This window comes from Osmia bicornis, chromosome 1 (genome assembly GCF_907164935.1).
Source record: "Osmia bicornis bicornis chromosome 1, iOsmBic2.1, whole genome shotgun sequence".
Classification (NCBI taxonomy): Eukaryota; Metazoa; Arthropoda; class Insecta; order Hymenoptera; family Megachilidae; genus Osmia; species Osmia bicornis.
The window spans coordinates 7,766,987-8,055,344 of record NC_060216.1 but is presented as its reverse complement, the minus strand read 5'-3'; the positions used below and the strand labels follow the sequence as shown (position 1 = coordinate 8,055,344).

The 288,358-nt window shown below is 42.0% G+C and overlaps 11 protein-coding genes and 2 long non-coding RNA genes across 26 annotated transcripts in view; 5 read left to right on the top strand and 8 right to left on the bottom strand.

Annotated features, from left to right (window-relative positions):
- LOC114882889 overlaps positions 1 to 66,827 on the top strand; it is a 148,586-nt gene extending 81,759 nt beyond the window's left edge. Inside the window, exons 3-17 of the mRNA XM_046284954.1 lie at positions 5,157 to 5,203; positions 29,091 to 29,188; positions 41,075 to 43,116; positions 49,558 to 49,630; positions 49,995 to 50,035; positions 52,236 to 53,291; positions 53,370 to 53,488; positions 53,565 to 53,725; positions 53,946 to 54,217; positions 55,557 to 55,797; positions 59,719 to 59,913; positions 60,723 to 60,785; positions 61,216 to 61,484; positions 63,534 to 63,751; positions 64,160 to 66,827. Coding sequence (XP_046140910.1) covers positions 5,195 to 5,203; positions 29,091 to 29,188; positions 41,075 to 43,116; positions 49,558 to 49,630; positions 49,995 to 50,035; positions 52,236 to 53,291; positions 53,370 to 53,488; positions 53,565 to 53,725; positions 53,946 to 54,217; positions 55,557 to 55,797; positions 59,719 to 59,913; positions 60,723 to 60,785; positions 61,216 to 61,484; positions 63,534 to 63,751; positions 64,160 to 64,435 — 5,133 coding nt within the window. The 5' untranslated portion in view covers positions 5,157 to 5,194 and the 3' untranslated portion in view covers positions 64,436 to 66,827. The remainder of the gene's footprint in view (positions 1 to 5,156; positions 5,204 to 29,090; positions 29,189 to 41,074; positions 43,117 to 49,557; positions 49,631 to 49,994; positions 50,036 to 52,235; positions 53,292 to 53,369; positions 53,489 to 53,564; positions 53,726 to 53,945; positions 54,218 to 55,556; positions 55,798 to 59,718; positions 59,914 to 60,722; positions 60,786 to 61,215; positions 61,485 to 63,533; positions 63,752 to 64,159) is intronic.
- Positions 66,828 to 67,118: 291 nt separating this feature from the next.
- LOC114882890 lies at positions 67,119 to 88,770 on the bottom strand. Of its 2 annotated transcripts, none has more exons than XM_029200052.2 (4): positions 88,514 to 88,770; positions 72,711 to 72,961; positions 68,624 to 68,877; positions 67,119 to 68,128 (listed from the first exon to the last, which is right to left on the bottom strand). In XM_029200052.2, exons 2-4 carry the CDS (start codon positions 72,957 to 72,959, stop codon positions 68,125 to 68,127), a joined length of 507 nt encoding a protein of 168 aa, XP_029055885.1. In that variant the 5' UTR covers positions 72,960 to 72,961; positions 88,514 to 88,770; the 3' UTR covers positions 67,119 to 68,124. The 2 variants fall into 2 exon arrangements, with proteins under 2 accessions (XP_029055885.1, XP_029055884.1); XM_029200051.2 differs by lacking the exon at positions 88,514 to 88,770 and adding an exon at positions 76,352 to 76,460.
- An 8,661-nt stretch (positions 88,771 to 97,431) lies between these two features.
- On the bottom strand, positions 97,432 to 98,903 carry LOC114882886 (charged multivesicular body protein 6). The gene is made up of 4 exons (XM_029200038.2): positions 98,631 to 98,903; positions 98,439 to 98,548; positions 97,952 to 98,358; positions 97,432 to 97,887 (listed from the first exon to the last, which is right to left on the bottom strand). The coding sequence occupies exons 1-4, from the start codon at positions 98,694 to 98,696 to the stop codon at positions 97,841 to 97,843; spliced, it is 630 nt and encodes a 209-aa protein (XP_029055871.1). The 5' UTR covers positions 98,697 to 98,903; the 3' UTR covers positions 97,432 to 97,840.
- A 2,732-nt stretch (positions 98,904 to 101,635) lies between these two features.
- Positions 101,636 to 106,317, bottom strand: LOC114875481 (RIB43A-like with coiled-coils protein 2). Of its 2 annotated transcripts, none has more exons than XM_029185818.2 (8): positions 104,935 to 106,317; positions 103,974 to 104,489; positions 103,755 to 103,895; positions 103,416 to 103,564; positions 103,102 to 103,339; positions 102,162 to 102,389; positions 101,885 to 101,991; positions 101,636 to 101,810 (listed from the first exon to the last, which is right to left on the bottom strand). In XM_029185818.2, the coding sequence occupies exons 2-8, from the start codon at positions 104,094 to 104,096 to the stop codon at positions 101,669 to 101,671; spliced, it is 1,128 nt and encodes a 375-aa protein (XP_029041651.1). In that variant the 5' UTR covers positions 104,097 to 104,489; positions 104,935 to 106,317; the 3' UTR covers positions 101,636 to 101,668. The 2 variants fall into 2 exon arrangements, with proteins under 2 accessions (XP_029041651.1, XP_029041650.1); XM_029185817.2 differs by having other exon boundaries at positions 103,974 to 105,139; positions 105,238 to 106,317.
- A 105-nt stretch (positions 106,318 to 106,422) lies between these two features.
- LOC114875480 lies at positions 106,423 to 156,395 on the top strand. Of its 2 annotated transcripts, XM_029185815.2 has the most exons (9): positions 106,423 to 106,598; positions 106,884 to 107,499; positions 145,869 to 146,004; positions 147,448 to 147,643; positions 148,671 to 148,881; positions 149,153 to 149,477; positions 149,800 to 150,066; positions 150,194 to 153,158; positions 153,309 to 156,395. In XM_029185815.2, exons 2-9 carry the CDS (start codon positions 107,130 to 107,132, stop codon positions 153,624 to 153,626), a joined length of 4,788 nt encoding a protein of 1,595 aa, XP_029041648.1. In that variant the 5' UTR covers positions 106,423 to 106,598; positions 106,884 to 107,129; the 3' UTR covers positions 153,627 to 156,395. The 2 variants fall into 2 exon arrangements, with proteins under 2 accessions (XP_029041648.1, XP_046142434.1); XM_046286478.1 differs by having other exon boundaries at positions 106,423 to 107,499.
- A 355-nt stretch (positions 156,396 to 156,750) lies between these two features.
- On the bottom strand, positions 156,751 to 199,850 carry LOC114875439. Its single transcript, XM_029185708.2, has 8 exons — positions 199,833 to 199,850; positions 198,752 to 199,018; positions 183,870 to 184,290; positions 180,794 to 180,937; positions 173,152 to 173,267; positions 161,862 to 161,952; positions 159,013 to 159,069; positions 156,751 to 158,272 (listed from the first exon to the last, which is right to left on the bottom strand). The coding sequence occupies exons 1-8, from the start codon at positions 199,848 to 199,850 to the stop codon at positions 158,190 to 158,192; spliced, it is 1,197 nt and encodes a 398-aa protein (XP_029041541.2). The 3' UTR covers positions 156,751 to 158,189.
- Positions 198,921 to 205,826, bottom strand: LOC114875465. Of its 2 annotated transcripts, XR_006829567.1 has the most exons (6): positions 203,485 to 205,826; positions 202,952 to 203,111; positions 201,519 to 202,754; positions 201,287 to 201,324; positions 199,942 to 200,016; positions 198,921 to 199,866 (listed from the first exon to the last, which is right to left on the bottom strand). XR_006829567.1 is itself a non-coding variant. In XM_029185773.2 (3 exons), the coding sequence occupies exons 1-3, from the start codon at positions 203,654 to 203,656 to the stop codon at positions 202,352 to 202,354; spliced, it is 735 nt and encodes a 244-aa protein (XP_029041606.1). In that variant the 5' UTR covers positions 203,657 to 205,826; the 3' UTR covers positions 201,383 to 202,351. The 2 variants fall into 2 exon arrangements, 1 of the variants encoding a protein (XP_029041606.1); XM_029185773.2 differs by lacking the exons at positions 198,921 to 199,866; positions 199,942 to 200,016; positions 201,287 to 201,324 and having other exon boundaries at positions 201,383 to 202,754.
- Positions 205,827 to 205,981: 155 nt separating this feature from the next.
- On the top strand, positions 205,982 to 209,295 carry LOC114875466 (sodium/calcium exchanger regulatory protein 1). 2 transcript variants are annotated; one of them, XM_029185774.2, is made up of 3 exons: positions 205,982 to 206,190; positions 207,982 to 208,253; positions 208,798 to 209,295. In XM_029185774.2, exons 1-3 carry the CDS (start codon positions 206,112 to 206,114, stop codon positions 208,849 to 208,851), a joined length of 405 nt encoding a protein of 134 aa, XP_029041607.1. In that variant the 5' UTR covers positions 205,982 to 206,111; the 3' UTR covers positions 208,852 to 209,295. The 2 variants fall into 2 exon arrangements, with proteins under 2 accessions (XP_029041607.1, XP_029041608.1); XM_029185775.2 differs by lacking the exon at positions 205,982 to 206,190 and adding an exon at positions 207,635 to 207,789.
- Positions 209,296 to 209,328: 33 nt separating this feature from the next.
- LOC114875464 (cell cycle checkpoint protein RAD1-like) lies at positions 209,329 to 211,234 on the bottom strand. 5 transcript variants are annotated; one of them, XM_029185770.2, is made up of 7 exons: positions 211,054 to 211,234; positions 210,757 to 210,988; positions 210,445 to 210,689; positions 210,142 to 210,366; positions 209,874 to 210,068; positions 209,509 to 209,784; positions 209,329 to 209,422 (listed from the first exon to the last, which is right to left on the bottom strand). In XM_029185770.2, the coding sequence occupies exons 3-7, from the start codon at positions 210,535 to 210,537 to the stop codon at positions 209,393 to 209,395; spliced, it is 819 nt and encodes a 272-aa protein (XP_029041603.2). In that variant the 5' UTR covers positions 210,538 to 210,689; positions 210,757 to 210,988; positions 211,054 to 211,234; the 3' UTR covers positions 209,329 to 209,392. The 5 variants fall into 5 exon arrangements, with proteins under 5 accessions (XP_029041603.2, XP_046142443.1, XP_046142446.1 ...); XM_046286487.1 differs by having other exon boundaries at positions 209,329 to 209,784; positions 211,054 to 211,229; XM_046286490.1 differs by having other exon boundaries at positions 209,329 to 209,784; positions 210,445 to 210,636; positions 211,054 to 211,229.
- A 144-nt stretch (positions 211,235 to 211,378) lies between these two features.
- LOC114875463 lies at positions 211,379 to 214,704 on the top strand. 2 transcript variants are annotated; one of them, XM_029185766.2, is made up of 5 exons: positions 211,379 to 211,539; positions 211,624 to 214,013; positions 214,096 to 214,191; positions 214,260 to 214,350; positions 214,427 to 214,704. In XM_029185766.2, the coding sequence occupies exons 1-5, from the start codon at positions 211,485 to 211,487 to the stop codon at positions 214,567 to 214,569; spliced, it is 2,775 nt and encodes a 924-aa protein (XP_029041599.2). In that variant the 5' UTR covers positions 211,379 to 211,484; the 3' UTR covers positions 214,570 to 214,704. The 2 variants fall into 2 exon arrangements, with proteins under 2 accessions (XP_029041599.2, XP_029041600.2); XM_029185767.2 differs by having other exon boundaries at positions 211,380 to 211,539; positions 211,624 to 214,007.
- Positions 214,705 to 215,100: 396 nt separating this feature from the next.
- LOC114875467 lies at positions 215,101 to 216,149 on the top strand. The gene is made up of 3 exons (XR_003789251.2): positions 215,101 to 215,213; positions 215,490 to 215,537; positions 215,894 to 216,149. It is a non-coding gene; the product is annotated as an uncharacterized LOC114875467 (long non-coding RNA).
- A 203-nt stretch (positions 216,150 to 216,352) lies between these two features.
- On the bottom strand, positions 216,353 to 216,816 carry LOC123987974. The gene is made up of 2 exons (XR_006829568.1): positions 216,719 to 216,816; positions 216,353 to 216,472 (listed from the first exon to the last, which is right to left on the bottom strand). It is a non-coding gene; the product is annotated as an uncharacterized LOC123987974 (long non-coding RNA).
- A 10,264-nt stretch (positions 216,817 to 227,080) lies between these two features.
- LOC114875458 (LIM domain only protein 3-like) lies at positions 227,081 to 286,060 on the bottom strand. 4 transcript variants are annotated; one of them, XM_029185758.2, is made up of 6 exons: positions 285,666 to 286,060; positions 252,397 to 252,520; positions 252,184 to 252,321; positions 251,128 to 251,253; positions 235,348 to 235,504; positions 227,081 to 229,156 (listed from the first exon to the last, which is right to left on the bottom strand). In XM_029185758.2, the coding sequence occupies exons 2-6, from the start codon at positions 252,483 to 252,485 to the stop codon at positions 228,998 to 229,000; spliced, it is 669 nt and encodes a 222-aa protein (XP_029041591.1). In that variant the 5' UTR covers positions 252,486 to 252,520; positions 285,666 to 286,060; the 3' UTR covers positions 227,081 to 228,997. The 4 variants fall into 4 exon arrangements, with proteins under 4 accessions (XP_029041591.1, XP_029041594.1, XP_046144337.1 ...); XM_029185761.2 differs by lacking the exon at positions 285,666 to 286,060 and adding an exon at positions 254,479 to 254,528; XM_046288381.1 differs by lacking the exon at positions 285,666 to 286,060 and adding an exon at positions 254,275 to 254,449.
- Positions 286,061 to 288,358: the final 2,298 nt, after the last annotated feature.

Here is a 288,358-nt window from a genome sequence, read left to right as displayed (position 1 = left end):
GCACGCCAGTCAATAACAGACCTCGATTTCGACGACCCGTTTCCCGATTATTCCAGATTCATTCCTGGCCCTGTGCCTCGACAGTCTATTCTGACTTCATTATTCCCTGCAGATGGAGGAGCCCAACGATCGCTCGTTTTAAATGCCAGCTCGCTTCGGCTGGGTACCAGGAATTGGTCCTGGAAAAGAATTTTCTTTTATTTTTGGATTGACCGAGGTAGGAAATCTATTAACCCTTTATGGACTTATATAAATTTGAAAGCGATATATGAAATTTTTGTTAACCATTCAATTATTTTGTTAATTGTCATTTACTTTTGAGAAAACAATTCCATGATTTCTTAAAATTCTACGATGATATTACTTTTCTAATAAATACCTGTTCGATATGTTTTATAATCATAAAGTTGTATTATGCAAAAGAAAATATCGATTTCAAGATTGAACGTTTAGAGGGGAATGAAGCGACACCCCGGGGACGCCATTAATGTAACTGTCGGTACATTAGCTCATCGAATTAAAAAAGCAGCGCCCTCGACTCTGCTCGTTTTCCTTTTTCTTTTTTTACACGGGGGGTTGTCCTTATCGATCCATCTCAATTACGGAAGAATCAGGTGGCGTGGCAGCGAGTGGCAGCCAGCCTGTACGAGGTGTCTGTGACAATGGTGTTTAAGATGATTACCACCCCGATTCAGCCCCATCCTCCGGTTCGCGCGAAGAGAAAATACAGCGTGCCTCGGAGCGGCGAGAAAAATCGTCGTTAGACAAATGGGATGTTTTATCTGGCATTACGGCTTTTTATTTGAGCGCCGATTACAGCCGTGGGAGGTCTCGTTCCACTTTTGAAGGGTAAACCGACACCGTTACCCTCCGCTGTCGCGAGATTGAGGTGAAACGATTTGTATACTTGCGTAGAAGCGAAGTCATCGGGGATTTCTGTCCCGTAAGCTCGGTAATTTGATCAAAGAAGATGAAATTGATACGAAACATTGATTCACATTGGATCTCGTCACGATTTCGAAGTACAGGTATTTAAAAAATTTTGAAAAAAATACACTTTAACGCACGAATCATCGACAGTGCTTCGCCGACACGACTGGTCGCAAAAATCCATTTACCCTTCTAACGATACATTCACCATGCGGAAGTTTTACACCTATAAGTTATGTAACTACACACGGAGCTGGGGTTAGGTGATGACGAGGTGAAAAACGAATAAACGAACGAGCGTGGCTCCCCAGTTCTCGCTCGCCCGGTCATCCTAACCTCGTTAACCACCGGTACACCGTTTGCACGGTAATCGTACGCAAAGGGTGTGAGATGAGGTAAAAGGGACGGGAGAGAAAGAAAGGGAACTGGATGGACAGCGGAGAAGGAAAGAGTGAGAGAGGAGGAAAAAGGGGAAAGGTATACTCGTCGTTCTCCTCGTACAGACCTCTTATGCGCTATTTAACTTATCCATTTAAAACTCAAACATGCGAAACAATTAATTAGTAATTAACGCTAGCCAGTCGTGGATGAAAGAGTAACGGAGAAGAAGAGTGGAAGGACGATAGGGTGTTCGCCTCTGGGGTGTCTGCCACCCCCAAAGGAGGGTACTTGCTGGCAGTGTACGAGGCTTCTGCAGAGGCAAGAAACTTTAAAGTTCCCAACTTTAGTTCTGCTGTTAGCTTCTAATTAGCGGACAAACAGTTAACCTCCAGATACAGCCATACCGCTTGCCCCCACCTCGAGAAAGGATATTCCTTCGTACCCCCCCCCCCCTTGTACGCGTGAATTCGTTCGCGATCATTATCGTACTTTCGTCTTACGGGGTGGAAATAACCAAGTCACAAGTAGTAGATTAAAAATTCCAAATTTTATTTATCAAAACTTTTCGATAAAGTTTAATTAGACTGTGAACGCATACACGTCGTCCGACATCCGAGACAATTCACTTAATTTTCCTCTGATTAAGATGCAACCTGTCGTATTTCAATTTGTCAGAACGTAATCCGAAGCTACGACTTCGAGCGGCGAGCTTTTCTCCGACAATTATAAGGAGAAATTTTAATTTCAAATTCTTCGCTCGTTTCCACGGGGATAAATCGGTGGTCATTACGCGTGGTCCCTTTCCCTCGTGTTTCCCTTCGCGTCGCCTGCTCTGTCCTTAACTTGTGCAGCTTCCAGATTGCCTGTCACTCCGCTTTCAAATTGTTCAGACACGGACCGTATTACAAGGAGAGCGAGTTCCTCCCGCGGTCGATCGACCACGCTGCATGCGGGCAGCCTTTACCGGCGAAACGACAAACGCACTCGCGGCGAAGGTTTTGCACGAAGGGCACCGGTGGTGTTCTGCAGCTCTCATGAGCACACGGGCCGAGGGGAGAGCCAGGTCATCGAGGGTTTCAATATGCTTCGACAGTAGTTACGATACCAAGCCCTGTACTCGCCGTCGATCGGACGAGGTGGATGCAGAAGCAGATGGGGGGGCAGCGAAGAAGGCGAGACGTGGCGGTGGGTGAGGTGAGACGAGAGGAGGACTATCGTGCTGCGGTATCGGTCGCCTTGGTTATTTAGGAAACCATATCAAAGTTTGAGTTGGCTGGTTGCCGGCGGTGCGCAACCCTCCTATCGTGGCCTCCGCTTCTGGACAATGAGATCTCTTCCGGCCTCGTCGAGGTCGCCCTTGACGTTCGTTACCGGACCGAATAACGGCACCTACAGCCATGAAAATGGCGGACCATTGAATCCTTGAAGAGGTCGACCAAGAAAAGACGTTATCCGTGATAGATCAATCGTCCATTATACGCAGGAAATCTGTTCTTGCTAACTTTCGATGCGCAATCGACCTCATCTGCCATCATTTTCTACCCGCTGCATATTCTTCGGTATAATGATGCAAGGAACGGAGATATTTAATGAAATTAAGAAATAGTGATTTGCTCCTATGGAATAGTAAGGAAAAATCCTTCGATGTTGATATGTCGCAACAAGCAAAGGGAAGGAAGGTTATTCTACTTCTAGTTCTCAGCTAGAGCGACTTGCCTGGGAAGGGTCGAGAGATTTAATTAAGGCAGAGCGACGGGCAGAAAGACGAGTCGCTACGTCGTGTAAACTCGAGCTCGTCCGTCGGTTCTGGTGCTGCTGTCGTAGCCTCGGGAACGAGCCAAGTCCTACCTCTTCCTTGCCATTCTAGAAGATCGCTCGAAAACTCGTGAGAACGCTACACACGTCTGCGACGTATATTCGGTTCGGTCGAGCGTGTGCGTCAAACTTCCTCAGACCTTCTTGATTTCAGGAAGCAGAAGTTTCGTCCCTGCTAAAAACACAGCTGGGGATCTCTGTGCCGTTTATGTTAATATTTTAGAAAAAATTTCGATCTCTTGGTATAGCAGGCAAAGAATAAGATTCTTCCATACTATATCACCCATTGCGAATAGAAAAATTATTTAAAATTTTCATTTCAGGCAAGACCTCAATCTTTGTCACCCTATTTCAACTTCTCATTCGTTATACTTGTGTCGCCGAATCGCGGTCCGTTGTTCCTGGACGCTCTACTCGGAACAGTTCGCAGCATCATCTGCTCGGCGGTCGCGGTTTCAGCGTCAATAATTCGCAAAGGCTGCGGGGCAGCCTCTAACCGACTGATTTCACGCATCTGGCGTTTGGTGGTTTAGTCTGACCCGGTCCGTGCCGTTTGCACGCTAAGAGAAACGGCAAAAGACGGCAACGCTTACATGAGAGAGCGTGGTTATATACACGCTTACGGAGAGCAAGACGGTAGACGATAGAGAGAGAGGGGAAGGCTAGCTAAGCGAAACAGAGAGAGAGAGAGAAAGAGAGAGAAAGGGCGAGTACGGACAGTCTCTGCCTCGCCACCGTGGTGGTCCCGTGATCAATATTCCTTACCCCCTTTGCCTTGGCTCACCCCTCCGGCGCGGTACGGGTACCCCTTACCTCGTGAAAACCCTCCTTCTACTCACACCCACATCCTCCCACCTCCCTTCGGGGAGAAACCGGGAGAAACCCCTGAAACCCCTCTTGCACCCTCGTCTTAATTAGGAGTCTGAATCTGCGGCGGACACGCGTATAAGGGTAGGCTGGTGGAGATTCGGAGGGTGGTGGGGCGGGTGCAGAAGAGGTCGGGCAAAGCCAGACGAACGTCGTGTCCGAAACATTATTCCCAACTTCGGTACGATCGCCGCAACGTCACCGCCCGCTGGACGACCCTTTTTATTATTCTCCGAAAATAAACACATTTGCGCTTCCTTGCTCCGTCGCGAGGCAGGCTACCGTTCGCCTCGAGCCTGCCTTGTCCGTCCCTCGTTCTGGCCGAAAGAACTTCGCCTTGCTTGCCGAGTAATTAGCTGTTATTCCGGTACACCGAGCCTCAAGTTAAATATTACGATACATGTACACTGTTAAGCGTACTAGGGCTTTCCTTGGGAGAAGAACCGATATAGGGGAAGTTTCATATTTCTACCACTCGTTTTCATATTTGGGAGTTCTAATTTACACGAAAGTTTTAATTTGGATTCGACATTTGTTTGCAATTTGACAATCAAAGAAAATTACCAGCCATCAAATCCTATCGTCTTGAGCAAAACGAAACGGGAACAAGGAAGGTTACAATCGCGATAATGTCAAAATAATTAATTATCGCCGCAGGGTGGATTTAGTTTTAAAGAAATTCGTTCTACGCGCATGTACGTTCCAATATCGGTGGAGCCTCTCCGTCCATGAGCATATTTACATGCATGGTACATACAGCTCAAGTATATAGAGGGTAGGTGGCTGAACCGAGAGGATATTGGGGTTAGGCCATTCATTAGATTACGGGAATTCGGTGGTGCCCGTTCAGGGGTGGAAGAGAAGAGAAGATTGGGGGTGAAGATGGAGGAGTGGATGCACGGTCGAGCACTAACCTGCGTGCACTAGCTGCCGTCACGAGGCACAGAAACGAGGGAAAGGGTTGAAAAGACGAGCTTGTAGAAAGCAAGAAAATTACCCCTTTTTGCAGGTGAACGACAGTTAGCTTGCGTGTCGAACACGATGGGATCCTCTTTGACATATTTATGCAAAGGCAATGAGATTCAATAAAGAAATTACTATGAATAATTTTAGTCTCGTTTAATAATTATTATTAAACTAACATCTATTTTCTTTTGTTGCAGAGTCGGCTTTCGTAAGGCGGGACTATCCCCGCCAAATCATGAACAAGGTAAAGTTCCAGAATTTTATATTATAATTTAAAAATTGTGCTCTTTCTCGAATACGTGTGTCTTCGATACGAAGGGAATAATGTGTACTTAGCAACCCCTTCAACGATTTACACCTTCCGTCAACGAGTCAGTTACCAGGGATAATCGATCCAACATATTTAATCGCTTTTCATGTATTATACTATGCCAACAATTCCCCCGCAAGTGCAAATCTATTGATTTAGCTGTAATAATACTCGGCAAATCTTTATTTTTAAAATATCATCTAAAAATCAATTTTTAAAATCTCTCCCCTTCGACCAAGCGTATGAAGCAAACACTGCATAAACGGCAGATTAACAGAGAATTTTACGAGTCCATCGTTTCTGAAGTTGCGGAGGATAACTAAAATCGTAGAGAAAAGTTTTTAACTTGGCCGTGCGTTTAGAAGTCACGGTGTAACCGTGGGAGGGGGGTTTGGTTACACGAAGTTGTTCGCGCCTTCGTGTACGTGTATACGTCTGTATCCGTGCTAGAATGTATATGTATAACCTGAGCCTCATTTGTAGGCCCTTTATGCGCCGTCTGCCTTTCCTCATTATGCATTGCACATGAGAAAACTTGCTTGGAATCTCTTTCCATCTCGTTCCCTCCTACGGTGTCTGCCTCTCTTCTGCAGCTCCCATTCGACGAGGTGGGGTGTTGATCCCTTCACCCACACACCCGCCCCTCCCCCACGCTTCTGTTCGCGTCTGTGTACTTCGGTAGCTCTGCTTCTTTATAAACTTTTAATGACGGCAAAGCCTAATCGACAGAACGAGCGAGCGAGCATACCTAGCTTTGCCCGGTCGCGAAAGCTATCCAAGAGAATCAACGTTGAATCTCGATTTTCGATACTCGATGGCGGCCAATGGGTGCTCGCAGAATTCGACGTAATGGCTCTAGCGTTCGTTGATTATCATGAATTATTTTTGTTCCTCTAAAAAATTGTCAATTTGACTGCCTTAATTTGAGAAAAGGTACACGGTTGTAATAATACAATTTCTTGAAGAGTTTCTAAGTAATCAAAATTATTTCTAGAGTCAGCTTCTGTAATTATAAGAGTGAAATATCTTAACACTTTACATTTCTTTGTTTAATTTCTGTTTATATAATTTCTCCTACAATGTGATCTAAAACACGTCGGTACAGTTCGACGCATCGACTTTAGCTTGACAAGACAGTTAAGATAGCGTTTCCCGATTCGCGTGCAAAAGTGCGCTGAAGCGCTTTCGATTTGCAACAAATCATTCAGCGTTTACGCCCGGCTAGCCGCCCAGTTGAATTAAACTTCCACCGGAAACTTCGTTCTCCGCCCGTTGCTCCGACGGCATGCGTATTTGCAATATATAGCGAACAGTTTATACCTGCGAGCACTGCTTTCCAAACTTTGCTACACAAACCTTAGCGAGTAGGCGGTTAGCTGTTTGCTATACTGCAATAGCCGCTCGTTAAGAGCTGACGAAAATTAACATGTCTTCAAACAGGAATGGATTAAGGTACACTGATGGACAGTATTTTTCTAACGATTTAACTTTGATATTTATAAAAAATTTTTCAACTTTATTTATAGAAAAGTTCTGGACCTTTTAATAGTTTATTCCAAGTAAACATCAGGTATTATAAATTTAAACTACAATGAATATTTCTTATGCTTTTTATTGTAATTAATTACATCGTTAGAGTTTTATAAATTAATTGCATTTTAGCTTCTACCTTATACCAGAAAATTGAGCCAGATATTATACGACTGACAGTAGTCTTTTCTTACCCCCGGTGAATGGGGGACACCAGAGAGGTTAAAACGACTCCTAAAGCACGATTAAACTAACCCTTAGTTATTTCTTCCGTGTACGTTACTGGGTACATTCTGCTTCGCTTTTATATATCCACTTCCTGATCGTTACTTACGATTTCCTTGGGATCGTCGAAGAAAAGCTCAGCACTTTCTCGAAGCTATTAACATTCCCTAAGAGAAAAAAAGAGATTAAAATTCTGACATGAATTTTATAGAGATTAAAAAGCTTCAGAATATCCGATACAATAATAATTAAGAGAAATTAAAATTCTTCCACGAATATGATAAAGGGAAAAAGCTGAGGTATCCAAGCTGCTGTCGTTCCCTTTTCAAGCAGCGTTTAAAGGAACGCGGTGGGTTTAAAGTGTTCGGGGCGCCATTTAGTGGCGGCACTCTTTCATAAAGGACCTTAATAAAAATCCCAATCTAAACAAGCTTAATTTACGTCCGCCACATAATTACCTACCCCCGAGGCGACCGCCCCAGACTTCTCTTTCGCTCTTTCTCGCCCGTGCCACTTCTGTTGCACCGCAAGAGGAAAAGAGTCCTCGGGGCCGGGACGGTGGATGAAGAAGGTGGCGTGGAGGGCTCTCTGAAAAATCTAAGAGGCTTAAAGCATTAAAAGGGTTATATAACATTCATTAGCAACGGGTCAGCCTTTGTGAAATTTCCCTTGGAAGCGGCTGCAATGGCTGGACACCGCCTTCTCGTCTGCAATTTCACTCCGTAGTGCTGGTCCCTCCTCTTTCTCTTGTACCCGAGCGTTTCGGCCCTGCGTCTCTTGGGGGTGTAGGATAGTCACGCGAGCAGAGAGTATCTTGCAGCTGGAAAGGGGCGGCAGGATAGAAAGGAGGGGAGGGTCCGTCTCTGATGAAGATGTCGCACACGCCGGGGACCCTGGCGAGATTACTCGGGTTAGAACCCGTGGACCCTGGTCAAGGCACATGCTAATTGCTTTATTTGACATCAAGAAATAATGTACCGCTGTTCTACGGCACGGCTGCGGCCATCGTAGAGGAACCCCGCGAGGAAAGCAGATAACCATCGCGCCCTCTTTCACTCTGTCGCGCTTGTCCCTTCGTATAAATCTCCGAGACCGACCACCTTGGCTAGTACACTCGTTAAATCTCCTTACGTTCCGAATGGAACGTATCATTGAGCTGTTATACGAAGAAGTAACTCATGATTTTTATTCTCCTTTTTATGGTATCTTGGTTCGAGAAATTATTAGGCTGGTAGATCTGAGTAGGAGATTTAAGAAATTGATAGAAATTCAAATGTGTGTCCAAATATAATTGCCACAGTAATTTATAATTTCATACATAGTGCGCTATATTCTTGATACAAAACATAATTATAAGTGTAGACAGAAAGATAGAGGCTTTGAAGGATTATTATTGAAATTATTATTTATTTTACTTTGAATTAATTATACTCTGTGCAAGCTAAGAGTGTTCCATTCCCAAAGGGTTAATATTCAATGAATTTCATTTAAAATATAAAATCGCTCCCTTACACTATCGGTCCCTTCAGTTATATTGGAGCATCATGCTTCTTCTAATATTCAATATAAATAAAACGAAGGCCGTTTGTATTGAAAATGATTCAGTGCGTGAAATTCATGGGCATACGTGAGGTGGCTGGTCACCAAGGAAAAGGGTCCGCTCACCTACCGGACCTAATAACCCTTAGTTGAACCAATAACCGTTTCTCGAAGTTACATATGGAGGAATTTGTATTCGAAATCGAACGTATCCAAGGGATGATCGTAGCTTCGGAAGCGGGGCACGCGTACTTCTCGTAAATATGCTTGTTCAGTCGAGTGGCGTTGCCTTGCAAAACGATAGGGGGGCATGGAGGAGGTATACAGAGCGTTAGGGTCCGTTTCGAGGTCGCCAAGGGTGCATTTCATCTTCGAGAGCGTCAGCCCGGAGACCGATCGGCCGTACGCTCGATGCCGGATCATCCATCTTTTATCGAATCGTAGCTGATGGTCAGGTCGATGCTTTTCTGCGCTGTTTTTTCTTCATTGGACTCTTGTTACCGCCATTTGTTTATCTAATGATCGCAGCTACTAATCCTTTTTTATTGATACGCAACATAAATATCCAATAAAAGTGTAACGAAAAGTTGATAAAATATTGATCGAGGAAGCGAAATTCTTAGGACGGAATCGAGATTGTTTCGAAACTTTGTCGCTAGTGAATATTTTAGGCCGCGAAAATATAACGAGATAAGAGTGATATATCTTTCATCGTGGCTAGTGGTCACCTGTCCGTTTCCACATTCAATTTTTATGATTAAACTTTCCTTTCGATCGTGTGCGTGTATACGTGTGCATTGCTTTCGAATTGATCAATATTAATCCAACGTTGTCAGCATGACACGTGAAATCACTTATGGGCAACCTGAAGTTCAATAGAGATCGATATTTCTTCGTAGTGTACGTTGGTATTCTTCGGGGTAAATAAGAAATAATTTCGCATACGTCACTGCCGCGATAAATTATGAAGAGATATCTGTTGTTTAGAGCGGATAAGTATATAGGGAATTGGATGATCCATCTTTTGTCGAACAGCGGTCCAACATTGGACGTCAGAGGCTTACTTCTATCCGAACTTCTGCTTTCGAAAGCGTCCATCATGCTTGGACAGAACACGTTCCCCTAGGCAAACATTCGTTAACATTCACCTGTGTCGCGTGATACCATTGGAGAAAGTTCAAAACACCGACGGACGTGCATTGAATTTCGTTAACGATTATTGATGCAACTTTGATGCGTCTGTAATTCCAGTCTAACGTCGTGGTAATGTGTCATTATTCTAGGTTTAGAAATTGGATTAAATTTTTTTTAAACCACAGAAAATACAGAATATTTCAAAGAGTAATTTCAGGAACGAATGTTTCTACATTAGCAAAAGTTAAACATATAAATTTTCGAAAGAAAAATCACCAGCCGGAAACCGCGTAAAATATACTGTCGATGCGGTTCGGACGATGACCGTGGCCGGTGACACCGGTTCGGAGGCGAGAGAAAACCAGGAAACCATGGGAAGAGAAATAGGGGTGACAAGGGGCTATTTTTGTGGTTAGCAGGGAATAATTTAGGGGTGGATAATACGTGGAGCTCGTGTAATTATTTAGCCGCGATACTGACGCCGCCCGAGGTGGAGTGCGTGCTGGTTTTCATACACTCTCGAACGATCTGAGAGGCACGAGCTACGTGAAACTGGCAACCTGAGGGCTCAGGTGTTCGGTCGGATAATAGGCGACATCATCCCTACGTCCGATCTCCTCTCCTCTCCTCTCCACCTTCTGTATCATCGTCAAACCCTGATCGATGTAATATTCACGCTCGATACGCGTCCCAGCTTCTGTAACTTGCGACGCTTGATGCCTCGTACACTTTCCCTTCGAATCTCATCAGCCGTCCCTTTCACATGTTCTTAAGCAACGTGTACTTCATTCGTTAGAAGACTAGGGTAGAGGGATGCCTTTATTTCTTACTGTTAGTCCACGATCACCTTGATGGAAAATTGAAGTACGGGGATGAAATAATTTAGGAGAATTTATATTTTCTTTCATTAATAATTTTTTTTCTATAGATAATTGGCAGATATTTTTATGTTTGAGGTTTTTAATGAAATTATAATTCCTTTTATTGAAATTATTTTAAAAATATAACAGTGAATAAAACTTAAGTAGTTGAACACCATATATTGTCAGACATTCAGTATAATTGTAACAATCACAAAGATCAGTTTTTAATACAAAAGCAATTAAATATTTAAATAATCGTACATTCTTTTTTTCTGTCATATCAACAGAATCAATTCCTCTTGCACAGGACACATCATCAAAAGTCACTTCAGTAGATCGAGTTTTCCAAATAACAAAGACCGCTAGAACGGTATCGCTTTAAAACACGGTTAACCCGGGTGTCGTACACCAGTGGATTTGTGTATTCGTCGGTCGCGGTAAACACTCTCTTTTGTTGGTCGCCAGGAGTTAAGCCGAGCTCTCCCATTAGCACCGCTCAGAATTACAAAAATAACACTTGTCCCTGGAGCGGAGCCCCACGGGTAGCCCGGTGTAGTTAAGTAAAATTAAGCTAAAATTTCCGTCGAGCCGCGATGTATATTCAACCCCTTTTTCCGTTGCTCACGGCTGCCGGTGGCCAGCCTGGCCAGCCATACAACCCCTGTCTCCTCGGTTTTCCACCTCTTTCCATATCCCGGACACTTGCTCGTCTCACTTTCCGCGTATACGTTACACTTCACGCTGCCCCTTTTCAGCCGCCTCGGTATTAAATATTTACCTTTCAATGAATATGCAAATATAATTATTTACGCGCAATTTAGACGTTTTTACGCGGACTCGCACGTCCTCCACCGTCGACAATTTTCCCTGACCCGTGGACGATTTTCAGGTAGACGAAACGACGGTAAAGGTCGTCAAAAACTTGCAAATTTTTCCCTTCTCGTGATTGCGCTTTCATTAAATGCAATGTTCCCAAAGTGCATCATTAATCGTGTTATTGGTATTTTGATCAGGTATCGGCATCGATATTGTTTGTTTTAAACACACGGTTTATGTCGTTGAGGGTTTATGTCATTTTTTTCTATTTTCTGTTAAAGTAGACTTGTTGTGATTAATAACACCTTAATTAAGTAATGTATCCTTGATTAAAGATCCATAAATATCTTAAACTTTTCATGATTGTAAGAAAATTTTCTACCCATAAATTACAGCTTCCATCTGTTATAGAATTCACCTGAAATGTAAATTAAAGATAAGACGATTTTTGAAAATTAGAAATCAATATATTTTTAGCAAAACGCATTAATCTCGTGTTACGTCTGACGTACCATGCTACACGAACGCTTCAGCAAAATCCTCGCGCAAAGCCAACCTGTTATTAAACCTCTCTCTTATGGATCCCACGGTCTTTATCTGGCCATCGTTCTTCGCGGGATTAACCTTTAACGTTAATTATCTAGCGGGGTTCAGAGGGACGGGAGCGAGGTTTGAGGCGGCATCAAAGAACCGAGTGTTTAGCTGCAATATCTTTCCAGCGGGCTGCACATCGGTGACCAGGAAAAGGGGCCCAGGGATCTAAAAGAGGGTGAATGGAAGGGGTCGAGGTGGTGATTCGTGGTTGGCGAAGAAACCGGAGAAGCCACCTTTGGCCCCTCTTTAAGAACCATCCACCATCTTTCTCTTTCCTTCCCTCTTTCCTCCTTCCGTTAGCTGATTCAAAGTTACTTCGTATGATCTGCTAGACAAAATTAAGCGAGTATGAATAGATCGATGAATAATCTATCTTAGTAAACTCGTCTTTCAGATTTTCTAATACTTTGATTAAAAATGTTTGAACTTTTTAATTACGAAACGTTGTGATAGCAACAAATTTCTGACGCTTTTTTCTCATTTTAAAGTTTCCATTCAGCTCCAAACAGAATCATTTTCATATTTCCGCGAAATAATCCCGATTCTAAAGCTTTCTGAGTGCCAATAAGCTCTCAACGCAAAATATCCTAGCGCCTTAATGGAGTAGCAGTAAGAAAGTGGAAGAAAAATGTCTTCATTGAAAGAAATCACCAACGAGACTATCAGGAAGATATTGCACGGGCCGCGTGGTCGCGGGGTTGCTCGAGACGAAACGAGTGGAGGAGAGGACCATAAGCAGCCATCTTCGGAGCCGTGTCGTGCTTCAGCCCGATGTCGTAGCCAATATCGCGAGGAAAGGATACAAACGACTCGAAATAGACCTTGAAAATAGATTCGAGAACGATCGCGCAGCCAGGGAGAATAAGCCATCGATATAAATTGCTCCATCCACCGACGCCGTCGTCGTCGTTGCGTCGTCGTCCTCCTCGTCCTCTTCGACGCTATATCGTCAGCCTGAAAAAAAGGAATGCCACTCGCAAAAGTTTCTTTCCGAATAACGTATGCATCGCGAACCCCCAGGATTCTGAGACACGATTGTGCCCTAAAGGATGTGACTGGCTGCTTCACGAATTTTCACCACTTGCCTCTTTAGCCTGGGAAATTCTCTGTAGAAATGAAATTTTTTTTTAAATTACTCCTCTATTCCGATGGTTCGTTCACGTTTTTACTACGTTTAGATAAAAGCCAATAGGTCGAAAGGGAGGGGTTAATCCCTGAATACCGATGATACCCGTTAACATTATTCCCGGCCGGGCGAGCAACATTCTACGGGCAAACAATTTCGATGGCGAAGAACGAACGCGCAACGAAGGGAAAATGTATTCGTGAGTTTCCAATTTGCGGTTGCGGCTGTTAGAACGGGGCGTAGATGGCGAGGTGGTCGGTCGGCGCGGCGACGGGGTGGCCGAGGTGGAGCAGGAGGTGGCGACGGGTGGTTCGAGGCTCTATTATGGTAATTATATGATAAATACAACAAGGCCTTAGGCGGTGTCTCCTCTCTCTTGAAACCTCGTTCCACCCTCTCGTCGACGGGGTTCTCTTTGCAGCCGCGAACCGGAATCCTCTTCTTCCATCGGTGGTAGGAATCTCACTCACCTCACGGTTCCATCTCGTTCCTCCTCTTTAGAGCTTGTCGCTTCACCCTTCTCCTTCTATTCTTCTATCCCTATCCTTTACTTCCTTTCGCCCGCCTCGACGTCTCTGCGCGAACACCGGCGGTTTCGTTTAAAATACGCCTCCTCTCTTGACGGAATGCAATTAATCTTACTCCCTCTCGATCTCGCTTTCTCATAGAGACCATCCCTGAAAGGGATGAGTAACGCGGCTGGAAGAAGTGTTACCGACTTAATGAAGTACGACTTCTGATGCGTGCTGCTGGTGTATACCGTACGCGGGAGGAAGAGAGACGAGGTGACGGGGTACCGAGATTAGGGAGGAGGATGCGAAATATAGGAAGGCGAAAAGAGAAAGGTGCAAAGAGAACGACTCGGCCGGAAATCCTGACTAAACACCCGCTTTCATTATCACGCTACGTTTACCCGGAACGTCTTTATGGCTAAAGAGGGAGCGAATTAGATAAGTAGGTTACACCGTTTGCTCGGATTCTTTTGACATTTTGTGTTTTTCCTGCTGCTGTTTCATTGAACGGACGTAGAATGTTTCATATTTTCATTAGATATTAATTTATTGTTGTCTAAAATTGCTGAAATAATTTTGGAAACTATTTTAGTAAAATAAATAGGGGAATAACTTTCAGGTTTTATTTAGAAATTCTTAATTAAGGATACATTACTTAATTAAGGTATTATTAATCACAAGTTTAGATAACTTTGAATGAAATTGGGGATCACCTGGGCCAACCCCGAAAAAATTATTGTTACACCAATACCAATCGTCAAGAATTCTCTTTCAGACGAAGACGCGTCCTTAAAACGCTCGGAAGGAAGCGAGGCGGCGTTAAACGCGATCCGTGTACACGCGCGTGTAAACTAATATTCGCCGGTGGTGGCGGTCGCTGGCGGGAGACGAATCGTAGGGCAGATACGCTTGGGCCGGAATGGAATCATTATAAATAGTCATAATTACAACAGTCGCGCGTGCTTAATTCAATTAGGCTGATTAACGTTGTACGTTGCAACTTCTCCCTGCTTTCGCCCTTCTGCCGTTGAGGCAAAGCTTCAACCAGCCGGCTACGAGTGGAGTTCGAGTTCTGGCTGGTCCTGGGGGTGTGTGCGCGCGGCCGGGCAGAGCGCGTAAAATATACCCCGTATCCTGGCCAGGATCCCAGGACCACGCCGCCACGGTATTATGCTTATGCATAGACAAGTTATAGCCCGGTTAATATGATTATCTCTTCGACGAGAGACGAAGAGACGCGGAGAGAGAGAGAGAGAGAGAATGAACGAACGAGCTGCAGAACACGATACGATGCCTGGGATACGGTTCACCGCGTCGAACGATCGAGTTAGCACTGTATGCATATATTATGCATCGAGAGATATAAAATTCACATTTTCTCTTTGTGTCACCTTTGCCAGATGTGCACCTTGAATTATTTTTCTTAAGCTGTCTTTGATGGCGTTTGATTAAAATTAAAAGACGCAGTTTCTACAAGCAGTACTACGTTTTGCATTTTACGTATGTTGATTAAATGCATTTTATAAAATGATATTTACGACTTTGTAGAAATTAGAATTTCTACAAAGACAAAATCGTATTTATTAGCAATTCTTTTTCAATATTTAACCCTTTCGTTACTAAAGACGAGAACTATCTCACCATAGAGTGATATTTCTCTAAATAAATTATTTATATGAAAATTTAATATTCTATTTTTATAGAACCACTCTGTATAATAATTGCAAGGTTCGTTAAATCGATGTACAAAAGAAGATCCTCCGCACAGGGACACGTCAGCTGGTATCGATTCCATCGGTCGTAAAGATTGATTTGCAAGTCAGAACGGGATGAGCAATAAAAAAAAGGAGACATTATTAATAGTGGTAAGATCGAAGGCGAAATAGAAACGAAGAAGAGGGTGAGAGAGGGAAGAGCAGAGTCGTTGGATTTGTCGCGGCACGGATCGAATCCGAATAAATTAGCCCCGCTGTGGAAACGCGGACGAGATATAAAATTTTGAATATGAATGGACGGTTTTGCATCCGTAATGAGCTACTTATTCTGGAAACAAAGCGCAGCTGACGAGAACATATGTAGATGAAGGCTGGTGCTAGGAACAAGACGTCTGTAATACGACGTAACGTTCCAGGAGTCTCTTAAAGATATTTTCTTTCATTTTTTATTTCTCATAGCATCTAAAACAAATTACTAAAAAGTAAATTGATTTCGTTGTATCGTCGATCCAAGGCCAGGAGTGAAAATCAAAAAATTTCACCCTACATCAGTGTACATAAATTTACTAAATAGAGCAGGAATAATTTAGAATGATAGAATTTACGAGTGTTCTTGTTAACTCCTTTCGTTTCTGACGGTTCATGCAAGTTTTGATAAAACGTTACGTACGACGATTGCGTGGCACCCTTTCATTCCGTTTTACGTTCCTCGATTTCCAGATAACGAGCACGGAATTGAACATATTGTGACTGTGAAAAACACTATCATTTAATCGTTAGTTTTATGTTGCTCAAACAGCGTGAGACACGGTTACATCGAGGATATCGCGATAATATTAACGGCAAGGTGAACATCGGTTCGTTCTTAACTACGAAGCGAAACACGATTTCGCTAGAGGATAGAAGAGGGTGAGAATCAGGCTGAGGAAGAAGGCTCGCACGACGGAAAAGTGAGGGTGAAGACGGAGAACAGATCTCTCATCTCGTCTATCCCTTCCGTTAAACTCATCACTCACCGGTAATTCCATCGATGTTTGAAGCATCGAGCTGAAGTCTATGCGATGTATCCCAGTCTCGTAATCAAACAAAGTGATGTTTACTGGAAACGTAATTTCATGCGATTAATGTAAGCGTTTGAGAGCGGTAACACACGGAGGGCACCGAAAATTAATATATTCTATAATTAAATTCCTTGGTCCAAGAAATTATATTCATATAACAGAGTTTGATTTTTCATAGTGTCTATATAAGTATAAATCTAAATAGAAAAATGAATAATGTAAAATAGAATAATATTTAAAAATTTTGAAATGATCTATAAAAAGAAATCAGATATAGGAAGATGAAAATATTTCAAACATTTCACGTATCACAATTCATTACTGCCATCGATTTTCACTCGTCGGCACGATTACTTAGCAATTCTAACTAAAACAATCAACCTAAAGAGGGACAGAATCAGCATGGATACGAATCGATTAAAGAAGGAAGTGGATATCACCGGCGGTATTCAAATCGATTACACGACGTCCAATGTAAAAATTATGCAAATGTCGTTTACAAGTGAATGGGACCCTCGCGTGGAGCACCGCTACAATTAAGCAGGAGCCAATTCAATATCGAGGTCCATTCGGTGGAATATTCAACGTTGCTGGTATTAAATGTCGGCTGGCACGTTTATACAAAGACGAATCGGTGTTATCGTACATCTTACCAACCTATTGTTGCACGCGAACCAACACGTACCTAGGATTTCAATGTTCTGTTACCATTTTCGTTGGCATTACTGACCTGATTTACATGTACAGTAGCGAGCAAAGTAGACATTCCGAAGGAAAATGACGATATAAGAATAGAAAGAATTCTCAAAATCCTAATTTTGACGATTTATAAACAAAGTAATATAATTTTTAGTTATTAAATATTAACAAATTAAAAAAAAAGTTAATAATAGAAGAAATTTTCAAAATCTTAATTTTGACGATTCAGAAACAAAATAATATAATTTTTAATTATGAAATTTTATAAAATTTAATTTAGTAGCAGCAAACTCAGCAAAAGAGTTAATGAAACATTCTGCAGAAGCGCAGACATGAAAAAGAGGCCATAAGTAGCATTTCGTACCTCCACAAACGTTATTTGAATCATTTCAGTAGCGGTTTGTCACAAACGGACATCATACGATTTTCAATTTCCCAATTTTCCACCCTGTCTACTGTAAAATGTTTTTCTCACATACGTTCGACCTTTGACGTGTAGCTGATTACCGCAGTTCCAACAGACATTCAAATTTATCAGAACGTCCATTAATTTCTATAAAATATACTCGTCCGGCAGTTCCTTCTTTTTTAAGAGAGCCCGTAAATTATCTACTCTCTCTTGAACGTTTCGCGCTCAAAGAGCGAGGTTCAAGCGGCGTGTCGCAACGTTCCGTTTGCCGTTCGAGCTGACCAGCGAGCGAAGCGGCCGGAGAAGGCTTAAAAAATTACTCGCCGTGGCGATTAAACGAGTTTTTCGAAGTTCTTTCAAGCACGAACGTCGAGAACGAGAGAGGGCGAATGGGATAAAGTGGGCGGTGGTTGTAGCGGGCGGGAGAGGGTGAAAAATATAGAGGGTTAAAGAGATTGCCGCAGAGCAGAGGAATATTTTTTCTGTGAAACCGCCAAGCGACGTCGCCTGTCGTCGGCTAATTTAATAAAATTTTTCCTTCCTCTTGTGTCAAAAGAGCGAAAGAACACCCACCTGGGATAGGTGGGAGCGACAGAGAGGGGACGGCCGGTTATGGAGCGAGAGTAAGCGGAAGAGAAGAAGCATGGTAAAAAAGTTGTACACCAATTAACGGATTGAAGTTACCATCAGATGCAGGCTGACTTCGAGAGGCCGGCCAGTCGAGTCCTTGAAGGGTTGGACTATCATTAGCGAGCCGCCTCTTAAACGGCGATCTCTTCCAGCGTTAGAAGGATGAAGTTGAAAAAGCACGGCCGGTCGACCGGTGGTCCACTCGTGCCACTTCCTTCGTCGATTGCCTTTCGATGCAGCCGACCGTTTCCGTCGCTGACAGCCAACCCTCCGATCCCAATTTATGCCGCTTTGACCACTTTGACGAATTCAAGCGGCCTCGAGTGCGCCTCGACCGAATCGCAATTAGACGTTGATCGATTGTTTAAAGAGATTGATCGACGGAGAAATTGCTAGCTGGTTTGTTCTGCTCAGAGGATACTCTGAATATCGGATTCACGAAAGGGTTGACGGTTAGAGGTGAATGAAATTGTATCAATATTTTTCTAAATTGACCTTTTTCAAACTATCTTCGTGGATGATCTTTGAATTCTATAAAAATTTATAATCAAGAAATTTTTTATAATGAAAATAAAAAAATATGAGGAAGTGATACCGTTTAAACGGTGTTGGATATAAACTGATTGAATGACTAACAAGTATGAATTTACGAGGAATTTACCCAGGTCTTGTGAGGGATGATAAAATCAGGGACAGATTTGAACAGGTGACACGAGCCAATGCAATTTGAGAACGTGCCTACATCTTCGACGAACGTAATGTTCAATCTTACGCGACGACAAGACGTTTGAGACTGATGACGAAGGATTGTCAAGGAGAAGGTGAAACGTGAATAGAGGGTTGGAAATGGCATCTCGGGGGTTATCTCGGAATCCTAATGCGTAATGGTTGAAACGATCTTGGATTACTAATAAGCATCGATCTCGATGTCGGTATTACCAACTTTCCTCCTTTTAACCTATTCATCGACGTTATCTTATCTTTATTATACATCAAACTTCAGAAACGTGAAATTGAAAGATCTTTGCGTTTGAAATATTTCAGTGAACTTTCTATAATGGTTTCTACAATGCTTTTACTAAAAGTAATAAAAATCTAAAGATCTGTAATTTTCAAAATTTTCGAGCCGATTTTGCCGAAAGCTAATCCTGAAACGCTGGAAGCGTTCAAACGCGTCATTCATCAAAATGAAAGTGCGCGACGGAGAATAAATACGTCGCCGGATCGTATTAAACGTACCTGCGGATATATCGAGATAACGATGGGTCGATTCGTCTAACGGTCGAACCTGCCATGGGGTGTTCAATGTCAACCATTGAAAGGGGTGCGGTGGAGGGAGGGTAAATAGAGAAGGTAAGAGAGGAAGCTCGTCGCCGCGAGCCATGCAATGCTGCGAAACAAATGGAATGATCTGCGACGGGGGTGAAAATAAAGCGTTCCCGTCGTCCTCTGTGGTTCGGCCACGAGACCAACGAAGGGACGGGAAAGAGTACAAGGAATAAAAAAAAAAAAACGCTACCCTCTATCTGTGGATTGACGAGCGCTAGACCAGTAAAAACCACTGAGCACTTTTCCACCCGTGTTCATTGACCGTTTTCAGCTGCACTCTTGCGGAATGCACTTTTATCGTTTCGTGAAACTGATATTTTGGTTGCGCGCTTTTGGAATTTGTGAAAAGGGGAAAGAGAATGGGAATTCATTGACAGACTATCGATCATCGTTTGGTCAATCGCGTCGATAGTATGGTAATTTTCAAGTATAAATTAAATTAATCGTAATTTTTATAAACATTACATCCCTTAAACTTCAACTCATGTAAAGTAATTTATTTATTCTCCAAACGATTTGAAATTATTAATGCTCTGTCAGAAGAGAAAAAACTTATTAAAAATTGCAAAAACAGAACTGTAGGTAAGCATTATAAAATTCCACCCTATTATTCGACTGGTAATTAAAAAGAATGTTTACATTATCTAATGAACAAACAGCCTACAACCATCCAATTTCACTCCCTCGATCGAACAATTATCCCCGTAATCTCGTTAATTAGCCAACCAATTATCATAGTCGTTTTCGCACTTGTCGCGTCGGTTTGATCGTCCGTCTTCCAAGCGACTTCACGGATCGTGGACACAACGCGTGGGCACTCGTTATTCCGGGCCGTTTCTTCGGTCATCACGGATGGAAATATCATCCAGACAGAGGAGACGGGCGGGGAAACGAGCTGGATGGGCCGTGTGTGCGTAGACAGGTGCGTACAGGACCCTCAACAGGTGGTCACTCGTAACCGGTGAGGGTTGCGGCGGAGTCTGGTGGCTGGCCATCCGTCAAGAGCTTTGTGTGCCCTTGCACGAACCACCGTCGGTGGTCGGTGTGCCCATCGTCCTTGAAAAAAACCGGCCCTTTTTTCCTTTTCACCCTAGCCACCGATGAAACGACCCCCATCCACCGCTGTCCGCCGGTAAGCCACGCTCGAACCTCGTCGCTGTCGCCTCTCGTCGAGTTTCCACGGTTGAAACAATGGCTTCATTAATTAAGATTTCTTTCTGCGAGCAACAGCCGTCCCCTTCGTCTTTCTTCAATTTTCACCACGCGAATTTTCATTGAAAAGATTCAATTTTTAGCGGGCCACTTAACGAAGCTGAGATTTTGACTCCTACAGAATTAGTCAATTTTATCTCCAAGGACTTTTACTATATTACCATTTTTCGAATAATGTTTAATCCTATAAGAATCCATAAGAAACCCTGAAATATTTGGCTGCCCTGTCGACCGTGCTTTATCAACCACCACCGCAGAGGCAGTAGATTTTGAAAACCTGCTTCCTGGGCGTTCCAGCGAAGAAAATCGTGGCACCAACGGCGCCAGATTCAGAAGCTGGCTGAATAAGAACCGGCAAGAGGGAGAGGGGAACAGGGCAAAGATCCGGATTTAAGGCGTCGTCCGTGAAAGCCCTCTGGAGGCGGCGGAGACTTGGTCGGGGGGTAGTTTAAGAGAAAGAGAAAATGGCTTGGGATGGAAAAGCAGGCGGTAGAACGACGACGACGAGTACAGGCGTGTCAGAGTGTAAGTGCTAAGATCTTGGAGTGCATTAACATGCCCCGGAGGCAGACTGAGTACAACCCTTCTTACATCCAGATCTCGAAGCGAGACCACCGAGGCTCGGGGTGACGCTAGGGTACCGGAATGGCTGCTTGCGGCAGAGACGGGTATGGGTATAGAAAGAAGAACGGATACCATGAAGAATCTCGCTTAATTGTATTAAAAATGCTTTATCTCCGTTGAAACTTGCCCCACGGAATTCAGCTTTCCGAGATTTTTCCCGTTGACGAAGGCTGATTTAACGCCGCCAGACATTCGCGAAGTTCGCCCGAGTTTCCGGTTTCTATTGTGCCCTGAGACCGGCGTAAAGTATCGCTAGAGAATTTGCAGAAACGTAGTTTGCCGTTAACGTTAGAACAAATTGACTCGAGGAATTTGATCGTCATTTCCTTTTGTGCTTCTTATATTTTGTATATTTTAATTTTTCGATGAATCTTGGAAATTATAAAGGTAATTGTAATGATACTAAAAATTTGATATTAATTTTTATGTCGCGAAATTTTTGCATTACACCCACCGCAAGAACAGCGTGCATAATTATTTAAATTGCGTGCTTGAGACTGCGCAAAATTGTCAGAAGGGAGGCAGGGATTCTTCGCGACAATGCCTGTACCAGCACGTTCTTGCGGTGGTATACGCCTTACATTATTTAGAAGGAGCCGAGGAGGAGGATGCCAGGTACCGGCGCATGCTAATCACTCGACCCAGATTGAATAATGAATTAGTATTCTTTTCCTTCTTCCTTGCCACCCTCCAGATTCAGTCGGTGGTCCTCAACGGAGCCGCCGCTACGTGACAGGTTTTTTATTATCTGCCAGAAAGAGTCTTTCTTCTTGGTCCGTGGAGGCTGCCGAAGCTCGTTAGCCGGGTATACACGCGACATACCTAATTTCCTATTAGCGCGCTGATATTCAAATTGGAAACAGCTTAAGAATCGGGAAATCTTTTTCGAATTAAAGGTCTTTGAACTCGATGATTAATTGGCCCCGTCTTTGATGGATATCTCTTCTTCGCGATAGAATTATTAGAATTTATTTTATTTAGAATACAATTTTAGAGTGATATTTCCTACTCGTTGTTTCTTTCGTGTATCTGTTATCATTTTAAGAGATGTAAAAGTTTAATTTGCTTTTTTAAACAAAACTATTTTTTTGAAGATTATTTGTGATAACTTTTGACTTTCAAAAATTGTTCGTTCAATATGATAAATCTGATAAATTAATCTAAAAATATTCTGTCGTAATTACTATATTCGTATGAAAATATATCATTCACGGATACGCGATAACTATTAAAATGAGTCCATCGGATGGAAGAGAAGAACGTTAGCATAATATCTTTGAATACGCATCGTGTGCACGCCTGTGTCTACGTGTACACAAACGTACACCTCCTCGGTACTTTGTGTGCAAATTACCCCCAAGATGAGGACGAAGAAGAGAGCCTCGGTTCGGGCTTCAAGAATGAAACAAGCCCCTGACGTAACCTCCTTGTACGAGAGTCGAATGAAAATTTAAAGCGAAAGAGTTCTCGTCGCAACCATACCTCACAAAGCCTGATTAAGCCCTTTTTCGATGTTAATATTGATAACAAGTTCATAAAACCCGGTGAAGATTGTTAAGGACACGGAGAATAAGGAATACCAAATGAACCGTCTTTGAATGGGTTAGTAATAAGTTAGTAATACTTTTTTATTAAAATAATGAATGAAAATGAAGTATAAGTATTATATAAAAAAACAAATTTCAAGAAACTGTTAATTATTAATGAATATTCAGACCTATGGTGATGGTGTATTTTAGTAATTGTGAATTTTATATTATTTTCATTTTTATCTACGCCCTTCCACTTAACATTCTCATCCAACATCACTTTTATAGCGACAACACAATTTGCCTCTTGTTTACCAGAGCAATCGTCTAAAGATGGCTAATCCCTGGCGACGCTTGAAATATGAAAACCGTTCTAGAGTAAAACGTAAGAAGGGTTAAAAGAAAGTGCGAACGAAGGTTTAGCGGGGATGGTCTTGAAGGATCTCTAGGGGAGTCAGATAGGAGATTATGGCGCAACCTTCCAGGAGGCCTTGAATTAAGTTGACGCTGGCTGTCTTCCTCTTTGTCCTTCCACGCGCTACGGCAATTTTAACACCGATTCCAGCGGGTTACAGAGAAAGGATTCTTATTATTGTTCTTAAGGGATTAGGGCCTCTAGTTTTGCGGCAAACTGTACTCTCCGTCCTATAATAACAGACACCCACCCTTGCCAGGGATGCCAGACTTGTGTTCAAGGCCTCCTCTCGTCGCGTTTAGCTGTATTCGTTGGTGTACGCGATCTCAAATACTCCGAGTATGCTCACGATCAGAATTTAACCGAATTCCACGACGGGCTGCCGATCATCGTTCAGACAGTGACATAGGTGCTGCGGTAATTCTTATCAGGTAGGAGTAGGAGGTTAATAGAAATTTCGCAGTTTTGGAGGTTTGGTTTATTGCTGCTTTAAAATTTGCAATTTACAATGAATTTATCTCTCTTTTTTTTCTTTAATAAAATAGACACTTGCTAGACTAGCTGATTAATTGTTTTAGACTTTTAGCAGACTCCTTGTAACTTGCAAATTTGTATTTATATCTTTGCCATTTTGTAACATTTTTTACTTGATAAAATTTTGAATATCTCCTTTAAAATAATTAAGAAATATTTTTCATTCTTTAAGGTATTATTACGGTACACCTTTATCTTGAACCATCTTCAAGAAACACGACACGTTCACGAATGTGTGCTTCATTTCTCGCCAGCAAGTCTCCCTAATGAGGGTGCAGGGCTGAAACGCGGTTAGAAACGTTCTGTCCCTATTTCTCTAGACTCGCGTTGCCGTTTCCTTGGAAAACAAGACATTTATAAACACCAACCGCGAGATTAGATTTGTTAAGATAATGGGCTGCCCGGTTTAGCGGCGCGTCTCTACTACCTTCACGATTATCAGCCTGAAGAGGCTGCAACCACCGTCTGCTTAATCCTAAATATGACCTTGGTAGGCAGTTAGGCTGTTCGTGTATCCTTATGCGAGGACTACGCATCCTCGAGATCCTTCTTTATGAATTCGTTGGGGTAACGTGGCTCGTTATCGTTACTGTTCCTTTCGAATCTCGTAAATCTTCATCTCGTAGGTTCATGACAAATCTGCAGAAATGTGCCACTCAGTGGCTACAATTATGCCACTCAATTTCAAAAACATGTATGTGAGATAAAAAAATTAAGAAAGCGTTTTGTAGATAAAACATACAAATTTTGTTTTTGATAATTCCTAAATCTTCCGAGGACTTCTTTATAATTAAAAGTTAATTAATTATTAAGTTAGGTAAAAAATAATTCATCTTTTTATTTTGAGTTGCATATTTATTGCAGTTTATACATTTTACACTGTACCCATTTAAGGGTTGCAGTCTAAAGATTTGATAATAGATAGAAACATTATGTCTTTCAAACGAGGAAACAATAATCCACGAACGATTAGGATTTATCTTTACGAGGACATTGCCAGCCATATTCAGTGACGCGTTATTTTGGCATCGGTGAAAAAAACATAATAAAATTTAACGGTCCGTCAGGCAGTGGCATCTCCCGTCCCTGGAAGGCCAATAAATATCGGGAACAGAGCGGCTACAAATCTCAAGATAAACACGAGCTCGTATTTTTCTACACCCCTTGGCTTTCTCGTTCTCGCTCTTCTTCGCCGCGATGGCAGCAGGAAAAAGGGCTGGCCCTTTTTACATTCCTCGTATGAATTATTAGGTGACCGGACCTAAGGGGTGGACACCGCGGTATTTAATTTTCACTCCCCATTAAAACAGCGAGAATTTTTCCCTAATCGTATCCCTGACGATGAAAGTGCGGTTTGCAGTTTGTCACTGACCCTTCGTTTTGTTGTCGATATATTATTCGAGCCGCATTACCCGCTTCTTTAGTTTCAATCCGAAAATCACTTCCATTCATGATTAGATAATTTACTATGATTTAGCTTCAATTATTTTCTGCCTGATTATAATCCATTCATTTTCAGTTCTTCAAACGTTTCGGTCGAGGAGTACTATATGTATATATGTTGCTATTGCTGCTATAATAATTAAAGTGTCAATGAATTTCTTCTAAAGCAAGTATATTATTTTTCTTTCTAAGTAATTAAGATTATACTTAACAATTATTTTATCATCTCAAATATTTTATTTCGCCGCAGAAGAACAAGTTACATAGAATTTTTACAAGCCCACCTAAATAAAAGTATAAGAAATATCATTTTTCGTCGATCATTTAGTGAGAACGTTTCTCCAGATATAATTTATCGTAATTAACTGTGGTAGGGAATTTTCTGTACGACAGCGCAGGTAGATTGGTGTAGGTGATGCCAATTAAGGGAGACGACGGCGGTGAGCATTGAACTAGAACTAAGGGCTGGCGGATGCCGATGATGTATGTGGTGGAAAATACTGGAGGCAATCTGTCACGCCATCGACGTCTCGTAGGCGCCATCTCTTCTCTTTCCTCTTGCTTCCTTTTCTCTACTTTCCCATACGAAAGGAAAACTCGTCGAATCTATTACAAACGTGGCACGACAAGAAATCGTTCTTTTATTAAGATGTATTATAACAATAATCTGTAAAATTCTAAGTCCATTTCACCGTTGAGACGCCTCCCTTTTCGCTCCTTTAATCACTAATCTTATAAGATGAAAAATTTACTGTTAATATAATATAGAACGCTATTATATAATTCGTTCCTTAATGAAATTTATCAGAATGTTACTTAAGAATTCTTATTTTCAAGTATTGAATTTCAGAAACATAAAATGCTTTATTAGCGATGAAAGGAAAATTAATAATAAGGAAGCTGAGTTTATTAGAATTTATTTTACAAAATTCACGTTAGTTCCTCTTATAAATCATTAGAAGTATAAAAATACCAAGAAACCATTATAAAAATGAAGAAAATATTTCGTTAAACGAAACATCAAAGAAGCGAGCAACGAGAATAAAAACAAAGTGAAAAGCGTACGACAAGCTGCCCCATAAAAATCGTACGATGCAAAGGACAGTCCGGTAGTAAACAGAATCTGCTCTCTTTACCCTCACAAAAGGTAGAAACGCTGTTTAGTCCTATCCTTCTTTGGTATCCGGAAGTCGAGGCGGGTTCCTCTTGCTCCCGTTTCTCTTTCACTTCTTCCCTCTCACACGCGCCCTTTCCGGGTATACGGCTGATTAAACGCGCAACTACGTAACGTAACGCAAATATACTGGCTGCCAGCCACCCCCTACCACCCCCGTGTTTCCATCGTTCTCGTCGACCATCCCTTGAACCGTCGCTGAAGAGAGGATGGACTCGTTTCGCTCTCGATTCCACCTTTCGGCTCTCTTTGAATTCCAACCCCGGTCACTTGACGGAAATATTTATCGAGGGTCTTTGCTGGGGCCATCCCCCTTCGTTGCCCTACTCCTTCGGGCTAGACAGCACGACGACAGGGAGAAGCAGCCGCTCGTAGTTTCGTCCTGTTACCTTTCAACGACGCGCCTCTATCGGTACATGTCCTTCCATTTCCCACCCCTCTACCCCCTTCTCTCCCTGTCGAGTTCTTTGATCCATTTCACGGAGTTTGTTCGGCTCGGATTATTTGCTCTCTTAATTACATTTCGATCCTATCTGGACCTCTTTCTCCCTCCCCATTCGGCGAGGTTTGTTGCTGGAAATTTCAACGTCTGAATGGATGATCGACAGTCCTGACCGACTGGTACGTACCGGGAAAGCACCTGCGACGTATCGTTTTGTGACGAGGGATTACGTGGAATTGAGATTATAATGTAGGTGTGGAACTTTTGATTGAGAATATTCTTGGGGGTAAAGTATGTAGAGAATTGAAAGTTTTCATCAGCAGAATAAAATGATCTTTGTTAAGTTTACTGTGAGTGCCAACCATTATGCATTTTAAAATTAAAAAAAAGAATATGGCCACTATAGTGTTATTTATTAACCAATAAAATAATCAAATTTTGCATATTTTATTCTCAAAGGTAGATGACATTTTTGGACAAACTTGAATTTGTATGGCCTTTAATTAAAGGGGGAAAAAAATGCAATGTAAACCGAAAACTAGTTGGAGTTATGGGGACTCCCTGTGGCTGGAAAGCCGCAGGGGTTGCTCGCCCCCGCGGCCATAGAGGGTGGAACAAAGGAAGTTATCGTCGCGGAATTTTTATAGCGAGGAGAGAAAGAAATGTAAATCAGGTTTTCGTTCGTCTTTGCGTTAAGATGAAGAGAACTCGAGGGAAGGAACTCGAGACTGTCGCCGGCTTACCACGGATCGGAAGTGTTGTCGTATAAAACTGAATTAACTGTGCTTCTGCTTCTCTCACACGCATACCTCTGTCTTATTTATTATAAACATAATCCCGACATTTCCATCCCTCCGGTTCCTCTGTGCGCTATACTTTAATTTATTTATTTCTACATATTAAGTTGAAAATATACTCTCATGTCTTTTGATAACGTGTTAGAAGGGTGTAGTGGGAATTTTCAAAATAATTTGAATTAATCATTATTATTTTGTGATAGTAAAAATTTTAATTATTATAAGATCCTCTATTTTACCTTACGTTCGATCACCATCAACATTGAACGTTTTTATAACGATTTTCGTAAGCACCCCTGAAAGCATCGCGAAAGACAGAGTCGAGCCTGTTATAATCCATCAGAATCCGCAACTTTATACGCTGCTGATAATCGCTTGGAAAGGCTGGAACGGTTACTCGCGGTAGTCGTCGGGATTTATGAAATGGCAATAAAATTTATATGACTCGGTGGCTCGTTAGGGGTGCGGCTCGCTCGTTCAGATTGATGTCGGTGCGAGTCTGGTCCACTTGCCCGGGGCTGCGTTTGTTTCTCTCTACGATTGTCGTAGAACGGTCTGCCGTCATTATTAATCCCTTGGAAATCGCGGGAGAGCTTCAGTCATCGTTCACCGAAGAAAAATATGGCTGTAATATTTCTTTGAACTGCCAGGAGGGGCGGTGAGGGGTTGGTAGCTCAATTTCGACTGAATTTGTCAACTAACACTGATACCATTATATTAGGTATACGAATGAATAATTTACTGATTTTTAACCTTTGCAATATTGACAGATAATAACAGCATTTTGACGTAACATACATTAGCATTTTGTTTAACGAAGGAAACTTTGCAGAATGATAGAACACCCCAAACATAGTAATTTTGCAAAATTATAGAGTATTATTTTCTAAGAAAAGAAAAAATTTGGTGTCCTAAGTATTCTTGATATTTAGTTAATTATTTGAATTATATTAAATGCGAAACCACCCCTTAAACAGGTTAATAATGAGATATACTAGTGTTGTATACGTACACTTGAGATAATAATGTGATGAAATTTCTATTGCATTTCAATTGATAATTTATCGTGATGTGAACTCTACCCTTGGATATAAATTCCGGGATTCTGTTCCCCGAAACGGGGTCTAAGTAGAAGAATTATTTCCTTCGCGTTTCGTTTCGAGTAGTGGGGCAAAAGATAAAAGAAAAAGGGGTGGTTTCGATGAGTCACTTATACAGTAAATCACGCGTATGCTCTGTCGAGCATGATGCCTCGAGGACATATCTACTCTACCTGTTGCTCAATTCCCCATCGACGACAGCAAGGATCGTGCAAAGAATTTAAAAGGTGCACGGAGAAACGTTTCCTCTCTATTTTTTCAATTTCACTGTGTGCGGAATCCGTTAAAGTGGATGGCGTTGAGGCTCGTTGTCAGTGGTGAAAATGAAATAAATCTGTCCTTACTAACTTAGCATTTCTACTGTTGCAGGTGGACGATCGTGTGAGATCACCAGGAACATCACGATGTCTAACCACCACCATGTCGCTTTCCATTTCACCTTCGAGCCCTGAGGAACCTGTCACGCTGTAAGTGCATCCTTATTTAAACTTTATTTATAGTTTTATGCAAATTTTGAATGCATTTGAATTTTCGGCAATTAAATGATAGAAAACTGTAATTAAACAAGGTTAAAATAGAAACAACTTTTCTTACTTAAATGCTTCATAAGATATCAATATACTGGGCTCATCGGTTTAAAAAATAATGAAAAGATATTATTTCTAATTCAAAAATTAATTTTCTTTCGTTATTCTTCTACAATAGTATTATTAACAAGTCTATTATTAATTTAAAAAAAAAGAAACAAGCGTTAGAAAGGAATAAGTACTATAAAGCATCGTTTTCCTAAGGTTAACCCTTTCGCTATTAAGGGCTGTTATAGTCATTCGTTTATATTTTAAAATAATAAGCAAGAAAATTAAATTTAAAATAAAATAAAATATTACGAAGAAAATTAATTTATCTAATTTAATAAAGAAGGGTGTGGAAATATACACCCACAGCGAAAGGGTTAAAGAATCATCTTCACGCACCACCATTCTCAAATCGCAACGCATGAAAATTCACACGATACAAGAGGATTATTCTACGGCTGGTAGATCTCAGTTCCCTTTCTATAACCGCCGAAAAAGCCACTCAGACAAATTAGTCCTCGCCGTTTTAGGCGTACGAAAGAACGATTCTACGTAGTTGTAGACCGCCGGTATCCGGGTCCTGTACGTTCTTACTTGTAACCAGTGTCGCGGGCCACCGCTCGGCGTGGTATCGGTGTCGCGGGACGCCAAGGGGGTGATATTTATGCCAGTTTTTTATTGCGCTTTAGCCGGAGAGCAGAATGGAAACAATATGTCACCGGTGGTAAGGGGGTGAAACGGGTGCACGAAGTTCTTGTAGGTGGCCCGGTCTGCTGGCACCTAACGTTAATACTAACGCCTCCGCCGTGACTGCGCCCTACGCTCGACGTCATGATTTTAAATGAACAACCCCTGTCTCACCCTCTCGTGCGCCACGAGGGAACGGGAGGAACCATCGTGCTCTCAGAGTTACTTCGAATGTTACTCGCAATTCTAATTCATTTTCGAACAGTCAATGATGAGTTGAAGAATTTAGTTTCAATTTAGTCTTTGAAAAAGAACGTAGAACATTAATTGATCGAATTTGCTAAATCAATGCCATTTGTAATTTTCATTTATTTTTAAGGAGTCGATGGTAAATTATGAATATAGTATTTTTAAATTTAGAATATTTTTAGAATATATATTTAGAATTATGGATTTTAATATTAATGAATCAATATCAATTTCCTTTGGTCTTGAAATTTTGATTTGATAGAAATATGATTTCAAGTGGTTTGAAATAATTTCATACACCATTGGTACACAAAATTCGAATCCCCAAAGGCGAACGATTTCTGGCTGTTATGCCTACGAAAGTATATCCTAAAAAAAGAAAGAAAGAAAGAGGGGTCTCAAGAGTCATCGGATAAGTGCATATCGATTTCTCCCGATTGGCGAGGGTTGGACGGTGGTAAGATCGAGGCGAATGGGAAAAAAGAAGGCGGTAAAAAGAGCAAAGGCTATAAGTAACGGACCGTCTGGTGGAAAGCGCTCGAGGGCGAACAGTGATTTAGAGAAATTAAAACTTTAATTCATGTTCGAGTTCGCGGGGGGTATGTCCTCCCTCTCGCTTTCACCCTCTGCCACCACTTCAGTCTGTGGCGTTCTCCCTGTTGATCGAACAGAATTCCACGCATAAATTGCCGCGTGCTACGATCACGTTGCTGTTCATTTCAATCTGATTAGTGTTTCTTTTTTTATTTTCAATAATCTACAATTTCCAAAAAGCGTATTTTAATTTTACAAAAGTTATCCTGAATTAGTTTAGAAATTTATCTTTTATCATTTTGACTTGCAATAAGTTTTCCTATTCAGAATTTTTCTCGTTTTATTATTTCAAAAAGTGAACAATTCTTTCTGTTAACCGAATTTTCATTCTGCTTAAAATCAGACAGTCAGCAGATTCAATAAATAGGAGTAGGGCAGTGGCAGAGGGTAAGAAGGCAACAAATATTCCAGATCCGATCAACCGTGCCCACATAGTGGACACAATTATTGTTCTCCTGATTTAAGAGCGGCATGCATTTTAAAGAACGACCATGCCGGATGGCTTTACATGGCCACTATTTGCGCTGGGGATGAATAAAAATTCAGTACCTTCCAATAAAGTAGCGCTCTATCCATTCAAAGCACCAACGTGCTGCTGGACAGACGTTCTTGCTTATAAAGACCCCTTCGAACGACAGAATTCTTTTTTATTCTGAAATTTGTATGAATCACTTGAAATGGTAACATGCAACAACATGAAGTTATATGCCTTTTTGTTACAATAATTATAAGGATAAAAAATGATATGAACAATTTTGTATTAATTTAATTTTTAACGAAGGCTTCAATATGTCAAATACCAATAATTGAAAAAAATTACAAGAGAATTCTAAGTACTATTAATATTATATTATATGAATTCCAGTATCAAAGGTAATTAAAACCATCATAATTTGAAAATAATTACAATTACAAAATTTTCAATTTGATGAGTTTATAAGTGTTCATTGCACATTTTTCAAAATTTTGTAAATAAAAAAAGCAATGAAACGTGGTGTAGAAATAAGGAAACAAATACGAATAGACGCTGTAAATCTGAATTTCGTAAGGATGCCCTCGGAACTTTTACGAGCCACCATATGGGATACGGAATATGAGAAAAGGACTCGCCCTTTATTTTCCTCCCTTCTTTCGTTGCCCGTTGCCCTTTCTATTGCACTCTCTTCTTTCATCTCCGCTCTCTGTCCATGCTTTCCTTCCCGTATTCGGGAGGACCTTCGTCTCCAATAAATTCCCATCACCGTGCTCAGGTACGCCTTCGCCGAGTAAATCATACCATAAGTGAAACCGAATTGAATTCAATGAGTAAATATGACGGTCGAATAATGAATAAGAAAACCCAGGAACATTCTCCTGAAAAGAGATTCATATTTTATTGAAATTCAATTAATACGCTTACGTTAATTAATTGTTCGTGTTATGGAATAACTGAGGTCACAATTAATTACAAATTTGTAATTGTAAATATTATTGATGATTTAATTCTTCGATATAACGCAAATTGAGTATCACAGACGCATTACTATTAAATTCAAATGTATACCGTTATTCATATAATCCATTTTATTATTCATAATGGGTTAAAAAACCAATTCCCGTGCCAAGGCATGTCGGATCAAGAGGACCGGAACTTCGTGTCGCTAATTCAAAAGCAATTCTCCGTCTTGGCTACCCTCATCCCTCTCTGGGCCATCTTTTACGGCACATCATCGAGCAGCAATACATGTAAATCGTCTAGCGTACAATACCCAATTCACATTTCTCTATGTGTATGTGTGTGTATAGTCAAGAAGCGGCGGCTGTTGGCTGGAAATGCATAAATACATGAACCACGGCGAAACTACGAGCGAAAGAGGGACGGGGACAAGCTTGGCCCGCATATGCCTCGAGCGGCTTGTACCTCCTAGAGGCGTAATAACGCGTGGATAGCGATTCTCTTCTCCGCGAAAATGCGGCCTTTTGGAATGTCGTGGTTTCCTCCTCGCGAAAAAATACTATGATTTCTGGGCTGAGCTTTAAAAGAATCCGCGGATGAGAAATGATAAGAAATTATATTCGTTTTGGATTTGAAAGAAATTCATGGCACGCTGAGAAAAAGGGAAATAATATCTAGTCAAGAATAAATGCTTCCATAGATCGGTATCTTTGAGGAAGAAAATAATTGAGGGGAAGGAATATTTCGGCCCGGTCATAGACGGCACTTTGGCCGCAACAATTTTCATCTGGACGTAATTAACCTTACAAGTATGCGAAGCATCTCAAGAAACACGCTGACCACATTAATCTTGTCGGTCAGTGCATACTTTAGCCAACATCGATGGCCACGTCTCACTATCATACGTAAACAACCCAAAACTAATAGCAACCCTGTGGTGTTTAAGAAATTTTTTCATTGCAGAGAAATAATAAAATAACGATATTGAACTTACAATTTTGAATGATGTAAAATTTTACGCGACGGACATTAATGATCGCTGTAATTACTATGGCGTTGATTATCAACGTGTTAACTGTAAGCCGGCTAGCGATGATTCGCGTGCATTTAAGGGACGAGATTCGCATTCCAACATTACTGTCACGCGAGTAATTACACGATGGTGGGAAAGGAGGGACGAAGAGACGGGGAACAGACGGTAACACGCGGAGAAGAGGAAAATAGAGGACGAGAAGGGTTGCTGTTACCGAGTTGGTGCTATGTATTGCTGGCTAAGCGTCTCCGAGTCGGCGTTGCGCGATTTGCAGCCAACAGGAGAAACCAGAGCTAATAAAAGCCCACAATTACCTCCGGTTCGAGCCATTTGTCTTGACGGGCGTCTCATGCCCGATATAATTCACCCTGGCAACAACACATTGTTGCCTAATGAGGTGTAAAACATTCCGAGATATCTGGCCTGTCTGACTGCGGCCCGATCCCTGTTTCCGGGAGGTTGATCCACGATACGATCACCGTTTCTCCATCCATAATATTCTTATATTAGCCGGGCTAGCTTTCACCCTTAGAATTGGATGAACCTTTGGACATCCTCTTTTCGTTATTCTCGTTTCACTGACTCGATTGGGATGATTTTGCTTAGGAAGAAATAGGATTTCATTAGAACCGTTCCTCTTGGAACGATGATTTTGGGCAATTGGATGGAACATTGGATGATGTCCTGCAAAATATGATGATTAATTTTGAGATATATGTTACACGTACTAGTTACGGGTTCATAATGTATGTGGTAAGAATGGGTTTGTTTTTAGTTGTATTAGAGGCGTGTAAAAGTTTTAATTTTCTTTGCAAATTTTTATTTCAATCCATATCATGTATAAATTGCAATTTAATGATCAAAGTATTTGCTTCATAAAGTCTGACATAACAATACTTTAAATTAACACCTATTCTATATCAAAAAATTATGTTACTGTTCTAAAATTATTTGTAATTAATTAACTTGTAATGAACTTGTATCTATTTCTTAAAAATTGTTTAAAATCTTCAATATCACGTTCAGAATTTTCAAAAGGCCAATCTCGGATAGAATCAAATCGATGGCGATGCGGGTAACGTTTGTTGCTCCACATGAACGATGCCCATTTTTTCTCTGTACACATAGTACGTGCTTCGTCGATTCGATTTAGCCGAGGGATGTGCTACGTGCCCTTTTCACTCACTCTCGAATGCCCCCACGCGTCCCTTTTGTCTTTATTTCTTCTACGTAGCAGTGATTTGCTGCGATAAAGCCGCATCGACAGGCGACGCACGTGTATCGCGTGTCGAAGGACATGCTCGGGGCCCTTACGGGAACGTTGCAGAAGAAAGGGCGAAGAAGAAGGTTATGATATATTTGTAATCATGTTACCCGATACGTGCCCTTCCGTTACAACTGCTCCCTGTAACAAACTGCCGTGGACCTTTTTTCACTTTATGGCCGTGTGCACGCACGTATAACACTTCGCGGCACGGAATGAGAGAGTTGGAGAGTGTGTCCTGTGTATTTATGGGTGGAAAAGAGAGCCGTCGTAAATGAGATTTGTTAGAAGAAACTCTGGTACCACTTGTATCGTTTGCTTCGCATTTAATTTTTCAAGTTAAATATAATAATTTCAATCTCGTAATCGTTTATTGAAAATTTTCAAAATTAAGCGTAAAGGTGAGAGAAAAAAAGAGTTTTAGTTACAGGATTTTTCGAAATGACCGATTCATTTATTCATGAGCTATTCGGTAGCTGGGAAAACTTTTGTGACATCGGAAACAGTGGCGAGGCGTCGCGTCGTTCAAATTCATCGACACACACGGCTACACATAATTCCGTCTGAGGAAACTCGACAGAAGGGGCTTTCGAGTTTTAAGGGCCGTCATCAGTGCAAGCCCATGAGGCTCGAGAAATTGCATCGTAATCCAAGAACACCGCGAAGCGGACTGGTTTTCGGAGAGGCAATTCCAGCTACCCGTAACAATCTGGCGGAGGCATATTATTATGGCCGTACCTCGGACAGTTTATTCCAGGTTCGTTTCAGGATTTACTGCGCTTAACGTTGCACTGGAAGAATTCTTGGCTGACGTTAGTTTTCACCCTATTTTCCTCGCAGGTGTTGCTTATTTCATTTTTGGTAGCACAATAGAATTGTCAATGATTAGTTATTACGTATCTTCGTGAAACACATTCTGCAACATACCTACCCTTGTTTCAAAAATTGAATAGTGGAATTATTTGGGGGAAATTTTTAGGAAATTTGATGACGTCGATCGGAAGAAGGAGTGAAATTTTATACATTTTTCAGGCAGGAATAGAATATATATGATTTTGCTATGAACATAAGAAGGATACACGTGCTGGTACTTGTCACTATGACATTATCGATCCAATGGGTCGGTCCGTCGTCGGTTGGTCCGAGTACAGTCCCTTCTTACTACCCCCTTTCCCTCTTTTCCCCTCCCTGTACAAAACCGACTTTGTAACCCCCTCCGCACAACCCTTTAGGGTCGCTTTCCTCACAGATATCAGTATGAAACTTTCAGAAATGTCCTCTCTGATTTCCGTTCTCTGCAATAGTGGAAATAGTGAAATACCCGAGAATCGTGTTTCTACGAAATTTGACCTGTTTTTCCAGTTATCTATAAATTATTCTCTAGTAGTATTCAATTACCTAAGTGCTTGTTCATTTGAAACAATAATTGAACGCGTCGACTTCTACAGTGAAAATAATCATATCTATCATAGAACATTTCAGTCTGAATTATTATTGATAATTACTTTTCAACTTTATCTTATTTTATCAAAATTAAATTTATAACATTGATCATAGGTGATCTCGGTGAGAATTGAAAAATATTCAAATTTGTACCCCTGAACTTGATAATAATTCATGATCCTATAGTAAAGCAATAAAGAAATAGGAATGAATTGACGAAAGAAAGTAGCGACTGGTCCGAGTTGCTGAGGACGTCGTCGGCGTCGGCGTCGGATTCGGTGTCGACGTAACTGCGAAAATTTGCGCTCGCCTACCCCAGCCTTACTATAAATCAGTTGAAATTTGTTATGCGCGGCACGCAGATGGTTTTGTTATATGAAAATATGTGCCGCGTAGGGATGGTATAAGTATCCCTCGGTAAAACACATCCCTTATACCCCACACCAGCGTCCAACTCGTCTCGCCCCGCTCCTTACCCCAGACAGGCCCGAGGCGTCATGCTGTTCTGCGCTCTCTTTAATTACGCCCCGAAACCGGGACGCGTGACGTATTGCCGTATGCTGAAAGGGACAAAAAAGGCAACCTCTACCTTGAACCGGCCGCGTTGAACCGTGCTGGAAACGTTAATCGAAGCAGAAATCACGGCTGCACCTTGCGTTAGAAGAAAATGACGTTTGAAGGGGTTGCGTGGAGGGTAGGTTTTTTGGAGCTAGTTATGAGTTTGCATTTCACAGAAAAAAGGTATTCGCTTTGAAACTAACTAAAAACAAAGTTCTTCAGGTTCTAATTCTTTGACTCAGAATTTAGATTCTTCAAAATATTCTAGGTATCATTTTCATGTCACGAGAAATTAAGAAGTTGACCAGCAAATCTGAAATTTTAATAATATAAAACTAAAGTCCTTAAATACAGGAATACTTTTCCCCAACAATCTCATAAATCTTGATCAACGAACTAACATCCTCTTCTGTATCAAAGAGGCTTCAGGGTACAATCCCGATTGCTCCGTTCCGTTCTCAAATTACCCTCGCTACGGAAGAGTTGAACAGGAGCTACGGGGGTCAGTTTACAAGGGGTAACGTCGAGACCGGTGTATCCGGTGCTACGAACACTTAAAAGTTGAAAAATAAGAAAGTATATTTCTCACTTAGAGCCAACTGGAAACTCGATGGAACGGTAGGACGATGTAAAGCGCTTTTTGCACACGAGAAACAGGGTCCGGCAACGATGGAGGAGCCACTTAAAGCGTTGGCCCTGGCAGCGTTAAATATTTGATCAGAATTCGATTGCTTTAAGACGTCAGACTACGGGCGAGGGTGCGGCCGGCGAGCGAGCCATAGTAAAAGAAAGGGAAAAAGAGCGAAACGGTTGACGTAAGGGAGGATACTTAGCAAAGGGACGAGGTTATTCCCCGGAGCCGAACGTTCGAACGATGTCCAACCGGCCAGCTGTCCAAGTCACAGCGTTCTTTCTCTGCTTTGTACTAATGCCAGGACACGAGTACGCTTTAAAATCCACCCCTCGCTCCTTGCCAAGGAACCGGTGGACAGAAAACAACGATAGCATCGCTGGATCCCTTTGGAAATAAAGCCAATTCGTTAGGTTTCTCGAACAGGAATCACCTTGAGAAGAATACCATCGTCGATGGTCGGACAATGGTGCACTGGTCCTGCTTTGTTGAAGAAGGGTTTTCGACGTTCTTCGCGTGCCTTAGAGTCTCTGAATTCGTAATTAATATTTTAGAATCTACCGAAGAATCGATGGGTAATTAAATTAATAAATCAACATAGGGTGCAATTATGCAAAATTAAAAATTACACTAATGTATAGATGTACGATGTACAACCATAATTTCGCAAGAGAAGATTTATAAATGAAGGTGTTTCTATTATTCGGCGTGTTTTCATTGAACGTTTAAGAATGCCGGGGGTAAATAGAAGAGTCTGAGTCGCAAAACTTACGCGAATCCACGTGGTGCCAAGTGGGGTGCATTAGCCAAGTTCCCCATTATCCACGCGTGAGAGACCCCTAAATTATCCGGCATTCGCCTAGCGCCGACCTCTTCCACCCTTGAACGTCGGCGAGAAAAAGATGTACGAGTTCCTTACGCGAGAACACCCTCGGCGGCTGCTCGGAGGTGCGACCAAAATAATTCTGATTCTTTAGTGCTGCCTGGTATTTTATCCCAAATGTAAAAATTATTGCTATTAATGTCAATATCGGTCCAGTGCGATCGTTTTGTCAGAAATCTGAAAACAGACTTAACCTCCGATAGGACCGCTAAGAGTACCGTGATCCGACGGTGGTTTATCTAATTGGAATTGTCGAGGGCTCGAAGAAGGACCAAGAACAACCGGAATCAACGAGGAAAGATGATAACAGAGAGAGAGAAGGTGGAAAGAGAAAGTGTATATGAACGATAGAGAGAGATAGTACCTAAAGAAGCATCGGTAAGACGGGGGTGTGTAAGTTTGGGCTATCTCTGAGAGCACAGTTCCAAGGAGGCTCCTTTAGACTCTAGTGACGTGACGTCGCCTAATCCCTTCAGTGGAGGCACCATCGTCCGCTCTACAGCTTCGTGTTTCTGGGTAACCACCGCCTTCGCTACGAACGGTACTTACTAATTAATTGACGAATACGGATTTTGAGGTGTCGAGAATCTTTATGTCTATGGTTAGAAAAGGAACTATTATCTTTCGGTACAGGATGAATATAGTCTTTGATACAAATTAATAGGAGATTCATTTTTAATTTGAAAGGTACTCTGCAACGGTACAGGAATAGTTTTCTCAAGTATAATGGTAACACTGAGACAATGGGTACAAATGTTTAAATCTTATAAAAGCATATTGCTGTTCGTCAGAGTGAAGTCACCTTTTTCTTTTAATTAGAATTGTTTCTGAAAAATGGAACTAGTTGTAGCGCAGAGACTTTAACAGCGGACGTGACATTTTCCTTGGACACGAAAACGAAACCAATCTTTACGCGATACGCAGGGATGTAGGTACTCGTCCAGGAGAAGGGCTGCTTTCTAATTATTCCCCACAGGCCATAAGGGATGACACGTAATTGGAGGGTGGACGAGGAAGCATTGATCCCTAACTGGAAGGGATTCAGTCTCTTCCTTGCTCCGCATCGGGCAGCTTTCTCTCTTTCTCTCATCCGTTAGCTGGAGAACTCTCGAGTACCGAGTGCTGGACCAGTGAGCATGGTCCGGCAAAGAAAAGTGATAATGTCTTAAGCCGTCGGTGCGATTTAACTTCCGATTTCAGTCGAAGAGGGCACATTCTCTTCCAGCTATCCCTTTCTAAGGGTTCGTTGCTCTAAACTCTGAACTGCCGTGGTCTGAGGAGGGGTTTAGGATTTAAGGAAAGCCCTCTCACTCCCGAGATCCTTGGAAGCTCTGCTAAGCGCTGACGCTGATCCTGCTCTTCTTCTTCTTCCTATACCACCTCTTGGAACCTGGGTTTATCTAATTCGACTTGTAGCTTCCTGCTATCGCTGTAAACCGTACGAGCAGACCAAGGAACGGCTGTCTGCCGATTGAAAATACGTTTTAGCGCGATCGTTTGCGATAAAGGATATTTATCTAGCTAAATCCGGCAAAGAACGTGCATTCTACCTTTTGTTAGAACAAAAATATTATGTTCCAAGCAAATTAACATGTAAAACACTGATTATCTCAATCATTATCGCGTAAGCACTAATAACGATATATTCTTATCAGTCCAGGAATTTAAAAAAAAACTTTGTTCGAGCAAACTCGCGGATGGTGCTTTTGGAATTTAGACAATAATCAGCGAGAGATCAGACTAGGTACATGCGAAACTCGTTCAGTTCGATGTAATCACGAGGCCGACGGAAATGTAACGCGTTACAGCCCAGGAATGAATAAAAAGAGAGGACGATCGCGAAGCGTCAGCGCGTTTTCTCGTGTTGGTCCTAATTGAATTTGACGATGCTCGTTACGCGAGTCACTTCTGGAGGCAGAATGCAAAAAGAAAAAAGAAAGGAGGAAAAAGTCGGAGGTCTCTGGCCGGGGACCAGGGTAGCCGGGACTCTTAAGGCAGCAAAGAGAAGCAGGTAACAGAGAGGTACACGTAGGTAGAGGATGGAAAGGGGGTAGTGGAAGTTAAGATGTGGGTGAATGTAAGGGACGGTGCACGTAGCCCAACACACTGAACCACCTTGGTGTGCATCCAGGGGCCGAGTCCCCCCCTCCCCCTCCCCCCTTCTTTCCGTTATCGCAGGGGGTGGTGAGGTGAGTAAGGGGATGTGCTGAGAGGCCGGGAATCGCGTTCCAGCTAAGCTGAAAGGGGTGGACAGTGCGCAGAACCCGCCCCCACTTTTCGCGGCGAAGCAGAAGCTGCCGGTTGCTCGCGCAAGCTTTCATCCCCTCCCGTGTATTCTGGAAGATCGCCACCCCCGAACGAGCTTAAACATATCACAGTAGCTCGCGAGCACCCTGCGTGGAAGGGCTATCCGCGCACTTTGTGCCACGCAAAGGTACCTCTATACACGTATCGCAGGCTCGGCTCGAGCACGCGTGACTGGTGCGTGTACACGCGCGCGCGCGCGTGCGTGTCACATCGAGTGCGTGCACGATCGTGTAGAGACAATAGTACCGTGCCGGCGATACTGAGAATCTAGGATAAAAATTACCTACGACGCAGTGTGTTCGATCGAAGGAAACGATCGGCTAGCATTTGTTCATCTGGAGAACGGAGAAGTCCCGTGTGGATGGAACGGGTCACAGGATTCGGGGCGATGCCCTCGACAGGCCTGCACCGGTTTCAGGTGAAATTTCTTGACAGACGAGAATTTCTGTAGGCTTTGAATCGAACGGTTCACGAGAAAACGAACGATAGATCTCGTCGAGAGGATGAGACGTGCGGTCTGAATAGTTTGGAACTGACAGAGCTTCTGATCCCCAGCTTCTCGGAGTATTGGTTCGGTTAGATTCTGAGCGGCCTCGAGCTAAAAAGCTTGCACTCATTGATCAAACTCCACCGTGCATCCATGCATCCGACGAGAGAGCAGATTTCCTGATCCTCTGGAATTTTTGTGTTCCAGGGTGGAACTGACCAGCGTGCCAGGTGGCCAGAATGCGATGGCTCATCTCAAAAAACGGAAGCTGGAAGCAGAATCTGTCAGCCCAAATCCTAAGCAACTGCAGCAACTGCAACAACAACAACAACAACAGCAGCAACAGCAGCAGCACTATCAGCAACAGCAACCGTTGATCAACAAGAAGGCTGTACAAACGAGCATTCCTCAAGAAATGGAGACAGCTGATGCTGCTGCTAAGCGAAGGAGGAAAAGCGTACGCGACGATGAGACAAGAAAATCACTCGATGCCAATGACACTAGCAAAACTATACCGTTGCCACAAAAGAAACGAGCATTCGCTGCTGGGAACTCTGGTAGCCCGGCGAGAAAATCCAGCAAGCATTCCGAAGAACCCGAAGACGACGAGACTCTCATTAGAGAAACGGAGGCTGCTTTGAAAAGTTTATCCGGAAGCTGGCCTGGGCCTAGAGGTTGTTTGTATCAACGAGGAAACTCGGACGAAGATAAGTACGAATCGAATTTCGAGAATCTATTCGAAGAGAAAAAAGACAATCCAAAACTGTCACCTTCCTCTGTGTCAACATCTTCAACTACCAGTAACGAGACAGGTTATTCTCTAAAAGACGTGATAACATTCCGTGGACAGCAAGACCGTAGCGGCAAGTCTCAGCAACAATTAAAGCAACACGATGCGATTAAGCAATTACAGCATCAAAGCAGAGTGAAAAAGGATCTGGATACCGTGTTGAGAACAGAAAGCGAGTGTGGCAACATTCAAAGCCAAGTGAACAATGTGAACCCTAATGAACCCGGAAAAATTAGACCGGTGTCTGTGAGATCCCTGTCGAGCAAGGAGCGAAACGACAGAAGCATGGTCGGCACTCACGTGGATCCCCAGGGACGACAAACAGATAAATACTCCAGATACGATCCGCCAGACTTCAATGAACTGGTAGACGATTCGTCGAACGAACTCGAGATCGACATGTCTGATCCAACCGCGGAGAAGGACGACGCTGACAGAGATAAGATGAACGACAGAGATCGTGATCGAACGTGCAGAAACGGACAATCGCCTCAGAATTCAGCGAGGCAGCAACACCATCAACATCAACAAATGTATTCGAATTATCATAGACAGTACAATGAGAACGGTATGAAGGTATCGCCGAACGCGACGACCAGCTCCTCTTCTTCGCCGCCGTCGAATTCTCCGTTCTCGGCCACGTCGGCATTCAGGCCACCTAACACGGACCACGCGAAAGCTACTGGCCGCGGTACACCGTCAGTGGCGGTGGCTTCCACAGCGATTCCACCTATCGGCCCGTACCCTGCCTCGGCCACGTTTGTTGGCTACCCCACCGCTGGTCCTGGGCCAACGATGCCGACCCCGCAACCTGTTACGGGTATATCGACCAGCTCCGAGGACAAGCATTCGTCGACGGTTTCGCTGTTGCAGTTGAAATCGTCGAAAGAGGACGCCCATCACGTGGCCAGACACGAGGTGACACCCAACACTGTGACAAGCAGCAAAAGTCCCAGCGGTGGCCTTCCCGCCGTCACTAGCCCCGACTCCTCGAAACAATATACGATCCTTCAGCCAGCAGGTGTTGGCTCCAGAGCTGCCAGTGCCCTTCAGGACATAGCCAGGGACGGAGTGGTCAGTGTAACTGCTGTCAGCAGTTGTAGCACCAGTAGCTCGACGAATGGGAACAACAACGGTAGCGGTAGCGGTAGCAACAACGGTGCTGCTGCTAATTGCACCAACAACGTGCCCAGTAATAAAAATAGCAACACCAGCAATAGTGGTAACGGTAGCGGTAACAGCAATAATGCTGCCAATGGAAACGGTACCAATGTGACCAGCATCGCTATCACGGCTGTCTCGACCAGCACGACCACGTCCAGCCCCACGACTGGCGGAGACGTGTCATCTGGAACTGGAACGGCTCAGCAAGAGAATGTGATGAAAATACCGGAAAGGCCTGGCACCTTTGATGGGAGTAGGCCAGGAATGTCCATGTCTCCGTCCAGTCTAAGCAGAGGTGAGAATTTCGATGTCTAGTAGCACGACTACTCTGAATACTTTGGGATTGGGAATTTATGATATTTTATTTATACTGATATCTTTGACGTTTCACGCCGAGATTTCAACGACAGCAAATACGAGTCGTTCGTGTTGCTTTCGCACTTTCTTCAGCGTTTCATCGGATGCTAATGCATTCTAGCGCTCGAGAAACTCAGGGAATCATTGATAAGACTAATGCTCGCAACGGTAGGGTTACTTTTCGTACGTTATCCGGCTGTAAAAGGGGGACAAAAGGCATTTTCGACTCTCCCGCGTGCTTTACTCTTCTCCTGCTCCATCTGTATCTCTCTCTCTCTCTCTCTCTCTCTCTCTCTCTCTCTCTCTTGTTCTCTCCTACTTTCTCTATGAAGTTAGGGGAGTTAGGGTAGCACGGAAAATCAATAATTACGAAGCGAGGGGCGATGACTCAAATGGTGAAATCAAGGTCTCTCAAAGTAAAGTTATTCTCCGTATTCTACGCTACAGCCACTTTGTCTTCGTCCTCGGCGCAGCTTCGAAACTATTCGCTTGATCATGGGAACCTCGCGATAATCGTAAAGACACGCGACGTGGGTAAACTTGCACCTATCAGACGTGTTGGAGTACAATGTCCTTTCGATGTGTGTTGTTCGAGTCATCGGACACCTGTTTCCAACCCTTTTATCAATGCTTCTTTTTTAATGACGCTTTTGGTTCAAGAAACTTGTCATAATTATTAATAATTAAAATATGGTGAAATTAACTATCGAACAACGAATGACAGGTCAATTTGGATTTAGGATTACAAAATGTAAATAAGAATGCTTCGATTAGAATTAGACAATTTTTATTAATAATAGAAATTGAAGACCGATAATACATAAATATCTGAACAGATTTACTTGATTGAATGAGAATGTAACAGAGATCAATCAACGGTAGCGATCGGTATTGGCAAAAGAATGAAAGAAAATTCCCCGTGTGACGGCGGGTTGGTATTTCATGGTGTGACAGGTGGGAGTTCGAGTGCATTCCAGGGTCTCAGGGCAGCGATGACACGATGTGCCTAGGCGGGGAAATTTGAGGTTGATACCACGTCATACGTATAAGCCGCAGCTGTCAGCAGCTAGAAACGTGACTAGCATCCCAGCCAAACCACGCTACCTTATTACCACCATGCGGCTCTGCTGCCTGTTCTTATTATCCCCTTAGCGTTTTCTCCGCTTCAAGCTGCGGGGACGAACAGCTTCAAAAATTCAATCTCCCTCGTTTCGTGTTCTGTGCTAAATCGATGAAGATAGGTTGACGAGATAGCTGTTTGATCGTTGTTTGGTAACATTTAATGATAAACAAATTTAAAATCTGCAACACTTCAACCTACTTTGGAAGACCTTTATAAATTTTTCCATAATAGAATTTTGTTAAATTATTCCAACATTTAAATAATTAACTAAGAATATACTTATAAAATAAAAATAAACCAATCGACGGAAAATCATTTGACGGAAAAGTTCGTGCAAACAAAAGCTTCCGCGTCGTGTTCGCGTCCAAAAAGTTTCACCGCCTGTCAATCTCGTACGGTCGATTATTAAAAGATCTCGGAGTCGAGATAGTCGGCGCAGTCCACCTCCACGGAAATCTTGGCGAATAAACGCGGTGCCGTGATAAGTGGGCACGATTAATCGCATACTTACAAGCGTGACGGTGGCAAAGGCGTGCCGGTCTCGGGTCGCGCAATACTTTTTAATCGCGGGCTCATTCGGCCGCGCTATTCGCGCCGCTTGTTCCTGATCCTTTCGATTTAGAGAGAGGTTCGCGTGCTCCTCGTTCCTTCCTTCCTTCTTCAATCCTTTTTTATTCAACGCAGCGTCAACGTAGCGGCCGTCGGGTAAGAGCGTGTTGACACGCCATAAAACCGCTATCGGGAAATCCGTCGGCCGCAAAAACCACCCTTTCCGCGTTGAAACCGCGCGCGGCAGGCAGGCAGGGTTTGCCTGGCTAATAAAAAAATAAACTGCCCTGTAACTCAATTTTACGCTGCCTTTGCGACCGCACGCATAAAAAGGACCTTTGCTCGCGCGCTGGGGCTTCTACCCTCGCGTTAATGGCGCGCGCCGCCGTGTGTAAATACCTGCCTTGCGATTGTACCCCCGGCTCTCTTCTCTTTTTTTAGAATCCTACGTCTTCTGCTCTGCGCTCTACGCGCGGCCAAGTCGACGAAGAAATCGCGATCGTCTTGAGTAATTACTTTATTCGCGCCTCCTTAAAGATCCTTTTGATGAGCTACTTTGTTTTAGCATTTCTTGTCTACAGGTGCATTTTATATTTGAACATAGGAAAGTGTGTTAACATGTTGACACCTACTGTGAAAATAATTTAGCATAATACATGCACAACATTATGAATTATTAAAAATTTATTTCAAATTGTTAATATTTTTCTGAAATTACATATTTCATATCGTTATCTCCTATGATAGTTCATGTGTTAAAGATTAATAGGCTCAAAGATATTTTCCTTACACCGACACTTTTCCCCGACGAGAAAAGAGATTATATCGAAGGACGCAGATATCGGGTGATTAAAATAAGTCCACGTCTATTTATTTGCTTCATCCGTACGTGGATATTTAAATTTGTCCATCGATTGATTACCAAGATAATAGCTCGATAATAGGATTTTCGATTTCATCGCGTGTACATGATCGCAAAAGAAGGGAGACAGGGCGATCGAAAAAAAAGAAAAGAAAATGAGAAGAAAAAAGTAAAATGTGGCATGCGTCATAGGCGGTGCGCGGGCCGAATGAATAAAACAATCCTGGTGTTTATGTACACCTCTGGCCTTCCCGTGGTGACCCTCACGTGAAATGGCAACAAAATAACACAATTACACACTCGGCCACGGCCTCACCCTCGCTGCCCGCTACTCATCCTCGTTCTCACCCCTTGGATCCGCTCTTTCCTCTTTTCCCTCTGACCCTCCGGCAGGGGATCCCGTAGGAAAAAAGACGGGGATAGAACGGGTGGCAAGGAAAAGGGAAAAGGGAGAAGAAAGGTCTGACCGACTCGTTACAAGTCTATTCAGAGATCCGGAAAGAACAGCGCGTGCCGGTATTCATTTTGTTGACCGGAACCATTATCTGCCCCTTCGTTCCTATCTTCCTTCTCTCTCACGCTCTCGTCATCTTTCTTTTTCTCTCTTTCCCGTCGCGCTTAGGCATCGGCCAGCCGTTTTAAAACCTTACGGCTAATTTATTAATCCTGCCGGCGGCCAACCGCTCACCCTCACTTAGCCAGCTCACCGCTTTTTTTTTTACCTTGCCGCTAATTAAAAAACACGGAATCCCGGCCTGGTCCCTATACCGACCTCGGCAACTGTTCATTATCTCTTCCTTCATTAGCTGAATATGCTATCGGTACGTTATCGATACACTGATCGCCTTTAAAATCGAATAAACATGGGGATTGCTTGGATGAATTTATTTTAATTACGAATAACCTTCCCGTTTACGATTCGGAAATCAGATTTGCACGTTTTTCATTCTATTAATAACCGGTTGGCACGGTTTCCCGCGATATCAGCTCGGTGTTTCGCGAATAAAGTATGCCGCTAATCACGTCACGTATCGTAATCCAATTTACCAGGAAGCTAGACCAGACGAGACTAGAGGAGAAGGCGAGCATCTAAACGGGGATCGACTCGGTTATTCGACCCTTCTTACTCTTTCTTGCCGGAACGCGAAATGACGGGCTGATGAAGTTTCTCGGCATCGTGGCGGCCATTTCGAGGGGGGTCGGGCGTAGTTGGATAGAGGGATCAGGACCAACGAAGGATTAGTACACGACAAAGTTTATAAAAGTGCGCTCACTCCAAGGGAAAAGGCCGCAACTAACCCAAAGCCTGCCTCCCCTCAAGCTTCCTTCGGAATCCCTTTCCGAACCCCTCCAACACACGTGACGAACGTACCTATGGTCCATCAGAACGAAGCTTTTCGCGTTAAGAAACGTCGAATTGACCACCCCCTGAGCTCGAGGGACGAAATGAGTTAATACGTAAGATAGAGGTCGTGATCCCGCTAAACTCGTCTGGAACGGATTACATCTACGAATCTTGGAGGCTGACTAAACGGGTTCGACGAAGTGTTGACCGAATGAATTTCATTTCAAGTTATCTCTAAAGATTAGAAGGAAATTTAATTAATTCCCGTGAGTAAAAAGTTGTTCGAATCTTCATCGGCGCTGGAAACAAAGGATCCGTATAGATGGTCCTCATCCTAAGCTATTGGTACTTCTGGACTGTATAGAGCGTATACTGGAAACCTGTAATTGTCTGGTCACGCGAGGTCACCCTGTGAACACGAACACGAGCACGATTATACGTGACGTACACCATACCAGCCATTAAGTTACAGCCAGTACACGACAGATGGTACAGGTTGCTCGAGCATGCCCCGATGCAATTTCGTGACAGCCGCAAGAAAAGCGAGAATTAAGGGGAAAAAATTGCAGAAAAGAGTGTAGAGAAAGTTTATGGACATGAGTTTTATCGTTGGCACGTTGCTCCTGGACACTAAGGGTCATTTGATGTTCAATTAAATATGGTGCCGTCTTTTATGTACAGTTGTCTGTCAACTCTCGAACATACTATTAAACAGCTAATAGAGGGTCAATTTTGAATTACGATGAAATTTCATTGGATTAATTTAATTATAAATTTAAGATCAACGGTGGTTTTTGTAATATCATAAATGTTTTTACTATGCATAATTGTCATTTAAGAGATTGACACCCTCGTTCCTTGATAAAACGGTAATGAAGCAGCCGTGCTCGTTTCACGAACAACCAGGTTTCAGGTTGAATGTATACACAGTGTTAATCCCCAGGGCTTAGGTATGGGACAGAGAAATCCCAGTGGTTACTCGCAAATGCGTAACTTGCGCGACAAGATCCACACTAGGCCACATTAGGCCACAGCTTGTCCGTTTTCATTTAGAGCTTCTAATTAACGCTTTAAAATGTTATACCGTCTCGTACTACTTAAAGAGCAAACGAGTTGAAGAAACACTTTATCTCGTTATACTAGATGCTTATTCAGTGATTTCTCTGACAAGAGTTCGGCATTTTACAAAATTTTATTATTCCAAAAATTCTTTTCCCAAAAATTTTGAAAAGGAGTTGGTTCAGAGAGGTAATTCCTTTTCTTTTTTCATGAATTTCTTTAAGCAATTTGCTAACACCTATTTTTAATAAGCCTATGTTTATTCTTAGAATAATAATCGGATATACACTGAAATTACATCAGTATCAAGCAATAAACTGTCGATTTATTTGCCTGTAGGTTCAACGATCAGAGCAAGGAACATATAAAATGTACATGAATATTGGCAAACTGGAAATACATTGCATTCTGTGTCGCATATTGAAAGTATACCACGTTGTCGGACATACATAGCACTTGTCATCCATTCGATAGTTAATTTTCATTCAATTCCATGCATCGTCGCTGCTACTCTGAAAGAATCTCGGCCGTCAGGCTTTTTACTATTCTCTATATTTTTCTGTTCCCAGATTCTCGTCCCACTCGTTATGAATATCATTTTTAACAATCTGATTTCATTTTAGAAATTATCCAGGGATTTGTAATTTATGTAAATTAATTGCATGTGAAATATTACAGGATTAATAAATACGTAATAATTTTTGTAATAACTGTAACAGAAGTAAATTGATATTATTTCACTGTATTCAGCTTAAAATATTTTTACTAATAGAGAAATTATCAGGGCACAAATGTTAAGAGGAAATTCCATTTTTCATGTACACGAATACTGTGCACTGTTACCATTCTGTCTCTACATAAAATATTGATTCTATGGATTCGTTCGACAGCCAATATCAGAATGCAAATCCACTGTCTCCGCATTACAAAACGCAAGCAGAGGAACAATATTTTCCATCTACCGCAACATTGTCACGCTTTGGTTCCAGTTTCAGCCAATATTCCGACCGTGTGAACGCACAATTTATCCACAATCAAACGTGCTTGTTGCGATCATGAAATTCAACAGGGTTGGTCCATACGAAGAACGAGTAACATTTTCCTGTTATATCATAATTACGCGATTGTAATAGACGGCATTAATTAATGAGCATCGTTCAATTGATTTCAAGTCAATTGATTTCTAATGAAATTATTAAAATTTCTATCGTACAAACGATAGAAAATAAAAATACGCTTCTGTTGATGTATAGCCAAGTATACAATTCCAAAAAAATTGTTTAGAATGGAATAAACTTTAACCCATTTATTATTACAAAAAATGTATTTTGATTAATCTTTATAAAATATTGCGTTTATGATATCTCTATGCGGTATAATATTGCTAATGATAACAGATTGTACAAAAGCTGACCATTTGCCACGGTTTAATTTGTTACAGAGGGCAACAAGTGCCCGACCCCAGGGTGTACGGGGCAGGGTCACGTGACCGGACTCTACTCTCACCACCGCAGGTAAGCAATTATCGGTAATTAACCTGTGCTCTGCACTTTGCCCTGGTCAATTAGACGGCTAGTTGGTACGACAGCTTGATGGAGAACAGTGCCACTGACACTAGAACGAGGGCAAATCTCATCATTTTTACTTCCATGATTTAATTTTATTGATTTACTAATTTTTATAAATATATTTTTTTTTTAAGAACAATCAAAATGCTTTCCAATTTTTAACAAAGAATTTTTGAAATATTTTTCAATTTATTAAAACTTTTAAACAGAATCTTATAGTAAAATATTAATTTATAGTAAAATAATAATTATATATTTCCATAATTTGTTGGAAATAATATTTATCAATACTTCAATACTGTGATTTCAGCTTATCCGGTTGTCCAAGGAAAGATAAACTAACGCCAGAGAGTAAGTACTCACCAATACCATTCTCACTTCTTATCGTAGTTAAATAGATGCATCTTCTTTTTGCGAAATTGCCTTTTTCACGCGACGGGGCAAGGGAGTGACGAGTGTGAACGAGCGAATGTACTTATTTTCCACGTTAGCACGTTTCCTATAATCAGCCACGATCTTTGATTATTGAAACACTAAGAACTTTCAATTGAAATCAATCTCTGCTTGCATTTGCGGAAACTTCAGTTGCACAAATGAGATCTACACAATAAAATTCTTTCACGATAGGATAAAATTAATGAAAAGAAAAAAAAAGACAACGTAACTTAAGTTTTGAATAATTAATATTTGACTAAAGTGTGGGCTCGTTGAACCGCGCCCGTATATGTGTGTCTATGTGTCTGTCTGTTTTTATATTCTTTGTGCTTTTCGTTTGCGGGGTAGAGAGCTTTATTTATTGCGTTCACTTACGTTTTGAATTTACCATTCTGTTCTGTAGTTCATTATAAGTAGAGAATAAATCACCACACTTGAACTTGGTTACGTTGGCCCTGCCTACGAACATCTGGAGAACTCGAGACACGGGCGGTTGCGACCCACCCGAACTATGCGTATGCGCACACACCAGAATCGAACGGAGGATTTTGTGCGATTGAGTATAATTAAACGGCGATCACACGCTCCTGTGACACGGTTTCCCTAACAAACCACGCTCGTCGCGCGTCGACGAACCTTCCAAAGCCGCGTTTAGATCAAACGAACATACACCAAAAGCGGGAGCATTCAGTCATGGTTATTTCGTACGTACAGCCATACCAAATAGCAATGAAAGAATTTTTGATTTTTGTCGGAATAACATTCGCTTGGTCTAAACGCGGCTCAAGACAGGCAAGCTCCTAACACGATCCAAATAGAGAAAGGTATACTGTTTAGAAATTTTTAATTCAGTAAAGATAAAAATGATAGCTTCGAAAGTCATCAATTTTCCCTTTGAAAAATAATTAATTTTGAAAAGTCATAGTTAGAATAGTGTACAGTGTCTGATAAAGAAGCGATCATCTATCCAGCACACACAACACACGACACACGAATCGCAAGTTGTTGTCTTATAATTTTTCACTGGATTAATTATGTCTACTTGAGTTTCTCTCTACCCGCTCGGTATACTTGATTGTACTATTACACATTTATTTTGTATATTTTATCCCGTGACGTTGTGTACCCCATTTTTCTTTCTCTCTATTCCTTTATTTTCTATTTCGTTTTCTCCTCTCTCTCTCTGTTTCTCTGTATATATACTACTATACACGACACCTTTCTTTCGGTGTTAATCGTCGACGCGAGTTACGACGATAATTATACTCAACGCATAAGAAGGAGGCCGTAATTAATATCTGAATCCTGCCGTCCCTCTGGTGTGCGTGTATGTGTGGACTGACGATTGTGCAGATTTTTGAGCAATTCGAACGACTAGCGTTCTGTAACCACGCCACGTGTCTCTGGGTTCTCACAGTTCTGGCGATGCATGAGACTATTTTGAAATGCCCGACGCCTGGTTGCAACGGCCGTGGCCATGTCAGCTCGAATCGGAGCACGCACAGGAGCCTGTCCGGATGTCCCATTGCCGCGGCCAATAAGCAGGCCGCACGCGAGGCACGACACAAGGCTCAAGGTAAGGCGGCATAGCAGCCCTTCCCAACGTGCCTGGAATTCGTCCTACGTGAAAATCCACGCGCCTAACTAGCCCGTGAAATCAGAACGGGGCTTAAGCTTTTTCCAACGGCGCGAAAGTAATCCTCTTGCGTGTTCACGCGAGATCGATCGCCTTGCTTTTATTGCTTCCACGCTGGGGGGTACTCGCAGTCGATACCGATAACTATTCGAATTATTGTAAACGTGTAAATTGTGGTTAGAACAATATGATTAGAGAATTCATTACTTGCGAGCACCTCCGACTGTGCTTTGCATGCCTGAACTGTACTGAAATACCAATTTGTAAATTGAACAAAATGCAATTGAACATGGGAACAGTTATTCCTACAATTATCATATTTCAAAAGCAGTCTACGTTTTCATCCTTCAAGCATGTTAACTGTAACAAATTTTAATAACCCTGTTAATTGTTTTTGTAATAATGTGAAGGTGTTAATTTAAAGTCATCCATAGTAATTGAAGATTAAAATATACGATAAATCTTGTACTTTCGCGACAGTGTCCGGAATACCTCCAGAGTATATCAGCACGAACCTATTGCCGCCTTCGATGGACAGCAAGAGCTACTCTCAGTATGGCACCTCGACGCAGGACACGAAACCAGTACTAAGCAGTCTCACATACGACTATTATTCGACAACGAAGGGTACAGGGATCAACGTGAAACCTCCGAAAACTCCGGAGGAGAGCCCTTCGTCCCGCACGAGCAAAGTGGTCCCTAAAACGGAGAATATGGCGACAAGCGGTAGTTGCTGCAGCAGTTTACCGAGCAGGGGTCAAAACACGTCCGACCTGTTGGTACCGAAGACGGAAGAAACGGCTTCTTGTAGGGTGAACTCGCCCCCTCCGCCACCTCCACCCAATGTACGACCGACATACGACTCGTATATGAATCAAGACTCGAACTCGTCGTCGATGTCCTCGATGGACGCCATGGGGTCCAGGGGGTCCATCGGCGCGACGATACATCATCCTAGTCAACACCCAACGCACCACGTGCTACCGATGCAACCCACGGTCGCTTATCCGATGCCAATGGTCGAGGACACTAGGATGAGTCACCAAATGTCGCAGAGGTCTCCTTACGAACCCTCGGCGATGATGGCCGCTGCGGCGGCGGCAGCTGCGGCAGCCACTTCCAGCGAGGAGCTTTATCACCACAGATCCGCGGAGCACGCGAGGGCCTACATGCACCCCGGGGCTAGTAATATCGCGCGACCTGTCGTCACCTATTCCAACGAGATCGCGAACGCGAGGGGATACGAAAACGCGGTCGCCAGTGCCGCCAATCATCGACCGTACGATCCGGGTACCACGTCAGCTTACGAGAGATACGACACACAGGGTTGCGCACCCATTCAGTCGCAACAACAGCAGCAGCAGCAGCAACAACAGCAACTCCATTCGAGGACGAACATGTATTACCTGGGACAAACAGGAATGACACCGGAGGAACAGGAACGAGTGTACCATCAGGAGGCTGCGGTCGCGGCTCAGCAGCACCAAATGGCGATGGCTGCTGCCACGGCTGCAGGAATGATGAAGAGCGAAGATGGTAAGATTTTTCATGATAATTAAAAATTACGTTGAAATGTAAAATTAATCAAATGTAAAATATATTTTATGATTGCAGTGAAATGCGTCACAGTGGCGCAGGTGCAGCAGATGCAGAAACCCGGGGGTCCTCCAACCTCTCCTGGAGGGTCGGTGATGGACCTGTCCACTTCCAGTGTCACATCAACGAGCCCTCAGGTAACCTACTTTCTTATGTTCTTATACGATGAACCAAGAACAAGTAGTTTTTTAAAAATAATGATAATTGTTACAGGCGCCCCCGTACGGCTCTAACAGTCTCAGCCCTCAATACGGCGGTGGTCAAACTGTAGGAGGGAGTCCTCAGGCAGCAGCAAGTCCCCACCTGACGGCAAGTCCTCAGGTTCCCAGTCCACAGGGACAGACCCTCGATCTCAGTGTAAACAGGCTTCACAGGTAATTAACGACTAATTTGTATCCTGCTAATTCGGAACGTTATTAACCATTTCTCGCAATCAACAGAACGTAGAAGTTCGAAATCTAATTTGATCCCTTGATTGAAATACGCGGAACAAGATTATAAACATTTTAATCCGTGAATATTTTCTCGTCAACGCAAGAAGGGTGAAACGAAGGGAGGGATATTAAACCGTACATCATGTTCATCTGATTACAGTGGCGCACCGAGTCCCCAGTATCCAACCGGCCACGGAGAAGCTGTAGCGGTTCCCGTTGGACCAGGCTTCCCAGCGCCCAGACCAATCGAGGAGCAGACCGAGCCGGTCGACTTCTCCACGGCGAACGAGCCGGTCAATTTCAGCGGGGGTCCTGGAATCAGGCCTGTACCAGGGTTCCCACCACCCGGTGTGCACGTCGCGGCGTACAGCCGAGAAAGCACCCCCGACAGCGGAGGTTCCCACTACATGGACGCCTACCGTGATCCCACTGGTGAGCTATCACTGTTTATCGCTCAACTTGGCAGACAATTCGTCATCCATCTCATAGATGCGCTTTATGACCCGCGACTATTATCTTCTCAGCTTCCTATCCTTTTCTAGTACTCAACTTAATCATTTCTTAATCATGAAAATTATTTGAATTTACTTTTCCTGATCGAGCGTTGAATTCAACTAACGACCCTGCGAACCTGGACAAAGTATTCTTGATCCCACATTTCATCGACTATCGTATATTTGGAATACAGAGAAAGCGCGAGCGTGTCGCTACATCGGCAGCGTGTAACAGAGGGGCGATAGGGGGTTGCAACGAGGAGGTTCATGGACGAGGAATACGGAAAAGAACAAAAAGCTCGACGCCCTCGGGGTTAGATTGGGGGAGAGAGAGAGAGAGAGAACGATACGCGGTTACGTCGAATAAAAATTCGCCAGAACAGTACATGACTGCCATAATAGGTACCTATGGCCCGGCTCTCTTTTTCCTCGGTCTCTCTGTGCTTTGCCATTCCAAACCTATAGCCCATTCTTTTCCTCCCTGTCGGCACCTCTGCCTCTCCCCAGCTCGTCTCCGTCCCCTCTTCTCATCCTCTTTCGCAGCCTGGATATGCAACGACACCCTTCCTAACGGACCACCACCCTGTGGCGGTACACGACCATTGTTAATTATCAATATTTCGCGTACACGTAGCCGGCAAAAGTCCGGTGCGGCCAATATTGTGCAGACTCGCTGGGGAGTAGTTATTGAAATTGAAACATTCGAGCACACAGCCACCGTGTGTTCGCTCGTTCACTCGACGTCGTCGTGTTCGCGCGACGTCGCACAGGCCCTTCTAGTCCGTTGGCTATTTGCACGGCCAGACAAAATGAATTCTTGCCGGTAAATAAATGCGTAGGTTTTACAACGGTTAATCAAGCGACGCGACGGTTTGGATGCTCTGCGCCGAACCTTTGTCCAGCTTTTAGTTTGGTTCTTCTTTTTTTTGTTTTTTTTTTTTTCTAAAACGACAGGGACGTTTCTTTATTTACTTGGTTATCGTGTACAGATGGGAGGAGATCACAGGGAATTTATGAATAGGTTCTTCACAAAGGGATGCATTGTCATGCGTGTCCTCTACTTCAGTTGTTCACAGTGCTCTAGTTTTTGCGCTATTGAAACATTTCTCTTTCGTGCATTTCGTTTGGGATATTTGTTCCGGATGAAATATAGGTTTTGAAATCAAAAACAAAATGTAACTTTTTCTATTAAATGGTTGTAACTTTATTGCTTTCTGTTCTTAGTACAATTTTCGTTTCATTTGATACTATAACGATAGAATGTGTTTTGTTTCCAGGTTATGGACCAATGAGCCCACATCCGGGATACGGGATGACAGGTGTTCAGCCCGAATATCCAGCGAACACTTACACCCCTTACCCCACTGCGGGATACAACTGCGGTGGAACTTATCCAGGTGGCCCTGTGACTTCCGGTTACCAAATCCCAGCAGGTTACACGCCGACACCCTGCTACAGTATGCCACCCCCACAGCACACGGTTGGACCTCTCGATAAACCTACGGGTAAAGACGATAGGTAAGGGATTCGACAAATTCTTATTTTCTATAATAAAATTAATTTCGCGATCGTCGAGAAAGGTATGACGTTTCTGGTTCATTGGAAATTTATCGTTTCGTTTATTATAAAAGTAAAATTTAAAATTCCAAGTTATCTAAATATCTAATATTATCTGATAATTTACGTATATAGAGATCCATGAAAATTGAACATTCTATTTAACATTTTATCTGAAAAATTCAATTTAAAAAAAGGGATGTCAAATATTTTTCAGAGTTTCGAAAATTGAAGCAAGTATTACTGAGAATCTCTAAATTTATCGCTTAATAAGTTATGAAAGAAATGGATACAGTTTATACAAATCCCTATTTAAAATGAAGTAGTATAAGAAAGTTTTTAATCAGACGGCAATGAATCGTAAGAAATCTAATGAATCTACGGTATCCAATGAGCCGGACAAACGTCGACGTGCAATTATCGTGGATGCGAGCATCGCAGATTTGGTACTTGCCTTGCGGAAAGGGTCGCGCGAATCTCTCTCGCGATATATGTATGTATTCGCGGCCGAAAAGGCACGGAGGCAACAGCGCAGCGACGGCGACTAAAGTTGGCGTGGAGGGAGGCGGAGATCGCGCATACCTACCTCCATTTTGTTAATTAAAGTAATTACTCTTCGTACCGAAAGTGCCAACCTTATTCTAATTGACGTAAAGCTCGGCGGTATGGTGGAGAAGGCGCGGTTCGGAAGGCGCATAAGGAGAGGAGGTGAAACGAGGGTGTGGGTGGCGGTGAGCTGCCAAGGGTGGATAAGGTCGAGAGAGAAGGTGGGGTATAATCAGTTGCCACCGCACTGGATTATGGGGCGAGATCCGCGTCGTCCCATCGAGGTTAGACCCTTGAAATGCACCTCGGATACCTCGGGCAAAACTGGTCCCCTCTCTTTTCTAATCTCCGCCTATCCTGAAATTTCATACGCTCGTTCGGGCGTGTTGCCGAGATTCTTCTACCAAGTACTTTCATTTTCTTTTACATTCCAAAAAATAATTCTATGCTTCAGAACTAAGCTGATAACAACGATTTGATAATCCAAAAGCGAAACAATAGAAAATCTTTAAAATCCGCAGGAATCATTAATCAAATTTACTTCGCTTCGACCTAGAAAGGCAATAAAAAAAGTGTCTAACCATTCGATACACATTCTCAAGATCAATCATCCGACCCTTACTCGCTAAATCTCCATTTAACGATGAACGAATGATTGGATCCGATGAAGAACGGGTGAGGGACAACGCGATAGCGTGACTTATCATCTGTCCATAAGGTAGAGGAAAGTGGTTAGACGGTGGTTGGTAAAATACGGAAGGTAGAGCATTCGGGGGCGTAGCGTTGAATTGCACTCAAGTCTGGATCCGTCGGCTCGGTTGCCGGCAATATCGTGGCTACTCAAGGGTCATCGAGGTTTTCGAGGCTTCTCATAGCCCACGGTAGTTGGTTCATCTACGAGACTACCAGGAGACGAGAGAAAAAACCCGAAGCAAACTGCTCTCGTGCTCTGATCCGCGTATATTCCTTCGGCCTCTTCCTCATCCTGCTGCCGTTGCCCGCTGCGCCTCTTCCTGTTCTTTCTCCACCAGTCGGCCGAACTTTCGCGATTTTTTTTTTCCGCTCTCATATGTCGCTAACACGCCCACCATCGTACACGCCCGCAATCCTCCCTCTCGTCGCGAGAAGGAAAAGTTACGAAGCGCAATAAAACTTTTCGTTGCTATCCAGCTTTGTTACGTTTGCATCGCGGCTACATTCGTACCTTGGATGTCCATTAAATCGGCGCTTTCTCGTTATTAGAAAATCGTATACGAAAGGAAAGTACACGGCATGATCGTCGTTGAATCATTCGTCATCGGTCATCCACTGTACGACGTCGCCGGGCAAACGGATAGTTAGCCGGTGTATCGATTAGGTGAAGGCATACGAGAGACGTGCAATCGCGTTGAGATTGTCTTATTGTTGATGTTGTTCGGTGCAGTATGAATATGAGACGGCACTCGTTGAATTTCGTGCCTCGGCCCGCCCCTCGTGGTCGCGATGGCAAGGAGCTGATACAGTGCCCCACGTCGTCCTGTGATGGCATGGGTCATGTCTCGGGAAACTACGCTACCCACAGAAGGCAAGGCTACATTGACAATTGACACTGACATTTAACATTTGCCGACTACATCCGATTGTGTATATTTATTGATATATTGGTATAGCGATGCAGCACGCACGCACGCACGCTGAATACATCATACACAGACACACGTACCACATAAATACACTTACATAAGGAAACATACACGCGGTACAAGATGTTCCCCTGGATATCCTGTTTACGTCGGTCCAAAAGCAGATTCCTCGAGTAGTTTGATCCCAGTTTGGAAACTCGGTCCTACGGAACAACACACGTCGAGTCGTACACGATGACATCTCGGTACATTCGGAACGATGTCACGATATTCTGAGAAAACATAGATGGATCCATGGCGTAGTGGCTTCTTAAGTGTTTTGTGACACTGATCGTTTATATAGAATAACCTCCTTCTCCTCCTCCTCCTCCGTTTTCCTGGCTGAACCAGTCTTGTACCTATCTCGATATTGTTGTATATCTATATTATTATAATATTACGTGTGACTATCCGTTGGTATAACTAGTTATTTGCGTATTTTGAGCGTAACGCTTTTTAGTTCTATTATTTTATCACACGGTCTGTTCTATCTTTTATTCCACCTTTCTCTTTGTGTACCTTTATCTATATACACCCAATCCCACTTCTTGTTGCGCTATCCTACGATATATTATTATCAAAGTGTGTAGATGAGTTTCGTGTTGAATGAAGTACCACTTGATCCTTATTTTCGACCCGACCCCTACGAAAAGGGATGACAAAATCATAGCGAGTACTCGCGAGTAACGAATACTCGCGGATCTACGTGTGCTTCCACCAATTCTCGGATGTTAATGATATTCATTTTCGTACGTATTACGAAATATGTATACGTTCACCGAAACCCGCCCGTTTAAGAAACGCTTCGCCAGCCTCGTGTGGGCAGCTTCGTAGCGAACTGTTGCCAATGAACCATGTCAGAGCAGAATCGTATTTAAGAGAGTTCGTGAATGACGGGAAGAGGACCGTTCGATCGTTTAAATACCAAAACGGAGACAATGACAAATTGGCAATTGACGAGTTTCACTGGGGTCAGGTATGAGTGTGCTCCCTGCTCTCCCTTTCAGTGTTCCTAGGCTAAGGCTAACCTTGTATTTACACGAACCTGAAACGCGATCGATCGTACGAGCGACACCTCATGAGTGATCCAACTGGAACACGGCGTTGCCATTTGCATGCTACCACATTGTATTATATTATACATCGTTGATTGCCCGTTTCAACTGTGCGTCTACCATTCACCTGCTTAGAAAACGATATGTCCGTGAATCATCCTCGAGAGAGAAAAAGCACCCCTGTCGAATGTCTTCGTTCGAACCGGACGCAAGGCAAGTCGTCCAACAATAAATTTGTTGCAGTTAGGTTGATCTTTGTAAAAATAGTTTTTTAACCCTGTGTTAGCAATCTGTGAAGATGATCTCGACGAGCTGGATAAAATTGAAATTTATAAATAAAATACACTTTCGGTCTCGTCGAGATCATCGGTACCCGATTTCGAACGTAAGTACTCGAGACTTCTTGGCAACGTCGCGTAAATTGCATGCGATGTGTTGCTGAAGCCATCGTTGGATGTTCCTGAGGTGTGCGTTCGTGATCCTGACCATGGGGATTGATGCGCTACTTCTTCAATCGACGAATGATTCAATTTATCAACTTAATTTCCAAAGCAGCGCTGAATCGTCATGGTATATTTCGGAACGGATTTAAACATCAGAAACGTTTCTCTCCTTTGCAGTCTGTCCGGTTGTCCGCGTGCCGATCGCTCCCAGATTCAGGCGCATTCGCAAGAACTGAAGTGCCCTACGCCTGGGTGCGATGGATCGGGTCATGTGACCGGAAACTACTCGTCTCACAGAAGTTTATCTGGCTGTCCACGGGCTAATAAACCGAAGAGCAAGCCACGAGATGGACAGGACTCTGAACCATTGAGGTTTGTCATTATTCATATTATCCTTTTCTAAAGGTACATATTCATTAGAGGAACAAACAGTAAAAATTCATTACAAATGTAATATTAATGAAAGTATTTCAATAATGGGCGACATTCTGTTTCGTAATTAAAATGTTCGAAATGAATGTTTTTAATGAAGACTTGGTTCCTTATTTCTGGCAGCTTTTAGTAATAAAGGGTTCCTCAATGTTCCTTTGATGGATATATACTTCTATAAAGAAAAATCATGCTTTTTTATCTCTATCGCTTCAGGTTTCAACAAAAGCTTCTAATTTTATTAACCTTGAAAACAATTATAATTTATCAAATCATATTATATGATAGACGAAAAAAAAAGAAAAGAAACGAATTATTCAGAATTTATTAAATACTAACGTAAACTAATTTGCATAAAGATCCACAGTCTAGATATCAGCATGATAAACTCCTTTAAATCTTATCTTGGGTAGAGAGGATTAATCTAGAGAATCTTCGGTCTCTTGCAAGCTCTGCAACTTGTTGTGCTTCTCGTAATCGCGATCTCGATTTGCGTTTTCACCGCGTTCGCACGTTGCACGCAACTACGTGGATATCTTCCTGACCGCATTGCACGTACCAAGATCTTGCGGTATACTGAAAAGGGTAAACCCATCCCTTTCTCAGCCGTATCCCTTAAACTCCGTCCGCTTGGTAAATGCAAAGGCGAAGACGCTGACTAATAACCGGCGGTTTCCGCTCGTTTCATGCTCACTCTGTGTGGATGGATTGTATGGTGATGGTAATGGTGGTGTTGGCATTTCGGGCTACAGATGTCCAATCCCCGGTTGCGACGGGTCTGGTCATGCTACCGGCAAATTCTTGTCGCATCGCAGGTAAGACTTTCTGACAGCTTATCGTGGAAAATTTCATTTTATTTAACCCCGTTATCCTGAGATGAAACATTTTCATTTTGGTAGAATCATAATTTAAAATAGCAGTTGAATAAATTGTAACAGTAAATAAATGCTTCCTATAATTTTATTGCAAATTATAAATTACAAACTTTCAATTTAAAATTACTACACAGAAGATAAAATAAAAAGTAAAAATTTATGTGGCTCTGACTGTTAAAGTGTTAACAATACTAATTAAAGTATTCATAAAATATTCAATCAATTTCAGAATACACTTTTAATTAAAATTTTTGGATATTACAAGCTGCAAGCATAAGTGAATCATTTATTTATTTGGGTCAGTGATTCACTACAGTGCGATAGAAAAAGCTGACGAGAGTCTAATTGCAATCACAACGACCTGTTGCAGCGCTTCCGGCTGCCCCATCGCCAACAGGAACAAGACGCGAGTGCTAGAGTCCGGTGGCACGATCGAGCAGCACAAAGCAGCGGTTGCTGCGGCGACGGCAATGAAATTCGAAGGTGTCAACTGTCCCACGCCTGGCTGTGACGGGATCGGCCACATAAACGGTTCATTCTCCACTCACAGATCTCTGTCCGGTTGTCCGATAGCCGGACACGCGGTGAAGAAGCCCAAGTTCGAGGATATGTCGAGCATGTACAGCAAAGGAATCACCGGTGAGGATCAAGCTGCCCCTGGTGTCATTGACGTCTTCGATTATCGATGCGCACCATTCCTAATCGAAGAATAAAAGAAAAAAAAAAAAAGAGAGAAACCGCGGTTTGCTCTTCGTGAAATGAGTCGAAATCTTACGAGTTCGAAGTCGAAGCAAATTCGTGACTCCATTCACGCTGAGTTAAGGACCTGATTGTGCGACATGTGATTGCCTACGTGAAACGAGATGAAAAGAAAATAATTCGTAGAGTAGGCATGATCATTCGAAATTACCTTTTATTCTTTTCTGTGCTTCCATGTCGTACTCGTCCAAGTGCAATTTTATTCGATTCAAATTGATTGATAGTGGACGTAACATAAGGGTGCATTATTGCAACATGGACGAGTCGATGGCAAAATACCGTGACAAAATTATGAATCCTGATTTGTAAACTTGTACATATAATGATCCTGTGCTATGCCATACTCTACTCTTCACGCAATGATGTGCTGTCATACCAACAAGGGTAACCTTGTCCTTCCTACATCCTTTCTTCTGTCTTACCCGTATATTCAGTTGTTTCTTTGGTCGTTTCTACTTAAATGTTACGTTACGTTACGTTCTCGCTCTCCCTTTCTTCTCTAAATACATTGGTATCCAGGTGTTTTTTGAATTTGTCACACCACGGTGATTCGATGATACGAAACGTTCGTTGACCAGCACTGAAACAAAACAAAAAAACAGCTAAGAATAAGAAAGAAAAAAAAAAACACGAAGGAAAATCACCTGAACCGGACACCTCGACTTCCATTGTGTCACTTTGCTTCTTCCAATAACGAATCTGGCCCCCGCGGAATCCTATTCCCACATGATTATGTGCAAGAACAAAGAACGAAAGAAAATAACAGAAAGCAAAAGAAATGTATGCAAAAGAAAAAAAAAATTCACCCAAGATACAAAAAACAACCGTATGTCATAATAATGAAAAATAATATATTCTGATTTATTCTGGGATCACGATCAGCTCCTTTCCTGTCATTGAGCTTTGAGGAGAACATTTACTTTTGAAGGTAAGGGACTGACGTACTCGCCATTTGTTTTCTATGTGTTTTCGGTGTTACATACAAAATCCACACACCAGTAATTTTACTTTTACGAGATGATGCCCGAGTGTTGGCAGCACCGGTGAGAGAGCTGTGGCCACAGCTCTAATTGAAATTTTCAATGTATATTTTCTAACGAATTTTCACGAATTACGATGATACGGTTTACGCGAAGGCCAACACTCGGCGTCTCCCATTTTTTTCTTCTATCTGGTATGATGGCACCTCACGCTACCCCAGTCACCCTCTAACATCGTCCCAGATCATTTTTTCTATTCCTGCGGCACTCCTGTCTGGTTCGTGCGGTATATCAATTAGCTATCTCGTCTTGATATCAATGCTTTTCAATCGTATCTACGAGATGATTTTCCATCACTTGAGCACGAACCGTTCGCAGGCGGAACCGTACCGATCCCACATTTCAGACAAATCCTAATGCAGCGACTTGGGATACATTAATAATTGCCAATCGAGCGTTAAAATAGCGCGATAGACTAGACAAAACAGTGACGATGCACTTGTTCTCTGACACGTTTCCCCCAACGGGCCAACCCAAATCGCTGTCCGAAGCTTTCCTATTTTGGCGCTACTTACATGCTCGCCACATTTTTCACATTTTTATTCTATATGAATCCCGCACACCTCTGTCAAAAATACGTGCTAGTACATTTTTATCTTTGTAACATCGAGTCGCTTAAGTACGATAGAGAGACAGAGCTCTTAACGAGCTTCGGTCAATGATTGGGTTGAAGGACCTTGGCTTCTGACGGTTTCCCTGAAAATCAGTCGTGTTCTCGAGCTGTTTCGAAATTTCAATTTATATGATACCTCTGCTGAACGAAGCAGCAGGTTTAATTATGTCTCGAGAGCTGGCTATTAAACGAGGAAGCTGTTAGAAATCGGGAAACAATAAGCCCAAAGTGACAGAGACAGCCTGTTAAAGTGGACCGTCTATGTCGTATCTTCAGGGGTGGACACCAGTGGTCCGGCTCACGGGGGTGCGGTGGGTACGGGTCAGGGTAACACGAGTGGTAGCGGTACCGCCACTGGCCAGAGCGAGGATCTCTACACACTGGAGGCTGAGATAACGGAACTCCAGAGAGAGAACGCTCGGGTCGAGTCGCAGGTGCTGCGCTTGCGCTCCGATATCACCGCCATGGAAAACCAGCTGAAGCAAGGAGAAAAGGTCAGTCAGTACCCTTCTACTCAGTCGGTAATCGATTATTACCGTATGCTGATAGAACAGGCCGTGAAATTTTCCAACACTAACTACGTAGAATGCTGCTGAATTTGGGCTAAAACGGAAGGAAACAATCATTTTTTTCAAATTCTCCTTCAAATGCACATGTATTTCAAATTGAACGTTTAAGCATAATCCTAGAACAGGTAAAGTTTTAGCTCAGATTAATGCAAAAATAGATTTTTGTCTCTAATAATCATCCCTACCTGTTGTTGCTAACGTAGACCAGTGCCACCCCATTTGAATCCCATCTATTTTCACCCTTTTTTCTTTTTCATTGTATCATCCTTACGAAATGCATGTTTTTCAATGTAACTCGATGTTTATAATAATAGGTTCGCTTTTTTGTTGCAGGAAACAACATCGATTGCTCAGCGCAACAACAACCTGACCGAGTACTATCAGTCGCTGCGCGATAACATGATAACGCTGTTGGAGCACGTGCGAATACCGAACGCCCCAGGCGGACCACAGGAGAAGATGGGCCACGAGAATTTTGACAGTTACCTGACGAAGTTACAGACCCTCTGCACCGCGGATGGTTATTGCGCGGACGAAGGGAACAGGCCGATTTACGAGACGGTGAAGACCGCGCTACAGGACTTCACCGTCCTACCGACACCCATCTGAGACCATCCCTAAAGCTCGACGATCGGATATGACGTAACTTGGTCGCGTTTTACCCAGTGACTTATCGTTTATGACGAAATAATGAAAGCATGATAAGACACCGGAGGTTCGCGTGGTTACTCATTGAAAGGACACTGTGCGACGAACATTGAACGCGACTCGTGTATCGTTAAACGATACCGAAAAAAAAAAAAGAAAAAAAAAGAAACAAAGACGTTCCCCGTCGATGAACATTCCATTCTACCTCTCCTGGGTAGATGAATCAATAGACGTTGCTCTTCAACGAATATCATCGGGTGATCTGCTCGTGTACCAAACGAGAATGGTGCTTTTTACCAGCGTTGGTGGGGTTGGACACGTTGGACGGTTGTATAGACTGTTAGTAAATGTTACAACGGTATCTAAGGTATCCTCTGACGATCCATTCAGTGTGATCTCGCGGATCCGTGCGGACTGATGTTGCTCATAGCGATTTTGTACATACGGAACCTATACTTCGTAAGTATTATAAAAAAAAAGATCGGTCTGCGTGAATCGCGCGCCGATCTATCATCGTGAATTGTAAATAAAACATGAGAGAAAGCATTTATATATATATACATATATATATAAATATTATTCGACGAAAGCGTTAATGTGGTTATCACTTATAATTAAGGCATGTAAAGAAAGGGATAAAGAGTAAATGACAGGAACGTCAAAGGGAAAATGAACGAGATTAGCTTACAATAGATGTATCGCTCTTACAAGTGCATAACTGTTACTAACCCGTTAAGCCATTAAACGTTAACACTACGATGATGTGAGAAGAAAAAACCGCTAAACGCTGCTTCAGCTGAAACCGACGGCTACTTAATTATAAATTACTATTGCGTACTTATTACAGCTAGATATTACTACTATCGTCACTGTTACAACCACCGAGATCGTTTCTAGAAATTAATCCAAATCGTCATTATTATTATTATTATGATTACGGTTATTATTGATTATTATTATTGCTACCACACTACTCTTACTACTGGACACATAGGATATTAGCGACGAGTATACCGACGCATTTATAATTATTATCAACGAGTCTACGAACGGTGCAACACGTTGTCCATAATGTGTAAATAATCAAAGAGAAAATACGAATATTAATAACGAGTGTGAGAGATCGAGGAAAGGAAAGTGAAATCCTTCGAATTGAAAAGGGGTGCACTTGAGATCGCTCGCGTAATTTTGTCCCATGAAAGAAACAAAGATGTCAATCGTAAACACGGTGTATTTATCAAATTTTTAGGCGTAAAGTACGTGCGACAGGATCGACGAGTTTTATATTTAAACAGGAGAAACAATAGTTCTCGGTGTCGTCGCGAATCGTCGATCAGTCTGAACGAAGGGTACTCGTTCGTTTGTGCAATAGCTTCGAAGGAACTCGTTTATTTTGTTGAATTAATTTATTAAGGTGATACGCAAATTGTTACGGTTCTGTTATCGCATTTACGTATTTATTGTACATGTTTTTATTGAGTGTAAATATCGATATCATTGAGAAACGAAGAGATATCTTCTGCCTCTTTGACGGTTCACCGTTGCTGGCTCGACGAAGGAGACAAATTTGACAATACGCGTCGTTCGAATCGGCAAATCAAACGCTTTTGATCCATTCCAGTGGCATCGATAAGTATACGACGTGTAGCAATTTCTCGCGACGAATAATCATTTGCCGTTGTCGGCTAACAAATTTTCAAGTGGAATGCTAGTCGAATAAAATGTAGAAAGTCCATGAGACGACGGTAAGAGGCAAAGATATTGGCATCGCAGTGCTTATTATTTTGCAGACTGAACTCATTTCGTCGCAATAGGAACAATGTACATAAGAGAGGGTGATTAAACGCGGAAGACGAATGGTAATAGAGAGAAATCAATTATTTCGTCTGTTCGATAAGAGAAAGAAGGGATATACCTTTAACCAAAAAAAAAAAAAAAAACCACCGTGTAGTGAGAGTAATAATAAATTAAAGTATAGCGATAGTCGGCCGACGATTAACGATTAATCTCGACGTTATCATTATTCTTGTCATTGTCATTATCATTACGATTATGGTTACCATCATCGTCACTGTGATTAGATCTATTTTTTTGCTCAACACGAATACTTGGCGGCGAGAAAACCGGGTAAAGAGGGTAATCGACGATTAACATGCGCCCGTTTTTCTTCAACGTTACCATGATATTTTATTGCTATTATTGCCATTATTACCACTATCGTCGTTACGTTCTCGTCATTATTACGATTATTATTGTTGCCGTTGATAAAGTTGTACGAATATATAAGTTCAATGACATGCTTTAAGTAAGTATAAATGTTACTCCGATTGAATAAAGGGTATTTATCGATGAATCATGATTTTCTCCCTTTTAGGACAAAAATTAGGATTCTGATGATTATCTTTTGAATTGAATTTAATTAACAATCTTGGCTTGCTTTCGTTCCTCTGGAATTAATTTTCAAAGAATAATTTATTTTCGAGCCATTTGATTATCTAGTACTTGGTGACATTACAATTTCTTTGAAATTTGAATGACTGTGAGGTAATTTTTATACGAAAACCATCCTTCACTAATATTTCAAGATAACTCTTATAAAATCATTATGTTGATGAAAAAGGTAGGGTAAAAGAATCTAGACAAATTTAAAAGATGCCTATTATTTTATTTGCATTTTCATTATAAAAAAAGTCTTATTTCAGAAAGCGACGTCGTACTCGACGGTGACGTATCAATATAATACCTGCATCATCGTATATATCACAATAAAATGGACGTGCGAATAAGTTTCGCATGCGGTATGTACACGTGTAAAATGATAATCATCGAAATCATATGGCAAACAAAGGTATCTCTTCTAATAAGCTGCACGATTGTTTAAGCGATGACACTCGGAAGGTATTCAATTCCGATTCTTAGGAATCTTATATATCTTCTTCCGCTTATTTCCCTCCCTTCAAGATCTTCTTAAATTCATCAGGAATCCGCTTAGAACGCATACAAACACAGAAATTATTTTGCACTGTCAAAGGCAAAATAATATACATCATGTGTCCGTTTATCGGTGACTCGTATTTGCTATTTTAGACTCGCTCTAAATTAGCCAAACGAAATCGATAATCGTGTGCCATACGGATTTATCGATAAGCTTCGTTTCAATTGTCGACAGTTCTGGAACTCCTTATCGTGAGTATTTCGATGTTAGGCTCGTTGCTCAAAGCTCTATATAGAAGGCACCATGTTCATCTTGTTCCCTTTCATCTCCTTCCATCTTCGATTTCTTATCAAATTCGTTATCTACCTCTTAAGCTTATCACCCATCAACAAACTTACTTTTAACGCTGCATACTCTTCGTTTCGATCGTGCGATTGGACATGTATATTCGGTGACTAAAAAGTCCTTCTCGGATCAGTTCGATTCTTTGAACACAAATGTTTTTTAGTCTATTTAGACGAGAAAATTCTTGTCCTGCTCTTTCTGCTCAATTCCATCGTTGGCCATTTCATGGCAACCAAAAGAAACGACGAAGTCGTTTCACCCACATCATGTTTTTTGTACTTGCTTGGTATTTACTTATGTTGCAATACGCTGAAACATCAGCACGCCGCAAACTTCCTTGTTGCGATCATGATTGCCAATACCGAGGATCTCACCTGGAATAAAATAGAAAATTATATTAGCAAACGGCACTTTGGAGATTACAGGCAATTAGAAAAGATAGAAAAGAAAATTAAATATCATTATTGAGAGCCTTTTGAAAATTAATAAATGGTACCCTTCATAATCAAAGTTCCAATATGTCTTCCTACACATATACACTACTCTAGCCAATGCATTGAATTCAAGCTATCATCTTATCTATAGCATGACCTGACGTCATAGAAGTCTATAAACCAATCCATGACGTGATACTCGATAGAATGAAACACGTCAGAATTTCTCCTACGTTAGGGTGTTGCATGTTTCCTTAACGCCTCCATCATGATCTGGCGACTCGAGGCCAGATCCAACGTTTCTCACGAACGATACGAAACCCTAAAGTCGACCAATATTCTTTTTATACTTCTACCAAGAACTATCCTACGTCACAGTGACGATCAAAATTTCATTCATCGCGAAAGAAAATAGCAAACGAATGAAAATGTTACCTCGCATACGGTGGCGGTGGTGACGGTGTCGGCTCCCTAGAAACAATTTCCACGGTTCTAGGAATCATGTTGTGCACAGTTGGCAGCGATAACGTGGTGTTGTTGCTGTTAAGCCTAAGTAGGTGACTAGGATTTAACTTGATAGCGTCATCGTAGCTGGGTGGCGCATCCGTGACCGCTTCGTAGTCTGGCGGTTTCTGTCTGGATCCACTAGATGGTTCCTCGATGGAAATTACGTGAATCGGACGTTCGATCTGTAACCAAAAGAATTATTGTCTGAATTATCGGACACGAAGGTAGAGGATAACAGTGAAACTTAATGCTACATCCTCATTAAAGGAACAACGGGAAATCGATTTTTGTCTGATTTTTAAAGCGACCACTTACGTGCCCACTTTTATCGTACTACTTCACCGTCGCATTACGATCAACCATAAGGATATTAACCCCGAAATGGTTAATCTTCTATATATATCGTGGGTCGTCTATAGATATCTACCTACGTGTTCGCCCCCCGCTCTTTAGTAACGTTGTAGCTGGTGATATCGAAGTCACGAAAGGGTGCGTTTGCCAGGGGGTTACTCACGAGAAATACGAATACTGAAAATAGCTCGTTCGAGGCTACAAAGAAAGTTTCGCAGAAAATTGCATAATAGTTTCGACCGATTGATTCGCAAGGTGAATGACTAAGAGCCAGCGCTCGTTCTTTTGACCAAATTTGTCATTACTTTTTGCGGCATTACTGTGCAGATTATGAAATCGGAAGCTTTCCATTCCAATCTAAAAACCTTTTTTTGAAATTTCATACTTCCCTTGATGTTATTCACTGCATATTTTTATTCTGTGCACAAAATGATTAAGGTACTTGGATCGAAAATTAGCTAATTCAAAAGATATCTTAGGGACAGACAAAAGCTCCATCAATTTGAAAATTTTTTTTGAAAATTTTGGATTTTGCTTGACGTCAAATCCTGCGTCTCGTTATTCTCTACAAAAGAGTATTCAAGCACTTGGGTAAAAAATTCATTAGTTTAGAAGATATCTTAGGGAGAGACAGGAAGGGACTAGCGGTCTCTCCCTAAGATATCTTTTTAGCCATTTATTTTTCGACCCAAGGACCTTGATATTTGTTTAAAGAGAATAAAAGTACGCTTCGATTGATGTATAGCACGATAGACAATTCCACTTGGACTATTTTAGAGATGTAACTTGACCCAGTAACACGGGACACCCTGTATATGTACCATATGGTTAATTTCTTTTTTACACACTCTAATATGCTATAAATGCATAAGAGTCCACAGGCAAGTATCTAATTACAAAGCTATACCCTTGGTATTCCATAACATCACAATATATACCCTATTCTTTCTAATCCTACAATAGTATACAATTGTAGATACCGATTTCTACGCGACTTAAAAACTAAAATTAGCATGCTATATCCTGCCCTTGCATACGTGTCAATTGCGACTCTGGTACGTAAAGATGTAGCAGAGGATGGTTACCGATAAATATAGATACGTACTTCCGGGTGAATATCCTTTCGCGAATAGATAAGTGCATTGTAACTACCAGCGACCTGCTTTATGCACCGAGTCGCAGACAGACCTTTGTATTTCTATTATTTTCATGCACGCTACGAAAAGAGGAACGTTTGCTATTCTAAGTCGCGTCTCTACACTACGCCTACGTATAATTTTAGAGAAAAAAAGAAAAATAACAGGGTGACAGCTTTCGTTTGTCTAGGCACGATACAAGCATACGTACATCTAATGAAGAAAGAACAAAGGTGTACTTTGCGAATCGGAATGCGATAGAATCGCAGGAAGATGAGAGAAAACGTGCCATAATGCTCGTAGATAATCAGGAGCTTGATCTACCAGGCCCAGGATATCCGTGAAAAAACCACGACATGATGCAACATATCTGGTACCACTGGAACGATGAATCATGAGATTCGGTGATTTCATTGATCCAACGTTTTTGTGTTAATCCTTTGATGTCATTGATACATTGAGTACCTCGTGAACTTTAAGTTTCAAAAGCAAATCGAAAAGAAATTGAATTCCAATGCTTAATTACACAAAATTACCATTTTTCTATATTCCTTATTCTAATACCTCTTTTTCTTTTAATTACAGGATGCACTTTTACTGGAAATCTTTATACGGCAACGAAGATCTACCAGAAACTGATACTGATCGAGGTATATTATTTTCATCTGACAGCATGTTTACAAATGCCGGTAATTGCGGCCGCGTAGTATACATATGTAACAGCATACTGTAGGGTTTGCGGTCTATAAAACGGGGTTGACCTGGATCGATCTAAAAATGCTACAATCCTCGAGGCTTCAATCAAGAAGAACGTTTGGAAACCCTTAAACCGAGGCGAATGTTTGCTGCATTTTGTCGGGAAGGTAAATGCTTTAACAGGTAGAATAAAGTCACTTACTTTAATTAGTTTTAGTAGTTGTTATAGGTTGTTCTGAGAAAAGCGGTTATACGAGCTTCTAATTATAGAACAGCATTAATGAAAATTTTTACTTCAAAGTTTCTTATAATTGTATTAAAAATTAATATGTTAACTGAGATGGATGTCATCGACAAATGATATCATAAATTACCCTGGTAATATAGATTGAAAACTTTAATTAAAACACGAAATAATTATACCTTCAGTAATGATATACATATTAGGGTACTATTAACGTTAATGAAGATAAAAATGATTTGCATCATTGCACAATTCCAAATTGAGTAATAATGCTGCTTAAGGTATTTATAAAATAAAAGATATGATTGCAAAATATTATTCCAATCATTTTTAATTTAAAAACGAATTAAATGTAACACCAAATACAGGTATCATTATTTATTTGTATCAGTATATCATTATGAACGCCGCAAGATACTATCAAAAAATAAATACCCGCATGACAAACGAAAAATTTGACTGTTTTTATATCAGACTGAGAAATGATTGTTTTGAGATTACAAACATTTCAATACGAAATTTTATGACATCTATCTTACTTGCTGAACTTATCATTTCCTGATTATCAATTTTTCAAACAGATTATTTTTTTAGCAAAGAAATTTCAACTGGAAACTTATTTTTCAAAAGTCATAGTCACTCCGATTATTATTGAAACAATCGTTATCGTCAATGGTATTCGCACAGCGTTTATCAGCACTATATCGCATTTATACATAGAATGGAAAAATATTCAAATTGAAGTAGCAATTAGGAAGGAGTAATTTTAAAGGAATCCAATTAATTTGTACACTTAATATTTTTCCCTGACGCGAGTAAACAATAAGGAAGTAATTTTAGAAAACATTTGTTTACTCATTCCTTTTAAATTCCCTACATAACTAAGCGACGGATAATCCCAATAACTCCCTCTAATTTTATTCTTCATATAAAACACGGATTAATTGCATCTTCCGCGAAAACATCAGCTAAGCCTGTATGCTATTATCTATATTTCTCGTATCATCTTCCTCTTTGACGACATACTCTTCAGTTTAACTTTCCTCTCCGATATTAAAGATTGAATTTCAGAAAATTTTCGCACGTCACCTGGTATCTAGCTATTAACTTCTATATCGCAGATATATCGTTGCATAATCCCACTTAAAAGTCTATTTTGTATAGAATACAGATTAAACTCTCACTCTTATATAAGTAACACAAAGATAACAACCCTTAACTTTAAAATGCTTTTTCTCGATAACTATTTAAAATATTTGAATGAGTCAAAAAGCAAATAGTAATATTATTGATATTAGAAAAAAAGTAATTTAATTTTGGGGGTGATTTGTGCAAACAACCCTTAAGTGACAGCCACGAAAAATATTTAGAATAACACCTTGCTACGTAAATATTATTTGTAAAAATTTCAGGAAGATCAAATTGGTGGAACATAGTTAAAAAAATAATATCTTTTTGCAGGGTGCAGAACGCGTATTGATGCCATTGGACGATGCACCTGTCTTATCGGTCTGCGACACCATCAGCGAACTATTTACCGTTGCCAGAGCTTAGAAAAAAAAAAAAAAAAAATTAAACGAAGACTTACCTCTGCTGTGATCGGATGGTTCGTGTGTTGTGTATGCATGGTTGCCCCACTTGGTGGTGCATGCAGCCAACAACACATTGCAGCACATATTAGAAGAGCTCCAGCGATTATGCAAGCAACACCGACATATCGTACCGGTTCAACGTAATTCTCCGCCAGGCCCAACCAGTTTATCAGCGCCCCGACGCAAAGGAGAACCATCCCGTACCTGTACGGTCGTTGTGAACGCCTCGATTCCTCCAAGGACATTGCTGAAATCATAAATGAAGAACAATGTTGCAACTTTATTTCATCGAACTTTCATTGTTAGTGTTAGTTTTGAAGAAGTTCCATTAAATGCCACACGAGTCACGTTAATATGAATTCAATATAATTAAATAATTGATAGAAGACAAAGTTAAAAAAAATGTTTAAGCAATTATGGGTGATTATGGAAACGGAACGGCAAAGAATTAAAACTTACAGGTTAGTGGGCAAATTATTGCAAAATATTCCATTCTGACTTAATGATTCAAGAATTTAATTAAAAATCAAATAATCGTATTCTTAGTTATTCCTATTAGAACACTTGCAGTACGACGATCAAGGAATTAATGAGACGTCTGGTGCATGCGAGCTGTTAAATACGTACAGGTAAGAGTGGAGGAAAAATTCCATGGAAAATCGGGAGTTTCCTGGGATTGACGCGATTCCAGCTGAATAATATCTTAATAATATAATTGTCATAACGTATACCAGAAGTATCATCTAAGAAAAATGATTGCTTCTCAATTTTCAATAATATCTCTTCTGATAACATACACCTGTAGGTACAATCAAGGCCTATTTTTAGACAATTTGCGGCTTCCGCCTGATGATTAAATTGACGTACGCGTAGGAAACGGCTATTCATGGTATTGGCTAGTTTTAGAAAATGCAACTATATATAACCGCGGTAAGGATATTGCCACGTATTTTATTCCGAACTGCACGGTATCGATTCGCGCGATGTACGATGACACGCGAGGAGAACTCTGAACTTGCGTTATATCTGCTTCGAGCGTTTGCAGAATTTTCTAGCAGAAATCGCGTGAACGCGATTACGTGCTCTTTTCTTAGAAACGTTACACGGAAAAAATTGCAGTGAATCGAAATGAACATTTTAGGTGGTGCAGTGAAAATTATTTAAATTATACTTGATATAGAACGCTATCGTTCTAAAAAGGCTTCTTTTTCTATAAAATAATGTAACTGAAATTCATGCTCGTTATCTTTCTTAGATTATACCATATTTAAGTGGCAATGATATAGAGAAAGAAATCTTTTTATAAAGGCATTAAAATTTTTTTCACGATATATAACACAGACTGATACGTGGATGTTTAAAAGCATTAAGTTTCACTCAGAAGTGGAATGGTACTTGATGAATATTAACGACGTTAGGTCATTAATGTGCCCATATCTTTGATAATAAAAAGGACGAAATCCATTTGCAAAAGTGGGTTAGTCGAACAAAGTAATTTACCATTGGGTGGTATTAGATGTGACACAGAATGAAATCGAGAATAACGCACGAATAATAAATAATAGTTTCCAAGGAAAAGATATCTGGTAGAACATGTGTTTATTTTAGCTACGTGGACATTTATTATCTACTATCTGATCAAAATATCGAGGATATTATTTATAGTCCAACCAGTTTTCCTCAATTTTAATAACTTTTCAGTGTCTGGAAACAATTTTAGCCAACTTTAGCATCTTAAATTATTCAAATATCTCTGATTAAAAATAAAACGCCTATTATAATTTCATAGAGATAGGCGAAAGATAATTAGTGTCGTTAAAATATTTGGAATAAAGCAGTTTGGTTTCATACTATTCGAAATTAGCTATGTGTGATAATAAATATGTGCAATAATTTATTCTAAACCTTATCAAAATCAATAATAACAATTATTTGATTTGATAAATAAGTGGATCGATATAATCATTTCGAGACGAAGCCTGTGGCCAGGCTCTTCTAAGTAGATCGAGCGATGTGGTCGTCTTCTCGCATCAAGTGTAAGTTAGCAATCAATGGCGCTGTCTTTCATGATGTTATTCCATTATAATTTTCATTTAATCGCGTTTCGTACGAATGTTTTATACTTGTGTAATGGGAAATTCATAGTATACGATAGCATACGAATTCATGATGTTCCAAGTAAAAGATTCGAGAGTTAATTACAGACGATTTACAAACAAACTTCGACGTCCAGCGGCGACGAGCACAATCAACGAGAGGAACGTAAAATACACAGATATATAAATCGATCAACAACGTTTGTTTTCAATTCGAAAGAAATATTATGCTCCCACCGAGTAAAAGTCTATAAATATTCGTTCGGCAGTAAGAAAAGTAGGCTACGCGAGAATGAGTATACCGCAAAGGTAGACCATCCTGACATCGGTAATCGCGCGATCGACCGATGTCAGTCCTATCTGTCTCCCATCGCATGCTATTTTAAAAGTAAGAAACGATGAAATATTAATACGTCCGTTTGCGAAAGAGGACAGCGTCCTGCGATAGGTACCAGTCACTGTTTGTTCACGAGAAACTTGAGATTTGCACGTGCAATTGCGGATAAGTGGCGTATAAAAATATCTTGGACAACATAAATACGCCGTGTGCTGTAAAAATACGAGTGCCGAGGATTAAAATATCACGCAACGCTATTTTTAATACCATATGCACGAAATCAATGAAACCAATTAGAAGTATCATTTGCAATTTCTTCAACTGTGCTAATATGGAGAATCGAAGAACCACATGTGTGTAAAATTAATTCTTGCTTGAGCAACATTAAATTCTATGCGATTTTATGAGAATCGATACATACATGACATATTTTTGTACGAAATTAAAAATGAAGAATAATTGAAAACAGTGAAAGTTCAGTTTTTGACGTTAATACATATGACCTCGTTGTAAGAATGTGTTTACATGAAGAAATTTGCATGTGAAAATTACATTCGATTTGAAAGAAACACAGACTTTGCCCGAGGCATTATAGCTGCCCGTGTTAACCAGTCCATGGTCATAGATTATTAAATATCGCTTAAAAAAAATGAAACATCCTGTGTTATCAAAGAATGAAAAACAGCGGAATATAACTTCCTATAACATTATTCTATGATTCTAAGATCCTAAGTTTAAAATCTTTAAACTCCAAAAATTTGGGTTTTAAAAACTTTTTAATTCTAACATTTTACACTATTGGCAAAGCTAAGATACTTCCTATCCTAAGTTCAAGATTTTGAAATTTCAAAAGATTAGGGTTCTAAAATTTCTTAATTCCAGAATTCAAAAATTTCCAAATTCTAATATTTGACACTGTCGCTAAAGCTAAGGGACCTGACCCACCCTAGAAAAACATCTTAGTTACCTTAATTCCCATGAATTCAGAATCTATATTTTATGAAACGAGTTGATTCAATATAATTATGACAAAGTACATGGCGAAATCAAGACCTCGATCAACGATTAAGATGGCACTCGTCAACTTCAATCACCTCCTACGGTTTTTATTATACAGTTTTACAGTAATTGCGATACATCACGATTAACCGTGTTCGATCGCGTGTTAATTACGATCTTAATGAAAGATGAACCGAGGAATTACCATTGATCTCGTCCATATCCTAATGACACTTGTACACTCGATAGTTCGTACTTTGAATGTGTCACGTTTCCCGGACGACTAAAATACAGACGTATCTATCCGCGGCACACAGAGTTACATCTTTATACTCTGGATTACATCTGATAACGGGACAGGAATCATAAAGATAACGGGTGGTATTTCTGAAACTCATCGTTCCCCCGTCACAAATATGTTTACTTAAACACACGCGCAATGCACGTAAAACCGACTTGTTTGCACGTGTGCTGAATGCAATTGGCCGCCTATCTCGTGCAATTTTTTCACGTTTGCACGTGCTGAAGCTTAGACAGCAGCGTGGACGAGCGAAATTAATTCTGATTTACACGAGTGATGTAAGAAACAACGTCGCGGAGTGGAAGCGGAGATATCAGACGCTCTGTGATTCGCACAGAATCGTGATGAGAAAATTGGAAAGGGAAGATGTTAGAGAAAGAGTAAAATAAAATTGAAATGTATGGAAAATTCTATTTTGACGAGGAAAATCTAAATGCGGAATGACACTTGAAGGCTGTTTAATTAAAGCTCTAGTTTATGAATAAATGTTATTGCAATTCTATAGTACATTGAAGTCATAGTGATAGTAAGTGCCGAGAGATATGAAAATATTTCAATAATTTCATTCAGAAAATTAATCATCACGAACAGAAGAAAATATTGTTGGACATTTCACTGATACTTCCATCTCGCTTTTATTTCTTTGGTAAAGGGTAACCACTAACCGATAATGCGAATCTGCTATATTATTGATATTTAAATGCTATAACTAAAGGCATTCTCGATTCTAGAATCAATTACATACATTCATTCTAGTATACTTCACTGTATAATATACCTGCTTTAAACTATTTGCAACGGACTTGTAATTACAGCTCTTCTTTACAAAAAATTGCAGCTAAAGATTGCAATTAACTCGTGACAGAAATAAGAACAAACGTAACAGTTAAATACATATACCATCCGTATATAGATTCATTCTAAAATATGCAACTTCATTGCTTTTTTTCTTACGTAATTATGAAAATTCAACGTATTGATACTTGAATAGCGAAGGTTAAGGTAAACATCTATTCAAGGAAACAATTATATCTATTCTTCTTAACAACCGTTAGCGTTTACTTCCTGATACTTATCAATATTGAACATTGAAAGACTGTTATCCATTTCAAAATGCAAAACCTACCGTGATCAGCATGCAATCTATTGCTTATACTTGCAAAACACTGTCAGAACATCGCCGAGCCGATGTTAATTATAATCTTGTCTTTATCGATTAACATTTCATGAAACTGCGCTTGACAAGTGCCGTTTCTTTCATTGCTGAAAGAATACTCACGATAGAGGAATAACCATTCGGTATTTTTTTGTTTAATTGCACGTATGTAATACTCGTTACGGTTGCATTCGAACAATGAGAAAAATACTGTACGTGTGAATATTCCCAAGAGTAGAATCGCGTACGAGGTAATCAGACAACTTTTCTGTCGCGCTTTATCTTTCCTGCCGAACCGTTATTTTCGTGCCAACGTAAGCCTGTCGGCGATTTTTCAGCAACCGGAAAAAAATGTTAATTAATCTTTGCTATGTTTTCGGAGGTTTCAGGAAATATTTTCAGTGTGTTTAGACTTGGAAAAATATACAAGATTCCTCCTCGATTTGTTGTCTTTCAGATTACAACGTTTTTTTCCGGTGAATACGTAAAGGTTAATCGAAAGGAGTGCATGATTCATCGGAAATATATTTCAATATTGGTAGGTTTGTTTTTTGAAATCGATTCGCTGATTCAGAAATTGACAACCATGTCGATAGCCTTCAAATTGTTCAAATTGCAAGATATCTTTGAAATGACATATGAAAAATACGTAAAATATTCAATTATTGCAAGGAATAGAGATAACGAGCAGAGGGTGACTCTCAGATTGTATATAAATTGCAAGATAAAATTATATATTTGTTTCCTTAAATAACTTATCAAAATTTACATAAACTGGTTATCAGTTTAATAAAACAGGCTGGAAATAAAATCGAAAGCAAATATTGTATGATTGAACCGGTCAAAGATAACGAGAGAAGGGTGCGCCTCAGATTTAACAAGTACTCCAGTCGATATTACTCGCAGAAAAATTCGCGATAGAAATATTGAGATGTCACAAAGAAAGCGGGAAAAACAGTTTAAAGCCAAGACAACAATTGTGAAAGATTACGTGTAAATATATGCTTATCATGATAGATCTATTATGCGCAGTTCAGAAATTACTCTTTCAAAAGTTTTTGACATTTTATCTCGCGCATCTAAAAACGGATGCATATCATTCAAAATTAATCCTGGTGATATGCATCGAGTTCACGGAAATTGCGATATCACCTCTTGATAAACTTGTTTTATAGATTATTTTTATTGTCGTTTATTCGAAAATTCTTGTGATAAAATATAATGCAAGTGCTTTTAGGACGAACATTAGACTTTTCGTGATTAAATGGAAAGGTAGGAAAAAAAGATTCTCATCATTAGATTTCAATCTTGGCAAAATTTAAAAAGAGACTGAGAAGAGCCTAGGGAGATTTACCTACTTATATTATGTTCCTCATTGGGTTTTCTCATTTTTTACCGCAAAGTAACACGCATCTACGTTATTCATAAACGTAGCAATAATATTTACACCACTTAGAAGAACTTGGAATTATCATAGGAACGATACAAGGCGTCAATGAATAACGTGTGAACGCGATTTGATATAAAAATTCCTTATTTTTATTAGTCGTTTGGTTGATGGCAAAACAATGGCACGTTACCAGCCGCAGTGGAAGATAAAACCTCGAGTAATCATTCCATGCATAAGTAGTCATGATAGATTGAAATTAATGAAGTGCAATTATAATAACCATGACAATATACAGAGTGGCCGCGTTACATTGCTACTTCTTAACTTCGTGTGTGTGCGTTCAAATTTTCTTGAATTCAATTTCATGGATTTCAAATTTGAGGCATCCACAATTTGAAGCTTCAATAGCTATTATATACCATAATTAAAATAGATAAACATTCATAAGATTAGATAGAGCTAGTTAGAGTTTTATATTGCTTTCAAAAAAATAAAAAAATATACATCAGAGATAAGATTGAATTATGTAAGCTATTATTCTAAAAAATGACATTAAATAATCCTTAGGATTTTATGATAAATATCATAAGATATGAACCAATACACAATTAATCTTTGTGATTAGCAGAAATGTGGAAAAAGTTTATTCACAAAAGAGCCATAATATTTTTTTAAAAGAATCAATAATTTTATATTATTCTGGGAGATAAGGAAGTCAGCTCTGTTTTTTGAAATGGAATAATATTATTAAAACTGAAATTAGAGCTTATAATATGCGCAAAACTTTCCCTATTTTTGATAACCGGTTTTTTATTCAGTGTATCAACAGAAAATTTCAGAATTTACCTGCTTCGTTAATAACGGTGCCTCACCATCAGACAGCCACTGAGTCTGAGCTTAACGGTACATACCCTGGATCAAACTAACCGGTGACACGAAGGCTCTCCCTAATATACGGTGTTTGTTAATTTTGATCGATTAATAGTTAGCTGTCGTTTTTGGTATACCAGAGTCAAGCATCTCAAAACGAAACTGTGCAATCTTCTCAATGCACTATGAATTAAGGTCTATTTATACCTAACGTCAACGTGAACATAAGGTAAACGTAATTACCCCCACCATGTATCTATTTTTCATATTTGTATGTACATATTTATATATGTGATCTGCATTTTTTTCGGATACGATAAGGGTAGGAGTAGAGCCATATTAAACAGTAATGACATCAATTAAACTAATTCGATTAATCATTAATAGTGAAATAGAAAAATAGATACTATAATCCCCTCAATGAAATGGAATAAGCATTTATATAAACTTCTTTTATTGTTCTTCTGTATGCGTCTGCAAAGTGAATTCTAATTGTTATGAAACATCCTCTACATAATCTTATTTTGCTTTTAACCAATTTAATATCATAGTATTTCTTTTTCAACGGAAAGACACTTTGCATAGTCTTTCCTCCTCGCATGTTTTTCTTTCACGTCTACTTTACACGAGTCCATAATAAAATGCAAATCTAATAAAAAGAAAAGACTGAAAACATCGTACAGAGGAGAATATATGTAACGAATTCTAATTATAGCAGTCGCGTTGCCTTTCCGTCGGTCTGGTTTTCTCAAATATTTTTTAAATATAAATGCGACGGATAAACTAGACTTATTTATGATCCGAGGATGACCATCAATTGTGGAGACTTCAAACGCGCAACGGATCAAAGAATTCACGGTGTTCGTTATTCAAGTAGCGAAGCTGTACGCAATAACACACGTGCCACTTGGGAAACGTGATTCCCGACGTGAGAAACGTGAGTAAAATGCAACGATCTGCAGATCGAATTAGTGTCCTCCTCCAAGAGTATTTCTTTGTTACAAGTAGTTTTCCTTCACAACATTGCAAAATGCCATCAAATAATATCCCGTTTATTTCCACTCGAAACTCTGATACAGTCATTTTTGAAAATCTTCGTACATTCTGCTAAAGGTTCATTTATATAATTGATTATTTATTTTAATTAAAATGACCTTTTAATAATATGGACGCAGACTTTCGTGACGGACCGTACGTCGTGCAATTCATATTTCTTTTTAATCTCTCATAAAAGGAAATATTGCTTATTAATCACCTGATACAACAGTAACATGAAATAAAGCAGCAATTAAATTCACGACAATTCCAGTTTCCAAATAATTCATGCGAATACATCAGATGTATACACATACGTAATAGCGCGATCGAAGCCGTACTTTATTATTACATATTATCGAGTACGTGGAATTATTACGAGGGTAAATATTTTTCCTTCGGTTTAAATCCACTTCATAAATATACATTATGAATTACTGTGACTGTATCACTGGACATTCTAGATTTTTTGCGAAGAAAATTCTAGTAATATAAACCCCTATGATTTTTAATTACATAGGTGCTGTAATGACAGTTATGAAAACGCTTGTGAAACATTTGTAACATTTATAAAATTTCAAATCAACTTCTGGCAATTTTTATTAGAGTTGCGATTCGTAATCAACTCAGTAATTAAAAAAGCATTACAGCTACAAAAGATGCGGCAAAATATTATGAATATACAACGTTGGGTAAATGCATTATAATACCGTGGGAAATACCGGAAGAAAATTATAAATAGCACTAACGCTATATTAATTACGCAAGTGGAAGTTTAAAATTGAAAAATGAAACGATTGTACTCTGAGTAATTGTAATTATACCTTGTCGTACTACACACGTCCGTTTCTACTTCTGGCATCCACGTGTTAATGTATGCAATTAGTGCTACAATGAAAAGTTGCATATGTACCTATCTAAACTTCAGTTCAGTAATGATTTATTTTTTGATTAAAAAAAAAAAGATCTAAATTCTCCTCTATCAACTCCTATAATATTCCTCCTATAAAAATCCGTCGTATTCTGAATCACGACCAGTATAAGCAAATCAATATTCTCGAAGGAGGTAGAAACACAGTTACTCGCAAAAACAAAGTACGGTCATTCTTTCATCCCAAACGATCTCCTGATGCTAGAAACGAGTATTCGCATTCGCGACGAAACACTTACTATTATTTCAAAAGAACGTGCAGGAATGTCAGGGAACGAGCCTACCTCACGTGCGCCATTCTTAAAAAAGAAAAATTATTTTCTTTCCTTGCACGACTTGCGGTCTAGGAAACACGAGCTTCGCCAACGGGAAATCGATTCGCGTGCTCTGTCGCGTGTGTCGCGAACACGTTACCGTGCGTGTCGTTTGGCACTTTTCTTCTATTTAATACGCACCTTCCCACCGTCATACATTATATATAAGCTGTCGGGTTCCCTCCAATTTTCAAGCGGCGATACTGACTGTCGTTGCGTCAATCCGGCTGTGCAACTGTTACATGGTTACAGTGGCCGGTTACATGGCTTAACCTTAACCCAATTTCGCACCTTGCGCCGCTAAACGCCGCTGAATAGCAGATAAGTAAACGATCAACTTTACTCGAGAAACGGTTGAAAGCTAATGGCCCATTAAATGGGAAGTAGTTCATGCTCTTTACCGATTTCAATGCACTCGTTGATGGCAGAATTTTCTCGCAATGAACAGTCTTGCTCGTATTTGTAATTATTTGGACGATCCATTTGGGCAACGTTTTTCAGAATTGCAATGAGTTTTTTGAATTTCGATTTGAATTATTTGTTAATGGTTAATGTATCGTTAGAACGCGACGTTTTTAAAAATTATTCAAACGAGTCTGTCCTTGACGAAACAAAGTTTCGAACTATAGACACTCGTATTTAAAGTTTTGCTAGCTGAAGTACTCAGAGAAAAATTATTCAATGATAAATTTATAATTTAAAGTGTTGTTAAAAACTTTTGTCGTTAATAACTTTATCAGGACATTTGTATGTACAACAATGAAGTACAGTTAATATTCTTTCATTTAATCAAGTAATCCTGTAAGACTACCAAAAGTAGACCACCTTGAAAGAATATTACATTTCATCAACGTTGTATGTTGAAGATTACGACAAAATTTGCTGACATTAATGTGTTGGTTACGACTGTTATTTTATTATAAAATAGCTCGCAAGGTGTATCATTATTGGTACCATAAACGAAGCTAAATTTAATGCTGACGATAATATCGAAGAATTTTTTATCTTCTTTGAAGTATTATGAAATATAATTTTACAGCCGTCGAAATTACTTCTAAACTGGTTGAAATTCTATAAATAAGAGATTAAAGTAAGTCACGATTTCTTTCCGAATACTGTGCGTTAATAAGAATGCCGTTGCTGAATCATCAGTTTAACTCAATCCTGAATCTTCAAGAACACCGAGATTTACGTGTTTTATCGCGTCGAGATGCACATAGTTTATTATTTCATGCACAATGTGATGTAATAATATACACATTCACAGTAATATTAATATTGTTCAGAACTTTCCTTTCATTTCGTTTTTGTTATCAGCAACCACTAATCAGATCGTTAGAGAACAAAATCAAAAAAAGTTCTGAAAACCATTAATAGGGGAAAGTTTTCAACTTTGCATGATATGAATGTTGCTTAATTTACATAATTTTGCATAATTCTAAAAATTTTAGATATTAAAAATTGCTGTAGTAGTTGAGTAAAATTTTTTTTTATAGCAAAAATTGGGAATAGAAATTTGATGCTGGCATTATCACTTTCTCTATGCTATAATAAATGAAACACATTAACTCCCAGTAAAATAACCAGAATGAAAGGTACTAATAATGATCATTTACAGAAGATGAGCAATGATTCTTCATTGATCAGCCATCGACATCGACCTACGTGCTTCAAAGCCAAATAATAATCCATCACGCCACCCTTTTCTACGAAGCAACTGGCATAACATTAGATTATCGTCTCGTTACTCATCTACTCACTGAGGTCATGGATACTAAGCCGTACGTGTTTCTTGCAATCATCGAAGCATCTTAGAAACTCGAGGAAGGAATGCGCAGAAAAAAACAGTTAATGATCGATAAAATTAAAGAAAAATGCAACAAACACGGTTGAATCACGATATCATATGACACGATGCCTTTGCAGAATGAATCTTGATGATTCGTAGATTAATCACGAATCATCAATAAATGATTTATAGTTTCATACGAGTGATATTACGCCAATGAACGAAAAGAAGAGATGAAAAATGACGCCTATTCGTGTATACGCTGGTGGTGGCGAGGAATGAGTTTGCGTCACTGATATCTCTGTATTATCATTACTTCATAGACTCAACATAAGCAATAAAGGCAACGAGAGCGGTGTAGAGTTTATGCCAATCAACGTTTTCGAGTGATCCAGAAGTGATCTTGAATCATGGTGATGACCATGACAGAACAATTTCGATTTAAACTAGTAGAAATTCTTTTTACAGAAAATTTTTAGAAAGATCTTCATTTTCAATAAATTGGATTTTCTCGTTATATGCTTACGAAAACAAGTGATAAAGTATCTTTAGGGTACGGGGTTGAAAATATTTAAGATTACAATTGAATCTACCAGAATAAAATTAACTATTCTTATCGTTAGTATGACACACGATAATAAAAATAATTAAACATTAATATTTTAATAGTTAGCAAAATTTTAATAGTATTCAAAACAAATAGTTGTAGACATCGTTAAAATTATGCTAATTATGTAAAAGTGTAGATTGTAGAATTGTAAAAAACAATTTATATTTAATATCTATAATAATCCATTTTATCGTGTATTTTATTAGATATGACTATCTATGCCATGTAAGTCAACGTGTTATTGTTTGATCAAATTGAAATTATAATCTTGATCATCAACAATTTCCACGGCGATTGAAGCATCATCACAGATACGTTTCCCCGTTTCCAATAAAATCTCATCGCTTTTCTCGCTTCAGAAACTCGAAACGAAGACATTGTTCATTGAATGCACAATGTCGGAAACGATGCGTCTCGTCTCTGTCGTGCACAGCATTGAAAAATAAAACGCGTTATCTCGAAACGGAAAATTTTGCGGACGTAGACTGAAGAAATGCTTCGACATCCTATAAAAATACTGTACTTCCCGTAACGTATTCAAATGAATTACCTTTGTTTAAATTTCAGCAAATATTTCAAATCTGAGGCAATAATTCTGCTAATGCTTGATAAAGATAAGAACAGGTAATAACAATTGACGCCCCTTGAAATATACGAGTGATAAGGCTGGCTCAATCGTTTCTACGTTTCTTTTTCTGAATATTGCAATATGCATATACTTCTTAATTGCTGTTTACGAACGACATTAGTATACTTGAAGAGTTCGGACAATTTTGCTGACGCCACCTGTGGCGAGACAATCCGTACGTTTTCACGACCTTCATTCTTTATACATGAAATTTGAATATAGAACCATACTAAACGAAAATTGTTTACTCAGAAAGTATGTATTAGGTATCGAGTAAACGTTCCTCGTCAATACGCTGAATTCCTATAAAATTTTAACGTCTATTTGTCATCCTTCAGCTACCTACACCAAATATTAAAATGGCAAAGCAAATAATCAGGCGCGATTTGGAATTACCTAAGATTAAAGCGGTGGTATCATAAACATACTCCGTTATGAAATTGCTTTGAAATTTATCTAGATGTAAGTGATAATGATGTTTAAACACTGATGAAATTTCCAAAAGACTAACATACTGAAATGATGATAATTGAATTTAAAAATAAAAGGAAGATGTAATACAATAAGTAAAAGAGGTTGAGATATTTGAATCATAAGTATAATAATTTCCTGAGATACAAAATGGAAAAATTGCAATTGTAAATTTATATTATTATTATTTTATTCGCGTTTGAACAGCGAATTAGATAATTCAATATAAAATCCTACAAGCGCAGTTTCCCGCAAAGGTAACTAGAGCGAAAGGGTTAAACAAAACATTAGAAAGCTGTTCGGTCGCATTAAAACAGTCCGAACAATTGCTTAAAGACTCGAGGCATCAGGTTTCAACTCAGAATAGCGTAAAGGGTCTACGCCCGAATAAATTTTATCGTAGTTCAACGAAACTGGAACAAGATTAAGGAAAGGAGAAAGGTTTCGAAATGAAAGTCCGCGATGAACACGGTTCGAGATGAACACGTTTATCAACTTATATACGTGGATCGTTTTTTTGAATCATTCAAACGGGGTTAAGTAAAAGGTTGATACGGAGTATGAATCGTTGTATGTACAAGGCGGTCTTGTATTACGGAGTAGAAATTGTGAAATAGTGAATGGCCTTTCGCGATTCTGCGAGTAGTTCTCGCGTTCTGCACAAAGTTTTTCGTTCCAATTGCCTAGATTTTCGAATTTCATTATAGAAACGGGTAATGCATTTTATTTCTATGCATATCGTTCTGCTATAAAAATATCTGTAAGAAAGCAATGGCATCATAGTGTACGCAAAATGCTATTATTAAAGACGTCGTGCGTTCTAATGAACCGTAAAAAAAAGAATGATTTACAGGTTGTAGCATGCTCAACAATGACGTTGGTTGTCAGCATAATTAAATTATCGTACCGGGTCTAACTTCATTTTGAAATTTCTTGCTTCGAAGCGGACGCGATTAGCTGATAATAACAAGATCAAATTTACTTTACTTATCACGCGGTCAGCGATTTGTTCACAATAATGCGCAACATGGTTATTAAACGGAGATTAAAATAACACAACGTTAATACCTTAATTAATTATGATCTTCCGTGAAGATAATAACCAATTGTTATTAAAAGTCAATAATGGGAAAAGATCTTATATGCATTGGTAATTCAAAATTTTTGTTCTTTTGAAGAAATAATTATTGCTGATGCGAGGTATTGTTTTGAAAAATTTCAAATATCTCATAGATATATTCCCATCAATGTGAAGAGACCAACACGTGGTGTGACTTTCGTGCTCGAATTCGTAAACAGAAAGTAACATTGACTATATTACAACGGATTCAAATCTAACGACAATTGAAAAGGTAATTAACATTTTAATAGTCGCATATTTCATATTATCTGTGACAATTGTAATTTTTATATTTATTTTCCTATTTATAATAAAATATGACTATTGATGAATTTAGATTTCTTAATTTCTATTCTGTATGCTGCAAAATTACCATTTTTCAAAATATAATTCGTATATTGTACAGTAGATAATAATAATGTAAAAATCTACGTGTCTAAGTCACGAGTACGTGAGACGGTTGTCACAGTATTAACAACAATTTTTTCAACGATAAATCAATATTCTCTTATTATGGACTAACGATACATTTCAATGTATCGTTTGTAAACAGAGGTTTATCCTTGATATTACTTTCAAACATAAACTGTAGAATAAAAATACTGTACAGACCAATTAACATTATGTCGTGATTATTACAAAGAAAGAAATTTATAATTTACTAAGTAATTAACAATTTGGCGCACGTAATGTAAACCACTGATTATAAGAAAAGAAGTGGAGAATTTACTGTTGTTAATTAAAAGAATATTTGAAGACACATCAAAGTGGCAAACACGTGATTGAGAGGCTTGGCGATAATTCTGGAATGGATTCGCAATTACGTTTGCTAATTTTTTATTTACGCGTGAAACGAGAAAAAAACGATCCTGTGACGCGAGATTTACGAGAACATATGATTAGCGGTTCGTAATTAGAATACAGCCGCGACTGCGTCCAATCATATTCATTTATTCTATTTGCATCAGTCCACACCCTCGGACATTAGAATATCCTCTACATTTTACGGTACAGCGTTGTTTAATTGTTACACGAATGATCGGTTGATTAATAATGGACGAGCCTCCGATGACTCGTAGAAAATCAAAATGCAAAACAAGGAGTGTCATTTTAGCAGTAATCGAAAAGTCGTTTGACATCTTTACACTTCATTTATTCAAATGATGTCCTTAATCTTTGAAATCCAAAATCCGGTATTCAAATGAGTGAAATGACAGTTAATGATATCCTATTCCAATTTGCTTACTCCAAGAACCTATCCTGTCTAGGAAACAATTATTAGAGCATATAAATGCCATTACCACTTTAGAAAGTATTTACAATCCAGATTGGTAAAGTATTTTAAACAGTGCTCTCTATCGCATCATCCTCCTTGAAAATTCTATTCACTAAACGAATGAATAATTAACGAAATGATTTTAACAAACAAATGACAGAAGCAACTACTAAACAACTGAAGCCAAACAATTTTAACAAACAACTAAATTCTTCACAGAATCTTTCACTAAAAAAAAAATTTTACTTTACATTCCTTCATAACAAAATTTAATAATCCTTGTACTAATATTCAAATCAACATTTTTCTGTTGCAGGAAACATTTTGCTTGCTCCGTACAAACGAGTAGATAAGTTACAATCTGCCCGATGTCGGAAACTCTTCAACTGTCATTCATAAAAGAAAACACGAGGAAAAATAAGATTCAACTTTGAGTGAACCAAGTTGAGTTCTTCGTCAGCGTTCGAAGGACCTACCTGAACCTAATCTGCCGACTGAATCTCTCTGCGTTCAACGGTCTTCGTCTGTCTCTGGTAAAACTGAATTCACTGAATGTCGAATATTTAATTGACAAGCTCTCGCTTCTCTTCTGTGCATCTGGAGATTGATTCGTTACAGGACAATCGTACGTACAACCCCCGCGTAAGAACACCAAGAGAGCGCAGCTCCCGCACGGAGTACTCGCCGTGAACTGACGTGGTTCCCGCTTCTGCACACTGTCTAACCCACGCTACCAGTTTTACCGCTCGAGTGGAGTACGGGTATAGCGTGTGTCATTGATGTCAGCGCAGACGTGCCTTTTCACCACGAACCTGCTGCGATACGCTCGGAGTGTACGTGCGTGTAATAATACATATTTACTGAATTGAAATTTAATATTTTTTTATTTTTTAAATATTTATTTTATTTAAAATTCTTGTACGTCGGGGACCAGCATCGAGGTAATATCTTGGAACATTGTAATATATTGTAGCAGAAGTAAACTGTAACAGCATGTCACTTAACACTTTAAATGCCGTGCATTTAATGCAAATTTGCATTTCCACAAAATGCAAATTTTGTATAATTGAATTATTAGGAAAACAGACGTGAAATTGAAATCCACTTAGAATTAAAATATTTTATTGGAAATTTAAACTGGGGTGAAAAATTCATTAATTCAAAAGATATCTTAAGGAGAGACACGAGTTCATTAGTTCAAAAGACATCTTAGGGAGAGACGGGGAGAAATAAATGCTCTCTCCTTAAGATCAAGAACCATTCAATTTTCCACCTAAGTAATGTAACACTTTTTTGTAGAGAATTAAAATACGCTTCGATTGATGTATAGTAAGGTACAAAATTCCACTTTGAAAAATTTTAATAATCGAATAGTGTCACTGCATTGCGTTACTTATTTAAAGTATCAGTCGCAGCTCTGATTTGTTTGAATGAAAATGTGTCATTTCAAAAGATTGCACTGCAGCCTGTATTTCAGCTATTTAGTTAAACTGTCTGACGTAAGCCGACCAGACGCCACTGTTGATAATTATGCAACTATGCTATTACGGTAATAGCAAAAAGAAAACGAATTAATTTGTAGAGGATTGAGTAAAACGATAGGTTGCAAACCGTGCAAACTCCGAAGCTTCTATTTTGAATTTTCTAATTTATTAGAAAAACAGGATAAACTTGAGTGCCGACGCTTTAAATCTTTTATACTCCAATAATAATTAGTAAATGAAAAAAGATAGTAAATGTGCGAAAGCATTAGTATTACAATAACGAATTCAGTTCATAAATTAATATACACAAAATTCACTAGATGTGCTTTGTCATTTGGCACATCGCTAGTGATTTTGCTATAGTTGCGCAATAGTTATGTGAACAATTTGCTTTTATTGCTGCTCGATTCGAAACAGATTAAATGATATCACACTTGCGAATTAGACTTAAAGTAGTTTCGGTATGCGTCTGACAGCAACCGTCCGGAACTACTTATTTCCTGATTCTTCCAGTATCTTCAAAGGACACTTTACGAACAGCTGTTAATGTCAAATATGACTTTCGTATATATAACTTTCGTGTTTCAAGAACAAAACATTTCACCTTCGTCAAAAAATTTGTATTTTTGTAAATAGAAAGAACGATGAAAAACAATCGTGATAAAACACATCCATCCGTAATTTATAGTAAGGATTTTTTCGTCACACAAAACTGGATATGACAATTCCCCGTTACCCTCCACGATCATGTGTCCCGTCTCAATTTTTTGCAAAAAAGGAGTCTCACAAAATGTAATACAAAATTGCGTGCAACCCTGATGTTCTTGTATTTTCTTCAACTTATACGCATTGGTATGATTCATCGTTGTTTTATATGGGATAACCGTAACCCGTTTATTATCTGGTTGCTCGAGAACACTATCTACGGGACAGTTTTAAACAGCCAGAGATAATGTTAGAAACGTAACAACTTTGCGGTTCCACGCTAATCCAACGCGTGGTTATGTGTTCGAGGCACGTTCGTGCGTCCACAGAACAGAGACATTAATTTCAATTTATCGTCTATTACCGCTTCTCAGTTGACCATGGTCAGCTTTTGATTGAAACAGGAGATGCTCGTTTCTTGTGCAACAGTGTTAAGATAAAAAAAAAAGTGACAATAACGTCTCTAAACGTACGATTCGCTAAAAGATCGAGAGATTTTCCCAAAGGAACGAAGTCGCGCTTCGTTCTAAGCAACGGTACAATTAACGTTCTCGAAGCGAGAAGAGCGTTTCTTATGTCGATCATCAGCACTGATAGATTTGCTATGCTCCAAATTAATTTTAATATATGTACTACTAATTCTCTCTATATTTTTTCGAATTCTTCCTTTTTATTTCTTCATGTGCAATGTGCATGTTCGATGCAGTTGACGTCAGGACTTTGCAGAAGTGTTATCAGTAAATATAAAGAGTTACATAATAACCACTGTTTTACAACATGAAATTTATGTTAAGGATCGTTGTCCTAATGGAAATGATAATCGTTGCATAAATGCAATTCAGCGGCATTGGATTGCACAAGGTATTCGAGTGTTTTGTTCATAATATCGTTTAGAAAAGATTTGCGCATCCAGTGTCGTACATATCAAAGTTTTAATAAATTAAAATAAAAATTAATATTACTTGTGTAAATTATCAAATGAAAAATTCAAATTGAAAACTGAAACTATTATATTATAGTGTGTCTGATTACACAAAGCCTTTCCCCTGCAGTATTCAACGTGTTAATTGAAGGAGTACGAACATTTTTGCAACTCGGTATACATTAAAAGTTTCAACAATTATTATAAAGGAAGTGACAATAAATTATAACATTGATAATATACTTCGACGCAGTATAATGTTTGCTTGTAAATTGAAAATACGATAACTGTACGTAAGCTTTTGAATCATATATTGTGATGAGAAATTTCAAGGTGTATTTGCCTTCGGCATTTTATAAATCATCAATGTTGCAGAAGATTGCTCGATATTGCGGTGAACACGTAACGAGACATGGTTCAAGATCACAATTCTTTCAAGGTCTCCGTTGCCTTTTCTTATCCCGCGAACTAACGACCATGGAGTTTGTTGAAATTTGACCGTCTAGAAGGTTAAACGTACTAAATTGCGAGCCTGTTGCCGGTTTCTTACGGAATCATCATTTAAATGGGGGCTTCTGGGCCGATTGTTGAGGGCGATACGCATCGGTTTGTACCGGGAACTTGTGCAAATATTGCTTCCGGTATTTTAAACAACGTTCTTAAAGAATTCCAACTCGGAAATACATCGAGAAAGATTTATTGCTAACTGTAATTATTTTACTTTAAACTTAAATATACATAATTACAAACTGAATGATTTGCAACAATATGAAGGTAGCTCTAATTCTTACATGTTTTTTTAAATATATTTATCGTTCTGGTTAATCTAAATGCCTTTAGTACGATTCTGCGGGCTACATCCTTGAATGAAGTTGAAAAAATACACGATATGACCTCTTTAACGCGAAACTTTAATCGTAAGTTCCTTTCTATAGCACCCACGATCTATAAAGTGTCTTAGTTTCAAGCATTGAATGTCTCACCTTGTACATGGGCATGACTCATTTTGAGTCGTCGGTACGCAACGCCTTGCTCCATTGTTCCTTCGTCCAATTAAACCGTTCTCCCCTCGGCTAAAATCTCTTTTCCTTTTTTTTTCAATATTTAATGACGGTTTCCTTTAACGATTACACCTCCGTACGGTGTTACAAAACGACGCTTTCTCTTTACCTGTTTATCAATAAAATTGATGCTCAGGATATGCTAATTGCCTCTACTATGTTTCCTGTATTCATAAACTAATTTTATTTTATTTATAGTATCATAAAGTAGTGTTGACTTTTAGATGAAGAGACGTGGAATTCAAATAAACACCCGAGTTCTCTTCTTTATTATATTTTATTTTTTAAACTTTTCTACCTTTTTTGAATTTGGAAAGAATATTCTAAAAGGATCTTTCAGACATTCAAGGACGAGAATGGGTATTCAGACTTTCACGACCGGTGTCACATGATGCCTTAAATGTAGAGATTTGCAAAAGTTCAAATAATGATGATAAACATCGAATTACTTAATTCTATCAATAGAAAATTTGTTTATTAAAAATTAACTGGACAATCACTGAAAATACAGACAGAAATTTTCATATTGTTGATATCTGATATTTCTACCCCCTGTACATTTCCTCCTGATAACTTCAGGTAGATAAAACTATGAAATATTGCGGGATCGTAATGTTATAAAAGTTAGATCATATCATGTTCAAATAATGCAACATTTTTATTTTTCTCACGGCGCTTCCGCAATCCTCGAAAAACCAGGAACGTTGTAGAGTACTGTTACACATTGTGCGATATCATGCGCGTGAAATCACGAGAATGAGTTTAGAAGTAATTCAATGTAAATCCAGCGAAGAAACAACGACGAAGGTGCATCAATGTATGCAAATCGATGCATCGAGCAATTGTGTTGATTAGCGCATCGTTACTCTTATTTGCCAGACGAATAGTGGTTTCCGTTTCAAGTAAAAACGAGAAGAAGACAGAGATACATGGAGTGTAGCAAAGCAGGGGGCTATATTTCATAGAATAGTGACAGGTTTATTTATAAAAATAACATACTGTGGCGGCTGGCGAATCCATGATGAAAGTTTTACACATGGTTCGAAATATACGGATGAGACTCGATTTCAATGCATCGTTATATCACGTGAAATTTAATCTAATCTTTGGATCTAAATGATTAATGACTTTATGATTATCCTACCGTGCAATAATTTTGAGAGTAAAATAAAACAACTTGAAAATTACAAACTGAATAATAAGTCAGTATTGTAATTATTATAGAAGGTAGCAAATTGAAAGTTTAAATTTAAAAATTAAGTAAATGATCACTATTTTTTTAAATAGATGAATCAATGATAATCCAGTACTTCATTAATTAATAATGATAATCTAAGATTAATTAATTAATTTTGAACGAAAATTGATAGAATCAATAAGCCTATTAATAGATTTCTGATAAGTAAAGGACCAATAAATCTACTTTCACGATAGCAGTGTACACGTTAATAATCTGTATTGATATTCTTAAAAAAAAAAACACATTTTACCTGCCTTTTAAATAATTATGATTTTTGCATCATCAAGCGCTGTCACCTACAGTAACATTCTAGAAACTCGACAGCTGATAACGAGACGTACAATTTGTCCGATAAAGGGAATTAAAGGAGGTCAGACCTCCCATAAAAAACAATAAGTTCAAAATTCGTAGAACAACACGTCTCGTAACGTGATAACGTCCTAATGTTTTATCAGTGATGTTGCTAATGCGATAAGAGTATATTCCTTTCCGTCTCCACAGAATATTCTACGCAATTGTTTTCGTACAAAAACATTGTTAACAGGGAGTCATTCAATAATAAAATCTGTATGATTGTTAGACGGAATTATTACCGAGGTAGGTGTTTAACGAACCGACAAACATTGATATCAAAAGCAATGACTTTAATTCTATTAAACGTTTCTACTCGAAACGAAGAAGGATCGTTGTTTGTCGCTCGGCAAACTAAACAACAGTCAACGCTATATTTAAACTCGTAAATCATTTGGAAAGACTTCGCGTTATCTAAACGAAATTTCCAACGAAATTGCGTCTGAATTGTTTCGCGCAAAACTTGCGGCACGTTCGACGCGGTAACGCCATCGTTAACAGAAAAGGAATTAGTGCTAAACGGTAGGATTGACACTTCTACGTATTCTCGACTCGTTTCTGAGTATTGAAAAAAAACCGTCAACGTCATTTCAGACTGATAAAGTCGTTCTAAAGTATTCTAGAAATGACGGCACGAAAATATAGACGTTGCTATAGAATCCCAAATACGGAAGTCATCCAAAGCAGGAGAACCGAACGAGTCAGTTGTTACTTTGATAGTAAAATCAGCAATTATCGTCCACATCTAACGATTTTTTTAACCAGCATTAGAACAGGTTTAGAGACATTAAATCATTCATCTTTAACATTGTTTTTTGTTATTACACAACATGGAAGTAATTGACGTAACTTTTGATTAATTATGGAATCGCTATACTTTCTGAAATTAGCGATCAAACAATTCATCCATTTCAGATAAGGATCATCAGGAAATGAATTTTTTATTTTAATAATTATAAGATGTAGATTATTTGTATTTCTTCGACACGTAAAACGTCACAGTGAAACCAAAATGGTTCATTTCTTACATTACTTTTTAATCAATGTCAATATTAAATATTACGTACTTTTTTCTATCGTTTCGTATGATCTTATATTTCTGATAATAAAAATGCTATCCATTTTTCACTTAAATTTTAAAGCAAGATTACTTTTCATTCTTATCCGCTTATCTCTAGGTTGTTTTTTAGAGGATCCGATTATTTCAATTTTTACACAAGACGCATATGGTACGTCATCTGTTGTATCATTAGGCTATGGTATTTTGAATTTGTATTAAAATCATTAATGAAAAGTTTGCACAGTGATTTTCATCAAACTTTAAGAACCATTTAACAGCAATTTTATGCTACAAAATGGTGCCCGAGTTTGGACGTTTCAGAATCTGATATTTAATATGCGATAAACTAATAGATCGATCGTGTAGGACGCACACGGTGTGTCGTTCATCTGAACCGTGTTAAGAGGATGTAAAGTGGGCGATACATTGGCTCGAGAAGAAAAGAAAAAGAAGCGAAGGCTTCGTGATGGAGGTTAGTCAACGGATCCCGTTCCTCGGCCGTTCTTCCTTTCTCTTCGTTTCTCTCGTTCACGAAGGTCGTCCGGTTTTAAATACGGAATCGCCGATCCGTACAGGCGTCATTTTAAACATCAGGAGGCTGCGATACTTCCTGTAATTTACAGGCAGGATCGCGTACCCGTGTGTACATGGAAATCATTGCCAGCGCATCTGGCATCCGTGAATTTCCTCGGTGTTTCCCAGACTTCGAACAACGCCGTTCGTTTTCTCAAGAAATTTCGTTGTTCGAGTATATTTCACTGTTTCTTACGTAACAAATTCTTCTAGAATTAAACGCTTTACAATATATCTAATCTAGGATTTACACATTGATCAAACATAACTATGAAGAAAAAAAGTACAAAAGCTGTAGTTTCAGCGTTGAATTATTATCTTATTGATAAAAATGAACACGTTGCTATTGTTTGCTGGATTTTCAATTTATTAACTGTTTTCATATCGACAAGTAAAGAAAATACACAGTAAAATTTTATTTTTGATACCACCTTACAGTGTACTAAATTTAACTACTATTCACTTGTACAGCAGCTGCGTGTAATCAATACAAAACCAAACAACTCGTTTTATGTTTATAGTAAAAGAATTGAATCTTGAAAATTATTCTACTTTCTTTTATAAGAATTCTGTGTATAATCAAAAAGGTGTGTTTGTTGAATACCGCGAATCATTGATGACTCACACGTATCGTATTAAATAAACTAAAATGTCTTCTGATGAAATTACACAGATAATTAGAATTGTAATGGACCATTATATCAATGACTCATGCAGATATCTTCATTTGCATAAAATCCAACTATCCCGAAGGATTTATTACGAATAATTGATTACAGTTGATCATTATTCGATCAAGATGATTATTGCGCTGTCAGGTTGATCGTCCCTGACCATTAGAGCCTCTGCAACGATTCCACCAGGCGCCATGTGATTTGTTAAAACAGTTTGAACGTTGTTCTTGGCGCTATAAGCTGGTCTTATCTGGATTCGAGAGACGATCGCCTATTCAGGCGACGTTCTCCTTTGTACAAACAAGATTCACAGTTTCTAACAGAGCTGTGGTACGTTAACGTAGCTCGGAGAACAAGGCGCGGGATGCAACTATTGTTGTGCACAAAGGAGGTCGCTGAAACGCGAAAAGATTTGTAGTCTGCGTAGGTGATTTCGTTGCGAACACGTTCGGAAAGAATTTCATTGAATGCGAAAAAGGGTGAAGAATTATTTGGTTGAGAATAGTCTGGTATCTCGACGCTCATGATACTTCAGTCAAAGTATGCTGAATAATTTTGTATGCAGTTGTATGCAACTAAAAGAAAAAGAAATTAAATTACTTTAAATTAAATTTAATTACTGTAACGGGTTCAAAAATATAATGAAGCAAAAGAAGTGTTAAAAATCGAGACGGATTAAAAAAATGGTTTAATTCGAAAAGCATACTCAAAATCGTGGTATCTCATATTATCCTATTTACTACCGTCTACTATGTTATGTTCTTGACCTCAAAACAAGAGATACTAATGAGATACGAAATTTTTATATTAACCAGACACACACGACACTTAATACGTACTGTTACGAAGTTTGTCTAATTATGTAGATTAAGCACAATTGCTCGAGTTGTCACACGATGTTCTTTCTAACAATAAGATATGAAGTAAGCATTTACGGTTTATTTGATCAAATTTTCTTTCAATGTCTATACAACATTGTCACTGTCAGTAATTATAAATTGGCTAATTATGAATTGCTGTATTTTATTTGTAATAGACAAAAGATGCATAGAATAAAGTCGGAATAAACACTACGTCTTAAAGGAGTGTTTGTCTTATCTGGTTCCGAATAATTTACGCTGACTTGTTAATTGCAACCTCTTGTTTATGTATACTTTTTATCATTCAATGGAGGTGGAAAGGAAAAAATGCTACGCAAATTTGTAATATTCACAAGATTCAAATGTTCTGGGTTTAATAATACGAAAAACAGTGAGTTAATTAGTATCTAAATTTCAAATGATTTATGGAAGAATTAGGAATAAATGATGCAAGCAACACGTTATAAATAAACCATATTTATTAAAACATTTCGATCTTTTGGATTTTTTACATAACTATATGTAAGAGGCCAATAATAAAATAAAAAGGTATTTGTACATAGAAGGGATGACACGTGTAATATATGAAAAAGCAATGTACAACTGCCTAAATTGCACAATCGTCGGTTCAAAACATATACTCGCAATACTAAAATCATGTACATACATTTTATAATGGAAAACAGTCTTTAGTGTCCAAACAACACTCCATTAATAAAAGTACATAATTTTTATTCTTTCGATTATATCCTATTCATCTCAATGTAAGAATTATTCACACTGAGCCTTTCATACAATATACTGTACATATGTACACAGATTCCTGTGTAAAGTGTAGATAAAGTAAAAATTTTACTAATGATACTTATCACTTTATGCTTCTAGAGCAACAGCTTCTTGTGTCTTCTCTTTTGTACGTTCTGTAAATAGAAATAAATGATCAATTAAAATATCCTTACCTTCTTGACCTCTCTAATAAAATACCTTTCTTCTTTTCTGGTACTCCTTCTGGTACTTCTGGTAAGATTACATCTTCTGGTACTTCCGGTGCCTTTTCTTTAACTTCTGCTGCTAGAAGAGCATCCAGCTCTGCTTCAACCTCTCCTTCATCTTCTTCTGTAAGTTCTCCAGATAACACATCATTGATTTCTTTCTGTTTTTCAATGCCTTCTCTAGTCTCATCCATGACTTTCTCAATTTCATCAATGGATAGCAAGTCATGAAGCTTCTTTAATGCAGCATTGCCCACTTTTAGGCCATCAATAACCTTCACTTCTACTTGTGCAAATTCTATATCGTGTACCATGCGTTCCAAATTCTCCAATTGTCCATCAGTCTTTGATAACACTTGCTCTTGAAACTTCTTTTTCCGCAAAAGGAGCAAAGCTCGACTAAACAAAAATTTATAATAATTATTTAATACATCGCAAACATTTAGACGAAAATTCAAGTACAAAAACTGCATACTCACTCTTTTTGCCCATTTTGTACAAGTTTCTTTGCAAGTAAACGTTCTTTCTCAAGGCTCTGTTCGATTCTGCGTTGATATTGTTTGATCTTATCTCTAGTTTGTTTCAATTGCTATAAAAAAAAAATGAATAATACTTTGATTGAAGGTTATAACGAGAACGATTGAGGTTAGGAAATTCGCGCAATAACGTACCAGAATAGCCTTATCTTGCTCTGTAACACGACTTGGCGGTTTTTTCTTTGCAAAGAAAATACCCATCTCGTTTTAAATAATAATGAAGATTATTAACTAAAGTGTCACGCAACGTGTAAATAAAAATTCATATCACTTTTGACAGATACACTTGGACTTATGATAACCAAATGCATGCCGGACAGCGCCATGTCTAAAAACGAATTTTCAAATTACGTCGTCATTTCTAAACAGAATGTAAAAAAGGTTGAGGGACGTGTTCAGGAGGCCCTAAAGAATAGTCAGTAAAGGTAGTCTGGTCCTTATATTATCCAAATCGACAAAAAATTATAAAATATTGAAATTTATACCGTAGTTCACCAGAGTCAATAACTGCGAAAAGACCAGTTTTCGTTCTTTGGTGCGCATCTTCGCCCTGATTGGCGATACTCCCAAACGAAGTAGAAAGCGATTAGCGGAGAGCTCGCTGCGTTCCCCCACCACCTTCCAACCTGCGCGTCGCAGTTATGGACTCTGGTGAACTGCGGACTGACTGCGGTATATGCTGTTAACGGTCAAGAAAATGGCGGATCGGACTAATTTGCATTAATTTATTTGTAATATAAACATTTTTGCGAATTGTATGTCCAAATGGAGACCAAAGCGCCACTCTTTGAGTCGAATAGAACAAAATGAGCACTCAAGGGATGATGTACAAGCCTCCAGGTAGAAGAAATTTGTGTTCTACGATTTTCACTCGCGAAAGACGTCAAAAAGGTAAAACAGATCACAAATTTAGTTCATTGTTTTTTCTGTAGGGTGCAGTTCGTTCATTTTCTGCGCTCAACCGCGCTCTCATTCGCAGGTCGTATATGTGAATACGTATGCGTCGACCAAACTGTCGACGACGGTACAATGTATCGTGGAGAATGGAATGTTCCGAGCCTGGAAGAGGCGATAAACTCTGACGCGTGATTTTCTTTTTCACGCGACGTTCTATCGACTACGATAGCGATTTTCAATCCATGTATCACGAGATGTACTATCATTATGTTTTGTTGCAACTTCCGAAAACTTTCATGCTCCAAATTGGCTGAAATTTTGGGAATAGGTTTCTTTTTAATAAAAACTAGTGGAACGCCTCGTGCTATGCACGGGGAATTAATCAGTTATAATATAAACCACTTAAAATTTGACTTATGGGCCTCGGCTCAACCTTCCCAATTATTTATTATTTTCTTGTCTTTAAGGGCCTCATGAGGCCTAACCCTTTATCACTGCATCCCTTACACGTCTGCATCCTTAACATCCCTGTATCCCTTATATCATTACATTCCCTATATTCCTGCTTCTCGTATATTCTGGCATTTCTTATACCTCGGCATCCCTTACAACTCTGTACCCTTTATATCTCTATATCCCTTACACTCCTGAATTCTCCCTGCATCTCTTGTATCCTTTCAACCCTTATAATAAATATATTATAACTATAATACTAACGGCCACTGGTTCGAGTAAAGGTAAGTAAAGGTAAGTCAAGGTAAGTAATGTCTTGTGAAAAATAATTTTAAATTTAAATTTTTGCAAAATTTAGTTCATTTTTCTGTCGCCAGAGGGCGCTGATTCGAGGTCGAGAATTTAGTTCACATTTTTGCCGCTAGAGGGCCAAAATTAGTGCGTGATTTAGTTCATTTTTCTGTCGCCAGAGGGCGCTGATTCGAGGTCGAGAATTTAGTTCACATTTTTGCCGCTAGAGGGCCAAAATTAGTGCGTGATTTAGTTCCTTTTTCTGCCGCCAGAGGGCGTTGATTCGAGGTCGAGAATTTAGTTCACATTTTTGCCGCTAGAGGGCCAAAATTAGTGCGTGATTTAGTTCCTTTTTCTGCCGCCAGAGGGCGTTGATTCGAGGTCGAAAATTTAGTTCACATTTTTGCCGCTAGAGGGCCAAAATTTGTGCGTGATTTAGTTCCTTTTTCTGCCGTCAGAGGGCGCTGATTCGAGGTCGAAAATTTAGTTCACGTTGTTGCCGCTAGAGGGCCAAAATTTTTGCGTGATTTAGTTCCTTTTCTTACCGCCAGGAGGCACTATGATGAGATGCTTACAAAAGGGATGCAAAGATGTAAGGGATGCAGGGTTGTAAGGAATGCCGGGATGTAAGGAATGCAGGGATGTAAGGAGTGCAGGGATGTAAGGAGTGCAGGGATGTAAGGAATACAGGGATGTAAGGAGTGCAGGGTTGTAAGGAATGCAGGGGTGTAGGGAATGCAGGGATGTAAGGAATGCAGGGTTGTTGCGGAAAAATTGCGCGGATTGCATTAGCAATTGTTGATGCCAATAAAGTACGCGACAATTGTACCAACGGTAGGTAGTACCGACGGTAGGTAATATCGACAAATGCTATATAAAAACGAATAACTAAATATGAAACCTAGATAAACAAACAAATCACGAATTAGTGAATGCAGGATAGCGATGGATCCGATCGGACATTGGGAAATATAAGACCTAAAAACCAAACAAGTCGCGAAATAGTAATTGCAAGATAGTGATGGATATGACCTATAATAGTGAAAAATTAGACCTAGAAAGAGTATAAAACATTGAAAGAAGGAAGTATAAGAATATACCTAAACTCATTTCTACTTACCTGTGACCTGGGTATACTTGAAGACCTAGAAGAAAATATCGTAAGATACTTACCTGAGGTTGCATATCGACATAATGGCATCGGGGTGTCAGGGACCCCGATGCATCGGTGGCGCTCTCTGCATACAAACTTGATATCATCTTGGGGTGCCAGAGACCCCTCAACAACAAAGGCATGTTCAGTCTTTTGTATCTGGTCATTGCGCGCACTAATCAAGCATATAAAAATAACGTTTACACAATATTTGCGGTTTATTAGATTGATTATCTCATAATAACAACAGCAAGATTATTCTTGAGTAAAATATAAAATAACAAATGATTTAATACTTGCCGGGAATGATTTATAATTAAAAATGTTTATTAAAAGTGCCTTCTTATTGGAATAATTACATTTGTAATAGCTGTTTCTCTTAACGAGCGTCTTTATTAAATTGTTCAAAAAATTCTGCCGTGGGTTTGTTCTTGTATAGCTCTCGATTGAGGTACTCCTGATGCGACTTGTGCTGTTCCGCAAGCTTCAGATTCTCTTCGGCAATCCTTTTGTTAATCTCTCTGAAACCGAATAATGTGGACATACAATTTTGGCACGGTAAATCAAATTCTTGGCATAAAATCGAAATTCTTACGTCCTCTTTTGATCCATCTCGCGTTGATACGCGTTCGCTATCTCCGCGTGAGAATTCATCAGCTGGTCCCATTCTTCGTTCATTCGTTTCTTCTCTAATTTCATTTTCTAAACGAAAGAAAAAACAAAAAATAAAATAAGATAGAAGCCTTCCTTGAGCGAGCCAAATTTTTTGTTTCTTCGGTCAAGCCCATTCCAGCTCGTACCCACGACGACGCTTGGCATCGTTTCAAGCTTCGTTAAAAAGCGGCGCAAAACAACGCTTCTGTTCCTTTTACCTCGATTTCTTTCATTTGCCGAGCTTGTTCCTGTCTGAAAAGCCTAAGTTGGTCGGCGGTCATGCCCTTGTACCGCGATGCCAACGGTTTGTGCGGTCCACGAGTGCTCTCCGCTTGCTCTTTGGCTTCCGTCAGGAAGTCCCCGGTCACGTGATTGTAGATTTCCGCCTTCTTGTCCTCTTCGTCTCGAAGGGCTTCGCAATGGCGGCGGTACTCTTGTTCCTCCGCCTAGAGAAAAACGGAGTCGGTCATTCGAGCAAGACGCGCGTTCAACAAAGCGTGACGATTCGAAGGTGGAGGGGAAGAAAAAAGGAGTTAAGGACGAGAACGTGTTGGAAATAGTCGAGGAAGCGACGGGATGACCGTTCGACGTGTTATTACCGAGACTCGTGCCCGGTGACGTCACCGAGTTTGCTCATCGACAATAGTAACCTCGTGATCGCTGTAAACGGTGCTCACCTTCGAGGAAGGTTTATGTTCAACACGGTCCACGCTCGCCTCGAATACGAGGAACATTTTACGCTTTGAGCAACGACGATACGACGCCAGAATTGATCCTCGAGCAAAGAGAAAGAGACGAAATCTCGGGCGATGCTGAACTCTGACATTTCACGGTTCGTCGTTGATCGTCCGCGAGAGCAAGCAAGAAAATGAGGGGGAGAACTTTAAATCAATTAATGCGATGGAGTACCATCGAGCATTAATTATATCCGAGTTCTCACTTTCTCGTCGTCCACGAGCAGCAACTAGTACGCGAGTATCCACGGTTAACTAGAACAAATGAGATCGAGCGGATCTCCAACCAAGCGCGAAGCAGATTGAATCTACCCCGGAGGGAAATAGAATCGTCAGATAATGAGATCCTTATCGTTTTCTTGCAGTTTCTGTCGCTTTGTTCCCCTGCTGTTTGCTCGAAGGACTAAATAGGAGAAAGCCTTACCATGGCTCGATTAAATCGTGCGGTGGCTTCGTTCAACCTTCGACGGCATTCTTCTTCCATCTGATCTAAGGCCACGGCACGCTTGTCCCTGGAGATGACGGCTTCCTGGTACGCTTTCTCAGCTTCCTGCCGTTCTCTATCCAACTGCACACGTTCATCCTTTTGCTTCTCGATCCACCACCTCATCTGCTCTTTCTGCGCCTTCAAACGTTCTTTTGGTACCGCCTCGCCCTCGAATCTGAATAGTTCAGGACGATCAAATATTTAATGTCGCTTGTCCTCTAGAAATGAAGTTGACAATGATAATATTTTACTTTTGCAATCCGAAGCCAACCTCGTCATCTTTTATTAGAGACGCTTTTTTCAACGCGTTCGGATCGTACAGCTCGTAATCTTGACGATTCTCGGCACGCTGGTATTGCTGTCGAAATTGTTCGATTTCTTTATGTATGTTTCTCCTCTCCTGAAAGATTAACACAACAAGGGGATACGTGTAGCGTGCCAGTTTCACCGAGGGATATCGCGAAGCAAAAAGCGTTCGAAGACCTAACAACGATAACGCGAACGAACGCTGGTATCTTTAACGACGACACTGCAGAAGACAATTAATGATCGAACCGCTTGTTTTTTCCCCATCGTAATTGACAATTTACCTCTTCTTGTTGCTTCTCCAACAACAAGGCAAGTTTACTGCTACGAATCAAGCTCTCGTCGAGCTCGGATTCTTTGGCGTGTTCCAACTCTTGAAGCTGCTTCTTCTCCGCGACCTGTTTGTCCAAGAATTCTTTGTCTATCTGTAACAATTAAGATATAACATTGGTAATAGGTTAACATACATATTTGTTCCTCGTAAACGCTCGGTCAGAACTTACTCCGATTTTCCTGAACCGAGGATTAAATATTCGTTGTTTTCGTTCTTGATCTGTCTGCCGCCGGCGCTCTCTGGCCGCGGCGAGTTTCAAGTCCTCTTTGGTCACGGTTTGAAACTTCAACATCGTGCCAGATTCGATCCGTCCGAAGACGAAGGTAACCAGAGCTCGAATGAGCTTAGCCACGAAAGCCGCAAGAATCGCGTGGAATTCGTTACCATGGAGCGTTTGTACGATAAACACGGGGAGGAATCGTGAAATTCGAATTAATGCTTTCTCGTTGTAACACGAGCAATCTCGTATTTCTATTCGTCCAATTGCAAAGAATAGAAGTTTACCAATTTATTGGTGTTTATAAAAGTCGTTCAACGACCGTTTACAATATTGTCGTCGTTTTATGGAAATTAGCCCGTTTCCAGTTTCAACGATGACAACATTATTTTTGACACACGTATTATTCGGCTCGTTAATTATTCAGCTGCCGGAGACATTTGCACGAAACGGTCACGTGAAGAGCAGCTATTGAACGGGTAAACATATGTTGCATTATCTGTTGATTCGGCAAAAGTCATTACCGATGACTCGTGACTTCGCGTTGTTTTATTATCGCGACCCGTGGACGCGTGTATTGATCCTGTATAGTGGTAACGGGAACGTGATTGCCGGCCAAACGATGAGAATAAAGTGAATTTAATTCTCTTTCTCAATACTTCTTTGTACCGAGCTGTTCGCGTGTCATGAGTCAGACCTTACGCTCTGGCTCTTAGTTTTTCTAACAATGAGAACACGGTAATGAGAGCACAGTTCTGTAACTGTTTGAGACACGTGTTATGTATACGCAAATACACACACGATGGAAGCCACGAAACGTGACGGTTTATTAAATATTTTAGGATTAAGACGTTTACGCAAATGACAAGGGGCTCGAATAAATCGTTGTGAAAGGCAAAGCCTCTTTACTCACGGCTTTCAAGCTGGACGCGATGAAAAGAATATTGCACGCTGCTCGTGTGCACCGGATAGATTTCAAGGAAGTAATCGCCTTGCTTCCTCGTTTATTGATCTAACCGGAGTAATTTGTGTCGTTTAGTTTCTTCGAATATCTTGCGCTAACACTCCGAGAAAGTAGAAAAAGAAACGTGAAGTCATGCGAGAGATTTCACTGATCCCTAATTACAGCGATGACATTATTAGAAAAAGTGGATCGTTTATTACCCTCGGATAGATTTGTTTTCTGTTAATTGCTTTAAGATTATTAGCAGCTTACAGTGTTACGCAAAAACGCTTCGATGATTAACTCTTGATCTTTCGACTCTTCGCGATTACTTTTTCTTCGGTGCGTCATCGTATGACACGGTGCACGCGACAGATCCTGAACAATGCATAGCCACTTCTTGATGTTTCATTTTTCAGTAGGTCATTTTGACGTATAGTATTCACGGTTAACGATCGTAATCGTTTTTCACCTAACGAGGGAACACACGTGTCGTTGTGTAACCTATATTCCTCGTGTCTGACCATATGGTGGACGACTGCGAGTGCAGATTACAGAAAAGAAGCGGTTAACTGTCTCCGTATGACATGGAAGGAATCTTTGACGATAAAAACCAGCCACAAAATCTATCTCCAGTATGTACGAAACGAAAAGAGAACGTACGATTAAATTGCCGCACTTCTGTCGATCAGACTTTTGCATTTATTTAGGTTTTCCTTCCGCGTAAAGGGGTTAATGATGCGTCTACACGCTGTTCAGGCAATTATTTAGAATTTGAGAAAAAATTGGTTTACTTTTCCGTTTTCAGCGCATGAAACTTGGAATGTAAATTGACATATAACATTTACATGTTCCGAGTAAATGCGGTGGTATGGCAAGGTCCGAAGCGGCTTCTTTCCATAAATAAGTTTCTTTTCTAAAGTAGATCTCTTTATGTATTTGTGTGGCTTATATAAAACTCAGCAGATGTACGGTTTAACAGGTGAGTGTAAAGAAAGATTAGTTCCTGGAAAGACATGTTTGAAACGTACCGCGTTAAATACGCTAAATTGGATAAATTGTTAATAAAAACACTGTTGGAAATAATACTCTTTAGAAAACCTGAAATGTAAATTGTCTGCCGTTAATCGGTTTCATTGAATATTGAAATAAATGAAAAGACGAAAGCATACGCCCGAAAAGAAGGAATCGCAGTACTTAAAAAAAGTCGTAGAAACAGTTCGCTTCATTTGCGACGGGACGTTTCATTACTCGCCGGTAGAAACGAAATGCAAAGTTTTGTAGCGATTCAAAAGGAAGTGGTGCGAGGATTCGCGGAAAAACAAGGTGCAGGTTTTCGCGGTAGCCCGCACGCTCGACCCAGAGAGAAGATGCCCCGAAGCGTAGCGAGACTCGACGGCGCCTGCGTGGCCATGTGACGTCATTGGCGAACCGGGCAGCTCGTCCGCTAGACATTCAGTCTCGCCTCAGCATCGAACGAGGTTGTACGTATTTACGGTGCGCACGTAACCCGACTGAATATTACGGAAGTAAAGTACCAGTAATACCCGACAGTCGTCGCGCTTAACGTTACATAAACGCGTACAACGGAAACCAGATTGCGTGACTTTGAGAACCAACAGGCATCATCCCAGGTATAGTGCACGACACTTATTCGCTGATTATCGAGAAAGAAAATCATCGAAATCGATAAAAACTCGTCAACGAAGTGCATATACACCAACAATAACAATAACAATAACAAAAAAACGGAAGAGATCTTGTTAGCCCGTTCTCTATATTCCCCTCGCGTTATCATTCGAACGGACGATTAGCACGCGATACGCGCGCCTTCTTTCTTTCTCTCCGTGCGTTCGTGAAATCGTTACTCGACCACGATAACCCTTGCGTCTTTCGTACCGTTCCAATTAACGTTTCAGTGATAAACACGTGTCGAGTAGTGTACGAAAGGAGGAAAACCGAAAGGGGACAAGCATCTTTCGTGGTCGTTCCAGACGATGCTGCAATATCGTTCGATAAACGAAGAATTTTGATCAGAGCGAACATCCTCGCGTAAAGTTCGTATTCGCGGAGGGTACATGCAAGGTAGGAGTGCGTTACCGCGAACGTCGCATCGTCGTTTCCCCTACTATGCACACTGAGAGGTACCCGACTACTATGAGAGAATGAGCTGCTCGGTGAAGATCTCGTGTGGCAAGAGTTGGAGCGGATCGCAGCGAAGGATCAACTCACTGGCGGAGGAAACAAGCTGCCCTACGGCTTCAAGTGCGAGTTGTGCCGGGCTAGCGGCCCAATCGGCTGCCGTAGCGTCGACGTCCACGTCGACCACGGCCACCACGACTACACCGACAACCACCACCACCAACACCGTCACCAGCACGGTGACCAGCGGTAGCCAGAGGATCGGACAGTTGCGTCCTGTCAAGTCGATCACCGCTAAAAAAGGGGAGGATATCACGAAACTGCTCAAGTACATCGACGATAACGTCATCGGCAAGAACGGCACGTTCTTCGGACCATTTGGCCGCAGGAAAGGTCAGTGATCAATATAGTCTTTACCCCCTAGCTGCCCCTCTACCCCCCCTCTCTCCCTTCGACCCGCCCCACCAGTACCACCATTTGCCCTGCTCGCTCGTTTCTCCGCTTTGCTCTTCTCGTCCACGGCCAACGGCACGCATCGTTCGCGAAACAAAGAGACCCGTGCACCGTCTACCTCGGTTCACCAGTCCTCCTTCAAGTGTTAAGGATCGTTCGATTAACGCGATGTACATCGAACCGTGTCCTATCAATAAAATCGAAGGTTCTCGCAGCTTCGATGGGTGACTGCTTTCAAGGGAGTAGTCGGTCGAATTGGAACGCTCCCTTAGCACAGCCCTGCGACGTTCCACTTATATCTACGCACAGGTATAGAAGAACGAGTTCTTCTACGATCTGTCATCGAAGCGTTGCGGTTTCTTCGGCTGCTTTTGCTCAGTCTTTCGCTATGCACCGGACAGCCCAGGTGATGCCTTACAAGTGCACTTGGCATATACCTTTCGTAACACGATACTTTGGAGCAGCGCGGGGAAACCTCTCGCGTGTGCTCAAAGTATCTTCAATTAAGAGCATACAAGATTCCCCTGTGCTCACGCTAATTCGATCGATATCGCGAAATGAATCGATGCTTATTGTTGAATATTGTCGCGTGCGGTTGTTATCCTGTTTGGGAGAAGGACAGCGTTCGATCTCTCCTCGTTGTCGTATAAGCAAACGAACGCGCTCGATCAGCGTACGACGCTTGCATAATTAATTCGCTACTGGGGGATCGAGAGAGGCGGATAATATAAGCGTACACGCTCGTCAACGTAAACATCGCTACGAGAATTCGCACGGTGTCGGTTATTAAATATTCAGAGGCGCGAACAAATGTTTGCCAGTAGTATTATTTAAGTGTCGTTGGCCTACGGTCATCCCGAAGGCCACCCATTTTTCTTCCGACCCGCCGAAATCTCGATCGCTCTCGTTCTTTCTATCTTTGTCCGAGTCTCGAATGGCGCCAACTTCTGCCGGAAGTTTGGCCTGCTCGTCGGAGCCTCTTTCTTCCGGGCGACTTTGCGAGCGCACCGCGCGACATCGTGCGTCGTTTGAACGAGTTAGACGCGCAGTCTCAAAGGCTGTGTTCGTTCTCGTTGGAGCAGAGATCGAACACATCGATGCTAGTGCACTCGGGGATCTCGTGCCACGGAACTTCCTGATCGCTGCATACGGCGGGCCACGTGCGATGCAAATAAATTGCCAACGCCATCCATTTAAACGCTTCCATTACCGAGTGCTCTCGGTTCGATTGCACGATCGCCTTCTCGATTTAATTCCTTTCGAAGAACGTCTTCCTCGCGAATCGTCTATAACTACATAGTGGGTTTTTCAGGTGATAGAAGATACGCAATTATTATGAAATGTTTGAGTAAATAATAGATAAAGGACGGTTTCGCAATTTCGCAGGAAATTGTTTAGCTTGTTCTAGATTATTTTCTCCGTAATGAGATTCAAACACGGCGCTTTGTATTCTCTTCTCGCCTTTGTATACCTTGTACAAGTTTCTGAAACCCTTGTTATCCTTACATTTTAATTATTATCTTTGTTATGGTATAGAACAATGTTTTCCAACCTTTTTGAGTTAGCAACACATTTTAGAAACAGTTAAATTTCCATCACAATATTCCTATTTCAAATAGGAACTTGAATGTTGCAAGTGTTTACGACACGTAATTCTAAAATCAGGATATGATACAATAGTCACAAGGTACTTAGAGCGGGCATTCTAAAAAAATGAAAAACCTTCAAATTGGCATTCTTGTTTGAGTCATTTCATGGTCGAATTAAGGATCGACATCTCCCGCTTCCTGTGAATCGAATACTATTTGCGTCCGCGTACGAAAATATCGATGCCGCTAATAGAACGCGTAATTTGGCAAACAATTATCGTCATCGTGGATGGACGTCAGCGTGCCTCATGGTTGGTCTCGCTCGCTCGTCCGGTCGATCCCGTTTCTTCTCGACCAACTACCATTATGTATTAACGCTAAAGTCTACAAGCGAGAACGAGACGCGTGATTCATTGAGCGACAGAAAAAAGAGCCGGTGAACAAGCAAGCAGAGGAGCAAGCAGTCGAAAAACAAGTTTTTCGTCCACGAGTCGACGAACATGGGCCAGATGTGTCAGCTGCCCAATTTGCTGATGCACCCGTCGATTCGTTCCGAGAACGGAGCAAGTCCGTGTGCAAGGTCGGCCATCACCAGCGCTCGCTGCAACGTCAAAACGAAAGAAAGTTCCATGAAAAGAATTGAATGACGCGAAGGATAGCGAATTATTCGGTGACTCACCTACCGGACATTAGCGAGGAATTATAGTTACGAATGCGCGGACCTGATAACGCGAGTAGCGCGGTTTATCTTGGAATGGACGCAGTCAAGGACTCGAGGCGACGAACACCTTTCGAAAGAAAACGAAAACGAAAGTCTATCGCTCGTGGACGAGCCGTCAACATCATCGATGTCGTCATCGCGCGATTATAGTCACGTGGATGGATAGTTTCGTCAAGTGCAAGGTCAACAGCTGAAGCTCTTTTCAATCTCCGTTTGACCCGCACGTTGAAAGTCGTGGGGGCTATCGATAATCGGTATCGCGAATAATTAAGAAACAAAACATGGTCAATGTTACATTACATTAATATTTATATTACTTATATAAGATATCAAGAAGAAAGCTTAAATCGAATAATTGCAATTATACCGTGTCTGATTACACGACTGTTTCCACTGCGCGGTATCCAACGTATCATATTCGATTGCTGTTTAACGTTATCGGTGAAAAACAAAATTTGAACAAGTAAGAAAGGAATCCAAAGAACGTCGCGAATAAATTCGAAAAGCAAGTTTCTGTTTATGTTCTCGCGGTGCGCGACAGCGTATCACGAGGCAACGTTCCGATAAGATAATCCGCAGAGCAAATTCCGACGCTGTGGCCGTTTCGCGTCGACGCCTAAATTCACTTTCACCAACCGTGCAGTATTTTCGAATCGACCTGAGCCCTGCTCATGATCGTTCACCGTGCAACAGCATTTCGCGAATGCATACACGACCTAGTTTGCTTCGCGTACCGACACCTCGTCGACCCAATTCCTAAGCCCGTCCGACATACATAATAGCGGAGCAACGCCCATCATCGTCCCGCGTCGGGCGTAGGTCGTTGACGACAAGCGAGATAAAATAAAACAAGAGTCGTCCTCAACAATTTCGCTCGGTCGAATTTGCGAGCTCGAATTGTTTCTCTGCAGACAACAGATGTTTGAAATTCTAGATAAATCGTCGATAGAGGCTCGAAACGAATGGCAATTCCATCGAGTAATTACGTGACGATGACACGAGTGATTTGTGAATGGAAAGGTTTGCATGCTTTTGTTGCATTGTTCTTTTTTCTCTTTGTAAACAACGTTTATCTCTTTGATTTTGATAAGTTAGTTCTGCAATATATTCGAGTATTCGAATGTACATTTTGCGAAGATACAAGAGGTGTATCGTTCGAATTTTCGTAATAGCTTCGCGTTAAATTGGTACCGTCAAAATCTCCGTCGGTCTGAGTCGTGCACGCACTGGCTTATACTACTGCGGCCGAGCGAGCGTTTTCGTGTTTACACACCGATGACTCCCGCTCCAACAACCACCAACTTAATCGCGCAAAGCTGAAAGTCCAACGCGTTACTGTGGTTAAAAAAAAAAACATCACTCTCTCGTCTGTGTTCGTATCTCGTTCACGTGTCGGTACGATGCTTCCGCCGTACGTGTGCTGTTCGTACATTTTGGAAACAAGAAATCGCACGATTTCAGATATCAATGTTGTCTCATCTTTTCTTTTTTTTCTGAAATCGCGTATCTTTATCCCCCTCTTTCTTCGCTGCTTTTTAATGCTTCGTTCCTTTATTGCCCGTTTCTTTCTCCCGTTACGGAACGTTCGAAAGTCAGACTCGGCTCGACCTCGATCCACGAATTCGGATTTCGGATAACAGGCTAGAATAGCGGCGTAGAATTTTAAGGAGGCGTTGGATTTCGCCGAGGCGCGTTCCGCGGCTCGTCTTGACTGCGTTTCGCTCGCGGACATCGCGACGAAGAGATTCGCGTTACATCACACGATCTCACGAAAGCGTCTCCTCTGGCGAGGAACTCGAGCCATCGTTCGCTATCGTTCTTCACACATTCTACGCACGTTGTGTTCTCACGGTCTTCAGAGGCAGCTCGGTACCTTGACGGATGTCGTATCTTCGAGTCGACTATGGTTACGATCATCCTAGTCGAGGTCGTTACAAAATCCTCGTTCGCTTGCATCCTCCATCTCGAATGGTTTGATGCGTATAAATTAAACGTCTACGGTATAAACTCGCAGTTATCGGGAGCTGCCTTGATAATTCAAGTATCATTTATTTCCTTCGTAACGTAGTTGAATAAGATACGCTAGATAACAATTATGTTTGTTTATACCGAGTGCCAACAATACGATCTCAGGTTCCGTTACAGCGGATGTCTGATATTAAATATCTGCTGTCACTGAAAATAGGATATGATGTCACTCGTTTCCAAAGGATACGAAGGAAAGCAGCGTACGGTTCGAAGCGATTCTTTCAGGAACCCTCATGAACAGGTAGATCCGTCGGTCCTTCTCAGAAATGATGACCTAATGAGATTTCTGAGACGAAGGGAGGATCGATGAAAGGGTATCGTAAAATGTGTGCGTGTATTCAATCCTCGATACGTGTTCTCGATCTTTCTAAAAAGAACGCAGGCGAAATCGCTTTACCACACCCATTTACCATAGCGCTGCAATAATTTCTCGCGACGGGAAAGTACGTAACACGTAGCGAGCATACATAGCGGCAGCGGCAGTACATTGTCACCCGTCATTTATGCATAATGTCCTTTCGCGGCTGGAAAGAATGCGCAACCATCGGTCGACGCGCGTAATCTCTCGGAATTACGCTCGGTGACCCGTCGAGAAAGAGAGATCTACTTTCACAAAAAGGTAAACCGCGAGATCACGGTTGCTTGAATTTACGCGTTTCGACGTGTCTTCGAGTTTCACCGCTTTTCGCCGTGGTCGACGTGCACGGGACGATATATTATGTACCGTACATACGTATCTAGTCTGGCGCTAGCCGGAGCTGACTGGTCGATCGAGCGTGTCAGCTCTGCTTCCTCGAGGGGTCGGGACGGCACCGATAGTCACGGTCCGTAGCGTGGACGCGATAGCTGAGATTTTTTGGCGACCACGTTAATCGCGCAACACGAGCAAAAGATGCTGAACGCGAGATGTATGCAGGTCAGTGTGCGAGAACGCTTACGAACGATTCGCGCTAAAACAGTTCACCGAGCACGAAGATGGGAAACGGGAACGGAAAACGATCGCAATCTATGCGCGTATGTAGGTGATGGATGCAGCGTGTCGCGGTTACCTCGAGTTCGCTAACGGGATAACGTCAAGTCCGCCAGACCAGCCTCGTCCTCGACGTCCTGATTTCTTCATAAGGACGCCATTCCGACGGCCAGTACTCGAATATCAGAATTTCCAATTCTCATTCTATTGCTATTTGAATATTCCAATTTTTATTGCAGTCCTAGTAGGAAACTTAAACAAGGGTCCTTGTTACATCAACGGTCTCGCGATCGAAGCGTTGCGTTCCTTACGACTAGTTTATTCGTGGCCGTGACTCAGAATCGATCTCGCGAATCACCGAGTGACGAAGACAAAACGGCGAAACGGTGGCCTCTGGACAAGTCCTGATGACGTGATACTTGCATTCGAATAGTACCCTCATTGAAACGGTCGTTCATGGAATCGTCTAATTGCAGCGAAAATTTACAAACATGTTTGTAAATAACGCGACTATCGTCGAGGTTTATCAGAGAGTGCACGTCATTTCGCTCGTATGTTTGTTTGTCTGACAGCTCAAAGCATTCTACTAGCGAGTGATCGTGGAACGACTGGATGTTTCCAGATAATGCGGAATGTTAATGAGTTGCGAATGCAATTATCCGTGTTGATGGAATGTATGGAAAGGAAACTATAAAATTTCTATGAACGGATTATTTCGTTTGGGATCAGCTAGAGAATTCTTCAGGAGGATTATTTAGAGTAGGACACATTCAGAATATTTTTAATCAATTTACGCTTTTTTACTTTTAAAAATGATCTTTTATTTAACATTGTTAATTTAATTTGAAATAATCACGAGGAACGTGCAAACACTTTGACTTTTTCAGTACCATTGCCATATAGTATAGACATAGTGTTGCGGATGTTCCTTTGATGGTGCGTACAGATACTATCTCCGCACCTGCTCGAAACACTTCTGTTTTAGAGATGCTTGGTGTTTGCAAAAGCACGTAACCGTTTATTATTCCTAACGCGATCCTTTAGATATTTGTCTTTGACGTCATCTCAGAAATATTACTGAGACGACGTTGTATCGACAGTGTTAATCTTGCAAACAGCGGGATTCAACGTGTTTAATAATAGGAGGAGAAAAAATGATGACTCGTTACAAATGATTATGACTGCGTGCCTGAGAGAACGACTGGTTTCTGCGTGGAGATATCCTGAAACATTTTTGTTTCTATCAATAGATAATACAGTTAGTGATTTGTTAATATATTATACAGCAGATTGGTGCAAAGCTGAATAGCGGTTATCGAAACGTCATATGCTTTATACGGACATTGATCCTTTTGACCCATGATTATTCAGACACGTAATCAGACATTTTTGTATTCGCATTGCGAAAACAATTTTGATCGTACGATCGAGCAAACTCAGTCGTGTTTAAACTGCATATGGGAATCGTATTTCGGATACGATTTCTCCAGCGCAGTCAGCTGATTTTTGATAATGCAACAAATCCATAGTAGCCGGCTAAGTTTAGAACACAAACTCGACGGTGTACAGCTAAAAAAGTCGGCAGTGATCTAGATTTTACCAAGATGGATCGGCTGATACGTCAGGCGTTTATAAAAGATGTGTTCACAGTTAAGCGTAGCCGTGCACGTATGTTAGTTCTTGTATGTCGAGGACGCTCGTTTCGGTGCAATAAAGTGCACGCGTGCTGAGAATCCGCGCAAATCGAACAGGCACGTTTTCAATGACCGTCATTCGCGTGACTCTATCCGACTGGCCAATTATAATGACTTTACGCCGGCGAACGGTAGCCGGCTCGTTAAATAATTCCATCATCGAGAAGCTTTGAAATATTTGACCTTTGCCACTCGTCCGTCGCAGCTTATCGAGCTAACACCGAGCGTACAGACGGAGGAAGAGAAAAAAGAAAAAAAATCAGCATTACGGAACAATCGTAAGAAACGGAGCTCGCGTGAAATGCGGTTTTCTTAAAGGCCGCGCGAAAGAATCAACGGAACGCGAGCTGCATTCGCGGAAAGGGGACGATGAAAATTCATAAGACGATTTCGTGTGTGTGCATTGCACCGCGGCTGAATACGTAACGCGATTTTGTCACGCGCCAAGTAAAATTCCATCGAGAACTCGTGCATTTCCGATCGTTTGTTTTCGCTACCATCGCTGTTAGCCGAAGCGTTTGACGCGTTGTTTGAAACGCGCCTCTTCCTACGGTCGCCAACGTCCTTGCACGAGTATAGGTCGAAGAAATGGCGAATTTAATACTTTGTCTGTCGCGAAGGTCACCGATGATTGACTCATCAAATTTTCTGTAATCGACAAAAGAAAATTGATATCGAACGGTATAAATAACATTTTTTTTTTTTTCATTGGACCTACCCGCATACACGATAAATCGGTCTAGTCACAATGGCGGGAGAAGCGAGTTTGCACGAACATTTGCACGAAGCGAGTTTGCACGTTCACCCGTGCAGCGGGCGTGCGTACATCCGATAGATTGTTACGCTCTGCTCGGTTCGCTTCTCGTGCGTTACGCAACGCCTGTACGCACAACGTCAACGTTGCAACCGGAAGAGACGCGTTGTTATCTAAATTCCGCGTTCGCCAAAGAGGAAGCGGCTGGTATCACGATGCGACATCCGATGCCTATCTGTTCGCGATGGCTCGCGAGTCCGCTCCAGAAAAGAAAGTTCTGCCCGTTGTTTTCTCTTCGTTTTGTTGCCTTTCGGCTCGAAACCATTGCCAGATCTCGCGGAAACGTGGTGGGAGCGATCATTCGTTGCCAACTATATCGGTGATTCATTCCGTTTCATTTATACAAACTCCTTTCTGCCGGGTAATTGGTTTGGCAGTTGATCCTCTTTCAGTCGTATTTTGGGACAAGCTTTCACTATTTGATTCAGAATTTCTTATACTTGCAAAATCTTTTGAATAATTGTATTAACGCCAATATTATTCACTTTGTTTCTATTCGTTATATCTTATAATACTTATCGTTTGAAAATTGGAAATTGAAAATTGAATAGAGGTGTTAAGGTATTACTATTGATCAGACGTGAAACGCGTATTACACGCGTAGAGTAAATCGATAATTGGCAGAAGATGGAAACTGATTGGATTTGTTATGGAGTATTCTACTATAATGTGATTATCTTCCACGTGCAGTGGTGCGAGTCATCGTTAGTAAGGCCATTGCTTGTGACGGGTACTATATCGTTGGAAAATAATCCTCGTTAAACCATTCAACTTTTCCCGCTTACCAATTTCCTGTTTCTCCGCTTGTAAATGTATTACGGCCTATTTTAACTCTTTCAATCAACCATCACATCGTTGGCAGTAATTACAGTTTATTTCAATGAAAGATCATCGTCGTCTACCCTTACAGGGTGAATCCACTAAGAGTGGCCGTAGGAAATAATCAATAAACGTTGTTCCAAGCGCGTGACTCCGGTTCTCCTGGTTTAAAAATCATTCAGATTTTATCGCAGGAAGGTTAACGTTAACGTTATGAAAGAACAGAGCTTCGAACCGTGAACGTGCAAACGGTCGCGAGTGCTGCACAATGGCATGCACCGGATGTACGTCGGAGAATTTCCCCGTTTCGATGGGAAATGGGAGGTTACGTCGGCCGATGAATGCTCGTTCGTGCATTGTCTCGTTTTCTCTCGTAATTAAAAGAAAAACTCGTCTGATCGGGACTGCAAATTGGGCGCGCTATGGTACGTCATTGTCTTTCCTCTGCAAGAAAACAAACAAACAAAAATAGGAAAAAAGGGCAAAGCTGGGACACCGGCGTCGCCAATTTTCTCCACGCGGATATAAAAATACAACCCTACCGAGGGTGAAGCGGACGGTTTAACTCTCGGATGAATAGTCGCTGATCGATGCGCTCGGCGAGATTGAAAATTGCAGGGTCGGAGCATAGCGCGACGGATGACACGCCTTTCTCTGTGCTCGTTTCCCGGATTCTGTCGCTGACGTCACTGCATCCAAAATGGCCGAACTTGAGCGATGCCAACGATCGGTGGAAACGTGCATTATCGCGGGCGTGCTACGTAAATAGGCGGTGTGTCGGCTGAGAAAAATATATTTGTGAAAGTACCTCTCGAAATAAAACGTATGTATATCCACGACACACCGTCTTCACGATCATTCGTTTGCCTCTTGTTCTCTCTTTCTCTTCTCTTCTCGTGCACCCTACGCCGCGATGATAGTCTCTCCCTTTTCGACACGGTCCTTCTCCTCTTTCTCCTCCTTTCTTCTCCCTCCTCTCAGCTGCTGTCGACCCAGAGAACTTGCGCGTTTGTGAATATGTCCACGCGTTGTCCTCTCTTCCCAACGGTAATTCTCTTTTATGAGAACCGGAGGTTCCTCGGCCGTGCCGAGGCGACGACGAGTCTCAAGGTCGTGTTATCGATCCGCCATCCCTCGCGGCTCCCTCATCATTCCCTGTCCGATTTATTTTGCTCCCGTTGGATCTCTCCAACCCGCGTCCACGGCTTCTTTCTTATTTCTGCTTCTCCTCTGTGCGGAGTGGCGCAGCCCTCTTGCCGTTCCAAGTGACGTCACCTCTCGTATATCGATGGCTTCGAACGCTCGCGTCGCCTCGCGTCGAACGGGACGAAACTGGTTCCGTTGTAGGCGACATTTACGGGTTAAGATCCGTTCGTTGACTTGGCGACGCCCGGGAACAGGTAACAGGCCGGTTTCATGTATAGTTCTCGTAGAGGACCGTGCGTCGTAATCAGATCGGATTGTCTCGCGTTACGCCCTCGATAAAGAGTGAACCCCCTTTTAGCGGCGCACGCGCAACCTCCCTACAGCATCCACAATTTCGTCCCGTCTGCTCTCTCGATCGAACCCGGTAGTCGTTCGAAAATTTTGGCGAGAACAAAAAAACGGTGGCTGTATAAACACGATCGTGTCTATGGCATCGCTTAATTAACAACATAGGTGGTAATAACCTGCAGAAAAGAAATATAATAGTGATTGCGGGAGGTTAACGTTGCATAGAAAATCGTCACACGATAGCCTGCCATTAACGTAAGTTATTGCTGGTACTAATTGAATGGATGATTGAACAAAAGTAATCGGCATGGATAGGATTATTACGGGTTTCTTTGTGTATCGGTTGTCGCAGGTGGCTCAGCCAGTGATCGAAGCATTCACCGCAAGCGATCGCCGCAAAAAACATTCCTCCGCATGGCGAGCGTACAGTTATCTGTGTCAATTATATCTTTCGATTCGCGTCGACCGGTGTCGGTATTATCGCGGTTTCTCGGAAAACTCGCAAGTTTGGCCGTGTGCTCGATCTCGCCTACAAGAACTGGCAGCTTCCCTGGATCCGCGAGCCCGACATCGTTCCACGAAACGCTTCGGGTTAATCGGGGACGCTCGCTCGTGAATTGTGTTTCATTCGAGCAAGGTAACCGTGCACGCTGGCCATGTTTTGCGAACGGATAAAAAGGGAACGGAGTTAGCTACGTTCCAGCTAACCGCCGCGCCGGTTTCTAAATTATTACGTTACACGCGAGATCCAGAAGAGTTCTGGATCTACATCGGTCCAGGTGAAAGTGTTCGAATCGGTGTGCCGCATGAGCAACCATAGGCCCTCGCCTATTCGCAATACCGATCGATCGATTTCCCTATTTCTACTCTTCCAGAATAGTTCTATAGATCGAACACATCGGATTCGAGATGTTACGGTGTACCTGAATTTCTCGAGAAAAATTCTCGCCGACGACGGGTTTGGTGATCTCATCTGCCGCTCATTTCTTTCAGTCACTTTCCCTTTTCTATACAAATATGTATTACGAAACATGAGAGTACGGGTAATTGTACGCTCGTGTGTATTCGCAAATCGTAGCTGCAATTTCGCACAATCCAGCGAAAAGAAAGAGAGAAAAGAGCGAGAGTTTCTATGGAAATATGTGCAAACGATCTGTCGACAGGGTGGCGGATGCTCGAGAGTCTCTCGACTTTCGATAGCCAGTTAATTTTACTTCTTAAATTGCCACCGACTCTCTCGATTATCCTTCAGGGATTCGTTTTATATTTAACGAGGATGGATGAAATTGGAATGGAAGTGGATAGCGAAAATACACCAGGAAACGGTGTAATTCGTCACGGGCGACAGCGAAATGTCGAGAGATTAGGATCCGACGTAATCTGCGTTAATTCTGCGCCAGTTTCCGCGTTGAAACATGTTGGCGAAAACAAATGATAGATAATATTGTAGAGTGTAGGCGGTTTATCTTGGAAAATGTTTTCCCTGTTTAACTCCGTAGACAGTCATAATAACAAGACCGATAATAATGTCTTCGCTGTAAGTATATACCGTGTATCCAAGTACGAACGTAACAAAACAAAGTTAACGATGCAGCGAGTACCATGTATTAGCGTATTTCCAAGTATAACTCGAATCGATTGTCTTTGCTCACTTTTAAGGTGAACTTCCTCGGATGCATAAGTAAAGAACAATCGACCTACGGTTCTTGCGTTAGAAAAGCATCATCTTGACAGACTTGGATAGTTCCAGTGCTAAAGTAACACTCACGGTTTTTATGGATAACTTGGATTGGTTTGCGCGTACAAGATGCAACACCGACTGATCGTCCTAATGAATCTATAGGAGCAGTGTCCTACTTTTGAACCGAGCTCGTGGGAGCGCATAAATAGAGGAGTCGGTGTATAACTCAAGGTCTGCCTATCGCGTACACCAGCTCTATGAAAGCATTTTTCTTATAACCATTGATTTCAATCATCCACTCAACATAATCTGTTGGCACGTCGCTAAAACTAAAAGACTAGGCGATGACTTGTCGAATGGCGTCACCTTTTTACTCACTACTCCGGTGTGGGCAACTTGTGACGTCGGCGGACGGTCAGAGAGGAAAAGGAGAGCGTCCAGCGAGAAGCATCTTTTTAACGAGTTTCAATTGAAAGGAAATGGAAGTAATGAAAAGCGTGGATGTTAGTACTTCGTGAAAGGGCGGCAAACACGATCGCACCGTTAACTAACGACCGCTTCTTTGTAATTCTAATCGACGTTTCCGCTCCCGCGGCTGACCCCGTTCCGGCTGCAACGTTGAATTGCAGATTCGCCGTGGAAACAAAGTTATGAATACTCGTGTCTACGACTGCGAGCTCGAAACAACGTGCCGATATTTGCAAGAAGCGTAGAGATGTTGATTTTTCGTCGAGCGGAAATCGAGACCGCGAGAGGAACAACGATACCCCCGGTAAAGGACACGTGCGGGTACGATGCAATTAGCTCGCGTTTCTCGAGAAGCTTAAGTGGCAGCGGATTCTAATTGGCTTCTCGTCTAATTTAATCGACACGCCGCGCCGTGTTCGTCGAGCTCGCGTCACCGGGCTACGAACGGCTCGTTAGCTCCGATCCCCAGGATCACCAGTGACGGACAGTTTTGGGTCACGGACGCGCGTAACGCGCGAATATTTTCGGTACGTTTGCCGAACCGGTCGCGAGTGTGCGTTACCGTTAGCCACAACCACGACCAATCGGTCGCCGTTCTCCTCTCGACTTCTGAAAACAAACCACCGCGCCGCCGCGTCGCGCCGTACCAGGACGAACGAGCACGCGTCCTCGCGCGATCGCCCGTTCGCCCGCGTCACAGAACGCTCTCACGTCCCGGAATATTTGCAAAGTGACGTGCGGCCAATGCGACAGCTGACAACGCGAATCACCCGATGAAAATAGAAAGCATAATCGGGGCATGGCGCGGAAAACTGGTGCCTCCTCGTGCTTTTTTTTTCTTTGCTTCCATCCTCATCGATCGTAGCTTCGTTGAAAATTACGCGCGAGTAAACGAAATTTCGTTAATTAAATCTAAAAGCAGTTTGCCTACCGTTTCAAATATCCTCCCCGCTGACGGGGGTGATAAAAGTAGGTATGCATTCAACGCTGCTGGTTCTGGTATTAAACAGAGCATTCGTGATTGGACAAGGACAATTTTAATTTCCGTTCTAATGGCCCACTTTCCCCGCGTTTCGCTTTCAACATTTTTTTTCAATATCGCAGAAACGAGCAACGGAGAGGAGCTCTTTTGTTCGAGCTCGATAATTAGAGACCGCGAAGGTGAATGATTTTCAATGAAACGATCGATCAATCGATTTCTCCTCTATTATTTGATTTCGTTGCTTCTAATCCATCGTACGCTCCGCGCATTCCAACGTTCCACGAAGAAATTGCAAACGCTGTGCAATTTCATAGTCGCCCGAGGCGATAGTCGTACGAGTAACATAATCCGCGAGAACCGATTTTGCAACCTGGAACGAAAGTACGCGAGCGACGGTAATCGGCTAGTTATCAGGATATAATGGTAAAATTAATTGGAACGCGTCAAGCGCTATACCGTGTCCGCGACAAGCGGAGACCAATAAAACACGCCAATATTCATAAAACGCACTTTTGCCCGTGTCTAATTGTGCCAAGCGAGTCGCTCGTACGATATTGGCTCGCCTAGTGTATATGGAACTTTCCTCGAGTACCTGTTCTGATTTTATTGCTTGAATATTATCAACAAGCATTTTGTTTACGAGGGCATGAATCAATGCGTTCGTTGCATTAAATTCATTTTTATTCGTCTATGAGAGCTGTGGAATTTCTTATCTTTTTCGTTCTCTAAACAATCGCGAAAACAAGAAATTATTGTTTCGATCGGTATTTAATTATCAAGTCATTTTATAAATAATTTTTTCATATATAAACACGTTGTTCACTATTTTTTCTCAACTTTATGTCGCTTACTTCCTTAAACAAAATATTGATTGTAATTCTGAGATCCTAACGTTACGTTAATCATTAAAAGAGTTATATCGAACGAATGGAACGGATGTGCTCGAATTCGTTCGCCCGAATGTCAATGTCCACCGTGAAAAGAAGAAATAATTGGTAGGATGAGAGGGGCAATGAACCTTTTATTATCTGCCAGCAAGTCTCTTGTCCCCTAAACGTTGAGATAAGCGAAGTAGTAGTACCGCATGCGCAAGACGCGCAGTGGAATAAGCCAGGCATTGGCATTACGCATAGACAACACGCGGTTGTACACTTTCACGATCGGTGCCGTCTACTACGTAGCGTCGCGCTGGCCGCCGGATATTTCAGCCAGCGAAGCGAATTCCTGGCGAGGTGCCTGTCTGCCGAGAGGTGCAAATTCCATGTCCATGGTGGTCACGTTGAAGAATCGAACGTTTCTCCGTCGCTTGTTCGGTCGTCGATCGCAATTTCGCTTCCGCTCTGCCAATCAGGGCGGGGGCCGCGATGGGGTTCAATCAATCGCGGAAGATTTTCACGTTGCCAACGAAACTTTTCCACTAACCGTTTGTTGCTGTTTTCTCTGTTCGTGACTAACTGAGCGGTACTCGATGACACACACACGTGACAGGCTACGCAGATAGTAAAAGCACAGTTTTGTATTACAATCGCTAACGAAGGGAATAGATAAGATTTCGCAACGTTCGCGGATCACTCTATGGCGGAGCAGTTTCACTCGGAGATCGACGACAGTCTATGATCCGCGGGTTGACCGAGGTCGCGTGTGCAACGATAATACGCAATCGACAGGCATTTCACGGCGCGTTGAAACACGACGATCGTTGGCTGTTGCATAACACCATCCATCGTCGTGTTGAAAAATCCCAGTTAGATCGGATGACGACGACGACGACGACGACGAGCGTGTGTCGCGTGGTCGTTGCATCGGTGAACGCGCATCTATCGTGTCCGTCGTTATTTCCTTTGAGTCAGAGTCCGGCAGGGCAGCAGCCGTGCACCGATTCCGTTTATATTTATACCACGATCTAAAAGCGACCGAGAAAAAAAAAAAAAAAAAACTATCTCCCTCTCGTCCGAACGTTGACCCATGGCTCGCGGTGATACGTTCCAGGTCGGCACATTACACAGTAGACGAGCTGTTTTCCTTTCTTGCTTGGTCGCGAACCTCTTTCCCCGGAGGCGAGCTCTTCCTTTGCTGTCGCGTCAGCCCTCGGGGCTACTTGTCATCGTAAAAAGACAATGCCCTGGAGATGAGCCAACACCTACCTATACGCTGCACTCTCGTTCGGGCAAACCTATCTGTCCTCTGCTCACCTTCGGTTATTCGCCGCCGTCAATTCCTTCTTCGATACACGCGTGTTCATGCTTCTTCTTTTCCTCTCTTTCCCTTCCTTTCTCGCCGTTCGAGCGTCTCGAAGTCGAGTAGCAGCGATTCTATCGAGCCTCTTCTGACGGTCGTCGATCCGCTCCGTACAAAAGCGACCATCTGCTGGCAGACACACGTGTGCCAAGTCGAGCGTATCACGGTAAAACTGTTGTTGGTTCGCTGCTTTCTATCGACGCGACGACGCTCTCGTCGATGTCGTTTGTCCGGCATCCTTGGCTCGCGTCTTCCCTTTCGTTATCGTTCGTCTACCGAGGGACTCGAGCGAGAGCCGGAAACGCCCCATCACTTTCTATGCCCGATCCGTCTCCCACGTAGCTTCGTGGTCACCGATTCTGACGGCTAGAAACTGGGTTGCGCGAACGACGATCGCTCGAAATCGTTGATTCGCTTGCGGGGAAAGTGTATCGAGCTTCGGACGGAAAAGAAGGGGCACGAACGTATAAAAATAGGAGAGAAAATGTAAAATACATGATTTACGAACGGTATAGTTTATTTTAGCAGTAACGTAGCGGACTGACTTTTCCTTAAAAAGGTCTTATGCCACGTGTCTTGATCCTGATTTATGCGCATCCGCTTTCGAACTCTCTTACGGTTGCGATCTCTCGGATCGTCCTGATAAAATCGATCTCCAGGCTTTTTCTACCGGTCTATCAATTCTTCTTGCGTTTTCAAAGTACTCGCGATTGACCGTGAACACTGGCAGCAACTCGCTTTCATTGATTTTATCCGTGGCCTGGGGATAGTGACTTTCTATCGTCGATAATGGTCGCGTTATTTTCACCGCTTCCTTTCGATCGATCGACAGCCCGGGCTGTCCTGAAAACGGAGAAGATGCTTTTATCTGCGAAACAGATCTGCTTTTGTTTACCGCGTCGTTTATCAAAAGGCAATACGATCGGACTATTGCTATTGAATTAATGTCATCCGAACTCAGTGAACCAGGTCAAGGGTGTTTGTTGTTATTCGATTTCGTTGGATATCGTGGAAAGAAATTTTCCCGGAAGTTCTTACCCCGTCGCGACGGATGCGCCATTTCGCTCCGGGCAGCTGGGAGCGCTAACTCGGTTATCTTCTCGACGAGGTCGTTCGAGATGATAGAATTTCGCGATGAGTTCGTTTACGAGCTACCGTCGTAACATTTAATTCATAGTATTTAATAATCGAGGCTGCGCGTCAAGGATAATATTCCAGTAAATGTACTACGATTCGTTCGACCGATACTAGCAACGTGTAACGTGAAAGGAAGTGAGAGGTTGAAATTCCGCAGTAGTATTATCCAATTTCGCTGACAATTGTCAGCCCCACGGTTTTAAATGGCCACGTTTCTAATAGCGCTATCGCTGATTTCCTGTTGCGAGCGTAACAATACTTGCTTCCCTTCGTCCGTCACGTATAATTTTTGAACACGGAAGCTGGTACTCATGTTTCTTTCGGGACAAATTGCGCATTGTCCAACAGACTTACGTGCTTCCAGCTCTTCAAACCGCTTCGCCTTTCTGCCTGCCACTCCACCTTTGATCAACTTCAGAAGCGGTCTCGCGAGTGGCAAGCAATCCGCACGCTCATTGTTTTCGTCCGCGTGAATTCTAATCGTATGGAAAAAAAGAGGCATTGAAAAACGGTCGCGATACTGTGTGCAAATAACGATTCTCCTTGGGTTAAATGTCGTCCTTTAAATTGCCGTTTTATTGCTACCTCGTCGATGTTGGTAGGTTCATCGATTTCGCGATTAACTTTCCTTACGATCTAACATTACGTCCAGCTTATAAGCATCGATTCGGAAATAAATTCTTTGCATCGGGCTGCATCGCACGTACACAGAGAATATCCTGAAACGACGCTTTCCTATCTACGTTGCCTTGAACGAGACAACGGGCACGGTATATCGTATCTCAGCGACAAGATTTCGTTTATAGTGCCAAGAATGCAATAAAGTTGATAGCAGATATATCGAACATTCGAAAATATTTACGTGACCCGCTTCTTGAACGGTGTCAAGACTCGGTCGGTCTATGTATTTTCTAATGCCATCAGAAATTGTATCAAGTACGAAGTGCAACTATGAAAATATCCAGTGAAATGATTTCATCTCGTATCGAATTAAATAATTCCATTCGTCGCTATACGAGGCTATCGGTGCGAGCGACAGTAGTATAGACCGTGCGTCGCCGACGTTTCGGACATCTAGTAGTACGTACCAACAGGGTCCATATGGGAGCACGATGCGATAAACCAGTACTCTAGTTCGCGATTCAAACTTTCCTAGTCCCAGTCACGTCTGTTTGTTACCAAAACTTACAAAACTTTGCCAGCGGCTTACGATCTTTCTTTATCGTGAATTCTCAAAGCAATCTCTTCTTAATTTATAAGGGACGCGTTCTAAAGCCTGCTGGTCCTGCGTGAGCTTCGTCTTTCGAATTGTAAAAGACGTTCGTACGGGCGATCACGAAATCTGGCTCTCTTTCGAAAGACTGAACGGTAAAAATCATAGGATAGTCAGTCGAAAATCGAGGCTTGCCAAACGAATTCTCATTGCGGTATCCTTGATCCTGGCGCGGGCACGGAACGCGATCAAAAGTCTTGCTCGCGGAACGAGGCCAGCGAAAGGATTATACACGGGCCGAAGAACGAACTCGCTACGTTTTCCCATTGGTTGCTGGCCATCGGCCGACTCTGGTAGACCCGGCGTCGCCCGCGGTTTACGTTACCGATTACATCACCAGTGTTCTGTTCTCTGCGATAAGTCTGTCTGTGTGTGCACGGAACTGTTGGTGCTTACATGTACACGCTATTCGGTTCGCACGAGCTCGCTACGGGTCTGCACACACAATGGTGTATCTGTTCGTCCGCGTATTGCACGCTCTAGGGAAATATGTTTCCTCGAGTGGCAGACCTTGAGCGGTGACTGGCTTTATCGCAGGGATCGCAGTTGCATTATTATTCCCTGTACACCTTTCATGGTGGAGTACACTGCCAATTTCTTTCACCTTTGTAGAAAAAAAAACGGTAGTATAATTCCACTCATGAAACCAGGAATTTTTGCTTGAAATTTATACGCTAAATTATTTCAAGAACGAAGAAATAGGCATCGGTTGATCGAATATAGTTTATCCAACGAGCGACAAGTTTTCGTAAGCCGTTTATTTAGGCAATCTATTCTTGATTCGTGACTGCTTGCTTCATTTCGTAATTGATGGCGAAATGAGACCACTCCTTCGCGATACCGATTCAACAGCTGTTCGCAATATTCGCTTCTTCTTTTTCTTCTTAACAGTTTTTTTAATCATTAGATCGCGATAATTTTTATTCGGAAGATGAGTTAAAGAAGCGACCTTGATCAATGATACCAGTGGTCTCTAAGTAGATTAAGCTGCGACGTAGCTGGTAGCAGAGAACACAAGGTACTCTTTGTTGAGTCTACAAAAAGTCGGTCTCCGCGTTTACTCGTGTTCTTTTCTCATCGACCACTTATAGTCGTTGACTGTTTAAAAGCAAAAATGAGACTCGTTTGTTCCGAATCTCGTATTCAAAGGTGATAATATGGTGTTTCAATGACACGACCAGTGATGCGTTATTCGCACGTTCCTGTGGCTAGTTTCGTCGGACTATAGATCTTATCTCGCTGCTGCGTAAAAATGTCATGCGACCAACGTATGCATTATTCATACACACGCATACAAATCAGCCGATTTCCCTTAAAATTGATGGAGACTCCACGTTCGACTGTCAACTATCCTCCGTCCAACGTTCTTTTATTGAATCGACTTCCCGTGAATCGTCAAAATAGCTCGTTTCGATTCGCACGTGCAGCCACTTTTTTAATAGGCGACATTTTTTTCAAAGGAATATTCCAAGACGAGCAATATGTTTGTTCTAGAGATTCGAAATTACCATTCGAAGTCTGAAGGTCGACTTTCGGAATTGACCGTTTCGATTGATGAATCGTGTTACTCGATCAAGACCTATTGTCGCGTTCGCATCCTGTCGCTGCGAATACATATTCAAGAAAAATCCTTGTTTAATGGTTTGCCAAAATCGGGGAACCTTAACCCCAGAAAGACGTAACCTCGAACCGTTATGTTAAAGACTCTTAAGAAACACGCCAAGACCTTTGAAACGACCTGCTACTTATCAATACCGAAAGTATATTTTTGGAAATTTACAAATGGGTCTTTTTCACTGACTTTTTTTCTTTACTGTTAAACCAGCTGACGTCTAGCTAGCTCGAAAGGTGCGTGCCTTTATACCAATTAATGTATTCCGTAGCTCGTTCGTTCGGCTATTTGCTATTTGTGTCCACGTGACACGATATAGACGAGGTAAAAGCGGAACATCGGTTTTTATTTACACCTCTAGAGGGGCGTGTTCCGTCTTTTTGCTCGCAGTGTCGGGTCGCGTCGCGTCTTGCTTCAGCGAGTAGATCGTAACCAGGGTGTGAAAGCAAAAGCACCGCGACGCCATAAAACACCGTAAACCGGTGCTCCTTTTCCCTTGGCAAAGAATGAGGACGTTCGAAGTAAAAGTTTCCCGATTTTATCGCTTCTCCATTTTTAATCTCGCGATCGATTTTCCAACGTCGGCACACGGGTGCTCGCGATTCACGACCGTTTTCACGGCGCATTCCGACGGGTGGAAAGCGCGAAGTCGGTGTTGTGGGGCGATTTATGGGTCGGCCTTGCGCCAAGTGGACCGAGATATCGACGCCCGTCGAAATCGCGTCCCGACGCTACCGGTACTGGTACGTTTCCATGGATCGCGTGCGAAATAGCATTCTAGCGAATTTCTCGCTCGCCTCGACGCTCGTTACCGCGAGGACAAGCAATCTCGGCGTCGGTTCTTATTCGATGTTCGAAATTGAGAGAGCGAAGTTTCTCGAATATCGACGTGCAATTTTGGCACGGAATTTGAAGACGCATCTCGCGTCAGGTGTTACAGATTCGCATGATTTTATTGCAAATTATTTATACGTATTTATTTAGATTCTTTGTTTACCCGTTGCCCTTTTATGGTCTACTTAAATTTTTTAAAGAAACGAATAGAACGTTTGCACACACCTAATAGTATACTGAAAGTTTCATTTTCGAAAGTTCGTAGTCTGAAATTGTCGTATACGAGCTTTGAGATATCGTAATCAAATTTTCCAAACCGAACCACGTTATCGTGGCATGCCGATAAGACGAGCGAACGATACGCGACACAAGCACACCTTTGTGACGTTTAACGCGCGTGTCGCCAAGTGAAATGTTCCTCGGCTTGCCGTTTCAAATTGAAACAAACGTCCGGTTGAAGAAAAAATGATTTCCAACGAAATCATAAATTGATTGTCATAATGAACGTTAATAACATCCGGCACCTCGGTCGCTTGTTTCATAGTAGTTGCGAATTGCGTCATCGATAGCTAGCGACAACGACATTTCGCGTTGCACGTTTTTCTCGGGCTTGTCTAGAAAATGGCCTCGGAAATGATGCGACCAGTCATGCACAGGAGTTTCCACGTATCCGCGGGACCGTATTGTTAAGCGCTCGCAGAGATGTTCTTTACATAACAACTTCGGTATTCTAAGAAGCTGAGAGGCGACTCGCTCGTTGATCGCAAGAAAATTCCAAGCGAATTTCAGCGTTAACTCTTCAACTGCCACGAATTTCAGCTTCTTATTAATAAAACATTCGTGGTATTTAGAACCCTCTTTCTTCTTCCGTCTTATGAATATATTAATGAAATTAAATTCGTGGCGCCAGGTATGATGATCATCTCTTAAAATTAGGATACTTCGCACAACGTTTTCAATTCTTCAGATCGTCAACAAAAAGTAAGAAATTGTTTACTTTTAATTTTTAATGATGTAACATCAAACAACATTTATAAACATGATAATAAACTGACGATGTAATTGCGGTGTTTACTCGAAGTCATTTGAAAAGTAATGAGAAAAAAGGACTCGTATTGCAGATTCGCATGAGTGTGTGTCCTATCCGACCTTGTTTGCCAGCGATTCAGAGCCGTTTGATAGTATTCGCTTTGGAATGCTATTAGAAATCCTCTATACCGTTATCAGGAGAGCTCGGTGAAATGATACGTAGAATGTTGGTGACAGTGTTTACAAATAGTCAGCGCGATCTCGAGCGAGATACGACGAAGCGTTGATCGCGAATGTTTGCGCGGAATCGGTTACGTTAAATTTGAAGCGCTAAAAACAGAAGCGAGGTCGTACAAAGACACGATTGCTTATACGAATTCCGCCTGTATCTCTTTCTCTCGATTTTTATCGCTTCACCGTACATATTAAACTTTCGTTCTTGAATCACTCGAGAAAACATTGGTTACGCGAACTTGTTGCTTCCGCTGCATAATTCTTGCGGTAACGTCTCATCGTTAATGCAGCCAGCGTAAACAATTTCGTATGCACAGAATGAAAAGAAAAAAAAAAAAAAAGGAAATAAATGATAAACTTGAAAAACAGCTGTTAGAGCACGTGATGTTCGAAATAATCATGATTGTTTACTCGGATAATCCATCTGCTCGCATGATAGGGGTAACGACTTCCTGTGCAACAGAATATGCTACGTAAAATACAATTCATATTCAAACCGAGAGCAATTCTCGCTAATGACAGTGCAATTCCGATGAAACGTACATTGAACGACAACAGTGTCGTTCTGTTACACAGAATACTGTTCGTCCTCGAACAATCAACTCGTTGGAGCGATGGCTAAAAATACAAATTTCATGGTACATTGACCGGCAAAAATAGCAGCTTGTCATCATGGACGACTAATCGATGATTAATCGTAGTTTTTAATCAGTCGGTATTAAGTGTACCCGGTACAGGAACGTGTCAGACGGTTTCAAATATTCCATAGATCGCAACACGCTTCGCGTTCGCTCGTTACGAGAGGATTTACTTTACGTAACCGCGAGCATGCAGCGAGCTGCAACTGAGTGCATGCATTCGCGTCCGCTGGTAATTCGAGAACGCGACGCTTATCGCTTTATTAGCTGTTCTTTATTGCACGGACGACCCCGTTGACAGTACCGAGGCAGTGACAATCGTTTGAAATTAACCGATTCGCGATGCCTACTACTAACGTCTCGAGGAAAGCTCGTGAATATCATAGCAGCCAACTAATCGATATGTTCCTAAAGTAACACTTGCAACATTTCAGTATTACGACACATAGTCGGGGTGATAATTTATTTTTAGACGGGTATAGTTCGGTACACTTGTGTCGTTCGCAATAGAGCACGTAAGAGAGCAAGTAGTATATCCCTCTCTGACCACAGAGCAAAGCTTCTTTATCTTATACGTTTTGATCGACACTTTGTTTCATCGCTGTGCTCGAACACGTGGCTTAGAAAGCGCGATAAGGCTACGAATAGATCATTTTGACAGCAAGCGATCTTGTTCTCATTTCGGTTCATCGTTTTGATCGATCAACCCTCTCCTCGCTATTCTGCGACTCGAAAACATCGGTTAGTTGAAAATAACGGAGAGATCTGTTCCGAATTCCGAATTTCTACTATTTCTTCCTCCACAACCGAACAGATACAGCGGTGAAATAAAAGATTCAACAGAAACTAGGGAAAACTTCAAAATAGCGTGTTTTCCTCCATTGGCGAAGTTCCCGATGAATAAGCCTTATCTAAATAGATCTTGAAAAGTCGAAAGAATCGATCGGACAAGAGCTCGTGAACGTATATGTTGATGGAAGGGTTTACAGCACGTAGCCGAGGTAGCGTTTCTAGATAAATAGGTCGTGCGTCTACATGCATTCTTTTATTGTCTTTAAGTGGTGAATCCATTCGTAATGTAGGTTTCCCCGATACTGAAGCACTATAGTAGGCCATGCCGATTTCAAATGCTGTGCAAATTTATACAGACCGATTGTAAAACAGTAGAGCAAACCTTCTGTTTCGACGTAGACAGAGATAACCATACGTTCAATTTAGTAATTAACACGTTGACAGCCTTGACAGTCACCAATAATCGATGCCTCGATTGTAATTCAATAATTAATTAACACTGACGGGTGGTGTCGCGCATTCGTGACTCTTTTATCTCATGATCCTTTAGTCCATTTTTATGTAACACTTATCAATCACAATTTGGAAATTACTAATTTTATGAAGTATGTTAATGGAAGCTCTTGAAACGAGGTACTTGATATTACAAGGATCGTCGATTAACAAGTCAACCGTCGCAGTGAAAACAGATATATTTAGTCAGACATGTTGAAACTGTAGTTATTAATACGAATGATTAATTTTCAAATGCAAGATAATAATTTGAAAGTTTCAAGGTGAAAATTAACTGTCCATATCCATAATAATTAAAATGTTAATACGTCTTGCTATACATGTATACTTTCACTGCAGCAGTCAACGCGTTACCGTACTGATTGGCACAGTAGAAATAGCCATGTCTGCTACGCCAGACAGAGTTATTGATTATATCAAGGATATTAAACATTAATTTCTCAACGTAGTACTACAGTATGTTATTTTGATATATCGTTGCAATTTCAATGGTATTCGAAATTCCTTTTTCTTTCTTTAACTAAATTACATTCTTAGCATCGTACTATACAGAGATCTTTTCACCATGATAGTGAACGTGTTAAAGGAGAACTTGCACGGAAGTTAGTATTCTAACGAGTGCCAGAAACACCACTACTCGTATTCTTTTTAAATCCCGCGGAATCGAGCGTAGGAACAGCATTTCAGGACGATTCTCGTGCATCAACGGTGTCATTCGTGACTACCCTGACCATTTGCCGACACGCGATCGTAATCGAGAAACACACCGATCATTGAATTCAATTGGTTGCAGGTAAATTCTTTAACTGGTCGAGAACACGGCACGTGTCACGGTGAAAATAAAAATGTACGGCACGAGCGTTTCCGAAACGCTGATCTCAGCGTGGAACAAAGACGAGCGCGAACGTGTCCGAGTTATCATCCGGTTGGATCGTTACACCCTGTTTCAGGCGGAGATAAATTGCCGATGGAAAAGACGGCGCGTGCCGATCGAAATAGTTTTCAGTCAAATCTTTGCTGGCCGACGTGAAAATATCCGTTGCGAAAATAGATATTGTCGAAACTGGCCCCGTGTTATTTATACGATTAGCAAGTCTCGGCTCGTGTCCGATATCCTAGAGGAAATCTACCGAAACGCATCGTAAACACCCTCCATAGTTAGTCGAACGATCGGTGACATTTGCCACATCTTCGTCCTGATTAGCTCGGGTCAGGATATACAGTGACGTGTTAGAAACGTCATGCGATTTGAAGAGCTACTTAACAAGTTTTAGCTTACGTAAATTCTTCCGTTTTGCTTGAAGCAACAAAGAGCAGGGTCAGTGTCAATTACGGCACGCAAGAAATAATTAATCATATTTAATTCTTAATAGATTCTTTTTCCTTTCCAACGTGAATAATATTTTCATTTTCGACTTAATCATTAAATAGACTTTGTAATGAAATCCTCGTATCGGAAAAGAAACACTGTGAGATTAAGCATGACAGTGGCACACTTTGGATTCAGTTCCCTGAGCTCTAGACTTTTAACTTTTCTTCAGATTCTCCCTTCTTCTCGACACTAGAATCTGAATTTCCCTTGAAGAATCGAAAACGCGACAGCCAGAAACGTGCTATCGTCTTAATACTCGTCTTCACCGTGTTTTCGAGTGCCAAGAGACGGAAATATTCATTGATAACAGTCATTCTAAATACGAAGATGGGTCTAAGTGCATCGTTGAAATCATGAGCTCGAGTGTTAATGAAATTCTTGGTCGTTGGCACGTTTGCGCGTTCCATTTTATTCAGGATCGAACGGTAACAGCGACTCGGCTGTATCGCGATAGATAATTGACGTGGTAATTGCTTGCGCAACGGAGAGTGATGGCAGAACAGACGAGCAGATTTTTGCCAAGCAGCTCGTTAATTATTAGATAACAACGGCACGAGCAGACGCGGCGGCACCGAGGTTAAAAAACAAAATTCTTATCGACGCGAGCGAACGCTTGTTGCGTTTCGGGGCTGGCTAATCGAGGACAATCATACGACTGGTTATCGAAAGGAATGTCAATTATCTGCGCGTGTACCGATTGGAAGAAAGTTTGGCTGTTTAATGCAAACGCTTTTTCAGCGGTTCAGCGTCGATAACGCGACCTCGTTAATCTCTTATTCGCCTCGCTAGCCAGTCCGCCTCCTTTGCCTTACATAATTGCTCGCGTTTCCTCGGTTTTCTCTCGCGATTGTTAAGAGGCAATACGTAAACAGGATTATACGATGATGACGATAACCGACCGGCTTTACCGATCACGATTATAATCAAATCATGAATGCACGAGTTAGAAAACAGGAGATAGGCCCCAAGATAGGCGTCTTAACATACCGTAAAAAATTATCAATGGATTAATTCATCGCTCTTATCGCTAATCAATTCCACTTCTCCATCTGTACAGGAAAATAAGATATAAAATGGTAAAATGTATTTTACAAAATATTGACTTAAAAATTTAAGCCTGTTTCAAGTACAGCGTTCTATAAAATCGGCCAATCCGGTATATCTAAGCGAATAATTGAATAAACAAGAGTTGAGGCAATCGAGAAATCGCACGTTCGATTAGGTGGGAAAGAAACGATGATTGTTCGCGTCAGCTCGATTGAAAAGAAGCACGTTGGTACGCAATAGAAGAAGCCAGGCCACGATTACCTCACGTGAGACAGCTGTAAACCGACTGATATTACATCAACGTGTAGATACAATACTGCACCTCTTTATGTACAATGTACAAGTATCGACGTCTCGATTGAGCATCGCTTATCAGCAAACACACTTAAATGGCGAAGTTTGTCTGTCAAACAGGAAGTCGTGTCCGGTTGAAACAAGAGACACACAAAGTCGATTAAATTGCCACGACAAAGCGACGCCTCGACGGGAAGATTAAATATAAATCGAGCGATCGTGTTAAATCGAAGAGAGACTCTCGAGAAATCGTCTAGAATTTATCTTGGAATATTTTTCCAAGGTATCTCAGATGTTTATATACTTTTTTATTTATCACTTTGCTACCTGTAGTAGTAGAGGACGATATTTTCGTCGGCTTTTAACTTTTCATCAAGCTCTTGCTGATCTTTCTATTATAAGTAGAATGAGGAACGTGGAGGGTTATCTGGTCAGCCAGATTGCGATATTTAACTCTGAAAGCATAAATCTAGTAAACTTTGGAGCTTAATATATTTCTTCCATTCTATTTCCGTTACTAAAGCAGAGAAACGTTAATTAATGGTCATGTTACTCGGGGCAAGTATGCATTAGTAACGTTAATTGTTTTCTGTATTCAGTTTTGGTTAAAACCACTGCCAGAATAAAGGTCATAAGGATGAATCTGTCATTCAAGGGAAATGGATACATTTTTCAGAGCATGTTAGAATCTCTGACGCGAATCTCTGTGTAACAAACAGATTCCAGACGGTAGCCAAGCTCCTCCATTCATACAGTCTCATAGACCCGCCCTCGAACCGAGGCGGAGCTCTTTAAAGTTCGTGCTGTCATCAGGGTAACGAATTGATCCATCACGGTTGCATTCAGCATAAGTCATCGAAACCATCACAGACGAGCGAAGCCAAACAAGAAGCATCACTCGAACTACCCACGCGATCTAGATGAGTCTCCCAGTGTGTGTGACCTTCGACGAACTCGATATCGCTAAATCTCTGCCAAATCTTTGCGCAACATCGTCCATCAGTTCACGCTTCTTTCGAAAATCGACGGAGCGTGAAAGTGCGTCATCGCGATCTTACGGAGTGAAGAATAGCACGACGAATATTTTCGAGCAGAGTCAGTTCAGTTTACTGGTTTATATAGGAATCCCTGAGTTGGCAGGCGACTATTTTCACTTTTACTACTATTACTATTTTCGAGTATCGAACGTTAGATTTGATCAAAATTTTCCAAATAACATTAGTGTTTTTTTTTTATTTTTTAATTACCTAAGACTGACTTCGCGACTCGAACAGAATTACTCCACACCAGCGCAGCCTCCAGCCTTGACATTGCCCCCGGTTACCTCGTGCTTACGTAATTCCCAGCCAACGGACCAACCACGTGCTAATGCAGCACACGCCTAATGCGGTTTACTCGCGTGGTCGCTAGCTCGGTACGTGTCCCGTCTGGTTTGCGTACATACACGTGTGTCTACATACGTGCTCGTGTTACCGCAGCCGGCATTGTAAACGTAGCGTGAATCACGAACGCGTCCACCAGGTTTCGATTAATGGGGAAGACGCGTTTAATTAGAGCGGGTCGTGCGTCGTCCGGAGGACGAGACAGTCTCTCCGCCAGGAAGAGGCTGCCGGATGGCTCGATCGATCCAGACGCTCGTCCGAAAGGTTTCTTCGCGGAATGTCGATCCTGCTGACCGGTAGTCCTTCGACGCGTTCGAACGGCAGGTTGGAAATCGTCGAGATATCTCGGTGCCTGCCCCTCGTTCAACTCTGGACTTTAACATTCAAAGTATACTTTCGAGGCTCATCGGTGCGAGCTTGTTAATAACGTTGCTGAACTCGATCCTCGATTATCGCGGCCGGGTATGATGGCGGCACGCGGAAATTATCGGTGTGGATATCAGCCGGGGGCGGAGTGGCGTTCGATCGCTTCCGTTCGCTCCGGGATTACAGAGCCGGCCCGTGCATAAAATAAACCGCGCGCGGGCCGGCGAAGCTGGAAGTTTAATCGAGTTTACCGTGGTAATTACGGCCGGGCAACTTGCCACTCGCATCGAACGTCGATCGACCGTTCACGCGGATACGTAACGAGCATCCTGTCGTATTTTTCACGGCGTTCAGTCGTTACGATTTTATAATCACGAGAGAAAGCGGCGCTGATCTCGTGCAGGCACGAGTTCGATCGGTTACGATCGTTTCGCAATGTTTCTCGTATCGCACTTTTAGCCGACATATGGCCAACCGAAATTGGGCTGCGGAGGATGTTGTGGGTGGCTAAGGACTCTTGGACGAATAACAACAATAGCAGAATTGATTCATGCATAAAACATGATACGCCGACCACTCTTGTGACACTTCTCGTTTGAGCATATTTGTGCAATGTAATCGATGCGGTGCCCACTCCTTTTGCATTTCTTGCGATCAACGTTTCTCGAGGCGGTATTTCGCATATGCATACTTATTATGTAATCGACGCACTGCAAGCTGCACAATTGAGCGTTGATTCATTTAAACGGATCACCTTTCCCAGACTAATCGCGAGCACGCTAGTAGCCAAGAAAATGTTACATCGAGGTGTTAGATATTGAATTTTTCAGGGGTTGGTTAATAACGACGTCGCTTCCAAAGAAAACGGTTCACAGTATACTTGTACAATCGATCGAGGAGAAACAATAACGAAAGAGGGAAACGATCGATTAACTCTAAGAGCAATTCATCTTCTAAGAGATTGGAAACGACGGAGCCGAGGAACGGCGGTTCCGATTTTCTTGTTTCCTCGCATCAGCTCTGATAATTGGTCTATTATCGTGATTTCGATCGGCGGATGAACCGAGAGAAAAGTAAAGAGAGGAGCAACGGTCAGGTAACTCTAAAAGCAAAGTCTCATGTTTACCCTTTCTCTTGTAATCCGAGAGATCGGAAACGGTGGAGGACGTCTGTTGCCGATCGTGACTGGATCTAACTACCGTGGAACAACGGCCAAGGTGGCCGAGGGGAGCGGTAAAAACCGAAAGTGATTAAATCATCGCAACACTTCTTTGGACCGTTTAACCCTTGGAGCAATGACGCATGAATGGAAGCGACCCAGTCCGCGTTTGAACTTGGAACGCGGATTATGATTTACGCACGACCGCGAAACCGGTTAAGTGCGTTGATCACTGGAACGATTCATTTGATGTGACCACGCTCGTTGTTTCCGTTGATTAAGTCGATTTCACGATCGAGGTACCATAGTTAACCTTTATCTGTCGTTCCCATGTTTCTTCGGGAATGCAAGATTCGACAGGAGCGTATTAGAGACAGTTACCAGTTGCTTTTCCGCTTCTTCTTTTCTTCTACAATCTCTCAAGTTGGAGAGGATCGAGTAGCAAAACACGGAAAGCATCTCTGGAGGAGGCGTCTGCTGGTCGATTTCCTTCCTCTTGGATCGATCGATCGCAGAAGCACGCGGTGACCCATTGTTCGCGGTGGGAGGGCCGGCTAGCAGACCGGATGTAAAAGAACTCGCGAGTGCTCGACGCCGCGTGCACGCTCGAACGAACAAAGGAGAACTATTTTCGTCCGGCGCGGCGGTTTCATGGAAGTGACCCCGCAGAAACGCTGTTCTCTCTCTTTCTCATCTCGTCCCTTCGTATTTAGGTCGCAAGCCAGGCTCTCTCATCGCCCTGTGCCGAACCGCGCGACGTTGGATATGAGCCTTGTTCCAAATTTAGTGCCGGACTCGGTCTCGAAAGGCTTCTTCCACCCTCTGCTCTTCCCCTCGCACACTTCGAACCATCGCGATGCTTTACCGGTCTGCTCCTCCTCGCAAACGACTCGAAGGTTTTTCGCGCTCGTAAAAGATTCCCAGAACGAGTTGTCGCTTTGCGCCCGTTATCTCACGCTTATTACACGCTCCGCCATTTAACGTCGATTCACCGGAAACGATTCTACACTACCGTCTGAAAAGTATTCGGATACTTACAAACTCCAGTTTCACCAGGGTCGTCGTACTAATTTTAGTTCCACCTTGTATCGGAATTGTGATTCGCTGGATGTCCGATACTTACGAGTAGTAATATACTCACTGGGCGCTACTGCAATCTCCATCGCGATATCATTGTCTATTTATAACTGTTAATTGTTACGCGATAAAGATGTTCTTGGCCTGTTACAAGGCCATCGTTGGCAGAACGGTGCAACTTTGTTCGAGTCTCTAGAATGATAGATTTATAACGTTTTTGAATTTATCGCCTGCTAACTAGTCGCGTTTTGCTGCTTCAACATTGAACTTGATGAGCAATCTAATCTGTTACCTGATCTATTATTATTCGATGAAACTTTCATGTGTTATATTAAAAATTATAAAAACTAATCGGCACGATTAGATATTTAATTGATGATTCATTGCTATTGTTATTATAAGGTAATTAAGGATCGATGTTTTTTATCGTACAACGATTTAGACGTCCAACGAAAACTCGATAAAATCAATTTTCTTCTCGACACTTGTTACGATAACCGTAAGAGGAAGAATAGCTGAGTCTTTTATAATCTTCGACTATCTGATCGAACAACATTAGTTTCATCGAGTGGATTACTGGTGAACATCAGCAAGAGAACGTTGCACGATACGCAGGTAGTCGTGTAATATGAAATTTATTGTTTGAAGCGAAGGTCAGGTGCGCGAATGAAAGCGGCCACGTCGAACCGAGCTCGTACGCCCACGGATCGGCCTACACTCTCTCTGGATCCGTGCTATTCGAATGGCGCCGAAGGACATCGGTCCTCCAGCGTTCCGCTCCGAATTACCTGCGATCGTTAACTCGGAAATTGAACGGTACTCGCATCGAAACCGTCTGCTACTTATCGAAAGCATGGATCTAGGATGGAATGAAAGATAGCGCTTCTCTCCTTAACGTTACAGAAGGGCGGCAGTTCTAGAACGGGAACAGGAACTGTTTCTAGAAACGAACGAACGCTGGTAACTCGAGCGTATCGATCGAAATAGGTGCGAATAATATTCAGTCCGTAGAGTGAAAAAAACTTGCCGATCAAGTCGATGGACACGGATAGACTAGATATTCTACCAGTGACGATTCACGGGTGCTAAGGTAGGGGTAATCGAACTTGAAACTAGGTCGAGTCCGACTGGATCGGTAGACGAGGTAGTCTCTCGAATCGTGCTCAAAGTTTTACAGTTCTTATGCCTTTTTCGTGTTGACCCGTCGTACGATCAAGGAGTGGCCTTCTTATCTGAAGCTTCGCGCGATTAAAATGGATAAGAAGGAGATAATCGCTCGATCAGCCGGCTATCGCGCAAGCTGCGGCCTATCTTCGATTAGAAAATGAAGCATTACGGTATGTTATTGAGTAAGGAAAAAATAGCTCGATTTAATCGTCTTACAATATCTTGCGAAGATAACGAAGCTCGATAGGAAACTGCAGTCTACTTGAAATAAATCTAGACATTATTTTATTTTTAATCCGTAGCGTAATTCTGCCTGAATCACTAGCTCCTTTGTTTGAAGGAAGCGTGTTTTCTAGATCCACGTGCTTGGTGGGTACAACGAAGCGTTGAAAATAGCCAACGGGTTCTCGGTTACGTAGCCAGCCGTGAAAACAAACGAAGAAGCGAGCGGAAAGGTTTGAACGAATCGGCACGCAACAGGCGTCTGCGATTCGTTCCGCAGCTACGTTTTTGCGTGGTCGCGTTAACGGCCGCGCGATTAAGCGAAGCGACGCTTTTAATTACACGCTTGTTCGTCTGACCTCGAGGACAATTTCCCGGATTGTCGTGTAACCAGAGGGACAAAGCGAACGTCGGGGCGGTCGGAGCGATTCGCGAAACGCTGACCAATCCAGTTAGCGAATCGAGCTATCCCGACCGGAGACGCTGGCTGTGTTAATTACCAACGTTAATTTTCATCCATTTTCCGACCAATAAGCGTCAAACCGTGTCAACCGAGTCGGTCGATCGGCCGTTTTCTCGCGCAATATTCTCACGTAATCACCGTGAATTTCTCTGTCGATTCAATATTTATTCGCCCATTTCGGTTACATGAACTTGGCGGAATTTAAGAAAGTAGTATAGGTTTAACTTTCCGTGAACACGTCGACAACATACATCATTTGCTTTTTGCAAAATAAACATACGGGCTCCGGAGTGAAAGAACCTTCTTCGTCTTCTTCTTCTCCGACCAGTATACTGGAAGGCATCGAGGAATTTGATATCCGTTGGTTGGTGTAGTTGCGTGCGGAGGACTGAGACGATGAAATAAGAAAAAATACGAAGGACAGAAAACACGTTTCATCCTAGGGCCTACCGGTGAATTCATCAGCAAGCCTACCCATCAAACGCCATGCTTTGAACACGAGAAGAATTAAAATCACCGTATGAATGGTCGGTTAATTAATAATTTTAAGGAAACTGAAAATTCAAGCTTTACTATCGACGAATATAGACGGTTCCATAAATACTACTGTATTTAACGTTAAATTTCCTTTAAACTTTGAAATTTCAAGTTTGTTGTCTACAACGGAGATGAACTTTGGAACGAGAGAAAATGGCGTGACAGAAATCGCTCGAATTGTGCCAAGTGCAATAACAATATTACATTTTCTCTGACAGTTTGTTGTCTGAAGCAAGGAGATAGGGGTTTCGAAGCGAGGAAAGACAGCCTGATGGAAGGTACATATTCAAATTCAGCCGAGTCATCGGTGTATCATTTGGTCAGCAAAAAACCAGTCGGTCAGTAGGAGCTTTGAATGACGTTGTAGGAACTAAAATCCAGATTGTCACGACGGGTGCCAGGAATAAGACCGCATCTCTGCCGCGTTATCGCAAACGCTAGGCAGAAAGATACGTCGAGTCTTAAAATAGTTCTTGGAGATTACGTTCAATTAAGCGGGTACGCACTGTGACACAAAATGGCGGTAAGAGTTGGCGCGTTTATTTGCAAATCATCTTCGATCTGTAAGCTCGAATCCAATCAATTATGCGCGCTTTCTGTTGAAACGCGCTTCAATCATTTTCTTCGACTTATCGCGAGATAAGATATACGAAAATAATATTTCTATTATGTTTTTCTTGTATCGATACTTCCCGCGAATTCGTCGTGTACGCGTTTTATTCCCGATCAAGTTCACCAAATTGAAACCGAACGTTTTTTTGCTTTTTATCGCAAGCCACGATATAACAGCGAACAAAGCTAATATTTAAAGAGATAATAGAGATCACCTAACGTTCGGTGCAGTCGAGTCGCGCAAATAACATCGAATAAACTGCGCGAACGATCGAAAGGTGGTAAAACTAAAACCTATGGTATTTAAACAAATCGTTACCGTTTCGAGCAGACGGTTTCGTAAATATTTAATTGTGCGAAGATAGAATGGCTTGCAAGATAAACAGCCGAATGTGTCTCGAATGGTAACTGACTAGGTCCTAGCCGCACGTGTTGTAAGTCATAACGTTATCTGCTATTTTCACTTGAATTCCAGCAACTTTATACATTTCCTCCAGATATCCTGTTAAATTGCTAACAGTATTTTTATCAATCGAATACCTCGTTCATATCGGCGGTTAAATTCCGTTTATCTACCTCTTTCGTTCGTCAAATACAGGATCCAGGTTTTTTTTTTTTTTTTCAAGCCACGAGATTAATTAATTCGCGAGCAAACTTTTCTCCGAATTAATTGCGAGCAGTCGAACAGAGAGGAACTCGGTAGTCGTTTAGCGGTTAAACGACGCCGGACGTTAAAACGTGCCGTCGTCGGTCGGGTTTATACGTATAATTGAAGGCTAATTGGAAAGCGGAGTGCTGTTAATTTACCGTTTAATCGCGACGAACGATGCGTCGGCATTTATCTAACGCGCACCTAGTCTGTTCATTTTCTCTATTGTACTTTTCCTTGTTCGTTCATTTTATTTGAATTCCCGCAGAAAACAGCCGCGTTCGTGCGCTCCAGTTACAGAGGGAACTCGTCGCGAATAGTTGTTCGTTCGGGGTCAAACGGTCGTTCGGGCAATCGTCGTTGCCTTCGAGATTTGGGTCAAACTACGCCCAGAAGCGAATCCCCTGCAGTTCCTGGTACCTTGAACCAGCTTGGCTAGGTCATACCTCGACGAATCGCGAGAGATTCATCGACTCGATCGTGCGGATTGTTTATGATCTACAGGATGTTTCATCTAACGGTGGCTCGAACGTATACAAATAACATATCTGATGATGATTTTATGTGGCACGAATGGGTCATTTGTCTTTATAAGAATTGTTTGAATTCGCCGTATTTACCTCCGGATATCTTGTTATTCATTTTCTGACCTATTCAAAGTTGCCATCCAGGTATTGCCATTTGTGTAATCTGTTATTATCAATTCAAATGAAAACTATCTCATAAGTATTTTAAACACCACCTACGTACACTGCTGTTATTAAACGATCGTACCGAACTGATTCAAAAACACAGGACGGCGTTTACATAATAATCAGTAAGGTCGCATACGAGATATCACGCGTTGCTTACAAACACCTGAATGAACAGCTTAATTTGTCAGAAGATTCGAGCAATTAAAACGGTGAATTTTTTTACCGTATGATTTTTCGAAGAACGCTTTTGGAAAGAATAAAATTTTGAAGCTTTGAAGTAGCTTAGAAGTCGTTTTATGTCAGACTCGCATGACTTGCACATGATTTGCGGTTATACAGTTGCTTTAAACCAGCGAGATTTATCGATGTGCATAGTTGAGAAATTTCATTTGCGCTATTATATGATTGTGACGGCAAATCATACGCGAGTCGACGCGGAATGGCTGGCTAACGATTCACGCGGACCGCGTTCGTCGCTCACCTTTCGTGACGCAATTAAACGACACCTTGTCCTCTCTCTTTTTCATCGCTGTTCTTTTTATGTAATTCTTTTCAACGAACGCACGAAGACAGGCGGGTATCGTGGCTGCAAGCTGGAGAAAGCGATCGTATGCAAACTTCTAGTCGTTTGCAACGAGGTTACGTGGCTGCGTTTCGATTCAGCGGAAAATCAATTATTAGAAACTTCATTCGGCCTGAGGTCGATAGTTCAAGTGGATCCACTGCAATTTTACTTTCGCGTTCGCTGTTCTCCTCGATGAATCGCGAACGATTCGAGTTCGAAGGGGGATACCTGTTCGTATGCAGGGACACGGCTGACATTAAAGCTGTCCGGTGTAGCGCATTCGAATGATGTATTTGCAAGGAGCTGACGAGTGGAGGTTCGTTGATAAAGACCGCGATTTTATCGAGTAACGAGATTTTCACGTCAGTCGAATGCTTCTATTCCATTTGCGAGATGCGGTTCGAAGCGGTGAAATGAATTGCCTGCTGTTCGACGGAGTCGCGTTTGATCGAAGAGCTAATTAACATTTTTAGATAATGAGAACTGTAATTTCCAGCTACGCGTTTCGAACGTATTACGTACTTCAATTTGAGCGACGTTGATGATTTAATTTAGCGGAATATAAGCGGAAAACGAGCTTTTAATGTCTCGGAAATGGTAGTAATAATTAGAAATAATAGACTTTCAGGGATTTGATTTACACTGACTGCTGGTGTCGCGTATTCATGACTTTGATAGATAGATTCAAATTATTCTAACTATATTTACTGTATCACGATGAATTGTGCTTTGAGAAGTGACAATTTCGCGGTGTATCGTTCTGTTGAATCCAAGACCCCTGAACTTGTTAGCGATTAAATAATGCAATTATGTAAAACGTGTTTTGACTCGGAAGAGAAATATGAGCAACACGTGACAGTCTCTTACAGAAGCTTACGCAGTATGTTATTGTTAATGAATTCCGCTTGTTTTATTCGCTGAAGCTCCGCTTATCCCGGCAGAGCCTATTGCCGTGTCAGAAGAGGGATAAAATCTGTTATGTAAGGAAGCAAGAGGTTGCAAGAGAAGCTGGAACGCATCGAAAATAAGCTTGTTGCAAAAACGGACATATTTGAAATTTTATCTGATTCTTTCCGCTTCTTTGCGACGAATTTTAAATAACCTTATTTACATAACCAGATAATAAATTCTGTCGTACACGGTATTGACAAAAAGTCATCGCTCGTGATTTTCTCAAGTGGTAAAGGCAAAGGATATCGGTGTCCGTGTTTTCCACAACAAGCTAATCGATTGGCGCAAGAAAATATCTCCAGGCTGTTATACGCACACCATTTCTCTCGTCTCTTTACGTAACAGTTACGAAACTGTTATTAAATTTCGCTGGTTTGCTTCCCGTCCCCTTTTTCGTCTCTAAACAAATCAATAAGATTTTATTCCCTTTGTGTCTAAACGATCGGAAGCCACTAGTAATGTAATTTCGACCGTAGCAGGGACCGGTTGGCGTCGATCAGTCCGCGTTTCGTAAGACACACCTGCGAGTCATTATCTCTCGCCTACCTTGGCTTTCCCCGCCAATAAAGCGATTCGATTTGCCCTCGCGAATCGGTCAAACCTTCTCCTCCTCTTAGATCGACGGAGCAAAGAATAATCGTGCGTTTCTACACGCTAGCCGAAATATTTCGCAATCGCTCGACGAAGGCCTGCTGTACGAGTTTCTTGTTGGAACAGGTGCGCGAGAGGAAGTTCTGCAGTCGTTACATCTCGTTTATTTATTTATTTATTGTCACAAACAGGATGGCCGAGAGTGAAATAATAGCCTCCGACCGGGACAAGGACCTACACGATCCCTCGGGAAACGCATTTACACATGTCCAACACCGCGTTGTTTCTTTTTTTCTATTGTGCAAACCTTTTTTCAAACCTTTTGACGTTTCCTCGAGTCTGCTGCGCGATGAATGCAAGCTTGTATGGCCCTTTGTTCGCGGCCAGAACAGAAACGAATCTGGGAGAAACCGGCTGCCGGTTCCACCGAATAAACATTTTCCATTTTCTGGTCAACTCCGTCTGGGCGGGACTGAAAATAGCAGCGGAAGCAACGGCCGCTGTTTCGATGCCTCGACACCATATACAGGGTGTAACGCGCGTATAATTCGTCGAAAATAAATTTCACGCGAAAATCGTCATCGGAAAAATTATTTGCTGGCATTCGACCTCGCCGAGACGCAGCCATTTTTGTGCTTCAATAATTCGTCGGTTAAATCGAGCGGATATTAAAAAAGGAAGGGACGAAGAGCGGATGCGCGACCTTAGCGAAGATGACGTTTCCTTCTGAGCCATTTCCCATGGTTGCTGTGATTCTTTCGCTCGATGCTATGCAAACGTTTCACGATAGCTATTTGAATAGGTCGATACGTTCGTACGAGCCATTTCAGTCTGACTTGTAAGCAGATACATGTCGGAAGGTCGATTATCGAGGTCAAACAGGACCTGGAAATGTGTAGGCGGTGGCGCGAGGACGTTTCAAGGTTATCCAGAACTTTTCTAATGGGATTTCTGTGTACTTTCGTGTGACTAAAAATCAGTCACCATTTTAGCGAGGAACTCGGGAAATTATTATTTCGAAGTTCAATCAAAGAATACCTTCTCTTGGTTAATTAAAGATCTACCTTTCGTAAACGCCGTGGACCGTCAGTGATCATCATGGTTCGCATTAAACGACACACCTTATGTATCCTTGAACGATGAAGCCGTTGATTTTCGCTGGATCACGCATTGCAAATAATAAAGCGCAGTTTCAACGCTCGAATCGAGATATTTCGGTATTGGCGAGAAACACATCCGTTTGAAACGAGGGAAACAGAGACCTTGTGAATACCGTTAAATCATTGACTCGATCGCACTCGAGACCCCTTTAATGTTGCTGGCTGATGCATTATCGAAAGTTACACAGATAAATCGGGCTCGAATAAAACACAAGGGGATACATTATCACGGGGAACGATCGATTTTTCATTCAACCGAGCAAAGTTGTTTAACCCTGGAACGGTCGATTACCGAATAGCGTCAAAGATGGCCGGATACAGTGTCAGTTTTAACCCAGATAAAAATTTCCATTATTTAAACATTAAAATCAAGTTCTAAAGTATACTATCGAAGTGATCTTATATATCCCTGAATAATTTTTCGTTTTATTCGTTTTCAGTGGTCTACTGCGATTATACTGCGTCCGGAAGGTCGCTGCAGTTCCTCGAGGAGTACATCGCTAAAGAAGTGCTGCCATATTTGGGCGACACCCGAGCGTCTACGTCCATCTGCAGCCTCCAGTCTTCTCTGTTCAGGTGAGTCGATCGAAAGACCTCTTTAGTAACATCTATCTCGCTCTCTCTCTCTCGTATCACGAGGTTGGACCATCGTTCGAACGAGTACGATAACGATCGAGGTCGCAGAAACACGCACACGCATTTATGCGCGATTCGACGAGCATCGGAGCGCGACACATCCGCGTCCAACAGCTGCTTCCCAGAACCAATTCCAGTTGCTGGTGTCGAGTTATTAATCGAGAAATTGAAGCAATTCGCGACAACGGTCCTTCGTTGTGCTAGTTGTTCTTCGCGACCGTGGATCAAGCTACGTCAATGAACGTCGATAATTTTGGATGCTTTCAAATTTCAATAATAGATTTATTATAATTACCATCGACCGTAATAGATAGTTGTTGCGATTCCGTATCATCGCGTGATAGTCGCGTGATTTGGCAAATGACGCGTGAGCATTAAGGTGTCGCGCGCTCGTTTTCATTGCATAATTAAAAATATAAAGCTGCCAAATCCATAACGTCATCGGTACGAAATCGTCGATGTCTTGGCTATTGGACTTGGAATTTTCGATGACTAGCAGAGTCATGACACTTTGTATCGTGACGGTAAAAGTGGCGATTTACTGTCACGTGAAAACGTACCTTAAAGGATCGTTAGAAAGCAGCACGAAGCGTGCGCCGTGAATTCCTAATCGTCGATTTCCTATGCCAGCACGAGATTAGCATACCGCGATGCCTGCGTGCAGCCACGATTCCGGCTGACGTGCAGTTTCCGCGGTAAACGAGTCTCGTTTTCTGCGCCACTCGACCGTACAACTCGCGCCTTTCTATTTCGCTTGCCGACCAAGGAATTTCGCCTCGATACCACGCGTACCACCTACCTTTCCGTCTCTCCGTGTTCCTAGGACACACGACTGGTTGGCACGGTTTACGATCGAGCCACGGCCGTCCCCGTTATCCCGAAATCTTATGCGTTCGAGCGTTGGGGTGGTTCCGCTCGGCCTCCTCTTCCCTGGCGCTGATGTCCCAGATCAATATATTCACCGACTCGAGCCCCAACCGTTTGCCGACCAGCCGACCGAACAAGACACCAAACACGCGTCCAACGTTTTCCCTTTTCAATCTAGATAAATGAATCTCTTGATTTATGGATAAAATATTTCCTTCCGTTTTTTCGAATCTGTACAAATAAAAGAACAGAAAGAAATATTTTTCTCAGCGTCGACTACGAATCCTACGAAACGCGAAAACGCGATAGAATTATCCGCAAACGTAGACAGAAATGCTCGATGCCATGCTCGTGTTTCGATCGCGCAAAAATGGCCGATGCGTGTAGCCGAGCGACCTCAGGAGCGACAAAGAAACGCGAAAGAATCCAATCTGCCCTCGGGCAGCCGCGATTTTATGCTCGTTAATGTCCGCGGAAGGACGAATCGATATATCCTGACGAGAAGGAACATTGCAGACACGAAGCCAGAGACATCGTGAGACACGCAGTGGGAGCCGGCGAGCAGGATGCGGTGTTATTCACGGGTCAAGGCACCGCTGCTGCCCTTCGCACACTTCTGCGACACCTGGATCTCTCGAAATCCACCGTGGTCTTCGTGGGTCCGTTCGAGCATCACGCAAATCTCCGACCTTGGCGGGAGTATGGTGTCAGGGTAAGAATTATACAGGCGCGAACACGCCGTTGACAATTATACCCGGGGAAATTTTCACCGGTGAATCAAAAGCTCGTTCTCGTTGATGGAAATACAGTTGAAAATCTCGGTCGAACGTTCTGGCATTGAGAGTTTCATTGAACGTATTTTTGATTCACCGTTGCATATGTTAATATTAATCGTGGGGAGGTTAACGCACCAGACCTTCCTGAGATAAGCGAAAATATGTATAGAGATTTTCCTTGAGAGTTTGAAAACAAGTTGTAAAGTATTACTCAAGTTTTAGCGATGGATTTGAGAAAAGTTCGCAAGATACGTTGCAGTGAAAGGGTTAAAGGCATCGTGAATTCCGGCATGTTCTTTTAACCGGTTGGAAAAATTCTTTAGAAAGTTTCTATCGTGGAACGCGAGTATTGGACACTTCTCAATTGCGAATGGAAATTGTTTTTAATTATTTCTTTCGAAGATACTCGATTTAGAAAACTCGTTAGTATGAACGATCGGCAAACGGATTTCTAGCTTTCATCGTGGAATTCTATCATTGGTCGAATTCTTCGAGGAAACATTGTTAGCATTTAACAAACTACTGAAGAATGTGGAGAACCCGGTCAATGGTACGGTTCAAGGCAAGATCCTCGGGTCGTACTAGAATAAAATTTATAACATCGAGTCCTCTCTGTTCCACGTATATAGCTGGAGAGTTACAACGATCTTTTCTTAAGAAATCAGCAAATCGAAATAGAATTTCTGATCGTGCGAGATAAAAGCTACTTTAACCTTTGAACACCACTATTATCGAAGTAGCGACAATTTAAATTTAATTTCAGGTTGTTTTTCATCGTCATTTTCTAAACTTTATCTATTTTTAGACGACCGAGGGTAGTAAACACCTTCGGTAATCACATTAAAGAAAATTATCCCATTATAGCAAATACAAATTGACTTTGCACCTTAGTTGCTTATCGAGGGATTAACGCTTCGAAATTGGAGATGTAAAATTGATTAATTTCGAAATCGTCATTAACAGATAGTGCGTGTGTCTGAAACTCGAGAGGGTTTCTTGGACCTGAACGATCTCGAACGTAAGCTGATCAAAGTGCGAGCCGAGGGTGTTACGCAAATGATTGGATGCTTCAGCGCTGCCAGTTGCATAACCGGGGTTTTGGCAGATGACGTCGCCACGACCCTTATACTGCATCAGTATGGGGCACTTAGCGTTTGGGATTACACCACTGCAGGTAACGATCGTAAAACAATGAAGCTATCGGCGTGACGTAATTACTGTCCCTCTTATTGATAGCGATATAATTATACATCCATATAATACGACACCGGACATGTGTATTAACTGTTTTAACCCACAAGAATCAAGACAGGAAAGAAAGTAATAAAAGCAACAAAATATATAATATCCAGTAGTGATTAATCGAGCTACATTGTCGTAGAAAATATGTATTATCATCGATTCGGCATGCCTTCTTTTATCTCAAAAACGTGTCCACTTTTCAGCTCCGTACGTGCAAATCGACATGAACCCTCATCTACCCGGTGTCGGAGAAACGGCCGTTCTCAAAGACGCCGTCATTTTCGCCGGGCACAAATTCATCGGAGGTGTTCAATCACCCGGTGTACTAGTGACTAAACGGTCCCTGTTGAAAGAAAAAATCGGTACAGAAGACATGAGGGACTCTCATCATTATCATAGAGATCCTGAACTTCGAGAGGAAAGCGGAACCGCTGGTATCGTCGAAAGCATCAGATGCGGGCTCGCGATGCAATTAAAGGAAAACGTCACACCGCGGGCTATCGTCGCTCGTCAAGATAAGATTTCCAGGTAATTGTTATTTTATTGAGTGACTAAAAATATAGCCATATTCAATTCTGCATTTTTATCTTCCACTCGTGAAACGTGAGCCCAATAATATCGATAACGTGGAAATTAATCGTAATCGTATAAATACATTTGCATTGCAAAGCTATTACTAATCACGATTAGTACGTTGCGCTTGTGACCTTGATCATAATCGAACAGATGGCCTCGTCGAGCGATCGATTTTGGGCACGAAGCAGTCACGTATCATCATTGACTAAAATTGTCAGAAGATCGATTCGATTGTACAACTGAATATCGTGTTGGTTGTTTCCTGTTCTTCTAGGCAAGTGCTGGCTCACGTACGAACGATTCCGGAACTGATTCTGCTCGGCAGCGGCTCGCAGAATGTTAAAAGGTTGCCGATCTTTTCGTTCATGGTGCGTCATCCGCGAGGCACGTTTCTTCACCACAACTTCGTGTGCGCGGTGTTGAACGACGTCTTTGGTATACAAGCACGAGGCGGTTGCGCGTGCGCGGGTCGTTACGCTCATGACCTGATGGGAATCGACCAGGAACTCGCCAAGGAATACCAGAAAGCTCTCATAGAGGGGTACGAAATTCGAAACTGACTATGTACTTTGTTACCGATCGATTCCGCGCGAATGTTCTAAGCTGAATCTCATCGTCCTCGTTGATGCATGTTCATTTTTTGACAGACACATTTTGGTTCTTTACAGCGAGAGAAACAACGAGAACGAGGTGACGAACGCGGAAGGTTTGAGGCCAGGATTCGCGAAACTTTCGTTTCCGTATTTCATGACGGAGGCTGAAGTAGCCTTCGTGTTGGAGGCGTTGAAAATGGTCGCCACCGAGGGTTGGAAGCTGTTGCCCCAGTACGTGCTGAATCCGGACACCGGTGAATGGAGGCATCACACGAACAGCGTGTTCAAAGAGCGAAAATGGCTCAGCTCGATCAGATACACCGACGGGAAGATGAACGCTTCCGAGAGGAGGGTGTCCGGCTCGGGTGTTCTTCCGCAGAACTACGCCGATTGTTTGCAAACAGCGAGGAACATCTTCAACCGTGCGAGGAAAATGGCTCAGAGGTATCCTCTGCAGATAGATCGCGGCTACAGCTACGTGCCCGAACGATTGGAGTGTCTGCGATGGTTCATGTTGCCCAGCGAGGCGCAGGACCTTCTGCTGGGCAACTCGCAGAACGTGAAGCAAGACGTGCCTTTCAATCCGATGGTATCGTGGAACAAGCACGGCTACCACACGCCGACCAGCACACACGACAGCCTAGTGAACTCGTTGGCTCTTGCAAATAGCATTCGTCGACTGAACAGCGACATTCCGCGGACGGGAAACGCGCCGATCTCGTCCAACTCGCCCAGGCACCGTAGTCTTCCCGTGTTGAGCAACGTCAGAAGAACGTTGTTGAACGCGGCCGAGTTCCAATCTTCATCGTCGAGTCCTGGCAGCGGTACCGAGGAGGAACAACCGAGCAACGTCGATAGGAACAACGACTCGACCGGCCAAAGATCACCAGCCACTTGTCCGAGTTCCCCAATGCCGGTCAGATTCGCCGTTGGCGAGGCGGTCACACCTTCCGTGCTTGGCGCGATATCTCACCCAGGCAACAGGCCAATTAAAGAGCAGAGAGATCTCATTGATGCTGCCAATTCCGGCCGTGCCAGATGCAACTCCCTCGGGAGTACCGGTGGCGGTGGTAATGGTTCGGGAAATCGAACCGTGGCATCCTCATCGTCCTCGCCCATACCTCCGCTCCCATTGAGTCCTCAAACCTTGACCAGCTTAGGACTGAGCGGAAACAACGGGAACTCTTCGAAACAGAGACGACACCATTGCAGTTGCAGCAGCCAGACGGAGTTGAACTCTCTGGAGCTGGATAATGGTAGCCCCAGTCATTCGATCTTATCTCTCAACGGTCACACCGCAGCTTCGCCCCCATCTTCGTTCTCCTCGGTTAGCGACTATACGGAGAAGTTCGTAGGTGGGGGTAGATCGTCACCCATCTCCGGGAACGGCGGGCCCAGATCGGAGGACGATCTGAGCGCTTACGTGAAGGAGGTGACGAAGGAATTAGCGACGGAGATCAAGTCTGAGATACGCGAGGTGATCTCGAAGGTGGACGACGCGTTGTCGGAGTCGAACACTTCCGAGAACACGCCGCAACATCACTCGCGCAATCATAGCTCCATCAGTCAGTTGTCAGTGGAGGACAAGCAGCTCAGACACGACTCGTTCACCGCCAGCGACATCGCCGAGTACTTGATGGAATTTTCCAAAGAGATGGCCAGCGAAGTCAAGTCTGAGATCAGGTGTATGGTGAACGCCGTCGACGGACTGCACAGACATTCTCCGGATGCTTCGGCTTCTGACGTGTCTTCAAATGGCTGTGGCTCTCCGGACAGAGGGAGGATCCTTCCGTCTTTGACGTCGCCTAGAATGTCGAGTGCCAGACGAAGCGGACCGATCGAGATCTCCGGGAAGGTCGGCGAGCTGACGCAGCAGGAGAGCAAGATGTCCAGCGAGTGTTCTTCAGACGAAACGGTGATCTACGTAATGAAACCGCCGGAGAACGAGCAGATGGTTCGCAACCAATCGAAAACCGACGACGAAGAGGTGGTGCCCGACCTGGACGACGACCTGAACGACGACGACACTCACGAACGCGGGGGTTTGGAGATCGGCGATGCGCAAAAGGTTCTTCCTAAGATCTATTCCGCGGTAAACTCGGTCAGTTCTCAAGACAGCGGGATTAATCTATCCTTCCACGAAAGCGACAAGTCCTTGGACTCGGTGGACTTGAAGCGAAGCAGCAGCGCCGAGTCCAATTCCACCAACAGCTACGGTCGCAAGCCGAGAGCAGCCTCGATGACCTCTCTGTCCAACAAGTCGGGCTGCAAGCAACAGGTTCGACAGAACGACGACTTCTCAGAGGACGAGGAGTGCTCTGGCGACCTGAAGGAAGAGGAAGACGGCGAGCAAGCGGCCGCGTTCGAAGCTAAAGACGGGAAACCGGAAGGGATCCGACCTCAGTGGCACTGTCCGCCCAAGAGCATTTGGAAACCGGCTGTGGAGGCTATGCAGGAGTTCGAGATGATTCGTGACAACGACAGAGTGTTGGTTTGTCTGTCGCCTAAAGGGAAAGGTTCCTTGTCCTTGTTGCACGCGCTGCATCAGTACAGATTTTACGTCAGATCGAAGGGTATAGACTTTGAGATCGGAGCTGCTACCGTCGACGCGAACAGATTCGATCCGCTCAAGCTGATGAGCTACCTGAAGGCTCTGGACGTACCTTACTTCTACGAGGAACAAAGCGTCGAAGAAAAGTGCAACAACGGGGATAATCAACCGGAAGAAGCGTTGGACGCGAGCGGAGCGTGCAGCTTCTGCGATCGCACCATCAGGGCGCAATTGTACTCGATCGCCAAGCGACACAATTACAACGTACTGGCTCTGGGCCAGCATTTAGACGACCTCACCGAGGGTTTCCTCGTCTCGGTGTTCCACGGTGGCAAACTGAAAACCATGAAGGCTCACTACTACATACGCCGACAAGATCTCAGGGTCATCCGACCGCTCGTATACGTTAGGGAAAAAGCATTGAGGCAATTTACCGAGACCAAGAAGCTGTTGGCTGCGCGGGAAACCGGGTCAAGTGACCTTCCCGAGGTAAGCATCGTTATTTATATCTTTAATTGTTACCCGTAGCCTAGTTACGCGCGTTTAATTAGTTCCGATCAATAATTCTCACGCGTTTCTCTCAAAGGCATCGCTCTTGACCCGGCCGAAATTAAACCTTCTACCTCGATTCCGTTACAGAAGCAACGACAAAGCAAGGATTTGATTCTTCAACAAGAACGCACGTATCCGCGATTCTACTCGTCCCTGAGAACAGCCCTGCGACCTTTGATCGACGCTTACGGACCACACGATTTTGACGTCACTTCCAGCGGCGGGAACGATTCGAGCGGATCCAGCGGATCCAGCGGATGCAGCGTGAACATCGGCGGAAATAGTGCGACCGCGTCGAGTAATCATCAGAAAAGACAACGAAGAGTGAAGACGAATTCGACGGTTCAAAGCAAGCCGCAAGAGCACGAGGACAACGAAGAGACCGACGAAGAGCCTGTCCTTTGAGGGAGAACCGTCGCGAGATGGGATTTCAAACGTGCTTCGATCTCATCCTCGCATCGCCGTCGAAAATTACCATTGTCCGCGTTCTCTGGAGTGAGAAGAAGGCGTCTCCGATTCGCCAGTGCCGTCACCAACGCGAACGTTCAGGATCCAGACGGGGATTGCTAGAAGATCGATGCTCCGCCATCGATCCCGAGGTTACAGGATTGCGATCAACGAGATCGACCAGTTCGAGGAAACGAACGTGCACGCGTCTGGTTGACTTTCAACCGATCGAATCGCAAGTGATATCGCGATGCGATTCCTTTGTCGGAACTACTCTTCTGCCAGTAGCGTATTTTTGACCGTCCTACACGGTCCACGTGCTTCATGTACAGAGGATGTTCACGGAACTCGTCGCGTCCGTCGAGGCTCTCTTTCATGGATTTTTTCAGATCTAGCGAGGCTTCTTCGCGAATGGTTTGCGATTCTTCCTAGGAACGTTTTGGTGTCGATTAGAAAAACGGGTTCGTAACAGATACGAACGGATGACGAGTACCTCGACGTACGATTGTCTTCGTATCTTAACGATATAATGCTTCACGAGCTACTTAAAAAGAAAAAGAAACGTTTGTGCGCGGTTTAAATGTTACTTACCTAAGGACACTTAGCGTTAAATAACACGATGAGACTTCGGTTGTATTTTTCCGAGTTCAAGAGCGTCCAATAGCGAAGGAACGTTCGAAAATTAACGATCATGAAGCAGCTGGTTCGGAAGACGCGTTTGTTGGTGTACATCGATCGGTGAACGGGTTAAAACGTGGAGAAAAGTGAACGCACGATTCGTCAACCGAATTGGACTCTGAAACAAGTGGAACGATTTGTACGGGTGATCGATTGGGCAATGGAAAGATCGAGGAGAGTGAATGGAGAAGCGCCAAAAAAAGACCTCGTCCGGTCAACGAACCGCAACGCGGTTACGCGCACGAGGGACACCTGATTTTTTATATAATTGCGATTTGATAAATTTCGTGATCGCGTCTCGCCCCGTTGACGATCAGGGTTAGTCGTTTAAGATACCAAATTTTTGTAAATCGTACCCGCTAGATTTCATCTGCGGTTTGGACAGATCTCTTTTTTCGAGCATTCTTTGACGATCGAACGTGCGATTTCGACGTCTTTCAACGGAGGTAAAGAGTTTCGTTCTCGTTCCGAGTCTATAGGACGTTCATTTTTTTTTTGCGGTCAAGAAAAAATGTCGCCCTTGACGATTCGCGGACGCGTCTTAATAAAAAATAAAATGAAAAAGCCGCTTCGAGGAGAGTGATAGCGCAGGAGACCAATCGACGATGCCATCATCCATCGATTCGATTCGTACCTTTTCCGCGAGCGTTCCATTTGCACGAATTCTATAAACTGATACATGATCGAGATTTCAATGATCTCGACATATTATCAACTGCATGTATGTACTTCGATAGCACGCACAGATAAAAAAAAAAAAAACTAATTTGACCAGATGGTCATCGTCTTAATCGTAAATACGTGTACATAAAGTAATTGCTTCTCCGACGAGTTAACCGAAGGAATACGGTGTGTATCGTTAAACGAAAGCTTTTTCCTCTTAACTGGTAATAATACAACGCATCTTATACATATATATATATATATCATTGTGTGTCGTCTTGCTCGAGATCATTGGCGGATCATATTTTTCGACTATTGTATAGCCTCTTTCTCGTCGATGAACGTCGAGCGAGTGAGCGAGCGGATTTCACGCGACATTTCTTTCGACGATTCTACACTTTTCTGTCCGACGATGAGGAAACACGCGTCCGCTCCTCGTCGAACTGCGAACGGACTGGGATTACGCGCGCGATTTCATATTCCAGGTAACGAGATTTTGAAAAACCAGTTAATGATCAAAGCTGGATGGCGTAGAAAAACTTAATAAAGAAAAACGAACATTGTAAGACAACCCCGGTCGTTCGCGATCGAACGTTCGCGTCCGTGTGACAGTCGATAGATACTTCGGCTCGATACTTAAATGTCTTACGTTTTCAATTTGTTGTTTCTTTTCGGATTTTTCTCTTTTTTTTTTATGTTGGACAAGTTGTACGCTCGCTATCATTAGAATTATAAACAGAAGGACCCTAAAGCGGTATTTACGTTAGACAGTTTTTGATCAGTTGACTGAAGTCTGAATTTATTCTATTAGGGGTAAGATTCACGCTACGTCTTCGTTGTTTGATATTTTTATTGTTTAAGATTGTTAATGTGCTGTGTTAAGAGATTTTTATATATAATTGCAATTAATTTGTTAAGAGAGTCGGTAAAAATAATTTTTTGAAGAGAGTGGGCGTTGACGATGAGACATGTAAAAATACTTTTTACACGAGTGATTTTTGTTGACTGACCAAACGTTTCTTTAATGTAAACGCCGCTTTAGGTTCTGTACGTAGGCCGCATGTAAAACACACATACACAGACAGACAGACACAGACACAGAGACACATTCGCAGCGTAGATCATTCTGTACGCGTTTCTCGTGTTGTACTGAATTTTTCTAAGACATCCGTTCGTCGCCGTCTATGCGTACGAAAGTTTTAGCAACAATAACATCATTAAGAAGAATATCAGGATACATCACGCGAAACAGAGAATGGAAGTCTTAATCTGTATGGATTTTCCCGGATAGATATTACCATATTTTCCGAGAGTTACGAGAGGACGTTGTTACTGTAAAGATATGTAAGTTTATTTATCGCTAATAAAACTGAACGTTTAAGAAAATTGCAGGGTTTCTACGGTGATCCGGTACCATCGACCGAATTATTCGGCCTCCTTTCATTTCGTGTTTATTTTTTTTTTTTTCAGCAGTTTTAACCAATGGAGATGGGATGAAATTGGATTTTGTAAACAAATTTAAAATTAAATTGAAACTTTAAATCATGCGAAGACCCAAGGGTTAAACGAAACGCTACGTGAATTAGATTAGAGTCCCTGGAGTCGATTAGAAGGAAGAAGCTAATCATTCGTTCCTCTTTTTGTGATCTTTCTTTTTATTTTCCATTTCAGTAAAATAACATCGAACGCCAGTGTATAGAGAGGGAAGCAGCAAAAACATTTACATACCACCAGTGGAACCTTTTTCGTTTATTAGATTTATTAGACCCTTTAAAATATTTGAAACAGCGTGCGGCTCTTGTTATTTACGGCGTAACAGTGAAATATCGTTTACAAGGTACACAGTACGAAGCTCAAGGAGAGCGAAGCGATCAAGATCGATTTTTAAAATAGTCGTTCAACCTTCCTCACGTTCTTTATGCCCCGTCTTTTAATCGAATCTCGGCGAAATATCTCGAGAAAGACTTGGGGGTACGTTCGAAAGATTTCAATAGTGCCAAGCGCGTGTAAGAATCGCGCCAATGCTTATTTTTTGTTGTCTTCTTTCTCCAAATGGTGGAGAATCTGCTGGTAGTGTTCGATCGATCAATCGTCGATCGATCGAACGTCGTACGCAGTGCAATCGATCGAGTTTGCTGCGGTGCTGATTGTTTCTTAAGTTACAGTGATTTTTAGGTGTGGAATACAACGTGACTTAGATTAGATTTTGAGAAAGAGAGTAAAATCGATAAAATCCACATATCTTAAAAGGAGAAACTGATTACGATCCGGTCGCGTTTAGAAAATCGGCAAGCGAATACTAGAAGCATCTGTATAAATAAATACCGTCCTTCCGTATCATTCGACATCGATGTTTTATATAATTTCTTTTCAATTTCGTCGAAGAAAATGAAAATCGTAGATGACCTTTGTCTCGCTTACCGATGTTTCGCTTTCTGGATCGCGTAATCCATCGAACACGTAGATACTCTTCAGCACAGTTAAAGAAGGAAGTTTAAAGGGCGCACAGCTTGCTGGGATTTTATGTTACACGAGAAACATCTCGTTTCCTTTTCGCTCACGTTACACGCGAATATAGAGTGCAATGATTACTACGACAGACGAAGAATATCCTTTACGTTCAATTTAGATTCGATTACGTTCAAAGTCGGCCAGGAGACGTGTACAAGCTCGAAGGTAATTTTAAAATGTAACAGGAATCGATCGAAGTAACATAAAATCGCGTCAAGCATAGTATCTGAGGATCTTAGACGGTAGGTGCGATTAGGACTTGTCGAAACGGTCCTCTGACATTGACCAAAAATAAGGAGCATCACGGGGCCGAGATAACATCGGATTTAGAAAATTGTTCCGTGACCTCGTTGTCGGAGTTGAGGGTTGCATACCCTTTTGGCACCAAGCGTAACCATCTTGCGCGTCGGCGCCAATTTCGAAATCTTCTCTGCTCGATTGTACTTCCGTTACGCTTGCGTTATTTTTCTTCTTCCTACGATATTACCCGACAAACGATAAATGGACAGACCCGGATGCTGGTTTGCTGAACGTCAACTCGTATTTCAAATCGCGACGCGCAACAAAGTGAATGTCAGAGGGTAAAAGATGAACTTTGCGATTCGCATGGTTTTTTTGACTCGTCGTTAATTCGTTCTATCTAACACAGACACGAGAATAGGTAAAACCCTAGTAGCCCGGGGACAGTATTTCTTCTTCGTCGTCCTCCTCGTCGTCGTCGATCCCTGGCTCCCCGAGCGCGTGAACGAATTCTGCAACAATAAATGTTTCTTCGTTTGATGAAAGAATAGGTACATTTCTGTCCGTAACACGACGTATAAAAATATTAGAAAATTTAATATTTATATTTTTATACTGTGAGGAAGTTCCCTTTGGATTGAACTGAAGTTAAGTGAAATGATGAATGGAGTCGTTCTTTGACATCTGTCGCGTATGGTAGGCTTTCAGTGGGATTAAATTTTATTGAGTGTATTCTCACGAAAATTCATCACGATGCAACAATATTATAAATATCGTAAAATATGTTCTCGTTTATTTCATTTACGTATTTTTCAATTGTGAAAAGAGCATGATGGTGGACGCTTTTGCGTAAAGCCATCCCCATAGAACCATGGTGATACTGCACACCTCCCGTCGCGTCGGTACGGCATGGAATTTAAGCGAGAAAGCGGCGAAGAAAAATCGAAAGAACCTTTTTGTCTTCATTCTCGCCTTTTACGATTACGGTTTCATTCCCGACCAGTTCTTTCGCGTCCGTGAAAAGTCACCCTTGTCCCTTCCTTCGAAATACATTCGTATTCTCACCCCAACATGTTTTTTCTTCCTTCTTCGTCCCTGAGACTTCGATCAATCGTAAGCTCGAAACATACGGAAAGGCACGCAGGCCGAGTATCAGGTACGAAGGAGTTTCTTTATCGATTCAGTAATCGTATTTTTTCGTGGATTATTAGAAAGAAGTCTGGCAGCTGTGTAGAAAACGTTGAAAGCTTACCGTAGAAATCGATTCGGCCGTCCCCGTCCACGTCCACTTCCTTGATCATATCCTCGACTGAAACACACGGTAAAATCGGCTTACATCTCGTATTTTATCGAGTTTAAAAGGTATCCTTGATAAATCCTCTAACAAACAACGCAGAAAATGATTGCTTTTTATATTTTTACGTTGCACTCGCGAATGCAGCTTTGTCCAACGAGTTACAGAGCCGCGGGACAGACCGATGGAAAGTCGAAATTAATATCCCGGCTATTAACGTGCCACTCTACCCGGGGCCATTCATTGACATGGCAAATATTGCATTTGGTCGGATTAAAATCACCTGCGAACGATCGTATGCTAATTGACGGGACGGGCACGCGGCAATTTAATTTTTCGTTCAGCTGCTGGTACCAATGTCGGTCTCGCGTTTCCATGAAATCTGCTGTGAAACGATCTCGCACGATTAATATTCCGCGTCGAGCTGAAAAACACGCTGATAATTCGCCGCGTTATCATTGACACTTGTCACGTGAAAAACTGACAAACGATCGCTCTCCATTTAGAAGGAACGATTCGGTTTCGTCGTGGTTTTGTGGGGACCATCAGGATCCATAAATAACGAGAATCTGGTAGGATTTATTGATCTTTTACCGGGAACGGTAAAAAAATTCTAAACGAGGAAGATCAAAGAGACATCCTAATATTGACAGAAGAGTTGAAATCAATTTTGGCCCAGGAACTGGCCATTTCCGCTCAAGTTAATTTAGTATTAATTAGAATCACGATTGATAGAACTTCAAGAAAACGCTACAGTATTTCTTAGTCGGAATCGTTTAATATATAATAACCAGGTAATTGAATTCAGAGAAACTTCTTATAATCTCCACCAGCTATTTACGATGCTCTCTAAATTACACAATCGTCCATTTTCGCGAAGAGCATTATTAACCATTACTGTAATCGGTTTCGTACCCCCGCGGCAATTATTAATACGTGCACAGAAATACGTGTGCAGCACAAATTGATTCCGGTCAATTAGTAAGCTCATCCCATGACCTGACGGATTATTACGTAGCTCACTATAGATCCTGTTCTAGGTTCAATAGAGAGAACCCCTACAACACACCCCCTCGATCCCTCTTATAGGGATATCTCACGACCTATTAACGATAGCCTAGACGAATTTCCCCTAGATGCTTCCCCGTTGTTCGCGATGAAACTTTCATAGGGTAGACGGCGAGGTTTTTGTTATCGTTTTTGCCAGATTTCGTTACGGTACCGGTTCGTTTCATCGGCTTGACTTCGTTACCACGTTCATCCGGCTCGTATAATCGCAACGTGAGAGGAAAAGCAGCCGCTTCCAGTTGAAACGATATTTCAAAAAAAAATTTCAAATTTTCCAACCTGGTAAACTCGAATACTACCTTTCTTCCTTATTTTGCGCACGAAATTTTACTTTCAAGAAACTAATTGTATATCTCAGCTAAATGTATACATAGTGCTATCAGAAATGTTTCATAACTTATCTGCTTCTTTTAACGAAGGTTTGCACTTTTAACGAAGTGCAAATATAAAAAAAAGTGTAAAAATATCAACGTGTATCTTTGCTCAAGTCCACTCGGCTAACGTCAGCCTTATCTCATTAAGTAATGCCACGCCTTTCGCTCGTTTTTCGTATTTAAAGAATTCTCAACTGTTACAACAAGTTTATCGCGCATTTTCGAAATGCGATGTTAGTTTTAAATTCCAAAGAAGCAGGCAGGATTATCGCCGTGACACGTGACAGTTTCGTAGGGTAATGAGAGGTTCAAATAGATTCTAGCTACTGTTTATTCTGTGAGAATTGGGTTCTCTACGAGTCTTGGTAGAGTTCAAGAAGCTTTTGGCACGAGAACCGGCGGCGAAATCAGTGACGGCGTGTCAAATAAAATTAGAGAGAACGCGTTAGTTAATCCCGTGGGATAACAATGGTTAGAAGAGGAAGGAATGTTTTCCTCGGCTGAATCTTATTCCGCTTGGACTAATAACATTCGCCGTCTTTGCGTTTTCTTAGACGCTGTAATCTCCGGAACAACATTGTGAAATCTACTGGGTCAATTTCCGAAAACGACATATATACGTTCCACAATGTTTATATTCTTCTTTCGACAACCTTTTCCCAAGGGGAAATCTTCTACCAGATTCCCGAACGGAACACTGCAAGTTATGAAAATCTGCGGCATAAAAATAACTCGAGGGATTGCGATCTCGCGAAGCTTGGAACAATTTCGTAAAAGTTTTCGCTGGAATTCGAACCGCCGCGCCGCGCCGTTCGATTCTCGTTCTCGAACCCTAACAAACGCGTCAAACGAGTAAAGCTAGGATCGATTTGTCTGATAGACAGGCATGGAATCACTGTCGAGAACAAACTTTCTAAGTTCCCTGTCTTATTTCTCTTTCGCAGTGTTAGATTCTTGGATCGGTTTATTTCGCGAATTTGCTCCAAATTAAGATTAATTATCAGTAATTGAAGCTTTCGATAGTTTTTGAAAATTATGATAATTAAATGATCCCTGGATCGTTCCTTATACATTTATTCAAGTTTCAAAGCATTATAAGCCTCAGAAACTCGAATGCAATTATAAATTCATAACAGATCCTGATCTCTCGTATCTATTTCTACGAATGCATACTCCGTTCTACCCGTTCAAAAGTTGCTTCTCGTTACAGGAGAGATCAGCAATGATGAAATTTATCTCTCACGAATTCGATATCCCGGGTAACGAGTTTTGTGCCAGGAATTCGTGAGACAACAAATCTCTCCCCTTAAACGAGCCAAGCAAACGATCACTCGTTAAGGATCCTTTATTACGATTGATACGTACTCTCTTCCTCGGACAGGTCCTCCCCGAGGCACTGCAGCACAGCTCGAAGATCGGACGCGGTGATGTAACCTCGATTATGTTTATCGAACACCTGCGAACAAAGACGAGCAACAAGAATTGAGCATCCTTTTTTCTCAGAGTAGAAAAAACCGAAAGAGGGTCACGGGGGCACAAATCATCGTTCGAGATAGATTCCTTTATTTCGGGGTAAATGGAATATCCGGCCGAGAGAATAGCCGTCGATGCTTTTATTTTTTTTTTCCTTTCTTCTCTTCTTCGCCGAGGAGAAGCTTCTAGGCGTTGATAATCGCGACGATGTGCGAAAAGAGTTCGCGAGAAAATACTGCCGCGGGAATAATAACGACTCGCTCTCGCGTCTATTATTTATCAGTTCGCGGACGCGGCGAGAAACGACTGGACCTTCCTGAAAATAGAATTGGGATTGATACTGCTCCAGGGAACGGTTTTAAAGGTTTTCCAATCATTCTACCTATCACTGTTTTTTTTTTTTTTCGATATTCGATGTTAACATTTTCACCCTCGATCATCAACCCTTTAATTATAAAAATATAATTCGACCTTCGCAGAAAATTCAACTTGTATCGCAATATGTATACGCGCTGCTGGACAATTAATTTTGATATATTATTTAAAAGCGCTTGTTCGATTCAGAAGAATCATAGTTACCAAAATCCATGCTTTGTAAAGTTCACGAACCAGAAAAAATAACGATGCCCCATTCGAAATACGTGTTTATTCTCATGGATTTTAACGAATTTTTGCTGTTCAATATGGAAAAGGCAGGGAGGGAAGGAGGATTAGTTGAGGGATTTCGTCGGTGCGAAGGATAATTTAATTATCAGAAAGTAACTCACGTCCCGCGTTGCAAATTGCACATATTGTTTTACCGCTGTTGCGCCCGGATATCGTTCGGAATTTATTAAATTCGTTCCTCGTAACTCGGTATCGTTCGTTGTTTGATGCGCTTCGTCGTTCGACTCTTTTTTTCCCCTCTAACGATCGATGAAATTCTACACTTTTACTCGTTACCCGAATATTTTCGCCACTTTCTGTGTTGTTATACCGTCATTTTACACTCGCACGTATATCGCTTTTAATTAATTTATCAAGGTGTTGAAGAAATGCCTGGATCAGAAAATTTTTAAATTAGAAATTTTTAAGCAGTCGCACCTCATCGATAAATATTTCTATCGCACGATCGATTTTCCGATAATGGCAAATCGATCGATAGAACCTCTTATTTATCCTTTTTAACCTGCCCTATTTCGAAATCAAAGGAGCGACATTGTAGGTCACTGAATGCGAATCGATTAGTCTTTCATTGCAGCTTAACGGTTACACGCTTTTCTGTTTCTCCATCGAGTAAGAATCGTTGGTCCGTTTCCATTTCCGTTTCCGGGGACCAGGGACCCGTTGTCCCGTGGAAGGAAATGGGAAGAGGGAGAAAAGTCACTCGCTAAAGATTCTATTTACCGTGTAAACGATGTCAACGTACCGAAGGATTAATACAGCATTGTCGTTCGAGTGTAGGAAATCGCAATCAGCTAACTATTAACGCAATTACTAAATCATTTGGTTCCCTAGCTGTCCCATTGTTTGATCAAGCGAGCGTCGACATTTGACAGCCGTTGATAATTAGCACCATTCTCGTTAGCATCATTGAAATTATATTTTGCTATTGTTCCATTATGGTATAAATTATTTCTCATGGGATAAGTGAACGATGATCAAAGTTCACTGATTTAGAAATATTATGTCAGGTCATTTTCCAAGAGAACGATTCAAGTGTAGTAAAAAGTAGATAAAAAAGTTAATTTTTCTCTGCACGAGAGATATACTGTCGTTTTTCAGGTGACCGACGTGAAACGATGCAATTAAAAAACAAAAAAGTTTTCATTAGCTTCGACATGTCTTTCACTCCAGCAGCGAGTTAACTCGTTTAAAAGGATTAAATTGTTCAGGGGTGACGTGCAACTAAAATTCAAGAGGAAAGTATTAACTTTGTTTCGTTTGTAACACGTTCAGCGAACAATCATCGTTTAAACATCGCGTGACTGAAAAATTGTCAATTAAGCGTATATTGCAAAGGTTAAGGACGATTAATTGCGTACACCGTACACGCTCTAGCGTGCTTATTAGACGTCGCTTTACCAGGGCCAAGGGAACGAGATTAATGGAGAAAAATTTGACATCCTGTCGTATCGAGTCATTTTTTCACTTGCACCTGTTGTACATCGAAGGTATACAAATAAATTATAATAAGAAGAAAGAAAAATCCTATAGTCCATTTCCTTTCACGCTCCATCTTTTTACATACGTTAAACATTTATTAAAATGCAGAAATGAATATCACAGATATTCGCAAGAAGCGAAAGGGAAACCGCGGCTGGAATACCGAAGAAAATAGTTTCATGATTCGGAGTGAAATAGACTGCAAGCTGGGAGGAAAAATGGTGAACTCGAGTAAAGTAGAGATTCAAAAATTCAGTCCGCATTCCTGAAGTATCGGAAAGCAAACCAGCCGGGATGCTGCGCGTTCCTTCTATCCCGTGAAAAAGGAGAGTAGAATAAATTCTACTAGCAGGGAGGAAGGTGAAAATACCATAGCGCAAACATAAATTGCCGATTAGGCTTTCACGGATAACGGAGAGGTTGGTTCACGAGCAAAAAAAAAACATGCATCGTTGCATGAGGTCACCAATTACCTCTTAATCGACGGAAGTGGCTTTTCAACGAGTTCGCACGAAAAACAAGAGGCGCAAGTTTTTAAGCGCGCCGTTTTTAATATCGCTAAGTGTATTGCTTGAAAGTCGAGCAGAACAGCAGGCTAATTGGTTACCGCGATAAACCATAGACGAAGAATTAGAACGGATCTTAATATTCCGGTTGCCGCCGCGAGGAGGAAAACGCGCTGCGGGAATTCTTAGTCGTATTCTTACGTCGTTCGCCCTCGATTACTTTCGTCACGTCTCGACGCGTTGCTGATGCTCGCGATTATCGTCTTATCGCTCTCGCGGTCGTTATCTCCTCGGCTGTAATCCTTTTCTTTCCGGCTCTTCCAACTCGCGTTCCGTAAACCATTGGCCGCGCGAGATTTCGACGATTTGTCCCGGATCCTCTAGACGGCCGCGATAAAACAGCTGCAAACTTTTCATTGGTTCGCGACGTGTTATCTGACTCGCACTCGACGGGGTTGAAAACTGCCACGGGATAAACGACACGATTTATTTCGCGAAATCGCGCGGCTGTTTGCGAGAAGGGGTGAACATCGGTATCGGAGAAGGAACACGCAGCTGGGATAGCTCGTGGTTGGAAAAGATGGTCGAGATTGCAGACGATGTAATAACGCGAAGTGCTACAACAATTTTTAATTTTCCAAGCAACCGGTACTTATTTAATCTTTATTAGAATAGATGAGTTTTCTGGCTGCAGAACATGCAAATTTGCTTTGCAACGTTTAGAAGCTTGATAAGATAATAGAAGATTACTTTTAAACAACCCTTCGAAACATTTACCTACAGATTAAAAAAATACGAGTAACTCTTCGGATAGCCAGATTTTTTCGAAAAAAAAAAAAAAAATCCTCTTGGTTTTCTCTCTCTTTTTCGAGCGTAATAAATCTTACTAGTCATCCCCTATATCCTCCGTCGCTTTGTCTTGCTCGCACCTCTGCGCTTACGTTTTTCCCTCCTCTTTTTTTTCCACCGCGTTTCCGCTTTTTTTCACCGAGGCTTGACTACAATCCGGCAGCCAGGCCGCGGAGATTAAAATATCGACTGAGAACAGCGCGATACGTCGCGTCTGACCCCAATGCCCGCCCGCTAAACTCTTTAAGCGCTCGTTAGACGATTTAAAGGGATCGAGGCGAAGCGAACAAACGAGCGATGCTTCTCGCGGTGAGAATCGCACGTTGCCCTCGAATCGAGACCAGCATCCTCCGGTGATTGCATTTTTGACAATTCATTTCCAGCTGGATGACGGTGGCAGTAAAAGGATATTGGGTACGATTCGAGTTCGAGAAAAGACAGGTGGAATGTTGGAACGTTGAAAACGAGTACTCTCTGACGATTGCACATTCGCTAGGATCAGTTTTGCTTCGGCAAAAGAATGGTGACGCTGATACTGTAGTTTATATTCATGGAAGAAGGAGAACTCTTTCTCGTATTTCCACATCTTCGCTGAATAATGCATCTATAATTATTCGATTCGATGCAGTACGTAGGAAATGATACATTCTCGATGCCCTTTGTCGCAAGAATATCGTAGCTTCGTTCATTTGTAAAGAAACAATCGGTTCGTTGCGATCAATTTTTCAGTTCGATGGTAATTTCTCGCGATGTAACGAAGTTTCAGATTTAATTCGCAAATCAGATTGTCGCGTTAACGATGTAACTTCCAGCGAACCGATAAAATTAAGAAAAGGAAGAGCGGGAAAGCAGTCTCGACTTTAAATTAAACACACAATATATTGACGTTCCGATAAACATTTTTATCAGAAGCTGTTTCGAACTTTGTTTAAGAATCCTGCGAGCTACCGACGGATTTTCTATAGAGTTTCCGACGAAAAAAGTAGTCTTCTTCAGCAAATTGATTAAGCGAGGGAGAAAGTAATAGTTTGCAGACGACAGGTCTTCAGAATATTGGAGAATGTAACGAAATTTTAGAAATTGTTTGATTTTTCGTTGACTTTTCCACTGCCGCAGTAGAAATATCGACGTATGGTCAGACGTAGGATAATTCAGATTACCAAACGTACCAAGCTCTAATTTTCTCGTCTCTAAGATTAATTTATTCGAAAATTTGCTGAATTATTTACTTGTAGAATATCGATGCGTCCTATTTACATGGTTGACAAATTGATTCGGAGATCAGGATGGTAATAGGAGCCTCGTTAACAAACGAGGAGGACGAATATTCCCGGTGAACGTCGTCGAATTAACAATGCAACAATTCCTTGGATGAACGAAATACGACAGGTAAATTGATATCTTTTTTTTCATTTCCTCTGCCGTGAATATATGCATGAAGTATCATAAGGAGCACGACGAAGATTTCCTCGATAATCGTGATACCTTCGAGGAAATAGTATAAACGCGAGGGACGAGGATAAAAAAAGAGGAAGAGAGAGCGGGCGGGCAGAGTTTGTTGGTAAAAGAAAAGAAAGACAAGCCAACAAAGGGTGCAGAATGACTGGAAAAGTGTAGGGAGAGAGTAGATAGAAGAATGGAGCGCGAAAACGGCGGGAGGGTGAAAGTCCTTGTGGCAGGGCTGCGAAGCTACAGTCATTAGAATGTATTGTGGCGCAATGGTTTGACACGCTTCCTTTGCGGCACCCTTTTCTTCGCGTTCCGCACCGAGCTCCCTTCCGCGTTCGTCCGAAATTCGTTTCCGCTCGCGACCGCTTCTTTCACTTCCTTTTCCACGCATCCGCGGATGCACGGACGCTCGCGCTATGCATATAAAACGGCTGTCGCTTTAATATACAAGATAATAGGTACAGGGTGCTTCCTTTTTTTCAAGGGACCACCCTTTTGTGAACCAGCAACGGGTTCTTCAATGGCGTTAACACGAACCTGCACAGAGGATGCTTGGAAAAATGAAGTTTGAAACACCGGGGACAAACGTCCAATTAATTTTTTGATTATTACGTTGCCTGGAAAAAGGAAAATATAAAGTGTATTATTAAAACGAAGGGACGGTCAGCTTTGACGCACAATTTCATTAGTGTCTTACATTCTATTAATTAACCTTCTTCCAATAAGGTGCAAAAGATTTGCCTTCAACTTCGTTAGTCGAAACGTTAAAGAGGAAACGTTTCTGTACGGCAGAACGGCTAAATCGCAAGATTGTCGTTCATGCTTTAAAATAATAAACGAGCTTCCTCTCAGGTGTGGCAATCAGCGGAGCGATTAACCGCACAGGTGTGTTAAATTCGCTTAGCAGAGTTAACGAGGACCGAAAAGGGAGTTTGTCATCTGATGCGTGATAATCTTTCATCTCCGTACCATATTCAATATTTGCAGTGTAAGAATTAATTCCAGGACTAGTAACGCTACGAAATCTTGCTTGAAATTGCAAGGGTCTGCTGGTTTTGGTTAAAAATCGAGAAAATCACGTTTCGCTCATTTTTCCAACGAGCACGAAACACTCGTCTGGCTACGTAAACATTTCCAACGCGTGTAATCGCGTTTCAGTTTACCGACTACGTGTCGCGGGAAACACGTTTGTAAGTTACGCACGGCGTGATCTTTAGGAAGCGTAGATTGTACGCTTCTGTTTTAAATAATTATGCTGTTTGAAACGGGAATAAATTTTTTGCAATATTTTCTCTGGACACGTAAAATGATTAAAAGGAAATGTAGAAATAGGTAGGAAGGTGCCCAATTGCTCTCACACAAGGGTCATGTAAACCTCCGAACAGTAATAATCGAAACATGTAATTAACTGTTTGCCAATTCGCACCTATTGAGAATAGTCGTACAAATGTAAAGGGAGCACTAAGGCGAAGTTAGTTGGGCAGTGGCTAAGCTCGTTCGACTAACTAATATGTACGATAACTACACGTGGGTGGTACATTATCGTTGCGGTGGAAATGAGGACGAATAGGTACGATCGCGTGTCGAAAGCGCATTATCGACTTCTCGAAGTCGAGCACACACGAGTGAACCTATCCCGTATGTACATACATATAGAAAAGTGGTGCTGGATGAGAAAAAGTCGATCGATTTCTCGTCGCGAAAACTTTCGCTCTAACGAGTAATACCGATGTTTTAGTAAGTTAAAGTTTAACGCGAAGAATATGCAAATTACTACATCCAAGGAAATGTCGAAAGTAATTGTAAAGGACCGATTCTGAATTCTTTTTATCAAAAAGTTCTGTAAAATTCAGGTCAACTCGTTGTCGAATCGGACCCGTTAAAATTCGACGCTGGTCATCAAGAATTTACAGCAAACTGATTTTCGTGAATTCCTCGTTGAATACGCGATAAGTTCAAACGGCCCTAGAGAATCTCACGGATAAAAGAAGAATTGAATCGTGTTACGATTCCGCGAATTTACGGGTCTCGAGGGGACTAATGGACGTGCGCTTTTATACGAAACCAGTAGCCTCGTTGGCTGTTACGTTCTTGCACGCTGTCAGCTTAAAAGGTACCTTTTAGCCGGAAGAGGAACCGAAAGATTCGCGCGGTAACCAGAGTAGTTCTACCATTTGTACGAAGCTCGGATTAGGTTGCTTCTATAGTGAGAGTAAAGTGTTTAATTACGAGTACAATATTCTGGATGTCCGTCACTGGTACCTCTCTCTTTAATTATTCACCAACGTCACCTCTGACCATCGTTCATTAAGTATTTTAAAAATTCCACTTCACTGTAACAAACTATGGTGTCATCCTTATCAGTGTCTTTCTTGAAACCTGATGAATCGTCACATGGATCAGCAGAAAAATTTTTCCTCCTTTCAAAATCGTTTATAAAAGAGTGTCTCTGTTTTAAACGACTTTTAATTACTCCAGAATTCCAGCAGTGACCGGTCGCACTTTTGAGCATCAGCATTCTACGCGAATTTCATATGCATACGTAATGGAAGCGGGCCATTATATTACACAGAGTCCCAGCTCATTGTGACTCAAGATAAGAGCGGACCAGCTCTGAGCGTGAACATTTTAAACACGGCAAGTGGAAAACTCGTGAAATCTCTGCATCGCCAGAGAACGGATTCAGGCGGAGTATCGTGCAAAAACGACGATCGAAGTAGAAAATTCATACGAGTTGATAAATAAAGAGACACAGTACAGGTAGATGCGATCTTGGAAGGTTTAACGCTGGATTCAGCTTTAAATCTGGACTTATCAGACCGGCGCACGTGGCCAGTCTTTAATTAACAGGACAAAATGCTTGTTGGATAACGGTTAGCTATAACGAAGTTTCGTGAACCATAAAATTGCTATATCGAACTAAAATACTGTATATAAACATTGAACATAGTGCATCCACGAAACAAGTACACACGTGTTCGGCTGAGACGAACTAATCAGTTCTTTATGGAGGGAAACACGTGTAAGTATCACCCCGAGTAACCTCGTGCATATTGATAACAGGTATCGATAAATTGACGCACGCCGAATTTGATGCAACTTTAGCATGGCATGGTATTTGACAAAATTTGACTGATATTTTTTGAATCATTTTCCTTTTGAGATACGAGCAAAATCTAAAGAACCAGAAGCAAAAAGAAGAAACACGGGAAGAGATAAGAAGACAATTTCCTGGCACCGATAAGACTCATCGACGTATTTTTGACGGGGCTGAAAATTCCATCGGGGGACATTTATGGTTGGATCACGGTTTTTTGATCTAAAAACGACGACAGGCGAAAGGTGTACCGGTAGACAACGTTAAAGGGGGATTTGCAAGAACCGACGTAATCCTGCCTGTTCGATCCGTCTTTGATTACGTGACGTGTTCAAGAAGTTTCCTCGTGTTTCACGTCGTCACCTTTTTATTTCCGGAACAAACTTGTTCCCGTGGAAAACGGAGGAGTATCGACATCCAAAAAGACTCAAACTCGATCGTACGACGTAGTCCGTTTCGGGACCAAGAAGTTTCCACCTCGTCACAGGTATTTCCTCTTTGATCCTGACCGCGTTTCAGCTTCGAAAGCTCGCTAAGTATTCCTATTGCCCCGGGATATTATTATAAAGGGTAAAAAGACAGAAGAAAAGGACGGAACTTGAGAGAAAGTTCTCTTGTTCCTGGTTCCCTCTAGAATCTCCGTTCAAAATGCTTCTATCACGAGAATCAACGAGAATTTATCGAACGAACGGCTACGATTCGACCCGGACCTGGTACAAACGAGAAAACTTAGATTCGGGCTGAATTTTAAATTGCTCCAAGCTTTGGGACGAACCTGCACCGTTTTATACAATGAGGCTGAGAAGCACCGTCCCGCGAAACTCGTTTGGACTTCAATTTATCAATTAGAACTTTGAAGCGGACGCTAATGGTGTCTTCTGTCTTCATGAATGAGAAAGGACGATTCAGGGACGCCAACTTATGCATTCGTTGCGTAAGGATTCCTTTGATGGATACCAAGAAGACTGGGAAATATGCATTTCATCCAGCGGCTTAAACTTTGCAAGTTCTTCCAACCCTGAATCTATTTTTCCGTCGTTCAACTCGTTTCGTTTTCGCGCCGGAAGTTGAGTGCTCATTTAGCTCGTTCATCATCGACGATAACGGATAAGCTGGAAGAAACTTATCGGAGAGCGTTGGCCGATTTTTAATCGTTTGTCCGCGAACTGTAACCAACATTCTGTTGCATATCAAATAACAGAATTGTTTATGCTTTCTGTAATGGAAATGAACGAGCTAAATTTTTTACTTCTCGTTATACTTTCGAGCGACAAATAGTTCGCATTTGTTCACAACAACTTGGATAAATTTTTTCACTACGAGAATGAAACAGCGAGACAAGACGGATTTAAAGAAGACGCTGCAACCATTGAGATACTTTTCCCAGGGAAAAAAGGACGAGTCCCTGAAGGTAATATAAGGTATCTCACTGTCGACGACTTTGTTGGACCTAGTTTCTCTGGCCGAATGAAAAGGCGTCCACTTAACGCGCTTCGCTGCATAGCAGCTTAAAATCGGCGACACGTCGCGATGCTTTTCAAAGGACGTAAGGCGTAAAGGCAAGTTTCACGCTTAGGAGACAGCCGATACGATGTTCACTTTTCTACTTTTCCAGAAAAATAAGATCCTTTCAGATTGATCTCATAGGATTCGAACATGCTCTTACGTTTATACGATCAATCAATCAGCCATTTACACGGTCAACAAGCTTAACACTTGAGAAGAGGAAATGAATGTAACTATCTTTAACCAAAATCTTCCAATGCTTGCAAATTGGATAAGTATTCAAATTATCTCGCAAAATCCTCGAACTAGAGAACTAAGCTATCCTAAAGGAAAGTTTTCTGGTTTTGAAAATTTTAATGAGCTTAGCTGTCTGAATTGTTAATCTCTCATTTTACAAAATTTTCTTGCTAATCAACCCTTCTTCCAAAATCGGTATCAAAACTTATACACTGATAAATGTAACTAATCTAGATGAAAGTTTGCCAACTTAAAAAAATGAAGAGCTCTTATTATTTTAAGAATCATCATCAATAGGACAAATTCGTGCGCATGCGAGAATTAATTGGAATCGTTGAGAAAACATCGGAACAACGTGGACGCGTCGCCTTTGTAAGAGCTTGACGAGCTGCGAACGTTGGATGAAAAGCTTTGTATGCCTCCGAACGAAATCTGTCGTTCGTTACTCGTTATCTGACAATTATTATTAACGTTTGTATTGAAACCACGGGTCCGATACGGTTGGACGGGCCGCGAGACGAAACAAAGAGGCGTCCTCGATGACGCGATCGACTTAATCATTCCAACGACTGCGCTTCTTACGTTCCTTTTCAACGTTTCAGGATTCGGTTGAACTTACAGGAAACGTTCGCGAAATAATGCTTTCTATGAATGGAAAATTATACGCTTCGTAGCGTTCGTTTATGAGAAGTCGTTTAACGCTGCAGAACAGGAACTTCTATGAATGGTAAATTCTGCAAAACGGTTGGACGTCTGAGATGTTGATTGCCATGCTGAAAATAACGGTCTAATATAACCCACTATAGTATGGATTGTTATTACGTTGACTGCAGTTGGAATTACTACTATGTCGCGCTAGATATTGAGATTTCTACTGTGAAATCAACGCGTCAAAGATAGAAAGGAAAATTATACAAAAATCGTTCGTGTTGACGTCATCTTTTAAAAGAACAACGGTGATAACCCAAAATTTGGAGAAATCCGAATATACAACCTATGTCGTTGCGAATTTAAAGCTCTCCTCGTTTACTACGAGGTTCTTGCAAAGATTTGTTTTCCTTAACGGATCGCTGCTTCTCACGTAGAGGCAGTAAGTTATATTGTATGCGCATAAGAATGCAAGCTGTCGTCATCGGAGCTTTATATTTCGCCAGGGCGAACGTGTCCCGAAAATTTCAACGCGCGAAAACAAGAACTCGAGTGGCCATGAATTCTCTTCGTCGCGAAGAGCATAGAAAATGTCTAGCATCGGTGATAATCGATTCTGTTGTCGGTGAACATGAATTTCATTTTTATTTGCAATTACGCCGTTCTTTCTCTTGCTAGCAATTTTGTTGAAATGGGACCGAATCAAGCTTTCAAGGAATAAAAGGGAAGATAAAAACACACGTACCCGAAATGCATCTCTCAGCTCTTGCTCTTCCTGATCCTGGTCTGTGTGGGCGGTTTCACTCGCGCCGATGTTGCTCACAATTTCCACAAATTCTTCAAAGCTGACGTTTCCATCTCCTGCAAAAAATGAACAAAATACTTCAAATGAACAAAGACAAAAATCCATTTTGCCGAAACTCTTTTTCACCTTTAAACGCAGTTGACTTTCACATTTCTGTTTTAGACTTGAATTCGTTCCAATATTAACGATTGCAAGTGTTATATAAATTTTTAACAGAGGTATATAAGTCTAACTATAAGAATGAGTATACAGAAAGCAGAACGTGGAAGGATTAACGAAGTTTGAGACGGTGGCATAAGCTCGACATTCTCGAATGAAATCTACTTTCTCGCTTCTTTGCGCTTTCCTCGTGAAAATCCTGTTTCCCCTTATTTGATATTCCCCTCTCGGCCTTGTGCAACGCCAAGGAGACAAAATATGAAGTCAAAGAAGGATTCAGTGGCTAAGGAACTCGCCGCTAATTCCCGTGGGAATCGGAATCGAAGATCTCTCTTAAAATTCACGAGAATTTCTTGCCGACTTCCACCAGAGTGGCTACAATTTTCCGTAGTAAAGAACCATCGAGAGCCATCGGTTTTCTTCCGGTAACTCGATAAGAATTTTCCTTTAAATAAATACCAGCTCGTTTCAACAGGAAAATCCTTTCTGAGAAAGTACAACATACATCGAGTGTATAATGGCTGTTTTGATCTGGAGACATCGACGACAATTTTGGAACGCGAAGAGAAGAACTTGAACTTTTACAGAAAATGCCAGAAAAATAGATGGCCAAACTTTGATAAGAGATCGTATAAACATAGATTTGGAAGTGAACTCTTTCTGGTTTATTACTTTTTCGAGGATAAAACGAAATTATTCTCGTCAAATCACGGACGTGCTCTCGTAAACTTCAACGAACGTATATTTTTCAAATTAAAATGAATAGCCGCTCGAGATTTTTCAACCGTCTCGGTAACTTAAACGGATTTTATCTCGCACGAATGTCGGACTTAGACGCGATTATTCTCGCATCAGCCAGGATTTCCTTCATGCCTGTACATAAAGCGTGTGTAATCGCGTGTCTAGCATTCCACGTCGTCCATGTATCCGGCTAAACTGATGCATGCGAAGCTATCGGTTTCGCGTACAGTGATAAGCAATGTACGTTTGTTCCTCGAGCGATTAATCGTCGCCGCGTGAAGAATTGTACAAACTAACGTATCGTTCGTTTCTTGCCAACAAATTGGTTTAGCGGAACGAGATTAGAGCATGAATCCTTTTTCCCTGCCGGAACGAATTATTGTAATTGCCTGCTAAATTGACGAACGAAAACATGTATACGTAAGGTAGAAATTTTTGATGTAGTTCCTTATAGCGGAAGTCGCAAACCCATAAATAGATACCTATATCATTTCGACGTAGTTTTTCATGCCATCATTTTGCCGGTTTTTGCGATTTCCATTAAAAGGAACTGGATTCGAAATTTTCAACCAACTTTTCATCGACGAAGACCAAGGATGTTTCTCATTAAAATTTAAACTTTGAACTTTAGTAGGCACTAATAGATACTTAACTTATCACATTATTAATAGATGTATCCAACTTATAATTGGTTTAATGTTACAACGACTTGATATTCTCGTAATTAGGAACGCAAGTAAAACATTGAAAAGGCCACGATAGGGGCTGTCTGGATGCTATAATAGTCGGTTTCACCGGCAGTTGAGAAGGCTTGGTTACTTTTGCACCCGTGTAAACTATGTCACACTTGGCCGCTCGCTTTGGTGCTCCGTTTATTCACGCACACACGTACACACGTATATACGTGGCTCGAGAGGGCTCTTGCTCCAGGTATCCGGATTTCGGCTGGTGGATTCCGAGAGGCTGGGTTAGAGTAACCAGAGCAACCGCGCCACTTTGGAATCTCTCGACGGATCTTGAAGAGGTGGCCTGCATAACTTGCCAACTTCATCGACAAAGAGCGTACCCGGAACGGTCCCGACGCTAAACAGGCCCGTCTACGTGGAAATTACCTAGGATACCTGTATAAATTTTATTCAACCTACGATAAATCTTGCGCAACTAGAAAATGTTGTAGTTGTTGTAGTTGGAATCCTTGGAAATAAATCTAGTCTGTTCGAACATTTTGTTTATTTCTTTGAAAATCGCGTATCGAACGTGTTACGAGCGTATCGTCGCCAGATTTATTTTAATTCGTAAACTGTGCCCGATCGAAGGTATCGTGAAATAAAAAAAGGAGGAATAAAATGAACGATCTAGCGGAATGTTTTATCGAGCGTAACACCGAGGAATTACCTCGTCACAGATGCAGAAACGATGAATTCAGATCCGAGCGTTCTCGTCTGCGGGTAAGCATAACGAGGTTAAATAAATTGATCGTTGTTAAATAAACCTCGATTCGTCGAACGACATCGCGAGTGCCGTAAGAAAAACGGAGGAAAAAGTCTGGGGATGGCAACAAGGGAATCGGCGAACAAACAGAATCCACTGTACACCCTTCGTTCTTCTTCAATTCGTTTTAAAACTTTGATTGTGGAGAAAGCTTTACAACTGTATCCAGAACCACGAAATCGCGTTCAGACCTACGCCTACGTTTTTTTGTAACAACGTTTTACGCAACGTTTACTTCTGAAATTAGTTTTATTTTCAATTTTGAAAATTCAAAGAGCGATTTCCACGATTGTGGATTTGTTTGATTAATCCAATACGATTTTATATGCAACAAAAATTTTTTTTATAACCCCAAATGGTCCTTGCAATTTACCCAGGTGGACGTTTAGCAGGTTGTTATATTATTATGTACGGATAGGGTATGGATGCTGTTCCCATTGGAGCAGCATCTTTATTTATATTCATTTTTAATGAACTCTTGCGGATGTTTCCTGTTTAATCTTCTAGAGTACATATTGCTGTAAAGAGTTATTGCCAGTAGTTTTATTTTTATATCGCTTAGATAATCTGAATATCTCTTCCTGTACACTTGAAATTTTCAAGTCCTTACGTATTTCCTCATTTCTAACATACCACGGTGCAACAGAAATAGCACGTCATTAGTGAATGGTTCAACTACATAATTTCATTTTGCGTTTACGAAACCTCTTACGAATGACAATCACGGTATCGATACTGCGAACACAGCAGTTTCGGATTCTCCGGAAGTGGCATTAGGCCAGACAAAGAGAGAGAGAAGTCACGGAACCTAATACGTCGCGCGCGGAATGCACCCCTTTGAAATATGTGTACCGTGCGAGCTTTGAAGCGGAAAGCTTGCACACGAAATTGCGAAGGAGAAGCTCATCGTTTATCCGATCACCGTGTTTTCAATCATCAATTGGACTATCAACGGTTCCCGCTAATTCGTTCGTTTTACAAACAGAAATCTACGTTGGTAGGTTCCTTTTGAAACGTGAATCTGTTCCCCGAGATCGAACGAAAACTCCTACATTACGTTTGTACGAACCTTCTCGTTTTTCCATTTCTTTTGCCATCATTTTCTTTTCCGTTCTTCCGTCTCTTTAACCCTGCGTAATCGTGTGTTCGCGTCATCGGCCAATTTCTCGCGATACCTTCCGATAAAACGTCGCTTTCACCCCTTTGACTCGCGAGCGATATTAAATTCCAACCGCGAAAATAACGAAAAATCGTGAACGAGTGCCACCGATAATAATTCACGGATCAAAGGAGCGCCAAACGAGCTGTTTTTCACGGCGATGCGTTCCCTGGCAGCTACAAATCCGAACGAGAAACAACAACAACACCAAAGAGGTTGTTTAAATACGTGGCGAGGATGATACGATGGAATCGAAACAGGAAACTCGAACGGATTTCCGATTGTTTGTGTTTATTTCATACCTGCCCTTTTTTCTATCTATTTACAGGAGCGATTTTTTTGCTAAACAGAAATTCAGAAATTTTTTTGGTGTATGAACAGCCGCTGTTTTCATCCTTAATTCTCGCTTTTAATTCATACAGGAAACATTCGGTATTGTTGGAGCTCCAGCTTTCAAATTTTCGAAACTGTTTCGCGAGAATGAAACATCGTGGAACAACTGAGAAGCTCCGGGTTATCTCGAGCTAGGCGTGTAACACGAATTTCAGCTTCCAACGTCAGGATTTTATTTAAGCGAATCAGACGTCCCCTGGAGGCTCATCAAACTAACTTTTGACGTATCACTTACCACCTGCTTCCTTCTAGAATGAAATCCAGCAAACTTGCAATTACCCGACTGTAGGGTGTATCATTTTATGAGGAGAGATTCTTCCTGAACGCGCACCAACTTCCGCTCGAACTGCTCATTCACCGGCAACTTTCGATTCTAGGGTGATAATACGATAAACATCGCGTGGGGAAGTAGAAACAGCGTCAAAGTTCATCGTGGATGCAATCAACGTAACACGATTCGAAATGGAAGGTCAACTAACGAAGGAATAAGAGAAATCGACCAATTGAACCGAAAGTGGAATGTGAAACAAGCCTCCCGTTATAATAAATCAACATACCTCTTGTAAATCTGTCTATTCCAAACGATTACCCTCTATACAATTGATGTAACATGAAACAAATCATGTACGAAATAATAGAATGGCAGAAAATTTGTCCTCAATCTTTTGAATGCTATCGTATATCGGAAAAATGTAGAAGTACATATCTCTTTTCTCAGATATTGCTTTCATATTTAGAATATTAAGAAAAATATGTTAGAACAGACATTTTCAGCAAATCTTAAGCTTTAAATAAGCTTGATATATCACGATACTTTTCTGTAATAAAATAAGTAAATATTAATCAACACGTCTCCAAGTGAATGTCATCCAATTCGTAACGATCACTTAGCTATTTATCCAAGAAATCAGAAACAAAGAGAGCAGTGTATCAAATGGCTCTATCGGGTCTTGAAAATCAATTCACGCCTCATTTCTCCGACTAGCTCGTTTCTGTACAACTCTATCGTTGAATAACGATCCCGGTCAGGCGTACTTGGGTCGCAAGTTATCAGAGTCAACTCGTTCGGTCGGTAGTTGACGATCGACCGGTCGGAAGTTCCGTCGCCGTTGCTAAATACCACAACGTAACTCCGTTCGATTGAAATCCAACATAGAGAAGTCGGCGACCTATACTTAGTACACGCGTGTTACATGCCACCGTACGAATGAACTGTTTGTTGGCTCGACCAAGTCACGGCAATTCCCTATCGCAAGAGAGCGTATTCAAATGACGATGTCGGTGGCTGTCGTATCGGAACTTTTCTATGAATGTCGCCTGCCATCAGTGTACCGCAATACGTTTCTTTTTTCTTCTTTAACCATCCCTTTTTGTTCTTGCCACGTTGTGTGTACGCGAACACGGTTCTTTTTATTTGATGCACACGCAGACAGCCTCGGATAGACGGACGTGGTATTCATCGAGGTGCATCCACATCGAAACGAGTCCCGATTACGTAGGCGTACGTCGCTCTCGTTCCTCGTGGCTGTTTCTAATTACTCGTCCAACCGATACCGGTTTTAGTATCGAAAACCGAAACCGTCCCACACCCAGGTGAACGAGTCCCCTTCGATTGATCAACACACTTTTCAACTGTGCGCATCTCGTCGATACCGTTTCAATGACATTAACCTTCATCGATATCATCTATTCGACAGCATCCTTTTCATTCATTTCTTTTCGTTACGTATAGGTATTTTTAATGAGGAACGATATCGTATTATCATCGGCAACAATGATTGTCAAATGAAATATCGAGGCAACAAAATTACAAGATCATTCCGCGATTAATTAAATGTCGAAATTAGTCGTTACCGAATTCTTCGATCGCTTCGCGGCTAATTAAATAACGAACTTATCCGTGGACGCGGAAACGCGGTAATTAACAATTCATCCCCTGCGATCCGCTGTATCGTGGAATTAATAAAAATCCTGTCGTCGCGATGAAACCTTTCACGAGCAACCAGTTCGCCGATATATACCAGCCACGTATCCTGGGGAGAGACGTTCGATGCACATAGAGAGGAAAAATTTTACGCGCGGTAAACACGAGTTGCAATTGACGACGACAGCCTGCGAATTCCTTTCTCCGAACGGTCTAACGTGAGTTGGGTTATTCAGATTTCTCATCCTGACAAATGGCTTAACGCTCGAGGAATTAGCAACAGGTCGTAATAGTTATACGCGGCATCTCCTGTATCTTTGCAAGGAGATACACCATATTCGCAGGGTACTTTATTGTCTGCTGTGAAATTCGTACCTCTTCTTGATCCCCCTCTGCTTTCACTTAACGGGTCAATTGAAACTAATGATAGAGGTTTAATTTTCAGCGAAAACTCGTGTTTTATCCTTTCAAGGCATCTCTGAACTTCTCCCAACGGTTAGGGTAAAAAGGTTAAGAAGATTTCGGTCACGATACCGTTGGATTGGTGGTCGTTAACAATGGAAATTTTCGTCTGGCTGGTTGCGGTCGGCCAAGATTTCTCCGGCAATTTTCTCATGCCTGACAAAACACGAACGAACGAACGAAGGAATGAACGAACGAAGAAGTCTGGTCTCGCGAGGATACAGTCGAACGAAAAAGGGGAGATGTTGCGATCGAACGAGGGGAAAGGGTTCGTGAAGGGAGGCGAAGAGAGTGGTTCTGGCTTAATAAAGAGTCTCCGCTCACGAACGTCCTTCCCATTGTCAGGCGGCAGAACACTTCGCGAAAATTACCCGCAATTAAGCCGATGCCGTCGGGCAGAAAGGTTGTAAGTGGGCCAACCTGGTTACACGGACCAATGGTAAACTTCTGGGAATCCTTTCGCTAACAACAAACCTCCCCCGGTTGCCACCTTGTTTCGTCGGTCCACCTCACCTCTCAAGGAGTCAGCTCGTAAATTTGACGAACGAAACGATTTACGTTCTGAAACATCCCGCACTTTATTCGAACGCGCTAATGAATTTAGCCAGGCGCGGTCGAAACGCTGTTACGAATTTTAACGAGCCGTCCGTGGCCGATCGCCTCGTTCGCTACGTTTTAATGGCACCGTTGAATATTAATGGAAAATTTTCGATTGACGCCACGGTGATTTTCGTGGAATTTTCACAGCGTTCCGTGCGCGAGGCGATTTGTTTTCACCGGCGTTATGCGTTTTCTGTTAGAACAATGCAAACGCAGAAATAGTCTCGCTTTGTGTGTATAATGGTCATTTTAAAATGAAGATAAACTTACTCGTAATGAAGCTTTCCTTTGAAGTATTCTACGATACGTACAACCTTTTTCCTTTGAACGCAATGTAACGATGCACATTTAATGTAAGGGAAAATACTTGAGGGTACGTGCATTTCGAGTGAACGTGTTCTCTGCATTGCGCGGTTGGAACAATGATAATAGGATTTCACGAAGATTGCAAGTATTACGCGGTACAATACTCGTATAAACGTTGTTGACTAAGCGTAATGGAGAAGGTAAAAGTGCTGTAGGTTATCTAATCTTCATTTTGTAAAGCGGAGGATTGAAAATTTTATTCGCATCGCCATGATTCCCTCTCATCCACACTTAATTATAGTTAATTAAAAGCAGTTAGTTAGCGAACTTGTCTTTAACAAACTCACCGTCGATGTCGATCTCCTGAAGCATTGTGCGCAACTCTTCGGCTCTGGCGAACTGTCCAAGTGAACGCATCACTCTGCCAAGTTCCTCTTTAGTGATACTTCCGTCTCCGTCCTTATCGAACAGCCTGAAAGCTTCTCTGAACTCTGTAACAACGAGAATCAACGAATTTTCTATTATCATCATTATCAATAACTGTGTCAAAGTGAAAACGTTCAGAACCAGCAGACCATCGGCAAAGCTTCCTTCGGGTCTTAATGCGTTCGACAGTTAATTACGAGCAGCGAAATCAGAGTTTCCGAAAGCGACGGTGAATGCCGTTTTCACCTGAACGCTGTTGGAAAGAATCGTAAAAGCACCATCTACTACCTTCTTCGTAAGAGAGGATCGCTGGAGCTGATTAAACGTGCAGGTCGATAACATTCCGTGATGTTTGATGCCCGTAGCGATCAGGAGAGACAAGCACGGTCGGACTTGGATCGTCGGTGCTTGACTCGACCGTTTAATAGCCTCGTTTCACGTCCCATTGATTTTCTACGTACCGGCGGCTATGCTTTTCCTATAAGCACATTCTGCACCACGGCGTATCCGCGTGCTATTGTGCTCGGCCAGCATCGAAGACTGTGAGAAATATGGAGGGAAGGAGAGCCACGATTTCGCGCTAATGGGTAACGACGTAGAAAAAAGATCGCAGGAAGAAAGCGTCGACAAATAGATTCTGCTTAACCCGGTTACGAGTTTGCGATTTCGCAATTTTCTTTTTTCTTTTACCCTCCTCTGTTTTTTTCCTTCGATTTTTCCTCCAGCGAGCGCAAAAAGACGTTAGATGAAGATACCGGGATGAAGGTGGTTCCCTGAATTAGGATGCAAGTTATACGATCGTTTTTACGGGATTGTGTTTCAAAAGCCATTCGAGGGGAGGTTAAATAGAGGATTAAACTATTAGCTAAGTGTGTTAACGGGAATATTCGCGTTTCTGTACGAGATTGTAAGTTGCATGGACCCCGACATCGCTTCTGTGTCGGGAAAAGTTATCGAAGCGATTTTTTCAACTGAAAGTTTTCTCGGCTAGTTTTCACGGAAACGTCATTAATCAACGATACTCCGTGGAAATTAACCCCAATCTCGTTTCAAGCTGAATTCCGAGTATTTCGAAAGCGAAAATTCCGAGTGGGACGAAGTTTTTTTAACGAACGAAACTTAAGTCGCGCACTGGTATATTCCTTTGCAGGGAAAGCCATCGTATTCCAACATTTAGCGTTTCCAACTAGATTTAGTACTAGATCAGATTTTTCTTTGATTCGAATTCCGTTTGCGACATGCGATTCGACCCAGCTCCATGAGAGAACGTTTTTACAGTTGTAAAAGCAAGTATGTTCCTCGAAGGACTGATCGCTTCACCTTTTTCTTTATTTTTCCCTTTTTTACTTTTCCTTTACACGGACTAAAACGGTTCAGTTGAAACATCAGCTGTCAAAAACAAACGACCTGGAAACATGACGGTAGTTTAATTTAGAAAAAAAGCGACACGAGAAATTGTACTTTCGTTTCAATCTGACGTTTGTGTCAAAAAAACGAAACGTGAATTCTCGCGTTAATTAGAACTTAAACTTGTTGAACGGTTTTCCTGTTAACGCACGTTGCCGATGATAATCATTTCTATTATTTTTACCTCTTAACACGTTCATTAACACAGTACAGATAACTATATTTAGTACGGCAGACGATGATATGGATCATTAACACTTCGATTGGCACAGTGAATATGTCCGTGTGTGGCAAGACACGCTATAATTGCAATTATTCAAAATACGATCGTTTCATTCTTCAATTTAACGTAATTTAATATAATATAGTATTAGTATGATATTAATTACACAAGGTAACAAGTGTAGAGATTAAATTGAAATACGAAACGAACGTATTCCGAATAATTATTGCAATTATAACGTGGCCGACTACACACGGCCGTATTCACTGTGCCAAATAACATGTTAATACGCTGTCGGCACCAGTAGAAATATCGATATACAATGCGACGCATTGTACTATGCATTAATAAACTTTCTTTGAATTTTTTCTTTTATAAATTTGTAATACATTATAATTACTTGACTAAACATCGGCGATCCTTGTCGTGGCCCACGTGTCAACATTATACAGGGTACTGGAACAAATACAGTAACCCACGGTCTCTTGATTAAATTCTATTGATTCAACCGCTAACAATAACCGATAGTAATAATGATATATTGTACCTATTGCATAGGCAATAACAACAGGCTGACCATGAATCATAAACAATAATTTAATCTCCGATATTAAATTCCCCCTCTCGACATTTTATAATACGTATGATGTCATTGTAACTTGCAGAAAAATAGAATTTTATCGAGAATTATTTATAAATCATGAATTCTATCGAAATTTTGATTTCACACTTTGACGGTCACAGTTTATGGAATTTGTTGAATTCCATTTAACCTACGCTGCGAAATCAATAAGTTGTCAAAAGGTTAATACAGCAATAAATTATTAAACAAACGCGAACCTTCGATGCGATTAATTGAAACAATATATTGATTTACTTCTGAATGATTTGTCCGTATTTGTTTCGCGCTCGCGTAAACGCTTTGAAAAGCAATTTTACGAAGAATGTCCGATACATTCGTGCGACTGTCAGTGTCGCTCGAAACCAAGCGGGAAAACAAACTTGCGAACGAACGTTGTTAAGCTACGTCACGTTAAATACGAACGGAAACTTTAGCCGGTAATGTCGTGCTTTTGCACTTGGGACACGGACAGGGAAGAGATTCTTCGTTCGCTTGTAACCATTCATTCGGGCGAGAAGTTACTTTGAAATAATTCATGGGATGCCGGTACGAGACACGGTTACTTTTACCGATGCTTGCAAAGTAATCCGAACGCGAGCCACTTTCTACTTCTCGCTTTAACCCAATTTTCTTTTAGCTTCGGTATACCCTGCTCCAAAAGTATTTTTTCTTTGTTAAGAGCATTGTATTCTGAGAAAACTAGGATTTTTTAAAATAAGAATAGAATTTTATAAAATCGACTCACCTTTCATTTGTGATTTGGATATGGTAGGCGCCTTGGTGGACGAAACAGGGGTTGATCTCTTCGGGGTTGCAGGCAGAGAAAAGAGTACGTTCGTCGACAATCTGTTGGTTTCCGTGGACGACGAAGCCGGGAAGAACTTGGAGCAGGTGGCAGCGATCGCAGAAGTGGTCGCTTCAGCCCGATCCCGTTGGAACGCCCAACGGTAATGTGGTTGCTGCTCCATCGTGGACGATACCGATGCTTCTGACTCTACGGGCACGAATGGCAGCGCCATTGACGTTGCTGTCATGGCGGATGTCGTCGTTGTCGGCGTTCCCGTCATCGTCATCGTTATCGTCGTGGCCGTCGACGTCCTCGGAGAACAGCTACTCGTCCCTTCTTGCTCCTCGTCGTTCCCAACCGTCCCGCTGCTCTGTCTCGTCTGCGGACAATTTCAAAATCCTAATTTCTGAACGAAAGAAAAACTCGCCGAATCGCGAGAATAAAGGAAGGAAACACACTGATTCCCTATAGGCCATGCTAAAACGCCCCGTCCTAAGGGTAGCCACAGGTGGCACGATGCTCTTAACGATGCACCGCGGTACAGAAACAACAATGAAGGGATAGAGAAGCCCGGAATTATGTTTTCTCGTAAACAAAAATTGTATTACTATCGCATCCTTCCTATAAAACCTGATTTTGTTAACCAGTTTGCTAGTTTGCTAACTCGGTAATTTTGCTCTTCCCTCGTGGCGCATCACCGAGTTGAGACAATAAAAACTCAACATCGGCGAACTTTTAGCAGAGAAAAAATGGATAAAGTTGGTGCAACAGGGACGAGAAAAATATCCGCTGACTCGGTAATGATCATGAAGTAGTTTAGCGGCTGTAAACTTTGAAACACGTCCCGCATGAACGAACGAAGTTTATCGGTCACACGATTCGGAAGCCAACCACGAACGTGTCTTCACGTTGTTCACGGTAATCGTGTCGATGAATCGATCGCACATCTTGACTTGACATTCAAGTTACTCTACTTGGGATACGTTGCTGACGATATTACATCGAATAACTGAAAATACTGCAAAGCCTAACGGGACATCAATGGATTTCGTATTTGGTTGTCTCGTAAATAATGCGAGTATAGCGAAAAAGATGTTATTAGAAGATTAGTGATAAATTATTGTTTAAACGAATATTAATAAAAATCCTGTTCGATTGTATTCCCGATTCAATTCGATTCGACTTAAAAGAGTGGACAGGAGGATACGGTTAATTTTGTTCAGACACTAACGCAGTTTCACACTGCTTCGAGAGACAAAAGCAGTCGATTCAACGTCACGTACACGTGACGATGATAAACCTCAGAACAGACAACTCGCCAAATTGCAGCATTTTTACAAGGGGAGCGAATGGATCTCACAGGAGCGTCGTATCAGCTTTAATCTTACGGCGAGATCGAGCTCACGTATCGCGAGGACCATAAATTTCGTGTTCTTCGCTCGAAAAGAAACGGCCCCCTCTCGTATTATCGTAATTTTCGACTGCAAATATTTTCTTCGGCAACGTACAAATTCGATTCCTGGCCAGAGGGGAATTAAGTAAAGAAAGAATAAAAATCAAAATGATTCGTGGAAATGAGAGGAAAGAGGGGGTCGATTTATCGAATTCCACCGACGCTACTGACATCGATAGCTGACCCAGAACGAGGAACTATGTGACCAACCCCTGCCGGCACGACTTTCTAGTTTAAAGGAGACCGAGAGAGAAAGTTACGTGAATTTAATAATAAAAGGAACACGAGTTTCCTCGATAAAGCTTCTTTCTACTTTTTTCTCTGCCCCCCATTTATCCCCTCCCTTTAAGAGCACGGTGGCAAAATCGAATTCTCGTTAACTCGTCACGCGTTGCCCAATCGGACTTGACACTTTTGTCCTCGACGACGACGAATCGTCGAATCGTTCGCCGATTTAAATTACATTTCATCGCTGCCACCGGTTGAACAAAGCGACCATAACCAATTTCGGCGAGCTTGATCCGAGATTCCATTCAGAATTGCCGAACCAAAGAGCTCCCGTGGTTTTTACCCCTTTTCAACGAACCGCACAAAAAAAGGTATCTTCGATGTCTACTTATAAAAGAAGCCCGGTTACCTCTGCGATCACCTTTTTTTGTAAATGAACTGCTTCGTTTGCCTTTTTATTGTTTATCTTACCTTTGTTTTTCATTAATGGGTGGGGGAAGAGAATCCGATTAACGAAAGTAAGGTGAACTCTGCTTATTTCGTTTAATTATTATTAATTAATAAAAAATGTATTCTCTAACTCGAGCCCAGATAGGTTTGAACAGAATTACGTCTGTTTCGAGACCACGAAAAGACACATTGACCATTCTACTAAATTACAATTCTTCCTCGAGACGAATTTGTATCTATTTATATGGGAACTGCAACTGGGAAGCAGGAAATCGTGAACCAAGATAAGTGGACGCTAGAAAAGAACAGGGCGTTAGATTCAGCAATCTACCGTGCAGATAATTCAATTACGGCTGCCTCGAACTATCCACTTTCCACCCGGTTAACGAAATAAAACGAGACGAGGAGACACGCGTAATTGTTCGTCCGGTGGATCTCCAGATTCGCCGGAAATTGCATTGCTACCGACCTTTCGAAACATTGTTTCCCCCTTTCTTAACAGGTATCGATACTTTCCGTATTGATATCGGTTCAATCCTCGTTTTTACCAGGCAAAATTCGATCGGGACCATTCTCTCAGGCACTTAGTCAGATCGCCAGGTAAATTGGCGCACACTGCATCGTTGAAAGTCTTCTCAGCCCATGGCACGCCGTTAATTCCTTTCCAAATACTTCGCCGCTGAAGGGAAACTTCATTAGCGGCGACGACGACATTAATTGCTCCGCTTGATACTCGTCAACGAGGTAGAACAGTGGCGAAGTGCTGGTAATCGTGGCTTCGATCGTCGCCACCGCTGTTATCATCGGCGAATAGGTAAAAAGAATCGCGAAATTCGCTAAAAAATTGACCCGGTTACCGGCGTGTACTGCACTCGTACCGTTCTAACTTGATCGAGTCTCGTAATGAACGCGCTGCTTAATTAACTAGTATTGAAATCGACCAGCCACCTGGACCAGCAATTATGGCTAAGGCAGCGGATAGTTAACAGTTCGATAGACGATTAGTGGGACGGTAAGGAGGTTCGCGTAACGAGCCGCCACTCGACGCACAAATTTTTCCAGGAATGCTGCGGATGATTAAAAGAAGGCTTTCTTTGAATACCGATGAAGTGGGCGTCGCGCGAAATGGAATGTCTGATGACATCGAGCACCGCTTCATTTTCTGGGTTAAGACGTTTTAATTAAAACGATCGGAAACGAGCACGGGACGCTGGCAAATTTCGTTCAATCTTGGTTAACGGTGATTACTCGAATCAAAAGAGCGTTCGCGGAACGCCGCTTTAATACGGCGATTAATCTGTGCGCTTAATTAGCCGCTTTGATCGATTAACAGGAAAGTGGCATCGACAATGCACCAAACACGGCTCGAACGAACCCGCCCTCTTGTATAATGTTAGCAATGAAGCGAAGTGTTTGGTAAATCAGCGATGTAACAGCCAAAGACACGCCCGCGTTTCAGTGCAGCTTTCACACGGGGAAAATTATAGGAACCACTCTAAAACGCGAGGAGAAACGAACAATAAAGAAGTGGAAAAGCAAGGGAAAAAGGCATTCAGCGAAGAAAAGAACTTTGAAAACATGTTTGTAAGAAGAAATAATAAATACGTCGACAAAGAAATATTTCGTGCCAGTTTACAGTTCCAGGTTACTGAATTGCAATGTAATTTCAATGTTTCCAAGACAAACTGAGTAGCCATTTTCGAGTAAATGCTTCGAATCCACGTGGATTCGCCTGCGACACAGCAAATTTCACCTATTCCATTCAGGATTAGCGCAATTTGTAGACGACATGCAACCGTAGCTGCACGTTGATTCGATTTACATCGGACAAACAACCGTGACAAGGATTGTGTCTTGTAAGCAGATAAGGAACTATCTGATAGAAGCTATTCAATCTCTGTGAAGGGAACGTTTTCCTAAGAATTGCGCCAGCTCGTCGTTCTAATATTCGAGAGCGTTTTTCGAGATAACCAGATAAGACACAGCCCACTATATCAGCGGAAAAAACGTCTGGTTAAAACGTGTAATAGCTTTCCTTGAAACTTCCTCTTTACGACATTTTCTTACGTTCATCCCTTATCCAAAACGATTCGAGTTGTTTTTCTGATTGCTCAGACACAAGTTGAAATGTAAAATGCTATCCATGTAATTTACCAACAAGATTAGTTAGGATATAAATCTAGCGTACGTTCGGGCGTGAATTTGAGGGGATTCGAATAGAGAAATTTAATACGGCACTGTTTGGTCGCGAATCCAGTAGCATATTCGCTAATTAGGAATGAACGAAATTACCAAGAATTAACCGATTAATCGGCTTGCTGGAAAGGGAGAGAAACGCGTCGGGGGCGAACTCGTTAGCTCTGCGGCTGACCGCCCGTTCACGACCGATTTCACCCGGTGCTTCGCTCACACCAATAATTCAGCTTATGGGAAAGGAAATGATCGCGCGAGAGGAAAAACTATCCCAGTGCGTTCACGTGTTGCGCACCATTTTCACTTTCGATTTGTTAGCTGGATGAAAACAGCAAACTGCAATCGCATGCGAACACTCTGAAACAATTTTTATTTATTATCTGGCCGCTAACAGAAGCGTCAGAAAATATAAGGTACTTTTTTAAAAATAAAAGTTTGTCTTTTCGAAGGGACGATATTCGAGGACGAGGAATAAAGGAAACGAGGTCGATCGAAAGAAAACGCACTGCCTATTCTCCGTCACGTAATTCCCTTCTCCCAGTTTCTATTATTACTTTTTAATAAGCAACCACAGCGTTCTGTAAATTTCTTTTGGAATTTCGAAGATACAGTAGTTAATCAAATATGCTATTTGAATATTTTGAATCATGACCCAAACGAAGATACCAGCTTACGTATCAAATGTGATAACACAGTCGAAGGAACTTAACATTTTTCTTCGTTTCTTTTCATGGAAGTTTCATCTCGTGTTCTTTGCACCGGTACATTTTCTCTGGGGAGCTTTCACCCGGTGAAAAGTACGTGTTTCCGGCTACGACGTGCTTGCACGTTTTTTAAAGGCCTTCTAATGCGCCGCTACATTTTACCGGAAACTCCTTCCCTATCTTGATCATCGTGCTACGTGCGCGTGTAGATGTGTGCAAAAACGAGATGGTTAAACGAAGATTCCCAAAGATGGATCGTTTCTTTGTACCCGGCCAAAAGTAGGTAAGGGACAATGAATTTTCTGTGTCAATTGGGTAATGTTCCTCGTTGGTCTGAATCCGTTTTGCTTTCTTGACGAAAATACTTAGTAGGATATTGTATACCTCCTTAAAATTTATCTCTAATTTCACGGAAAATACTGGAGTTTCCTCGTTTAATCGTTCCTACGATATTCCATTCGTCTTGAAAATGTCGTATCTCGAGTTTCAAGTTAGTTGGAATTAATGAAAACGACGAAGGCAGAAACATTACGTGTCTGCCTGAAAGACAGTATCATCTATAACGTTCAGGCGCATCGTAGATCGTATGTTTCTCCATGAAATATAAAGCGCAGTGAATTTTTAAATTTCAACTCATGAAACATTGCTAAAGAATGAATTCTGTAACGTGGGTGTGCGTGTTACACGATATCGCGTGATAAAGATGAACCTTGACCATGTAGATCCGAAGAAATAGGAACTCGAGTACCTAACATTGAGAAAGGCTGAGAAGCTCTATAATGTTCAAATTATGATTATAGTCTCTCGCGTTCACGAGAAAAGCTTGCAAAAGTGGAGGACAATGCGATTAATTACGAAACTGCAAAGAAACGGGCGGGCTGCTTATCAGTTAATTACAGCAGACGTAATTTGCTCGCTCATTAACTGTTTAAGAATGGCACGATTATGACGGAGGCTTTTAACTGCGAGCGAAGGAAAAATTCGCAGTTAAAAAGGAAGAATATGTTTCCAGATGTGGAAATTTTAGCTACGAATTGTCCTCTTGTCGTTGGATAAAAGATTCTTCAAGGATTACTAGTTTGACAGAAAGCTTGGATATAAATGGGATATATTCTAAGACATTATCGATATTTTAAATATTATGTTATAAAATAAGTATTATTCGTAATTCACGTCACTTTTCAGTTCGCACCAAATTAAAGCCACGTGTATTGAATATTTTTTTTTACCACAGAACGGTGCGAAAAATATTTCCCTTCGTTTGATTACAATCGCGTGCAACGTTTCATCTGCATATCCATCGATTGAATATGCAAAGGTTTCGTGTGTCATGGAGCTCCACTTACCACACGTGTGTCCTTTTTTCTGTTTTGGAACCGAGTGTTTTGGGAAAAACACGCCACTTCCATTGTGAAATGTTAATGAAGCTTTATTTCAAACTGTACCGAGGGAATAATCGTGCTACGAAGACGAATAGGTTGACTATTATTCTCGTAAAATGTTTGCTCGTTGCGGAGAAATAGACATGATAATCGGCCTCGGATCGAGAAACGTCAATCATCCCGGTGTCTTAATTTGAAACGCCACGATCTGTCGCCTTATCACGATGCCCTCTCGGTTAATTGCCTCCGATCCGTTTCGTTCTTCTTCGTTGATTCGCGAACAAAGGTTGACGTGTACGAATGAACCGTATGGATCATTTGCACGGTAACGAGTTCTCGTAACTCTCGACGTTTGCCCGCGACTAGAGTCGAAAATTTCATGGCGAACAATCGTCGTGTAATTCCGTGAAACGCGTCGCCTGCAGGTACACCGCGAGTGTTTACTCCTTCCGAACAAATACGGTTTTGATAAAGTGGACGGTTTATCGAAAAATTTCGGTTTTTGCTCGATAATAAAAAGACATTGGTTACTTTTTACCTGGACAATACTGGCACGAAGGTAATAACGAAATCGCTGCCAGGTACGATTATACACGCGAGCCGACATTGACACAGGGTTATGCATTGTAAAGATAACGCAAATTTTATACGTGTTTCCGGGAGTTTTATTGCTTGGAAGGTGGATGGTGAATCGATTCACGGGATCCGCGTCATTTTTTCGAAAGTTTCGGCGAGAACCGCGTAAAATATTGACGATCAACGCTCGTATATTCCGCTAATACGAACGACGCGTAAATTGGGTAACGCTATGACGAACGATCAATTTTACGATTCTATCGATGTTTATCTTTACCGGTGCAATTTCCGTAGTCTGGCCCGCGTGAACAAGCCATAAGTTATTTACCGCGAAACATTCGTAAACGGCTCGTAAAGTGTCTCGAATCTATCGTGATAAGTTCCATCTGGTAGCCCGTAAAACGCATATAAAGGCAACACTCGTAAAGTGAAACAATATCGTGTCTTAATCTCGTATCTTTACATCCTATCGCCGCGTCTTCGATCAACTTCGTATCGCCCGTGAGTTTTCAAACTTCTTCAGACTTCCAACGAGATTACCCATGTGAAGTTTTACTCGGAGTTATAACTTCGTAAATTGGGCTATTGCGGTAGAAGCCGTTCGTGTAACTAGAAGACACTGGAGGAGACGATTTTCCTTCGAGACACATGTTTCTATTAGATGTTTAAGTGGAAATATTGTTTTTTAATCCTTCGGCGACGGGAACACGTTTCGCTACTTTCTTCGCGAGAATAGCAGGTAATGTTTTAATTTCTTGTTTCTCCACTTGATATAACATGTTACTTTCGTTTGGTTGTTAATGAATGCATTATACAATTTAAACTAAAATCTTGATAAATTATGGGTGTATTTTACGTACAAATTTCCATCTTATCAGAAACTTTCGAACTAAATCAAGCATCCACATTATACACGGCTATAAATCATACAACTTTACATAGACGCAATGCATAATTTAAAGTTACCTAAAGATATCTTCACAATTGTTTAAATAAAATCATCTCCAGAGAAACGAGAACATTTTTGACCTATTATAATTTTTGTTTCACGTGAAAAAGTTCATTGTTCTCCCGTAAACCCTCCATTATTCGAGCCGTCAAATTTCAACCCTTCAATTTTTCATACAGTACTTTTTATATTTCTCGTTGATCCTTTGAATCCGTCTCGCGACACAATTCTCCTTCTGTCGCGGATTTTTCAGACATTTTTCACGCCTATGTAGCACATCGGAAGCAAGAAAAGGTAACACATACAAGATTCTTAGGAGTTAGCGAAGAAAGTTCTGATAATGAATAGAGTTAGCTCAGAAAGTTATCGCGAAACGTCTTTTCAACGGTTGAGCAGCGATACCGTGGGTGGTGAAGTTGAGTTAAATACGAACTCGTCTGCTTAATGTATTCAGGCAGAAGAAGAGACACATTATGCGGTCTGTAAACTTATAAAAATGTCCCAACTTTGTCAGGATCGACTTTAATTCCCTGGGAATGCTACGTTCTCTTTGTGATATATTAACTCACAATTAATGGCTATCTTCATCAACACGCAAATAGCAAATTACTAAAAATAAAAAATTTTTATTAATATTCTAATGGCTGGTGCTATAGAAGGTGTTGCACAAAGCCGTCCAAAACGTAGGGGTTATCTTTAGTGGGCGGCGATATTAATGACACCGCGCAAACTAATTACCTGCACAAATGCTACAGTACAACGTGGTCAATTAGAATCCAAGGTGGCAGAATAGCACGGTTAAAGTCACGGTTAATGGGTCGTTGTATAGAACGTGCAGCGCCATGAAATAATTTATAGAGCGTTTCAATGTGCTCCGCTGCAGATATTGGTGTTTGACCAATAAGTCGAAACAAACGCTAGCACCTGTCTTGTTTGCTTGAAATTCACTCTAATTTCGAACTGATACCCACGTTTTTCCTATAAATTGAATTTTAAAGTTCGTATGTTTTGTCGACTGTCAAACAGAATTCATTAAAACGAAGGTAATTAGGAATTTTCGTTAACACGTTGTCTGCTAGGAGGATCACTCGATCAAATATTCTACTCCACTGTTTGACACGAGAACTGTCATAAAATAGCACTTATCACGCATCAATTTAAAGCTTTAAGTTCGATGAAAATAACTACAAAAACGTTTCATTAATTTTTCTCAATATAAAATGGCTGATTGTCTATTATAATAAATTATGATCAATTTCGAAGTATAAAATCTAACATGATTCGATGACATATAAGTATCGTAAAATAGCGCCTATGGCATATCAATTTGAAGCTTAAAACTTAAGGAAAACAGCTACATAAATATTCATATAGTTATTTTCATCATCATCTCGGTGTCCAATTATTTCAATTTCATAGGCAACAATTTTATTAAATTCCTATTAGCGAGAAACAGTGAAATGAAAAATTGTTTGCATCCCAGCGTAACAAGAGCAGGAAAGAATCTCTGTTTCATGAAAAAGGATACGGAAAAGGATCCACCCGCCGGTACGGAAGGATTCAATTTCAGGGGAAGAGCGCGCGTGAAACGCAGAGCCGCGATTCGAAACGCGTGGCCAAGAAGTTGCATTGTGCGCGCGAACAATCGGAACACTTGGAAGAAAGCACGCTCCGTTGGAGCTGGAACATGATAGGGATCGACGAATAGCGTTGTTCGAATTCGAAGTATCCGGCAATCATCCACTCCGAGGATTTTCGTCGAGCTTTGCCAGATATTCCCGGCTAAATCCTATCTGTTCGCGAGTGATCGCTGGTGGATTGAACGAAATCTAAATCCGCGAAACAACCAAAGTAAAAGTAATGAAACCCGGGGAGGAAAGAAAAGAAATAAATTCTGCGATACACGAACGCTGTAAACATTCTGCATGGTTTGTGATAGAAAAACCTATCAAATTTATGATCCGATATCAATTAAACGTTCCTCGTTCATTTTACGATCGTTACTATAAAAAGAAAAATTAATATGTCGTAGATCATTTCACTTTTTCGACATGTTTCTTATCGAAGCGAAACATTTACGAGAACGCCTATTAAACACGTACCTTTCAATCGAAACACCTACCTGTCGAACGTCACATCGGCCCATAACAAACGTAACAAAAATATATTTCACGTTCGTCGAAGTAATCGCGACACACGTACCTTTTACGTGAAAAATTCACGATGGAAATATATTCCAGATGATATTGGCTATTCTCCGCTTTTGTTACGCATTCCGCTGCTATCATTTTACCTCGCCTTTGAGTGCCTCGTTACAGTAGCTGGCATAGCAAATGAAGGAAAGAACGTGCCACCTGAAAAGATCGTAGCGTGTGTTCATTCTTTATGTAAGATGAAAATGGAGAGGTCAGCATGGCGGTAAATTCTGCAGAAAAAGCACGATTGCGAGCACAATACTCTCGGGATATTTGCCTTTCGATATTTCCTCCCCAAAGTGTTCCGCTTCCTCTGGGATATGAGTGGTAGCGCGTGAAAGTCGAGCAAGGTCTTCGTCGAAACGTTTGCCACATTTTTTAATCGAAATCGAACGTTACGTGGGGGGTCACGAATTAAATAGAACCAAGTGGGTGGCCTGCAACGAAACGCAAAAAATTTCTTCTTTCGTTCTGGAAATGAACCTAGAAGAAGGTCCGAACGAATTAAAATAGGGGAACGTTAGCCTATCTCTTACAAATTGCCACGGAAAATGGGATAGCTTAATTAGATTCCACCTTGTACGCTTCGTTTCTCCTTCTTTCGTCTAGAAACCACGATCCTTCCTCTTTTCGCGTATAAAAAGAACCCGTTAAAGGGTTATAAAGCGCGCCGCAAATGAATGAAAGAACGTTCGAATATCCTAACGAACGGAAGAATGTGAACCACGTTTCACGAGTTACGATGTTGCAGCAAGAAGATGAGGATATAAGACGCATATTTTCTTTGATGCGGATCGCTTTTTGAACGGTTGCCATAAAAAAAGAAATTCCTCGACATTGTGAAAAATCGACTTGAAAGAAGGATGCTAGAGATAGGTCGTTTTTGATATTGAACTGGACGGAAAGAATGGTACAATCGGGCAGAAGAGTGATTCACAAATAATATTATACTTGTATTATTTTTGTAAATTAAAATTGTAAAAACTGTTCCTGTATTTCTAAGCTATTCATTTCAAATTCGGTAACGTTAATAGGTCTTTTAACTTCGAGAACAGAGGGTAGATAATTGTGCCCGCCGTTTTGGATGGTGCCTATCTCATTAACATTTTCAAAATGACCCAGTGTGCTTTACGGACAGCTATAAAATAGCATCGTAGCCGAAAATTCGACCAGAAGGACGGTTTTTATCACGATTTCGGGCTAGAATTGCAACTGTCAACATGCTCCTTAATTACACCTGCATATGACGCGCAGCTTTCCAACGAGAACGTTTTAAAGCGCAGTCTTGCTGGTTTCGTCAATTTATAAATGAAAACCAAATCGAATCGCGTACCGTAGCTGCTGGAATTTGTTTCAAACATTTACTCTTCTCGATGACGTTACCACCGCTTAATTATTTTACCGCAACGAATAAACTTTCAAGCCGACGAAAAAAACGCATACCAGCGGAATCACGGTGAATCTGTTTAAAAAGTAACGCCGCTGACCCGAATTAATCTTTCTGCGAATAGCAGTATATTTGGATACCCATTCCTATATCTCGTTGATTAACTTTTATAAAAATTGCTCGGAATCTCTCTTCTTAAAATACTTCCCCATCGATTTACGTTTACAAAATAAACATTTGAAATATTAAAGCTTTAATGGATAAGTGATTGTTCGTACAATCAAGTTGCTGATTCAACAGCGAGGATCAGTACGGTACAGCAGGACTTCCAGGGATTTCAACGCGCGGGAAAATCCTGCTATGATTTTCGATCATTTAGGCAGAGGCTGAACACGAATTCGATTCGATTCCCTTCGAATGCAATTCGCTTCAACGTGGCTGTGATTGGATGGTCGTTAGTTGAAGAAAAACGAGATAGGTTTCGGAAGATGCAACCTCCAAAATGCAATTTCCTGGAATTAGACCGAACGTTTCGTCTCGAGTATTGAGTCTTAATACGACAATATATGTATTTCGACTGATATTGTATACTTTTGTTGAAATAGCATACGATATAAAAAATAACACAATGTTAAGGAATATAAGACAGTTGTACATCTTTTTTGCTAATCACGATGATAATTCCGATTCAAAATTTGATAAACGTTTAGCATGTGTTCGCGTCGCCTTCTTCGTTAATAAGAAGCTTTCCCGAGGGGAAATTGTTACGCATCTGAATAGATAGCGATCCGTGAGAGACAGATCAGATGAGCAAGACTGATGAAGATAAAGTTCGTAACTCAGCTGTTATAGCTTTCAAAGACGAACGTTGTCAGATGAGGTCTCACGAAACAATAGTAATTTGCTTCGAGCTTTTAGAGACAAATACTTCCAGCTCTGAATAATCAAATTGCAATCTATCATTATTGTAAAGTTAAAAATTTAAATTACCTTTTCATTCGACAGCTTTTTGCAGTGAAATCTTTCACCTGATCAAGTACCACATTGTAAACAAACGACTAAAACACAATGGGCTGTCCGTATTTCTGACAAACGATTGGTACGCCATTCAGAAAGTCCACTCGTAATCGAGTTCAGGCCAGAAGTTGGCGTTCGATGGTGCATTCTTTTAGCGACGTCTCGTATCTGCCTACGATCTGGCCATTTGTCCCCGTACATGACGTATAATGCACGCCGGGAATTTCGAGTTCTCCTACGCGTCCACGATAAAGGCACGTCCAGAATGACGGGGTATTCCTACAGGAATCGTACTATTTCGACAAAGGATGGTTCTCAGATGTTTCATACTGTAGGTCAAGATTGCTATCTTTCATGGGACCGATTCGTACGCCGGTAATATTTTAAATAATTGCGATAATCCAAGAGAAATCTATGCATACAGATGTATTTTTTATTTGAAAACCACGTGCTGGGAATGTATGATCGCTGTAAGGCACAAGGGCGAATCCAAAATATGAAATCCTAATTCGTTCGAGGAGACGAACATTACGAGGAACTCCTTCAAGTTTCCCGTTTGCCTGTTTGTAATACTGTACAATTGGAATCTATTTAATCCTCGAATACATCCAATTAGAAATCAGTTACATAGATTACACATCGAACTTGCAACGCTTCATTCGCGATGCAGTCTATGGGTTCTTGCATTGTAGACACCGACGCGAAACTGTATCAGCCGTCCCTTTGATCATTCCAATCATAGACACGGTTACATACCAACGATAAATTCCGTGAAATTTACTCGCGGTATGATTGGGAATTAATTCGTATTAATAACAAATTCACAAGACTACTGTATCAGAATCAGACGGCGAGCAACAAGTTAGAGAACAAAGGAAATTAAGTGGCATTTCGAGCAAGAATTTGAACGAAAATAACGATACTTGGAGCATCGATCTACATATGTACATTGTCTGAAACCAATGATTTCGCCATGTTCCAGAACACGTATCTGGAAATATGTATTTTCTGGCAGAATACCAAATTCTCCGTTCCTAAATTACTATTCTACCTACGCTTTTTCAGCGGGCCAACCCACGTTGGATTATCGTTTCCACTGGTCGATTCTTTGCGAGATAAAACATACCTGCACGAGAGGCTTAATGAACCACTTGCAAAGCTCGGACACTATCTTTCTCTAGTGCTCTGCTTTTTACAATGAACAGAACATTGTATAATATAGAGGGTCTATGTCTACATGTAAAAATAATTGAAAAAAAAAAAATATGAGGAAAAACCTAGCACATTTTGCATAAGAAAAACTTTAGGAGAGATGACATTTGAGAGTGGGGGAGGTAAATGTAATGGAATGTAAGCAAAGATAGAGTTAGATATTAATGAGTAATTAAAGATGCTATGGTGGCTGTGTTCACACAAGATGTGGAAAGGACTCTACAGGCCATTTCGTTTGCATAAAATCGCCGTTTCATTGTTCGGGCAAACCGAAAAGTTCATCCTCGAAAAGAACTCAACTGTAGAGATTCTCTTTGATGACAACAAAAGCCATCTAATGAAAACCATAGTTCTATTGCTCTCATTTATAACCTACCCATTTATTGTTCTAACTCTGTTCGAGATATCTTTATACGCCAAATCGTTTCTACGAATTTTCTTTTCCTAATGCACCTCCGCGGAATGCAATGAAATCTCACAATACCGAGGAATTTCACGGAATTCCATTTTCAATGAAAAACTTTCTATGTAAGTGAAATTCTTTTACTTGATACGTTAAACTATGAACACGTTTCGTTTTCAGATTATTCCATAAATATAGTAATGCATGTTTGAAAGTACATTAAAGCGTGCAAAAGATATGTAAACTACACACTACGTAAAAAAGAACAAAATAAAGTGCTCAGAGCACGTAAAATATGCAAAATATTCGAATTATGATAATACTTCAATTCGCTTCGAGGGAGAAAATATTTTGTATAAACATGTTTGCACAACTCATTACGCGTAGAGTAATTGTAATTCAGATTTGAAATTTGCATACTATTGCATGTTTATTTTTATTTTCAAAAATAACTAATGTTCCAATGAAAACGGATTTCGACCATGAAAAAGGATTTCACAGCTCGCCACTGATAATACATATTGCAATCTGCCAAATAATTTTCTGTAACTAATCAAAGACACAAGGAAATCGGAGACAGTTCACCAACAACTTTACCCGATAGAGTCGGCGAAGGAAGTGTGTCAATAGAGAATAAGGCCAAAGACGGAGAGAAAGTGAAAAGGTAAAGCGAAGAAAAACGAGCACTCACCATTAGTAACTTGACTTTGTTAACCAAAGGGGATGTCGTAAGGAACTTGTTGACGGCCGTCAATATTTTCCCTTCCAACGTGGCAGCGTTTCCGGCGTCTCGTCCTTGCGAACATCCGGGCCCGATGTCCGCTTCTCCGGGGCTGGGCAACAACCCCCGGCAGTCTCGCGGGAAATCGCTCTTCTTCAGTCTCCTCGCGGGCCCTCGTGGCTCTTCCTCCCTTTCTGATGTCGTTCCCTCAACGATCACGCTACGCGTCTTCTCCTTCTATCCGCATCAAATGCGATTACCTAATTTTATTCCAGTGATCCCTTAGGGCATCCGTTATCATGGGACAATCGATTGTTTATCCTTCGGCCCGTGGACACGGCCGGAATAACAAATGAATTTCTCTGATCTAAGAATCCCGTTTTATCAACGCTGCGAATGCTTCTCTGGGTTTAGAAATATCTATGGATTAATCGTCGTATTTACTTTGTAACAAAGACAAAATGAAAAATCCGGGAAACGAGACTCGAGAATGCAGGTACTGGTTCAATGGTACAGGATGATCTTGTCTTTTGTCTTTTTTTTTTAAATTAAAAACAAATCGTTGGAATCGAGAATGCCTGTTACTCGATTTTTCGTCGAACAAGCTTTGTCTCGATACCGTCAGTTTACAAGTTAAAAGGTGTAAGGAATCGTTAGTGTCGAAGGGTCCTTAGGGTCCCGGCGGTGCCGCGATCTCGACATGGACTGAAGTCCGGAGCGGGCCGATGGATGCTGCGAGTTGCTCCACAGGCAGAAGAACGCGCGCGCGAGTGAAAGCCGCGCGTGCCGACGAGGGAAAGAGACAGAACAGGAGAAGAGGGGAACCTGGTGAACGAGCGAGGGTAAGAGAAACGGCTAAGAGAGAGGGGTTGATACGTAGAGATCGAGAGAGAGAGGGGGATGAGGTGGATGGTGTCTATTGAGGGTGGGAGTGAATTGGAGGGAAAAGAGGGTTCACCGAGGGTAGAGTTTCAACAAACGCCACTAGTTGCTGGTAACCCTTGTATGTTTACGCGCCTGATGTTCCAGACCGGTTGCCGATTATCCTTACCAACGGGGGTTGATGCATCTTTCTTTCTTTTTACCTGAATCAAAAATCATTGAATTAGTTTTGATACTTTCAGGAGAGTCAAGGGTATTTTTATTAACACGTTGATTACTATGTTATTTGTGTAGGGATTCTTGTATTTCCATAGGGATCCATCAGCCACGTCATGAACAATTCTTCCACATACCTAATTAAAAACTTGAATTAAGTACTTGAATCGTATTCTGAATAATTACAATCATAACGTGTCTTGCTACGTACGTCCATTTTCAATTTATCAGTAAAAATACAAGTGAATCGAAACTAAAATAATTTATTTTCGTGTTATTATACGAATATACTGTGAGATATTCTTTGTTATCAACAGCACAGATATCTGCTGTTTGCTCGTCTCTTTTGTCTGTCATTCACTTTGAGAATCAAAAATTGTACGAAAAATAAACGAGACAATGGTGTGCAAAAACGATGCACCTCTATTGTTTCGACATTTGATCGTAAATGCTCGATAACAAAGGAAACGTTGACGGGTGACGAGATTTCTTGCGGGTTCGTTATGTTTCACCATAAAATGAAATCGTCCGAATATTTTGGATCAAAGGTGTCCGTGATGTTTTTGCGATTTACATATATGGAAAATCAATGGTAATTTGTATTTAAATGCGTGGAAAATGGATCAGGGGCAGTAGCTAATTGGTATACGCATCGGTTAATAATGCGCAATTCAAAAATAGAAATTCAATTTACTCGGTACATTCGGGTGAAAATTTCATTCGAAGTTGATTTACAACAACAGTTGCGGTGAACCACAGTTTTTTACATTTCCGAATCTCTAAACCGATATTTGCCATTGTGCAATCGTTGCAACAACGACGCGAATACTTCGTATTTGGTGCTATGAATCTCTCTCCATCATCTTTGTTCATTTTACTAAAACTACAACATCGTGAATTTGGATTCTGGGTAGAACTCATTATCTGTTATAATTAGATGTCTCGCGTGAATACTGTTTTATGCCGTGCTACAACGAAACGTCACGTACGAGAGGATACGAGAGAAGATAATTAAATCCAGTTTGCGTTACGGTAAAAATAAAGTGACAAACGAGATAACATCCGGGCAAGTACATGCTTCGTTCTGATTCCATGGTACAGCGTTACTTCCTGTACGCATTCGAGATTAGGAACAAGTGTTTTAATAAAAAACAAAAATAGAATAACGATTTAAGTTAAACACGACTTGTGTTGACTATATTTAAACGTTTAACTCATTCTTGCATAGAAAAACATGCACCCGCTTGAAAATAAAGATCACGAACAGTCGACGGCGTCGACTACTACAGTAGAAATAACCATGCGTAGTCGGACACGCTATAATTGTTCTTATTCAGAATGAGATTGTTTCAATTTTTAATTAAAGTTTTCCCTTTTTTACCTCGGGGAATTATTAATGTTACTTACAATTTTCTTTCGTTTCTTTTTCCTCTATTTATACTGAACTGAAATTTTATAATACAAACGATTATCGTATCATGATGTTTGTTAATAATTTTATTTCAAACAATCCATGAATACAAAACAAGTAAATAATTAGAAATACTAGTGTAAGTAGAATAATAATTAAGTATGAAATTAAGTAGACATGTTACATCTTAAGTTTCTAAATTAAGTACTTACATACATTCTTAATTACCTTGTATCATACAGAAAGCGGAAACTTCAAAAGTAAGGTACCAGTGCTGCCACCTGCCTACACATCCCTAAACGCAAACGAATCTTGTATCGACCAAAAGTAACATTACTGATAATATAATTTTTATATAATTATTCACAGCAATTTCATGCTTGCTTCTGTTGGACACGTATCAATAAAATATTACCATTTATATTCCAAGTTATGAAAATACATATACACGTAAAACACGACTATATCACGCTTCCTATTAACACAGTAACATCAACTTGTTAAAAATCCTATTTCTGTATCTGCATTCATTGAAAGTAGTATCCTCGCTCAATATCACAGGTATAGGTACTCAAAGTTGCAATTGTTGAACACGTTGATTGCCATAGTAGAAGCAGCCATGCTGGGTACGACGTACCATCATAAGAAATGCTAAGGATATTAATCCTCGAATGGCGGAGCAGGACACAATAATGCCTCGATTAAAAGGCATAAATTTTCTAATCACTATTGCAACTTTGCATCATGATTTCTTGGTTCATAGTTTTAATGACTACCGTGGCCATCAACCTGTCAAGTCGTTAAATCACCGTGGAAGGCTACCTCTGAAAAGTTCTGAAACATTATCGCGTTTACGACGTAAACAAATCCGCAGTCCACGGTATTATTAGCAATCCTGAAGATTAACTCGGCCGAAGTGCGGTTGACTTCTGTACACCAAAGAGAAAACAAAAATATGTGAAACACGTCTCATTTCGACACACGTCGTATCTTTTTTTCGTGATAACGTCTTTCGTTTACGAATTAACGCTTAAACTCGAGTCCAGAGAAGTATAAAATGATCATTGCTTGTTGTCCGGTGGACGTAGCGCCAGGGCCAGGACTTGTTGCATCTGTATCCTGACGTCCAATTTCTTCTCTTCCGGTACTTGCCGAATGATCGGCAACAAGGAGAGCAGAAACATTTTGTCGTAGTCGTCCTCGTCGTACGTAACTCGTTGGCTGCTATGCGACGACAAGATATCGTGAATTTCATTATCGAACGACGTGAACGACGTCTCGCAAAGCTGCTTTGGATAACGGGGGTACATTTTATAGGAGGCACCCGGTTGAAGGTACTCCCTGCCCGTCGTTATGGAGGGAGCGGCGTGTGCCAATGGTACGTCGTATTCTTCGATCACAGGATTGTCAACTTCACCCTCGCTTTCTTCGGATTTGCAATTATTTAACGTTGCTCCTACGTTTCTGTAATGTATAGTAATAACAAACATAGGGGTGGGTCTGGGTGGATGAGCAATCTTCCTTAGATAATAAACCCTTTCATTATTATGGGCAACTACAGTCGTCCATTGTGAAACGTTTACATTTCAAAATAGGAAAATTCCAATGTCAATTAATATTATCAATGGCCATGCTCATAGAATACTGGATTTTGTACCAACCGTTTATTCTCCACAGTGGGCATCAGAAACAACAGCTGATCGAAATACATGTATTTCTTTCGTTTTCGACCAGCTGGTCCTAATTTCTGCGACTTCTGAAGTTTCAGCTCTTTCATGAAATAATCTCGAATATTTCTCCATTTACCCCGTAAATTTTTCTCTGAAAATTATGGGGACAGATGAACGATCGATAAACAACTACGTTTTTGATTAGAATAGAAGCTCGAATGCGTTGATGCAGAAGGGTGGTTCTATCTATGGATCTTGAGGAAGAATTAACTCCGGATGCAAAGGGGTTGAAAGGAAAGGGGTTTTAGAACGGTGATATTTGAGTCTCATTTTTCCGTTCGAGGATTATATAAGCGAATAATCGATCATATTTCATTTTCATAATCGTTCGAAGGAAGGAAAGAGAAAAAATATTGAACTAATTTGAAACGACCGCAGGTACGGTCGCGGCTGGTTGTACCAGGGTCGAACAAGTGCGAGTGCAGGAATCCGGATCGATCGATCGCAAGAGGCTGTGTGTATACCTTCTACGTTTCTCTCCTCGTCCGTCAAGCGCGCCCAATTCGGTACCATCACCTGGCAGACCTCGTCCCACGCGGTCATCTTGGCGTTACGGTCGTTGTACTCGCTACGATTCACATCGTAAATCGCCGGTCGTTTCTCGATTTCTTCGATAAACTTTTCCGTATCGAACATGTTGCACCGTTCGAAAATTAAAACAACCCTCAATACCCTTTTACCCCTTTTAATTCTTCTTCTTCAGTCTTTCAACAAATACGATGTACGCGTGACGAAGAAGAGACAATCGGAGTGATTTAAATCCGAATAGCTAGGGGATGATGGTGGCTCGGTCAAAGAGTCCGATTGTTTTCCAACTGTCGACCAAGATAGGCGGGTATCGATTCAGATTAATCCGAGCGTGCAGAGAAACGCAAGGAGAGCCAAGCAATGTTCCCGGTCAACGAATAACGAAATCCGTGAAACGCAAAAACATCGGTCGAGATATAACGTTGAAAATACGGAGGACGGTGAAAGAAGAATTAAAAAAATGATCGTGGACGGAACGTTTTCCTCGCAAGCGATTCGATCGTACTTGCTACGCCGTCCCCGGCGGCTTGCGCGTCACTGCGGAGAAACCGTTGTACGGCCAGCTTGGTTTGGCATCATGGCGGTAGGCTGGCGTGCGGTTGCGGTTGCGGAGCGGAATCTATGCCGCTGCTATGCCGCAGTGTTGCCAAATCTACAACGGCAAGAGAGCTGAAAGACGACGGAACCGGCGCGCGGGCACGCGGCGGATCGCCTCCTTTTCCTCTTCGCCTATGTATGTGTGGCGCGACACGTCCTTGTTGGACGGCAGGTCGTCGCCGCATTTTCAATGCGGTGATACAGGCGCGCGTCGACCGCGCCGGATTTATAATAACGTCGCCGAGAAACCGGTGATCGGTTGAAACCGGTTGTAGGAGGTATTCCGATAACCGCGCGCGAACAAACGCGTGGCTCGCTTTCGCTATAAATAGAACGATCGGTGAAATAATGCAAATTAAACTTTGAAATTGTGCACTTTCCCTCTGTATGTACAGGTGGTTCTCAAAATCTTTCATTTAATCGTGATTCGAAATCACGAGCCCATCGTATTCTGTAGACGCAAGGAACAACAAGAGACCGCGTTGCGTTGTCTCGTGATCGGTGCGCGGAATTCGCAACAGTTTTAACGTTGCCAGACGCAGGAGGTTCGCAAATACGTCGAACGCGGCGCGTTGCTACGTGATCGTAGACACCGTGTTCAGCGGGAATGAACCGCGGACACACCGCGGCCACGTCGCGTTTCCAACCGTGCCGTTATCGACCATGCCAGCCTGTTTGGCAAACGCAGCGTAATCGACGCCGGCACGATGTAACGTTATACTCCATGATCTACAGATACTCGCCTGGCGATTTGAACAAACAAAACAAAGAGATTGATCGTAATTGTTTCGTAATGCACCGAGAGTCGTATACGTTGCGTTCCTATGCAACAGTAAATGTAAACTTTACTCGGTCACGATTCTTCGTGATTCACCTCTTTTAGCTTCGATCGAGTTTATTCAAATTGTATCATGAACAATTGTATTCGCAGTTGAACCGTAAAATATGGCGACTAGAAGCGTCGTGCGCAGCCTGACACACTGCTGCTCCAATAAAGGCGCATATCGGCAGGGTCAGGTGAATACTTGCGCATGACCGACCCGTCGTGTCATATAGTTTTTGTCTATAAAATAATTGACAACGATTACCGGCACGAGTAATTCTGTCCAACAATTATATGATCGCCTGTCAATACTACGTACACGAACCAAGAAAAATATATTACAAAACGCTGGACATAGAAAGCGAAGAAAGATATCCTCTCCGGTTAAAAATAAAAGACACGAGTTCAGTAAGTATCGTAACAAGCATATCGGTGCATACAACAACCGGTAAGTTATTCGATACATCCATGATACTCCAAAACGAAGAGGGCGAACATCGCTAATTCTTCTGTCATGCCACCAACGTTCAGTGGCGGTCCATCATATACGTATAAAAAGGCGAACGTAAAAATGATCCCAGCGGAAGCAGGAAACAGAAGAAAGGGAAAACAGTTTAGCAACTACGTGTAATATGAAGAAAAAAGGAAAAAAGAAAAAATTGAAGACACACGCACGGTGAAAGAACGACGGGACACCGACTCTGCGTAGCAGCTGCAAATTTGCCGGGTGGGAGATCACACAAACGTCCAAGCAAAACGAGCGGGGAGAAACGGTGGTTTTCAAATAGAAGATGAAAAAGAACGAGAGAAAAGCGAAACGAGAAAGAGAGGTCGACAGAGGGAAAGGCGAAAAGAGGGTGAACGAAAAAGAGCGAGATGAAATAACAGGGACAAATGAAGGTGGGAGGGAGAGAGAGTGAGGGAGAAAGAACTGTAGGAGAGAGGTGTGTACTCAGTTGAGAACGTACAGCCAGTATACCTTTAACACTGTTCATCCTCCCGGATCCTAGTCAGTCTAGACCCGGCGACAATACAGTGAACATCGGTCCATTGCTCCAATTTCACCGTTAGACATCGAGGGACGTCTTTTCGAAATATATTCTCAGTCACGTGCTCCAATTCAAGGAATTTCGATCGATCGTCATGCCGGCCGAACAGTACCTTGGAAAACGGTACAAGCTGTTCAGCAGCGAGAATTTCGACGAATTCATGAAGGCACTCGGTACGTATGATTTAATAGTATACGTTCTTTGGAGCGTGTTCCGATGATAGCACATCCGTCGCGTTCTAACGAGGATTCTTCGTGTAATGCCGAATTAATCTCACGCGACGATGGGTAACATAGGAGAAATTACTGCAACGAGAGTTATCGCCAACGCCCGGCAAATTCACCGCAGCCAAACTGATACGAAGATCATCGAGCGATAACATATCCTTCTTAGATACGAAAGATATATTAATGTAAATTGGTTATTAAACAGTGATTGTTCCTGGAGGTGACGAATAAAACATGAAATTCTAATTAGTAATTTAACAGTTACTGAAATAATCGATAGACATATTTTGCAATCTCTAATAAGTCGAACGTTAAATTTATCTGCTATGGAAATAGTACGTGTTGACTATGAGATTAGAGGAAGATAAGAGATGATACAAATATTTTGATTGAACGAAGCGAATCTAGGGGACATGGAGCGCGTTTAACGATTACAATTTCACCGTTACTGGGAAATTAAATCGAAACCACGATCGAACGGTCTCGTTTCTGATATTAGGGGTTGGAAATGTATTGTAATGATAAATAAGATAATCAATTTTAATATGTTGAACTATGGCTCCGGTGGTCGTGCAACGACCTGACCTCACGCTTAATTCCCGCCATGTGCTACAGACAGAGTACGATTGTACTCCAATTTAGCACTTGAATTAATTTACCGGCAAGATTAATAAATCGCAATTGTCAGTCGAATCGTACTAATGTATGGTACTTATAGAGTTGACTTAATAAAAATACATTGACCGGTTTGCCTGATAAAACCGCGGTACAGTCTCGAACAGAAAGAGGTGTAAGAGTTGTTTTTCATCGGCGTTCATTATCACACGAAAATGAATAAAAGTGCTAATTTATTCTAATCAAAACTTTCAACGCGAGATACGTTATTACATTAGTGCGAAAACAACATTAATTACTTTTTTCTTCAATCAAGATAGATTACACTGTGCACCGATGCTCAGAAATACGCGTGTCGCGAAGTTGCGATGATATTTCATATCTTACAATCACTTCTGAGAAAAAAACCTAAGGATACGTGGTAATTCTCGCATAATTTACGTACATAATGTAGTTATGACAATATTAACCATTCAAAGATACTTGTAAAGACAAAAAATTACTATACAAATCAGATGAATATAGATATCAAGATAAAAAAATAAAAGATGTAAGCGGGAGCAAAAACAGCAGAAAATGTACGGCTTAACTAACGCGTAATGATCACTTTCAGTTATATAGGCTGTAAACAAAAATATTAGCACAAAATCGGGGATAGCACTGTAACAGATCAAAGTTCAAAGTTTACATTCCTTTTTGTATTATAATTAACGGGAACTCGAGTTTCTGTATAACTGATAAGCAGCTCACGGCAATGTCATTATTCGCAATATAAGATGCGATAACAAACTCATCGCTGTTCAGTCCTTGGTTTACTTCCATCGGTTAAACGTGACGCTCGAATCATTTCAAACATGTTGTCGAATCTATTGGGAAAACGTTATAAACTTCAATCCAGTGAGAATTTCGACGAATACATGAAAAATTTGGGTAAAAAAAATTATTCATTGTTTAACGACAAATACGAAATGGATATTTAAATGTTTCGAGTCGAGGTGTTTAGTGGATTTGTAATTTGCAAAAATTTGTGGTTTTCGTTCGAAGAAACTATTCAACGTGGAACAAATTTAATCTATTCTATTAATTCTATAGATTTCTAAACGGCGCTTCCTTCACTTTCAGGCGTAGGCTTAATGACGCGTAAAATGGGCAGCAGCGTAAGTCCTGTGGTTGAATTGACGGAGAACAATGGACTTTACACGTTAAAAACGACCAGTCCATTCAAGAACTCCGAAATAAAATTCAAGCTGGGCGAAGAATTCGACGAAGAAACGCCGGACGGCAGGAAGGTGAAGAGCGTCTGTACTCTGGATGGAAATAAACTCATTCAAATACAAAAAGGGGACAAACAAACCACGATCGAAAGAGAATTCACACCGGCTGAAATGAAAGCGGTATGTATGATCTTGAAATAAAAAACAAAGTAGATAAATAAAGAAAAAAAAAAGAAAAGAAGATGTAATCGCTAAATTTAGCTGTACGAAGTTTATCATCAACCTTTGTACCTTGGTTATTTATTTATCACCTTTCTGCTCGGTAAATGGTAACAACCATAGTAATGACTTGCAAGATAATAAATTAATTACGTAATTTTGTTCGTTAAAGAATTAGAAGTTTAGCAGTTCAATTGAATTACGTTCCAAGTAATGAAACTTCTGTAGGGTTGAACGACACAATGAAAGATAACGGGGCAAATGTCTAATGATAATAACAATGACTTTGTCATTGGTCAAAAGGTCCGCCAATTACCGCATGCTACCCGTATTCGTGACTTGAACAATTTAATAAAAAGTTCAATAATGGAATTAGTGATAATCGTTTCGAAACCTTGAATGGAGATTGAAATAAAAAAAGATATGGCGCGTAAGCCCCTCCTACGATAAAATTATAAGCTATTGTATATAAATAACTAACTGAAGTATCTTTCTTGTGTTGCAGATCATGAAAGTTGACGATATTGTATGCACGAGAGTGTACAAAGTTCAGGAATAAAAGTATCATTTGAAGAAACACTGTTCTTCAGCGTCAACGAATTACAAGTTGGCTGAAGTGTTGAAAAAATGTTCTGAAGAATCGAAACACGATACATTTGATAAATGTAAAGAAAAAATTAAAAGATGTAAACACACAATGATACGCACAATCGTGTAAACGTTAATAATATTATTTTCAAGAGAAAACATGTGCACGCAATACTTGAAAACACGTATCGTCGTGTATTCGTACGTTAAAAATTATTATATAATGTTTCCGAAAATTTATATATTTTTTACGCATCGTTAGATATAGTTTATATATTTGCTTTCATTAATATTATATCCACGATTGGATATGTTAAACGAGTTCATAAGAGATACGAATAATTTGGAATGGCAGAGTTTGTATGAAAGTATTTTTCTTATATAAACGCAATAAAAGTTACAAAAATGAATACAACGAATTGGAATCATTACTTACAACAGAAAAAAGTAGTATTGTAAAAAATTGTATTGTTACTTATAATCCTATCAATATTCCATTATTTACTATGAAATTATTCATTTTCATCTATCACAGGTGAAATCTGAAAAGATATTTTTATATTTTTATGTATTATCTTCATGCATACCTAGTTATTTATATTAAACATAAACATAAATGGTTTCTTACATAGTACTCTACGTAACAAGTATGCCCTTCATCAGTTTTTACCATGTACTGAAAACATAGTAGTCCACATGTATCTGTTCTTAAAGAAACTTTATTAGCGTATTGTAGTGCCTTCATAGCTGGCTTAATATGCGACAGTCTGTAACTTGACATAGCTGTTGAAGTACATTGAAAGTTATCTATTAACTCTCCATCATGTGGCAATTCAATATGACAAATTCCAGCTATACCAGCTGTACTAATACGAAAAAAAGGTGGAGATGGTGACAGAAATAACTGTAATATTACAGAAATGTAGAAATATAAAATTTCGAAAATGTAGAAATATAAAATTTCGAAAATGTATATGCGAAATTATGTTCTACCTCCATCAAGTCACTAGTTGGATCAAGTTCAGATAATATATCTTTTAATAATTCAGTTTGTAGAACTACTTTATTTAGAACATTTTCTGGTTCAAGATGAAAATCTAACAACTCATCTGGATCTTGAGTTTTTAAAGAACAATCTGTTATAACACCATTTTCTTCTATAAGTATACTCACTGGATGTCCAATACCCTATCATTAAATATTCTTATTGTTACTAATTCTGTTTGTATGATCCGTGCAGTATAATCTAGTTTGTATATACTTTATAAAAAAGCTGTAAGGCCACAGAACTTCCGTGAGTATTTATGTTGCTCCAAAACATGCAAAGGCACTCTACCAATACATTTAAATTTATTCTAAAAATTATATCTTCCTTTAAGTTAAATACTTCAAATGCATTGACTGGAATATAAGCACTAGCTTGCATACATTTCGCATCTTCTACTGTTAATTTTAAACCATTTTCAGTTCCAAAACATGTAGCACTCTGAACAGAATGGAACATTTATACATCAATTAGTTTTCAATCTTATATAAAGTAGAATAAAAATTCTTATTATTATACCTCCTTAAAATTAATTGCCTTTAACAATTGAACTACAGTTCTAAGGTTTCCTAGTTTTGCTACTAAACTATAATTTTCTAGATCAGGGTACATATTGCTTGTATGAAACCTGATATAGCAACAAACTCTGAAATTGTTTCTCTGTTATATATTGATAAGATAATTTCTCTTTTGTAATTGCTGCTAACCAAGCTGCTAAAACATGTTTACAAGTAAACAAAGACCTATCATTTAACACTTGACATCTGTAAGATTAATGTTTAATAATAACTTGATTATAATAATCCCTAAAAGGAATTTAAAGCCTTATACCTAAATGAAGCACAAGTACAATAATTTATATCAGGAAAGAAAATATATGGTACTCCTGATAATCCTTTAACTTGTACTAAATATCTAGCATTATTTCTGCTACTATGCGGTGCTACTCCAGCTGTTTCAGATGGGAAAATATGAGTTACACGTTCTTGTTCATATAAATCTAATGCTCTTTCAAGTATATCACCAAAAATATTATATAGATTTAATAGTACACTGTCTAAAACTAAAATTACCAATTGTTACATACACAATTGTCATTAGTAATTGCAAAATATTCCAAATACATACATTTCCCTTCTTTCTCATAACTTTCAGATGTTTCTTTCAATACATTATTTACAAATTCTATATACTTTTCATCATATATATTAGGTGCTGAAGTATTTGTTTCTGTCTGCTGATTCAAATTCATGAAAGCTATTTCAAATATCACTTTACGTTATACTTGAAGTATAAAAACAACATACATACAATATCAAATTTAGGTTACAAGCATTTGAATTTCTTCTCGTACCAATATAACGAATAAATTAGTTACTATTACTTACTATATTGAATATTGTTTGGTACATTGGTTCCACTGAAAATTCAAAATAGATTGAGAATAGTGAATTCAACGTATCCAACGGACGCTACAGAAGTTTATATACAATTTTGAAAACATTCAACGAATGATTAAGTATCGTTAAGCATAAATAAGATTTAAATACGCTAATAAAATGAACCAACGTCGAAGACGTGCTGAGAATTTTACAGATTCATTAAACAGTTTCCGTAAGTATATCGTAGTTTATGCAAGTATTAGTTTATTAAGTTTGACTATTTTCCATTAACAGTAAAATGATATATTTTTCATAGAAAACATAACTGAATTAGAGAGCACTTCCAATACACTTTATTCAATATCTCAGGATAGTTTGGATGAACTTAAAAGTGTAAGTAACCATACATCCAATGATGCTATCCGTAGTGCTAAACATTCCATTATCTTATCTGGTAATTCTGCAAAGGATCTTTATCAGCAAGACTCGTCTAATTCATCTACAATATTATATCGATCAACTCGATCTGAGCCAGATTTAAATAAACGTATTAATTCATCTGAAACTAAACAATTATGCAACAAAGTGGATGATTACAAAGAGAATAATAATCCTCAGTATGCATTAAAAGACAAAAAATTAAAAAATGATGTCATGTCTAAACAGTTAACTAATACACCAATATCACATGATAGAACTGAAACTAATATAATGAATGAAAATTCAAAAAGAGATACTAATCATAATATTCATAATAAGTCTGAAATTACAACTATAGAGCACAATGTACTTAAATCAGTATTAGATTCACAACTCAGTTTCAATTGTACAAATGAAAACACACTGATTTGTGACAAAAATTTGGAATGTGAACTTGAAAATGATGAAGTAAAGAAATTTGAAACTATACTCTGTTCCTTAGATAATCAACTCAATCAAATGAAAGAAACATCAAAAACACAGGTTTTAAAACGTTTGTCCAACAAGTTCATGAATTCACCACAAAATTTTACCGAAAAATTATTGACTATTATTGAAGAATCTATTATCAATAATGATAATGATAAATGTGATACATCTGCATTAAATTTAAGTAGATTAACAATGGAATTTAGAAAGATGTGCAAATTTCTTGAAGATGAATCTGCCCCTGAATGGGTTGCATCTCCACCTCCCCTATCCATATACTTAAAAGAAGCTCTGAAAAGCCCTTCAAATAATAAATCCGATCATATCAAAACTTCTAAAATGGAAACAACATTAAGTTCACCTTTAACTGTGTCTACACCTATTACACCTATATCTGGTATAGATGTAATGAGAAAACGATTTTTCAATAAAATATCAAAAAATAATTTTAATGGAAGTGCTGACAGTGTAGTTAATATATCAGACAATGAATCTAGTACATCTTTTGAACGTTTGGAGGCTCAATGTGGAAGATTGTATCCAGAAGAAGTAGAATGTTCTAAACCTTTACATAGAAGTTTATCAGTACCTTCTCTATTAAATATGAATAAAATTAAACAAATATGTGAAAAGCAAATGGCTTCACTAAATGTTTCTGATTCTATTGATCAACATCACAAAGAAAATATAATTTTTAGTTCCCCCAATTTACTTGATAGATGTCAAAGTTCGCTTAAAAAACGAGAATTTTATTGCCCTGATTTACAACAAGAAACATACAACAGATTAAAAAATTTTCAGCATGATAAGTTATCATACTCTAAAAAAAAATCTAAAAAAATTAGTGAGAAATCTGATATCAGTGAAGTGCAAGTTGATAAAACTACAAGTGGTTACATAATAGTTGATCCAGATGAATTAGAAAAAACACTACTACAAGATATTGCAGAAAAAAGAAAAAGATGTCTTGATACAGCAAGGCTTATTACAGAAATTAATGCAGATCCTGAAGTAATAGAAGCACAAAAATCATTACGTATGTCTCCTATGTTTGTTGATGATAATGAATCGTATTCGCTGATTAATGATGAAGCTAAATTTCTGAAAACTTTAATGTCTTGTAAAGACTATCAAACATATCTGGAAAAACAAAAACCTTTTTTTAAGTTGTTCCAAAATTCAAATCCTTGTACTCCTGATAGTACCCTAAAAGATAATAAAAGCCCTGATTTAAAATACAAAACTCCAGATTCAAAGGAGAATTTTAATACAAAGAAATCAAGTACAAAAGGATTTACTTTAAGTACAAATCTGAAATCTTGTAGCCCATATAAGTCACCATTATCAAAGCAAAAGGGTAAAGAAAAGGAGGAAAAAAAAGAGAATATAAAACCAAGACTGTTTGTTACACCAGGAAATACCCCTCCAAGCACAAATTGTAAAAGAAAGAAAACATATTTCCCCTCAATGGCTAGCTCTCAAAGAAATACAACAAGGAACCATATCTTGAAGAGTCCTCATGCAGAAGGATTGTATAGATTGAATTATAACACTATAATTTCACCAGTGGGTATGTATATCAGAGGTACAGATATGCAGCTTATAAAAAATGTAAGAGCAAAAACGGATGATTTATTGCTTACACCTTTAAAAAAAAATGTCAAAGCAACTTCAAACAAAAATCTAAAGCAAAGTACTCCCTTAAAAGACAGAAATGAAATATGTGAAAAACCAACACTCAGAATTAATGTATCTCCGAAATTAGGAACGAACTATGTATACAAACCAGAGGTAAATGTAAATATTTATTTAATTTAAGCAATATTTCATCAAATTAATTAAACCTTTAATATTAAAATTTTATTTACAACCTTTTAAGGCAATTGGAACAAGTGCGCCAGAAAATGATAGTACCCCCAAAAATCATTTTGTACTCCCTAAGGTTTCATACAAACTTCCTTTGCAAGTTAAAACAGTAAGTGTTCTTACATACATATTTTCCTGATTTTAGAAGAAATTATTCATTTTCACATTCTTTTTTAGATAAAAGAAAACAAGAAATCTCCTAAACCAGGCACTCGGGTCAAAAAATTGCTGGAATCTGCACAAAGCAAAGTTGTGATCCGTCACAAAGGTATTCAATTAATTATATAAATATCTAAGCACATCTATTGTTACAATATAAATATACAAACAGAAAATATTTTCAGCGCGGGTTAATTCAGTTCAAAAACAACAAACTACTACACAGGATGGAGTATATGAAATCCATTATGAACCAGAGGATGAATCTGTACACATTGAACAGGCAGCTAATAAAACAAATTTCATTTGCAGACGAAAAAATGTTTAATTGATATTTGAGTATTTGCAATAAGTTAAATGTTTTATATTTTTATTGAAAGTAATGAGGATTGTTTACTAAAAGAGCAATATTGATAAATAAAAAGGGCAATGTTGATAAATAAAGCTTTTATCATTTTGGTTACTTTTGTGTTCAGAGAAAAACTCATAACAAAATCCACATCTTTTACTTCCCGTTACATACATCGTACATAAACAAAAATACTTTATTAACCGTACTTTCTAATAAACTCCAAAAAAAGTTTGTAAAGAAATATAGTTATTCAATCAGTCATAACGTGAATCACCGGGTCATTTGTTTGCCGTAAACTTCTAGAATCGGCTGGACGCTATTGTGTTGGAATATCTACATTCTACATTCTTATCTCTCACTGTTGTGTAACGTGCAACCATTGGATACGTGCTGCTTTTCTTGCTTTGCGCATGGCACGTAGAATAAACGTTGCACACGCCGTTTAGTGGCTTGTGCATAACTGGTACTGGTGGTAGGGGATAATCAATAAATTCGAAGGAGCGCAACGGAGCTAAGTAATCGTCGAGCTTTCGCTGTACTCAGAAGTCTACCTACGAAGTTCAATCAACTACTAACGAAAATGCCGGGACCAAAGTGTGGAAGTGATAAATGCTGCGGTGGTAAGAATTAACAGTGATTCTTAGAAAATTGCATGACTATGAGGAATATGAATTTCCAACTAAATTATTCTTACAATTTATTAATAAGAAATTCCTAACCGACAGAAAAATTTTCTTAAAATTCCTATGTTATACGGTCGTTGTTATTAATCTATGCAGGACTTAATGAAATAATTTAGTCACTAAGAAGAGATCCGTTTACCTATATTTACCATTAAATAATGAAAATTTTGAGTTTTATCTAATCAGACGTTTTTAAATATTTTGTTATTTCAGAAAAATGCCAAGACTGCAAGTGTGGAGACAAGTGCAAGTGTAGCGAAGGTAACAGTTTTTTAATGAAAATTAATTATGAAAATATTGTTTTTTCTTGTACGTGTCAAGATTAATTTTACATTTTAAACCGACAATACCGACAATACGTTCATGAACGTAGCCATACTGCTTTACTCTAACTGTATTTGACTTTTTTTTTGAAACTGGAGCAATGACCGTTCAGCTATGGCTGTCAGTGATAAGTTTATTGTATAATTTTCTAAAAAAATGAAAATGAAAATGAAAATGATTTCTATCGTTTTATAGATTGCTAATGTTTTTATAAGTATAAATAACCTCTTTTTTTATAACGAATATAATGTTTGTTGTATATGATATAAAAATGATTCAATTTCCTTTTACAGACAAATGTTGCTGCAAATCTGGCGGACAATGCTCTTGCAAATCCTGTAGCTGCTAAACTCGACTCAGGCTATCAATAAAATGATGAGCATCGCTAAAAACGGATGTTGCAACGAACATTAGCCGCCATTATCCACTTAGGCGCCCTTTACTATCATTATTAAACCATGGCGAACTATATTCAAGCATTTTAAACTATTACAAGTTATAGTATTATATGAAGAGTATTTAATAAAGATGATAGAATTCTAACGAAAATCATGCGTAAACATTTTTACGATCATGTATGATTTTTTATAACTAAAGTGTTCGTTCATTATATTACCTTCCTTCTAAAAGTTTACGTTTTTAATTAGGAAGCTACTTAATCTCTATAGCAAAGAAGTGATTATTATATTGCTATCAAATAAATGAATTTGAAAATAATTATAGGTGTTATAATTTTAAATTGATATGTACTCACTTTGAAAATAATACCGCCAACACCATTTTGTAACGAACAACACAACTAAAGGAAGAGGAACAGGATTTGTGCTGTTAGTACCGGAAGTCCACCGCTAGATGGTTAAGCATTTCTTGACCTGTCGAATTCAACTTTTTATAATGGATGTTATTATTCAAGTAGCACTATGATCATAAAACACTCTACTTGCATTAATAAAACATTAAAGTCGCTTATTTTTTAAATAAACATAATTTGTTATTGCATTAACGTCGATATGCGCCACGGGATGGCGCAAGCGATACCATTTTCAAAGCGCACGGTTGTAGAAAATTAAAGAAATAAAAAACGATGCTTATGCAGTATTCCCAATTACTTAAATTACCTTTTTTATAGCAGCATAGTATTCTCTCTTAGACTAACGTTCTGTTTACTTTAAACTAATGAATAATTGTTGTTTTAACCGTTGATTTTATCACCTACGTTCAGACCACTACGACTTACCGTATAACACTGAGTTCGTTAGTTTTGGCGATGTTCACAGAGGGAGCCAAAGCGTTAGCTGTTCAGTTTCAACCGTGTATTTAAAGATCCCGCGTCACGTTAACAATCACGGCTATGAAATTGAATTAATCACGTAATTTAGTTCGATTTTTCATTATATATTTCATTTTGTGATTCTGTAGTGCTAGTATATTCTAGTTCTTGAAGAATATTTAAAGTGGCTGTTATTTATTTCAATCTACTCGTCGCATTTTGACACAAGGAGGTTCGTTTACCAAAATGGCTACAACAAGTGAGTTAAAATGCTTTTAAATTAAATCTCTTATAGTACCATGTCACATACAACGTCAATCATTCTCTTTCATACGTATCATCGAAATATCGCGTCTTCTTCGAGCACTAAGTTAATTATTCAGTATTTGAAAATACATCGCGAAAGAACTGCGTAGTCCAGTTCCCTTCAAGTTAATCGAAAATTCATCAGAAGGATTTGTCATTCGCATTAAATATCGAGCAAAGTGCATTTGGTTCCCTGTGTTTACACAGACAATGTTGATACTTGCCGTTTCGTAGAACAGAGAGAATGATTGAGTTCGTTGGTTACAAACAGAGTTTACATGCCTCTGTGCTGTTCAACCAATGAGAATTCAATTGATCGATCTCTTGCCAATCCTCGGAAGTACGTTTACGAAAATGCTATTCGATTCAAAGATGTTCAATTACGCGAATCGTTTACTGGTTTAAGGAATCAAATTATCTTTCGCGTTAAAACATCGTAATACTTAATCTCAATATTTAACGCCCATTTGGATCTTCAAATTTAGATGTTTTCCCGAATGATTCATATCTCTTGTTCGATTACGGTTGATTCTAAACTCGAATGATCTGGTCGATAATGATTTTCGATGCCAGGATCGAGGTGAAACAACGATGCTGCCGTACGAGGCGGTCACGAATCAACGGCGTTCCTTTAATTGATAACCCGATTAATTATGCATTCGGACTTTGAGCGCAACACCAGTTCGCCAGTTCAAACAAGGGTGGCAAGTCGTTCGGAATGCGGCATGCAAAGTGCCGGCATTGCGTGTAGGACGGCTGTGAGCTAACGCTTTTGTTAAAAGCGCTTAAATTTATAATGACCAGCATTATCAAACGTCGCGATCAAAAGGTATCAGGGCCAAATTAAAGGATACGCGGAGTGTAATGCTCGATTGCAAGTTGGTTCGTTGAAAACAAATGAAACAAATTATTAATCTGGTCTATCGTTCAAACAGTTAATTGAATTACAAAAGAAATTTTTGTTATCAGTAACTTTGACGTGCATTCTTAATAAAGTCGTATAACTTACTAGGAAGTAGAGGAACAGGAACACGCTTTCTTTCTCTCGTTTCAAGCGTTATACGAAAGAAAAAAAGGAATTATAGCTCACGAAGGCCTATAAACGCGAAGCGTAAGAAAAGCGACGAGCAACGAGGGGCTAGCAACTTTCAGCTCGTGAACGGGAAAGGTTCAGACCGTTAACGACACCCTGCGCGGCTTTAAAAACTAATATTTCCATCATTGTTAGTTTTTACGACGTGGCGAGTAACGTAGTCTCCTGTCGTTCGTTTAAACGAAGAATTACGCTGCACCGTTGAACTCGTTCGTACTTATTAATTCACAATTAAAGAAAAATAAATGGATATAAAACCTTAGTTTCAGTTTTATAGGTATTGCAGTCATTTACAAGTTAGACGAAGGTATAATTTTCTGTATACAGCGATCATACATAGAATGTCTAACATTTTCTTATACTTACTTATTTTGATGCGTTTAAATATTTGTCAGTGTTCGCTGCTCTTTCGCGTTTCTTGTAACCTAAGCTCGAAGCAGTCCTCGGGAGAGACGGTGGTGTAAGACTTGAAGCTTGAAGGTGAGATCGTTAGCGCGAGGAGTGTGACTTGGCATTGTGTCTTGGAGTACGTCTTAAGTGTTAGTTTATTGTTACCCGCTAGCCGGTGGGCAGGTTGCTCTTTCATATTTAAGTTGGTCCATTAGTCCTCACTCGCGTTTATGTTTCGGAATGCTGTGAAACCTTTTGTCGAGTCGCCTGAAAATTCGCCAACTACTGTACACCCGATAGACTTAATATTTTTAGTAAAATTAGAGAACGCGATGAAATTTATCCTGACTATTATTCGATCCAGGAAAGGTTGTTTTCTTCGAAATCAAGGTCCTTAACAGAAGGAAAAGGTAATTTTACCGACCGAGGACACGCGGTAGGCGGGCTCATTAAACTTTTCGCCGTTTCATCCTTCGAAGGAATCGTGTCGAGAGCAACGGCTCCCGCGGGAACACCGGTGCGGCTCGATTATACCGACCGCCAAGAGGGAATCTAGAGGGAAGGATTATACGGTAGAGTAGAAGAAGGGTTAAAATAGTCCTCTTCCCGTCGCGGTACGAGAATTGGAATGCTTTCGAAAGGGGTCTCGTGACGAGTTCAAGAAAGAAGAGAAACTCTTTTGTCCTCATCGAGACGCCTTCTTTCTTCCTGTGTTTTCGCGTTCGTCGTTGAAGTCCAGCGGGTCCAATCGGACGAAATTAATGTCTCGATGTTGTTGGCAGAAGTTAGCCGAGAAACTCGTGACGCGGCTGGTATACTGTTACGGGAAAGAGGAAAAATAGCAAACTATCAGGGTGTAGAGTTATAAGTTTCCATCTTAGTATAGCTTTTCTTGCTCGCTTGTCGCCCCGTGTTTCTTCGTTAATGTAATTGACCGGCGGTGAAAGCGTCGATCTGGCAAGTAGTAGATGATACATGAGACCCAGCATGCTCGGTTTCCCCTGGCCGATGTCGCGTCCAAGTTACTCGTCCGATTTATCGAATCGACGGTAAGGTGATACGATAGACGTATCGAATTATACACGAACAGAACGGCGAGGATGCATTGAATTCCAACCGCAGTCTTGAATCGCTTATTCTCTGATTACTCGTCCCTCGCTGCGGTAGATCGTGCTTCGTCGCGTATGAAAAATTATTTTTGTCGACACTTTGTCGTTTTTATAAATTTAACTGTAGAGATAAATATCGAAAGTGTATCGTTGCCGTGATTAAAGTGTCTGTCGCGAACGTTTTCTCGTGTTCTTCCATTGGCGGAGAATAAACCGAAGAGTCGCGGTCGTTACCATAAATTCTTAATCCGAATCGGCGGTAAAACTGAAAGTTAACTAAGTTCGGTAACATTAGCCGTAACAATGCTCGCCAGTAAGTTCTTACGGTAACGATGCTGTAACGACGGTTTCCGGACCGTGGCAATTTCTCGCGATAAAGTCACCGATGGGACCCACAAGAATTAAACTTGCTCAAGGGCTGCTGGGTTTGCCGATGCTGCAACCACCCTGGGCATTGGGATTAAAATTTTACGGTTATCGTTCTCTACGTCGGGTTATCGTTTCTACAAAAATCTAGTAGAAAATTTATTTATCTAGCGTTGATTCCTTCTTTAAAATGTTGTACTTTGTACGGGTTATCGATGAAAACGAGAAAAACTGATTATCGGTCGTAGTCGGTCGTAAAGAAATCAGGATCCGATGATTCCATAGACGATTTTCCCGAATTCCTGTGTAACGTGCTATTACGCCCGGGGAAATTCGAATTGAAGCAGATTACCTGGCGGAAATTAGTCAAAACTAACAAAAGCCTCGCCGACCCCGTGGCATTCAGCGGTCGCAATCGCGGCTGGATCGCGATCCGCAATTCCGCAAATGGGGCGGTTCGAGCCTTCGAACAAAAGATGTAATAATTCTGCCCCTGTTTTCCAGCACACCCCCTTTTCACTTTCCCTCCCATCCTCCTTCTTTCGTCCCTTCTCTCTGCCGCGTTTCACTTTCTCCCTCCTTTTCCCTCACTCGACCCGAAGTCTCTCCAACCCTTGCGAGAAACCCTTTGTTTGCAAAACAAACAAGAATCGTTTGCTCACAAGAGTCAGGGACCGTGGTAGCAGAGGCACGAGCTTCGGGGCGAAGCTTGTAGGGCGCGGAATTTTAATTACACGAATATTACCGAAACGCGTCATAATTGCGTTATTGGATTTGGAAATTGCCGATCAAACGATCGCGTGATTCGTTAATACCAATTTGTTAATAACTTTATACGCGTGGATTGAACATTTTCTAGGTTTTGCAGCGATAAATGCCAGCCAGTTAATTCAAAGTGAAAATATTTCATCAATCGCTTGAAATATTGGTCGGAACCTTTGAGAATTTATTAAACAAGTACTACTGTCTCTTCGATAGATTCTGTCGTTTCGTTTCAATTTGTTTTCGTATTTCGTCCTAGTCACTCTCCATGGATTCATTTGATATAATCGAGGGTGTAGTTCCGTCAAAAGGCTATCCGATAAAACGCCGAATCGGTTGTGATGAATGAATCCGCACCTTTTTAATATATCGGCGTCATAAAATGTCGCACCGGTAATCTGGTAGGGTAGGGTGGACCGTGCATTGTAAACATTTTAATTAAACCCTGCGAAGGATATTTAATTTCAAATAATTAATGGTCGCTCGTCGAAAATTCATGCATCCCGAACAAAAGCCATCGCCCTCTAGATTACTCTTGATTTCATTACACGAATCAACAATCGCGTCTCTGACGGCTATTAAAGCACCCCTCTTTTTTTTTTTTTATCACTCACCCATCTACTGTCTTTCGTTGTTTGCCAGCAACAATTTTATTTGTCGAAACGATCTCTCGACGTACGGCCACTCGAAACTTGTTGGAAAAATATTTATACATATTTTTTGTATTATTTAAATACTGATCCATATTAAACGTACAGCCGGAAACGATGGTAGAATAAACAAGAACGATCCGTCTTTGCATGTTGACACTTCGTCCCGGGATTTCCGTTCGATTCTTGATATGTAAACGCTATTCGCATCCCCTTGGAACGTTCCCATAGATGCTACCCTCGCGGCACAGATTTCTTTTCCGGCGAATATTTCTTTCTCCAACCCCATAACACAGTCCGGTCACGAATTCCACTATCTTACATATTTATGCAGCCAAGAAAATGAGACAATACCGTGAAGCATCGTAGAACGTAACTGGCGTTCACGAAGATCATTCGATACTAAAAGAAACGATCTCTTTCATATTTACGTACAATCGAGCGTGTTTCCAGTCGCTCTCGTCCAGTGTTATTACGAAATTCGTTTAAGCTTCTGAGCCACGCATATCTCTCTGTTCTTTCGTAAACCATTTTCCCCTGGATAACGATTTTATGGTTTGCCAACTGTAGAAAAATACACACAGAGAGAGAGAGAGGTGTACCGTGAAGCACAATAACGATGTAGCTGCGTATTGTATACCTTTTGACCGTACTTACGCAGCCGTGAAACTCGATTTCATCGGGCCGGTCGGAAGGGAAAGCCTGTTGAAAGACGAATATATTCGCGTATTTCGAACTGCGCGCCAATTTTCTTTGAACAACGGCCGCGTCTCGCTCGCGCGCAGACAATGCAAAACCGGATTCAATAAAACCGCAACAATAAGGGTGAAAACGGCGGCGCGGATCCGGCTGGCAGGGACGTGGCGAGGAATAGGGGGTAGGAGAGGATGGTGGTTGTAGCGGCGCGAGAATGGGAAAGCGGAGGGTAATTTGAATGAAGAGACAAGAGACAATGCGTGGGCGAAGCCCAGAACAGAGGAGAGGAGGCGGCGAAGGTGGGTGAAAACAACCGCGGAATCAAATTAGAGACGATGGGATGGGCCAGGTGGGGAACTACCCGGAGAGGAAGGGGCGCTGGCTACGACTCGAGAGAAGCTTCGGGTAATTATATTTACAAGTGGCAGAATCTCGAAAACAAAGGAGCTCAAGATTGCTCGATTCATTCGACAACTCCCCAAAGGAAGTCCTCCTTTTTTTTCTTTTTCTATTGCCTTTTCGGGAAAGATCATTGCCGATTAGTGGCTGTAATGGTCCCGTGTTTTAAATATTGTCGAGATATTCTACAACTCTGTTTAGGATCGAGACGAATCGAGAACTTGAGTTTAATATATAAAGTTGTGTAACACGACTGAAAAAAGTCCTTCCAATGGAGGTGGTAACGAGTTCTTTTGCGGTGTGATTTTTCAAAGGTTTCTGCTGTCGTATAGCGAAACCTTTCAATTCCCTCGCTCAATGTTTATCGACGTGCTTTAATTTTTCCTTTGCAATTGTAAGCACCGTACAAGAGTACTTTAAACTTATTTATCAATCATTTTTCTAAAAGATATAATGTTTAATAGATATGTACAGTTCTATTTTGAACAATCAAATATGTATCGTTCACTTTCAGTCGGTCTTTCATCCCCTATCGGCTTTACGTTTCGTTCTCAAGGATCGTTTTCCTCTTTTCATCCCCTTCCACTGCTCGAGGGTCCATCCTTCTCTGATGGAGAGAAATTGAAATATTTCAAATATCACTAGGAGAAAAGTATTCGTAAAAGAGAAACGAACGAAAACCTACGAATCTCTTCGAACATTAACTTTTCATCGCGCTCTGCAACTAAATGAAAAATTCACCTTTTTTTGTCACTTGATTTCACCCTTGATAACATCGACCCTTCCAGTATACTTTCATATATTCTCTTTTACTGGACAAAGTATTATGAGAACATAGTTCACATATTTTCACCTGACCCATACAGGTGTACCGTCGGATTTTTCGCAGTGTCGTATTCTTCTTTCATTTACATTCGTTTAAAAATACTGCAAATATTTATAAAGAAAACGTTTATATAAAAATTGAATATTGTAAAATTCCACGAATGAAAATAAAATCACAATGGTGGTCGTTATTATGTGCAGGGGCATTTGGCGCAGCCCTATACCCCTTGCTTTATAGAATTTTTGCGTGAAATGGCCTTTTTTTTTTAATTGATGTAATTCAGACCGGCCAGCCAGCAGGGCTGCGATGCTCGTAAAACTTTTCGTCGCCTTTCGCGCAGCTTGAATTCAAAGTTTTCAAACTTACCTTCCGCCTCTTCATTTTTCCTTTTTTATTTTCATCGTAAACGATGCCTTTGGGAAAGGTACCGTACTCGAAGTTTGAAGGAAAATAAAAATAAAAACTTGCCTTCTGTAAACGATGTTAAACTGAAAGATTCCGATACGGCGAAGTCTGGAAAGAATTCAACGAGGATAATCCGTGTAACGAAAAGCAAAGATTAAACATTATCTTCCGATATCGGGGGAGAGAAGGAAAAAAGCAGCCTTCTCGACACGAACAGGAGATCTTCTTCGCGTGCTCATTTCGGCATAATGAAAAGCTTAGCAGTTGGTTTAACTTGGCCAAGGATTAAGTTTACCTCGTTTCAAGGGTGCCAGAGCAGCCGTGGAATTTCTACCTCTTATTTTTCCGCCTCCACGCCCCTGCGCTGGTAAAGAGCGCTTGCTAGGTATTTCTTAATTAGCGGCAAGTATCTTGCTTCACGGAAGTTGCTATATTAATTAATATTGCTACAAAAGAGCGTCCGGCTGTCGCGATGGATAAGACGAATTTTTCTCAACTCGACGAACATTTAATCCCTTAAATTTTCAATTCTGATTTTCTCTAACACTTCTCAGCTTTATTTTGAATTATCGCAACTATTGTGTTCGTACCATTTGTCGTTCTTCAAAATACATCGTTCGGAAATGTTGAAAGATGCTCGTCGAGCAAAGCTCGAGAAGAAAGTTTTTCGAGGCGTAATAAAACGACGCCGGAAGGCGGCGGGCAGGAGGTAAAAGAAAAGGAACTGAGAACGAGAAAATGGTTATTTGAGCAGCTAGCGTTATACTTCGACAAAGAGTCGGAAAGAATGGGCAACGGGTGTAAGAAAGCGAGAACAGTAGCATTGAAGTGGTCGGTTTCAAGCGGGAAGAAAAATATGTAATATCGCTCGGAGCGTTTTAATAAACCGAGTTGGCCAATCAAAGCGGGAGTTAAGGAGGCTTTCTTGCCTTTTTAACGGCCACTTTTACGCGCGTTTAAATCACACTTCGCGCCACTCCTAGTCGTCCGGAATAATGGGAGCGAAAACTGTGCAAGCTATGATGGCAACGGAAGGGGAGGAAGGAAAGGATGGAAGAGAGAAAAAAATATTCAGGAAAGCGTAGAAATATTTTTATGACTGAACAACTGCGAGATTGAATGAAAGCGAGAACGAGGGAAACGTGGTGAACAAAAAAAGAAAAGAAAAAAGAAGAAGGGAAAAAGAGAGACACAGGGTTGCGACAACGGGATTCAGAGAGGGGTGAGAAGTTTGCAGAAGGGACAGAGAAAAGAAGGAAAAGACAGAAAAGATTGGTTGCTTCGTAACCGGTGTATGCACGATACGCTTACGATGCCGGGTCAAGAGAATAAACGCACCCCCACAAATACTCTCGCGCACACTGTCGCAGCGATAACGTATACACGGTCCGTTGGACGGACGTAAAAAAATGCGAAAACTTTCGCATTTCGTCCAGCCTCCATTTTTATTCGCGTCGCTTTTTTCACCGGAGGATCGTCGCGTCCGCGTCCGCGTCCCCGTGAACGCCGCGCCGCGCCGGCGAGCAGGGACACGCGGGCTCATCGGCCGGATATTATTTCAGTCGGCGCATATTTCCGCAAATGAATTTTATGAAAACAGTTTTTGCTCTTTTAATTAATCGCTCTTCCGTCGCCGGACCACCCCCATCAACCCTTCGCCCTCCACAAGCTTTTGGCCTTTCTCTCCGTTGGCCCGACCGGCGACCGCGTGTCCACTCTTTCCGTCATTCCGTCGACTCACGTGGATCACCGGGCCGCACATACAGCTTTTAATAATAATATTGTTTCAAGGATCACGAGAAGCGCGATGCGCTCGTTCTTCCCTTTTAATCACGTTCATCGGATGGAATACGATTTCGACCGGTCATCCCTGCCGGTTACGTTCTCGTGTTTTGCTCCACTATATCGTATCCGTGGAAAAATAGAACGAGAGATTGTTGTCGCAAGAAATATATCTTTCATATTTGCAAAATACCTCGAACATTATTAATTTTAATACGTATTATCTTTGCATCGTGCTAAAATATCATTCTCCTCGTCGAGTTAGAACGCAATCGGCGCTTCAAAACGATCAAGGTGATGAAATCCTGCCCGGTTAAGTTGTTCGCGGGTTGTCCGTGACCCGAGCGCATTAAATCGGTCTGCGCGATCCGGCAGAAAGTTTCCGCCAGTATTTGCAGCGAGGTAAAGTGGCGCTTGTACCGACATTTTGTACAAACAGGAATAATCGCGGACCAATTAGACGGTCGACGGCAGGGGGTGTTTCATAGTTAGGCGTACGTTCGAGCAGCTAGGTGCGCCACGGATAATCACGGTCATAAATAACATTTATCGGAGGCCCGTGGTCTAATTGCCGATGATTACCGTGGGCCGCACGAGAAAAATTGCCAATTTACATCGAATGCTCGCTCGAATGCTTTCCACCTACCCTTAGTTTACTTACCCCCAGACGTTCGATCGTAGATAAGCGGTTCCTTTTACAAAATCGGACCATGCTTTATTACCGCAACCGTTCTTTCGTCGTTGGAATTCCGTTGGACGCGGTTACTTGAGAAATTACAGTTCACGGTGACCCGTTCGATACAGAGATTGATTTTTTAGTTGGCGGTTGATAATTTTAGAGAAAGTAATATCGCATTTTTAAGAAGGGCTATTAACCGATTTATATACGAAGGGGAAAAAATGTTTATCTATTTTACTATAGCACCAACAAATTTTCAAGTGGATCCTTAGAACTTACCTCCCAGTTTCGATCGGCCATCCTAGACCCTGCTTCTTTTCCGTTTCCGCTTTTTGTTCACTCGGCGAATACACACAGCGAGGGTTCGCGTTCACACCCGAATAGAGTTGGATCTCGTTCTCCTGAATACGCAATGCGATTTATACGAAACGTGGCGTATAAAACACAAAGGACCGCGTATGATTGGTAAATTATTGAGGCATACCGGATTTGTCGGCCAATCACGTAGCTGTCTTAAATAATTCAGAGGAAGCGCGAAGGATGCGAGAAACGTAGGGTAAATCTCGAGAACAGCACGGGGATGCGAAGATATTACGAAGCGTTGACTTTAAAGTCATACAGATATGTATTGAAATCAATAAGACAACGTCATTGGAGTCTTTCCGTCGCTTCCCCGTTTCTACAAAAAAGAAATCAAACAGTTGAGTAACATCGAAACAGTAATTTTATTGTAATTGATGTCCCTATGATAGAACTATCATGCAAAACGTGTCTATGCTAGCGAACGTACACGCTTCCTTACGTATTCCTCGATCGAAACTTTTTCTTTACATGCATCGTGCATACATTTGCGTTCGAGACGAGACAGACGCGGTTGTAACCTCGTTACATAAGCAGCTTGCATACAATTCTGATGATTCGTTCGCCGATGTTAGTTATTAGATCGTTCCATAAATAATTTATGGATTATTTCGAATTAGGTAAACGAAAAGTGGTTGGTATTCGACGGATAAAAATAAAAATAACTCGTTGATTGATCGAGAAACGACATTATTTATGGAACGACTCAATATAGATTATATTACCGATGACGTATGATATCCTGGTTGACTCTACTAATCGTAATCTATACGAATTATTTGATTAGACAATCGGTTAGTAGTCGTACGACAGTATACAATTTTTCTTCTCTTTAACCATTACAATTTTTATCTCAGAGACGCTTAGCGTTAGGAACTACGCGTGGTTGTCAAGTATCCTGGCAGTATTTATTATACCTAATACAATATTGCCCTTACGAAAGAAAGAAAGAATGTAATTTCGACCTAGTAATCGATCTATTAACGCGGAAGAATCCCAGATATTCAGTTCTACCGAAAATTATCGTGTCTGACAATGACATAAGCCTATTACCGTTCGAGAGATTTCGAAACTCTTTCTGTAGCCGTGTCGTCGACAAATCTCTCGTAGTGTATGGCATGGAAAAGGGAATAAAACATTTTCTCCGGTCGCTGCTCGTCTCTGATAGCGCCCGGCCAAGCCGAGAGAAAGAGAGAACTTTCGGCATAACTCAGCCTCGTTATCTGACTCGCAAATAAGGCAACGGAAAAGTTCGTGACATCAATCTGGCCCTCTAGCGAGAGATTCGAAGTTGAAACAATGCTTAAGTCACCCCTTAACGTATGAGCCCCAAGGGGTGGCGAGGCCCTGTTTCGATGCCGAAGACCAGCTACCGATTCGATCTGCCAAGTTCGACCTCGCTCACCAATTTCACCCCGTGGCCATTCCTCGAGTTCTACCTCCGGTAGTCCGTTGGTCCGGTAGTCCGGTAAAGCTAGATTTACCGGCGTTGCCCGCAACGGACAGCAAAGTCGACTACAAGAACGGGCAAACTTTGATCACCCCTGAGCATTCGGTTTACCCGCATTGTTTCCCTGTGTGCTCTAACCTGTTCCCTCTCTCTCTCTCTTTCTCTTCCATCGCCTCTCCTTTCCGTTCTTCAACATCCGTACATTGATTTTTTACGTTCTAATTTAGCCTGCGAGATTCGAACAATTAAATTTCGTCTAAAACAGCACCAATAGCCCTCGCGCGCTTCGCTCGTACAGCCTTAGGATGTCGCCTAATGCGACAGAATATGGTTACTTGTCGATACACCTTATCATAAATAAGTATTTGGACGCATATCGTATTCACGATAAAGTCGCGCGAGTAAATTGTTCAGTACAGTCTGAGTGAATGCGAGTCGACGATTCACCGACGTTCGTTAAAAATCGTCACGCGATAGGTATCGCCTTAAATGTCTATGATTCCGAAGAAATAGGATTCTTGATAATAATCGTTAACGTGCATCTACGCGTGATTCGATCGTCTTTTTTTTTTTTTAACGCGTTGACTGCAGTGAAGATTGCAGAATTAAATAAACTAAGAAAATTTTATGTAGGTAATATTATTATTAATAATTTTCATCGTGGCAGTCAACGTGTTAAACTTATTTTTTAACGAACCTCGAGACGCGAAAGCAGATCTTTTTTAAGATTCTCAAGTAACGACTCCGAGAACTGGCTACTAGGATAATGATGATAGAAGACGTCCGTGTTCGTTAAAGAAATTTGGCAACGCGATTCGCGATTCGATCGATACAGTAGGCGTTTACTTTGTTTGTCATTTAGTATCGTAAGGTGCTTGTGCATTGATACCATTTAAATTATTCATGGGGTTCAGGATGTTATGGTTGCTCAAGCTCGGCAGCGCGGGATACCCATTGTGGTTATGGGTTGTCTCTCCGTTCGCTTGTCTCTGCGGGCCTCCCGGTGATATTGTCTGAAAGACAGAAGGATCGTCAAGTTATCATTCGTTCACGAATTAAAACGCTTCGCGTGCAGTACATATAAGGTTCTCTCATATTAATTTTGCTTCCAAATATTTCCTGCAATTAAGTCGATGATTCGTTTAAATCGTCGATAAAATGAAAACTCCGTAAAGATAGAAAGGAAATCGCAGTGTCCATAATTACATTTGCAATCAATCGGCCGAGCAGCGCTTTAATCTGATTCGACCAATTATTCACGACAGAGACTTAAAGCTCGGGAAAAGGGTAGGCGTTCTTGCAAGCGAAAAGGGGTTGGATGCCACTAACGAATTCGTTTTAGATGCGGTATCCTTGTTCTCGTTCCGCCCGGTTCTGCTCCAAAAACAAAAGGCCAGAAGAACCGAACTTGTATCTCAACTCAGCCCAACCGACTCAACTTGGGGCGTTTCCTCTCGATATCCTACCTCTTTCCTTCCCTTTCTTTCGTTTTCTCTTCACCACTTGCCTCAGTCACTTCTATCTGCAAGCCATATTCGCGAGAGAAAGAGAGAAAGCGTTCCATGGGAATGGTAGAAGATAGCACGGGGAGCGCGAGATGCTGCTAGGATAGGTAAGTGCCGTTGAAAACTTCAAACTTCGTATCTCTAGCTACGTTGTGTTCCCTTCACCATCAGTTTCTCTTACTTTTGCCGGCGAAAGGTGTTAAATTATACAGGCTTAAAATTCGGCAGACCGTGCGGCTGACGGCATAGTCTGACGGGATCCTCCCTTGCCATGATTTTACCCGGTAACTTGATCATGGCCAACTTTCTCGCGATCAACGAACCTTCTATTTTCATGATTTTCTTGATGGAACTTTCGCATCTACAAAAGTGGTCGAACTAGTTGTAGAATATAGAGCGAATCTCTATTAATAATTCTTCCAAAGGTGACACCGCGAAGAGTCTCTGTTCAAGATAGAGACCAAGGGAAGCGAAAAAAAGAGTTTCACAGTTTGGCGGGGTTAGTAATTAACTCGTAAATAATTACGATAAAAATGACAAAGCGTCGGGAAAGAAATGCTTTATAACCAGGGTAAGGAAGACTTTCCTCTCCGGCAAGGATTTCTAAATCTTCGTTGCCGCAACGAGAACCCTTTTTAACCTTCGCGTACCAACACCGTCCTCTTCTTTCTCTCCTCGATACAACGCCCTTCCGTTTTTATCTCTTTCCTTCTTGTTCCTCCGTTTCCGTCCGCCTCCCTTCAGCCAAGAGGCCGCACGTAATTAAGAAATCTGCGTGGATGGCTGCGGACCGTTGCTGCTGCTGGTAGCACCGGTTAAATTAAGTCTATGACTTATTCAAGTTTTATCTACAATTGCCAGAGAAGGAATTACTGTTCCGTGGATTTACTGCCTTCTTTTGTAATCAAATGAGACGGGTCGAGATTTTCTAGAATAAAATTAAAATGTTATCGATAGGATTTGATTGTGGGTGTATATTTTGGTGAAAATTCAAGCGTGATAGACAGACGCGCGTATCTCTACGGCTCGTCCAGGAATAAGACATTAATCGCGTCTCGACGAGAAGGCGAAGGCAGTTTGTAACTGACGGTAAACGGGGAGGATCGAGGGGGGGGTTGTTGGGGATTGTCGGTGGTTGCCGGGAGCTACGAGAATCGCGTGTCATTTGTCCGTTGATCTCCCGTGGCTGGGAACCAGCCAGGTGCAAGCTACTTCCTCCACACTGGCCGCTTTTCTTAAGCGCAAAAATTAGCGCACCCTCTACACACCATTCAACCACACCTCGATTCTCGCCGAGGCACGAGATGAGAATTAGGCGCCTCGTTTATCGGAGTAGGATCATTTAGAACAGAATGACCGTGAACCTCGCTATTTTACCAGGGATTATTATATCGCCAAGGATCCTGCTAATGTGCTTCATCATTTGGGATCTCCCAACAATGTCGACGGTATTTGTGGGATAGACTCCCGTGCTTAACGATCGTTAATTAACGGAAATTAGTTCGTGAAATGTATCAATAAAATTTGAATTAATCTTTACGCGATGAATTCAGCTGGTATTCTATTAAATTCGATCGCTGATTACTTTCTTCTCGAGGACAAAGCGTGGCTGCAAGAGTGGTTCCACTTGCAACGAGTAATAATCGTTATAAAAGAGAGTCCAGACCACGTAGCGTTCCGTTGTTTCGGAACTAAACTCATAATCTCATATAAGCTCGCAAGCTGAGCCTTCCCATGCGAGCTTTCTCCCCGTGTAGCGTACAACGGACTAGACGGAAGGTTTGCGTGAAATTCAACCAAATACGGTGCATCTAATAATACCCTAATTAATAAAAACGGCACACGCGTACCGATGCTCGTAACGGGCAAGAATTTCTCTTTGTTATCATTCACGAGCGCGACATGCTTCGGTACAGCTGCGTTTGATAAGAATGACGTATATTCGGAAGTTTAATTTAATTCAAATCGTCCGCGCAGCTTTCGCGGAACTTTCGAGGGTCTAATCGTCTGGAAGAAGTGTAGAAGACGTTGTAATACCTTATTCCCCGTACGAATCTCGTACTGCACATTGATCCTCTTAAATTCCCATGTAGTCTCCGTCTTGGCATTAGCATATTATCTTCCGCAACCTCCCTCCTTTCTCCCTGTTCCCACCCCACTCCTTCAACCCTCTGATTCGCGGAGGACTTTGCAGACACTTGAGAGTTTGTTTTAAAACTCAGATAATCGTTTCGAACTCCCTTCCTTTAGTTCTCTCTCCCTTTCACTCTTTCTCACCCTCGCTTCGAGCTTCGTCTATTTCTCTCTTTCTCTCTCTTGCCCGGCGTTCCGTTCTCTCCCATGGGTCTCAAGGGGAAAATTAGATCAAAATAAGACCTCTCGCCAATTTTTAAACGCGTTACAGTTGTCTCCAAGGAAGGAGAGATTACGCAGTTGAAACGAAGTTTACCGCGATAAAGAAACATTCCAACGATCCGGGAATCGATTAGAAGTTCCGTCAGCCGACAGACGTCTTTCTAAATGCTTCTAAAGACCAGGGTGACAAGTTTGATCGATGGAACGAAGGATCTCTTTTCAAAAGAGACGCGTATTTTTCTTCTTTTATCTAGCGGCGAGAGTCATAGAAACATGGGACACGAGGGTGGTAATTGAATTTATCGAGGGTGATGACCGTCCTCTTTTTTTTTTTATTCCATTCTTTTCCCTTTTTCACCCCCATCACCGGTTTACCTGAGATCGCTCGGCACGCTCGAATTATTCGTAAACGGTCCACGGTCGAGCATTATTTACAAGTGCCGACGAGATCCGCCCAAGTTTGGGTAGCAAGGCTGAGAAAGATTGGGACAGCTGTCTGTTCTCAGGCAATCAGAAAAACTACCACCTTCTCCTGCTGCTCGGGGCAACTTCGCCATTCCCATAGCCACGGCTTAAGGAGAACGCAAGGGTGGCAGCTGCCACGGACCAGGACGAGCACCCTCTTCGCGGTTTTTAAGAATCTTAACGCCTGCTTCTTTCCCCTTCTGTTCGCTCTTGATTTTCTCAACCCGAGATAGCACGGCCACTTTGCATTTCGTTGCTACGTCTAATTCCCGACGGTGAGCCTGCCAATCCAGGGGTCGAATATCATTCTCTTCCTAATTCCTGTTCATCGTCGTTCTCGTCTAATCCATTCCCACGATCTCCACTGAGTCGAGTGCTCTTTGGAAAATAAAAATATCTGAACAGTATCGTGACGGTACCATTTTGAGCAAAAGTATCAAAGTGGCAGCGATTTAAAGCGTCACACCGCATCATTTCCCTGATTTATTCAGATTACAACGTGTCACGTTACAATCCCGATATCCGTTGCTGACGTATCACGTTACACCGAAAGACTATCCTGATTCGAAATCCCTAGAATAGAGACACGTAGAGAAGCAGGGTAACGTGGCTCGGCGTTCATTTACGACAATTAACAGGCGAGCATAGATGATGGAACGATTCGCGATCTGACATTATCTGTCGCGTCAAGCTCGCACCGGAGACTGGCTGTCTCGACGATCGTCTTTTCCATTCAGGTGGTAAATGTCAGAGCGACATTCAACGAGGAAATAGCACGGGTCCGTGGATTGTCGGGGTCGTCAGACACCTTTGAGCGTTCTCCGCGATCGAAGGTATTCACGCTCCAGGAACGACATGTCAAGAGGGATCCATCAGGCTTAACGTAATAGATGCGCAAACGACATTAGCATGCCACGCCGATTATTGGCATTAGTCTGGCATCCCGTTATTTCGCGCGCACCGGTCATTTATAACCCTCAGCCGTAAACCCTGCGGCGAAATCGATACCACCTGAACGCCTCCGGATCCTCTGAATAACAAAGAACGAACCACCGAGAATGGGAGAAATTACGGGACGAACATCCAACCTTTTTTTTCCTTTCATTTTTTTATTTTTTTTATTTTTTTATCAACTGCTCTTAATGGTTTCGTGGCGTTCGTTTTCCTTCCTCCGTGTGCTTCCACCTCGTTGGAATTGTTTTAAACGTCCATTGCGTGTTTAGGAAGGAAAAATCGTCGTACGATCGCCACACTTGCGCGTTACAAACGTGCCACGCGTAATACTTCTTTGGATTCCGTCTCAACGCCGTTATTTCTCGCCTGTCGAGGCGTCGCGTCGCGTCGCGCTGTTTCCTTTCGAGGGTGTTTTTTTTTTTCCGCCTCTACGTGGATTCCGCCAGGTCACACTCGTCACGTTTCCAGTACGCGCGAACAGATATTAATTGAACTAAACTCTCACGCAGGTTGGAGAACGTGCGGAAGCGGGGCCGCACGCAGTAGGCTGCCGCGGAAGAACATGAACACTTACGTGGCGTAGAAATAGAGTCGCAAGGGTTAGCAACCCCTGAATTACACGCAGCTCGCTGGCAGGACGGTTAAGGGGAGGAAATTTGCATATTATAAGTAGTACACGGTGCCGGGGCTGATATCATCAGACCGGGGACCTCGTTATTCTGTGCATGCGTACAATTCGAGCGTGTGCCCCGACAATCTAGGCTCTTCGATCGGTCTTAAAAGTTTGTCTTGAAACTTCTTTAACGACAGTTTCCAGCAATTACACGAATCGTTCGACCAATAGACAGGCATTAAAGCAAGTTGCAATTCTTTTATCGTTCAATCTGCATCATTGAATTCTGTTTCTAAACATTGTACTTACGAAAGGGGGTTCTTACAATTTAACTCCTTATCATTTTATAAAGTTGAACGATCAATATAACGCGAGGTACTAAGGTGGGAACAGCAGACGGTAGTTGATCGGTAAATATTGCACTTGGTAAATGATGGTACGTGACGTAAGCATGCAAGAGGACGTAAACATCCTTGCAAGACGGAGGTCGGATTAAGTAGATCGGATCGTCGTTGGGTCAGACAGGGACCAGGTCCTCCGTACAGCACAGGGGGCTTAAGATATTGTTCCGAAGCACGGCTGTTGCCTTAAGATAATCAAGAAACTCAAACGGCTTAACGCGACGAGTTCATAATTCCGGCTTGTAAAGAGCTGTCTCCTGTCGTTATCGTGAAACCCTTCGAATACTGTAGACTTTCGTATAACGTGGATTGTTTGTGCAAATACAGCGAACGATCGTCATCGTACTGTTTAAAATTACACGCTAACGATTGAATTTTCAAGCGTTAATTAACGAACAACGTGCTTGAAATACTTGCTCGTCTTTCAGTCGCGATTTGAAAATGCTTCCAGTGACGAGGAGAACGGTGTCCCTTCGTCGCGTAATTCCACTTAAGACGCTGGCAAATCCTTACGTTCAAAGAGTACATTCTTTCGCACGTTCCATCCACGCTGAAGAGGACGGATCGTTACGGTATGCGATGAGGCTTGCTTAACGGCCGAGCTTAATTAATAAGGACACGCGATATCCTAACTCGTAAGACGATGGCGGGCTGGTAAAGCATAGTTGAAGCCTCGGGGGAGTCCTTTGTTGTCGAGAGGGTCAGGACGAGCGACCTGCCACTTTAACCCACCTTAAGGGGTTACGTCTTGAGGAGTTTTCGACCTTCCTGAACATCCGATCGTCGTAATCTTCGGTAGATTCAAAGCGACCTGGTCAATGTTAGGCGATACGCTTGCATGGCCAGCAAAGTGATTTTTGAACAAACAGGGATATCAATTTTTGTATGAAAAAAATAGAAAATCGGTTTACCTGTGGCTGAAGATGGGTCACTTGTCTCTTGATATGCGCCAACGTAGCGGTCGGTGGCGGATGTAGTGCCATGTTTGCGAAAACTAGTCTCTCCTCGTAGTCGTATTCGCACAGAATTTTGTTCTCGCAAAGATAAAATTTATCGCCTATGCAGAATCTGTAAACAAAGCAAAGAGGGAATGAATTTTATGGAGCATCGTAGTAATCGGTATGTCTGGCAGTTGAAAAGTGGCTAAAGATTTGAAGAAAGCTGGGCTAAGGGTTGCCGGAGATAGGCGGAGTAGTAAAGCGTGCTAATTCCTTTTAAGACCGTTTTCCGTTCCGTTCCGCCGAGGAAATTGCGAGAAAATAAAAACAAGCAGCGAAACGTTACCGGTCCCGCACCTTGCCGGAGTGTCTTCGAGCTCCTTTAAATGTAAATTTCCACTCGATTCGCAGACGCTACATCGTACCTGGATTACCACCGACTCCTTTTCTGCTCGAACCATCTTTTCCATCTCCTGACTACCAGAATCGAATCTTTAACCACTCGCCAAACGACCTACGAGTGAAATTCTAACGTTTTATTTTTTTTAATCCTACGAAGGGTATAATAATTTGGAATTTTACGGGGAGGCGCAGAGATAATGCAGTTTAAAATTCAACGTATGAAATCAGCAGGATTTTCCAACGATCCGATGCGGTAGAAGCGGCAATATACGCACACACACACACGTACGCGTAGATTTCGAAATGGTGGCGAAGTACGAACGTGCTTGGTTTGCGATATAAGAGAAATAAGGTTGCCGCGAGGGTTATACGCATCGGCCAACTGTCGCCAGTTTGAGGGGCGGCTGTAAAAATCAAAGATTTCGCATTTTTCGTTTTTTATTGCCGGCTTAAAAGTCAATTTTTTCCTTGGAACTGGGAGAGAGAACCCGGGAGGTTCACTCTGCTTGTCCGCATAAAGGACGATACGCCGGAAATGCTAAAGAGCCTTGGAAACGAGGATCATAAGGGTGGCTGGCTTCCAACGAGGACAATAGATCCGAGCGAGATCCACGAGGGACTCGAAAATCGTTTTGTCAGGACACGCGACGACTTGAAATTCTTGTCAGGTGCCTTGAACATCGCTCTCCGAGTGTTATACATACTTCGTATCGAGCGCGATATGACGAGCTCGTTCCCACGATTTCTTCTTGAAATCATAAAACGGGTGGTATTTGTCCATCTCTATAATTTTGGAAGTATTTATAACGCAAGGTACGGTTTATGAATAAAATTTCATGTTGTTATTTAAGAAATATATCGTTTGACGATGGACTGTCTGAGGGTATCGCATCGGGACTAAGGAGCAACGTCTTGACTCCATTAACTTCACACTTAGCAGCACCTTAGAAACCCCCGGTGCCGTCGTAAGATCTGATTAGGGGTTCGAGTCTCTGCTAAACGCGTTAGTCTCGACTGCAGAACGTTGAAGGGGGTTGGGTGTACAGCTCCATCAGGTGCTAGAAGGGTGGGACGTCGAAGGCACAGGGGGTGGTGGTGGCGGCGGTTGTCTCTCCATAGTTTGATGCAAATTGAGTAGGAGCAGCAGCAACTACCAAGAATATAGACGCTTTCTGTAGCTCTTCTCTCGCGGTAGGGACTCGGTAGCGATCAAGTACAAAATTTATTCCCTACAGCCTCCTTCGTTGCACCACCTTCCCATCTTCTGGTCTTGACTACCGGCAAAGTGTTGCCGTTTGGGGTTTCCCACCCTCCGTTCTCGACAACTTGCTCTGTTTGCCGACGAATCTCGCAGGCTTCCTCTCGACTTAGCAACGCTCAAAGTCGCGGCGCCTGGAACGGTTAACGGTTTACGAAACAACCCTTTCGCCATTGTCGTTTCCTGATTTTCCTGCGCGTTAATAGCTACCGCCGGAACATCAACCTCTCCCATGCATGCGGTACGATTCTTTCGCGAGCATCACACGAAACGACATCGCCGCCAACGTTTAGGCTGCCATTTAACGTCGCTAATGCCCGAAGCGTTTAACGCTGCACCGACGTAATCTGTATCGCGTATCTAGCCGACAAAATCACAACACCATTATGCTATGATCTCGCTTTCGTCTCTTTCTCTGTCGCGTTCCTCTTTCCCGCTCTAACGTTCCCTTTTTATGGCTTACGATTCGAGGCTGCCCCCGGGATCGATTTTACTTCGCGCCATGCCACTTATCGTACCCCGTTACGGTGGAGCATTGCTTTTTATGGCGGTCCATGCTAGATGTTCCGATCGCTCCTCCAGTTCTCTCGCTGTTTTCTTTCCCTCCCATCCTCACCCTTTTATACTGTCTGTTTCCCCGTCTTCTTTCCTTCCGTCGTCCCGGAATCGCGGAATTAAAGAAATGGAAAATCGAACGGTGATCACGGCCTCCGCGACGTCAGTTACGAGGCTGAACAGATGCTATCTCAATTCATTTTTGATGACGCTAAATCATCCCTCCTCGGATCGATCCAGTTTTTCCTTTAATAACGCGTTGGGTATTGGAAAGCGCTCTACCTTTGTTCGGTGAACGCGAAGCTTTTGTAGCACTGTCTTGTAAATATACTTTTTTTTATTATTATTTTCTAACGGTATTTAAAAAACGACACGCGTACTTTACGATGATTGGTGTTGCTCGTTTCGAATGCTACAAATGCTTTTGCATAATCGTGCAAGTGGCTGGGGAGGTGGTGAAAAAAATCACGTCTACATTTACATAAGCGCCGGTATAAACCACTCGACAGAAATCCCAACATAAAACTCAAACAGGATCCCAACACGGGACAGCGCATCCGTTGAATACAAAATGTCCGTATGTACTCGATGTACTGTCCCTTCACGAAAAAAAAAAAAGAAAAGAAATGTTTTTATTATTCACCGGCGAGTGACGATGCTAAAGATACACCCTCAACGTTTACACCTAAACAAAGTACGTCTCGTGTAGATTGTATAAATTCTGAAAAAAGAAAAAGGAGCTTGTCCTCTTCTATGACAGCGTGTCATATCTGGCTGCTTTATTTCGATAATGGCTGCTTACCTAGCACGTTCTCCTGTTAATTAATTCAGACTGTCGGGGTATCAGGGAACTGTGACGCGCTAATTCGATCAGAAGTGAATTCGCTCGCTTCGGTAGCGAGGGCTCGTCGCCGTCGGTTGGAAAGGGGAACTGCGCTTTGCCTTTGCTTCCAAGACAGATTTACCCCGGTAGACAGTTGACGTCGCTATCTAAATGTCGGTGCAGAGAAGCGTCGGAATGCCACTCGATAATACACAACTCGACGTCTCGAACCACCGCTCATTGTCCGACCCGTACGTATACGTACGGTGACACGGAAATGTTCACGGGCTCTACGTCATGTCACGTGTCCCATCGATGTCGAACCGAGGGCTCAGTTTAGGCTCAAGAATCTGAATAGTGGACCTTTCTCTAATTACATCGACGAGAACAGGAATTTGTTCAAATTAAAAACATCAACGTTCGGTTCGTTTGTTATGCTACTCGGGCGTTCGACTGTAAAGTGCTCGAAGGAAGCATTCGTCTTTCTATTAATTTCTATGCGGCGTGAAATTACGCGCCAGCGACCCCAAAGCTATATTAATAACCCAGATTAGGAAGGAAATTAAGACAGCGATGGGTCGTTGATACCTTTAGGTAGGTGGCTTTGTTGGTTCGCCAAGCGAAGGGGTTGAAGCCGGCCTGGATGAAACTCCGATATTTCTACGCGACACGCTTCGCCTTTCCTTCTTCCTCTTATAATACCGTGTCTTATCGAACAATCGCGACGCATCATTCTTCGTTCCTTCGCAGAAAATTATCTTTATTCCTTCTCTTATATTTTATATACCCTCGAAACGGCTCACCGTTTTATTTATATATCGTTCTTTCTTCGCTCGATATTGTTCGGTGTTATGCTAATGCGAGCTCGCATTAATATGTAACGAGCTACGGCGAAGTAAAAGAAAAAAAAAAAAATACAGCTAACACGTTATCGTAAATATGCGAGCGCAGAGTGGTTGGTAATGTTGGAGTTCAATTGGTTGTTCGTATCGCGAATCGATCGGCTGCTCGCCCTCGTGGCTGGAGAAAAAGTTCCAAGGCAAAGCGCAATCACATCAAAGATTATTTCCGCCAATAAAACGGAAGTCGAGTTTTGGTCGAGTAGAAGGGGGTTGTACGAATCGTTCTCGGTCGCGGAACAAGACGAGGGCAAGAATCATACTAAGAAAACGAGAGAGGGTGAGCCGAGAAGCAGGGCGAGGGGTAGAGCGAAGCAAAATGATAGAACGGGGGAAGGAACGATGGTAGCGAGAGGTTAACCGACAAGCACGGTAATAAATCTACCGTTTGCCTGGAGCAGGTACTTATCAGTTCTCCAGAATCAGCCGCGACATCGGTGACTGCGAGAAAAGCCTGGCGGGCTCTCATCTCTCGAAATTGACGCTCGACTACCAAGCAAACTCGTCAATCACCAACTATGAGCCTCGATTTTAGTGTCTCTTTCATTCGGCTGTATACTAACCGAAGTGCGAATTCCTGCGGGAAGAAACTTCGAATCGAGGGAAATCGAAGGTTTCTTTTGAAATCTCAGAAATCAAAGGACACGCTTCGACATTTTCAAACAGTTTGCACGCGATGAACGTTCCGAAAGGTGGAGGAACCGCGGCCACGATTCGACGCGGTGCGATTATCTCTCAGTTTCACGGAAGCGTATTGGTTGGATACGCCGGGAATAACCGTATGGATGGTCGTCACGATCGATGCCCATTTCGAAAGGCTAAGCTCCCACTCTGCATAATTGCCAGTTAACGGCAACGAACTATAATACGTTCGCATGAACGCACACACAAGCACCGGATGTACGCTGGCTATCTGGACACTGGCCGGGTTGGGATCGATCGATCTTTTTCTCTTTTACCTCCCTTTTTTCTTTTTTTTTTTGGTTTCACGCGCGGTGACCGTACAAAACGCGGTGCGGTCCTCGAACCGGTTGAAAATTAACAAAACAGTTTTTCACCGAGGCCAGGCGAGAACTTAACCGATGAATATATCGGGGAGATTCTGCCAGTTATGGCAAGGATAATCGATCGATCCGTTCGTGAGCACGCACTCGTGTCCATCGATGAGCATCGTCGAGAAGTACTCCATAATTCGGGATAAACTCCGGCTAATTTGAATGGGCCGATGTGGAGCGAGCGTATTCGAGTATCTGCACCGGAAGTGGAGGACCGTGGCTAAGTCGCTTTGGTCTACGAGCTGTCCAGTCACGAACGGGGAACATGGTTAAACATGAATTACGTCGGTACTTAAGTTCTCATCGTTAAGTAGCTTCTGGATACCTCTGTTTCCGGTTCAAGATCGAACTTCTAACATCGAGATCTTCGACGAACAGCTATCGAATATCGAAGTTATTGGACAGATTATAGCCGGCAGGCATTGCCAAAGTTTTGACAGTGTATCGGTGGAATATCGAAGAACATTCGGAAACAGAACCAATCCATTTTCGCTTTGTCTCGAAGGGTGTATACGAGATAAAGAGCGTAAATGGGAACTGATCGACGGTGAATTCTGATTGGAAACGTTGCGTGGGAGCAAGCGATGCGCGAACCGGTCGCGTTTTCATATCAAACCCAACGAAACACACGGACAAAATGGGCGGAAGTAAGTGTGCGGGATGTTTAAAAAGCGCTGATTCAATTTTACGCTCGAAAGAGAACGCGCTGCTGCCCTCGATGCATCGGCGAACCGCTGTGGATGACAGGGATACCAGCGATGGTGTTGACGTTCCTGTAATTCGACCTGGAAAATATCCAAATCGTCCGCGTAATTCTACCGGAAACTGCAGATTGTTTCGATGTTAATTCTGTCGTTAAAATCAATTTCAAAGCAGTGCCCGCGCGAGTCATTTACCCGAAGCAGTCCCCGTTGTAACGACGGAAACGATATTGGAAATCAAACGTAACGTCAAACAGCGTTCTGATGATCTCTGTTTTTCTTTTATTTATTATCACCTATTTTTCTTTGTCAGGCACACAAGCATGGAATCTCCGGCGTATTATACGAATTGAGCGTATTCCGGAACGAATTTAATAAATTGCACCCCACGGCAGAATAATACGACCCCTCTTCATGGAAGGGTTATGAATGTAAACCCTAAAATTAAGCTCACAATTAAAGAGATCCAGGAGACGATTTAAACGGGTAAAACTCATCGGGACGACTTTACTCGCGACGTTTATTCTCGTAAGCTTGATCGATTCTCATGAAACCGCATCGTCGACGAAAAGGATTAAATTCACCCAATATAAAAACATCTATGATTAAAAATATTGCGTTGCAAATCAAATATTCCCATCAAATTTATTATATATATTTTTAATAATTTAATTTACAAACGTGCAGAATCGTTTCTCGACAGACATGACCGTAACGAAAGGGTTGAAGAACCATGAAATAAGAAATTTTCGAACGCTCCTCTCCGTTGAGATTCCTCGGAATTAGAAGACAAGATACTTCGAAGGCTTAATCAACAAATTGCTCCCTGAAGAGTTCTCCGGCGCAGGACCGTGAACACGCATAATTCAAAGTTGCACGGGCCACAGTTTAATTACCAAATCTTGTTCGAAGTTGGCTTGCAGGATCCTGCTGCAAACTTCTTGGCCCTGGTTATAATGTGTACGAAACTACCCTTTATTATCATAGCGCGAAACGTTACGGCCAATCGCGCGTATCTAAATTCGAGTTAACAAGGAAACCTGCCGCTAGTTCGGCAAGCTTAGTTACTTACTATTGGAGAAAAAAATTTTCATCGTGTCCCTTGATCCGGTAACTTAGCAAGCTCCACTGACAACCTTATCTCGCTTAGGGCAGCTTGTTTGACTTCTAACGGTACCTCCTTCTGACCGGTAACACTTGATAACTGAATATCCTGAATATCCTAGAGGGGAGAAATAGACGCATCAAGCGTGAGAGAGCGAGAGAGTTCTGGTAGCGAGCTTAGCTAACCTAATCCTTTCTGTGGGTCGGCTTTGCATTAAGCAAAGTCCATCAACTTGGCGTAAAGCTGCAGGAGTTTCGAAGACTGTCTACGATGCTCGAGTATTAATACAGTATTATCCAATAATTGGTGAAAATTTAATCCCGATTTTAACTTGTTAAACGAACACCCTTCGATAGATCTATTCGTTGAATTATCAAAGTTAAAAAGCTTATCAGACTCGTTGATTTTCTAATATTTTTCTATTTCTTGTTTTTTTTTTTGTTCGTCTTTATTTTACGAAGATTCGAAATGAAAGAATTGAAGGGGGTTAATTCTTAGGATCGAAGCAACGGCCATATTTCTCAATAAACAATAAATCAGCTAGGACGCCGAGTAAGGTATAACACCCTCTCTTATAGATCACCTTTCTTCTTTCCTCCTTTTCGTGACACATGTCTTTTACTCGATTTTGCCCTTTGGTCTTTCATTCCATTCTGTCTTCCTTCTTCGGCAAACTCTGCGGCTCTCTTTCCGTCGCCTTTCGAGTCTCTGAGCCCCATTAATCTATGGTTATCTACGGCGCGCGCCGGATAAGTGCGTCGGAATGAGCCATTTCACCCTTGGGAGTTCGAATCCATCCTGTACCCTCGAAGAGAAGCCCATCCACCGACTGGCCCTTGGGCATCCTCTTTTACCCTCGTGATGAGCTGTGCGAAACTTTCTCTTTAACGAGATCGTAATGACAATAGCCACCGTGAGAAACGAAAACGTTTCACCTATACATGATTCTCTAAATATTGTTATTGCTTCTTGATTGTCTTCCCAGCATCTCCTTGCCTCTCAAAATGAAGAGTTTTGCTTAAAGTTAGAAGAAGAAGTTTATTCGTAAAAATTTGGAAAAGAGATAGTTTTTCTTCTTGTTGTTATCTAATTTTATTTGACATAAACTTGTGGCTATTTATAGCCATATAGGCGAAAAGAAGCCATAGGGATTGATCGAATCGCGTAACATCAGCAGGTTACCATCGACCAATTCTTCAAGTTCAACGCAACCGCATCAGCAGCTTTCTAGCCGTGAATAATGCTGGAAGGTTATCTTTTCACCTTCGAGTCTCATAAGTAAAGGAGCCTTCCCTCGACCTAACGAACTAAAGAACAACTTTACTTTGCACGCGTTTGGCCAACCCCTGTTCTCGTTTCATCGTCGACGACGTCGGGTTTGCCCTTATCGCCGGGAAAGTTAAGTGGAAGAAAATGCGTCTTCTAAAAAGAAAAAAAAAACAGGGAGACGCTGAGTAAAGTTGAAATTGATGCACTGTACGGGACCCTGAACCTCGTGGGTTTACGTGTTGCGATCCGGAAAAGTTTTCACGAATTTTCAGGTTGCGTTCCAAGTATGATCGTTTTTACGTAATAACGTTTAGTTTAATTACATAAACGCGAGAGGAAACGACACTGACGCGACAGGAATATCGTCTCCTTTCTGAGCGTCGCAAACAAGCCGAACGGACGAGCTGTCTAGAACGGTAACATTACTGAAACCGTATAGCAACCGAATAGTCTAGGTTTCCGAACTGACGTTGGACGTGACAAGTGATATTATACCGAGTCGTCTAACTCCGGTGCAGCCCACTAGATACGGGGTGTCTGCCACAGATGCTATGTAACTCAGAAACCAATGTGTCACGCAGGAATGAGCTTCGGATTGCGCCTTAGTTTCATTGTTACCTGCCCGAGACAGCAGCGTTGCTTTGTCGTGCAAGCTTACCTTCAACGTTCCATCGATTCGCGAATTCTTCGAAACCGTACGAAACGCGTTTTTCCATTCGTCCGTATCGATATCGGCGCATCGTTTCATCGCAACGATGCACTGATCGTGACGAGGCATCGAGAGCGTAGATTATAAATCGCGCGGGTCGAAGCGCGAGGGCATCGTTCGATAAATTGGCATTTTATTATCGCTAATAACCATCCGAAATTATTGTCTAGCGGATATTTACGCGGAGGCTAACCTCCACCACCACGCGTTTAACCGCGTTATGCAGAGGTACGTGTGCATACAGGCGCACAGGTGAACGGTAAAACGGTGTCCGCGTGGAGGAACACGCGCTTTTCCGCGATCGTATTTTCCCCATTATTTACGCGTCGCGTGCATACGGTTCTCGCTTCTACGCTCGGGCTTACGAATGTTTATCGGCAAAAATTAACGGGCAATTTGTACCGGGCGCATTGTCGCCGGTAATTATTATTTTATCGACGGTCACGCGCGAGCTCTGCCGATTCTCTCGCATTCTCATTATTTATTGGCCTCTCGTATCCGATTCAGCCACGGTTCCGCCGTCCTTCTCGTTCCTTTTTCCATGAATTCGCTTAGCGGACAAACGTAAATTCGAGAACCGGCTATTAAACCAATCGTCGTATACTTTCACGAATTAATTGCAATTATAGCCTCCTTCTTGACTATCAAGTAACTTCTCGCAAACTGCGTTTATTCAAATCACGTTGCATACTTTGTACAATTATTTCCTCGATAAAACTCCTCCCTCCGATTCGATTGTGTGCATAAAATCGTTTTAAAAACGTAACGCTATTTTGTCGTTCAGACACGCGTTCGCGCCACGGTCGTTTACACATAGCTAAACGTCGGTGTTTTTCATAATTGGCTCGCCTCATGCCAAGTCATGCACGGGGAAAAAATTACATTTCGCGGCATGCAGCTTGTTGTTTATAGGTATGTATACGCATGCCGCGGCATGAAAACAAATGATGTTTGTAAAAGCCGGCGCGGCGGGTCCGATGTGGACGTCCAGCTGCCAGCTAGTCGGACAATTTCCAAGGTGGCATGGCGTGTCGAAAGAAATGTCGCGACTGTAGATGGCAAACAGCGCGAAAGAGGTCGCGTTTCGCGTGTCACGCATCCAGGATACACTCGATTATATTTCGATTATGGTTATAGTAAATCTAAACGGGACGGGGCTGGGGTTGGGTTGGGGGTGGTAGGTAAATAGCCCGAGGGAAATCGCATTAATTTCTATAACGACATTCGCCGCGGTGCGGCAATTTCGGTATCGTTTTATCGGCGGCCACGTAACGCAAATATGCGTGTCTGTGCGATCAGCGCGCTTGTATACGTGTATAACGCGTGGAACGTGTGCGGCCGTACACTCGCGTATCTGCCGTCCGCTTCAGCTAATTTCGTGTTTGCTCGATTAATTTCCCGCGTTTAACGGAATTTGATGTTTCGTTAATTATTCTGTCGTGCGCGCTTCATACCGCACGCACGCTCGTCCACGCATACAACACACGCTCGTTCGCTACTTTTGCTCGCGGTCATATCCGCCGCGAGAACATTGCAACCGGTTAATATCGACGCTTCGATTGACGCGAACGTAATTTATACCAATTGTTACTCGCAAAAGTATCCTTTCTACCGCATCAATTTCACGAATTCTTTTTCATTATCAAGTTGAACGGTACGGCACGATGTCGCTTTATGATAGGCGTTCTCGATTTTCAACTTCTGCCAAGCTGTTGTTAATTTAAACCAGCAGTTAGAATTTTGTTAGTTGAAAGCTCTTTCGGATCGAAATCGTGGAAGAATCGGTCACGCGATCAAATATTAAAATAGGCAGAAAACGCGAGACGTCGTTAAAGGCGGTAAGCTGACATTAGCCGGGGAGAACTAATCGCAACTTGTCAGAGTGATATAGACCATGTGTACGCCTTATACGAGACGAGTTTAATGCCCCGTTTAAGCCACGCGGAGCTTAGCTACGTCCATTTTCTAACAAGGCCCCTTAAACCGGAGATTAAGCCATCACTTTGCATGAGAGCGCTTCAAAAATCCCGAGGCTTAGGTCTAGACACCGGTACCGCCGGTAACTCCGAATTAATTATGACGTTATAAGAGCCATCTCGCTCTTTCTGATAAGCGTAATCACTTTTTGTTCTTCCTTTTATCTTCCTCTTTTTGTCCACCTGTCTCAACTGATTGAATCTAAAATTGGAATTTCTATTTTCTTTTCAGTATTTTTATTGAAGAATCACATTTAAGTTACTGGGTCAAAAAAAAAAAAAAAAAATCAGAAACTAACTTCGGGAAAAGAAAATGATAGATTCAACGTGGTGCAAGCTTGTAACGTTGCGTATCCAGTGTGTTGTAGGTACGCATGGGTTGTCTCGTTTGCTCGACCATCGACGCCGAAGGGTGCGAGGGTTTTGTAAATGGGCGCGAGTACATGTTACCCTCTCTGTATGTATGCATTTACGTGCTACGTTGCCAATGATTTATGTATACCGCTAATTACCAGCATGCACTGCACTGTTTTATCCGGCGATCATAGTTTTATTAGGCCAACCTGTGCATTGCGGTATTGTTAGCGCCAAAAGCACCTACGGGCGAACAATCCGTGCCGGCTGCGTGAAATGTGCCACGTTTCACGAGCCGGACGATCGATTAACGTTTCGTGCAAACAGTTTCTTGATTATCAGAAATTCTGTATGCTAATTAATTCGATGATCAGACAGATTTTTCACAGGTCAAATTGATATTCGTTTTTCCTTAGAGTTCGAAGTTTGTATTTTACAGCAAACGGGGTTTGTTTTCCTTCGGTCTAATAAATGAAATGAACATTTCTACATATGTAGAATCGAACGTCTGCTTTTTTTTTTTCTTTCAGCTGGTTCGATGAAAAAATTGATCTCTCGGTTTAATATTCTACGATTCGAATCGCGGATTCTGTTTGTTCCTTCGTTTGACCGGATCATCCTAACCTTTTATTTGGTATCTTCGGGTTCGGCTACGCTGCTACCGAACCTGTTGCCATTTGACCGCACTGTTCAATTTGTATCTGTTATCGCGTTCAATTAAACTCACGAGAGTTTTTGGCTCGGATTACCGTGTGTGTAGTCAGCGTGTTTGTGCGCTACCGGTGCAACACAGAAGGGTACATGTGTAATCGTAAAAAGCACGTCGCGATGCACTATCGTAGTCTTAGCTATCAAATATCGTATATTTCATCTACGACTGAAAAACGTTCAACCTTTTCAATAGAATCGTTTCATGTATTAACACCTTGAGAATCACATATTTCATAGAATTTACAGATTTTCCAATGTTACATAGCAGCGTCAAAACGAACGCGAGCTCGTTACGATGAAATCGTGCAGCTCTCGATTTTCCGCGGACCGAGGATCGTTTCATCGTCGAATCCGTCGATCGTTCAAGTAATTCGATCCCACGTGTCACGCGTTTCATTTATAATCGCGCCGGAACGTCTATTACCAGGGAGTTTGTGTATCGCGTTGAATCGGAGAGGAGTTTGTGCGCGAGCGTGGTGCCGCTTTCGAAGGCAGTTTCAACGAAGGGGATGAAACGGGCTGGCAAAAGGGGGTGGAACGGGAGGAGGAATAGGAGCAGCGATCGCGGGAAAGGGGTACGGGTGGGTGGGTGTCTATCGTTGTCGCTACCGGAGCCGGCAATGCGAGTCTAGGTTATCCGGTGACAAAGCTCGTTCGGTTCGTGCAACGAGGCCCTCGGTACGTCGGATTATCACCATTGAAAATGGTGCAACTGAAACCCCACTGTTCGGATGCAGCGGCGCTTGAACGCGATACGCGGACAAGCTTTGCATCGAAAACCGGAAGCGAATTCCTTGTCTGTCGCGCGTTTATTGACGATCACAAAAGTCCGACCGGTGTTGTTTTTCGTCCGTTATCGAAATTTCCTTCTCTGATCGATGCCTTTGGTGTACGATTACCGATGTCCGGTTCCAAACTATCAGATTTTACAGTGTCGTTATCACGATGAACGGGCGAGGGTCGAAATCGGTTCGGTTATCAGACGATAGCTTATAGTCTGACTCGCAAAAGCGCATTCGTGATGTTTGACGAAACCCGATTGCTAGGACGAAGAATACCTTCGATTCGTATAATGGAAAGGTGTTTAACGTTAGAACAGATAGCAGCGACGATTCGCGGGATTCTTCGAGGGCATTAAAGTCGGATGGTTAGCGAACGAGGTAAGGCGAACCACCCTCCGGGGGGTTGTAGCTAAATTGGCGGCAGTATATTACCGGTCAGACTCCCGCATTTAATTTGAATATAATCGTGGAAGGAGATCTCAGGAGCTCGAGGGCACTTGGCGACGCAGAACTGCGTGACGGTGACCGGAAGTGGTCCCGGGACACCGGAAACAAAATGGCCGCTCCCTTCTACGCGAATCTCGCCTCTTTCCACTCTGCACGACCTTTCTATACCCACCTAACAGCCAACCTACCTACCTACCCACTCTTTCCTACCGCCCTCCTTCAAGAGCGTGAATTCGTAACGCGAGAGTTAAGTTTGCATTGTGCAGATTTGCCGACGTCTCGCTTGGAAACATCGAAACGCACGCACGAGACGAGGGGTGCCTCGTTTGTCCACAGATATAGTCATAACATCGCGGATATCGTTGAGAGATCGTTCATTTCTCTCTTCCGTTTCGCAAGCCTTGAAAGATTATCCGGAAACGTTTCTATTAATGATGTACGACGTGGCTTGCTCCCAGCACGAAGTATACGGCCGTGAAAGTTTAATGATTTTCGAGTAATTACCAGGCTTCGCGATGACTCGCGTGGGAATGCAACAGAGCAGCGTGTTCGATAAGCGGTGCGAGGAACAATAACAATTAAACCGGGCGAACTCGTAATGCCTAAGTACAATATAAGCACGAACAATGAGCTATACAGCCGTTCGACAATGACTTCTCTGATTCCATAGACAAAAGACGAGCTTAAGGTTTCGACAGTTGGGTGGGTGGTTGAAAAAGCTTAAGCATCTTCTATTCGAGATCTTCCAACAATCTTAAGTGCCACTCATCCACCTATCATGGGGTGTCTTACGAGGAAATGTTCAATTCATAGTATGCTATAAATACATAAACATCCACAGTCTATTCATCACTGCATCAATGACAAATCATTGAACAAGAAAATTGCCTTAATTAATGGTTAATTAATCGACAGGGATGCCTTTGATGGAACATACCTGTTAATTGATGAACACAGTAAGTGGAAGAGAGCGATCGAAAATTGGAAGAAAAAAAGAGAGCAGAATAGAAGGAAAGCGACCCTTACGATTTTACGATGTACGACTCGGCTTAGGAGCGTATGATTAAACAACTCAGGTGTTTTATGCTCGACTCGTGGAGATCGCGTGACCCAACGGCCACATCCGTTTCCGCTTTACCTACGGTCAACCGCTTCGACCCCTAACCAATGGTTCGCCTTAAGGGTTGCACGTTACCTTCGACCACGAAAGAAAGTATACTTTCGACGTATCTTTAAGCAGTAATCGGCTTCGCTCGATAGTCACGTGCTTGTTGGGATCATGCCTGGCTAGTTGCTAACCTTTGCTCCATGCCCACCTTTCTTTTCCTCTTTTATTCTTATTCACCGGGCCGCTCGTGATACGAGTCGCTTACACGGTAAAAAATGCTATTTTTAATAGCGGATTATACTTTAAATTCAGCAAAGAACACGGCCAACCCGATTAATCCTGATGACAATCGCACAGAAAGGAACTTTCTGTTCCTTATGTAACTCAATGTATCCAGACGATGCACGACACTCTGATATCGGTCAAACGTAGCCCTGTTAATCCCAAACGGAAGCAGACGAAATAAGAAAAGGTCAGAGAAATGCCATGATCTGACATTAGATACGCGAAATACCATGTCAGCCCCTCTAAAATTGGACCTACGTTGTTAGAAAAGCAACCCTCCCGTTTACTTTCGAACCTTTCAAAACGATCGATGCGCTCTCGTTAATTTAGCCATAACGCTCGGGGATCGAATATCGCTGAAATGATAATTCCAGCAGAGGAATTAATTAATTTGCTAATTTCGGATTATCGGTAGCCGGCTACGTGAGAACGTTCCGCGAACAACGGATATTTGGCCTGCGCCCGGCAGCGATTCGTTAGTTTTCCAGGAAATTAGTCAGCATGATTTGCATCTGACGTACACCTCGAGGCACCTACACGTCGCTCGCATAGTTCGCAACTCTGACTTTCCGCTCGGATCTCCTCTCTTCCTAGATGTCTCAACGGCCCTCCACACCTCTCTCGCGTCAGTTAATGCCACGTCAGGGAAATTTCAACGACCAGTCTCTTCGTTATAGGTATAATTAATCCATTTTTCAGGGATTTCAATTTCTATCAAGCGTACCCTCGCAGTCTGCTACCTTCGATCTTTTCCAATTGACCAGACAGCCCTATCCGTTAAAGCGTTTTTGCTTAATTATAAACGACGTACCGCGTTATATAATGGAAAATACGATGAAAAGCACGGTGTAATTAATTCAGTGTTATTAGCCGGTCCGGCGAGAAAACGCGACGTTAACTCGCGGCTTCTCGATTCTTGCGCCTATTATCTCCATCCGCCGGATTCACCGAGGTGTTTCGACTTAAACGCAGACTCGAACGAGCTTCGAGCTTAACTCGGTTGTTGTGAATAAGTAAGCGAAGTGTTGCGAAGTGCTGCAGAAGTTTCGTCGAGACCCCCCCCAGGCACACGGCCGGGTTGGCTCGAATTAAATTGTTATACGGATGAGCTGCCACGACGAATACTTCGCAGAAACCAGCGACTTTCTTGCCACCCTCGGGTGTGAATGTTTAATCACCGGCTCTCGTTATATCTAATAAAATAATACCCCAGCCGCGACTGAAACTTACACTGCTACTCCGATTATACGAACAGGCAAATAAATTCTATCTTCTTTTTCTTTTTATTCGAATAAATATTTTCACGTCTCTTACCTGTGATTGCACTGTTGACAAGCGAAACATTCCAGGTGATACACGTTGGTCCTTGCCCTCATCACCATCTCGAAAGCCGGTATGATTTTATTGCACACAGCACAGTGTCCGCTGCTTCCGAACAGTCTGCGCAATCGAGAAAGAAAAATAAAAAGATTACTTATTCTATCTGAAAGAGAAATTCCCTGAGTCTATAATAATCTTTTCCAAACGATATTGCTTTTCTTTTCCCTCCCGGCACTTGCTGAGAATCACATGATTGGCGAGAGCCGTATCCCTGCTGTCGATGACATTAAGCTCGGAGAAGAGACTTTTAGTTCGCTTACGATGGCAAGCAATAAGCTTACGACCACCACGAATATGCCATCTTCAAATATTGGGCCATTAATAAAGGCCACGTAGCTACGATAGCGAGCGCTCTTTGCAGACGCGCCACCTGCGCGTGTTCCCTCGGGGACTTTGTAATCTCAACACGGTTTATTTGCCCTCTCCTGTTTATATGGGACGTCGGTGTATTCAATAAGGGAAACTCATCTGTAAAATTCGATTTGTTGCTTCCGTTCACCGTGGCGAGGTCTGCCCTGCTCTACTCTATTCGTACGTGCGCTCGACTTCCCCTTTTCCTCTTTACCCTCTATTGACGTCCCGCCACGAGTGCATAATAATAAAGATACCGAACGTCGAGACACTTGTACGACAATTAAATTAGAAGTATACTGGATTTCCTATTCTTCAACGTATACATGTGTTTGTAACCGTACATATTCCTTTCGGTTGCATAACAAGGAATCCTAATAGTGTGGGTATATAGAATAGGCCAAGGAGTGGCGTTCCACGGGCGGCCTCCTTAGTACCCCAATAATTTGGGGACCTGCGAGTCGATAAATCAACGATTACTCTGATCTCTACGGTCGACTAGGCGACACGGGTTTCGGAAAACGTAATTCGAGTTAGCGAAACACGGGACATAATTCGATTCAAACTGTAGCTTCTGAATTGGTTACAATTAGCGGACGTGTTAATTTTTATGGAACCAGGAATCATCAGAATTTTTACCTTAGATAATCCTTCTTGCACAGTATGAGATTGGACTTTGTATAGAGGGTCGAGCCAACTTCCACGAGTTTGCAGTCACAGCAGCTGCATTTTAGGCAATCCTCGTGCCAGAACATGTCCAATGTCTTCAGAAGGTACCTTTAATTTAAAGGTCAACAAATTTTTGTTATATAAGAGACTTATCTTCTAACAAAATGTATTAATGAAATTTACCTCTCCGTAATTACTTTTCCACAACCAGCGCATTCCTGTTGAACAGTCCCGTTCTTGCTCGGCTCGCTTTTACTCACATCCATCGTCATTTTTTATCACCCTTTGGATGTCGCCCTTGGATTTCCTGAAAGCCAAGAAAAATCATGCAATTTTAATCGAACGCAAGCAAAACGGAGCAACGATGTTACGAATTGTTATTAACGTCTATTATTATTGCGTTATATTATAACGGCCAATTAATTTTGCCACGTTGTCGATTAATCAACGCGGTAAATCATTGGTGGAACGCGGTGTACAGAATCGAATGAGTAATCGCGTTTGCGTGCTTTTAACAAGTTTCAACGGCATCTGGCACTAGAACGTCCGCTTGTCTATGAGCAATTAGAGCTACAGGTTCAGAATTTAACGGCGCGGTTAGTGCCATCTGTGTCCATCCTCTGCGGGGGTGGATTTTCTCCACCCCCATCCCAGAAACCGCTCGTCTCTTTCTCGCGATGCGGTCAGAGTTTAGAATCGAATTAGTTTGACCCTCTCCTCGCTTATTGCGCGTGTTTAAGCGCCAACGGTTCTGAAACAACCGCCGGCTTGTCCAGGGTAACGGCTGCGCGAGCTTCCCGATAAACATTAATTGTTTTCGCCCGAAGACGTATGTAGAATCTACCCCTGCGAGCCGTTTAAACGAAATTTCAGGGATTAACGTTCATTTAATCGACGCCGTTTAACTTCCACCGTTCTCTTTTATTTTAAATCTTGTTTACCGGTAATGGAACACGAACGTGTAACTGGTCTTTTTGCTGGATGAGTCATGGAATGGATTTTTTCTTCAATTCTTAATATATGGATTACTACAATGAAAGAATCTTTTTATAATGCTTTCGAATAAGTCCTCTGTAACGCGTTCGATTTTAGCCACCCGGTATATTTACGAGTAACCGTGGATGCTATGAGCAAAGTTTATGCGGTTTCAATATGTCCTCTCCCCTTAGCCTGGACACAATATCACGGGGACGTTAATATCTTCTATGCGGTTCAGACTTCGAAGCAAATATTAATACCGTGCCTTTGATACGCTAATTATTAAAGACTAGAATATTAAAAACTCATGCGCTTCATCGAACGATATCGTTCTCTGATTTCCTATGAGAAATATGACTATTTTTGAACAATAGAAACACTCGGTAAAATAGCTACCTCTATAATCATTGTAAAATAATCATTGCCTCTTACTGAATACAACGGATTCGATTTGTTTGTATCACCTCGAGGCGAGTTAATTAATTGTGTTGAATGCATTATGTATCTGTATACCCAACCGTCGAATATGATATAAATAACGATACAATTATTATGCGTAAGCTTATATTCGTACAAGAGCAGTGATTAATGGAATAACTAACTGGCCAGGTAAATTATGCGAACTATTAAATTCGAATGCGCGCAAAGTTTCCCACATAATAATCGCCCAACGATCGAATGTCTCCCCCTCGATAAATTTGTGCCGGACGTTAATATATTTTATTGTTATTATGGGTTGATTAAAGTCATCGTTAATATGCCGTTGTTGAAGGGTATTACCATTAATAATACATGTTTCCTACCGTGTACAAAATTCTGTATTCCATGGATTTGAAAAGTATCAATGATTCCATTTGATTCGCGTTCGGGTAAATTAGCTTTTTCAACGGATAAGAATACAACGCGGAGCGTTTCAACGTTCCTAAAACAATAGAAATCGTGTTCTTTGAGACACGAACAGAGATCGTGTATTATATATAATAACAAAAGTATTTTCGAGTTAGGCATAGCGGAATCCGACCGCAGAAATTCCTGCGGAAACCAACCTGAATTCCACCGACGATCCCGAAAACCTTCGCTCACCTTATGCGGTCGGTCAATTTCCACTTTGTTCTGTAAATTTTTGCGGACGTGCAGCCTTTAAAATTGTTCGTCAACGAACTATAGAAACGAGTCCGCTGATCATCGCGATTAATTGAATGACGAGACGACGTGCTTACGCGATTGTATAACGATGCAACGTGTTTATGCCGTTTAGTCACCATTGTGCATCACCATTTTTGCTACCTTTTCGTGCTTCGCGTGGTTTTAATTACTCGGTAGAAGTAACTATCGTCGAAAAGCCAACGGAGCACAGTGGAAACGGTTCGTTGGAACGTAACGTTGAAGGGTCCATAACGAGAGGTTTCCCTTCGAAAGCGGCTCGCATCGCTGGCGATCTGTTCATCAGGTACGTGATCAGATCATCCACGGACGCTGCTCCTCAAAGCGACGATAATTCGATTATCTCGTACATGTTCGACGACCGCCAACATGTCCTCCAATCGGTGGATCTTCTTGGTTAACCATCTTCCTAACTGTAATTTGATTGTTCCAATGCAATCTATCCCTGTTCGTTTTAATTTTTCGTTTTTCTGTTTGTCCAGTGGTTATCGTGGTATCCTTTCACTCTTCATACTCAATTACTGTTTATTAACTTAGCGTTTAAAACTCTCGGACGGTGTTTTTGCCTTTGGAATATTTCTCTCTTACTGGCACACACTCGATGGAAAGGAAACTTGCGTTTCCTCGAAGAGAAAACCGACGAAAGGAGGTCTTTCTATTTATCGACGTAACTGGGCAGTCTCGATGCAGTTCTCAAGGCTCCGCCCTCGTAGCATCCGCGACACTCCCAGAGCCACCACCCCTGGAATCTGTTCCGCGGAAAAACGAAATATTTCCCACCCCCCTCGTACTCTTCTCCAGCGATGCTGGAGACGACGCGACGCGTCGAAGAGCACAGGGCACTTCCGTCAGCCCCCCTTTTTTTCTATGTTCCGTTTGCGTCTAGAGAAGGTAACCGTTACAAAAATTCCTCCAACTTCTACCTTTTAACGGCAGGGTGCTTTTGTCTTTAATAATGCCGGCGCGGAAGCGTTATCTTTTACTTTTAGGACGAGAGAGAGTGTACGGGCATCCGGTGAGTCGGTCCATTAATTAGGCGGGCCACATTAAGCCGAGCATTAATATACTCCGCTGGCTGTTTTGTTTTATCCCGCAGGAAGGACGTAACCTCCCTTGGAGGCCGAAGGGGGTGGCCAAGCGAAGGCAAGAGGGGGAATTATTTCGACGGCGGCAGCCTGCTAATCCGACCTGCCATGCTACCTACCACCTTATCCCCGGAGACTGTTTAAATTCTGTAAATCGTTCTCGGTACTTCTCCCCTGTTCAACGGGTACCTCGTACTCGAGCTCGTTTCCGAGAAATTATACAAGTCGCGTTGACAAACAGGCGTCTACGGATCACTTTGTATCTTTGTCCGTTTGCATCCAACCGTGAATTCTACTAATCAGATTTCTGACGTTTACGAACGTCTGTCGTAATACGAAAATTTTGATCGGACCGCTCGACGTTATCCGTGGCTGATCTAGTTTTCGTTTTTAACCTGACGCGTTGGTGAAATCGGCTTACACGCGTGTTTAGGTCAGCCTCCGGTCACGGGAGGGGTGGTTCGTAACGATGTAATTTAACGGGCGAAAGGAATACTTCCTACGGAATAAATCTCGCGTAACAGCGCCACTGAAATCCTCGTTTACCCAGCATTCAGCCCTTGCTAATGGGGGTAATTTAAGGGATGTTTTAAGCGGACCGCCGGCACACGTGAGTCGCACAAAAAGTTCACGTATTACGACCACGGTCGCGCCGTAATCACGCATTAGCATTCCGAACGGTCGGTGTCGACCGAAAACACGCCCGCCGAGAGAACGACGCTTAAACTTTTGCGCTTCGTCCAACGACCGACGGAAAAGCGGAGAGTCACGCGAAACGATCCAAGCCGCACAAGGATTTAATAAAACGAAATAAACATTCGGTCTTCTTTGAACGATATATCCTCTTGCGTGCGAAATTTTTCGGATATTTTGGGATATTGTGTTTTTCTTCAACTGGTCGGAGTGGTTTAACGAATGAAATTGATACATCCAAGAACTCGGTGAAAAATGACTGGTCGGTCGTAGGGGCAGTCATCCTTCCGGATAATTTTCGCGAAAAACCTTTTAAGAACGACGGAAACGACGTAACGGACAAACGGTCTGTTTAACAAGTTCTTTCGCGCCGATAAACGCGCCCACAGTGTCTCCACTCTTTTTCTCTTCATATTTGCCGTCCCCTTCTGGCCAGACCGGGGTTAATGAAATTCTAGTCAGGTCGTGGAATTCTTTCGTCAGGTGGTGGTGCCACCTAACTCCTCTCCCCTTCACCTGCCTTCCGTTGTCGACTCCTATGTTTCTTTATTCTTTTTTTCCTCCCCTTCTTCTTTCTTTTTTTTTCATTCAACTGTCTCTGCTTCTCGCTATCTCTCCATCTCACCATGGTGGCACCGCTGTACGCCAACGCCACGAGAGGGTGGCCACAGTCTTCTGGAGTACTGGGGTAAACGGAGGTTTGCGTACGTCGCGGGGGTGAGGAGGGTCGGTGGTTGAAATGGGGTGGTGTGCAGTCAGATTACGCTAAGCTATGCCCGTACGTGCTCGCATGGAAGTTCCACCCCTCACCGAGTTTGCCACCCCGCCTGGGAAAATGTATTTATTGTTGTTTGTCCAGCGTTCTGTATATGGCCACTGGCGGAGAGAACGCGAGAGCCAGTGAGCAGGGGTGGGTGAAGGGAGGCAGAGAATCGCCCGAGGTTGAAGTTGAAAAAAAAAATTACCCGGGGACCACAGCTAGAATGCCGAGTATAAATTTAAGCGACGCTCGCACCTCCCCGTACACCCTCCTGGATATCCCTCGGATTCGTTCTTCCTTTTTTTTGGATTTCAATCCCATCGCCCGCTTAAATACATCGGGATTATGCCGCGGAGAGGCGTATTACGATCCTACGGAGAAGTTGCTCGTCATTCGGGTTGATTTCTCAGTGAATTTTTTCTGATTTCCTTTTCTAATGCCGAGGAATAATTTCTTTCCTTCGTAGGTCATTTTATAAAAAGTTTATATAAAATACGACCCTCAGATTCTACTTTTAGGATAATCGGGACGAGGTATTTAAGATAATCGAAGCGCAAAATAGCCAGGGAAACCGAATTCGTCGATAAGGTCATCTTCGAGAATAGCAAGAGCAAAATCTCGTTCCACTTGCGTCAATGTCTCGAACGAGAATTGCTGAGCACGTATGTGGAAGGAGGACACCGATCGATCGTTAAGTTCGTGCCCGGCTGCCGGGGACACTTACAAATTAGCCAATCAAGTTCTAATCCCACCACGATTTACCCCAATCAGCCCGCATCCCGTCGCAAATACTTTAATCCGTCCATTAATCCTGCGAGATAAAAGTTTCCGAAGTAGTTACAGCCCCTTTGTCGTCGACATTGGCAATGTATCGGATCGCGACCGATTGCCAAACGATAAGCACCGTATCCAATCTTCCTGTCTGTCCAATTAGCGTTCATCGAACGCTCGTCAATTCATTCCTCTACCTAAACTCTTCTTCTCTTTGTAACTGATACGACTCGCTGTAAAATTGCTCGAATACTCGATTAACCTGAGCAATTAACTATGTTCTGGTCAGTGGTAGGAAAGGACCCCTGTACTGTAGGAGCGTGAGATTAGCTTGCTTCCATCTCGGGTGGTCAAGGCTACTTAATGTGCGGTCGGTAGATGCGGCTAGGCGTTAGACTGATTTACATCGTATCCCTTTACCGAAATCGAGTGCGAGCCAGGGAACTGTGGTCAGCCGAGAAATGTAGCCGAGCGATCGAGAGGCAAGGCATCGATTCGGATTGCGTGACGAGCGTGCAAGGATACCTATATTTTACCTGTTAACCAAACCAGTGACAAACGATACGAGTAACAACCGATACGACGCGACGCGACGAGAAGAAGACAGATCGGTGGTGTTCTTTACCGTGGAAGGGAAAGCATCGTGGTATCGTTAAAAGTCGAACGGGTAAAACGCAGTGGTTCGCGTTACGTTCGAACGAAAAAGGTGGAGAGATGGCGGGATACTTTGCGCGGACCAGAGAGCCCCATCGCATAACTCACGACCCTTGTTTCGCGGCTGATCGACGTTTCGAAATATTTCCCAACTGGTTGTCCAGACGTTCCTCGCTCTGTTCAGCTTCCTGTCTCCTTACAATTCGCAGACAGTCCTACGCCAGGACAAAACCGGTCTCCGGTGATGGACTCGCGAAAGATAAGGGAACATTCATGACAAAGACAAAACGGGCTAGCCAGTTGTGTATACAGGAGTCTCATGCTGCACTGTCGCTGCTCCTCTCTTTCCTCTTTCCCTACCACCTCTTTCGACCATCGTTCGTTTGCCGTTTAGCGCGACGTTGCGAGACAATAAGCGAAAACTTTTATTATTAATGTTTCGCGGCAAGATAACGCCAGCCCAGGTTGAAACGACTCCTCTCCCTCTCGCTCTCTCTGCTCGCGGTTCGTCTCGACTCTGTTCGAATCTTCTCCTTGTTTTTCTCTTCGATCCCGTGTCTCTTTTGGGATATTTTCCTCGATCAAAGTCGAAGACGAACATCTCCCACCTTCTCCCTTTATACCCGTCCAAGGTTGATTCTCCGTTCGCTTGGAAATTAGCATTTTGACAGTTTCGTTCTAGTTGGACCGTCGGGAAATTCGCTGAAACTTTCCAGAGAAATTTTAGCAACGATTTAATTAGCATTCCTACGAGTCCGCGTAAATCAAACGCACGGTATGCAGAGGGAAAGCAACTCCGGGGGTATCTTTCTGAAGAATGTTTATTAATTATTTTCCTTCAGTTGGCGATGTTTTGTTACATTACCAAACGCGATACGATTACGTTATCTTAGATTACAAACGGAGGAAGAAAATTATTCATTTCGTGGCGTACGCTAAATGAAGCTCTCAAACATAAGTGAAAATCTAAAGTGTTTGTTTGGAACTCGATCTCACCGCCATGAATATTCGTTAAATCTGGTTGAACTCGAAACGGAGGGGTATGATTAACACCAGCCACGCTTGGACCAGGCCGGATAACTCATTCAAGACGGTCTGGCCGCAATAAGACGAAGGTCCGGACACTCGGGACATATTCTCGGTCGTTGCGCCTGAGTTAGGACTGTTTCAGGAACGGTTAGCCGTTAGCAGTTAGTCGGTAAATAACCTAGACACCCTCCTCGACTACCCTTACGCCGCTGGATGGATGCGATATCTTCAACCTTAGACCTCTGTCCAACTTTAGATCGGTTTTCGACTCGAGGCTTCACGGAACAGTGACCAAGAAACTTCGATGTTGGTAAATCGTCGTCGAACGATCGATTCTTTGTACCTTCGCGTCTGTACGTCGGTTTTTCTTTTCCGATGGAAAATCCATCGTCGAGTGAAATATTAAACGGTGAAGTTCGGTTGAAAGGCAAGGGGGAATCGACGTTTTGACGTTTCGATGGTCTCGAAGGAAGGACGTTGAAGACAAAGCGATCGTCCGAAGGCGAGGGGACGGACTGGTTGTGAAGTAGTTTCGTTATTGACCGGTCGAAGAGTACAACTCGTTCACGGATCCGGGAATACTTAATCCAAGTGGTGCTCCGTTAAAGCGATGACAGGAAACGTCAGGCCACCACCGCGCCTAGTGATATATCGATATTCGCGGCAAGTGTCGGTACTAGTGGGGGTGAAACCGAGTGAAACACAGGCGGTGATGTTAGCGATTCCGTCACGAAGAAACACTAGCCTCGTGTGCAAACGATACTTGTTGATTCTTCGACGAAACGATCGAAATTCGCTGAAGAATTACTTGGCGAAACAAATAATTAATCCATCAGATTGTGCATATTGCCGATTGGCACGCTTTTGTTGATCGAAACAATGATAGTATTTATTCTAGTTCGTGTATAATTTAATTGATATTCTTCTAAAGTTATTTCCCCGGAGCGGTCGCCACCGTTAATTAACTCTGAAATCGCTAATTTACCGCTGATAATGTACGCGCGGCTCTCTAACAGGCTTTATGGAGTAGAATGGGTACGGAGAATAATCAGACAGGACAGAGCAGTTAGGATAGCCTGTGAACCAGCCGATAGCGGCAAATGACCATTGCTGACACCAACATCGTCTCGGTGTACGCTTCGATAATTATATACGCGTCTACACAAGCTAGCAGTAGTGCTATGTCAGCCTTTACTTAGGACTCTAATGACTACCGTTCGTCGGTTGTCGGCCAGATAACGTAATTACATCAACAAAAATATTTCGTCGACGATTAACCGAGTATTCAACGTGGAAGTTTATAGCCCTGTTACACCTCGGTGTTTGTTCACCTTTAATACAATGTGTACGCGCGGTTTATTTCTGAAACTATACAATTTGAGAGTGTGGACGTGAGTGTGGTGAATAAGATAAACTATTACTTGCGACACAGGACAATTTTATTTAAAATTGTAGTCGTCTTTCGAACCGACTTGCACGGACGATCGTTGAAGACATAATGTGCTTCGCTCTTCTAATTTTGTCCTCGTCGAAGAGTCCTTAAAACTAAAAAGTTCCCTTTAGGTTTTTCCATTCTAAACAATTACACCCTAACCTTCTAAGTTTAGGGGCTCGCCGTCTATGTATCCCAAAACATTAACCTTGTCTCGGCAAAAGAGACTCCACTCGACCTGACCGATGTACGCCACAAATTCATTAGTTTATGTTAGAAATCTAAGACCTTTTACAATAGATCACGCATTAACACCGGTGGCTGGTTTTTGCAAGAGGGTTTTCGGAAAGGTGTCGATGTCGAAAGGACCTTCGGTTATGAATCGAACGCGATTCAAATGGAAAAAGAAAGGTCAACCGAGTTATTGTTTTCGTGATGAATGCACATAAAATAATGAAACCTCGAAAGTACACCGGTCTGGGAGAGAAAAAAAAATATATCGCGAGTAATACAAGCGACAGCGCCATAGGGGTTCCACACGCTTCACGTATGGCGAACAGGGAATTTATTGTCCATGGTCAACGAAGAAGACGATCCAGTTGTCCTGGCACGTCACGGACAAGAGATTCGCTCCTGCCGGGTACTTCGGATTTATCGCAAGTTTAACATTACACAGAAGTTGGAAACGGCGCGAGGGATTCTGCCGGATATTTATACGGTTTGAATGCACGTACGAGGATCATTCTAATGGTTTTATTATACTGATACCCACGGGATTTCTTGGTGGACGCATTCGCACCCCGATCTTCCACGATCCCGCGGTTTCCACGATTCACCCTGTTCACGATCCTGGATTTTTCCCCGGGAGATACTTTTTTCGTGTTTCACGTTGAATTCTTTAAACGATACGTCAGCTTAATCCTTTAACCGCTAATTTCGGAATCGAAAGAGAGAGCAGACAGTGGCACGACCGCAAAGTGATCTGTGAGAGTTTGGATCGACGAAGGTCCTGGAACGTGGTTTCGACGCATCTTTCCTATCGAGAAGGACGATTTATCATCCCGAACGTTCCATAGGAATATTGAATACGACAAGATAATCTCTCGACACCCTTCTTCACCCTCACCTCCTCCACCACCCACTCCCCGCCGTTCTGCCATCATGACCGACAGCATCCCCGTTTTGCGGTAGCGCCAGTAAACGGTCGTGCTTAATGTACCGCACGGCCCGATAAGCCGTTATACCGTCGTGACGTAGCCTCCAGTTTTTGCCTTGCAAAACGCAAACGTGCACCCTTTCTTCGTTGACGATACTCGTGACAGCGGCACCAGTCACTGACAGAACTCGTTATCGGTAGCCACGTGTACTCTCGTGTTCACAGTAAAAGTTATATACGTGAAAAGGGTCCGTACACCCCCTCGTGCTCTCCCTCTCTCTCTGTTCTCGACTCTTCAAATATTTCTGCGTGATATCATCGCTGTTATTATCGCAACCCCCAATTATACCGCGAACCAAGTAGAACGTGGTGGTGTATTAATTGAAAATTTTGTCGTTCGACTCATTACCATGGAGATCCAAAGCAATTTATCGATATTTTCACAAATGAAACATAGAAAGTTTCCCTTTTTTCTTTTTCTAGACAATATTCACCGTGACCATTCGAAACGTATTTCACGATCCGCTGTTAGAGACTTATCGGCGGCTTATCTCTAGCTCAGAAATTCCAGCAGCTAAGATAGCAATCGGCGCGGCTTAATTATGCGGAGTTCGGTCGACGGAACCGAGCAGTTATGCTAATCCGACTTTATTAATAAGGACTCGAGCCAAAGTGGAGATCGCTGTTGGAAATGGTAGCCTTAACCCTTCGCCTAGGGTCCTCGATCCACACCCCCTCCTCGAGTCACTTCGCAGTAACCAGGGAACGTTCTTTGCCGTCCCGCTGCGTTCGAACCGGCGAGATTTCTCGTATAATCGTTTTATCCTTCGTTTGCTTTCCGAGACGTTCTGGGAAAATCAGCACAGCCACGCGGAACGTTTCGTTTTCCCGAAATTACCGGCAGAATGCTCGCTATTTAATTAAGACCGACAGCTTTCCGCCTCCGTACGTACCGATACGCGAGTCTTTTCCAGACGTCCGCCGACGGTGAGCTTGTTTTCGAAACGATTTCGGGTGAAACGCATTCGCGTCACAAACAGATGCCTACGTTCTCGTTTTTCTTTCGACGTTATTTTGAAAAACGGAAAAAAATAAGTATCAGTTGAAATTTAATCGCGAACCAATGATGCACGCGTTATGTTCGAAGGAAAGAAGATCGATGACAGATATCGCTTGAAAGCATTGATCAGGCGATCGGAACGATAATAATAAACGATTGAACGCGACGGACAAAGGTGCTGTCACCGTTTTGGACGACACGCCGGCGGCTTTGAATAACCGGAAGTGACACTGCTGTCAGAACGAGTGGATTGTTCTGACAGCCAGTTATCGGTTATCGGCAATTTTCAAATTTATCGGTTCTCCACAAGACGAGGCAATCGGTTCTACCATTAACACGTTCACTGCCGCCGGCTGATTGGTGATCAACGCTTCAAACTTAATATGTATAATCGAGTAGCTGAAGAAAGAATATAGTTAATTTTTCCTCGATGAATATGTGTTCTGAAAAATTGTATATCAAAACAATCGATTTGCGTTTCGAATGGCACGACGGTTAATCGAAGAGGAGAGGCATAAGATGGCATCGAAGCAAACACCAACAGAATACAGATCTCGTTCCATAGTGGCTTGGCTGATGTGGCAAAGGGGATGAGGGTGGAAGCAAAGGGAACGGTGTTAGTTTCCGTGGCATTGACGTTCCACAATACAGCCCTGATGCCGTTGACACCCCCATTTGCAACCCCTGGCCGGGCGCAATCTCTGCCGTCGCGGAACCACGTCCCGAAAGTGCGCCACAGCGAATCTTATTCATCCCCTTCCGTACTTCTCGCGATATTTCCGGTCGACCTCGAATAGCTAAGCAAAATTTCGGGAAACCGCCTCGAGACTGACTAGCTTCTTTCAACAACATGCTGTTCTTCGTCGATCGCATATCCAAAGATAAATTCATACTCTGCGAATCTTTTTCTTTACCTGCAATCCCATTTCCACTTTTCACTTACCAGCCGAAACGTTTATTCTAATTCATTTATCGATGTGCACAAGCGATATTCGATTCAACGTCGAACGAGAACGATCCGCTTTGACTTTTGCCACGGGTGAATACCATTGTTCGATCATTATTCGCGTATTGTTCGTGTTTCACGTGTACCGGTGTGATCGCGTTCCTTTGTCGATGAGATTTTAACGCGAACACGAGCCGGCACGGCGTTAATTCGATACTTAAAATTCTAGTCCCGTAATCCGTTTTAATTGCGCGATAACAGTGGTCGCGACGCGTTAACGAACGAAACGCGATGCGACGCAGCCGTGTTGGACGCGGGAGGAGGGGATGAAAGGGTATTCGTTTGAATTTAAATTATAGCAATCATATTTCTTGCGACTGTCGACGTCACGCTTCCGCTATCTCCTGATTCCCCTCGATTTTTGCATCGGCATTCGATCCTCCGTGCATATGCGTCCACGGAAAAACCAGCTTGCTTCGTCGACCAACTGCGCTCGCCATCTTGCCGAACCATCGTTCCGAAGTGTTTGGTGAGCCGGAAACAGCTGATAACGGTGTCAGTGATCGTTGCTCGCGGTCGTTCGAGGACGGTTAACGCCGATATTATCCATTGTCCTGCGAGCATGGCCGATAAGCGAGACCGATAATAGATTTTACGGGACGAGTTCGTGGTTCGTTTCCCTCCATCGTCGTTGCAACTTCTTCAAGAATACATCGTTCTACTTGTGTCGTCCCCACCAATGGAAACCTTTCTCGATAAAATAAAAATGTCCAAAATCCCGTATCACGGTGACTGATTTTTCCTAGTAGATAATTACGGTCGCGTTAAAATTTTGTTCACAAAGGATTCTTTCAGGCGAACGCAAAAACGTGAACCGGTACCAGCGAATAATGATCGGTGAAAACGATGTTGCCTCTCGTGACAGGAATCAAAGGCGCGTTCCCGCTCAATGATTTTGTTTATAATAAATCGGATCCGGCGAGTACCGCCGGGAATATTTTTCCGTGGCCTAGGGGGTATTATCGTTCGCGCCGCGCCATGCCGATAATGGCGGCAGTCAGTGGCGTATGATGCGGGCGTAGATAGCCGAGAGGCCGATAGGCGAGAACGGAAAATGCGGCCGGCGACCGAAATCCGGCTAATGGTTTCACTGAATCAAACCAGCGCCGCCGTTTAACGGAGCAAACAGACAGAAAATGGAGCGCAACCGCATATAAAGAGTCGATGATAACGAAATGATATATGACTCGACGCGAATAATAGAGGAGAGAACCGAAACCGACGGCTTTTCCCTGCATCTGCCTTTCCTCTCTCTTCTATTCTCTTCTCCTCCGATCTGCTCGCCTCTTCTCTTCCAATACTTCACTCCGATCTCTCCTTTACTCTCCTATCTGTTCTCTGCTCTCGCCTCTGGCTAGGGGTTATACGGCTCTCCCTTCTGTGATTGATCGGCTCCCAGATATATACCACAGGGATATTCACTACGGGATTAAGTGAATGCGCGAACACTTAATAATCCCTATAGTTATATTCCTTTTTGTCTTGCTCGCTGCCTTCGACCCGTGACCGTTTGTTCTATCGCCGTCTACGCACGCGTTCGATAGATTTCTATCTTGAACGTTAATGCGCTGAATGATGTAAGGGCTGCCGATGGTCAGTATCGAACCTAATCACATCCCTGTGCATTGATTTTCCATCGACACATTATCGGCGATGAAATATAGGAATCCTTTATGTGCTCTAGATAATCTAAGAAGGTGATGCGTCATGATATACCTTGATTCGGGTAAAACTCCAGTTATTCGTAAATAAAAGTGTCAGATTCTTCATCATCCAGCACGTTCGTTCTGCACTTTGTTCTCATAAAGGATCATTGAAACGGATGTGTTTCACGCACAACGCGGTTCATGGCGTTTTGAATCGAGAGACGAGCACAGAGAAGAAATTAAAGTATTATACATTAAACGGTTTAAGTCACGGTTTAGAGTAAAATTACCTGCGTGTAACGACCCGATAAATCTTCTCAATAATACACGGAGATAGCTTTCTCGACCGACGAACAGAAGCCCGAGAGAAATATGCGTTTCCGGTGACGAGCGGTTTACCGAACCGTCGCGTAATCGTCCCTCCGCGTAATGGCGGAATAATTCGATAACAGCTTCGGATAGTTATCGATTCAATTAGCTAAAGGTGCCATAAAAGTCAGGCCGTGCCTGCTTTCCTTTCGAACGATTAATGTTTCTAAAACCCCTTCTTTCTTCGACGAAATCGTTAACTTCCGATTAAGGGGTAAAAGTGTCGTTTAAAAATAAATTTTCATAAATACGATATCATTTTAATAGACCAAGGTAATCGTTAGATTATCTTTAAGGCATTTTCTTCGAGCAGACACATTTACTCGTTGCTTTATTGCAATTTACTAACACGAAATTGGATCGTAGCGAGTGTACACGGTCGTGAAACGTTCGAAACATCAAATACGACGTTACTGTCAAGTCTCGCGGCTCGCGTCGTAAGCAAACAAGTCAAAGGGTCCTTGTGTAGTCACGGTTGTTCGGCTATAAAGCATCCCTCGCGAAGGTACGGGTGCTAAGTTAATTTCCCGACATTACGCGAGCTGAGTGGGCCGTTAACAGTAAATAATACTGCAACTATTACCACCAAACGGTGCTCTCAGCCAAGAAATATGGCGCTCGTACAAATCGTGCTTAAGAATCCTAGCCCGAGGTGTGCCCCAAGTAGAATGAAGCTACCGTGCGACCATCCGTTTCCGTTTCCTCCGCAACTAACTCCCCTTGGACGATTTCAGTCTAATTTTACTCCACATCTGGAGATTAGACTTTCGAATGTATTTCAGGTACGAAAGGTTACTCGCATCCTTTCGTCGAGACGATGATCGTACGATACGGTCGACTTAATTACCTAGCCTGGATCGTGTAACCAACGCGCAGCAACGATTGCTTTAATATTCAACGTTGGTAATAGCCGGACACGAGGTTTCGGATTCGTTCAATTATTCAATCTCCGCCAGCCAGTTAGGTCGGTCTAAATCGAGATCTAGGCTATGTCCGGAATTTCCCGGGGAGGAAATCTAAATTTGCCCGACGTTGCTTTGAATTTTGCAACGAACACTCTGCGCGAATCGCACCGTCGCACCATTGTTCTCTTCTTCGATACGACCAAACGATATACATAAAGTGATTTCGAAGAGGATACGATTGATCAAAAATTTCACTCGATCCCCTCGGTATCCTGTCGCTCTATCTTTAACGCATCGACTAGCAGGGTAGCGTAGCCGTTGAAAATGATCGATTTTGTGGAAGCCCGACAGCAACGACGACAAGATTCTCCTCAGAGACTTTAACGCTCGTTTCCAAGGTCCGAGTCTTAAATAATGCATGAACAGACTTGAGCCGAAAAAATGAGTGGCGGATAGAGCCGGAAGGGAGTCCAAGTCCCTTATTTTCTTTCTTTCCTCTTTCACGTCCGTCCTGTCGGAAATGAGAGCGTAGACAGACAAGCAACAAGCACTCATCACCGATTCAGAACGGACGTCCGCCGGGAGAGACGTTACTCGGATGTTCGTCTAATTGAATCGTAAGACTTGTAAAGTGTCCGTTCGGGGACCGTTTCGAAGCGAGTTCGCGCTGCTAAACGATCCGACGTACTCTCGTTGCCCTCGCAAACGTCGACGGAATTTAACGTGGGTGTGTAAACTTACGGCCGAGTCAGTGCACACGGCCGGTGTCTGCAACTCGTCGATTAGCAACGAAACGAATGCCCGCTCGTCTGCGCTTCACCAGCGTAAACGCTTCAGCAGCTCGCTAATCATTCGCAAACGAACTTCTTATTTGTTGGACGAGTTAATGAGATGGAATAAACGTTTGAATAGGCGTCGAAAGGAAAAAAGAAAAACGTCGAGGTAATCGAAGCGAGAGCAGACTAACGAGCAGATGATTATCGAGAGGAGGAAAATGGACATTTTGACCCGGGGACACGCGTGATTCTCGCCTAGAATTGCCTATTAGACGTTAATCGATCGGGGATTAAAAAAACACGGATTAAAGACGCCTCGGGGAACTTTCAAGTGCGGCTGACCAAGCTGTAAGTGAGTTTCGAGCCGACCCTTGGGCCACGTTGACCAAATTTCTCCGGTAGATAATTACGAGGGTCGGATGGTAGGTTGGGTCTTTCGAGGAAGGGTTTCGCGAGGAGATAATGTACTTCTGGTTAGACGATCGAGCCAGCGTTGCTTCTCGTCTTATTAATATCCGGCGATCGTCTCGTTTCGCGAACGTTCAACCATCTCGCGGCCCGGTCAAACTTGCTTGTTTGTTCTTTGTAAAACGATAACATGCTTGCCAACAGCAGCCGCGGTATAATGAATCGTTTGCCGAGAGATATAGACAACGTTCCTCGCTCGGCGCTTATTTAGCATAAAATGTAAAGTAACCCGTGGCCATGGGAATAAATTGTATTCCCATTAGGAGCGCCACGATGAGCGAGTCTGGCCGCATTTGAATACGCTCGGATTAAAAATTAAATATTACCACGGGCAAGAGGCGGCGATTAGAGCTCGTGGCGCGAACCGAAAAAAAAACTGGTTACATGATACGAAGCGGACACAGCCCTTGTGGAAATATTAAATGCTCGTTAATAATTCGCTATAGGAATGAAATTCGTAAAATTTCTATTCATTTCTTGCTGGAACTTTGAAAAAGGGATCGCTCGATTGGTTTTTATAACAGACACGGGATATTAGAATAGCGATTATTAATTAATAAACGATCAGTTAGATAGAAGGAGAGGAAAAGTTTTTGCAATATTCCTCGATTCGAGCGGGAAGACGAGGGAAACGCGAGCGGTAGGTTTTGATTTGTAGCCGGTCGCGGGATCGTATCGCTCGTGCACGCTGCACCATAACCATCTCTCACAATTTCGACGGCGAAGGTGGAAGCGCGGCTGACACAAGTGGTCGCGTATCTCGCGAAGCCTGCTTTCCTTTTTTTTTTTTTCTTTCTTCTTCCTCGAGGCATTAAAGCGTCGAGCGCCACGCCGAGACGGTTAACTAAGACATCAGTCATAATACGAGAGACAAGCGGACGCTAAGGCACAGGCATAAAGGGCCCTCGTAACTCCTCGTTTACCCAGCTTTTGTTTCTAATGCCCTACAGTCGCGCGGTTCTTCCCTCGAAACTGCTTTGCGCGTCTGCACGAGAACTCGCGCGTCTAACTTTATGCCAGAGAAACGAGGATCTCGGGATTCTACCGAGCCGGGGAATCGCGTTATCGAGCTCGACGACGTCGAGTGTTCCTCCCTTCGAAACTTTCCTACTCCCACGTTTCGCCGCGTTGAATAAGTTCGTTTCGAAAGTTACTCTCGCGATTCGACGTATCTACTGTGACCGATTTTCCTACGGCGTCGTTTACCATGCTCGTAAGACAGACAAATGCGTTCTGGTCAGCTGGGACAGCTCCAACCCCCCCGCCGCCGACCAGGGAGATTTACAAGTTTAGTTAGCAACGATCACACCCACGGGATTCGAACCAATGGGACGCTCCGTTCGCTGATTTTCGAAGCTTTCGATGCTTTTCGCGTCGCGTTTCAACGTTTATTCTCTTTTACAATAATTTTGATTTATTTAAACATTTGAGTATCTAATCTAGGTAACTATTAACTTGGCCTCACCCTTTAGAGGGTAAAAGATATTTGATACATCTGTTACACATCATTCGATATCGACGTAACGACAACCTCGAGAAAATCTTTCCTTTTCCCTTTTCTCGATGACGTCAACAAATCTCGCCTACTTCCTAACCGTTACAGATAGCTAGCCATTAGAGCGTCACTTTTTTCCCACGTATATGAATGACCGGACGCGGATAAGCCCCGCAGAATATATCGTCGCAGGACCGTTCTCCGTGCTAACGCATTTGTTTGAATTATTTTATATCCGACGATTTTTTATTATCAGTATCTCGCGTGACCAAACGGCGGGGCTACGTGTACCGAAAATCGGATCGTTTCGATTACCACCCTCTCCCTCCCTCTCTTTCGTTGCTAATAAACTCGCAGCTTCCGGGATTACTTTCAGCTAAATTATAAAATTATTGCAACGCGCTCGATTATTAACCGTTTCAGCATCGAAAATCACTGTAATAACGAGGACGCGTTACAGTAATTCAATAATTCGATGGAGATCGCAAGTGAAAGATAAGGGATGCGAGAAATTCGACGAGATAGCAGCGTCGAAAGCGGTGTTCGCGGTTTCGAAAGGCTTCAAACTCACCCCCCGATAGTGGCTGGAGAAAATGACGCTCGTTCCGACGGTCGCCCGGATCGTCCCGTTTGCCGGGCCAAAACCGCGTCGCATAATGGGAAAATTTGCGTAAACGGCGGGGTCATTAAGCACCCCTCTTACGCGCGAATGTGCGTGGTGGTCGCCGATGTGGAGACGGGGCTATAACTTGTGGTAATACCAACCTAACCGTGTACCCATGATTATAACGCTACCAATTAGTCAAGCCGGCTTAGGATGGCAGCCCTGCCTGCCCCGGGACAAGGGACCTCCTATACACCTCTACCTACACTCGCCTTCGACCACGTTGCCTCGGCTTCTGTTGAGCCATCGACTTTAACGCCTGAATACGGCCCGCAGAGCAGCCTGCTAAAATCTCTTTTGGAGATAGAGAAGAGATTTTAGTCGCACATTTCGGCAAAAGATAATCATGTAATTCTAATTTCCATATAATTTACGAAGCATAAAGTTCGAATTAAAGGGTGAAGGGTATTAGTGCTAAGGGTAGTACCAGTAATTGCTGAAAGTTTTCAAAAATTTTCTGCAATAAATTCTTATTGTTATTACATTCAAAAGTAACAGATGAAGGATCATAACGTCTGACCAATTTTCGGTTGTTCCACTGATTTGCGCGCGACAGAAGGTTCAAACAGAGCGACTCCGTTACCAATGAAGTTTCAGTCGGCACTGGCAATGCGTCGTCGTCCGCGGAGGAGGGGGCAAGTTTGGTAATTATTTAGCTAAATTGCGAGACAGTTGGCAGAGCACGGTAACATGTGTTCGCAACCGGCGAAAAATCTCTGAATTAATGCTCCACCATTAATTATGTTTATGAGGCTAAATTGTCTCGGGGAGGCGCGGATGTATGCAAATGTAATTTGCGAATTTGGCGTGTAGGTAAAACAGACGCTATTAAGAACGACGCTTTTGCTCTTCTCTTGCTACAATTTCGATGTCGTGTTTGAACCAAGAAACCCTACGATTCGATTACCTCGTTCGTTTGATCGAATCAATTTTTACTTTGTTGCCATTGATGTTTATCAATTTTTGACAGGTTTGAACTTTGACATATTTGAAGCAGAATGCATCAGAGATCAACATTCTACATCCCCTTAAAACGACACAAATTGCAAATCTCTTTGGGTCGATTTTCAAGAGGGGATGTGTTTGTTTTGCCCGGTCCCCGTTGCCCTTCTTCCGATAGGACCTGCACGGGGTGGTTCACTGCCGTTGGCGTACTCTACGTATCAGCTGTTTAATTAATTTTACGTCTCGCACAAATGAAACGGAGAAATATAATACACGTGATCCAGTGTGCCGATTTAAATGGCATCTACAATCCCTTCGAGCGTATGCTGCTTACCAGCATCTCTCTCTGATCTTCTTCTTTCTCCTCTCGTACTCGAGGCTCTTTCACCCGACGTACATATATTTCCTTTGAAATATTAATTTCTGATTATGAAATTTTATGGTTTTTTAATTAAGTTTATCAACGAGCTGCATTAACCCCGAGTGAAATGCTCTTTTGCGACGTTTAATACAAAAGCGTGACCATTGAAATATAATTCGTAGTTGGTCAGATGAAATAAATTTGCTTAAAAAAGTATGAAGAGTATGAATACAGAGAAAAATTCGAGCGGGTGTTTCTATACACAGGGTCCTGAGCGTGTAACAACCTCTTCAACGGTAGACTTTGATCCTTTATTACATTTTTACAAGCGATTACATTGGCCAGCCGCTGGCGATCCTTCGAGGCGACCTTATTTTCTTCTCCTTGCGACTAGACCTGCCTCCATCCACCCTCAACCCTCCGTAACGAAGTTGCTCAACTGACGAAGGAAGATATTGTTCTTGTTTGTAGCGAAGTTAACTCGAGTTCCGACTCGGCCGTGGCTCACTCACCCCTAATTAGGTTTAAGGGATTATAGAATTGCCTGGCAAAGTCGATTACGAGATTGGGACGACCGAGAGAGGGGAACGAGGCGAAGAAGTAGCCAGAGTTTTCAAGACGCGAAGCCTCTGCGAGGAATTTATCGGATTTCGCGAAACGCGCGGGAAAGCTGGCTCTTTCCGGGACCGTGTAAAATATAATCAAAGGCTTGAGCAACTTTCATCTTGATTTCACCGGTCGGAGAAAGGAACCGTTTAATTCCTAATTGTGTTTCTGATACAAGGCACGATTATTTGATGTTTTCTAACTTTATACCGTGTATCGTACGTTTATCTTATTTTATAAGAAAAAGAACCTGATCCAATTTTCTTTCTATCTTTCAATTCGTCACCAGTATAGTCGGTAAATTGGAGGAAAGCACAGGTGTCCTCGATTCGCAGGATTTCCTCGGCGTTCAGTAACCCGTTCACTTATCGCGCACGAGATCGCCGGATCGAAGCAACACGGCCTCCAAGATCCATCAATCGGGCCGCAATCGAAGTCCCTTACCCCTTGTTCCGAACGTTTAATAACCCCCAGCTGGCCGATCAGGGCAACGCGCGCGGTAGCTTGGATATGCTTGGGGAAAGGTTTGAACGCGCGGACGGAGAAGAATGCATACGTGTGGATGTATGGGGAAGAGAGAAAGAGAATTGCGGGGGTGAAACTGGGGGATGAGTTCGAAGGTAGAGAGAGAGAGAGAGAAAGAGAAGGATGGGGGTAGGGGCCAGTTGCATATGAGCGATTGCCACACACGGCGTGTAACGCCGGCCGTGGCGGCGGCATTTACGTTAATTAAATTTCCCCAGGCCGTAGGACCGATCCTCTAGCCCTCCTCACTTTCACCCCTCCATACCGACCGCCCTGGCATCAATCATTGCACGCTCAGCCTCACTAGCTGGACTCCGCTATACCGGAGGATCGAGTCGCCGGAGACTGTTTAAAATTGCTAACCCCATCCCTTTCTCTCTCACGCACACACCGATTTGCCCCCTTTTTACGTGTTCCCAACCCTTTACTTCCAGGACCGAAGCACCGGCTGATTCGCCAACGGCGACTTCCGCAACCTTCTGCTACGCTCCCTTCGAAACCTATGATTTCCCGTTAACTACTTCGACGGCTATCAATTAGGGGTCACGCGGCCAGTTTCCCGGTCACGTACTCTTAAATACACACCGACCGGTTCTGATTTCGATGAAAGAGAGGGTCGGAAAAGTCGATTGCCTCTCTGAATAGAGAACAACTCTTGATCTCTCCTCTCGTTTTTCTCATCGAATCATCGAATTTTTCACCTTTGATAATTAGAACTTTTTAAGATTGCTGTTATATTATGTATTTCTCATTTCGTTTCAAGAGTTTAAAAAAAATATTCTTAACGAGATCTCGAAAGATTTGAAAGATTTGAAAGATTAAAAAGAAAAAAAATCAATTCCTCGTGGTAATGGGATCGTTTTTGCGAAGGTCTGTACACATAAGTACCGCGAGGTAACGGCTGCTGCGGTATGGGTACGTGTGGCATGGGCGGCGAGGGTGAAACAGGGTGGCCTCGCTGGAGGTCGTGATCGGCAGTGGCAGTGAAAGCGGGTGGCGGAGGGCGAGGTACATAATGGCCGCGGCACGTGGTGCGTGCCCCCATTAAACCGATCGCACCCTGGATTGATTTTCAGCCTTTCGGCATTTGATGCGAACAAACTTCGTTGTCGGTATAATTGAATCGCCGCGAGTGTCCGCCTGACTCGAACGCAAATTGACCGAAACGCGATGCCCGTTGTAGCGTCGTCGAGTCGACGGAAAGGGAACAGAAATGGAAACGGAAACGAGGCCAGGGGAGAAAGAATCGATCACCGACGTGCATTCGTTCGAGTTCCAAGTGAACTCGATCATCTGATTAATCTCGCCGATTGAATTATCAACCTTACCCGGGATTTCTTTGACGATTATTGACTCTTTGTCTTTTAATTTCGTTTCACTCTACAGATTATAACTTGATTTGAGTTGTTATGTATTATTGGAAAAAAGTATTTGTACGGAAATAATACGGACTTACGCACCAACCTAATAGAACCCTTTGGAAAGAAAATCCTTTGATTTCGTTCCTTTTGTTTAAATGAAAATAAAAGTACGCCGAGGGTGCTTTTTCTCTTTTTTTTTCTTTTCAATAGAAATCGATGCAAACCGCTTTGATTCGAGTGATCTTTCCCTGTTTTTTAATTCGCCACGAATCCTTTACGATGGAGGGGGCCCCAGCAACAGGGGAGCAAGCACGAAGAGAAGTATCGCGCTTGGTCGTTGTCGAGCCGAGGGGGTAGCGAATGCAATTATAATTTTAATTTCGATGGTATTTAATAAAGGGGCGCATTGCACAGCCTGCACCGGCGGTCTTCCAACCCTCGAGCCTACCATACAGACCTGTATGCGCTAATTAGCAGTTACGGCCCGCAGACCGCACGAACGCATTCTGCTGCTTGCTCGCGCGCTGCCACGTTGCACTTTCGTCCCGAACTCGTTCGCCCCGTTGAATCGTCAAGTCCGTCAGATCGAGGCTGATCAAACAGGATCGAACGGTAACTCGCTCAGGAAACGATTACGTTAAGTGGTCAAAATTGAACTTGTTCCCTATCATCTCTCCCATCTTAAATAAACTCTTTTCAAATTTTGAAGGAGAAATTCTTTTGTCAAGAAAAAAGTGGAAAAATATTGTATAGGTGCATGATTCGATACATCGACGAAATTATCTTGTTTGATAGAAATCCATAAAGCACGTATCAGCGTAGCTGGCTGCATTAGCAGCGAACGTATTGAAACGCTGTTTGAAACGTCGATAGCAACGATCATAGTACCATCGGCTGTTAGATATTCTAATTAGGGGTAACACGATACTTCGGTAGCAGAATAAGGCAAACGCCGACGATCGTAGGTGAAAACGATGCTGAATCCAGAGACGGCGGTGGCAGAGGCTAGGTTCTATAGCCTCCTGTCAGCCACTATGCCACTGACGGCTCGCTAATTGCTCGACCAGCCTCCAATTCTCCAAGCCGCCCCTGGCCCGGCCGCCGCGCCGCGTCGCACTACCCTTCAAATCCAAATCCAAATTCATCCCTTCGTAACGCTGGATACTCGTCCTTTCAGAATTGCGAGCATGCATTCGAGCATCGCGTGTACGACGACGAAATTTCTCTGCAAACGAGCGAAATAACTCTCGCCCTATTGCGATCTAGATTTCTAATCGATCCAACGGTCCCTCCTATCAAGCGGCGGGTTCACTAGAATTCGGAATTACCTCGTCTATCCATCGTTCGCCGACTGTATCGATGGGATACCGATAAAAGGCAGAAGATTCCATCTAGGATCGTTCGAATTGTTTTGTCGGCCCTAGTAATTTTCCGTCCATCAATTTGATTCTATGAAGCGTCTTTCTGGTCCGCGCGATGAATTACAACGAAACAGAGGAGCTGGTTCATTTTAAGTCACCTAGGGGAGATGGAACGAAAAAAAATTGCAAATTGCCTGGGCGCAACACGCTTCATGCGAAATCGATCGCGAGATTCGTGGTCGCGCGAACAAACGGGCGAATAAGCGAACGAGCGTATCAAGGGTCGGCACGGTCGCGAATTAATCGAGCATATAATCGATGTGCGCCTGTCGATATATATACATATATATGTGTGTGTATGTATATGGGAGCCATCCGCCTGGTCACCCTCGTGAACTCCGGGACCCTCTATCGTTAGTCAACGGTGCACGCGGTAACGCTAATTTCTCAACCGGACGTGACGTACTGTTTTGCGTCAGAAAAACTAATTTAACGCCTTACGCTATCTGCGCAACTAACTGTCAGAAAAATAGTTGTAAAGGTTGCTTTCTTTCACCCCTAATGATAAGATATGGATAATTATCGTTAAAAAAGGAGCATGTGTATCCTTAAATTGAATGAACGAGAAACGTTTGGCAATCGGCCGATTCTGATAACGAGGAGAAATCAGTCGCGACTCGATATCGATCGACGGAACGATGGAAAGCGGAATAAAGCGGGCAGCGATGAAATTAAGAGCATCGAATGACATCGTCGCAATATCTGCCGCATCTCCGCGACCGCGGACCAGCGTGCTGCCGGGCGGCTGAATGTCGCGATACCACGATCGTAGTCGGAAATTTATATCTGATTTTCCAGCGGAACGGAAATCAGGGAACGGCGCAAAATTGATCTGCCTTTTGATTTATTACCGCGAACTAATAAAGCCCCCGTGGTATCGAGCTTTGCCCGCGGCGTTCTACGAAACGACCGATAGGTAGCCGTATCGCATGCTGCGCGTTCTACCTGACTAGTTCAAATCCATACTTTACAAAGGCCAATTCGTGATTTCGACGTTTCGATTCGACTGTGACGATCAACTTCGATTCGAAGTCGATAAACACGGACATATACGTGACGGAAAACGAACCAATGGAGCAGAAATTCAGAAAGATTTCATGCTTGCACGAATTTCAATAGTGTCGCGGATAGGAATCTTTGAATCGGATCATTTTTATAAATACTGTTCTAATCTTTTCAATTGAAATTTGGATTTTGAAAATGGCTCAGATTCGATAATAACGAACGACGCGTCGTTCGCTTAAACGTTTAGTTCAACAACGATATTTCATTCGGACGTTTCGTCCACGGGATCGAATATCAATAACTTTTCAGCTCGAACGTTGTCCAAAGCCGTACCGCGGCGTAATTTCATTGCGTCGGTGAAAATAGTTTCGTTATCGCGAGCATACAATTGGCGTATCTTCGGCGATGGCCGGGTCGCGTTGTTTGCACGCGGGAAAATTTATATTTTTGACGCGGCTCGATTCGTAACAGGAAAGGTTCGAATGGTCGTCCCGGAATAATGCACGCCGTCGTTCTGACAAACGAAATTAAATGACGCTGAATTGTTTCACTCCATTCGCGCTCTAATAAAAAGCAGCCATCCTGTTAATTCTCGCTTATGAAATTTCGCTGGCGCACGCTCGATGATTGAACGCGTTCCCATGGATTTTCCGCGCTTCGATCGCCCGTTACTATTTCGTACAAACACCAACGAACCAATGGGAACGCGATACGCGTAATTGGATTTGTCGAGGGGTATTCGCGATTCCTAAGGGCTGGTCGAACAAAGTTCCTCGCGTCGATTCATCCGTGTAGGTATCTCTCCGAACGATTTCAATCTTTCACGACGACCGCACCGACCGCGATCTTCACCACCGAAGCTAAGCTCAGCAACGGAGGCTGTGATTAAAAATGCCATCGGTAACGAGTTCGTTCGACTGAACGAAGATAAAGAAAATTAGTGGGCGACGCGAACGCGATTGAATACGATCGAATACGAAGCTTCGGAACGTTTGTCAGTTTCCCAGAAGATAAATGGGCCAGTCGTAAGTTTAACCATAATATTCCCATTCCATAATAACCATTCTCCATATAACCATAATAACCATTCTCAATTTCTATTTTCCTCGAAACAGCACGAATTCCTTTCCTTTGTACATTACAAACACTATTAGGTATTGTTCAATTCACAATTTCAACTCTGAGCTTGTACGGTGATAAGATGTTCACCTCCGGAAGGAATTCAGACACGTGACGTTCGTCCATGCAAAAGGTCCGTACATTCCAGTGACGTTCGTAGCCCTCAAAGCCCAGTACACCGGTAGCCCCTTTGCTACGGAATACTCGTGTGTCGACCCCGAGACAGACGAAGGGGTAGGGAAAATATCACCGCTTGATGCAGTCCGACGAGACGCTCGAACGCACCCTCCAGCGGAGGGAGGCTGTCTTCGAAGGGGGCACTCCTCGGACAAGAGTATTTCATATCTGACTATCAAAGGTGGAGCTTTGTGCAGTTTATATTAAATCACGGCACGGTTACGTGATGTCAATAGACGTGCCTTCCTTCTTTGCCTCGCTTTTCATACTCTTTCTTGGAAAAATTCTATTAAATCGTTCTTTCGGGTAGAAAGCGAACCGAAAGAGTTGCTTAAACTATCAAATAATTAATTCTCGTTAAATTGTATTGCCTGAAATACCGTGGCAGCTATTAAAATGATACCGGTCTCGTTCGAACGCGGGGGAAAAAGAAACTTAAGAGCAGCCGATACGAACGAAATCACTTGGAACTGATGAATGAAATCAAATCAGTCCCGTTTGTTGATTCGCTATCGGTCGACGGAGGTAGATCGAGTGCACGGAAGAGTAGGTTGGAAACAAGAGGGGTCCGTTGCAGATTCCAATCGATATGATGCACACACCCCGATACCGACAGCGTTATTACGTCGAGTGCTATTAAGACTTCCAATTAGTTCGATGTACCAATACGCGGCTGTGCAGGTTTCATTCAGGAAAATCAGCGGAAAATCGGCCAGTTGTTTGTAATGTTCCCGGGGACACGAGGGGTGAACCTCGGCGCGGTGAAACAACGCGTTTGTATTTTTCATGAATTTAGCCTCGAGTGTTTTCCAATTTTCTCTATGCCAGAAAAAACACACGGGGGCATACGTAATCGGATAAACAAAAAAAAAAGAAAACATCTGTTCGTTGAAATATTTGTTTTCTAAAACGACGATTGGGCTACTTATCAGTAACCAGCTAGATATTCAAAGTTTTATCGATAGATGACTCAGTATCGATGATATTAGGTAGATCAATTGAAAGGGAAGAAAGAATGCGATTATACCTTTCGCTCCCGCGAGAAATCTATACGAAGCTTATCTCATTTATTACCCACCCTGTTTTGCTCTCGTTCGAAGGTTATTTTACAACCCTAGATAGGGGCGAGTAACGTCTTTGTTTTCACCACAACATCCTCCGGCCAGCGACCCCATAGTCGCATGGTAACCGTCCTTCCAACAGCAACGAAACTTAAGGAAAGTTGCGAGATAAGAAAGCATCGTGCTTTCCGATTTTCCGTATCGCCACCTTCTACTTTGCTCTATAGATTCGCACCAGCCAAATTGCGCTATTACTTCCTAAACGACTCCTCTTTTATTGTTCCACGCGCGGATATTCTTTTTAGTTTGAAACTAAAGAAACCTTTCAGAAAAAAAGATTAATTTTTCTTTTTTCATCAATTCGTCGATTTGTTCCACGGATCAAAGGAATTTATTTTCGCTTTCAATTTCACAGCCAACCTGGCCTGTCGTTTCTAAATGGAATTTAGATTCCGGAAAAACGTACATACACCTGAAATAAAAAAGAAAAAAGAGACAGGGAAAAACAAAACAGGGACATTGTAATCGCGTATGCGAGTGGTTGAAAGCACGCGTTGATTTTTCATTTCGAAAATACGGTCGAGTACACAGCAACCACGTCAACCGATGTCCTGGAGGTAAAACGTGAAAGGAATATCGATATTGAACTATTCAACCGAATAAAACACATATCGGCGTTTTTGACAGAAAGTCAGACGAGATTCTATCTTCATGATGGAACAACGACACGATTGAACGTTTAGTTCTTTAAACGAGGAATTATCGAAATCCTTGAATCCCGAATACCTGGATGAATTCCGTGAAATATATACTGTCAGTCAAAGATAATGGATCACTTATCAATAATAAAATATCGTCTCTTTCGAGTCGCCCAGAGAAATCGTATAATCTAATTTTAAGTAAGATACTGTCGCACTTTTAACCGATAGTACATTTTATTCGAGAGTTTAAAAACCATGCTAGGGAGGAAATTGAAATAAACCCGGTGCGAAGTGGAGCAGAGAAAGCTAGAAACAAATAACAAAGCAAAAGTAGTTAGATAGAACGAACAGAGAGAAGGAAGAGGGTGGGGGACTTAAGGTCGTTTTGTTCGAGGAAGGAGATTGGCTTGGAAGAGAGAATACCTAGTTGTTAGCAAGCACGAAGCAGTCCGGGGTAGCTAGATAAGGCGTGGGCATAAACGTCCGCAGATAAGGGTAGTTTGCACCCCCGTTGTGGACAGTTAGCCTTAAATGAGGCTGGGGAGGGGTAGGAGACGTGTTAAGGCTTTTGTTGCCTGGCTCCCATCTTCCCGCTTTTGAAATCAGTTTCGCTGATGTCACTTCCCCGCGATAGGAGATCGAATATTCTCATCCGACATAAGGAGAGATAATTCGTCTTACAAAAATCCCGTTCACCACGAATTTCCAATTCGAAAGGACACCGTCACTGATCCGATAACGAAAGGTTAAGGGACGGACAGGTGAATCGAGAAGCAGGAAAGGGAGAATAATTAAAAGAGAATCTTCGTTTCGCGTCGCGTTCAAAAAAGAGGAAAAGAGGAAAAGAAAAAGGTTGCGGTGGGTCGGTGATTTTTCACGAACGTCGTCCGTACAAAAATCCTGTCTCGCCGTTCTAAATTCCGCTTATCTAATGGGGTTTCGACAGTAATGTGCCGGCGTATTATGTAGAACCATCCTGCCAGGGCCATCCCTTTTACGTGGAAGACCACGAGCAACGGTGCCGTTTAGCGTCAGATAGCGGAAACGTATGAGGGACGGGGTGAAACCACCCCTTATCTTAAGGGTAGCTACTCAATAGCTAGTCGCACCGAAATTTCTCCCGGATTTCTCTGTCGTTCTTTCTCTCCTTTCTATCGTTTTCATTTCTTTTTTTTCCTTTTTTTATTTCTCTGTAAGCACATACAACTCTTGGTTCCTTTCAGGTACGTCTAACGGAACGTTTACGAAACCTATACGTTATTCTTCATTGAAAATCGTTCGATCGAAAGACCGCTTCTCATTCGTACCTGCGAGGCACACGCGCATAATTTAATGTACAAGACACTGGAGGCACTGCAGCCTTGGTTCGAGCCACGGCGTTTAGGGTTACTTATACTTTGGAACGGCAATGTGTGCAATGTACAATCTACCTCGGGGGTAGGTGCTTGCGGTAAATCTAATAACGTTGTAATGCTGTTACCCCCTCAAAGTTGGCCCGTAAGTTTCTACGGAGGCCTGTTGGCTCCGACCACCGTGCCGAGAATTCCTAACGCGCGCGTTGTTCTAGCTGCATACGCTACGTATACGAATACTTCCGGTAGAAAAAAGCGACTCTACCTTGAAAGAAATTCGTTTCCAACAAAAGAATCGTTTTCGAAAAAGACCCACCGCAACCTTTTTCTTTTCCACTTTTCCACTTTTTTGAACGCGACGCGAAACGAAGATTCTCTTTTAATTATTCTCCCTTTCCTGCTTCTCGATTCACCTGTCCGCCCCTTAACGTTTGTTATCGGACCAGTCACGGTGCGCTTTCGAATTGGAAATTCGTGGTGAACGGGATTTTTGTAAGACGAATTATCTCTCCTTATGTCGGATGAGAATATTCGATCTCCTATCGCGGGGAAGTGACATCAGCGAAATTGATTTCAAAAGCGGGAAGATGGGAGCCACGCAACAAAAGCCTTAACACGTCTTCGTTTCGTTTAATTCTCTGAAAATAAGGAAATTGTCACGCGACTCGTCGATTGACGTTCCACGAAGATGGGCAACAGGTAGCTGATAGCAATTTACCGACTTTTCCGGCTAGACGTGGTTGAAATCGAAAGAGAGAACCGCTCGACGCGTTCTTCCGCAAATTTCGCGCAAATCACCCTTCGGTTGCTTCTCCCTTCAGCGACGGTTTGTTGGAGCTCGCGTAGATATATGTCACGAGCCAAGGTAAGCCTCGTAGTCACCCGAGGGTGTTCCGCAAACTATGCTCGCGAAAAGTTCAACACAACTTCATAACATCGGAGCTTCGTGGGAGAATTAGAGGGGGTGAGAAGGGACTCGAAGTGGATGGTCGGAGAAGTGCGGCCCGTCGGGGTCGGGGGGTAAATTTGTTCTAGCGTGAGCTTACATGGGTTACGTTAAGTACATAGGTGTTTGGGGGTAGTTAACTGTATTCGTCAGACCAGAATACCTGCGTTGTGTGTAACTTGGAACGTCCTGTAGCGCGAACAGCAATTCTCCTGTGAATTCGCTAAGTTTCTATTTGGTATTTGCAAAATTGTATTTGTGAATTAAAATTAAGAACCTTAAATTATTCGCGAACTGTTCGTCGATAAATCTCAGCTGCTCGGTGCGGAATATCGTTCGGGTTACATCGTAAGGGTAGAAGGAGAAAAATCGCCATGGTAACCGTAAAAATTCTGGCAACGATTGCGGTACGATGAATTCCCAGTTAAAGCCCGGTTATAACAGGGCTGTGCGGTTTATCGCGAAAAATTCTTCGGTCGCTTAAAATCGCAATACAAAACGACCGTTGACCCGAATCCTATTCTTCTTCCGTATTTTTCTCTCTCGCTCGGTGTTCCTCTCTTCGATTGTCCCCGTCCTCTCTCGTGTAATCCTCCGAACCACTCTTTCTCGCAGTACCGGAGATAAAAATCAGTAATTAGCCAGGACCATTATGGCGGCCGTTTGAAAAATTAGCGGGTCGTGGGGGTAACCGCCCCTCTGGGCATAATCCTGCATCGGTAACGGCGCATACCAACGTGCATCCAACCTGTCTCTGATTTATACGGGTTTGCTATTAATTACACCCACCCCACTAGCTCGTTTTCCACCGCCAACCCTTCTCTAAACGATTATTCACGAGCCTCTGATTTTCTTGCGCTGTAACGCTGCGATTCTTCTTGTCCGCTTCTCGATTCTACTTTTTATATAGAAATTCTTCTCTTTGTTCTGCAACGTTTTGACAGCGATCGAACACTATTCTTAAGAGAGGATATTCTGAAAAGTCAACCGTTATCGAAAAATAAACGGTATATATTCGACGCATGTAAAATTGTTGGAAAAACCACTATAGTTTTACCGTTTGCGATTTTTTTTACGGCTACGTTACCGTTCATTCGGTATTTGTTTCCATCTTTCGGTGTCCACCGGCCGCATTTTGAATTTGTGCGTGCTCGCACGTTTGTGCGGGTGGTGTGTGTTTTTTTTTTTTTTTTGTTTGTGTACGAAAGAATTCGAGTCCAGTGCGCCGAGCCGAAAATTCCATCCGGGTCTCGCATCGGTTGTTGTTTCAACTGACGCTGGCCAGTCTCGACGGGCTGCGGTGCAATTAAATTAAATGCTTCGGATTAATTGTTCGAAAGCAGTTAAATTAGTTGCATTTGTTTTGCCCGATTTTTGCGCAATCTCGGCGCGGAATGCGCGACGCTGTACGCACACATCGCGTGTCCTCGAATCACGCTCGGCTCTGCTATCGCGGATACAGGCTCGAAATACTGGCGTGCTTTTGCGAAAGAGACTCTTAAAAAATTCATTTAACTCGTGCGCGTTTGTATGTTAAATGGATACGTTTTTCGTTTTTCCATTTCACCGAACATAGAACCCGTGATCTCGCTATGCTCCACTCCTCTCGAAAGGATCACGCGTTTTAAGGGTAAAAGAAACAGGAGCACGCGATTTTCATTTAATTCTCGCGACAGCAAAGCAGAAAACAAGAGGCGCAATTCCGACGAAAACATTTGTAATACAAATGTGAATGGCGATAAGTTTTGAAATACATTTAACACTTTGAATGCCATCGGGTGATTATGGAAAATAATATTGTTATTGTACAAATAATGTAAAATAGAAAATTTTAAAGAAAGCTTCAAATAACTATCTCTATTCTTATTAATTAGAGCTTCAAAACGTCTCATTTTTACCGTGGCAGTCAATGTATTAAAGATTCAAGTTGAATTTATCAGACATACAGTAATTAAGTTTGCTTTGAAGACTGCAAATTAACGCGTCGAGAAAAAAAAACGAAAAGAAATTTTTATAAATGTCGAAGAAGCTGATCCTTTGAGAGAAACCGGCATATAGAAGAAGGTGCATGGTCAGCGGGGACGCGGACTCTCGAGTCACATTGCTCGGATGCTGACGATACGTGGAGGACGCGTACGAGCGTCTGGCAAGCTTGCAAGTAAACGTACGGTAGACATGGTTAGACTGGTATCCGGCCGCAAACTCTCAACCTCATTGCAACCATCCACCACCCCGATTCCAACTAGCTTTCGTGCTTCTCCCGTCGTTGAACCCCCCTCTGACACCCTGTGCACTCGCCTCGTTGACCGATACCTGTTCACCAGATATCGCATCGTCGAGACATTCAAGACATAACGGACCGAGGAGAGATATGCATCATTAGGATTGCCGGACAGCCGACACACGCGGCCACTCGACGCGGCGTTCCTGTATCCTTCGATTCTCGATCGGTCGAGATTGTTGGAATGCTGAGGGGTGCTTTCCACCTCCTCCTCCTCCTCCTAAGATGGTCCGCATAACCGATTCCATGCCTCCCACGCGTGCTTTCCTGCGTGTCTGAGTACCCAGCCGCGTTCGAGATTTCATCGAGCTAACTTGCACTTATTAACAAGTTTTCGAATTTTCTTCAATTTCCCTCGGTTAAGGATAATTCTAGGGGGTAAAACTATCCTCCCTTTAATCTTGCAAAAACTCAGATTACATATTTTCTGTGCGCTCGTTTAGACATTCCCACTACTGAAATTGCACGTCTCAGTTTATGTGCATAGATGGCGGAAACAAACGAATAATGTTGTTGAGACACCATAGATGGTCCACTGAAACGGGACAGTTGCGGTGAGGGGGAAGATGGAACTGTGTATGCGAAGCAGAGAAGTGATAGAGGGACAGTGCGAGATACGAGAGAGAGAGAAAGAAGGAGTGAAAGATAGATGGTGATAGGGGTGGGTTGAGGTGAAAGGGGTAGATAGGAGGGATGGTGCGGTGCCAGTGGCGGTGCCACTGACTCGCTCAAACAACGAGGGGTTTGGAAAGCGTAATCGTTCTAGCCCCGCACCTCGACCAACTACCCCTACGTTTCGTACCTATCCTCTCGCACCCCCGTGGTTCTGTACCCGCTCGTGCTCGCTATTTATTGCCCGCACTCGGCCGGTTCACAACATAAATATGTTACACCTATGGCCACACCTATTGCCCACGGCGCGCGAATTCCTCCGCGAGCATCCGACCGATCCGCGAAAAGAATTACGCGGATAAGCGGATAAACGTTGTTTCCCTCTGGTCATTTGTTTTTTTCTCTGGTTTCGGTGGTTTTTCTTCTTTTTTATTTATGCCTTTCTATGATCTTTGGATTTATTGATGATTTCATTTTATTTCCATGTTAAATTACGTAAAATTAGGAACACATAGGTTAATTTCTGTTGAAACACTTTTTCTATGGATGAAGTGTCAGAAGTTAGGTCAACACCACCGTCCCACCCCTGTCTGCTTTTAAAACGGAAACTGTCAACGATCTCTTACCGAGGAGACACAGTTACTGCCACAGGGATCGAGGGTAACGTAAGAGCGAACCTGTTAAGGGCTCGAAGCTAGGGTGGCACGGAGGGTCGAGTTTTGGAAGATAAAAGAAGGACCAACTTGTTGAATATCGACCAAGCTTGCAATCTACCATTCTTACATTCTTGACAACCAACTTTCGAACTTGATTCCGTATGATTGTTTCAACCTCCTACTCTGTCGCAAACAATAAAATTGTTACTTACGTTTTCTTGTGATTCTGTCAAAGTCTCTACACTTTCTTCCTCCAGCTACGTTCTCCGCTCGATTTGCCAATGTTCCAAGTATCACAGAGCACTAGTAGTGTCTCCTTCTGGTTCGCCAGTACGTTTTCGGTGTGCGGAACCAGGTAGCAGAGTAACAGTCGATCGAAATGATATTCAACGATCAAAGTGGATGATTAAGAATTGAAAGAATTTGGAAAGTAACGAAAGGTCTGCGTAGACTAGACTCTTTCCTCGAGGACGAAAGCTTCGATTGGTGAGCGCGACGCGCAAAAGCTCGACAGCTCCGCGGACGCACGTGCAACTCGGCCGCGTGGCACGTGGTGTTTGTCGGAGTGGTTCGGCTCGAAAGCCGCTCGGCAGAGCTTGCAAGCTCTCGAGCTTTCATTGGACGATGGGTGGAAACTGCGCATGATTGCGGGTGTGGCCAGAGCTTAAGGGGCGGAATAAGCACGGGGTGACGATAGGGCATCGCGAAAAGGGGCACGTCTTCGTGGGTGTCCACGTTCCTATGCTATCCCACCCCTAACGTGCTTTTTCCTTAAGCTTCTAACGAGCCTGAGAAACTGGTCTCTCTCCCGGACCAAAGCTTCGAGAACTTGCAAACTGGCTTCCACGATCCGCACCGACACGAAGAACGGGTCACACGGGCTAATTAAGGGGCAAACTAATGACGTCGTGGACTCGCGAGGACACGCTCTTCCAGTTAACGTGCTCCATGCTGATGTTATTCATCGAACTTTTTGCCGGGATACTCTTCGGTGAACTTTTGTCCTCTTTGAAGCTTGCACAAGCTCCGAGAACTCTTGGATATTGATGATCGGTAACCTTATGGTGCACCTACCTGAAAATAAAAAATTAAAAATAAACGTATATAGTATAGTCCCTTTAATTATAATCACCGATCACTACCGCAGTAATTAATTTGTTATAGAACAATATCGTTTCACACATCGCGACATTCGTAGAAAAAAAGAAATCTTATGATATTTGAAAATTCGTCGGACGACATCGATCGACAAAGCGTATTTTTCTTCGGTAGCAACAGGTGAGGGTATATTTGGCATTATCGAGAAAAGAAGCGAAACCGAGGCGTACACGAGCGGGCCGCAAAAGCTGTTTTTCGGAATCGGGACATCGTTAACAAATCAATCGGGGACCGATCAATGTTTGGCGCGGTCGTATGTCCGCGGTAAAGTGAAAGTCTAATCACGGCCGACCGATAAATAAATCGGTTTAGCTAAACATCGAATCAGTTAGGAGGATGGTGTGATTTCTAGCCAAAGAGCACGCGGTCCGTCGTTCCACGAGGATGGGGAATTTCCATCGTGTATTTACATGGTATGCCTGCTGATTGGCTTGCACGGTTAGCATCGTTTTAATGATTTACCCTTGGAGAATCGCATTAGCCCTAGAAGAGCGTAATGTCATTTATTATTGATTTCTCGTTTACGTAATTCCTTTATGAACGATTGCGATTTGCCAAAATTTTCTGACGTTTTTCCCAAGACATCCGAAATAACGAGTTAAATTATTCCGACAAGTAAGTCATTGTGAACGATCTGTAACTGACATAATTTGTATAATTGCGAAGTCACGTTAGATCGAGGATGTGTCTAGACAGCAGATACTCGTTGCAGTGAAAATCAGACGGTGACACGTAAATACGTAATGGTCCGTCGTCTCGGCAGCCAATTATATATAACGCCAATCATTGATTACAATTATGACACGAACGGTGCAAGACTCGATACGGATATAGCTCGCGATTGCTATTTCATAAATTCACAATGACGCACGGCCCGGCCGTGAGTGACGCGTCATATATCGCGGTATAACGCGGCGAACATTTATGTGCACTCGCCGGCACATAATTGCAATTAGAGCGGAATTCATTTACATCGGTCGACGTTCGATTTGTTCAGGTAGAAAGCACGGATTTGCACGGGACCTGGTGTTGTGCACGCGTTCCTCCAGTCTCGATTTATTTCCGTGCTTGTCAATCCTACCACCGTGCTGCGATGTAAACGGGATTAGATTAGCCGGTGGCGCGCGATACGCGACTGTTCGTCGCTTTGCAACAGAAGATAAAATTGAACGATTCACGGCCTCTTCGAGAATAACCCGTTCCGTTCGTAACGCTCTACGTTACACTACATGCAATCGATATCGGATTTCCTAAAAAATACCGTGGAAACGTTTCGTTTGATAGTTAAATATTTACACTGTTTCGTTTTTTTTTCCAATCTGTTTCGATATTTTCCTTCCCTTTATCCCTCTAACACTCCCCTCGCCCGTCTCCTTAAAATCATCCATCCATCCCATTGACCAGAATTTATCGTCGGAATATCGTTTTACGAAAATTACCGTTTGTTTCCGTTGGCCGGTGTGAGCAAATAAATCAATTTCGCTTTTATTATTTTAGAAGAGCCCTCCGGCTCCGATATTCGTTAAACGATAATACAACACGGTAATAACAGGGGGAAAACGGCGTAACTGTTAACCGAATAGAAGATCGGGAAGGGGTGGTGGGAGCGGTGGAAAACAAAACAGAGGTTCGTTCTAAAAATTTCATTTCGATTTTTTTAAATACCTCGCACGCTACCTCCGCGTTCGGGATTAAAAGCTAATTCGAACGATCCGGTTTAATTGAGCGATTAACGGCTAAATAAAGC

Bases quoted from the DNA above. Each gene is read 5' to 3' on its own strand.
- LOC114875458 (XM_029185758.2), bottom strand. From the start codon at position 252,485: ATGACGATGGATGTGAGTAAAAGCGAGCCGAGCAAGAACGGGACTGTT. The intron at 252,322-252,396 runs GTAAATTTCATT...TTTAAATTAAAG, and splicing joins GGAAAAGTAATTACGGAGAG to GTACCTTCTGAAGACATTGG. The intron at 235,505-251,127 runs GTAAGAGACGTG...CTTTGTTTACAG, and splicing joins TGTCAACAGTGCAATCACAG to ATTCTGCATAGGCGATAAAT.
- LOC114875480 (XM_029185815.2), top strand. From the start codon at position 107,130: ATGAGCTGCTCGGTGAAGATCTCGTGTGGCAAGAGTTGGAGCGGATCG. The intron at 146,005-147,447 runs GTGAGTCGATCG...GGAACATTGCAG, and splicing joins CTCCAGTCTTCTCTGTTCAG to ACACGAAGCCAGAGACATCG. The intron at 148,882-149,152 runs GTAACGATCGTA...TCCACTTTTCAG, and splicing joins TTGGGATTACACCACTGCAG to CTCCGTACGTGCAAATCGAC.
- LOC114875464 (XM_046286487.1), bottom strand. From the start codon at position 210,537: ATGTACCCTGATCTAGAAAATTATAGTTTAGTAGCAAAACTAGGAAAC. The intron at 210,367-210,444 runs GTATAATAATAA...CATTCTGTTCAG, and splicing joins AGGCAATTAATTTTAAGGAG to AGTGCTACATGTTTTGGAAC. The intron at 210,069-210,141 runs GTATATACAAAC...ATTTAATGATAG, and splicing joins CCTTACAGCTTTTTTATAAA to GGTATTGGACATCCAGTGAG.
- LOC114882886 (XM_029200038.2), bottom strand. From the start codon at position 98,696: ATGGGTATTTTCTTTGCAAAGAAAAAACCGCCAAGTCGTGTTACAGAG. The intron at 98,549-98,630 runs GTACGTTATTGC...TTTTTTTTATAG, and splicing joins AGCAAGATAAGGCTATTCTG to CAATTGAAACAAACTAGAGA. The intron at 98,359-98,438 runs GTGAGTATGCAG...ATTTTTGTTTAG, and splicing joins GTACAAAATGGGCAAAAAGA to TCGAGCTTTGCTCCTTTTGC.
- LOC114875439 (XM_029185708.2), bottom strand. The intron at 161,953-173,151 runs GTACGTGTGTTT...CTTTGTTCGCAG, and splicing joins AGCTGAGAGATGCATTTCGG to GTGTTCGATAAACATAATCG. The intron at 159,070-161,861 runs GTACGTATCAAT...CGTGTGTTTCAG, and splicing joins GGACCTGTCCGAGGAAGAGA to TCGAGGATATGATCAAGGAA.
- LOC114875466 (XM_029185774.2), top strand. From the start codon at position 206,112: ATGCCGGCCGAACAGTACCTTGGAAAACGGTACAAGCTGTTCAGCAGC. The intron at 206,191-207,981 runs GTACGTATGATT...CTTCACTTTCAG, and splicing joins CGAATTCATGAAGGCACTCG to GCGTAGGCTTAATGACGCGT. The intron at 208,254-208,797 runs GTATGTATGATC...CTTGTGTTGCAG, and splicing joins CACCGGCTGAAATGAAAGCG to ATCATGAAAGTTGACGATAT.
- LOC114875465 (XM_029185773.2), bottom strand. From the start codon at position 203,656: ATGTTCGATACGGAAAAGTTTATCGAAGAAATCGAGAAACGACCGGCG. The intron at 203,112-203,484 runs GTATACACACAG...CATAATTTTCAG, and splicing joins CGAGGAGAGAAACGTAGAAG to AGAAAAATTTACGGGGTAAA. The intron at 202,755-202,951 runs GTTGGTACAAAA...TATACATTACAG, and splicing joins CCCACTGTGGAGAATAAACG to AAACGTAGGAGCAACGTTAA.
- LOC114882890 (XM_029200051.2), bottom strand. The intron at 68,878-72,710 runs GTAAGTCTTCGT...TTTTGGTTACAG, and splicing joins ACCATCCGATCACAGCAGAG to ATCGAACGTCCGATTCACGT.
- LOC114875463 (XM_029185766.2), top strand. From the start codon at position 211,485: ATGAACCAACGTCGAAGACGTGCTGAGAATTTTACAGATTCATTAAAC. The intron at 214,014-214,095 runs GTAAATATTTAT...CAACCTTTTAAG, and splicing joins TATACAAACCAGAGGTAAAT to GCAATTGGAACAAGTGCGCC. The intron at 214,192-214,259 runs GTAAGTGTTCTT...ATTCTTTTTTAG, and splicing joins TTCCTTTGCAAGTTAAAACA to ATAAAAGAAAACAAGAAATC.
- LOC114875481 (XM_029185818.2), bottom strand. From the start codon at position 104,096: ATGTTGAAGTTTCAAACCGTGACCAAAGAGGACTTGAAACTCGCCGCG. The intron at 101,992-102,161 runs GTAAAAGGAACA...TCTTTCGTTTAG, and splicing joins GGCAAATGAAAGAAATCGAG to AAAATGAAATTAGAGAAGAA. The intron at 101,811-101,884 runs GTAAGAATTTCG...ATTCGGTTTCAG, and splicing joins GAGATGGATCAAAAGAGGAC to AGAGATTAACAAAAGGATTG.